At 39.1% G+C, this 288358-nt stretch overlaps 3 protein-coding genes across 4 annotated transcripts; 1 reads left to right on the forward strand and 2 right to left on the reverse strand.

Annotated features, from left to right (window-relative positions):
• Window positions 1-222: 222 nt before the first annotated feature.
• Window positions 223-32757, reverse strand: Spmip4 (sperm microtubule inner protein 4). Of its 2 annotated transcripts, none has more exons than XM_090332784.1 (10): window positions 32663-32757; window positions 31759-31913; window positions 24361-24537; window positions 21190-21261; window positions 18753-18782; window positions 14540-14721; window positions 11191-11279; window positions 6003-6174; window positions 5651-5742; window positions 223-1252 (listed from the first exon to the last, which is right to left on the reverse strand). In XM_090332784.1, the coding sequence occupies exons 2-10, from the start codon at window positions 31890-31892 to the stop codon at window positions 464-466; spliced, it is 1737 nt and encodes a 578-aa protein (XP_090188910.1). In that variant the 5' UTR covers window positions 31893-31913; window positions 32663-32757; the 3' UTR covers window positions 223-463. The 2 variants fall into 2 exon arrangements, with proteins under 2 accessions (XP_090188910.1, XP_090188909.1); XM_090332783.1 differs by having other exon boundaries at window positions 32561-32741.
• A 56-nt stretch (window positions 32758-32813) lies between these two features.
• On the forward strand, window positions 32814-142082 carry LOC150063093 (uncharacterized). Its single transcript, XM_090332785.1, has 3 exons — window positions 32814-33170; window positions 125246-125322; window positions 141823-142082. Exons 1-3 carry the CDS (start codon window positions 32947-32949, stop codon window positions 141888-141890), a joined length of 369 nt encoding a protein of 122 aa, XP_090188911.1. The 5' UTR covers window positions 32814-32946; the 3' UTR covers window positions 141891-142082.
• On the reverse strand, window positions 49291-52835 carry Npvf (neuropeptide VF precursor). Its single transcript, XM_090332303.1, has 3 exons — window positions 52698-52835; window positions 50961-51367; window positions 49291-49342 (listed from the first exon to the last, which is right to left on the reverse strand). The coding sequence occupies exons 1-3, from the start codon at window positions 52833-52835 to the stop codon at window positions 49291-49293; spliced, it is 597 nt and encodes a 198-aa protein (XP_090188429.1).
• Window positions 142083-288358: the final 146276 nt, after the last annotated feature.

The following is a 288358-nucleotide window of genomic DNA, read 5'->3' on the forward strand; positions in this document are numbered from 1 at the left end:
ATTTTTTGGAAACCTTCTTGAGAGTGTTAAATGAACTATGTAGCCTATGCAGGGATGGGAGGGGGAAACTTAGAGAAGTGAAGGAAGGGGGACATTGTCCTATAATATTGTACTCCTTACTTGAGTTAGGAAATGGTAAACTCTCTGCACAACCTCTTAATAGTAATATTTATATTAAAAAACTATTTTAGAGTGTATTTTAAATGAGACTACACACTACTCTTTTTTTTCTGGCTCTAAGTAGTAGTTTATTCATAAATCATCACACCTTCAAGAAGTCAGAAAATCACCTTTATCTGGGTCCTCTGACTAGATCCTAACTTAAATTCCTGAAAACATAAACCCATTAAAGAGGTTGTTATGGCTTAATCTAGAAACAGAACCCAGCAAAAAAGGACATTATTGTATTTTTTTTCTTTTCTTGAAATAGGCTGGGTTTTGAAAGGAAGAAGGAATGAATGTCTCAGTTATAGAAATAATAAGAATTATGACCAAAGAATTGATGTTTCATTCCTGAATGCAGTTTATCCCTGAGGTCTTTGTGATCTGCCAGCAGTGAATTATGGAACTGCTTTTGTGCACCACTTTTCGAGAAAGAGTTCTTCAGACCCATTAAGTTGGTGTGAGACTTGACCGATTCAACTTTAGGAATCCAACCCAGAAGAGACTTTGTGTCATCGTCTTTGTCCGTTTGTTCTTGTGACTTATTTAAAAAATGTTCTAAAACATTATTTTGTAAAATTCTATAGTTAAACCTGAGAGGATTTTGACACGTAGTAAGTGGATCACGTAGGGAAGATTTCAGGTGATCATAGTGAAGGTAATGGTTTGGTTTATAGTAAGGAATGTTTGGAGATTTTAATGACAGCTGTCTCCAGTACAAATCATCTGTCTTTTTAGTATCTGTGATTTTTGGAAGTGATTTTAAGTCATAAATGTGAGTCAGGTCTTTGGTTAAGTCACAAGATGGAAGTGTATAGGGAGACAGCAAACTTGGTTCTTCCTTAATCTTCTCTTCAATATCTTTGTTTTTATGGACCATGCCAGCCAGTGTGTTATCATTCAGGGCCATCATTTCTGCAGAACTGGGGATGAAGGTATGAAAATTACACAAAACTCTAGGAGTACAATCTGGACAAGTAGTTGGTCCTTCCTGGACAATAGCCTCCAAAGGACGTCGGTCTTGAAGAAGTCGGGAAATTCGCCCGTCCAAAGGTCTGGGGGGTCGAAAGACAGGGTGGAATTTCTCTTGCTATAGTGAAGGAATAAAAAGGAGACATTTAAAAATGAATAATTACAGCATTACAAAGATATTGCCACAAACAATAGCTCAACAGTCATAACCATTTTCACTGAATAATGAGATGGGTTGGAGCATGCACATAGCAGGCTCTACTAAAGATACCTACTTCTGAGTGTGGTGGCTAAAGTCTGTAATCCTAGCTACTTGGGAGGTGAAGACTAGGGGATCCAGGTTAAGGCCAGCTGGGTTAAAAGTTTTGGAGACATGGGCCGGGAGTTTGGCCTAGTGGTAGAGTGCTTGCCTAGCATGAAATAAGACCTGGTTCAATGCCTCGGTACCACATACATAGAAAAATGCCAGAAGTGGTGCTGTGGCTCAAGTGGTAGAGCACTAGCCTTGAGGAAAGCCCAAGGACAGTGCTCAAGCCCTGAGTTCAAGGCCCAGGGCTGGCAAAAAAAAAAAAGTTTTGGAGACAATTGGGGCCGAGAGTTTGGCCTAGTGGTAGAGTGCTTGCCCAGCATGCACGAAGACATAGGTTTCATTCCTCGGTACCACATACATAGAAAAAACCTGGAAGTGGTGCTAAGGCTCAAGTGGTAGAGCTCTGGCCTTGAGAAAGTCCAAGGACAGTGCTCAGGCCCTTAGCTCAAGCCCAGAACTTGGGGAAAAAAAGTTTTAGAGACAAGATCTTATCTCAGCCTGAATATATATAGTACATGCCTGCTATTCCAGCTATGTGGAGAAAGCACATACAGGAAGATCAAGGTCCAAGGCAGTGTTGGCATAATATGAAATTCTTATTTCAAAAATAATCAGTGCCAGCTGGGTGAGGTGACTCACCCCCTGTAATGTTAGCTACTTATGAGGCTGAGATCTCAGGATCAGGGTACAAAGGCAGCCTGGACACTGAGGTCTCTGGGACTCTTATCTACAATTAACCACTAGAAAACTGGAAGTGGTGCTGTGTCTCAAGGGTAGGACAGCAGTCTTGAGCTGAAGAGCTCAAGGACAGGGCCCAGACCCAGAGTTCAAGCCCCAAGACTGACCACTCCCCCCCACTCAAAAAAAAATCAGTGCTAACAGGGCTAGTGGAATAGTTCACATGATAAGAACACCTGTGTGGAAATGTGAGTCCTTGAGTTCAAACCCAGTGTTGTACTTCCCAAAAAGACACTGAAATTTGGACTCATATAAACCCTTTTTTAAAAAACAACTACCTTTAGATAATAGGAATTGACAGAGCTTCTATTTGGTTATAAACAAACATGTATATGTGGGAACTCGTTCATATTTTCAAAGATATTAAGAAATAACTGGAAGGAAATTATGACCATCACTAGCAAATGATACTAACTCTGTACAGTTGTTTAAGTTTTAGTCAAAGTATGTTTCATTAGACTATGGAAGGATTCTTAAACCTTTGCAGAATCAGAACCACTTCCTGAGTTGTTAAGAAGTGACATTCTAAGCTTTTCCTCTTAAGATTGTGACTCAGAAGGACTGCAGTCGGGCTCAGAACATATATACATATATGTATAATGCTCTAATACTACGCTATACATGTTTGACGTTATGCCTGGGTTGGCTTTGAACCTTGATCCTCAGATCTCAACCTCCTGAGTAGCTAGGATTACAGGAGTAAGCCACCATGCCTGGCTAATTGTTTTTTTTTAATCAATCAAGCATAACTTAATAGTTAGATGCTAGGGACTGAACATCATGCCTTGTGCATGCTAGCCTGTGCTCTACCACTAAGCTTTACCTGTATCTCATCTATGCTTCTTTTTGAGATGTTTCTTTTTTTTCTTTAATTTTTGTTTTGTTTTCTTTGTTGTTGTTGTTGTTGTTGTTGTTGTAGTGCTGGGCCTGGGCACGGTCCCTGAGCTCTTCAGCTCAAGGCTAGTGCTTTACCACTTGAGCTAGAGCATGTCATCTAGTTTTCTGGTGGTTAATTGGAGATAAGAGGCTCATGGACTTTGATGCCTGGGCTGGCTTTGAACCTCCATCCTCAGATCTCAGTCTCCTGAGTAGCTAGGATTTTAGGGGTGAGCCACTTGAGCCTGGCTTTTTGAGATGTTTTATAAATGTTATAGACTCATTTTTCATGTATGGAAACTGAAAATGTAGCAACTGTACTCAGAGTAGAGATATGTCTGATGGGGAGAAGAGGGAGGAGGAGGAGGAATTTACTTGAAAAGACAACACTGAACTCTCTAATCTTCTATGTTGTGGTGGAGTTTGAGTTACTAAAGGGTACACATTTGTCAAAACTCAGTGAAAGTACTCATAATATGTATGTAATTTCAATGAATGAGTGTAAAGAAATTCAGCTGTCCCCTCTCACTAGTGGTTGGGTACTTGAATAGCTTTGACTTTGCCTGGCTTGTGAGCCATGTTACTATCCCTGCTTTTTGCTGGTTGTTTTGGAGATGGTGTATTATTGATTTTTCTACCTGGGCTGGCTTTGAGTCTGGATCCTCTGGACCAAGGTAACAATAGCTACCACCTGTAATCCTAGCTTACTAAATAGCTTGCTAAGTAGCTAGGGTTAAAGGCGTGAGCCACTGTTGCTCTGCTGCTCCACGTGCATGTATTTCATCTTAGAAGAAAGTACAAACAAATTTTGAGCTCTAGTTAATGACATGCATTTCAAATGTTCAGGAATGAAGTACAGAATATTTGAAATATATTCGAAAATGTATGAAGCAATAAAATGTGTTGATGGATAGAAGGCTAGAAAGTTTGGATAGATTATGTGATAGAATAAGTCTTCGTAAAGAGTTAAGCAAAGAATTTGCATGGTGAGCAGATTAATAATTTTACAATAAACATTCAACTTAAAATAAGTTGAAGAAAAATAAAGAATAGATAAGACAGAATATAAAAAAACTAAGAAAGAATATGATGAACATGAAGTTGGCAGGACATTATAAAAATGAAAATGATGAGGAAAAAAAAAACCCATAGAAGTTAAGATGGATTTGGATCATCATTTTAGATGCTAGCCTGTTCATAGTTACATATAGTTGAGGGGCTTCCCATTTAGTCATTAACAAATTACTTTGTGCCTTTTAGCTTATTAAATTTGAGAAAATATACCAAGAGAAAAAAACTTTTGCTCTCAGACATGTTTTGTTATTTCTGTCACTGAAGGATAGAATATATCATACCAGATTCCAACAGTATTTTATTATGCCAGAAGTGGCTTTTAGTACCTTTACTCTATACAAAAAGTTCATACCTTTTGTTTTTATCATTACTAAAGTATGCTTTCCTATAAGAGAGAATACCCACTGCAAGTGAAAAATCAAAACTGAACCCCTAAGAGAATGATAAAATGCAGTCTATGGCTCCATTTCTGTTATTTGATCTTTACCTCAATCATATTAGTAAGTGCTAAAACCTTAAAATGAATGTGCTCAGTTTAGACTAAAAAGAGTTCACAATGAAATAATAGTATAGGTATCCTTTATGTATCTTTCTACAATTTATGTTTTTGAAGGTATTTTGCTTTCAAAATTTGCAGTTATGGAGGATAAAATTTAGGCCTCCAATGAAACAATATATACATACTATTAGGTCATTTCATTTACATAACTTTAACTTTTGTAATCAAAGGGCTTGATTCTTTTGAGCTACTCCATATAATTAATTACTAAGTTATTCTAGAAACTGATGAAGTGTGCCTATCATCACTAGCTGCATGAGAGACTATAGGAGGGATAGGAAGGATAGTAGTTTCAGGCCAGCCATGGCAGAAAAGTTCATGAGATTCCATTTCGAGGGTAAGAAGTTGAGTATGGTACACATGCTTGTCATTGCAGCAATTGTGGGAAGTGAAAAACAGGATCACAATCCAAGTGAAAAATAGGATAATGCCTGGAAAGGGAGTAAGACTCTATTTCAAAAATAACCAGTAGGAAAAAGAGTTGCAGGTATGGCTCAGTGGTAGAGCACCTACGCAGTAAGTGCAAGGTTTTGAGTTCAAATCCCAGTTCCACCAAAAAAAAAACTAACAAATTATCTATTGATGCATGCAGAGAATGTTTTGGCTTTGGTTGTAATTCAGCTAACTCTCAGTGTATAAGGAAGAACTCTTCATCTCTTCAAAAATCAACATAAAAGATATACATAGTTCTAGACTCTCATTAAGCACTGCAAAGCTCTATTATTTTGTAAACCAATTCCTTTAGGTACCTTAACAACAGTAGCACAACAAAAAAATACGTTTAAAACATGCCATGTGAAGAAAGTTTTGCTTTTCTAAATAGTGGACAAAAATATACATGCAAATGGATCAGTTCTGAAATTAACTTCTAAAATGAGTAGGCTGGCAGCTAAAGTTCATGAAATAAACAGAACATGGGCAAAGCAAGAAAGACTCAAGAGTTGACTGTAATTACTTACAGGTGGTGGATCAAATCCTATCTCTCCAGATAACTCTGCTACCTCCTTTTCTTGGTAATCATCCAGTTCAAGGGGGTTCATAGGCCCAAGACCTTAATGGAAATTGGTGATTAAATAATGATCATTAAATTATACTTTATAGAAAAAATGTATCCTTTCTCTTTTAATACAACTAAAACTAGTCAAATGAAAATTAATCCTTTTTGCCAGATTTCCATTTAAGAAAGTTAACCCCCACCTTAATCTATACTAGTACTTAGATTGAGAAACACAAGTGCATTGAAGGATGAATGGCATTCATTCAATATTTTGGTTTGTTCTTATTTTTGACATGCATTGAAATGAACTCTACCTGTGAAATCATGATTGTAGGAAGTGATCCAGTGGGACCTCTCAAGGTTTCTTTGTATGTTGGCTTCTCTCATGGAGTTTAGAGAATCCCATGAGTTTAAAGGGTTAGGAGCATAGGTTTTAGGAGGCTTGGGGTAGAACATTGGTTTATGTTTGCCGACACCTTTAGGAAACTAGAATAAGAACATAAAGATTATTGGTATTAATGCCATCATTAGAACAGTAAGGTCTCATCAGGAAAGGGGCAAAGGAAATTGTAGGTTGAAGTCAGATACTTCATAGTCTTCATTAATTACTAAATTTTAAGCCAGGCATGGTGGCTCTACCTAGTACCACACTTAGAACTGAGCACAGTATTTTATCAGAGAAATGGTCAAATCCTTTTTGAAAGGCTCTGATAGCTTAAACTGGAGAAATGTCCACAGATACTTTCCTTCTAGTGAAATATTTTTAGGGATACACAGCAGACTAAGATATGGTTTCAGCTAATTTTAGTCAAAATTGTGTGCCTTTAATTTTCCTGTCTTGCTTGAAATAAAACCATATGTATTTCACAACCCTCTACTGAAGATTAAATCACTGAAAATCATTCACTTTTCACTTTTTCAGATATCTAAAATTGAAATTTTATTTGTATTGTCCAGTGGTGTGCGTGAGTAATTTTCACTGGAGTCTTTCTGCTTACTGAGGGCTTCGCTTTCCTCAGAGTACGTGTTTACTAAACACCTATGTGGTCACAGTAGTGCAGAACAGAATAGACCAGGTCTTGCCATCCAGAAGCATCCTTGCTAGGAGAAGAGAGGTAGGTGAGCACAAATCACTATACAAAAGGTTAAGAAAATGAGCTGGAAGTTCACGGGGAGATTGATCCTAACTGAAAGGAGAAGTAGGGCAGGGAGTGAGTGGAGTTTGAGGGAGTAAAGAAGAGACCAGTTCATGTCATCCCACAGGAATTGAGCCTTAAGTGCCAATGCAGAGCTGTGGACACTACCAAGCATCAGAAGCAGAAATATGGATGGTGATGTACATATGAATTGAAATTTATTAATTATTAAGCATTTGTTGTGCAGAGCCTGGGGTTAAAATGCAAATATTGTCCTTTTTTTCTTTTTGCCAGTCCTGTACTTGAGTTCAGGGCCTGAGCACTGTCCTTGGACTTTCCTTAAGGCTAGTGTTCTACCCTGAGCCACCGCACCACTTTTGGCTTTTTTCTATGTATGTGGTACCGAGGAATGGAGCCTGGGTCTTCGTGCATGCTAGGCAGGCACTCTACCATTAGGCCAAACTCCCCGCCCAAATATTAAGTCTTATCTTGTCTAGATAGTTCATTAATTTTGTGCTGATACTGGGGTGTGAACTCAGAGCCTGGGCTCCTGAGCTTTTGCTTGATAACTGGAGTCTCATAGACATTGTTGTTTGGGCTGACTCTGAACCATGGTCCTCAGACTTCAGCCTCCTGAGTAGGATTATAGGCATGAGCCACCAGCACCAAGCTTAATTTAAATCAAGCAAATAAACTGTTAAGTAAAATTTTTCAGAGCTAGGAGTGTGACCTAGTGGTAAAGTGTTTGCCTAACATGCATGAAGCCCTGGATTCGATTCTTTGATGCCACATACAGAGAAAAAAACCAGAACTGGTGCTGTGGCTCAAATGGTAGAGCGCTAGCCTTGAGATAGCTTAAGGACAGTGCCCAGGCCCTGAGTTCAAGCCCCGGGGACTGGCAAAATAATTCCATTCTCCTACTTTGACACAGTATCTGGAATTCCAGGTTCACCTAAGATTCCTTAAAACACTGTGAGGTCTGTAGCAGAAGTTGGTGGTTCATGAAGAGTCAGATGCTACCTCTGGCCTTAGTAACTCATGGCTTTTTTTCTGTCTATTCTATCTTTCCATCGTCCCTACTTTCAACTATGGCCATCCATCACTACCCTGTTGGTTTACAGGTATGTACTGGCTCAACAGCACTAACGTTAGTAAAAATAAACCTGAGAGTTTTTTTGACAGAGAATTTTGTGGGCTTCATATGAAAATGGGATCTCCTTGATGCCATGAAATTCCTGCCTCATAGGGAAGGGCACAGCAAGAGCACCAGAGATGGTCCCTCTAAAGTTTCTGGGCACAAAGGTGGCATAACTGCCAGCAACCAAGGAAGGTTGAAGCAGTAAGCATACATGTGGTGCATAGTCCTGGTAAAAGGCACCTAGAAGTCTGAACACTACACTTCCATACCTTTAAGAAATACGTGGCTTGCTAGGGCACTAGTGGCTAGATCTGAGGAAGGTGGGTCAAAGCCAGCCCTGAAGGAAAGTCTATGAGATTCATCTCCGATTAACCACCACAAAACTGGAAGTGGGCACTGTGGTTCAACGTGGTAGAGTGCTGGCCTTGAGCACTGAGAGGAAGCTCAGGGACAGCATCCAGGCCTTCAATTCAAGCCCTCTACAACTAACCCCCACCACCCCAGCCAAAAAAGAGAAACAAATGACTTGGTTATCCAGAGGTAACAAAAGTTTTGTTTATCTTTTTCATTATTTTTAAGTAAATCAATTTACCTGAAATAAGAGTTTTTTTTTCAATATTGTTCTAAGGGGCCAGATGAATCTGAAATGAATGGTATTTACTTAGTATAATATAGGTTACTGCAGGAGCAAAAATAGGAAATGTGAGATTTAGTATAGCTTAGGAAGTCAGGAAATATTTGAGTGTGGAGCTGATGAGTTTTCTGTAAAGTGTAGTTATGCTGAATGGTAAGAGATGAGTTGTTCAAAATCATTCAGAGGGGAGGTGTTTACTTGTGAAGTATACTGTGCCAGGGGTACAGTTTGTGTCTGATATGGGAGGAAGAGATTCCAGTTGCTGACATGTTAGCTTCTAGGAAGATTCTCCCATCTATGAAAGAATGATATTCAATATATAAACATTTATCCAATACTTATACATGAAATGATGTGGGAAGTACTGAGAGCTCTGGCCAAGGAACCAAAACTCTTTAATTAAATAACAGAAAACTTCAGAAAGAACAACATTGTCCCATCTGTAAGGAAATGGAAAGTCTTGGAAAAAATCATATTAAGTGAAGTAAGCCAGACCCAAAGGAACAGAGGCTCAATGGTTTCCCTCATTTGTAATAATTAGTACAAACCTTGGACTCTCCTAGCAGAGGATTACAATAGCTCAAAACCTAGATATATTAGGCCATACAGGATGAGACTAAATGAAAGGACCTCCAGGCTATGGAAACAAGAATCATATAATGTGGGATTGTTGTCCTTAATGTACTATGTTATTTCTCATCTCTTTTGTTGTCTCTTGGTTATTCTCATATTGTTACATTATCTTACCTTGTTATTTGGTATGTTGTATACTCAGTTATTTATTAGAAATAGGAAAGGGAAGAGCAAGAACAAGATGTGGGGAGGGAGTTGGGGGAGAGAAATGAGGATAAAACCATAAGAAGGGGTATCAATGTGTGTGAAGTAATGCACCCTCTATCGGGGCAAAGAAATGAGGACAAAACCATAAGAAGGGGTATCAATGTGTGTGAAGTAATGCACCCTCTATCTGGCAAATATATCTGTAATCCTTCTATTAATTACAATAAAAATATAAAAAATTAAAAAATAACAGAAAACTATACTGTTGTGCTAAATAAAATTTTTAGAAGATCTTTTTTTTTCCCCCCAGTCCTGGGGCTTGAACTCAGGGCCTGAGCATTGTCCTTCGGTTTTTCTAAAGACGAAGGCTCTACCACTTGAACCACAGCACCACTTCTGGCTTTTTCTATATATGTGGTACTGACGGATCAAACCTGGGTCTCCATGTATGCTGGGCAAGCACTCTACCAACTAGGCCAAACTCTCAGGCGCCATCTTTTTTGTTTTTGTCTTGAATAATTGGGCTTACTCAGGCTTAACAAGGAGCAAGTGAAGTCTTAATGTGGATATCATATTGTCATTGGGAAGGTATTAGCATTTCAGTATTAGTTCTTTATTGGCTCTCATTGTATTCATAGGTACACTGTATTAGTACCATTTTTTACACTAAGAAGTTATGATTGTTGGGTACAAAAAATATGTGGAAAATACTTAGCATTGCCACAATCAAGCCACTCAGGTAACATTGCAGCTATTATTGTTTTCAAATGTTTAGATACTTTCATATTTTAAGACTTTCTGTATTAATCTATGTGAAATTATGACACAGAGGTTAAGAGCAGAGACTACAGTCTCACAAACCTGAGTTTTGTGATCATGACATCGTCAAAAATTATCAGATCAGAAGCTGGGTACCAGTGGCTCATGCCTGTAATCTCAGTTACTTGGGAGTCTGAGTGTTTAACTGAGGTTTGAGACAAATCTAGGTAGAGTTCTCAGGAGCCTAACTCATAAAAATTGAGCTGAGGGTATGGATCAAGTGGTAGCATGCCAGGATAGGAAGTTTGAGTCCTTGAGTTCAAAACCTTGAAAAACAAAAACTATCCGAATCTTAGTGTCCCTATTTCTAAAATGGGATTGAGAATATTCATCTTTCTAAGAGCTAAATGATGTATCAGAAGTGGCTAGTGTGTGGCAATTTCTTAACAAATGATGGCCTAAGTTTTTTGTTGTTTTTTTACCAGTCCTGGGCTTGAGCTCAGGGCCTGAGCACTGTCCTTGGACTTTCTCAAGGCTAGAGCTCTACCACTTGAGCCTCAGCACCACTTCCGGCTTTTTTCTATGTATGTGGTACTGAGGAATCGAACCCGGGTCTTGGTGCATGCTAGGCAAGCACTCTACCATTAGGCCAAACTCCCAGCCCCAAGGTGGCTACTGTTCTTGGATAGACTTCATAGGAATGTATAAATCACGACTGGCATGATGGGAGCTTATAACTCTAAAATATCTTCCATTTATTTTATTCATGTTTAGAATGACTTCATATATTATGAATCCTAAGAACTGGGCTGGGGACACAAAGTAGGTGAAATAACACCCTTCCTCATTGTTTTCCTGGGATAACCTTGTTATATTCTAGAACTGTGAAAATGTCCTATTGCTACCAGAAGCTGATGAAAGAAGTTTAATAAAGATGATGTGAATCACAGTAAAAATTACAAAGTTTTTACCTTGATAGAAAGTGACTACCTTTTGAATTTTTATAAATTTATCAGATAAAACTTTATCTTAAATACAGTTTGCAAAATACTTACATCATAATATATACCTTGACCTGGCCAAGTTAATGCTTTCTTCTTTGAATCCATGGGATAGTCAAGCAGTTCATATCTGTAAGGATTTCCTGAAAATTTCAAGGAAGGGAGTGTTATCCGGAATAAATTAAGAATAGTTGTTTAGTTAATAGGTTTCATGGATGTAATGAAAGAGGACAATATAGATAGAGGCAAGTGTTGGTATACATTTTAGCTATTAGTGACAGCTAAGCACATGACCTAATCACTGAGAGGGACTCCCAGCCCTATACCTTGCTAGACATGCACTCTATCACTTGAGCCACATCCCAAAGCCTACTTGCCACATGCTTTTGAATTCTGGAGTTTCCATGTGAGCAACATAAGGCTACACAGTTGAGAATGAGTCTCTAATGCTAGTGTTTCTCAGCAGCCACAAGAAGAACTTAGAACTTAATGTGAGAGACCCTTCGAGGTGTAATAAAGTTTCCTGAGTCCTATTCTGATTTCTTTAGCTAAAACAAAATATATTTGTTTCAGCTTTTCTCTGCCTAAATACCAAGTGTTTTCTAAATAGAGCTAGTACATGCTTGACAAAAAGGTACTGAATGAGTGAACATTTAATATAACTGGGGGTTTGGTTTGTAACATGATAAACTTTACCAAACATAACATGGCCTCCTTAGGTCTCATCCTAGGTTTCAAGTTAAAGAAGATTCTGGGCCAGAAGCATGGTCTAGTGGTAGAGTGCTTGCCTAGCATGCATGTAGCCCTGGGTTTGATTCGTTGGTACCACATACACAGAAAAAACCAGAAGTGGTGCTGTGGCTCAAGTGGTAGAGTACAAGCCTTGAGAAAGTTCAAGGACAGTGCTCGGCCCTTGAGTTCAAGCCCCAGGACTGGCAATCTGAACAAAACAAAACAAAAAGAATGCTCTGAAGACTCACACTCAAATATAGTAGAATAAAGACTGGCATTTATTGGACATTTACTATGTGCCACTCATTGTACTAAGCATTGTGTTTGTGTATATACATATATATTATCATATACATTTTCATAACATTACTATGAAAAAGTACAAAAATAAATGAAGATAGTGATGAGGCAACCTTCTCAAGACCACACAGCTAATCTGTGAGAATTCAGTCAGACAATCGTCTTCCAGAGCCTTGACCTACCTGCTATTTATTTTTAATAAATTTAAAACAAATTAGAAGAATAGAACACTAATGCAGTACCAGTTTACAGAAATTTTTTTTTCATAAAGATTATTAAAGTGAAGCCGGTGTGGTGGCTTACACCTGTAATCCTAGCTACTCAGGAGGCTGAGATCTGAGGATCACGGTTCAAAGCCAGCCTGGACACTAAAATCCGTGAGAATCTCATCTCCAATTAACCACTAGAAAAGTGGAAGTGATGCTGTGGCTCAAGGGGTAGAGTGGTAGCCTTGAGCTGAAGAGCTCAGAGACAATGCCCAGGCCCAGAGTTCAAGCCCCACAACTGGAACAACAAAAAAAAAAAAGATTATAAAAGTGGTTTTCAAACATCCCTAAGAGTAGGAAATCAGAGAGAAGGTCCTTGGGAAAACAATGTGCTTTTATCATTCTCTCACCTACAAGTACACTAAAGGTAGTTTTTTTTTTAAATAAATGTAACATATATTTCTGTTAATTCTTACTAACTATGCATTAAATAAAATTTTAGAAGTTATATCCAGTTGTCAAGACAGCCTGTCTTAGAATTCTTTTGCACAGAGCACTCCCTTGGTTTGTTCTCCTAAGACAAGACACTGCACAGGATTTGACATAGCTCACAACATCTTGGATAGTGCTGACTAGTGTACGAGATAATGGGAAAGTTCAACATGTACCCACACTGCAGTACTGCACTCATTATGATAGTAGAGCAATAAAGATAATAATTGAAACTGGGTAATGATAGCTCATGTCTAAATCATAGTTGTTCAGGAGGCTGAGATCTGAGGATCCTGGTTCAAAGACAACTAAGGGAAAGAAAGTCATTGAGATTTCACATTGACCAACAAAAGGGGGAAAAAGGTAGTAATAGCTGACACCTGTGTTATGAAGTTGGTATGAATATTTCCATTATTCTACATATTGTGAAGTGGAGGCAGAGAAAAACCTTGCCCATGACACAGTAAAGACCTTGAATTTCAACTACACCCCAACTCCAGAGTTCATGCTCTTAAGCCCTCTGCCACACCTTCTCCAAACACGGAGACAAGGTGTTGATGAGGATAGTATTCTGTTCTTATTTTTTGTGCCAAAGGAATGGTATTATAAAGCACAATTCTTGAATCTGTTTTACCTTCAATCTAACTTCATTCAGAAAATATTTGTCTTTGCCCACCATGTTGCTTTTGTCACCTTTAGTTGCCCTCTAACATTTTCAGTCTTTATCCAGAGGTCACTCTTGTGCTCATACACATGCAGGTCTTCTCAGCATGGACTGAGGCGTCCTCTCTGGGGAGACTCAATGACTGGTGGGCGAATCTCCACCACCCTCTCGAATAGATGCTCCAGTGTATCAAGGGGACCTGAATAAATGGCTCCCATAGCTTTCAGAGCCTTATTTCAATGACAGGCATTCAATTTATCCACAATTGCTGCCTCATGAATAGACTTCCATGATCAGACCAATTATCCCTTGTGCTCATCACCTTAGTTAGGATGGAATTTTAAAAGCTAAACCCATGAGAGAACAATAACTAGAAAAACTGAGGAGGATGTATAGGGTTGGGAGAGAGAGGGGAGAAAGATAGAAGGGGAGACATTGATCAAGATGTCCTGTGCTCAAAGGCTGACATGATAAATTGAAACCTTTCTGTAAACTAGTTAAAGGTAATAAAAAAGAAAGAATATAAGGACTAAAAGCCATGGGCTGGGAATGTGGCTTAGTGGTACAGTGCTTGCCTACCATGCATGAAGCCCTGGGTTCAATTCCTCAGTACCTCAGAAAAGGCCAGAAGTAGTGCTGTGGCTCAAGGTGTAGAGTGCTAGCCTTGAGCATAGAGAGGCTCAGGAATAGAGCCCAGGCCCTGAGTTCAAGGCCCAGGCCCAGAAAAAAAAATATAAGTAGAATAAAGACAACCAATTCTATAAATTTTTGAGTCTGCAGAATCTTGGGGTGCTATATATAAATAAACTGCATCAGCAGTGTCTGCAGGTCTGACTTAATTGGTCTATGGTAGGGTCCTTGCTGGCTGCATAGTGCAATACCATTTGGGGATAGCTTCTCATCACCTACCAATTTACAGATCAGTATTTTGAGTTCTTTGCACGCCTCACTTTGGTTTTTTATTGAATAAACCCCAGGAAGTGGACTTCATTTTAAGTCACATTTTTACCTCTTGTCTTCAGAACTGTCGAATCGTAGGCCTTGGTTGGCATGGTGGGAGGAAAAGGCTGGTGGGCATGGGCTTTAATGCCAGTGTACAGGTCCTTTGGCGATGTGAAGGTTGGGAACATGGCTCCGCGACATATGTGCGTATGGTAGGGATGTTCAATTGGATATGGCAAGCAGATTTCTCTTAGATTTATTTAATCAAACAACAGCAGAAGGAAAAGAAATGCAATGAAAGTAATTAGTCATCACATATTTACTGGGACCCTTTGTGGTAACAGATACCCTTCTAATTCCTGTGGCTAGGAGAGAGACCCAGAAAGTTCCTACATTCATGGAGTTAGCATTCTGTAGATTATCTACATTAAAACATGTGACATATCTATAATATTGAGAGTGAAATCAAAACTAAATTTATTTATTTTTTATTTTAATCTCCTTTTATTGAAGGAATTAGAAACTTGTGCTACTGAGGCAGCGGCACCTCAGAGCGAGACAAGGTAGTCAGTAGGACTGACATAAGCCACAGTGCTGGCCAGGCTTTTTTTTTTTTGCCAGTCCTGGGCTTGCGTTCAGGGCCTGAGCACTGTCCTTGGGCTTTTTCAAGACTAGAGCTCTACCACTTGAGCCTCAGCACCATTTCCGGCTTTTTTCTATGTATGTGGTACTGAGGACTCGAACCCGGGTCTTCATGCATGCTAGGCAAGCACTCTACCACTAGGCCAAACTCCTGGCCCCAAAATTTATTTTTTGTGTGTTGGTACTGAGACTTGAACTTAGGGCTTTGTGCTCTTGATTGACTTTTCTGCTCAAGGCTGGCACTTTGCCACTTGAGCCACATCTCCACTTGTGGCTTATTAATGATTAATTATAGATGATTCTCTTGGATTTTTCTATCCAGGCTGGCTTTGAACCTCAATCCTTGGATCTCAGCTTCCTGGATGGCCACCACTTGGCTGTAAATTTAACTTTTAAAATAAATCATAACTAACTATCAGTGAGTAACTTTCAGAACATAAAGCACACAATGTAGGACATTTTTAGTTTTTATAATGCACTCACAGAATTCTAGTTGTTTAAATTTCTGCTTCTTATATTAAGAGGATTCAGGTACCTTATTTTATAGAATTATTTTAGGCACCTAGCTCAGTAATTGTCTTTTTTTTTTTTTTTTGCCTTTTGTCAGTTTTGGGGATGGAACTCAGGGTATAGGTGCTATCTCTGAGCTCTTTTGCTCAGGGTAGCACTCTACCACTTGGAGCCACAAAACCACTTTACATTTGAGTGGTTAACTGCAGATTAGAGTCTCACAGAACTTTTCTGCCTGGGCTGGTTTCGAATCTCGATCCTCAGATCTTAGCCTCCTGGGTTAGCTAGGATTAGAGGGGTAAGACACCAGTAATGATTTTGAATTGAACCTTCAATCCAGCCTATCTGTTTTTCGAGCAATTAATTCACACTGTTTGTTTATATCTTCAGACTGTTTTGAAATTAGAAAAGCCAAAATGGCTAGAATATTGAAGGAACAAAAAATTAAAGGGCACAATTAAAAATTACAGTGATATATTTTTCCTACCATTTGGAGAACTGACAGGCTAAGAAAAAAAGAAGTAGGAACTGTAAACTAGAAGAAAATCTAGATTAAGAGATTCATAGAACAGAGAAATGTCATATATAACTTGAGAATTAAATAAAAGACTGAACCATGTTTCTCCTCAAGTCCATGTGTTGAAGTCTTAATTCCAAGACCTTCTATTGTGACCAATATGGAAAGAGACTCACCCCACATAATTAGTTAAGAGGGGATCATATCACAGTAGGGTGGGCCCCCAATCAAATATGACTGGTGTCTTTATCAGAAGGGCAATTTGGTTATAGGGAAACACATGTCAAGAAATGTGAAGATAAAGTCAGATCCCAGTAGGCACTTCTACAAGCCAAGTGATGCCAAAGACTGCCAGAAAACCACGAGAGTATCAGGTGGAGAGTATCAGCATGATGTGGAACACATTCTCTCCCACAGGCCTAGAAGAAGCCATCTCTGCCCATACTTTAATTTTGGACTTCTAGTCTCTCACTTTACAAGCAGAATGATAAACCCAAAAAATGTAATTTAGACAAAAAGGCTATTCTCCTACTCTTTTTCTTTCTCCTACTCTTTTGTTGTTGTTGTTGCTTGTGGGGCTTGAACTCTGCACCTGGGGCTATCCATGAGCTTTTCAGCTCAAGGCTAGGGCTCTACCACTTTGAGGCACAGCACCATTTTCTCTTCTCCTACTCTTGTGAAGAGAATAATAAAAAAATACAATACACAGTTGTTTTCTTAAAAATGAAAACAGAGCGGGCTGGGTGTTAGGGTACCTGCCTAACATGTACCACATACATAGAAAAAAGCCAGGAGTGGTGCTGTGGCTCAAATGGTTGAGCTCTAGCCTTGAGAAAGTCCAAGGATAGTGTTCAGGCCTTGAGCCCAAGCCCAAGAAAAAAAAAAAAAGAAAAAAGAAACAGAGCAGAACAGAATACCTCCCAATGACCTAGACCTTATTTCTGAAAACCTTTGAAATAGCTCTTTAACTGAAACAATTTCAGTTGAGATTGATAGGGAACTAAAAGCACCTAGTGTTCAGATTTTTTTAAATACTAGTTTCTGATAGAAGGAACCAGAGTTGTTTTGTTTTTGGAGTTATGGCTTAATCCAGGAGAGGGACAAGAAATACACAAGATGATTTTGAAATGTCAGAAAATAAGGACATGCTACATCAAGCAAACAAAAAAAACCCCACCCAAAATACCATCTCTAAACCCAGCAAGAATAAGGGAAATGTCAAAAGAGTACAGGCACAAATTGAAAGATCTTCTTATGGCCAATTTAAGGGACAAAATAAAGTGGCATTGAAATACTACCTACATACAAAATACACCCACCTACCTACCCACATACACAACAAACCCCAAACCAAACCAGGACAAAAACCTGTGAGTCCATACTGAAAACCAATGATTAATAAATAGCAAAGTTAGCACATCTCTTTTAAAGAAGAATGACAAAAAATTTAAGTGAGTTCTCTGGTACTGGAGTGGTTCCTAATTCTAGATGCTTTCTGTGCACAGTGTGGAAAGGAGGGCCAAGAGTATGGAGAGGGGGAAGGGCAAACATTCCCTGAGCCAAGTGATCAAGATAACACAACAGTAATGAATCAGGTTGACAACAGCTATGCTGGATGTGGTTTACTATCTTTGTAGCCTTCCACTTGAAACATACTAATCATACTAATGCTTCACATAAAACTAAACATACTAATATTTATCTAATCATAAGGAGAATATCAGCTGGCCCTGTAGGTTTATGCCCATAATCCAGAAGCTGAGATCTAAGCATTATGGTTTGAAGCCACATCAGGCAGGAAAAATCTATGACACTCTTCTCTCCAATTAATTACCAAAAAAGCTGGAAGTGGAGCTGTGACTCAAGTAATAGAGTACTAGCCTTAAGCAAAAGCAGCTCAGAGACAGTGCCCAGGCCCCAAGTTCAAGCCCCAGGACTAGTTAAAAAAAAAACAAACAATCAAAACCATTTGGCAGCAAATATTCTGCAAAATACTTGATTTATAATTTTCAAGTTTCCAAGGTCATCAAAACAAGAAAAGCCTAAGAAGTGTCTCTAAGAGTGCCTACGAAGACATATCAGTTGAATATAATGTGATATCCTAGGTAAGAACCTAGGAAGAAAGACACTGAGTAATCTGAGTAAAATATGGAATACAGTTAATTGTACTAATCTTGGTTCATTAACAAATGTGTGCCAAATTAATGTAAATAGTGACATTGGCTATGAATATATGGGAATTCTATACTTTCTAAGACTACTATATTCAAAAGATGTAGTATTAAAAGAAAGTTTTTATTTAAAAAAAAAAAAGAGATTGGGAAGTGGCACTGGAGCTCAACGGGTAGGGCGATAGCCTTGACCTGAAGAATCCAGGGACAGTGCCCAGGCCCAGAGTTTAAGCCCTACCACTCACCCCCCCAAAAAAAAATTGGCAGTGGATGCAATTGGGAATAAAGCAGAATGATATTACCTTGTACTTGCACTAGCTTCCCCTTCTAAGCATCCTAAAACCCCTCTTATCACTACAACCATGTAATAAGTACCTAAAAAATGTGCATATTGTTTTCTTATTTGTAACAGGAGAGGAAAATAGAAATTATATACTTACTCTACTGTTGAATTAGGTGGTTTAGGCAATCTAGAATAAAAACATGAAAAAATGCTCATTTAAATTAAGGGCTTTTAAAGGCACATATCCTAATAATGACTCACTTAGGAACAAAGACAGGGTCCTATTGTTAATATTTTAAGTCAACTCATTGTTAAGCTGCTATGGTTATAATACATTTTTACTAAAATCTCTGACACTGTGACGTTTTCCTACCTCTGTTGTATATACTAATTACTTTCTCATTCTGTTTATTCTGACACCAGACCTAGTGACCCCTTTTACATTTTCTTCCTTTCAGAGAGCGTACTGAGGGTGAATGACTTCAGAGCTCTGTGCCTCACTGACCTTGACATTCCCAATCCAGCAGTTCCAAAGAACTCCAGGGAACCTGGCAACCTGCTTGTGGGCATTTCTGTGACCTAAAGCCACCTGTGTAGCCTGGCTGGAACAGATAATTAAGTCCTGGGTGTGCTCTGCCCCTTTGCCCAGGATTGTTGAGGATAGTAAATTTTGCCCAGAACAAACCTGACTCAGACCCTAGAGCTAGGCTTTTTCTGAACCAGCTCATTCCAAGCTATATATTTACTTAATACTTTCAACCAGGCTTGTGTGCTAAGAAATGGTACTGTAGCCTGTAGGGGAGGGGGGAGGGAAGGAAGCTTACTAGAAAAAGCATGCTTATCCACTTACATTTGATTTCATCAATTAATCTTAGCCTATGACAATAAGATTGAAAGATTTCAGGCACGAGTAATAGTCTGAATGTTATTAATTCCATGGTAAATATTAGATTTAGTAATATTCCTTCATGCTAGAATCTATTCACTAGAAAATAGTATGTCAGTCATATAATAATTCAGGTATATTTATAATATATAATTCACATGAGTCATAAAAGTTTATATCTTTGAGTTCTTACATTTGTGAGTGTGTAACTAAAAAGAATAATTTCCTGTTAGTCTGCTAGCTGGCTGAGTTGTAGAGAGTGGGGAGGGTAGTAAATATTTAAGGAACCTCCAGTTACTAGATTGGCTACTATATACAAAACATTAACTTGGCATATAAAATTGTTCTCATGTGGCAGATCTGGTATCAATAATATGACTAAAATGGATTTGATTCAAAATGAAAAGAGGAAATCTTTTAAAAAATGTAAAATTTGGAAAGATAAAATGAAAGTAATAAATGTTCAAAAAGCTACTCTTTAGATTGCGAAATAGATGCAGATCATGTCAAGATTTAATGAACAGGTTCACGAAAAAGGATAAAACCAAGGCAAACACAAGTTAGTCTTTTTGGTTCCATCTAGTGGCCCAGTGCTATATTGCATTAACTTTTTTATCCTATAAATAGGAGAAATCTTTTGTTGTGGTTGTTTTAAACTTTGTGGTTTTTTTTTTTTTTTTTTTTAGTCTTTTTTTTTCTGGTACTGGGGATCAAAGCCAGGCACTTGCTAGGCAAGTGCTTTGTCACTGTGCTACATTCCAGTCCAGACAAACCATACTAAAGGTATAGAAATGCTATTTTCATTGGTACTTGTGTTTTATAAAAACCTTCAGAGAGCAAAAGAAACTTAATTTAACATACTGGAAAATACACGAAATTCATAGATTAATTAAAAGGTATTACTTATCAAAAAAGACACTTAGATTAATATGTATCTATGACATACAAACTCTCAGCCTAATTTTAATTATGTTCTAAAATCTAAGTGCCAGTGATTGTATATATAGATTCCCTTCTTGAATACTTGTTTGTTAAACACATCATTTGAAATATGATGTAAAAATCAATGTCAATGAATTCTTTAAATTAAAAAAAAAGACACTTAGGGGTATAGCCTAGTGGTAGGGTGCTTGCCCAGCATGTAAGAAGCCCTGGGTTCAATTCCTCTGTACCAGATACACAGCAAAAGTTGGAAGTGGTATTGTGGCTCAAGTGGTAGAGCACTAGTCTTGAGCAAAATGTGTCCAAGATAGTGCCCAGGCCCTGAGGTCAAGCCCCAAGACTGGCAAAGAAAAAAAAACAATGGAAAAAAGACTTAGAAGTCATTGTGATCACTTAGAAATAACTCAGTAAAATCACTCTCTTTCTAAATTCCAATGAAAAATTTGTTGGCTCTCATCATGATATTTTCTATGAATCTTTTAGGAAAATCAACAGAGTTTGTTTAGACTGAGAAGATGAAAGGGAGGGAAACAATTCCAGTTGACCTGCAAGTACTTATTTTTTGCTGACTTGCTTCAATGTTACAAACCACTTCTTTTGGTGTATTTGCTTCTTTTTTATTTATCCTTCATTTCCAGTCTCTATCTTAATAAAACAGATTTTTTTCTCTATAAGTGCCTATTAGGAAGCCTTTTTGATTTCTCATGTGACTCATTTCCATTGAGGTTATTTGATTTCATAGAAGAGGTGGGGAGCTCAGACTTACAGCGAATCATTTCCATAGAGGTCACTTTTTTTGTTACGTGTCAAGTAATAGAATTGTTCAATAGGAAGCTTTCTGAAAAGACATAAAAAGATTAAATTCATCAAGATTAAAATTAATACAGTATAGGGGACAGACAGGAAGGCTATATGGAGTGGAGAGGGTGGTTCAGGAGACTCCAGCTTAACCAGTGGCTGGCAGCAGGGTCCAGCCTTCCTGCCATCTTACAACACAGGAAAGTATAAACTGGAGGATTGAAACCCAGACAAGCCCAGGCATAATGTGAGACCCAATCTTGAAAATACAACAAAGAGAGACTGGACGCAAGGCTCAAGTCACAGAGTGCTTGCTGGTAAGAGTAAGGATTCTGAGTTCAATCCTCAGTATTGCTAAAAAGAAAACGATAAAAGACAAATTGACTAATATAGGGATGAATATATACAAATTCAGGCTGAGACTTGGAAGATTGAGGTTTGAAGCTAATCTAGGCAGAAAGATCGATATGTTTCCAATTAACAAGCAAAAAGCTAAGCTGGAGGAATGGCTCAAGTGCTAGAGCATCAAGAAAGCAGAGGGAGAACTAGTTCAAACCCTAGTATGGGAAAAAAAAGGAAAAAGGAAAGAAAATGTACAGGAATTTGTTTGTTCCCCCTTTGGCAGTAGGGATAGAATTATTATTATTATTGTTTTGCCAATACCATAGTTTGTTTGTACATAGGGCCTTGCATGGCTTCAGCCATGCCTCTAGCCTTGCTTTTTGCCAGTTAACTAGAAACAGTCTCAGATTTTTCCGTTCAGGCTGCCTCTGAATTGTGACTTTCCAGGTCTCAACCTACTGGGTAGCTAAGATTATAGGTCTGAGACACTGAAGGTTGCAGAGATATCATTGTAATAAGATTTTGCTTTTAAAAATCAAAAAGCAAAAGGAATTTTGAAACAGAAAATTATAATTAGAAAATTATACAAAAGGATTGCTATCTAGAACATAAAAAATAAGAATCTATAAATAAAATAAAATCAGTAAGAATGGACAAAAAACAGAAAAGGAAATGGCCATACATAGTATTCAATGGTGAGAAATGCATTCTGATAGCCTTTTTACTAATTAGATGAACAAAAATTATACAACTTAAAACTACAATACAGGGGCTGTGAATGAGGCTTACTGGTAGAGTGTTTGCCTAGCATGTATGAAGCTCCATTCCTCAGTACCACATAAACAGAAAGGGCTGAAAGTGGTTATGTGGCTTAAGTGGTGGAAGACTAGTTTTGAGCACAGAAAGGCTTAGGGACAGAGCCCAGGCCTTGAGTTCAAGACCCCAAACAGGCAAAACAAATAAAAACAAAACCAAACCCATTATAATACAGTTGGCACAGAAATAAGGAAATGTATATTTCTAGACATATAATCAAAATTATATGTACACAGGATTTTCCCAAGAAAAAGGTACATATGAGCTTAAGAAGCCCTGTGCAAAGACATTTCATTATAGTATAGTTAATGGGAAAAAAAGTACAGGAACAATATCTGACAGGGTCTCTGATTCAGCTATTTTGTGCAACATTATGAGAAGTTAAAAATAATACAGTACGGGCTGGGAGTTTGGCCTAGTGGTAGAGTGCTTGCCTAGCATGCACGAAGACCCGGGTTCGATTCCTCGGTACCACATACATAGCAAAAAGCCGGAAGTGGTGCTGAGGCTCAAGTGGTAGAGCTCTATCCTTGAGAAAGCCCAAGGAAGTGCTCAAGCCCTGAGCCCAAGCCCAGGACTGGCAAAAAAAATAAATAAAATAATACAGTATATACATGTTTAGTAACATAAGACTATCTAGACATTGGAGAATGAGAACAACTCAAGTTGCTTAATTTTATGTATCAAATGATTCTATACATTAATAAAACTCCATACATATTTTTTTCTTTTGTGCCATTCCTGGGGCTTGAATTTAGGGCCTGGGTGCTGTTTCTGAACTCATGGCTAGTGCTCTACCACTTGAGCCACGGCTCCACTTCCTTCGCTATGTATTTTTAGCAGGTTTGTGTATGATTGTATAAATAAATAAAAAGGTATAGGAGGAGACACACCGAAGTGGTTCCTTCTCATTAGGGAGCTGGTGGACAAATAAGACCAGGCCTCATGCTTTCCTAAATCTTGCCTTTAACTTTTATCCTCCCTAATCTTTGCCTCCTTAGTTGCAAAGATTATAGGTGTGAGCTATGGGTGCTATCTAGTTTTATGAGGTTTTGCTTTTTTTTTTGATGCCAGTACTGGGGCTTGAATTCAGAATCTGAATGCTGTCTCTTAGCTTTTCACTTGTGATCCATACTAATCCTTCCTTTTCTTCCTTCCTTCCTTCCTTCTTTCCTTCCTTCCTCCTTCCTTCCTTCCCTTCCTTCTTTCTTTCCCTTTCCCTTTCCTTTTTTCCTTGTCATGAACTTTCTTACTTGTGCTAACTCTCAACCACCAGCCTCACATCTCAGCCTGCTGAGAGGCTGTGATTGCAGTTATAAGCCACTGGTACCCAGCTCTTTTTAGATTTAACTTGTGTTTTGAACAGTTAAAGAGTGATTTTAGTATTTATAAATTGTGCCAAGCTGATTATGACTATAATGAGTAGTGTAAAAGTTATAAATGAAAAATCCAGAAAATCTGTGCAAATTAAGCCAGCTTTTTTTTTTTTTTTGCCAGTCCTGGGGCTTGAACTCAGGGCCGAAGCACTGTTGGGGGCTTCTTCAAAGCTAGAGCTCTACCATTTGAGCCACAGTACCACTTTTGGCTTTTTCTCAAGGCTAGAGCTTTACAACTTGAGTCACAGCACCACTTTTGGCTTTTTCTATGTATGTGGTACTGAGGAATCAAACCTGGGTCTTTCTGCATGCTAGGCAAGCACTCTACCACTAGGCTCAACTCCTGGCCCCAGGACAGCTTTTTGCCCAAACAAAACACTTTTAATGTAATACCCCTCCCTTTTATGTGTCTTTCTTGCAGCCCCATTTGATTTTAGATAAGCGAGGAAATTAAAATTTCTGATCACAATACTTTAGACTCACGTTTGTTTGCCTATGTTCTTAGTTATTATAAGGAATATAAGTCTCAGTGCAGAGTTCAGTTAACAAAGGACTGAGAGTACAAGTAAATACAAATGCCTAACAGACCCCGAGGCTCAGTTTACCTGGGCCATGCTTCTCCACCAAATCCAAAATGGTGATGTCCCTTGGCCAGGAGAGGAGGCGGCTCACACTTTGGCCGGTGTTCATCAGGAAGTGCAATGGGCATTAACCCACCATACTCTCTTTCAGTGCCCCATGGCAACCGACATTGTTGGAGTGAGTTCCTTAATTCCTTGTACCTGTGCAAAATGAGAGGTGAAGTTGTTCAGCAGCAACTAAAGTTCTGATTGCTTACTAAGTGCTGTGACTTATTTCTTATTTGCATCCTTACTGGCAAAGGGAATTTCAATTTACTACCTCTCTTTAGGCAATAAATGCCTAAAGGTGAGAGTCATCGTGACCCTTTGGACTCTCTTTCCTGTTCCCAAACCAGCCTCAGAGACTTCATGTATTCCATTTCCATGCAGCTATGTGTCTACATTTGCCCTCCTTCCCCTTCTCCCTTCATCCACCTCTGAACACTAGTATCTACAACCCAGACAAGACATACTTCAATTTTTGGATACTAATTTTTGTTAAAGTGCAGACTTATTGTTTAAAGGGGCTTTGCCATGATATTCACACATGTACAGTGTATTTTAGACTGCTATCACACACACACACACACACACACACACACTCCTGTGTTTACATCTATGCTTATAGTTGAGGTCCAGCAACCACACAGATGACAGAAACCTGTGACCTTTGTTCTCCTGAATCTGGCTTACTTTGCTAAATACTTTTAGTTCAGTTTTAAAACACTTAATTTTCGGTGGCAGGGAGATGGAACATTTCTGTAAAACCAGGTATTTAAGGAGGCAGAGACAGGAAGATTAGAGTTCAAGCCCAGTCTGAATAAAGTTGGCTGGACTCGATCTTAAAAAAAAATAAAATCAAAATGCCTGGGAAGTAATTTGAGTAGTAGAGCAGTTGACTAGCAAGTGGGAAGCCCTCTCCATTTGAATATATGTAAAGTAGAATGTTAATATGGTTTTGATAATATTTTCCTAATAATTAATGATATTGGGTTCTTTTTTCATGTTACTACTAGTCATTTATAGATCTTCTTAACAGAAATAACTATTTGGATCCTCTGCACTTTTTTTTCTTTTGCCGGCCCTGGCTTGAGAACTACCCCTGGGCTTTTTCTATGTATGTGGTACTGAGAAATCAAACCCTGGGTCTTCATGTGTGCTAGACATGCACTCTACCACTAGGTCAAACTCTGGGCCTCCTCTGCATTTATTTATTTAGTCGGTCATGGGGCTTGAACTCTGGGCCCGTGCGCTATCACTGAGCACTTTAGCCCAAGGCTACCGCCCTGCTCCTTGAGCCTCAGTGCCACTTCCAGTTTTATAGCGGTTAATTGGAGATAAGAGTATCTTGGACTTTAGTGCCCAGGCTGGCTTTAAACAGCAATCCTCAGATCTCAGCCTCCTGAGTAGCTAGGATTACAGACATGAGCCACTGTGTCCGGCTTCCTCGGCACTTTTTTTTTCTTTTTTGCTAGTTGTGGGGCTTGAACTCAGGGCCTGAGCACTGTCTTTGGGCTTTTCTCAAGGCTAGCATTCTTCTACTTGAGCCACAGCACCACTTCCAGCTTTTTCTATGTATGTGGTACCAAAGAATTGAATCCAGGTCTTTGTGCATGCTAGGCAAGCACTCTTACCACTAGGCCAAACTCCCGGCCCCTTCCTCTGCATTTTTAAACTAGGTGCGTTAATGTTTATAGAAGTTCCTTTATGTTTATCTAGATATATGTCTTATTGTATATAATATGAGAACATTTTTTCCTGTAATTTTTCTTTTCATTCATTTGAAACACAACTTGAATTTTTTCCTTGTTTAGCTTTTGTGTTTCATCTCTAAACACATGGCCAGACCCCCAAATCGGAAAGATCTATCCCTACGTTTTCTTCTGATTATTCATCTAGTGTGAAGGACCTACTCCTCCTCAGAAACACAGTGCAAGTCCCAGGCTCGGACATTGAGGAATTGCTTTGGAGAAACTTCAGGAAACTGAGGAAGTAAGTTTTGTATTAGAGACAATGTGCTGAGTAACATAAGTGGAATCAGAATTCCAAAGTTACCATGTGATTTTATTTTGATGTATTTATTTTTTTAAGTAGTTGTACAAAGTGACTGATTCTGCAAGTCAGACTGTGTACAATGCAGCTTGATTAATGCTATCCCTCTTCTCTTCCTCCCACTTTAAAGTGCTACACCCTAGCCTTCACCCTGGGTATTTCAATACATGTTTGAAAATTACACCAGGCTTGGATCTGTTAAGACAAGAATGTGCTGGGGGCCGAGTAATGCTATGTCTAACTTTGAGCTATATCGTCGGTCATCACTTTCTGTTGAGAGGCAAGGCAATATGCAAGTGTTACCGCTTTGAGGTAAGGGGCAACAAGGCAAGGCGCAAGAGGCAAGGCGTATGAGGCGAGGCTCAAGACTTGATTACCATTGGTTACGAATGTGTTGTTGCTTTATCACTCTCTGCTGAGACCTGTAATGGGAGTAAACACGTGGACCTCCCTGTCCTGTCCACCTTTGTGCTGATAGGCTCCAGCACTGATATTAGGAGGAGGGACTTCAGGAATAAGGAGAGATTCCTGCCTTGATGACCTTCCCTGATGCGTCTGTTTGTGCTCCGGGGAAAGAGGGGCTGGGTACGTATGGGCGGTCAGAGGGCCGCCTCTCTTCTCTCATCCTGGTTGGGTGTGTTCTATCTCTCCTGCTGATGGAGAGGGACCGGGGACGCAAGACCCCGACATGAATGGAACTTAAGGGCTGTGACTATGGGATTGCATTTAGATTATATTGGTAGAGCTGAGATGGAATTTAGGAATTTTGGCCATGTTCAAAAAGAGCCACAGTGAGAGGTGAAGCAAGGCAGGGAAATAATGACAATAGCATATGAGGCAGGGCAAGCCTCTGAACTATATTCTGAGAGCAACAGGGAGCCAGTCAGAAACACAGATGCACAGACAGGGAAATAACACTTTGTTTCATAAACCACTGCAATGTCACATAATGTTACTAGATCAAAGGTTGGCTAACTTTGGCCTGAGCTGGGTCTATCTAACTTGAACCAACAGCATGACCACTCGTATCATCTATGATGGTTCGTATCCTAGAGGGCAGAGTAGAGTGGAAGGGACCGAGATAGGAAAGTGTAAAACATTTATCTTTACAGAGTAAGTTCACCAAACATTTGCATTAGCTAGTCGGAAAAATATTGGTGACCATTGATTTAGGGGGTGAAAGAGATGTTGGCACTCAGATCTCAACGGTCCCACTAGCTCCCTGACTTTGCTCAACAGACAGGGTGTGAGGACAATATGAGTCAAAATTATTTAAATGCACATGGTTAATGATAACTTCGGTTTTTAATATTTAAGTTTGCAAAAGCCATATTTAGATATTAAATGAGTCGATTTTGTAACATCTGACCCCTGTATATTACTTTGCCCCTGTCATTTATGCTGACATCCACTTAAAATTGGTAAGTTACAAAAAAATCTAAAAGGTAATGCTTAAATGTCATATTTCTTTTTTTGTTGTTGTTCATTGTGGGACTTGAACTCTGGGCCTGGATGTTATCCCTAAGCTCTTTCGCTCAATGCTACATTTTGTTTATTTTGGGGTCTTATTATTCCTTACTCACAGTACTATAAAGAGGAAACCAATTAAAATACAAATAGAAGCTTTATGGTATGTGTGTGTGCTGGCTTTGAACTAAGCAGGGCCTGAGTGTGGTTCCTTAGCTTTTTGCTCAAGTCTAGTGCTCTACCACTTGAGCTACAGCTCTATTCCCTCCTTTGCCCCTTATACACTTTCTGGGGTTAGTTAAAAGCAGATTGGAGTATCAAAGTCTTTCTTGCCTGGGTTGACTTCAAACCACAGTCCTGAGATCTCAACTTCCTCAGCAACCAGAATGAGCCATTGGTGCCTGGCAGTATAAAATAGTTATATGATGCTTACATAAAACATATTTCTGGCCTAGTGGTAGAGTGCTCACCTAGCATGCACCAAGTCCTAGGTTTGATTTCTCGGTACCATGTACACAGAACAAGCTGTAAGTGGCTCTGTGGCTCAAGTGGCAAAAAGTGTTCAAGAACAGTGGGTAGGCCCTGAGTTCAAGCCTCAGGACTGGCAAAAAAAAAAAATTGACTTGGAGAAAATAAGGAAGGGAATGACACTATTCAAAAAAAAAATGTACGTCTGGGAATTTGGCCTAGTGGTAGAGTGCTTGCCTAGCATGCACAAAGACCTAGGTTAGATTCTCGGTACCACATACATTAAAAAAAAAAGAAGCCGGAAATGGTGCTGTGGCTCAAGTGGTAGAGTCCTAGCCTTGAGAAGGCCAAAGGATATTGTTCAGGTCAAGTTCAAGCTCCAGAATTGTCAAAAACAAAAATAAAAACAATACTCTGTATTAATGTACTTAACATTCTTAATGGAGATCAAGGGGGATTATATAAAATAGTGGCTGCAAATTGTTCCAAAAACCACAAGTGAATAAAGTTATACAAGTAAAGGCAAGAACAATAGCTTATTCTTGGTGACTGGGTAAGCCAGAGTTCTCACTTTAGTTTTCTTAGTAATTTGAGTTCTCAAAATAAGCTGGGAAACACACACACACACACACACACACACACACACACACACACACACACACACGTGCGAGCGCGCATGTGCGCGCACACTCAAAAAAAAAATCTTTACAGATTTATTTTCTCTCTTCAAACCCAATGAGTCAGACTAGGAATCTGAAATTTTAGAAAGCTCTACAAGATGATTTTGATTCAGTGTCTCTAAATCAATCCTGACAGTTGTCTTTCATAAAGGTAGGAAATTATCTTGTGTCACTGTTAAAACTGCAAATTTTCTTGGTTGGATTTTTCTCCTCAAACCTGACCTGTTACCACTTGAGCCACACCTCTTCTTCTGGTTTTCTGCTGGTTAACTGGAGAGTAATGAACTTTTCTGCCTGAACTAGCTTCGTACCTTGGTCCTCAGATATCAGCCTCCTGAGTAGCTAGGATTACAGGTGTGAGCCACCAGCACCAGGCTAGTAAAACCTTGTGTGTGTACTTCTCCTGGGGCTTAAACTCATGGCCTGGGCACTGATCCTGAGCTTTTAAATGCTCATGGCTTGGGCCACAGCTCCACTTCTAGCTTTTTGGTGGCTAACTGGAGATAAGTCTCATGGAGGTATATTTTAGATAGGAGAATCTTGTCTATTGTGTGGCAAGTGAAGATTTCCCACTCTGTGGGCTTTCTATTTAACTTGCTTGCTATGTCCTTTGCCATACAGAAGCTCTGCAGTTTAATGCAGTCCCATTTGTCCAAACTTTAATTTGTTGTATTTCTGGACCTTTATTAAGAAAGTTTCCACCTGTGCCAAAGAGTCCTAGTGTATCTCCTATTCTTTCCTGTAAAGTTTTCAGGGTATCTGCTTTTACCTCAAGGTCTTTGGTTCATTTGGAATGAATTCTGGTGATCGAAGGATCCAGCTTTAGTCTTTTGCAGGTGCTTAACCAATTTTGCCAGCACCATTTGGTAAAGAGGCTGTCTTTCTTTCATGTTGTTTTTTGGCTCCCTTATTGAGGATTAGGTAGCCATAGGTCTGTGGGTTGATTTCTGGTTCTTCAATTCTATTCCATTGGTCTTCCGGCCTATTTTTGCGCCAGTACCAAACTGATTTGATTACCAAAGCTCTGTAATAGTCTAAAGTTTGGTATTGCTATTCTTCCAGCACTGTTCTTTCTGCTAAGGTTTGTTTATGCTATACTGGGTCTTTTATTATTCCATATGAATTTTTAGATTGCTTCTTCTATTTCATTAAAGAATAATACTGGGATATTGATAGGTATGGCATTGAATTTGTAGAGAGCCCTTGGCAGGATTGCCATTTTCATGATGTTAATTCTTCCAATCCAGGAGCATGGGAGGATTTTCCATTTTCTTAGTTCTGCTTTGATTTCCTTTTTCAGGCTTTTAAAGTTTTCATTATAAAGGCCCTTTACATCCTTAGTGAAGTTAATTTCTAAGTACTTTACTTTCTTTGGGGCTATTGCAAAAGGAGTTGCTTTCCGGATTTCTATCGTTGGCATACAGGAAAGCCATTGATTTTTGAGGGTTAATTTTATACCATGATATTTTGCCAAAGTTTTGAATCAACTCAAGTATATTGAATCTCTCAAAAATCCTCAAAGAAACAACCATCTCATTAAAAAGTGGGCTAAAGTTTTAAAGAAAGACTTCTCTGAAAAGGAAATAAAAATGGCCTATAGACACACGAAGAAATGCTCCACATCTCTGGCCATACAAGAAATGCAAATCAAAACAACTCTGAGATTCCATCTCACTCCAGTTAGAATGGCCATGATCAAGAAATCTAATAACAGATGCTAGCAGAGATGTGTGTGTGTGGGGGGATCGCTACTAAACTGTTTGTGGGAGTGTAAACTCGTTCATCCACTCTGCAAAGCAGTATGACCATTTCTCAAAAGACTAAACATAGAGCTCCCCTATGACCCAGCAATACCACTCCTTGGCATTTACCCGAATGTCCAGAAGCAAGACTATACTAAAGCTACTAGCACAATGATGTTCACTGCAGCACTATTTACCATAGCTAAGATATGGAATCAACCCAGATGCCCCTCAGTAGACAAATGGATCAAGAAGATGTGGTACTTATACACAATGGAATTCTATGCTGCCATCAGAAAGGATGATATTGCCCCATTTGTAAGGAAATGGAAAGAGTTGGAAAAAATCATATTAAGTGAAGTAAGCCAGCTCCAAAGGAACATAGGCTCAATGGTTCCCTAATTTGTAATAATTTTTAGGATTCTCCTAAAAGAGGATCACAATAGCTCAAAACCTATTTACATAAGGTCATACAGGATGAGACTAAACAAAATGAACTCTAGGTTAATGAAACAAGAGGTTTATGTTTGTGATTGATATTGTTAATGTACTATTTAAAGTTATTTCTTTTCTTTTTCCCACTTATGGTTAATCTCATGAGGTTACTGTATCTGAATTTGTATACTGGTATATTGTATACGCACTTACTGGTTTATTTGAAATAGGGAAGAGAAGGGGAAAACAAGATGGCTAGGAGGGGGAAGTGGTAAGGGAAGGAGTATCAAATTTTGGGAAACAACGTACCCACCACCTGATGAATGTAACTGTAACCCCTCTATATATTATCCTGACAATAAAATACAATACTACTCCTTCTACTAATAAAAGTCTCGTGGAGTTTTCTGCCCAGACTGGCTTTGAACTGATATCCTCAGATCTCAGCCTCCAAGGGTAGCTAGGATTAATAGACGTGAGCTATCGATGCCTGACGAAAACCTTTTTTCAAATGTACTTTTTTTTCGTTTTTGTGTTACCTGTCCTCTGAGGCAGTTGGACGAATATTTTTTTCTAGTGGAGTGTGCACTTCGTCTGAGTACAAGGTGTCTGACAGGATATCAGATCCTTCAAGCTCCCTGCAACAGTAGGGGGTGCCGCGAATCACTTCCATGCTTGCCTAAACAGGCACAATCTGGAAAAGAACCAGTGCAGGATTGGTTTGGGAAACAATCTGGGAACCTGTCAAGAGATTTTTGGCAGGGAAGCCAAGAGACAGACACATTTCCAATGTTAAACTGCTCAACCCCATTAATGCCAAGAACCCAGAGGCTTCTTTTCTCACGGAAAGTCTGTGGGCCCCCTGAGGTCAAACCAGTATCAAACATCAGCTCAAACTCTAGAGACAGGACTTTCCACTGAAACAGACCCACCACGTGGAAGATGTTTCTGAGACTCTGAACTCTACCTGGCCAACCTGGGGGTCCACACCAGTCTCACGATTTGGCAGACCTCATCCGAAACTCCATTTTTGCCTCAAATTTAACCATGACTATTAAGCTGATTAAAAAACAAAACAAAACCCACCCTGTGGTCTGAAACAATAGACTCAAAAGCTGTCGTAAAGATGTTGCGGTTTCTAGACCATCTCCGCGGACAGGTGCAGATTCGGTGGTGCAGCCTAAGAGGGACTCCCCCCCCTCCACCTCGCGGGAGAGCCCGCCACCCCCTGCCTCCCGTCCGCCACGGGGACGAGCCGAGCCAATACCGCGGCTAGAACTGCGGGGGCTTGGGGGGGCCCAGGCCAGGGCCCGGGCAATGCCCGGGGGCGTTCCACCGCACCTGGGACCTCAGCTTAGGAGCCCCAACCAGGCCGCGCCTCCCCCTCCTTTCCCTCGAGCTGGTGGGCGTCCTCGGGGAGTGGAATTCCGCGGTCGTCCGCACCTGCGGCCCCCGGGAGCTTGCTGGCAGGTGCGGGAGAGGGAGAGAGAGGGGCGGCGGGGCAGGCGCCAGGTGAGGCGGTGGGGTGCCTGTGACGGTGCCGGTGACAGCGGCGCTAGGTAATGCCATCCTTAAAGGGTGTGGTGGGGGGGGGGTCTGCCCGGCGTCGGCGGGACAGCCGCGTCCGACGGCTCCCGGGATCCCCAGGCGAAACCCACAGCGCACTCGCACCACCAGCGGGAGGTCAAAAGAGGCACCGGAAGTGAGAAAGCGAAGCGAGCGAGCCTATGGGCTTTCCTGCCTCCCTGGGCCCCGCCCCTGGCGCCGTCCCCCATTGGGTCCCGGCCCCGCCTCCCGCCGCGCTACGGAGCCGCCTTCGCGCGCCCTCTGGCGGACGCTCAGATGAGCTCGCTTCCCCCGCACCGCCCTCTGCGAAGGAAGGAAGGGGATGTGGAGTGTGGGATTTCGGTACTGAGAGGCTAGACAGACGAGAGCCTGCAGGACAGAGAAGGTAGGGCTGGGGGCCACTCGGGGAAGGGCGAAGGAGTCAGTAGATTGGAGACACTCATTCAGTGACTTAAAGATATTCATTCAATTGGCGACTAGAATGTAACCCTTACATTAATCACAATAAAAATATGTGAAAAAAATGGCATTCAAAAATCGGTGAAACCTTCCGTCTGCTTTTAAGTTTATGCTGCAAATGAGTTAGATGGCCTTTTCAGTAGTATTCTTTTGCTTTGTGTGGCTATCTTTGCCCATCTGCCATACACGAAGACCACGAACTTAGTAATTCATAAAAAAATGAAGTTTGGAAAGTGGTGCTGTGGCTCAAGTGGTAGAGTGGTAGCTTTGAGCTCCATACAGAACCCAGGCCTAGAGTTCAAGTCCCACAACCGCCTCCCCCCCAAAAAAAAGTAAGAAGTAGTCTATTTAGCTTGTAATGCAAGGAGATTCAAATATGTGGTGCCAGCATCTGCAGAGTTGCCAATGGGGACTTCCTTCCTTCTGCTTTCAGACATGGTGGAAGGCACCGTGTGGCGAGACAGAGGAAAGGTGCTAGCTCGGACTCCTGTTAGAAAGATGAAATCATCTTGTAACAGTCTTTGTGTAGACTTCACTGTTATTTAAGACTCAGATTACAAGACTTAAGTTTTCTTTTGAGACCCATAGTGTCACTGGGTCACCTTCATGACCTCACTGAATCCCAATGACCACACAAAGGTCCCATCTCTAGATATCATTAACATGAATTGGAAGATTAAGTTTCTAACACTGGAACATTTGGGGGACTCGTGCAAACCCTTAGTAACCCTTTATGTTGAACATGCTATTGTATACATCTGTTACTTTGTAGCTTGCGAGTCAGGTCTTTCTGTTCCCTCCATATTCCTTGCTCTGATCTGTACTCTCTTGTTCTCTAGCTGCTATGTAACAATATTTAGGTCAGCCATGGATCACATAAAACATAGTGGTCCTATGAGATTGTACCACCTTGTGATACAGCTTCTTAGTTTGTATAAATACCCTTTATGATCATACAATAACAAAACATCACCTAACAATGCATCTTCAGAGTATATCTTGTCATTAAGAAGCACATGACTATATTTGAAATGTCTTTCCAGATTCTACACGTAAGTGAGATCATGCAAGTGTGTGTGTGTGTGTGTGTGTGTGTGTGTGCATGTCTTTTCTTTCTTTTTTTTTTTATCATTCTCTACTTCAGGCTTATCTATGTTATGATCAGTGGTGTCCCTGCTTTTTTAGGACTGGAAAATCTTCCATTGTATATATGTAGCACATTTCTTTACCTGTTGATGGAAGTTGAAGTTTTTCTTTACCTATCCTTGGCCACTGTGAGTGCTGGGGCAATGAACATGGGAGTGCAGATATCCTTTAAGAGATGATTTCAGTTCTTTTGGTTGGATGCCCAGAGAAGGGATTACAGGATTGTAAGGTAATTCTAGTTTTTCTTCTTAAATTTTTTTCTTTAAGTTGCTGTACAAAGGGCTTCCTGTTCAGCACGTTGGCAATACGCCTTTCAATGTCACTTATTTCTTTCCTTTCCCCTTTTTAAGGTACTTCAGTTTGAACTCAAGGACTCATTCTTGCTAGGCAGATGCTTTTTATCATTTGAGCTATCACCTTAGTCTTTAATGCTTTTAGTTATTATTAGTATTATTAATTTTTTGGTCGGTTAGGGGACTTGAACTCTGGGCTTGAGTGCTGTCCCTAAGCTCTTCAGCTCAAGGCTATTGCTCTACCACTGAGCCATAGCACCACTTTTGTTTTTCTAGTCTTTGAACTGTGATCCTCAGATCTCAGCCTCCTGAATAGCTAGGATTATAGGCATGAGCCAACTATGCCCCACTTATTGTTATTATTATTATGCTAGCCCTGGGTTTGAACTCAGGGCCTTGGCAATGTCCCTGAGCTTATTTTGCTCAAGGCTAACACTACTACTTAAGCCACAGCACCACTTCTGGCCTTTTCTGTTTATGTGGTACTGAGAAGTTGAACCTAGGGCTTCATGCATGCTAGGCATGCACTCTACAACTAAGCCACATTCATAGCCTATCATTAATTTTTTAGTCTTAAAAAATGATCTCGGCTTTCCCAATCACCTCTTCCCAAGTAGCTGGGTTTACAGGATACCACCACACCTGACTTTAAATTTCTTTAGAGACTTCAGTACTGTTTTCTAATGGTTTTACCAATGGACATCCCCTCTGAAAGTTTACAGTTGCCTTTTCTACACATTTTTTTAATTGTATTTTATTGTCAGGGTAATGTTTAGAGGGGTTACCGTTACATTTGTCAGGTAATAGGTATATTACTCCTCTAACATGTTACCCTTTCTCACTTTTCTCCTACTTTCTCTCCCCTCTTCCCCTCCCAATCATCTTGTTTTTCTCCTTTCCTTCCCTATTTTAAATAAACAAATAAACTTATATACAATGTACCAGGTAACAAAATCAGAAACAGTAACAACATGAGATAAACCATAGGGGAGAGGGGGAAAGAGTAACAAAATAACTTCATAGTACATTAAGAACAACAATCACAAAAATAAACCTCTTGTTTTTGTATCCTAGAAGTTCATTTCACTTAGTCTCATCCTATATGGCCATATGTACATAGCTTTTGAGCTCTTGTGATCTTCTGCTAGGAGAATCCTAGATGTGTACTAATTATTACAAATGAGGGAAACCATTGAGCCTATATTCCTTTGGTTCTGGCTTACTTCACTTAATATGAATTTTTCCAAGTCCCTTCATTTCCTTACAAATGAGGCGATGTCATTCTTTCTGATGGCAGCATACAATTCCATTGTCTCCACATTTTTCCCCCAACATGAGGGTTTTTTTTTTTTTTGATACAGGACATCCTAATGGCTTCTATCTTATAGTGGTTTTGGTATGAATTTATCTGGTAATGACGCCAAACACCTTTTCTTATTTCTCTTGGATATTTGTATGTCTTCCTTGAAGCAATTTCTATTCAGATCTTTTGCCCAACTTTTTACTTGTTTTTTTTTTTACTGCCAAATTGTATGAGTTCTTACACATTTTTGGTATTAACCCATTATCAGATACATAGTTTATAAATACTTTTCTATCTATAGGCTTCTATTTTATTTTGTGGGCTGTTGACTGTTTGCAATGCAGAAGCCTTTTAGTTTGATGTGATCCTACTTGATTTCATTTGGCTACTGTCACCTGACCTTTGGTTGTGATATCCAAAAAAATCATTACTGATGCCAGTGTTCAGTGGCTTTTTCTCTTCTAGGTGTGTGTGTGTGTGTGTGCATGCGTGCATGCGTGCATATGTGTGTGTGTGTGTGTGTGTGTGTGAGAGAGAGAGAGAGAGAGAGAGAGAGAGAGAGAGAGAGAGACAGAGACAGAGACAGAGACAGAGACAGAGACAGACAAAGAAATCTGTCACTCCTCTATAAGCACTAAGGAAAGAGGGAAAAGGCTTGTGAACACACAGGAGAGCTGGTGATTGTCTATAAGCCAGGAAGACATCCCTCATCACAACTTGACTGTGCTGGCATAGTGGTCTCAGACTCGAGTCTCTAGAATTATGGGAAAGTAAATTTCTCTTTCTTTAAGCCTTTCCATGTATGGAGTTTTGCTGTGACTGTCCCAGCAGACCAATGCAAATTAGAACTGTGCCTGACAAACCAGCACGATTAGTTATCCTTATACATGGCTGGTACAAGTCTAAGAGCCTACTTTTAGAAATGCATTGCTCTTAATAGTACACAAGAAGGGACACCCCTTTCCTATGTCAACCTCAACTTTTCCGTGTGGTTTATGGACGTTAGAGTGAATGGCCCACACAGGCCTGAGGAATAGAGAAAGCACGGTTGTCTAGATTAAGAAACAGCACTGCAGAAATGATTTACTATTGTGGGTAAAGACATGCAAGGTAAAAGCCATCACAGGCTTGATTGGCAAGTGAGAGGCTCATGTATCAGAAGTCACTGAAGCCAGTGATGAACAAGCCCAGCTCCCTGCCCTCTCTGTCCTATGGTGTAGGACATGGCTGAGATTGACAGGAAGAAGAGGTTGAAGGGGCAGTAGTTAAAATGTCACCCACTTAGACTGAAATCCAAGTAGCTTAATTTATTGTGTTGTGTTTTAATGAATGAGAGCAGAGAGAGGAAAAAGGTTGTGGTTTCTAATCAGAGTAAGTAATGCTTTAGTTATTGTAATGCAAGTAGCTTCCTTGAGAAGGAAGGAAAAAAGCTTTTCAGGTCATCAAGATAAATTAAGAGGAAACTACAACCATGTTTGCCACAATCAGGAATATTGTTAGCTTGTGGTAAAAGAATGTATGTACACATAGGACTTAAGAAAGTCTAGTATAAATAATTGATAACTCTGTGAATTCAGTAACTTTCATTTTTTATAAAATTCAGCATTTCTTCATTGTGTCATAGATATTTTAACATCAAAAAAATTTCGTATTTTCTCAATAGATGTTGATCTGCTTTGTTTTAAGTCTTTTGTCTTTCATTTAGGTTATACTGAGTCCCTCATGCAAGTAAGTGGTCTTTAATTCTTAGCTATAATCATGGTATGAAAGAAAAAGATTTATTTTTATTTTCTATAAGCTGTTGAAATGAGAGGATTGTGTATTATTCATTTAAGTTTTAAAATTAAGCCTCATACTCATGTATTCTCCATGTAGTATATAGAGTAAAATGAGATCTTAAAGACTTTTTGTTGTGGTGGTTGATGGAGGTTGCTGTTGTTTTGGTAGAATTTAAAATTAGTAACTTACACATATGGAACATTTTCTGCCATCTAGTGGTAAAACGTAATTTTGCATGTTGGTTACATTTCAGTGCCTTAAATTACAGGGGAAAAGTAAAATGCAGTATTTTAAAAGCAGTGTGAAAATTATGTTGGTGCCTTCCTGTAGCTAATTACTGTTGCACATTTTATGTTTTATTAAACATACTATACCAATGCTTTGAAATCTTATGAAGAAGTAAAATAAATTTTGTGACAATTTTTCTTCAGAATTAGAATAATATTTCTCTGTTTTCATACAGTGTTAACCTTACATTAATCTAGTTATAATTTAATTCCACCCCTGATTCTAATGACTCTCCAGTTTGGTACATTCATTTCTTAGTCCTGTTTAAGATGTGGGCATGGGTAATAATTTTCTCCATTTCTTATGCTCTACTCAGGAATATATGTGTAGCATTAGTTTTATGTTATAAGAAGAAAATGCCATAATACATTCTTTTTTTAATGGAGAAAATGAGAGTACATTTGTTTGTCTAATGAGTGCTTTAGAAGAAAAATAAGAGTGCGTAGGACAGAATAGCTACAGAATACCAAGATGACAGGGGAAAATGGGCATGGTACTTAGAAATTCACTGCCTTGGATTCAAGGCCAATTCACAAATCATCAGAACAGGGTTTTGTAGAAAAGTGAGGTTTGATTGATTTTGCCAGACAAAATGAGAACTGTATGTGTTGCTTTTCCAAGAGAAAAAAAGTACAGTCCTTTAGTCTGGGAAGAAGAATGGGTATGTATGCATGTATGTATGTATGTACGCATGTATGTATAATGCATTCTTTAAGGAAATACTCTTATTCGTTATCTTTGGGCATCTCTTTTGACTATATTTTCTGCGACATTAAGTGCAAAGTTTCTAAATTTTATTGACCTTACTATAGAAAGTCCAGGGAGCAAATAAATAAAGCAAGGAAGAATGTGAAGGAGCTTGGCAATTGGAACAGAATATTTGAAAGTCATATAGGAATAATATCTCGTTTCTCAAGACAATTAAACACATCAAACCCTTCCTTTCCATTATTGCTTTGGAATAAACCTGACTGTTTTCAGAAGCCTTTGTATCCCAGGTATTTCCAGAGCTAAGCTCTGGCCCTGCGGGAACCCAGAGCTGGAGAGATGAGAGATCAGGACAGAAAAGATTAGCAACCCTGGCTCTCTTTTTCATATATGCTTAAAGGTAGTATAATATACTGTCTGGTGAAAAATTAGATATTCCTAAATAATAACCAAGTCCATAAAAGTGCAGCTCTAAAAATTGCCAAAGATAATTAAAAAGAAAGCTTTGTGTAAACAAAGGAGTTTCTGTTTAACAAAGCATTGTATGAACAAAATACATCTTGATCAGTGTCATCCCTTTCAACATTCTCACCTGTACCTCCCTTCTCACCCCTTTCCTCATCTTCTTAATTTTGTAGGGTACACATTGGATTTTTTTTTTTTTTGCCAGTCCTGGGCTTGAGCTCAGGGCCTGAGCACTGTCCTTGGACTTTCTCAAGGCTAGAGATCTACCACTTGAGCCTCAGCTGCACTTCCGGCTTTTTTCTATATGTGGTACTGAGGAATCGAACCCGGGTCTTCATGCATGCTAGGCAAGCACTTTAACCACTAGGCCAAACTCCCGGCCCCTACATATTGGATTTTTATGTTTTGTTTTGGCAGCCAAAACAATGCCAAAGTTTGGGTGTGCTTATGAAGGTATTAGTATCAGCATAATCAGTGACTAGTGAGAGGCTATGTATAAAGGCAAGTGAAAATATTTAATGTTACCTAATTGAGGACTTCAAGATGGTATATTTCATGTTCTGTATTTTAATTTTATTTTTGGCAGGGTTTGAACCCAGTCTTGCCCTTGGCAGGCAGGTGCTCTACCTGAATCATGACCCCAGCCTTTTTTGTGCTTTTGTTATTTTTAAAATAAAGTCCTGTGTTTTTGTTCAGGGCTCTCCTTTGACTGACCTCCTCCTGCCCATGTCTCCTAGGTAACTCACATGATAGGTGTGACTCAGCACATCTGGCTTAATTGTTGAGATGGGTTCTTGCTATTTTGTCTGTTTCTCTCTGTGTCTCTCTGTGTCTGTGTCTGTGTCTCTTTGTGTCTGTGTCTGTCTGTGTCTGTGTCTGTGTCTGTGTCTATGTCTGTGTCTGTCTGTGTCTGTGTCTCTCTCTCTTGCCATTCCTGGGGCTTCAACTCAGGGCCTGAGCCATGTCCTTGAGCTTTCTCAAGGCTCGAGTTCTACCACTTGAGCCATAACAACACTTCCGGCTTTTCTGTGTATGTGGTACTGAGGAATCAAACCTGGGTCTTAGTGCATGCTAGGCAAGCACTCTACCACCAGGCCAAACTCTCGGCCCTTTCCTAATTCTTAAGTGAAACAGATAATGACAATGCTCAGTATCATAAGATGCACCAGGTCACCATCACAAGACTTGTCCAGCCTCAAATGTCAGTGGTATCACTGGTGCTGAGTGAAAGAAAACAAAATACGTTCTGCATTTTATGTAACAAGGAAGTGAGTAGAGTTGAGAAGACCTGCCTACGTGTCCACCTATTATCCCTCTTTAGTTCTGGTAGTCATAGTGGCTGAAGCACTGTGTCCAGTGGACAAACTGCATTTCCCAGTCTCATCTCTAGACTGGGTAGTCATGTACAAAGAAGATGAAGTAGCTGAAAGTTTTTTGAAAAGGAGCATCTTCTCATAGTTGGTTCTTTTTTTTTTTTTTCCCCGCCAGTCCTGGGCTTGCACTCAGGGCCTGAACTCTGTCCTTGGACTTTCTCAAGGCTAGAGCTCTACCATGTGAGCCTCAGTACCACTTCTGGCTTTTTTTTCTATGTATGTGGTACTGAGGAATCAAACCTGGGTCTTCATGCATGCTAGGCAAGCACTCTACCACTAGGCCTGGCTCCCAGCCCCCCTGAGCTTCTTTTACTCAAGGCTAGCACTCTACCACTTGAATCACAGCGCCACTTCTGGCCTTTTCTATTTATATAGTACTGAGGAATCAGACTCAGGGCTTCATGCATGCTAAGCAAGCACTCTACCACTAAGCCACATTCCTAGGCTAATAATGGGGCATAAATTCAGGGTCTCATGCTCTCATGCTCTCATGCTCTCATGCAGCTTTCTTGCTCACAGCTGGCACTCCACCATTTTAAGCCATGAGTCTATTCTGGCATTTTGCTGGTTATTTTGGCGATGGATTCTTTTTTTTTTTTCCAGTCCTGGGCTTGGGCTCAGGGCCTGAGCACTGTCCTTGGACTTTCTCAAGGCTAGCACTCTACCACTTGAGCCTCAGCACCACTTCCGGCTTTTTGCTATGTATGTGGTACCGAGGAATTGAACCCGGGTCTTCCTGCATGCTAGGCAAGCACTCTACCACTAGGCCAAACTCCCAGCCCTGGAGATGGATTCTTTCAGACTTTTCTGCCTGGGCTGATTTTGAACCTTGAAGGCTCCTTAGCCACCTGAGTATCAAGGGTTCCAGGCATGAGCCATCAGTGTTCTCCCTGTCTGTTGCCTTAAAAGAGACTGATAGCTTCTTGAGGACCTATGCTTAATTTAGTGGAGGGAAAGATAACAGAAAAATGGGCCTCTGATGACTGTGTGAAGTTCCCACAGGGTTCAGAGCTATGTTGTTCCTGACCTTTTTATAGAAGACAGAAAAAAATATCACCTGGTTAAAACAATATTTTGGCTATCTCTCTCTCTCTCTCTCTCTCTCTCTCTCTCTCTCTCTCTCTCTCTCTCTCTCTCTCTCTCTTTTGTCAGTCCTGGGCTTGAGCTCAGGGCCTGAACTCTGTCCTCGGACTTTCTCAAGGCTAGAGCTCTACCATGTGAGCCTCAGCACCACTTCTGCCTTTTTTTTCTATGCATGTGGTACCGAGGAATTGAACCGGGGTCTTCGTGCATGCTAGGCAAGCACTCTACCACTGGGCCAAACTCCTGGCCTCAAACAGTCTTAAATGGTTAATATAAAAGGTGTGGGGCTTTGAGCTGAAGGAATTAACAAAATCAGAGGAACAGGAACACATGTTTTCAGGATGTTTGATGTGTTTATTAAATAATATTACTTCCGAAGGAAGAGTGTCACATTCCAAGCAGAGATCCAGAAGAAAAAAGGAGCACCTGAAGTGGGGGCCAGTGCTCTCACCTTTCCTGTGTATTTCATTTTGTTGGTCACAGTTAGATGAACATTGACCTTTCATTTTTCTCACTGAGAAATTTGTACCAGAATTGGTACTATTTTTTTTCTTTTTGTATTTTTCAAGACTCCTGTCACTGCATGATATATGAAATGGTGAACTGAAATCACAGGAAATTCACCTTCCATGAAAAGCATTGCCTTTATCAGGCCCCTTTCCTCCCCAGGTCTCCCCACAGCCCCTGCTCTGCCCCATCACAGGTTAGCTGGGATTTAGGATAGGGCCAAGTCCTGTTCTCAACAAAGGACAGTGTTGGAGGAGAGTAGAAGGGGAGGGGGTGGACTATGTGGGGGCCGTGTCTGGGAGAGAACATCAAGGAAAATTCCTCTTCATTTTACTTCTATTTCATGACACTGTAAGAAGCTTTTTTTTTTTTTTGAGGCAGTTCAGATTAAATCCTTTAACTGTGATTATTTCAGAATTATTTACTCAGCATTTAGCAGCCAATCTGATAAGTGTTCATTTACAAGTTGAATTAACACTATTCATTTGTAATTTGAATTAGTTATCAACTATTTCTAATAATTCTGGAAATTATTTTCTATTGCCGTAATTTTTTTTTCTTTCTTTTTTTTTGGGGGGGGGAGGGCAGGGGGCATGGGACTTGAACTCTGGGCCTGGGCGTTGACCCTGAGCTCTTCTGCTCAAGGCTACCATCCTACCCTTGAGCCACAGCCCCACTTCACATTCTCTAGTGGTTAATTGGAGATAAGAGTCTCATGGCTTTGTAGTGCCTGGACTGGCTTTGAACTCTGATCCTCAGATCTCAGGCTCCTGAGTAGCTAGGATTACAGGTGTGAGCCACCACGCCCAGCTGCCATTAGTCCTTTTTTTCTTTTAGATTTTATTAACATTGATTTTTATATCATATTTCAAATGTCATGTTTAACAAACAAGTATTCAAGAAGGGAATCTCTATGTATAATTACTGGCACATAGATTTTAGAACATAATTAAAATTAAGCTGAGTCTTTGTATGTCATAGATACATATTAATCATTGTAACAAAACATTATGTCTATAGAGTATATAATTCTTAATGTGATCAAAAACTCCTTAGAGAATCTACCCAAGAGCTATAAACTCTTATCCTAGGAATGCTTCATAGAGAGCATTCTAGCAGCTGTGAGCATTTCTCCCAAGAGAGACCCAAACAGTTTCAAAGGCTGCCAAGTCTGAATCAAAGGAAAATTCAGTCACCAACTGACTTTTTGAAGGAAGTTATTGGGAAACTGGTTTGATTATCAACTTCAACTCCCTTACCTACTTTGGATTTGGGTTTGAGTTGTTATCTTGCTGTGAATCCTCCCTACCAATATCCAGATGTAGGAATTATGCTTCAGTTTTACCCTTTATCAAGAAGGGGGCTTTCCTATGATGAAAAGAGACATTCCACATGGTTGAAAGAAATAAAGGCCTAACACAGCTAAGGAGATTGGATCAGCTGGAGAGACAAGGGTGTGGGAAGACTAGTTGTACATGACCAGATGTGGGCTGCGGAGAAGGGATATTTGCTGCAGCTGTTGCCATCCCTATGCAACCCCAGAAGAGGGTCAGGGCCAAGATCTAGGGCCCAACCTAGCTTAGTTTCTGTCTTGTGGGAGACAGACATGTGAAGGGAAGAATTTCCAACAAAAGGTGGGAGCCATCCATTGGGTCCTGAAAATAAAAACACCCTGGTGAAAATGGTCGTAGCTCATGGCTTTTTGTTCTGAATTTCCTTCAATTTTCTATTTGAGGCTACTATACAAAGCTAGTATTTTGAAAAGTTTCAGAAAGGAGCAAGGTGAGGCTAGAGAAAAGAGCATGATTTAACATCCCTGCCTCCAACTAGGCCCTCAGCATGGGAAAAATGGAGAATGATGACTGAATGGCTGTGGATTGAGATGTTGATTACAGTAAATTTTAGACTATTTTTTTGTGTTGTTCATTTCACCTTTTAACATTTTCAGATATACATCACAAAATTATGTTGCATATATTTATGGAATACAAAGTGACTTTTGATTTTTTGTATATAATAGAATGGCTAAATCAAGCTAATTCAAGCTGATGTGCTTTTTAAGAATGGCTGAAGGTCTAAGATCAATGGTTAAGTTAATGACATTTGGCTGTTTCCAGCCAGGGGAAGATTTGTGCACATCTCTTCCCTATTTTATTTTACTATTTATTTATTTACTTATTTGTCAGTCTTGGGGCTTGAACTCAGGCATAGTCCCTTAGCTTTTGTGTTTAAGGCTAGCACTTTATCACTTGAGCCACAGCTCCACTCCCAACTTTTATTTATTTATTTATTTATTTATTTATTTATTTATTTATTTATTTATTTTTTGTCCTGGGGTTTGAACTTAGGGCCTGAGCTCTGTCCCTGAACCTCTCCATGCTGAAGGCAAGCACTCTACCACCTGAGCCATAGCACTGCTTCTGGCCTTTTCTGAAATACTGAGGAATCGAACCCAAGGCTTCATGCATGCTAGGCAAGCACTCTGCCACTAGGCCACATTCCCAACCTCCACTTCCAACATTTTGCTGCTTATTTGGAGATAAGAATTTCCTGAGCTTTCCTCCTGGGCTGGAAATTTGAGATTTCAGTCTCCTAAGTAGCTAGGATTATAAGCGTGAGCTACTGACACCTGGTTCATCTTGAATTTTAAAAGGACAGTGGGACACAAATATATACTTGAGTTTTGATCACACCTCATGCTGTTAACATTTTATATGCAGTACAGGATGAAGGCAGTATGACAAGCTGCTTTGTGTTCACCTGGGCAGTGGAAGCTGCTCAGATTAGTAAAACAGGGGAGGAATTGAACGTCGGTGAAGCTAGCAGGTTAAGAGGACACAGAACAAGCAACATAATATGTGGGAGCAGGTACAAAATAAAGATGTTAGACTCCTTTGTTCAAAATTATGACATTTCAAAACAATGAGCTTTTAACCAAGCTCTAGTGGCTTTTGCAGTTGGAGTGGTAGTACACTGCTGTTGTCTCCACTGTACTGGAGTCTTTTCTTTGGTTCCCCTATGTGACTTCATTAGGCATCACTCCATCAGGTTCTTTGAAGGAATGCAGGCACTGTGACAGCATTCTGCCTGTCCACTCAGGCTTGACTTTAAAGTCTGGGTAGAAGCCAACAGAACTCCATAACGCTTCCGTTTTTGTGTGCCTGTGAACTCATTACAACATGCAGGTCAGGTCATGGTCTGCCACTGGCACGAGCTGTCCTTGGGCCTACTTGAGCCACAGCAGCAATTACCAAGTGCTTCACTGGGCTGGAAGTAAGGCAACCTGAGCCCTAAGGCTAAAATTCCATGAAGCACCCCCTGCACCTCCTTTTTTTTTTTTGCCAGTCCTGGAGCTTGAGCTCAGGGTCTAAGCACTGTTCTTGGACTTTCTCAAGGCTAGAGCTCTACCACTTAAGCCACAACACCATTTCCGGCTTTTTCTATGTATATGGTACCGAGGAATCGAACCCAGGTCTTCATGCATGCTAGGCAAGCACTCTTACCGCTAGGCCAAACTCCTGGCCCCTTTTTGAAAATAGTTCTGCTCAGGAATATTTCTGGGGCTGTGAGGAGATGATTAGTCTTGGTTTCTGAGATACCTTGTGGTATTTTCTAAATTGCTCCAATAAAAAAAAAATCTGGTTCCTTTGGATCTTTGTGAATCTTTTCGCAAATCCCCCTTCATACATTTATTACCACTCTCTCCCTGGCCCGAAGGCAGATTTTCCTCAATCTTTCCCTTTTTTCTTTTCTGCAGAGCCTCCCTGGAAATCTGGTCAAAGATAGCTGATAACACCTAAGTTGGAAGTGAATTCTTTTTTGCTTTGAGAAGTTTTCCACCAAATAGAGTAGTCTACCATTTGTGATTTTTTTTTTTACTGGCCATAAGATATTGGGAGCATGGACACAATGTAGCCAGAGTAATAAAGGTGGCCTTTAATTTCCATAAGAAGCCTCATATCTAGAGTTAGTTTCATGATAACTTATCTTGAGGGCTTTCAACAGAAACCAAAATACCCTACTTAGACCATTCTAGATTTTTCTAGCTTGCTCTTCCAAATTCTTCCAGCTTCTGCTCATCATCTACTTCCAAGCCTTCTACATTTTCCAGTCTATTCCTCATCAATTCTATTTTAGTTTGTTTTTGTTTACTGTAACTAAGTATTCGAGTGAGTACGTTGTAAGGAAAAAATATATTTAGATGAGATTGGCTTTCTGTTGCTGTTAAAAGATACCTGAGAAATAATTTATAAGGTTTCAGAGGTTTCAGTCTATGGTTAGTTGGATTCCATTACTTCTAGGCTGTGGTGAGGCACAACATTTTTGCAGGGGGCACATAGGGAGCAGAGAGTGAGAGAAGAGGCTGGACAATCACCTGGCTTACTTCTCCCAAGTAGGCCCCATCCCCTCGTAGCCTACTCAGGTGGGGACTGATGAAGTTACTGCTCTCATGATCCAGTCACCTTTCAAGATGGGGCCCAAGCCTTCAACTTATGAATTTGTGGGAGAACATTTTATATCTAAAACCATAACAACAGACAATGAGCCTGTGTAGGACTGAGATACCACACAGTGAGACAGAAAGCCAGAGAGTGAGCTGGAGGTCAAGCTTTTAGAACAAGCTGCTCTCATGAAAATGAGATATTCTAGGAGAATGACCCTCACACCTTTCCAGGTGGAGGCTCCAGGGAACTATGGCCTGCTCACTAAGCTACTCTTTCCCCTTCCCCTTTGTTTCCTTCCTCTCCCCTTTCCTCCCCTCTCCTCCCCTCCCCTTCCTGTCCTTCCTCCCTCCCCTCCACTATCCCCTTCTGCTAGTCCTAGGGCTTGAACTTAGGGCCTTGGTGCTGTTCCTGAGCTTCCCCTCCTCTCCCCACCTAATTTTCCTTAAGGCCTACTTGAGCCATAGGTCTGCTTCTGGTGTTTTGGTGGCTAATTGGAGATGAGTCTCATAGACTTTGTTGTCTCAGCTGGCTTTGAACCATGATCCTCACTTCTCAGGCTCCTGAGGCACCAGCACCTGGTATCAGCTCCCCTTCTTGACAGTCTCACATCTCCACACTCTTCACTATGTCTTCATGAAGGACATGTCTTTACCATGTGATTGGAGAACTGCCAAACTGTAACAACAAACCACTGCCGTAATGGGGGTTATAGGTCATGAAGTGACTTGGAGCTGAGCAACAAAGGCCGGCAGAGGTGGGAGGGCCTCTGGTTGATGACAATTGCATGTAACATTCTCTTATTCAGAATTAGTCCTTAGGGAACAGATCTGGAGGTACAGAGTGCTAAGTTACCTATATTTATAAATAGCATCATGGATATTGGGAAAATGCAGACAATCTGCATTTTCTGTGGTTACTGGGAAGGTATTGGGGGCTGGACATGGGTAACTGATGCCTGGAATCTTAGCTATTCAGGGGACTGAGATCTGAGGACTACAGTTCAAAGCCAGCCAGGGCAGCAAAGACCATGAGATTTTTTGAGCTGTGGTTCAAAGTGTAGAGCAACAGCTCTGAGTGTAAAAGCCAAGCAAGAATGACAGGCTCTGAGTTCAAGTCACAGAATCAAGGAAAAAAAGAGAAGAGGATAAGGAAAGAACAAAATAAGATGAATAAAGAGATCAACTAAAATGTAAAATCTAAAATCTGTCAGCGTTGTGCCATTTTTTTTTAATAAAAAGACTGTAACAGCTCTTCTCTCTGACTTTGTATCTCTTTTCCCTGCTTTGCCTACTTCAACACGCAGGAGAAGATAGTAGGAAAGACTGTATTCCAGAGGCCTACCATTTCCCATCTCACTGTAAAGGGAAGAGGCAGAGAAAGCAAAACATGCTCTTCATCTGGTCCCCTGGCTCAGCCAGTGGGGGAGAAGACAATTTATCCTGGGTGTGGGGTTGGTGTCTTCAACTTCACTTGACAAACTTTTTTAATATCAAGAGGTGACCAAGGAAGTTATAGAATCTGTCCAGGGTATCATTAAGGGATCTCTATCCAGGCAGGAGTGGGAGATTTGTACAACCCAGCAGGGGCACTATGGGAGAAAAGAAAACTATTTCCTGTGTATCCCCTGTGGAGTTGAGGCTGTTCAATAACCTAGTTACATATGATTAAAGACTTCATATTCTTAGGACTAAAGTTGACTCATTATGCATTTGTGTTGTGGTTTATTGGATTTATAAATTGTTAGTAGAAAATGGACATATTTTTTTTCTGTAAGTCAAAAAATTGTAGTGGAAAAATGGACAGTTTTTTTCTGTAAGTAAAAAATTACAGTGTTAAATGAGGAACAGAGATAGAGGCAAATTTCTGGATTTAGATGCAAAAGATACTAAAAGAATTTAGTAATATAATTGCATTTTACCCTCTACATCCCTGAAATCCAGGTTTCCTTTGTTTTATAATAGTATATAGAAAGATGATAGGCTTTACATTTCAAATGAAGTGACATGGAAAAAGTGGATGTTCATGGTGATTTGTTACTCACTTGTCAATGTTAATTTTCATTGTAATATTTGTGAGACTACTCTTCTATTTAATTAAAAAAGCTGTTTCCTTAGTTATTTACAATATTCTCTTTTGAATATTTTTATTATCTTTAAGTAGTTATATAAAGGTATTACCATTCAACAAAGCAGTTTATGAATATAGTACATCTTTCAATTTTCTTACCAACTCCTCCCAGCTCATCCCTTTCCTCATTTTTTTAGGATGTGCATTAACAAAGCAGTTTATATATACAATGCATCTTGACCTGTGTCATCCCTTCAATATTTTTACCACCTTTTGACCCACCCCTTCACTTAATTTTCTTAAATTTTGTGATATATACAATGAATTCTTGACTGCATTCTCTCTCCTCCCCTTTCATTCATATACCTTACAATGCTTTTTATTCAGATGATTTCAACTTTACATTACAAATATTCTTTAAGTTGTTTAATAACTTTCAAGATAAGCTACACTGACCAGGAATGATTGCTCTCAGTGTCATAACACACCCAAAACATGTGGCCCCACTTCCTGGCTATGGTCACCATAGAACCATTTGTAGATTTCAGTTCACAGCTTCATAGCATCTTTAGGAATGGCTCCAGACTTCTTATTTCTCTTCTTTCCCCTTTTCATCCTTTATTTCCTTGAATATCAGTCTCCTGAAATGTAAGTAGTACAGAGTGTTCTGACCATAGGAGCAACAAAGATTCAAAAGCATCTTAAAGGAATATCCACAGTCCTAATTGCTTAATTCTTCACGTGGAATGCATAATACCACGGACAGAGGTTGAATTTGTGATAGTTGACACTAAGTTTTCAGCCTGTATACCTCATCTCCTCCTATACTACCACCACACTCCCAACATTTGAATAATTGTCCAATTCTACTCCTGTATAATATCCTAGGACCTCAACAAAAATGACCTGTCTTCTGATGAACAATGCTACAAGCTCTTGTTGAGGCCCTGCCTGTCTGCAGTCTGTTCTTTCTCTACCTGTTTCCTGTTTTGTTCTCTCCTGGTGGAAGAGAGCCAAAAGGAACCTCAGCTCATGATGGCTCACTTGGCTTTAATATTATTTTTTGCCAGTTCTGGGGCTTGAACTCAGGGCCTGAGCCCTGAGCTCAGAAGCTCTACCACTTGAGCCACAGCACCACTTCCAGCTTTTTTTGTGTCTGTGGAACTGAGGAATGGAACTTGGATCTTCATGCATGCTAGGCAAGAACTCAACCAGTAAGCCAAACTCCCGGCCCCTGGCTTTAGTATTTTTGTCACTCTCTTCCTTTTCGCTTGGAAACCATTCCTCTTCTGCCAGTTTGTTCAAAATAGAACTGACTTTTCAGCTCTTCAAATGCTCTGGACCTTTTCTCCCAGTGGTACCCCCCCCCTAAAAAAAGACCCCTTTTAAGTCCTTGATGACACCTTTTTATCATTTATTTTCTCAAATACTGTGGGCTTGCTATACAGAAGACATAGATTTAGGCACCAGGGAAATGTCAAAACACAAGACTTATGGGATTTATAGAAAGGGAATTACATGGACCTGAACACATAATAAGTCATATGGAGACAAAAACCATGAGGGGAAAACACACAGGAGTATTTGGAGGTCTCTGATACAGTGATGCAGGCTTGTTATCTTATTCTTTTCTTAGCTAAAGTGTTGCATTCTACTTTATATATAAAAAGATTTTTTAACATGTATTCTCTGCTAGAAAATGATAGTAAACATTTAACCTTGTATAGTAATTGATAACCTGATTTCTATGTAGTAGATAAATATACTTAACCTGTTAAATAATGATTCCATCAATAGTTACTCATTAAACGATATCCAGAAAAAAGAAAAAATGATTGACAATTATGGAAGAAAACATTTTGCCTATGGGCTCTGGGTTTTTGAAATGCTACTATTCTTTGAACTTGAGGATAACTCTCATGTTGATCTTTATGTTAGTAAAGTAAGTGTCAGATAATATTTCCTAAGTTTAATTTCCCAATCTTGTTATCGCATGGACTCAGTGTGTAGCTTATAGAATAGTAGGGTTTATATCTATCTGTAGCTTAGGGAAGCCATGTTAGTATTGTTTCTATAGTTAGGATGATTACATCTGGCCTTGTATACATCTTACTTTCTACATATTAAGTTGCTTGTGTCATTTCCTTCCTCTAAGAAACTTTGTTAGATATTTATTTTGAAAAGAAGACATCCGTTTGTAAGTTTCTTGACTGGCTCTATGTAATTGCCTATACACTTGGTTGGTTTTCAGGTATTTACCTTGGTAGCTTTAGGTTGGAATTCTGAAATTTTTGGTGCTGGCAGGTGATAAAGTAAAGTAACTCACTGACAGGCCATGAATTCCTGGATCTTGGAAGCAAATCATCCAGTGTCCTGGTGACACTTTTGGCTGTTGTCATTCTCCCAAACCTTTGAGGAAGGTTAGGGACACATCTCAAGATGCTTGCCTCCATATTTCTTCCAAATCTCAATGGCAGGTTGGCAATTTCCCCAGGGCTCCTTGTTTCTTTCATGGTCCTCCCAAATCTCAATGGCAAGTTGGCTACCGAGTATGGCTTTTTGTTGGCAGTGGGTGTGTTCATCTTAAGTACATTTTTTGGTCCCCAATCTTTCAGTTCTTGAAAATTGATACTCCTTTCCTTTCTCCCATTTGGGGTTCCACCAAGCTATAGTTAGAAATGACAATTAAAGTAGTTTATTATTGTTATAAGCCATAGATTTAAGCACCAAATTAACTTAAATCTAGAATTTAATCTATAGGATTGTTAAAGCTATAAACAAAGTTTTTGTTCTTATATGCAGAATTTTTTAATAAATAATTTGTAGTAAGCTTCTTAAAGCAATCAGTTTCACTGTCCCTTGGCTCTTGTAAGACAGCTATAAAATATTAATAAAATACATATAGTGAATATAGCAATATGTTCAAGCGGCAGGAACATAATGAAGTATTGAAATGAGGCAAAAGTTTATTTCACTTCAGTTATTCTGTTTTTTGATGCATATTGTTTATGAAATAACTTCTACATTTTTATAGAAACTATAAAAGTCTTTTTTTATTTTGACTTTAGAACAACCTTAGAGAAAGAACAAGTGGTACATAAAAACATGTGTTAGATTTTAGAATATGACTGTAGGAAGACTCACTGAATTTCTTTTTTAAATTTTTATTTTTGATATATTTTTATTGTAATTAATAGAAGTGTTACATCATATTTGCCAGATAGAAGGTGCATTACTTCACAAACATTGATACCCTTTCTCATGTTTTTGTCCCCATTTCCCTCCTCCATCCATCACTGAATTTCTTTACTCCATTCTCAGAGTTGCATCTTAAAAACAAGGCCCAAGAGACCAATTATTTTAATTAGAGTATGAACCATTCTTTTTAGTAAAGAAGCAATAGCTTTATGGGTTACTATGCTGCAAACACACCAATTGTATTAAATTCACTGAAAATATAGTGAATATTTAACCATTAGAGTTTATGCAAAGAACTTTGAGTGTTTCTAATTGTAACCTGAGTAAAATACGTATTAACTTCAGTAGCTGAAAAAAAAATGTAAAAACCTAAAAATAAATTGCAAGTCCAACATCTAGAGATAAGTTTGTGATAAATCTTAAGTAACCTGTTTAGCAGCTTGTAATGGCTAAATAGAAATAGAAATGAATTTTTAATTTGTAGCTTAAGACCATTAAAATGGATAGCTGAAATATGCTTATATCTTATTATTACTACAGGTACTTATTAAATACTTTTGCATCAACTGAAAATATATGAATGTACTGTATGCTTGGTAAATACCACACTAAACTTGGTGTTAGAGAAGCAGGCTGTTTTCTGGTGCTAAAAAATACAGTTATATCAATATACTATCACAGCATATGGGAGTTTGACCAGATGAGTACACTTATTCCTTACTTTCTGAAAAAGCATTAGATACAAGATAAACGTTTCATATCACACATGTAGCATATTAGATAGATTAAAAAACATACCTCAGAATATTTGTCATAATTTTCTTTGCCATAATGATGGGTCATCCTTAGTTCATCTGCGCAATAGATGTTTGATGTTAACAAGCTTGAAGTGGCTAATATCAGTAAAATGAATTGTTTAGATGAAATAATTTTCATTTTGTCCAAATCCAGTACTAAGTTAATATGAGTGTCTACAGAAGGGAAATCAAGGTGCTTTTTATACTCTATAAAGACAAAAGCAAGTTTTCTATAAGAGTGAAATCATTCTCACACATTTTAAGTACTAATATTAATTAGAGTTGTAACTAAAATATGCATGTAAAGAACGTGTGTAATTCATTCTGAGGGGACAACAATGTTTGTGCTTGCAAATTCATTAACTTTGAAAGTAATTTCCTCATTACGAAAGCCCCTTTAATTAGGTAGGATTGAGGCAACAGTCAATTAAGATTCCAAACAAACAGGAGGCTTTCTTTCATTGAGTTAAAATAAGAAATATTTTGTTTGTGGTGCTTGCGTCAGTTTTTTGAGGGCAGGAGAAAAGGAGTCAGTATATGCTAGCTGTATTTTTTGTTATTAATTCAAACAAAAGAGTTAGACATAGTATTTTCATAGTGTCATACAAAATTAAAAATGTGAAAGAATTTTAAGTTATGCAATACCCCCAATAAATGACATGAATTACTTTTTTGTAAAATGTTGCTTGGTTATTAAAAAGGTTGTAGAGTAAATGTCAGCAGTAATGAGAAGGATGAGCAGAAGAGCAAATATTCAGTAGGCAAATCAGCTATCTCAGGAGAAGCTGAAGGCTGTCCTGGCCTTTGGTTATTTGCCCTATGGGTCTTATTTAGCAGATCTGTAGAAATCACCAGATTTTATTTTCATTAAAATGTCATATCTTACCTCCCTCTCTCAAATTCTTAAGCACTCTAGCAGAGTCTGGGTAAGTCACACACATGCTACTTTTGTTGGTCCCAGGACCCATATTATTTAGATAATCTCACTTAGCAGCGACATACTGACATCATAGCTTTAGAAGAGAATTTACAGAAATAAATGTGTATGTACTGAAATGCTACACTGAGTCTCTTTAGTAACAACTGACTGGGATTTTTAAATACCTGCTTTATCAGTCCACTGAATGGGATCTAGAGAAGCCATTATCATTGGATCTCATTGGTCCCTTAGCCCAGGAGGAAAAGAACTGACATAGATTCTAACACTCAAGCAACTTCTAAACATAGAAATGGCTTTTGTGATATCAAGAATGTGACCATCACTAAGTTTTTGTTGTTGTTGTTGTTGTTTATTTACCAGTCCTGGGCTTGAGCTCAGGGCCTGAGCACTGTCCTTGGACTTTCTCAAGGCTAGAGCTCTACCACTTGAGTCTCAGCACCACTTCCGGCTTTTTTTTTATGTATGTGGTACCAAGGAATCGAACCCGGGTCTTCGTGCATGCTGGGCAAACACTTTAACCACTAGGCAAAACTCCTGGCCCGATCATCGCTAAGATTTCACAAACTTTCTGTGTAGAGTTTGATATGGGATGGTACAAGTGAAGACCTTTATTGTTTTGTAGATCTCTAGAATAAGCCAGAAAGGAGAAAAGGGACCCTTAGTAAACTCTAGTGGTGCCTTCACATCACACTGACCTATGACCTCTCTTAAGGCAGTTCGCTTCATTGGCTCCATTTATTTCAGTGTATGGTAGCCAGATCCTCACAGTAGGAGGCAATTAATTCAATTCATAGTCTAGTGTTAATTTTGTCATGCTGTTATTTGCATTTAATTTCCCTGAGGATTTAATATACTTTTCTTCCAAATTGTTCTTTTGCAAACTGCTGATGGAAGTTCCTTTTGTTTTGTGGTCAGTAGATCCAAACTTTTAAGAAATGGATGAAGTAAGGGGCAAGTTTTGTTGACCAAGTATACACTGTGGAAAAAAGCTAAAAGCACCAGCCCGGATCTCATTAAAGTTTTGTTTTGATCTAGTTGTCTTTTTACAATAACATGGTACTTAAGCAATTCACTAGTTTTAGTGCTGCTACTCGGAGTATTGGACCATATGTTAACAGATCCATATCTGTTATTAGATTTTTCTGATTTTAGTCAATATCCGGAGTAGCCTGTATGACTAATGGTTATCTGTCTACACCAGGGTAAGCTTCCAAGTTTGGAGTGCAATTATAGCTTGCACTTTTTCAGTCACATTTTGATTTGGCTTGAAAACATTAGTTGATATAAAATGATGTACAGTATGAAATCACAGATGTTTGGGAAGGTAGGCATGATGGGTATATGCATACATCAAGCAGTAGAGAAGTCTCTTGTTCAGCATGTATGAGGCCTTAGGTTCAATCTCTAGTACTCTAAATAAAGCAAGATAAAGTAAAATGAGATAAAACAAAAACTTTGTTGAAATGTTCATCTAAACATGTATACACAAGTTAATTGGTTTTATACTTTTGATGAGCTATGTAAACACATACAATTTAAAAGAATATTCAGGTATATACCTTATTGGCTAAGATTTCAAAAGTCCCAACACATAACTGTAAGTGTCTCTCCAGCTTAGGCAATTCTGACTATAGGCTCCACAAATACACTCAGACAGTGCTTCTTGGGTGTCTCATGAGCATCTCAAGTTCACTGTGTCCAAAATGGTACCTGGTTTTCCTCCTGTTTCCCATTTTAATGAACAGTAGTACATCAGTCAGGGTCCCGTATAGTTTCAGGTTCCAGAAACTCACTTGTTCTTCAAATTACTGTAAATAATTACTACAGGGGGTGAATGAGAAAGAATACACGAGGGATGAAGGCTCAACCGCACATTCACATTGAAGGGTAGATTTGCAGTAAATCCACAGGCATGGTTACTATCTATTCATTTATACAAGCCAGAATCCTTTGTGAGATCCACCATTCCCTCCTATGTCTCATTGCAGTGAGCAATTGTGTTTCTAGTTTTGAACAATTATAGTCCACAGTGGCTTCAGGTTTATTCCGTTACAGTTGTTGATCCTATAGCTTGACACATTCCATGTGTTTCGATGGGCACTACCATGTTGATGGGCACTACCCGTGTCCAAATACCAGGAACAATGTGACAAAGGTTGCACAGTCCCAGAGAGGCCTTCCTGACAATATTTTAGGGTCTCCTACCTGGCAGATGTTGGTGAAGGGGTCCCTGCTCTGGAAGGCAGGAAGCATGAAGGAGAAGACATTTCTCCTAGTGTGGAAACAGAGGACTTGAACTGGAATTTATGACCTTTGCTTCTAACAAATCACTTACAATTGGAGATCTTCCCCCTCCCCACCACGGGCCACAAGGCTCTACTGAAATCATCAGAGCTGGAGTTACACCCCACTGCCAGAGGGCTTGCCTAGTGTGTGAGGCCCTGGGCAGCTCATTCCACATGTAGATGCCTACTTCCTGAAGCCATGTGAGGTCTGTGAAGGGGTTATTAATTTTTATATCCAGGGGAATTTGGTAATAGAACCTTTCTTCTCATCCTTAGCCTGGCCAGGCTGCTGGCCCTGTTACAATGCTTACTTCTGCCGTGCTTTGCTTCTTCCTTGCCATCAAAGCTGAATCCAATCGTTGAGTTACACAGAAGAACTTATGTGGATTAGAATCTTGTTTTGCAACTTATGTTTACAAAGTATTTTGCAACCATTTGTTAACTAGTTTCAGGACCTCTTCAGAGATGGGTGTTATAGTACAATATTATTCATTTCTGTACTACTGGTGACCGAAAGTATGAAATCTCTTACTTCATTCTAAATAAAAATACTATATGCAAATTGCATGCAATTATTAAGCAATGTATTGTGTTGCCTTTGCTTTACTATTTATGAGCAACTTGTTATATGAGCTGCTATATTTTGATGACAAGGTTGTACTGACCTCTTTGCTTTTCACTAGGATAGATGACGATGCCACGTATGGAAGATACTGATGGGAGTGTGAGGCAGAGTATTTCTCCATGCTGTTGGAGGAATCAAAGCTGTTGAGATTCAATTCTAGTTGGAGTAACTTAAAGAATCAATTTGTACAATATAAGAATAAATATGAAATATTTATAAACATTAATTCACATGATTTATTCCAGAAGGTTGATTAAATGGCAAGGTTCCCATAATGAAAGAACATATTTTAGTATAGTCAATGAACCTTCAGTATCTACATTAGATCTAACAGCATGCAATTTTTTTAAAAAGCAGTTGTGCAAGATTACTCTTACAGCTTAGCTTTCTAATTTGAGTTTGTACATTTTTGAATGTTGAATTTTATTGACATATTTTTTTCTCCAGAAAGAATGTGTGATTTTTACTAGCCTGGCAGGGGGTGGTGGTACCTTGTGCCAAAAACCCAGAATTTTGGATGTAAGGGACAAAGACCAGATGTTTAGTTAAACATGAATATAGGAAATGGAAACCAAAACCTTGCTTTTTCTTTTTCTTTTCTTGCATGGGTGGGAGGGGATTGACTTGTTTCTGATATTTTAAATATAAGCAAGCAACCATCTTTTCCTTACAAATTTGAGCAGGATAATTTAATTTCTTAAGTGATACACTATCTGTTTTTTTGTTTTTGTTTCTTTGGGTTTTAGAGGATTCTGCTTTAATATATAGAACATACTTAATAAGAGTAGTTTGCCCAGGAGAAGTCCCCTCCTGAAAGATAGCATATAGCTTTACCAGGAGTCACCTACCTGAAACCAGTAATCATGAGTCCATCACTTGACTGAATCAGCAAAGGATCCCTTCCTGGTCACATCTCCTTTATACAGTGAGGGGTTCCACAGGCTCTGAGATCACTTCCACATATGATATGGTCACAACACCCTGCCTTTTCCCTATAGAATCCCTCTCAACCACAAGTTCCCACGTTGTTTACTTCTCTTCCTCTTTTTCTTTTCTTTCTTTCTTCCCTACCTTCTTCTCCTCTTCTCTTCCTCTCCCTCTCTTCCTCTCTTTTTTTTCTCCTCTCTCTACATGCTTCCATCTCTTGTGGGCTGGCCGTTTGCTCTGATAAACTCTTTTCTGTCTGAACCTTGTGATGGTCTCCTTTCAGTGAATGTTTAAGATTGTAATAGCTTAGGAAAGATCCAGTCTATCGGCTACTCTTTCCCACTGGTTAGGCCAGGACTTTTCTGGACAGGGGATTTGATGCTTGAAGAATTGGCCTGTGTTATGAAGGATGCTCATAGGGACAAGCTCTTTCCCATTTAAACTTGTGCTATAAGGGCAGAATTGAAGCTAATCAGAATGAGAATCATGACCAATGTCAACCTCCCATGTGTTCTTTCATTGGGGTGAAAGGGGACTTACTGGACTATGCAATAGACTATTTGGTTGGTTTTGTTGTTCTACCTTTGCTGGGGCTTGAACTCAGGGACTGGGTGCTGTCTGAGCTCTTTTGCTGATGGCGAGAGCTCGACTACTTAAGCCACAGTTCCATATATGTCCTTTTTGATAGTTGGAGATGAATCTCACTGATTTTCTTGTCCAGGCTTGCTTCCAACCACGACCCTCAGATCTCAGCCTCCTGAGTAACAAGGAGTTGGAGGTATGGTCCACCGGCACTCTGGTGATTTTTTAAGCTTAATTGAGCTAAGTTGAGCTTTTGTAATGGTCCCCAGAAGCCATACAATTGCCTAGAATCCAAGCAGAGGCTTGACTACCTCTGACTATTCGTGTAATCAATATATAAGTTCTTTGATATTATTCTTTCTGTTAGCAGCTCTTTGGTTTTGGTAATAATTATTTGTCACCCTGTTCTACCTATGAACTCTTGTTGCTTTAGATCTGGTAGGTATTTCTCCTACTTGGGTCACTATTGCCTTGAGAGGATGTTTGTTTATACTTTCCTTTTATTTTGGTCTTCTTGAACTCTCAAAGGATAATTCTTTGGTATAGAAAGGAATCACAGCAAGGAAATTAGGTTGATTAAACTCAATTATTTACAAAGTCAATAAAAGTCAATTAGTTTAAAGCAAAATGCAAGAAAAACTTTTAGGCAAACTGTTACTATTATCTTTGGAGGTTCACTTAGAAATGTAACTTTTAAACCTACAGTGACTTTGGCCATAAATTTAGTTACAGTAGATTTTCTGGAAATCATTTGATTCTATAAAATCCAGACTGAAAGATCTGTACTAACGGAAGTTAAATGAGCTAAATAAATGTTAGTAATCCTCATTAAATATCTAATGCATTTAATTCCATATTGGGTTTTTTAAAACTCACCAGGTTTTAAATCAGTCCATTTAAGAGATCAGATAGCTCCCCTTTGAGATTCTATAATATCTGCTCTCTGTATCTGTATTATCCTCTACTACTATTTAGTTGTGTTTTTAAAAAATTTTTCTCACTCCATTTGTCAATACCTTCTAAGTTTATATGAACTCAATTTTGGCCACCCTACAAAGGTTTTGTCTTTTTCACAAGTCAAAGTACAAGTGACAGACTCTGATTGGTCAAGTGTAGGTGAAGTTCCTCATCCTAAACTTACATGAGTATTCTATCAACATAGAAGATACCATTGTAAAGAGGAAGTGGGCATTACCGGTGGAAAGACAATACAAGAGCTATTCAAATAAGTTAGATAGGGTTTTGGGGAGAACAGAACTCTTCTCCGTCTGGTTGCAGTTGCCTGTGTGGAGCAAAAGCAATTTCACTAGCTGGTGAGCATCTGAGCTGTAAGCTGCAGTGAGGGTGATGGTGCAGGCATCCCTCAGTTTCTTTGAAAAGATGCAGAGTAGGTCTCCATCCCAGCCAGGCACTGTCAGGAGGCTGTGCCTCAGCGGTGCCATCTGCGTCTTTGTTTTTGCAAGCAGGTGTTCTTGTGTGATATTTTTGTAGCTCATGTGGGACTTTGATGAAAAAAGAAAAAAAAAAGCCTAAACCAAACACATTCTAGATCACTCTTCTCTAGGGGTAGCTGAGGGCAAAATTCCAGATATTGCTCCATATATCCATCAAAAGCAGTGCCAATGGTGAGAGCCTGCAAGAGTCCCATTCTCCCATGGCAGGTGAGAGCCCTGGCTCAGGTGTTTTTCCCTGGCATTTGGAGTTGCTTCTGCTTCCAGCCATTATGCTCACACCAGATATAGAACAATCTCCTGAGAATTACAATACCAGATGGTTTGGTCCCTAAATGGTCTTAAAGTTTTTTTCAGCTTGGGCCTCTTTCCTAAATGCTTCACACCCTTGATTTTGCAATGGCAGTCTTGGCTTGCCTCATTTCTTCCCACTGAGTTTACTAAGGTCATGTAAGTTCCTTGAAACAGAGGAGACTGGTTCAGTGCATTTTGAACAGGAAAATTTATTTTTCTAAGTTGGCAAACTTGTCATTCTCTGCTAGACACTCCAGTAGTCTTTCGTGAAAACACAATCCCAAATTCATTTTCTTTATATAATGAACTGTGTAGAGATCATTAGAGTGTTTATTTTGGAGAGAGTAAAAATGAGACTCCTGTGTATAATTCCATATATAAGTATATCTTCTTTTGGTAGTTGGCTTCATTCTTTGTCAATTTTCTGGCAGTATTTACATGAAATTAAAAGTAGTAATAATGGGACATTTTAATTCACTCCTATAAGCATATCTGTCTACAATAAAATATTTGCTTCCAGTGACAGAAAGTATTTTAGAAGTGTTCATTAGAACAATTTGATAACTGTGTATCCATTATTAATAACCCAAGACAGGGAATTACATGTTATGTGACTCATATGACCAATAAAGAAGCTACCATTTCCATAATTATAAAGAATTCATATCACATCCATTTTACTATTCTATATCATTTGACCCATTTATGGCTCATTTTGAAAGAGTGAAATTTAAAAATTTATAAAGTTTTGAATGAAAAATCTGTCAGGTAATTTCTCCCTCACATTGCTTAGCAGTAGTTACTCTCCATCTAAGAAGCTTGGGGCCATTTTGTTCTGTATCCTTTTTGAGCTACAGACTGGCAGTGAAAGTTTTGGAGTGCCCCTAGTTATGCTGGCCCTCTCCGTAGGAGGAGGGGACCTGAGCAGAGGACATAAATGCCCTCTCAAGGACGAAATGGTTAAGTTACTTTCTCAAAGTTAAGTGAAGGGATTTGGTAGTTGGCGTGGAGGAGGTTGCTGAGGGTTGAGTCCATTGTAGAGTGAACTAAAGCTGTAAGCTGGAGGGCGGTCACCTTGAAGGAACAGAGTGCATGTGCCCTCTGTTCTGTCCACTGCCTCAGTTTCTCAATAGCCCATCTGAAGTTCTGAGCAAATTCTCAGTGTGACTTCCCAAGTCCTCAGCCTGGTAACCCCCCAGGGAATATCTGTTACAGGCTGCTGTGATTATTCATTCCTGCAATATTCTAGAGATAATAAGTGGATGCGTGTATGAGGAGGAAGAGGAAATGGGCTGCAGACTGGAGGCTAGTTTCTGTGGCAAGAAGAAAACTTGGAGTGATTCTTGGCCTGTATATTTCCCGCATCCCCACCTCTCACAAGTGTTGAATCTGGATTTGGAGAACCCCAGATTACTGTTGCATTGGTGACACTGGGGCAGCACAGCTCTTACTGCGTGGTGAATTAGCACCCAGAGACTTGACCTCTGTATCCCAGGGTCTCATTGCATCACCCTCTCTGTCTCTAGACAAGAGTTGCTGAAGTGTCTTTGATGCAATGTGACATTTGCAGACTGTGGCCACTGACCAAAGAATCCAAGTTATGACATCCATCATTTTACAAGCTACCAAGTAGAAGCTGCTGAGCATTTACTGCTTGTCCTAATAGCTTGAGCCAAGTCTCCTAAGCCTGCAGAACAGCCTTCTTAGTGCTGCTAATTTTACTATCAGCAAACAAAGGGGAAAAGGAAGAGCTGGAATGGATGTGTGAATGCAATATAACCTGGTAATCTGGAGAGAACGCCACCTTCTCTTTTCTTGTTCATTCTGGCACTCTACTATTTGCTTTCTCTTCTCAGTAAAAAAAAGATATAGAAAAAGTTATAAGCAGGGATTCTGCATTGGCCTCTCAGGATGACAAAGATTTACATATTAAGGTAGCCACTAGGGACATGTTAAAAACTCTTTAGGAAAATGTCCAATGTGATGGATAGAACTTTAATATTAATAGAGAACTCATCATGATAATGTAAGTCATAGATCTAAATCTGCTGTCATCAATTGAATAGTTCTTTGCTAGTCTATTATAAAGGTAGAATGTATTTTAAATAGTGTCATATAACAGGTCTGAAATTTTCTTTTATCTGCAATTTCTAGGGTTCTCTTCATAGAATCAGTGACTGAATAATTTGTCTTTCATTCTGTTATTTAGGCAATCTGTATTTCTTGAATTGCCTTTTATAATATGTACTGATTCTCAAAATGTAACTTGTACTCTTTTGTTAACCAATAGAAAAAGGCTTAAATCAACACATAATATTTTACCTTCATGAAGTGGGTGTGAAGGGAAGAATTAAACTTTAATCTATCTGTCAACCATTATGCAAAGAAGAAAATTAATTTCTGGGTTTTTATTTGGTAGTTACCTAGTATGTAATCATCAGTTACATGCATACACATAATCTAGTCATCTTACTCTGGGGTTTCTAGTCTTCCTGTGTCATCTGAAGCCAGATAAAGTGGTAGCATACCTTCTAAATCCTCCAAGATGACACCTTTTTAGAGTTTGAATGCTTATAGTGCTGGTATTAGTAAAAATACATGTTAAAATTGGCACTTTTTGCCTCAAAAGGCTCCAACAATTGCTAAGAATCAATTGATTGCCTTTATGTTGTTGTTCAAGGTCCAGTATGGGTCTTGAACTCAGGGCCTGAGCACAAGCAAGGCTGTGGCGCAAGGCTGGCATTCTACCACTTGAGCCACAGATCTACCTCTGATTTCTTTGGTTGTTCATTGTAGATAAGAGTCTCCCACACCTTCCTGCATGGCCTGGCTTTAAACTGGATTCCCAGATCTTAGCCTCCTGAGTAGCTAGGCTCAGCATGAGCCACTGGTACCCAGCAACCTTTTCTTACCTCAGTTTAAAATACTCATGGAGAAGAGTCCATGAACACAGACTACAAATACAGACATAAGGCATCTCCTTAGAAAACTAGACCCTTATTGATGATTCTTGACCTTTTGGCTAAGATGAGGTGTAGCATTTATTCTTATCAGAAAACTAGATCCTTGAGAGGTTTTCCTTAATTAACCCCAAGAATTACAGCATGCTGGGATCCTGTTTTGTGTACTGAGAACTGGGGTTATTCTTGATGGCTCCATTTCTTTTTTTTTTTATTGTAATTAGTAAAAGGGTTACATGATATTTGCCAGATAGAAGGTGCATTAATTCACATACATTGATACCCTTTCACATGTCTTGGTACCCGTTTCCCTCCCCCCCCACACCCGCCACCCATCTTGGTTTTCCCCCCTTCCCTATCAAATTTAATGGCTCCATTTGTATATCCACGCAATATCCACTGGAAAGTTGGATATATCATTTCATGTGTTTAGTTGGCATAACTGTGTGGCGATGCCAAGAACACCTTTATAGAAGACAGTGTTTCCTAAAATTTCTTTTGATTATAAATTTTGATTCAATGATTATCTACAAAGAATTTAGAAATGCTGAAAAAAAAGAATTTAGAAATGCTGGTCTAGTGGAGGAATTAAAAAACTAGATTTTTACTTTTAGGATTTGATTTTCATTATAGTTTGTGTTGAACTCTTCATTCTTCAAATCCTGGCTCAAATGTTAGTTACTTCTTCTCTGGAGGTATCTCCATTTGCCTGAGGCAGGATGTGAAGTGTTCCTGCTTGTGTCTGGACTACATAGCATTAAAAAAAGTGTTAATGTTTAGTTCATGACCTAATTAAGTTTTTTTCCCATTTCTAATGTTCAATGGACTTTATTTTAAGGAGTATATTTTTACTGTGTTGCCTTACAAAGTATCTGGCTCATTGTAAGGGTTCAAAAATGCCAACTAAGTGAATGAATACATGAGTGAATGAGGAAAGCCTGGGGGCATAAACAGGAAGATCACTTTTCTGGTATGTGTTGATTGTGTGAGTAAATGAATGAACCCTTTTAAGTACCTTTTCCATTATAGTGACTAATCTTCTTGCAGTTGGTTGAATGGAGAATAGAATCTGATGTGAAATAGTTAATCTTTTAACCTGCTCCCTGCCCCCCCTCCAAAAAAGATGGGCTGCTGTTCTGTTTGTTTCTTCCTGAAACAGACATAAATGGTATACATGAAAAGTCTTAGCACCCATTTATAACACATTTTCTTAACTATAACTCAGTCTATAACTCAGAATATATCTTTTATTTTATTTATTTTTTTATTAAAGGATTTATTAACATTGATTTTTACATCATATTTCAAATGACAAGTTTAACAAACAAGTGTTCAAGAAGGAAATCTCTATATACAATCACTGGACTTAGTTTTTAGAATTTAATCCAAATTAGGCTAAGGGTTTGTATGTCATAGAAACATATTATTTTATGAAATAAAACATGTCTATAGAGTCATAGGTTTTTTTGGCATTACGAATATTTTATTGGGTACCTTGTTTTATATTCACACGAAACAGGCTCTCTTTTCTAATACAAGCAGTATGAATGCATGGGTAGAAAGCTTTTGTAAAGCTATTTTCAGATAAATGCAGCAAGTATACATCATCTAGTTGGATAGTAATCTCTTTCTGGGGAATTGTCTTTTGAAATTTATAATCTGCAGCATTTAAATGCACCAACATTCTATCTCTTCAGAGTCATAGGTTTTTATGTCTATATAGTTATGTTTATATTTCCATTACCATGTCCATAGCATTGGATATGCAAATATTGAGTCCTCACTCTTATACTCTTTGGATTTAATAGCCGCATATTAAGGATACCATACGCCTTTTGTTCCTTAGGTCTTGACTTGTCTCACTCAGCATGATTCGCTCTAGATTCATCCACTTCCCTGCGAATGCCATTATTTTATCTTGTCTGTTGGCTATGTAGAATTCCATTGTGTGTATATATATATATATATATATATATATATTCTGTATCCATTCATCTGCAGTATATCTTTTATTTTTAACTGCTAAGAGATAAGGTAGAATTTATATACCTTTTTACCTTTCATTAAAAACCTACCATTATAGAATTATAGAATTATAGACTTTGACTATATTATGCTCTTAGATTTTTCATTTAATTTTTTTCATGATACATGCTAGATTTTAGCCTTGTAACTTTTACTTTAGTTTGAGCATGTTTTTCTCACTCTTTTTCTTCTTTTTTCCTCTTCCTGCCTCTTCTCTATTCTATAATTTTTTTGGGGAAAGAAACACTAGTCACTCCAGTTTTGTGCTATGGACCTGGCCAGTGTGCATCATTTTATCTATTTGGTTGGTGTAAATTTGGGATAATGTAAGGATTCGGGCCAAGAAGCAAGCTTGGTGAGAAAGCTAAATTTTCTACATTTCTCCATTTTGTTTTAAAGATGGTACACAAATCCATGGATTAGAAAAGAAGATTAAGACAAGAATTAAGCGAGAAAGGTTACTAGCTTGAAAACTGAACAGCATTCTTCCCCTATCCCTTCTACTACAGCTAAATGACACTCTGGGACAAGTTTCAACTTTCTGATAATTTATTTTGTTAAACTGTTAGTTGAAGAGAATTATACCCCTCTATACATCATACTCTAGTATGTATATATATATATATATATATATATATAAAACCCTGTGTACATTTAGATATACATTTCCAATTTTGATGTAACTCTCACATACATGCATCCTTTATTTGTCTCTCTGAGCTTAATTTTTTTTTTGAGATAAATAATTGGATTGCTGAGAGCTGAAGAAAAAAGAGGTATGTGTGGTTCTGATTGGGGAAGGCCACCTGACTAAGATGCCCCTGAGCAATTCTCGCTTCCTCAAACCTGAAAGGAAATGAACCTTGTGTAGAAGTTCCTGCTCATTACCTGGGATAGAGATGAAAATCTGGTTAGTAGAGAAAGGGATTCTTATAGATGACCTCTCCAGGAAGCCTGGAGATTGAGGACAGTAGATACAGTCCTTGTTAACCTGTTGAACCCTGCACCTGTAAGTTCATCCTGTGAAACCAAACATGGAAATGTTCTTTGAATCCATCCCCAAACATTCATCTTAGGTGGGTTTTATTTCTACAGGACACAAAATTCCTCAACTAAGAAATCAAGAATTCTGGAGACAATCCTTTAGAACAGGGCTTAGATTCAAAACTACTTGAGAGCCAAAACAAAGAAACTAGTTTCACATTTTCAAGCAACTTCTCTGCCATCTGAATTCCAGAGGTGTTCCAGAAACAGTTCACAGCCTTGGACCCTTGACCATCAGAGTTTTCCTTGTAGCTCATTTCAGGGTTAGCTTTGGGACTGTCAACTGTGGAATGTTAAGACAGGTTGAAGAGTTTCCAGAGCTGCGGATTGTTAGCGGAGTCCCCAGAAAGCACTTTTGTGAAGACCATTCTTATTTTTACATATGGCATATCTGAGAAAAGGATTATTTGGTGATTGCAACATTTTTGTTTTATGAGCCTCTGAAGGCAAGATACGTTTTTGTCCTCCATAAAGTCTTTAAAAATATTTATCCTGGCATCTTCCCATTTTTCTTTCCACATGGAAACTCTGATATTTTTAAGGCTACTTATGAAATCATTTCTAGGTATGCACATTATGCGGGGATTTTAGAAAAACTTTGAGGGAAGTACATATAAAATGATAGTATGTTTTTTAATGTACCAGACATCGTAAACCAGTTTGGGCTTTTCTTGATTAGCAAGATGTAACAAAATATGGCAGTTATGCATTTAGCATAACTGGGAAAGAGCATTGAAAACAGTATGCCAGATGAGAATTTGAAAAATGTTCTTATGATAACATCATGAAAGCAAAGCTATCTCATGGTTAAATAAAGCATGAACAATAGTTTGGGTTAGGTATGTTCTTTAATTATGCATTTGATTTTGGTAATAAAAGGCACATACTTTTCAATAATGTTTGGAATTTAAATATACTGTTTTTCCTTACTCTTCAGGAAAGCACTTACCAATGTGAAAGTTGCCTCTAACCCATTCTTGTCCATTAAAAATTAAATGCTTTTACAGTAAATTATTAAAAGTGCTAGGTTGGCTGCAAATCATCAAAGGTACCATAAACTATTATGCAAGCAAGTGAGAGGTCTGATTAAATCTAAGATCAGAAGGCATATACATCCCTTGATATCCACCACAAATTTAGAACTACAAAAGCAACCATAAAACGCTACATAAAATTATTTTAAAAACTCTTTCAGGATTTTCAAAATTCAACCATGACTTGTCTTTTCAATTAAATATAAACTAAGTACCTTCTACCACTAAAGTACAACACACTACTGCTTAGAAGTTATTTCTACTTTCTTTAAATCTGCAGCAAAATTAACCCCATTTTTCCAGTTGATGTTGTGCACTTAATGGAATGGAGGAGCTCTAATGGAGTTTGTTGAAAATCCAGTTACGAAGTCCTTTTCCTCTCCTAGAAATCGGTACAAGCATTTGATTACAGTGTAAGAGCTATGGGTGGCCTGGATGTTGCAAAGTCCTGTTGACAATGTTAGCAGTATCAAAAGGAAAGAGATAAAATCAATTCATTGTTTTGCGTTACATAAGACAATGTATTTTGAGATTTCATGTGTTGAAAAGCTTTCTCCCTGGCTTCAAGGGGTAAAGACTTAGTGAAGGTAATTTGGTCACTGGGAGCCCTGCCCTTGGGAGAAATTAATATAGGGCCCTGGGTAGTTCTCATGAGAGAATGTTATAATAGGACAAGCCCACTCCATGCTTTCTGGCTATCCATCATATATGTCATGGGACCTGCACCAGCAGTTGAACCAGTGGGCTTCCTCAGTTGTGGATGTTCAGCCTCTAAAACTGTCAGCTAAACAAATCTCATTTTAAATATATTATTTTCCGGGCTTGGATATTTTATTGTAGCAATGGAAAATGTGTGACTACATCTACCATGCATAAAATAACTAGCATTTCTAGTATTAGACACATAGAAGACACTAAGTGAAAATTAGACTTTTATGCTTTCCTGGAGATTGAACCTAGGATCTTCCAAGTACATTACTACTGAGTTGCATTCCCAGCTCTCTCCACCCCTTTTTGCTTATTTTTGCTGATTTTTCAAATAGGGTTTTACTTTTTGCCTAGGCTTGCCTGGATCTCTCTCCTCATATTCACCTTCCTATTTAGCTGATGACAGTGGCAGACACCACACCCAGCTTTTTGTTGGTCCACAAGGTGTTTTGCAAACTTTCTGCTGGGCCTGGCCTTAAGCTTCAATCCTCCTCATCTCTGCCTGTCAAATAGGTGCAATTACAGGAGTGAGTCAACGTGCCTGGCCAGAATGCATGTGTGTGTGTGTGTGTGTGTGTGTGTGTGTGTGTGTGTGTGTGTGTATGCCAATCCTGGGGTTTGAACTCAGTGCCTGGGATTTTCCACTTGAGCCACTCCTTTTCCAGCTTTTCTTTTCTTTTTGTGCCAGTCCTGAGGCTTGAACTCAGGGTCTAGGAGCTGCCCCTCAGCTTTTCTGCTCAAAGCTAGCTCTATGCTACTTGAGCCACATTCCACTTCTGACTCTTTTGGTGTTTAATTGAAGTCTCTTGGACTTTCCTGCCTGGGATGGTTCTGAACTGCAATCCCAAGGTCTCAGCCTCAGTAGCTAGGATTATAGGAATGAACCACTGGAGCTCAACTTCAGCTTTACGTTATGCTGATTAATTGGAGATTAAGACTTTAATGGAATTTTATGCCTGGGCTTGCTTTGAACTGTGAATCTAAGATTCAGCTTCCTAAGTAGCTAGGATTACAGGAATAGAATTCATTCTTGATAACTCCACTGTTTATTGAGAAAAACTCTAATTCTGCCAAGATTAACTTGTCCAGGGCTCCCTGCACTGTCTGAGCCCAGTGTTGAATGGTGGTGAAGTTACTAACCCCAAGCATTACAGGTCTTCTTAGAATTTGGTCAGTTAGTTACTTATATATACACACATTAGTTTATTGGAACAATATTTTGACAAATAAAATGATATATGAGAAAAAATATAAATTAGTAAAAATAAATATACATTTCGTAAAGTTGTAGGGTTCTAGAGGATTGAAGGTTAGGGATGGGTTGGGAGAGATGGAGGGCATTGGAAGGGGTGACATTGATCATGATGAACGCACTCATAATTGGACTGGTTGAATCCAAACCCCTTTTGTACAATGACATAAAGCTTAAAAATTACTAATAAAAAACAGAAAAGAAACATGAGTCAGAGCCAGCATTTACAGTTGAGCTTTTGAACAGAATCTTCTTTTTCATTCAGTATGCAGATGTCAAGAAGGATAAAGATAAATAACTTTGCAGTTTAGCTAGAATGGATTTGGGTGACTGAGGAACCTGAATGTAAAAGTAAAAAGCAAACATTTGAGGGGAAACCAAATGACAGGTGATTTCATCTGACAGGGTTCTCATTTTTTCCCTTATCTTTAAGTAGCTATATAAAGGGATTTGGTTCTCAAACATTAAGTATGCACCCAAATTACCTGGAAAACTTGAGAAACTGCATTTGAGGTGTGTGTGGAACGCTGAAATTTCTGCTCTTTAGAATTTGCACTGTTCGATGCTGGAGGGGATGTGGCCAGGAGGGATCACTACTACATTGTTGGTGGGAGTGCAAACTCATTCAACCACTATGGAAAGCAGTATGGCAGTTCCTCAGAAGACTAAACATAGAGCTCCCCTATGACCCAGCAATTCCACTATTTGGCATTTACCTAATCATCCAGAAACAAAGACATACTAAATCCACCAGCACAACAATGTTCATTGCAGCACTATTTACCATAGCAAAGATATGGAACCAACCTAGATGTCCCTCAGTTGATGAGTGGATCAACAAGATGTGGTATTTATACACAATGGAATTCTATGCTGCTGTCAGAAATATGACATTGCCCCATTTGTTAGGAAATGGAAAGACTTAGAAAAGATCATATTAAGTGAAGTAAGCCAGACTCAAAGGAACTTAGGCTCAATGGTTTCCCTCATTTGTCATAATCAGTAGAAACCTTGGGCTCTCCTAGCAGAGATTTGCAATAGAGCAAAACCTTGATACAAAAGGCCATATAGTAGGACGCTAAATGAAAGGATCTCTAGGATATAGAAACATAAGCCATATAGTGAACGATTGTTGTTCTTAAGGTACTATGTTATCTCTCATCTCTTTTGCTGTGCCTTGATTATGTCATATTGTTACAGTATCTCACTTTGTTACCTGATATATCGGATATATTTGTATTTGGTTATTTGAAATTGGATAGGGAAGGGGGGAAAACAAGATGAGGGGTGGGGGTAGGGGGGAGGGAAATGGGGACCAAGACATGTGGAAGGGTATCAATGTATGGGAATTAATGCACCATCTATCTGGCAAATATCATGTAACCCTTTTATTAATTACAATAAAAAATATATGAAAAAAAAGAATTTGCACTGTTCACCATCTGGCAGGAACACCAGTGCTTGAGAACCCTAGAAATAAGGTTGTCATCACACCTGTGTAAGGGTAGGTATTTTAAGCTCCCTTTTTATAGCTGAAAAAACTGTGAGTCCCTGACCTAAGATTCTCAGTGATTTCTGCAAGTGTCCATAAGACAGTAACAGGCTAGCTTAATACCTTATACCCAAACATATAAAAATAGTGCAAAGGATGCAATAGAGGAGATGTGGCTTTCTGGAAGAGGAAGGGCAAGAATCCCATACACCAAGTTCAGAGAGATTGGCAAATCCCTGGGATCTGATAGCCCATAGTGTTGCTCAAGTAGTGGGGAGAGGGGCGAGGGGCATGTGTATGGAAGGCGGGGTGATAGGAGTGTCCTATTTGTTAATAGATTAATCAACTTGAATACTTAGGAATTGAGCATTTAAAAGCAGGAACTAAAACTACCAGGGTGGTGGTGGTTGATGACTCCTTTTGTGGACAGATGATGGTGTTCTATGACTCCAGCTGAGAGGTGATGTATGGTGGAGCTGTAACCATGTTTATACAAGGGAAAGAAAAAGGGGACTCCCGGGTCTGGCCCTTGCTGGATACCAGGAGGCATATGAGGGCTGATACTCAGGCACTGAATCTCCGGGAAGGGGGTGAATGATTAAACAGCAAGACGAGGGATTAATACCCTCCCACCATATCCCATCTAATGCTAGCATTTAAGCTCTGCATCCCTGCTGGGAAATAGGAGGATCTGGCCCATGGGTGATATAAGATCTATAAAATAATGTGCTACATGATAGGACAGGCATTTATGCTTCTCTGGCTGTCAGCAGCCAAGGGCCTGTATTGTTACTTTTTTTTTTTTGCCAGTCCTGGGCTTGAGCTCAGGGCCTGAGCACTGTCCTTGGACTTTCTCAAGGCTAGAGCTCTACCACTTGAGCCTCGGCACCACTTCTGGCTTTTTTCTACGTATGTGGTACCGAGGAATCGAACCCAGGTCTTCATGCATGCTAGGCAAGCACTTTAACCACTAGGCCAAACTTTTGTATGGCATATGTTAGCCATCTCTAAATGGGTCCTTGGAGGTAAAAGAAGGTTCCTCACCCTTGCTGGACTCTAATGTGCACTCAGGTTACATTCCTTGGTGCTTGGATTCAAAGTATCTGGACACAGCTTCTGGGCCAGTCAGTGCAATGTTGAGATTCCTACTGTGGCATGCATGATTGGCCATGGTGCTTTACATACTTGGGCTGTGAATGCCTATACATATCAGAGGGAGTTTTTATGTGCAGGATTATTGCATGTGCTGTCTGACAGGCCCAAGAGAAATAACATACAAACTCAGAGGAAAGGGAAACTTCAGCTTTTGTGGTGGATACAGGGACTACTAGACTAAGAGGGATTCTGTCTCAGCACAGCGTATCCTCCTTTATGATGCAGACGCCAAAGTCCCCTCTTCCCTTCTTTTCCCTCTCCTTTCGCCCTCCCTTTCCTTCTGCCTTCTTTTCCTACTTTTCCCCTTCCCATTTTATTAGCATACCTTGGTAGTGTGAGATGATGTCCTTGTGAAAATTCCATTGTGATAATTCCATACAGTACATACAGTGGTGAAAAAGTTCACCCACTCTATATTTCCTAAACTTTCTATTTATTTAAAAATAATTGTTTAAAATTATCTTTAAGTTGTATAAAGTGGATTTTAATTTAGCATGTCAACCTATGAGTACAATGAGTGTTGATCATTTTCATCCCTTTCATCATTTTCAATCGGTTGCTTCCAACCCCACCCGTCCCCTCATTACTGGTTCCATTTTTCACATATATACATTGAATATTATGACTAGATTTGCCTACCCTGCCTATCTCTGTGAGCCCCTCTTTGAGCTCCACCCCACTTGGTAAATCAAGTTTCATCTTTCTGTTCATTTTGTGAAACTTTAATTCATTCAAAGGAGTTGCACCAGGCATGTACTAAACTGTTACTAAACATCTTACCAAACATGCTATTAAACCACTGAAATTGAAAGGCTTCCTGATGAAGGCCTGTGGCACTCAAAATGGATTGTCTTATCACAGGATGGTAAACCTGGACTCAATCAGGACAAAATGAGGTGGGAAGAGTCCCAACAGGTTTGTTTTTGTCAAGTTCAAGAGTGCCACTTAGATGGCACCTGAGATGCCATTGAGTTTTGTTTTTTTTTTGTTGATCATGGGACTTGAACTCTGGGCCTGGGCAATATCCCTGAGCTCTTTAGCTCAAGGCTACCACCCTACCCCTTGAGCCACAAGCACAACTTCCAGTTTTCTGGTGATTAATTGGAGATAAGAGTCTCACAGACTTTTTAGTCCTGGGCTGGCTTTGAATTGAGATCCTTAGATCTCAGCCTCTTGAGTAGCTAGGATTACAGCTGTGAGCCACCATGCCCAGTGCCACTGAGTTTTATCTGTAAGAGTGGCAGTCATCTTTTGGGGAAGCACTGCCCGAAGAAAGCTATTCAAAGTAGATTGCTTGATTTGCTGAAGTTTATCAACAACCCTAGCTTAATTCAGCCAGGTAGACAGAAAAGGTCATCTGACCATATTTCCAGAAGGCCAGTTGTACCAAAATTGGATGCATTGAAAGCCAGATTAATTGTGACTTTTGAGCTGTTACCAGTGATCTATTTGGAAGCCTAAAACTGGAAGACTAAAGACAGTCCTCTCTTAATCCAAGTACTGTGAGAGCAAATAGTACCTGCAGATGGACAGTCTGGGTCACTTGTGTCTGTGCCAAACACAAGGATATGCTCTCCGATTAGACCATCTAGAATTACGGTGCGGATATAGCCTGCAATGGTTCACATGGCTGTCAGCGCTGCCTGGTTTTAGCACCTCATCAGAAATGGCAATGTATTCACCATGACAGATTGGATACTGTAGGGACTGTGTGTTTCTAATGCAGAGCCTTCCATTGCATACCATTCTTGTGACTCCTGCCAAGATCTGGCCTGTGTTTTGTGGTGAAGTAGGCTACATTGCATGGGACATTACCTCCGTCTGTTCCTGGGAAATTGACTATATAAAAGCAGTGACACCCCCCCCCCCCACTTTTGAGACTACCATTCTTGCCTCACTGCTTTGATATTTGTTTCAGGTTATGGTATTGCTGCTCCAGTCCAATCAGCCAACTCTAGTCTCCCAACCACAGTGTCCCTTTAAGTTGTGTCATGTGTTAGACTTTCTGGATCATTTGCAAAGACTGTTTAACAAACGCACTCATAGTCAAAGGCCTGAATGGACATTCAGTGTTCCTTTACCGCCTATTACTGGGAGTTAGAATGACATTCTCAAATAGCCAACTCAGGGTTTGGACCTATATCCCTCATGCTTTCCTGGGCGGCACACTTTAGTATGATGACTTAGCCACTTGGATGTCTCAAGAAAAGTTTTATTTTTCTTGGCTACTCTTGGGTAGTGAACAGGTAGAAAGGAGGTACAGAGTGATTGGACCTCTTGGGAAAAATTAAGAATTTCTATGCTGACCATTCATGGACATAACAGGCTTTTTCCTTAATAGTAAGCCCCAGTTAGCCTGACTGGTGCATTTCTCAGTACCAACTGGATCAAAAGGGGCCTATGACAGACTGGTCCCAAGCCATTCTACAGTCCTTCATCTAGCAGTGGTTACAAATAAATGCATAGTCTTGTGAGGCATTGCTTCCAATCAGACTGATATTTTTTCATGCTTGATTAGCATGAGTTGTAAGCTATATACTCAGTGAGTTTTTTTTTTAAAGGAAAGCAGTAATTGTGACCCCTTGTACATTACATCTTGTATGTGGAGGAGAATGGCCAGGAGATTTCTTTTTTTTTTTTGAGATACTTTTTTTTATTGTAATTAGTAAAAGGGTTACATGATATTTGCCAGATAGAAGGTGCATTAATTCACATACATTGATACCCTTTCACATGTCTTGGTACCCATTTCCCTCCCCCCCCACACCCCCCACCCGTCTTGGTTTTCCCCCCTTCCCTATCAAATTTCAAATATCCAAATACAAATAAATTCAATATACCAGATAACAAAGTGAGATACTATAACAATATGAGATAATCAAGGAACAGCAAAGGAGATGAGAGACAACATAGTACATTAAGGACAACAATCATTCATTATATTGGCCAGGAGATTTCTTACCATTTAGGACATGAAATACTTTATAACCCACCTATCATTCCTTCCCCAGACCTGTAATTATTTTCAGTGACACTAAGAGGAAGTAAATTTAACCCTTTCTGTGTATATCATGATGTGTAATAGTCTGAATATAGACAGAGATATATATATACACACACACACACAGAAAGAGAGAGAGAGAGAGAGAGAGAGAGAGAGAGAGAGAGAGAGAGAGAGAGAGAGAGAGAGAGAGAGAGAGAGAGAAATAACTGCTTTATGCTTCCAGAAGTTAGGGTCATGAAAGACAAAGACATCCTGAGGATTATTCTCGATTAAAGAAGAAAAAGAAAACATATAATCTCTTGGCTTGATTTTTTTCCCTTACGAAAGCTAGTATTTAGACAGCTGGCAAAAAGTTAAATTAAATAAGGTCTATAGGGTGAAATAGTTGGGTATCAGTATTGTTTTTCCTGATTTCAATCACTATATTATGATTTTGTAAAAGCCTTTTAAAATATAGGAACACACACGTTTTTGCATGTAACTTTTGCACAAACAGTTCAGGAGGACACACACGCACACACACGCACACACGCACACACACACACACACACACACACATTTACCTGTACAGGCAGACTGCTAAAGAAAATACAAAATGTCATTTGATGAATTTATGCCAAGGGTTGTTTTTTGTCATACTATCGTTTGAACTCAAGACTTTGTGCTTGCTAGGGTGAAACTCTACCTCTTGAACCACACCCCTAGCCTTTCTTTTCATTAGTTTCTACATGAGATCTGGTACTTTTGCTGGTTGGTAGCCATGTTAGCTGGTTTATCTTCCATGTGGCTGGCATTAGAGGCTCGAGTCACCACACCCAGACCTCAGATGAAGAGCTCCACTTCTATTTCACACAGCTCTTCAACCCCACAAACGTGGTGAACGATACTATGTTTAATGAATCTACACCAACAGTATGTTCTCATTCTGAAAGCAGCGTAGGATGGACAAATGGGGTCCATTTGCTTTCGGAGTCATTCAGGGGCCCATCCGCCTTGTTTATGGCCATTCTCTAGGGCACTGCCCTCTTCATGCCTGACACTTGCCTGCACGCCTGTCATGAGAGGTAGTAGGGAAGAAGAAGTGCATAATATTTTAAGTCCCAAAGTAATATACATTATTTGAACCTGTTTTCCTGAAAGGGAAAAATGGTTAGTCACCTGACCAACTTAGTTGTCCAGGAGTTTGGGTTAGAAACCAGTAAGGTGGTTCTATGCTCAGTAAAGTTCTTTGGCTATGAAGGAAGAGGGGAGTTAGCTCAGTGGACAGTTCTAAGCCTTTATCACACATCTCCCAGTGAGTTTCTACTATACTGTTTGTAGCATGACTTCATTTATCTTCCTCTACTGGCCTGTGAGCTTCTAGAGGACAAGGACCATGCATCCACTTCTCAATCTCTAGCGTCTAGCTCTCTGTTCCTCAAAGAGTCCAGTATGTTTTTGCTGGGCATTGACTGAGGAACGTGAAGTGTATTTGGAGATGAGTGATTATTTTCATTACCTAGTTCAGAAAAAGCTTTACCCATGAATTTTGTGGAAGGCATAGGATACAAACTTTGCTATGAGAAATAATACATTGAGAAAAATGACAAAATTTGAACATGGCATTCTACCACTCAGCTCCAAAGAAACAAAGGCTTGATTGTCTCATTTTTCTCTGAGAAGAGAGAAAGCAGAGGAACCTGCTAAGCAGGATATTTAAAAGCAGACATGAAGGCATATGGGAAGAGTTGGTTCTCCAAGCACACAGCAGGATCCCAGGAGCAGGGTCTGGGGAACCTTTGCTGTTTCCTACTCTAAAGAAGGAGAGCTTCCAGTTAAGTCAGCAGAAGCCAGCAGGGTTCCGCATCCCAGGCTCCTAGAGACAAGAACAGATGGCCAGTAGGCAAAGCAAATTAATCAAGCCACCAAATGTTCTCAGATTTGGTTTGCAAATTGACTAGGCTAAGTTATATATGTTGATATTGTACATCATATTTATTTGACAGTAGTGTCCAGCCGGTAAGATTTTTCTTCAGTGGCTAAAGACACATGTACTCTATATCATTTTCCATATTCATGGGGTTTTAAGGCAAGGACACTCCCTCCCCCCACCCCAACAAACAAAATCCCTTCCCAAATGAAACTATCCCAAGCCATCATTCCAGGAACTCATGTAGAAAGGCCATCTGTGGGGCCTATTTCAATGTTTATATTAACTAATGTCTAGATACTTGAGCTGCATCTTTTTGACATAAGGGGTTTTGGAAAAACTCTTTAATGTGTTGCTGTATATTCTTTTGGGATTCTTGGCCATCTTTTTGGGAAGAATTGGTCACAATGGTTATTTTTGTGCATGGTAGTACTAGGATTTGAACTCAGAGCCTCAAACTCTCATTCGCTCTCAGCATTCTTGCTCATGGCTGGCACTTTATCACTTGAGACATCCCTCCAGTGTAGTATTCTGCAGGTTCATAGGAAAGAGAGTCTTGTTAATTTGTTTTCCTAGGCTGGGTTGCATCTCCCTTCTCCTGGTCTCAGCCATATGATTAACTAGGATTATAAGTAAGAGGCACATGTCCAGATTTGTCATAGCAAGCCAAATGGTAACACAACATGAAACACCAGGGAAAGCAGCAGTAGACATAGGTAAGGGCCAGCAAAGGTTAGAGTATGGATTTTGTTCACAGACACAAAAATATCCTAAAGATATTTGGAAACAGTGACCTCAAGGCAGCAGAAGGTCCGGGTCTAGTCTCATCTCTGCCATATGAGAGTGGCACTTCCCTGTTGCCTTCTTGTAACTTGCCTTTTTATGAAATTCTCCATAGATGATTCTCAATAGACCATACCCATATGGTGTGGTCAGTGCAAGCGAGGGGTGCCAAATGAGGATGAGGATGGAGAAGGACTCACACAGGGTAGCTTAGATGTAGTGCCTACCCTTCAATCCAAGGACATATTCCATGTACATTTAGTGGAGAGACCTTAATTAGTTCCCCCCACCTTGGTACAATGTGGGGAAAAATCAGGAAAAGAACTGCCATGTGTCCATGAACCAGGACTGGGCCTGAGATGAATAATAGTAACCCACTCTGTTGTTCATAAATATGCTATTTTTCAGTTCTTAAAACTCATATTAAGGGTTTGACTGAGAGTTAGTGAACAATTTTTGAAAGAAAATTTGAAAGTTGCTAGCAAATGGTAAAGGTAGATTAGAACTGAAATGATTAAGAAGGCCAAGACCCCCTTTATCTGTCCCAGAATGTGTCCCTTAGCTCAGCTAAAGTGTAAGGAACATTTAATAGTGTACCATAGATTAGCCGTCAAACTGATTGTCATTGAATAGCAAAATCCTTGCAAAAATCAGGCAGAGATAAGAGAATATTTGTGAAAATCTCAATGGCCCGCCTAGTGCTCACATTGGTAAGAAAAGTCCAGGTTGGATTGACCAGGGGACCAAGGGGCAGGACTGCTTCAGGGATATTCCCACAGAACATGGGCTGGAAGGCTGGCAGAGCAGTACATGAGTGGAAGTAGGTAGCTCTTCTTTGATTTTATCTAAAATTAGACCCTGTCTGGAATACAGCATTTAGCACAATGAAGGAACACAGTGAATACTTGAAAGCTTCTCCAATGTAGCATAGATAAGAATAACTTGGAATGTTCATTACAAATCCATATTCTAAGGATGTAACCCCAGGAATCTTTTAACTTATTAAGAAGCATAGGCTCCTCAGATACTCACTAGCCTCCTGCCTCAAACCACCCAAGTGCTGTGATTAAAAGCATACACCATTATGCCCAGCTTATCCCCAGGATTCTGATTGTATGGTTTAAGGTGCTGTGTAAGACACTGCATTTTTCAAGTCATGCTGGGCAATTCTGATGTATGGGATTTTATGATTCAGGATTTCATGGACTATATTCAGCTAAGCACCGTTCTAGATTTTCATTACAAAGATCAAACAAGAGTAGTTGGTACAATATTTGAATTAGATTTGGGTCTTCCCTCACCAGTGGGTATTTTGTGTGTGATATGTTATTTTTCTGGAGAAGCAATGCTGTCAGATCTGGAGGCAGTGTGCATGGAAATTATATGGAAGTATGTGCCACCTATGAAAAAGGTTTCCACCATAGTTCAGGAGATTGAGACTGAGGAGAGCCTCCTTCTGAATTCTCCTAACAAAGGCACTGCTCAAATGACTTGTAACATGACATGGATTATGTAAGGAGCTTCTTGGCATAATTGGGAAGGAGTGAAAGCTCCAGGGTACATATGGAAATTGTCTGGAAAACAAGTCCCCAACACATCCATTAGAGAATGGAAAGAGCTGGCAAAATTTGAGTTATAGGGCTATAATTCCATCTCAGGATCTTGACAATAGCTTAAGCCTCTTGAATTCTTCCTTGGTAGTTTATGAACACTTCACCCTCTCTACCCTCACCCCACCTCCTGCCTTGGAAGATTAATAGCTCTGTAAATTACAGTTGTATTAAGTCTATGTATTATATCTCAATATAAGCCTTTCACATGGGTAAGAAGTGCCCTCAACTTCCGCCTTCCTGGCTGACTGGTCCTGCTCTGTGTATGAATGCAATTTCGGTTTTGCAAAATAAAAGGGGCTTCTAGACTGACCTCACTTCTCAAAAGGTTGTGGACTTTAAGGCACACTATTAGACTATCCTAATAGATAGGAAAAAGATGGACATTGGGTACCGGGCCAGGAAAGAAATGCAGCTAACGTACAGAATATAAGTAGATTGAGACCGTGGCTGGATGTGGTATTTGTGTATGTCTGTGCATAAGGGAGTCATGAATATATAAGATGTTTGGACGTGGAGGGCAGTGCACGAAGGTTCGTAGCTTTGAAGTTTCTCTGTAGGAAAGTGGGGACGGAAACAATGTCTAGGTAAAGTGTGTGTTCAGGATGCTCAAGGACGCGAGGCTGACTTGAATCTAGCCATGGGAAAAATGGAGTTTGATCTTGAGGTTGGAGTTGCGTAATACGCATCTTTTTCTTACTTCTGATTTTTTCTTCATGGTGCTGTGCTTATGTCCAGATTTCTAAGTTATCATACTATAATTGTACACTCCATAGACTGAGCCAGGGCCAGTGAAATATGTCTCTAGACTTCTATTTCTTTCTCTCTCCTTTTCTGACTTCAACAGGAATCTTACTGTATTACTCAGGCTGGTCTCAAACACTTGGGCTCCCATTCAACTACACCCATGTGCTTAATCTTAACTTTCTTAACTCATTGTCTCCCTTTTCACCAGGACGGAGCAGACTCACCGTCGGGGTCAGTTTCTGCCAGGATCTGTACTATGGTATTATCCCCAAGGGTGATTATTGTCTGTGCATCAAAAACTGGGCCGTCTAATTATTCTTTTAAAATTTTTTTCGGGGTAATGTATAGAGGGGCTACAGTTACATTCATCAGGTAGTGGGTGAATTACTTCTTGAACATTGATACCCCTTCTCATATTTTTGTCCACCTTTCCTTCCTCCTACCACCTCCCAATCATTTTGTTTCCCCCCTTCTCTTCCCTATTTTGAATAAACAAATAAATGCATATACAATAAACCAGGTAACAAAGTCAGATACAGTAACCACATGAGATTAACTATAAGGGGAAAAAAAGAGACAAGAAACAAGTGCACTTAGTACAGCAATCACAAAGATAAACCTCTTGTTTCCATATCCTAGAGTTCATTTTGTTTAGTCTCATCCTATATGGCCATATGTACATAGCTTTCAAGCTATTGTGATCCTCTGCTAGGAGAGTCCTAGATGTGTACTAATTATTACAAACGAGGGAAACCATTGAGCCTATGTTCCTTTGGAGCTGGCTTCACTTAATATGATTTTTTTCCAAGTCTTTCCATTTCCTTACGAGTGGGGCAATGCCATTATTTCTGATGGCATTGTAAGTACCATATCTTCTTGATCCATTCATCTAATGAGTGGCATCTGCCATCTAATTATTATTATTATTATTATTATTATTATTATTATTATTATTATTTTCCAGTCATGGGGCTGGAACTCAGGGCCTGAGCACTGTCTTTGGGCTTTTCTCAAGGCTAGAGCTCTACCACTTGAGACACAGCACCACTGCCAGCTTTTTTTCTATATATGTGGTACCGAGGAATTGAACCCTGGTCTTTGTGCATGCTAGGCAAGCACTCTACCACTAGGCAAAACTCCTGGCCCTGCCATCTAATTCTTTGAAGCACAATTTAGATCCTCTCTCCAGATAGCAGGTCTGCACCAGTTTAAGCAATCATGAATAGTACTTTGAAAGGCTCTAGAAGGAAGAGGGAAAGGAAGTAGAGGAGAAAAAAAATAAGACAAACAGTGGAGGGGAAAAAAGTGGGACTGCAGAGAAGCAGTGAAGAATCTGTTCAGAGATAGGAAACTAGGTCTAGCTGACCTAGGAGGTCATGTACATGGACATGAATGCAGTATCTTACTTTTTCCACAAGGGGGCAGACTCTACTTACAAAAAAAGCAATGATTTGCAAGGCTGCCAGGGTAAAGTCCACCTACTTGGTGCACAGAGAATTCATTATTGCTTTTCAGCCCTTTCCCCTCACACAGAGGCTAGAGTCAAATCTCTAGCTCACCAATGAATACATTGTTTCCAAAGGGAGAAAAAAATATCTAGCTCAGATTTTAAGGTAATATATAGAATTAAACAGATATTACATTTTAGAGAAAAAAAACATGATCCCACTTTATTATCTAAAATATGGAATCACCAACAAATTTATGCTGTCTTTACTCTTTACTGCAGGATTATTGCATATCCATTACCTATGCATTGTTTTTCTAGGCATTTCAGAAAGTTAGAAAGTATTCTTCTTAGTCTTAATATACCTTCACAGTCTTTGTTTCCAAACATTTTCCACACAAGGGGAGAATGCTTGGGGATGTGTAAGTTGGTTTCAGAAACCAAGCAAAACAAGCAGCCATAAACTCCAAGTTTTGTGTTATGAAAAATATTGTTAAATTGACACCGCTAGTTCTGCGGTGCTTAAAAAGCAATTGTTTCATGCATTTGATTGCTTCTGAGAATAAGAGTGATAACAGAGGAAAGTCTGAGCTGGGATTTTAGGGGGACTGTTTTCTCCATCTCCGAGTTAAGTATTATTATCCCTGAAGACAGCATTCCAATGTCCATGCTAATGTCCCTGCAAAATTCCTGCTGGTAGAATTTGCCCTTTTTGGAATCATATAGAACAAATTAGGTTCAGAGAATGGGTTTTCTAAAATAGACTTCCTAAAGAGTGAATTAAAAACAGAATCTCTAAAAATAAGAATATTCCATTTGAAATGGCAATTGGGCCTCTGAGGTAAAGAATCTCATTTCTGAGTTTAAGAGGAATAAGAACTTTCTACCAAGTTTAAGAAGAATGTGTTGCTTGAGTAAAGCCCAGGAAAATATAAATGTGCTGTTCTACAAAGAAAGGGATAGCAAATTGAACAACTGTAGGAAATATGATATTGTTAACTCTCACGCTTTTTAATATGCCCCAGTTAGCAATAAAACTAAGTTCACGCATGTAATAGGTGGTGGATACACTGTCCAATTTGGTTGTTCAAGAAACAATGAGACAAAGCTACTGTTCTGTAGCTAGGTGATGGGGCCGTCATCTCCGAAACCCTAAGTGTAATGACAGAGCATTATCGCCATTTAAGATTTACGTAACATTACTGTGAAACGCCACACTTCTTTAGTCCTCAGTCCCTTTAACACTAATGATCCATTGCAGTGACTGGGAGATGATTATTTCCGGATGTGGTTCCCATTCTCTCTGGCCCTCAGTTTCACAAGCTGCATGCCAGGCTTATGAAGCTCTTGGAAAAAAAAAAAGGAAAGAAATGCCTTCTAAAATGATTTCTTGTTCTTCAGAAACAAAAGAACTGACTGTAAAGAATGATTTACTGTTGGGCTCTGCTTCACAGCCGTGGAAACTTGGGAGAGGATCAAACATCCTGTCCAATTTGGCCGCCACCTTCTTGGTTTGATAGTGTTTTCAAATGAAATCTCTTGACAGTCTTCATCAGGGCTATTAGCTTGTACCTTGCATAAATGTGATTCAAAATCGTCTGGAATACAGATATAGGAGAAGATTTTTATAATGGAGAAATATGGGAGCATCTGGATTTTTATGTGATCCCCTTATGTGAAAACCCAAACTTTGAGGTATCCACTTGGAGTCAATGGGTGTTAATAAAGTCTGATAAAACACAGGAGTTAGTTGTATGTTTAGTCACTGACACCCCACCCCCATATTTCCTTTTTTTGCAACTAAGTTTACTGCTAAGCTTTTTCTTATTTGGCTCTTTTTCCTTAGAGACTCATTGGCATTTAGTACCTAATTTTATTGTTCGCTCTTAGTAACCTTCAAATCTCAATGCACTTTTAGGAAAAAAGTAAACTCCACGTAATTACTTAGGGAATACAAAGTCCACATCTACATATGAGATCAAACATTTCCAACCTTCTCTTCCTATTTACCTTTAAATAACCACTCTTCTTTCTATTGCTTTCAGCTTGTTGTTGTGACAAATACACAGCAGGGAACACCTTCAAGGCCAATGGTGGAGGAGGGTTTTGTGAGCCTGCAGGGAATATAGGACTAAGTACTCACTTAGTACTTAGGGGGAAGGGGGGGAAGGGCGGGGAGATTGTACCTCAAGGGAGAATCAGGAGTAAGATGACTTCTTAGCACACATGTTACATTGATGTCACAATCCTCTTCTCTCCACTGAACAGGGAGCCCTGGATTTTCAGAGGCTGACTTCTCACGACCTTTGGCTAGGTGGCTTCAAGTGTAATAGTTGCCACTTAGCCAGTCTCATTTTTGCTTATCTCAAAGGTTAAGTGTGGTGTAAAGAGGTTGTGAAACAAAGTGGAACAGGGATGAAGAAAACAGTACCATCATCGACAGTGTAGATGTATCTTCTCTTTAAAAAAAAAGAAATCGCAATATAAAATCTGATAATCACCTGGAAAATTGTGAGAATCTTTCAGAAGATCTTGTATTTGGCTGTGAACACCTTCTAAATTCAACTTGCACATTCTTGTTGAAGAGCTGCTTTAGCTATAAGTGCCAGACAGCACTGACCTCGCATATCCTCCTGGCTGCTGGGGTCCAAACTTCTAAAGGGAACTCCAGGGTATTTCTTCCTTCAAGGGTCCCATGTTGTCTCTATTTCTCTATCTCATTTGTATTTGTTGCCGTTCTTTAGACATGTAAGCAACATGACTTCCAGACACCATTATACTTATTTATTTTAGGGACCCTAGCATCCTGAATGGGCTGTGTTTGTTCCACTGTATATCTCTGGCTCCTTTGTATAATATAAGTTGACTATAGGTATGTGGTTTTATTTCTGGATCTTCTATTCTGTTCCATTCATCTTCTGGTCTATTTTTGTGACAAAACCATGCCGGTTTTGTTATGCTGGCTCTATAGTAGAGTTTGAAGTCTGGTGTTGTAATACCACCCTGCATTGCTCTTTTTGCCTAGAATTGCTTTGGCTATTCTAGGTCTTTTGTTGTTCCATGTGAACCTTTGGATTATGCCTTCTATTTCAGTAGTGTCTTTGGACTGGTCTGATTTCTATATCACTCTGATGTCAGGAGTGGATGGTGTGCACTTTACCACTCTCAACATGTTCTATTGCCAGAATTATGGGGATACCCAACCCCCAAATGCAAGTACAACTTATGTAATGCAACAGAAATACTACTGCTTTATAGTCAATATCCCACCGCCTCCTAGTATCCTCTATGTAGTGCATGGTTTTGTTTCTTCGAAAGCTGCCTCTTGTTTGAACCTATGTCTACTTTGAACTTACACCTGACTCTTCCCACTGACTCATCAGTTGCCCTCAAGAGAGCTTTCAACATAGGATGTGATGCCCTAGTGACTATCAACAGGTATGGATGTAGGAGTAGTGAGGTTTGATCATTTATGTTGCTTCATTAATTCTTTTTTTTTAACTTAACCTAGTATTAATCATCACGTTGCTCAAGAGATTTATTTAAATTATCACCCTTTGTTTAAACCTTCACAGTAGGAAAGCATTGCTTCCTAAATGTATCCAAAACAAATCTCACCAGAGAGAGATGAACGTAGTCAGAGCTGTGAGTGAAGAGCCCATGGGAACTGGAGCCTATAGAAAGGTTCTTCTGTTCATGTCCAATGAAACACGGGCTGATTTTCTGGATAAGGCAGATGACCCCAACAACCCAATGGTGAACAAGCTACTGCATTCTATGGCCACCCAGGCCTTCATTAAGTCTTGGTTCTCTTTCTAGATTATAAGCTCAGAGGGGGCAGGGACAATTTTGATCTTGACCAACATGATAATCCTAGGCCCGAATATAGAACCACACCCACAGTAGGCATGTAGGTATAGATTTAGGTGTGTCCTGAAACCTTTATTGATTTTATCATGGTACTGCTGAAATGTGCTCTATCTTTTAGAGTAGGTTTGGGTCTGTTTCCTTGCCACAGTGATGACCTTCACTTAGCCAGGGCGTATTCCTCTTCCTGTCCAGTTGGTCCTGGCCCTCCTGCTCCCTAAGAATCTATTCCAACTCAGAGCTGAGGCTGGCCAGGCCTGGCAGGGAGATGATTCATACTGCAAAGAGCATGCCAGTTTTACTTCTGGCCTTACCCTAGCCAATATACATATGTAGTTTGCAATAAAGTGTAGAGAAACAAGGCTATGAGCTTCTAGGTGACACCATCGCATATATATGGTGAGCGGACTGTTCTCTTTCACATGTGGGTAAGTATTAGGAGGGGAAATATTCCCCTTATGACATATTTTACACCAACAATCACATTTTCCTGGAAATTGACTTAAATTTAACATATCAAAAAAAAAGAGCCAGAGAGGACTGTATTTCTTATCTTTCAGCACCACCAAATTGATACAAAATGCTTTTTCCTACCAACTAATATAAACTTTGCATGCTGTGGTGTCACCTCAATTTGTTAATTCACTCACTTTCTCATTCAGCGGCCTCTGAGAGCTTGGGAAGGTCTAGAGGTACAATGAGGAATATGAACACTTATGTGGTTCTCCGCACAGTCAAAGGCCAGCTGGATTCAAGCACAGGGGGCAGATGTCATTAGATGCTTGTAGGACATCAAGTAGCAGCTTAGAGGAAACACTATTGTGGGGCCAAGGGGCAGTCAGGGTTTCAGATGGAAGGTGGCTCTGGGCTGACTCTTGTAGACTGAGCAGGAATTAGGAGGAAACATGGAGGAAATGATATTAGGAAAATAAATATTCCAGAATGTATTACTCCAGGATGTTAAATGGCACTGAGCTGAGCCATCGTGATGGATCTGAGGAGTAATTTGGTACAGTAGAACATTCCATGCAGTGCATAGAAGAGAGGGAAGGAACAGGAACATAATCTTGTGATGATAGGCAGAGGCCACACGATGCTAGGTTTACAACATTAATGAGAAAGGAAAAAACAAAAGGCTTTCATGATTGCAAGTGTATTTTAGACAATTGTACTGGCACTAGTGGAAATACTGCCTGGAAAAGGGTAGGGTGCTAATATGACAGGAAGCTAGCTAAAAGGCTATATGGCACTATCAAGGCCTGGACTGGTTGAATTTTTTTTTTTTTTTTTTGCCAGTCCTGGGCTTGAGTTCAGGCCCTGAGCACTGTCCTTGGACTTTCTCAAGGCTAGAGCTCTACCACTTGAGCCTCAGCTCCACTTCCGGCTTTTTGCTATGTATGTGGGGTACCGAGGGATTGAACCCAGGTCTTCGTGCATGCTAGGTAAGCACTCTACCACTAGGCCAAACTCCCGGCCCCATGGTTGAAATTTTGTAAGAGTGCAGTCAGGTAGGTTGGAGGGTAAATAAGGACAAATTGTTGACTCAGTTGTTTTACTTAATGTGTTATGTATGAAAACTGCTAACCCAGGGTAAGGAATTGTTTTGGTGATATTTTGTATCTCTCCAGTTGGAAATAGCCAGTCATAGATGTCTAGTATGTTGTTGCTATATAAATCTGGAGCTCATGAGAGAAGGCTGAGCTTTGACATAGATTCCTGAGGTGTTTGTCAGAGCAGTGGTGGTTAACATAGTGGAGTATATGAAATCATTTAGAAAGTTACACAGAATGAAGAAGGAATGGAGCCAACTCAAAGCTCTGGAGAATACTACCTCAACAAGAAACAGAAGGAACTGTCAAGTGACTAAAAAGTGCAGATACCACTGGAAGAAGAGCACCAGGGGAGGTCACATTTGAAACTTGAGGTACATTTCAATAAGAAAGGAATTGTGAGAAGAAAGATGTGTAAAAGACTGATGTGTTAACCAGTGGCTCTGTCCTAGAGCCTTAGTCTGAATAGTATTAGTAGACTTGATGGGCAGACAATTGATTGCAGAGAACCCTGTGAATAGAAAACAAGGAAGTAGGGGTGGAGAATTTTGACCATGTTGCCTCTTTAATTCTTGGCTCCTTTCTAGATTGTAAGATCTGGGTTGGGCGCAGGGACAACATGATAATCATAGGTCTGAATGTAGAACGCTCTCTCTCCACAGTAGGCATTTAGTAAGTATTTAGTAAGTATGAATAGAAAAGAGAATCATGGTAGATTGGGCATGCAGCACAAAAAGAGACCTTTTATTTTCTTATTATTTATTTATTCATTCATTTATTTATTTTTGCCATTCCTGGGCTTGAACTCAGGGTCTGAGCACTGTCCTTGGACTTTCTCAAGGCTGGGGCTCTACCACTTGAGCCTCAGCATCACTTCTGGCTTTTTCTGTGTATGTGGTACTGAGGAATTGAACCCAGAGCTTCGTGCATGACAGACAAGCACCCTACCACTAGGGTACGCTACCAGCCCCAAGAACTTTTATTTTCTTAAAGTTGGGAAGAAAACACCTTTGGCAAGGTACCAGAGGAAATATAAAACACCAGACTTCTGCTGTGAATATTCCATTATATATCTGGCATGTTCTCAAATTCTTTGTAGAAATCACTCAAAAGCAAAAAATCACAAGCTCCACTTTGATGAAATAAAGATTATAAAATCTGAAATCAACCATGAAAAAGAGAAGACTATGAAAATGGAGAAGGGTACAGAGATAATAGCCCTCTATAAAGATAGGGTCAACAAAAGTAAATGAAAGTTCTCTCTGCGATGCAAAAAGCCTGGTTGTATGGAGTAGATACATTTTGAGGTAAGGATGCCTTCTAGGATTCCAGTTGCTTTTAAGAATCATAAATGCTAGCCAGGTGAGGCAGCTCTTGCCTATAATCCTATCTTTATGCAAGCTTAGATCTGAGGATCATGGTTTGAAGCCAGTTTGGGCAGGAAAAGTCCAGAAGGGGAGCTATGGCTCAAATAGTAATACTAGCCTTGAGCAAAAAAGCTAAGTGATAGTACTCACCCACTAAGTCAAAGCCCTAGGACACACGCACACACACACACACACACACACACGCACACACACACACGCACACGCACGCACGCACACACACACACGCACACACACACGCACACGCACGCACGCACACACACACACACACACACACACACGCACACACATCACAGATGCCAGAAGATTCAAAAGGTACGTGGTGCATACCTCTAATTCTATCAGTAGGATTGCTGAGGCAGGAAAAATACGTGTTCTAGGCTAGCCTTGGCATATAGAGAGACCTTATTTCAACAACAATAACAACACTGAAATCTGAAAAAAGTAGAGAAAAAGCTGTGAGTAAAGAAGTAGCCTATATCCATGGGATTAGGAAGGAAGGGAAGAACTGCCATCTGAGAAAGAACTGTTACCCATCATCCCTATAAGATGTTGAGTGGGTTAGCTTCATGTTGCTGTGACAGATACCCATGAGGAGCAATTTAAGGGAGGAAAGCTTTATTCTGGAACATGATTTTTCAGAGGTTTCTGGCCATGGTAGGTTGGTTCCACTGTTTCTGGGCCTGAGGTGAAAGAGAATATCATAATGGTTGTAGGGTGTGGCAAAAGGTCTTCACTTTATGGCAGTCAGGAAGCACAGAGGAAAGCATATCTGTGCTAGCCAGCTTCCTCGTTTTCTTCTTTTCTGTATGGGTCTCCTATAGACTGGATGGTGCAAACCCACATTCAAGGCAGACCTTGCCTCTGGAAGCATTAGAGACAAATGCTTGCATGTACTAGGCCAGTACTTTTATGAGGCCTCTTCCTTTCCATCTGCTTTTTCTAGAGCACATATGCTTGAGTCTCTCTTTACAAAGAAAATAGGTTTATGGGAGCAGGAAATTAATGAAATCCTTATATATAGATTGATTGTATTTCTTTCATATTTCTTAAAAGATGCTCCTTCTCTTTAAATAGCCAGGCATATGAGCAGAATCTGATCACATTTTAGTGATTTTGCTAGAAACAAATTCCTATCTCAATATCTGTTTGATGGGCATTTCTCTCTTTTTTAATTTCGTTTTATTGTTGGGTGATATAAAGAAGGATGACAGTAACATCCATCAGGTAGTAGGTACATTACTTATACACTGATACCCCTTCCCGTGTTTTACTCCATTTCCCTCTCCCCAACCCCTCCCAATCATCTTGTTTCCCCATCCCTTCTCTATTTCAAATAAACAAATAAACATATATACAATATTCCAAGTACAAAAGTCAGATACGGTGACAGCATGAAATAAACCATAAAGAGAGAAACCAAACCAAACAAACACAAACAAAAACAACCAACAGAAAAAAAGAAGGGAGAGAGGGAGGGATAGAGAAAGAAGAGAGAGAAGAGAGAAAGAGAAAAGAACTAACCTCACAAGTAGATTGAAAGTAATAAACACAGAAATAAGGCTATTGTTTCCATATCTTGTAGTTCATTTCATTTATCCTCAACTAAGGATAATTTTTTTTACAAAGTATAGCTTGGGGGGGTGGAGGGGTGGGGTGAGGGTAATGGGTACCAAGACATGTGAAAGGGTATCAATGTATGTGAATTAATACATCTTCTATCTGGCAAATATCATGTAACCCTTTTATTAATTACAATAAAAAATATATTAAAAAACAAAGTATAGCTTGTGTCTATTTTGCTATCCTAGTATGTATGTTTAAGTGAAGTGAAAGGTAATATATGACATTTTAAAATTTGAACCTGATTTTCCAATGTGATTAAGTTTATTATTGACTGAATGTGTAGAAAATGCTTCCTGCACAAAAATCAATCTATTTCAAAATGGTTTGTTAAAAAAAAGGATTGTTGAGCTTCTAAACATGCATTAATAATGGCAGGCCATGTGAGTATCTTTGCCTGTTGGAACAGAAGTTAATTGTGGAATGATGCGGTAAGGACCATCGTCAACAGTGCTCACGAGAATAGGGCATTTCTCTTATTACATGGGAGCTTGAACATCTAGTAAATGTTTTTGTGCTCACTGTTCCTATTTGGTGGTAATGAATGATGGTAAAGAATATTTATACGTAAAGAACATTTATATGTGTACATATATATATATATGATGTGTGTGTGTGTGTGTGTGTGTGTGTGTGTGTGTATGTTTAATTTCTCACATTTGCTAAACAGACGGTAACATATTAGCCATACCTTAGCACTATTGGCTTTAGTAATTTTCAGATAGGGATTTCATCATTTCATGATTTTGGCCCAGGCTGGTCTCAAGACTGTTATCCTTTTATATATGTGATCCTGTATAGTTGGGATCACAGGCAGGTACTGCTATGCCAGGATTATGGACTGAGGTAGGGTCTTGCTAACTTTTTGCCAAGGTTGGCATGAAATCATGACTGTCCTATTCTTTGCTTCTCTAGTAGCTGGAATTATAGGCATAAAGTCACAAGATCTGGCCTCAATATATTCTTTATATATTTAAGTGCTTTAAATTTAAAATATTGGTCCTAGATTCAATAATCTTTCAAGTTTTTTTCAGATATTTTTATTGTAATTAATAGAAGGGTTACATTATATTCACCAGATAGAAGGTGCATTACTTCACATTCAGGTTTTTTTTTCTTTTTGCCAGGTTCAGGCCTTGAACTCAGGGCCTGAGCACTGTCCTTGGGCTTTCTCAAGGCTGGATCTCTACCACTTAAACCACAATACTGCTTCTGGCTTTTTCTATGAATGTAGTACTGAGGAATCAATCCCAGGTCTTTGTGCATGCTAGGCAAGTACTGTACCATTAGGCTACACTCCTGGCCCAAGTTTTGTTCATTTTAAGAACATCATAGCAGAAATCTTAGCAGTTCCAACCAAAATGTGATTAATATTTACATCTAATCATATGGCTCATGGTGATTTAAATCCTTTACATATATTGATCTGGAGGGGTGATAGGATGCTTACTTAACAAGCTTAAGATCATAGCATCATACACACACCCACACACAAAAAATAGAAAGCCATGGGGCCGGGAGTTTGGCCTAGTGGTTAAGTGCTTGCCTAGCATGCATGAAGACCCAGGTTCGATTCTTCAGTACCATGTACATAGAAAAAAGCCGGAAGTGGTGCTGAGGCTCAAGTGGTAGAGCTCTAGCCTTGACAGTGCTCAGGCCCTGAGCTCAAGCCCAGGACTGGCAAAAAAAAAAAAAAATAGAAAGCCATGGAGAGAGTTGCAGATAAAAAATGTTGCCCGAAACATAGTTCTGCTTTTCAGGATAACTCAGAGGAACAAGAATTATGAAATGTAGGAGTGAAACCTTTAAGCTGGCTTACTTCAGCAATACTCCAGCAAGTATGTGCTTCTATAAATGACTTTTTAATCTTCTGGATTTTTCAAATCTTACAGAATTAGCCCGTGTTTTAAAAATAAATTAGTAAGCCATTGTCTTGAAATTTACCTTTGACAATTATATAAATAGCACTATACTAGCTTACAGTGGGCAACAAATTACAAATAAGTAGACAAAGAGCAAAATAAATTTCATTTATATTCTACCACATAGACATGACCATTATTTATAATTTTGTTGTGGTTTCTTCCAGAAAATTTAAGATTAGATAGTAATACAAATCTGCTACTTGTGCTAATAGTATGTTGTGAATATCTTTCTATATAATAACTCATTATATGTATGTAGAAATAGTAGCCTTCAAATCTAGTCCATATTTGATAATTAAACTTGTGAGGTAAGTGGGGAAAGTATTATTTTCTTTATTTTATGCATGAGGAGACAGAAGTAAAGAGAATTTAATTAGCTTATTAAAGTTCTCAAATGAAAAAGCAATGGAAATGGGACTAATATTTGCATTTTGACTCACAGTCCAATGCTCTTTTCACTCACAATGCAGTAGTAATGCTATCCAAGCTCAATTAAGAAGGCAGGTAATTAAATCAAATGTTAATTAAAGGACTTCCTGAGTCTGAATCAACAAAAATATTTTGAGTTATGAACTACTGTGGAAAGGAATCAAATGACTTTCTGTGCCCTCTAGCAATTAATTGCTACCATGAAAATATATTGATGCAATGTGAATAAAGGAGAAAATAGATTATCAACAAGGAAAGAACAGTATGACTATGTATTAGATTAGTTTGGAGAAGTGAGATAAATTTATTAAGATGCTGTGGAACATAGATAAGAGAAAGTTCACTAGAGGAAGGCTCTCTAGATGAGCTGCAACTTCATGAACTTTCATGCTAAGCACAGTTATGGCAGTGCCTGGATTGTTATGTATAGGCTGCATCAATGCAGAAACTGGCAAGAATATCTGGTCTGCAGTGTTGCTGCAGTGTGTTGTTGTGCAAAACAGTTTAGTAGTAAGTATGACAAAATACCCAACAGTTTGACAGTTTCTGAAAAAGGCGAGTGAGAGTCCTTCAGAAAGAGAATATCATCTAAAATATAGGGCAGCAAATTTTGTATGATCTATTCATCACTATGACCTGTCCTGTTTTATTTTTATTTTTTTATGTTCTTTTTTTATTGTATTTAATAAAAGGGTAACATGATATTTGCCAGATAGAAGGTGCATTAATTCACATACATTGATACCCTTCCACATGTCTTGGTCCCATTACCCTCTCCCCCACCCCCCTCTTGGTTTTCCCCCCCTTTGTTTTATTTTTTTTTGTAAAGGAATATGGCTTGCCCATTTATCAATATATTATCTGTGGCTGCTTTTGCATTACTATGGCAAAGTAATTGCACACAGATTATATGGCTAATAAGACTGCATATATTTACTGTCTGGTCCTGTATGAAGAATGTCCATCCAAGATCTACAGCAAGAGTATGGTGCCCTCTAGGGAAAATATAGTGAGATATTAAAGCAAAGAGGATTGGGGGGTAGAACTAAAGCAGTTTACTATTTGCCTAGCAAATGTCAAGCCCTCTGTTCAATCCCCAGTAGCATAGAAAGAACAAGATGGGAAACAAAAACAAAATTATTTGTCCTAGTTCCCAATGTTAGTAAATGTCAGGTCTTCTAAGATACTTCTAAAAGCATAGAAGACAAAGAATCAAGTATTTCTGTGATTCAGAATAAATAACACTTGCCAGTTTCGGATTTTGAAAACTCTAGATATTTCTAAGCTAGTTGTAAAATTATTGCTATGACATAATTTTAACTTAAAACTAATATGCTTGAGTTGTTATATATTTAAAATAATTATTTATAAACACTATATTCCTTTATTTTTATTTATTTTTTTTTTTTGCCAGTCCTGGGCTTGAGCTCAGGGCCTGAGCACTGTCCTTGGATTTTCTCAAGGCTAGAGCTCTACCACTTGAGCCTCAGCACCACTTCCAGCTTTTTTCTATGTATGTGGTACCGAGGAATCGAACCCGGGTCTTCATGCATGCTAGGCAAGCACTTTAACCACTAGACCAAACTCCCGGCCCAACACTATATTCCTTTAAACGACAGGATCTTCATTCTCCTTATGCCTGTTGTAGCCAATATTCAGAAGTTTTTCAAGAGACATTGATCATGTTAGTTGATTTAGGAGCTCTGAATTAGCATGCATATATAAGCACACAATATCATATACATATATACATATATGATATTACATACACTGAGGCTGCTCTGCCCTAATAGGTCCATTAAAAATAACAAGGCTTTGTGGAATCAGACAAGTCCCAGTCTTGCATAAATGTATTTTATTTAAGGCATGTAGAAAATTAAAATTAGAATTAAATTAGAATTATTATTTAATTTAGAATTCACTATTATTACATAATTTGGTTTTCTTTCTTCCTTTCCTTATTTTACTTCCCATTTTTCATCTTGAAAGAGTTGTATAGGTTACACTTGACTAATGGTCAAAATAACTGATATTGTTGCAAGCTTTTAGAACACATTTCTTCCCATCCTCCATGCAATGCTGCTAATTTCCTGTGTTCTCCAGATGCAAGAGGATTCCAGTTAGCATCTCTGCTTTAATGATATGGGAAGTGAGATTGTACTGCTGTTCCCAAGATGAACAAAGCAATCCCAGTAGAGAACTCAAAAGTTATGGGTCATTTTCTTAATGAAAATGTTGATCAGATTAAACTGGTTCTTTTACTGACTTTTGTTCTTGGTTTAGAGGAATTGAGTTACCTGCAGAGCAATGGCCCCAATGTGCTCTGGAGAGGTTCCCCTGACGAAGGGGATTGTCACATGCTTTTTCAGATAGTTGGCAGCCTCAACTTTCCTCCTTGTCTGCCCTCCTTCGGGGCTACTGCTGGATCTCCTATGTGCTCCACTGTACCAGAGGGTTCTGCTATTTCACTGAGGGCAAACCAGAGACCCACTATTACAGCACAACACTTTGTTTTGTCTGTGGTAGAGTTCGTGTCTTCTCTGTAGAATGTCACCAAAGCCACCATGTCCACTATCCCACAGACTGTGGTGACCCTACATGTATTAATTTGTGCAGACTGCTGTAACAGAGTTTTATAAACTAAGTGGCCTGTGCCACAAAAGCTTATCTCAGTTCTGGAGACAATAAGTCTAAAATCAAGGGCACATTAGGTTGTTCTTCCTGAGGACTGTGAGGGAGAATCTATTTAATCCTATCACGTAGGTCAGCCTTCATCTTTACACAGCAATCTTCCTGTGTGCATGTTGGGCTAAATTCTCCCTTTTTGTAAGGACATCAGTAATATTCTAGTATGACTTTGTCTTTACTAAGCTTATTACACTTGCAACTATTCTTGTTCCAAATAAAGTCTCATTCTGAGCAACTAGGAGTTTGGACTTTGCCATATAAGTTGTTGTGGTTGCTGGGGGCCAGGGAGAGGAGTTACCATTCAATCCATAACATCACATCTTCAGAGCATTTTGAGATTTCTTCTTTAGAAAGAAAGGGATTTTGGTCATCAAATCGTTGGTAAACACAAAATGAGTCACTGTCTGAGCAGGAAAGAAAGCAGTAGCCAAGTGGTAGCTATTAAGGAACATGTTCAGGTTTTCACAGAGCACTCTTAGCAAGAAGTCTGCATGGAGATTCCTTACAACAAGGTTTGCTGTTGGAGAGGAGAATGGGTGATCACTTTTTCTCCATGGGAAGTGGAGGTTGGTTGAACAAAGTAAAAGGTACTCTTAGCACTCTTCTTCAGAGGGGAGATACTGCTTTTCCTCAAAGAAAATGAAACACAACAGTCCTTTCCTAAATCAGTTCAAGTCTTCTTAATACTTTATTCCAAATTTGACTGTAACCTTAATGAGGAGTAGGGGAAGAGCCATGGAACACAAAAACAGATTTGGGATCTCTGTAAATTAAGTACTCATTCAGCACTTTGGATTTTTTTCTTTTGTTCCATGAATGAACACACCCCGACCCAGAGAAGTGAAGTGACTGGGACCTCACACTGGTTATTTGCTTGATTCCTTCCTTTATATTACTTCATAATGAGCTTTGTCAGCAAACTTCTGAGTGCTACTGGTCATCTCACTTTGCTGTTCTTCTAGGCTCTTATTAGTCTCATTGGAATGAGCCCTTAACTTGTCTGTACTACTAGCTAGAGAACCTTTTTAAAAAAATGTATTGTCAGGATAACATATAGAAGGGTTACAGTTACATTTGTCAGGTAGTGGGTGCATTACTTCTTGCACATTGATACCCTTTCTCATGTTTTTGTCCCTCTTTCCCTCCCCATTTCCCCTCCCAATCATCTTGTGTTCCTCCCCCTCCCTTCCCTATTTCAAATAAACAAATAAACATATATACAATATACCAGGTAACAAAGGAGAGAACCTTTTGAGGCCGAGCCAAAGCTTAGAACAATGGCTTAAATTTTAGCACACATGAGAATCACCTGAAGTTTCATTAAAACACACAGCAATGAGGCTTGTCCATGGAATATCTGTTTAGGTAGGTGTGGATTAGGCCTGACACTGTGCACTTCAACACACTCCCCAGAACTACTGATAGTGGTGATCTGGGGAAGTGGCACAGTGGCCTAGAACAGCTACTCATATACAGTAAGTGGACAATAAAAGTGGTTTTCTTTTTTTGCCAGTCCTGGGCTTGAGCTCAGGGCCTGAGCACTGTCTTTGGGCTTTCTCAAGGCTAGAGCTCCACAACTTGAGACTCACCACCACTTTAGGTTTTTTTTTTCTATGTATTTGGTACCAAGGAATCAAACCCAGGTATTTGTACATGCTAGGCAAGCACGCCACCACTAGACCAAACTCCCAGTTTTTGAAATACACGAATGAAGGCAAAAAAGACTATGTGAGGACATATTAGATGATCCTGGAGGGGAAAAAAAGGTGATTGCCAGAGTATAATGTAAAATTCACTGAGAATATTTGAAAACTCGGTTTAGTCATCCTGTCAATGCTTTTTCTTCTTATTCCTGAGGCTTGCTAAGAGGGTGGGCTCAGGCAACAGAGAAGACCCCATTTTTCTATTTTGGGACAGAGATGATCAAAATTCCACTTCCCATGTCAAACAGAGATGCAAATGCTGGTTTTCTGTTCTTTGACCAGCAGAGGAATTTTCAGTTTAGTCTAGCTTATTTAAGAAGAGGGCTGTCATCTTATATATATTTCCAGTTGAAGAAAAAGGTAAGTTCATAAAACATACAGCCAAAGAAAAAAGATCAGGAGTTGGTTGGAAAAATTCAACTCATATGCTCACATGTCAGTTAAATAAAATATGTTCATGCAAATCTTGTGTTCCTATTAAGTCTTCTTATTAATTTCAAAGAAAATTAGAAATATGGTTAACTACAAACAGGTTCTTAAACATATTATTATTATTATTTTTTGCCAGTCCTGGGCTTGAGATCAGGGCCTGAGCACTGTCCTTGGACTTTCTCAAGGCTAGTACTTTACCACTTGAGCCTCAGTACCACTTCCGGCTTTTTGCTATGTATGTGGGGTACCGAGGAATTGAACCCGGGTCATCGTGCATGGTAGGCAAGCACTCTACCACTAGGCCAAACTCCCGGCCCCTTAAACATATATTATTATAACATAATGCTGCTGTGCTATCAATTTCTAACACTTGTTCCATGGAAATCAGGATGTTTTCTTGAATCTATGTTGAACCGTTATAATCCCTGATACTGATCACCATCATTCAAATGTGGTTTGTCTCCATGAAACTCATGCAGAAGTCTGATTGCCATTGTGCGTGCTGAGATAGAACTCCTAAAGTCTTTGGAAGGTACTGGGATTTAGAAAAGGTCTTAGGGTGGAGCCCACATCATTTAATTCAGGTGACTTTATGAGAAGGCAGAGAATAGAAGAGACCTGGGCATATACGCATGCCCCCTGTGTTTTGCTATGTGAAGTCTTACACAACCTTGGGACTCATCACCAAATGCAGCCCTTGGACCTTGTAGCTCCAGAGCTAGAAGTCATAATAAACTTTTGTTTGCAACTTATCTAATCTGTGGCATTACTGGCAACAACAAAACAAAACAAAATCAGTAATACAGAAAATACTGTCGGAATGACTTGCAAATTGGAATAGTTTCAAGTGGGCCCATGGCAAAGGAAGGGGACAGTCTACTAATTGAATTGTGAGAAACCATTGCAGTCAATTTTTTGTAGTCTTTGAGAGTGAATTGGTATCTGCTTTTGGTACAAAAGTGGAAGAAGCTAATATAATAAAAAGATTCAAGATTCGCGGGGCATGGTGGCTCACTCCTGTAATCAGTTCAAAGCCAACCCAGGCACTAAAGAATGTGAGACTTTTATCTTCAATTAATCACTAGAAAATGGGAAGTAGGGCTGTGGCTCATGGGATAAGGAGGTATCTTTGAGCTGAAGAGCTCAGGGACAGTGCCCAGGCCCAGGCCCAGAGTTCAAGCCCCTTGACACCCCCCCCCCCCACACACACACAAAGATTCAAGATTCAAGGAAAAAAACCAGCTTTGGATAGAGATCAAGAGGAGGAGTTTGATTTCAAATAGAAATGGTCAAGGGGCTTGTCTCCTGAGGTATGAGGAAAAGAAAGTAGTGAAGGAAAATGGGGTATGTCATACCTTGGAAAATTTAGTGACCTTCTCTTAGCCTCATTTTATGGAAGAGGAAACAATGACACCTTATCACAGGTGAGCTTCAGGTTACCTACCCTCTGTGATTTCCCTTTTGAACCACCATACATTTTGTTGCCTTAGCACATTACACAATTACTTGCTAATATTCGACTAAGGGATGTGGGAAACAAGAAATAATAAAAGCCAATTCAATTTTGATGAGGAACAATTTAAATGCTTAATAGGAAAAAGCCAAGAACAGGTGGTGCTCTAATCTGCCAGGAATCCTTAGATGAGAGTCTGCATGTTAATTTGTATTCAAAATTTCTGCATATAAAGGTATAGCATAGCAGAGAAGGCATGGAGAATATATAAGGAAATCCAATCTGAACTGGCAAAGTATCACTTTTGGAGGGCTGGTGGCAGCTAACTAAAGGATCAACCTTTATGCCCTCTCCTAAAGATTGTATTAACACAGGTTTGTATGAAATTGTCACATGGCCACATGGCTGCCTTGCTGGTTGATTTTGGGCATCAAATTGACTGGTTTAAGAATTTCTTAGCTGAAAAGATATGCAACCAACCTAGATGTCCCTCAGTTGATGAGTGGATCACCAAGTTGTGGTATTTGTACACAATGGAATTCTATGCTGCTGTCAGAAAGAATGACATCGCCCCATTTGTTAGGAAATGGAAAGACTTAGAAAAAATCATATTAAGTGAAGTAAGCCAGACTCAGAGGAACTTAGGCTCAATGGTTTCCCTCATTCGTCATAATCAGTAGAAACCTTGGGCTCTACTAGCAGAGATTTGCAATAGAGCAAAATCTTGATACATAAGGACATATAATGTGAAGCTAATTGAAAGGACCTCCAGGATACTGAAACAAAAGCCATATAATGAATGATTGTTGTCTCTCATCTCCTTTGCTGTCCCTTGGTTATCTCATATTGGTATAGTATCTCACTTTGTTATCTGATATATTGAATTTATTTGTATTTGGATATTTGAAATTTGATAGGGAAGGGGGAAAACCAAGACGGGTGGGGGGTGTGGGGGGGGGAGGGAAATGGGTACCAAGACATGTGAAAGGGTATCAATGTATGTGAATTAATGCACCTTCTATCTGGCAAATATCATGTAACCCTTTTACTAATTACAATAAAAAAATAAAAAAAATAAAAAAAAAAGAATTTCTTAGCTGAAATGAAAGGACCTCCAGGATATGGAAACAAGAGCCACATAATGTGTGACTGTTGCTCTTAATGTACTAGTTTATTTTTTGTCTCTTTTGTTATCCTTTGGTTATTCTCATATTGTTACAGTATCTTACCTTGTTATCTGGTATATTGTATACAATTACTTATTTATTTGAAATAGGATAGGGAAGGGGGAAAAGATGAGGGGAGGAGGTGGGGGAGGGAAACAGGGACAAAAACATGAGAAGGGGTATCAAGGTGTGAGAAGTAATGAACCTTCTAACTGGTGAATATAACTGTAACCCTTCTATTAATTACAATAAAATTTTTTTTAAAAACAAAAGCCAAAAAAAAGAGAATTACTTAGCTGGAAAAGCATAATTGATACTCAGTCATCCTTGAGTCTTCAGTGGTTCTGAGCCTGTGTTTCCTCAGCTGAAAGGGATGTCAGGTGGTTGTGTTTCTGAGCAGAACGATTGGGCTTAGAGTGTGTTTTTAGAGATTGGTGTATAAATTGGTACACTGAGTATGGAAGGGTGGTCACCATTTAGTCAACTGAGAATTACACCATCAGCTTCCCTGTTTCTGAAGACTTGGGACTAGCTTCCTTCATGCTCCAATGTGCTGACAACCTATGGTGAGGCTTATCAATAGGCATAATCAGATGAACACATTCCACTAATAAATTATGTATAAATATATAGAAATTATATATACATAATATATGTATATACATTATTTTTTGTGCTGGTCCTGAGCTTTGTTTGCTCAAAGTTAAGCACGCTTATCTCCAATTATCACCAAAAAGCCAGAAGTACAGTTGGGGCTCAAGTGATAAAAGCCTTGTCAGGCTTTCTTGCCAGGCTGGCTTAGAATCATGATTTTCATATCACAGCTTTCTGAGTTGCAGGTACAAACCATAAATGCCCAAATCTATGTATATTTTATTGCTTTGCTCACTTTGGAGATCCTTGACTGAACCATTAGCTGCATCACTTATTTCTACTGTATTCCACCAAAGGCAAGACATTAGGGGCCCCACTTTTCTAGGCTTTCTTCTAATCTTCTTCCTGTGAATGTCCCCTAATGAAAGGCCACAAAGAAACACGGCTGCATTATCGATAGTTGTGTTACTAATCGTAGTAAGGGTAAATGCACACCATGGCAAACCATCCCTATTTTTTTTCTTAATTTTTGGCTAGACCCCGGGGCTTGAACTCAGGACCTGAGCGCTATCCTTGGAGGCTTTCTCAAGGCTTCAGCTCTACCATTTAAGCCACAACACCATTTCTGGCTTTTTTTTTTTTTTTCCTTATGTATGTGGTATCAAGGGCTCAAACCCAGATCTTCATGCATGCTAGGCAAGCATTCTACCACTAGGCCAAACTCCCGGCCCCTGCCATGGCCTATTTTATCATGAGTTTATTAGAAGGATGTAGGCTTTGGCCTGATAATTTGGGGGAAGGATCCAAGAAATGGGGTTTATGCTGGAGTGGCTGCTAATTGAAATCAGGGCCAATCCCAATATTGGGTACCTCATCTGATCTTCTTGTCATACTCTTAAAGATATTTGTTAATTAAAATTATGAAAAAGAATGGTAATAAGAATAAAGTCATTTTTATGTTTTTTTTTTATTGCTCCTTGCCTAATGGTCTACCTTTCAAAACCTGCAATTTCACCCTTAAAATTTTGGGCGAAAATGTTCATTTGTGAGCTCACTGTAGAAGCAATGGTATGTAAAGTTGTCAATTAGCCGTGCAAATAAACCTTTTGAGGAACCAAGTAATTTGTAGTTAGTAGCAATTTAAATTTCTATCATTTAGGGCTCAGAAAATTAATGACCTCGTTGACTGTGAAATGTCACCTATAGTTTTACCAGTAGAAAGACGTGAGAAGCCTGCTTGCAGAGACTATGATTATGTTACATTTTTTTCCCTGGATTTTAGTTTCCTCCTTGTAAGGCCATACTAATACTTTCTTTTTTTATCTCACCTTATTGATTTAAGGGACATCATGTTTATTAATGCAACAAAAATACTCTATTTCAAATTACATGTGCCTCCAAGGAGGTGGCTCCCCTTAGAGCGAAGCTGATAATCTGCTGGTGGTTCTTTTGTATAGGAGAGTATTTTAAGTTTGTGAAATACAAAGATTGCCATTGATTGGGAATTGAGAATGTATAGTTGCTCTGCTTGAGGCAAGAAGAGAGGGAAGTGGTGTGGAGAGGACTAGCAGGGAAAGGGAAAAATTAGTGAGGCATCCTTTTATATTAGAGGGCGGCTGGTAGAATTATCAAGAATAGTGCTGTAAAAAAAGAATAGTGATGTGTGATATGTTTGAATTTTTTTTTCTAGTACAGCTGGACAGTTTTCAACTTAGGGTCTTCAGTGAATGTCATTCAAGACACAAGTGTGAACAGAGGAGGTAACAACATTTGATAAGAAATATACTTATTACCTTACTTATATAAGTAGCCCCTCTGACATCATCCTTACAATAAAATAAAATTAATTAAAAAACAAAAGTGCTTTATATTTTTTTGTTTGAAATAACAATATGGATAGGGCTTAAGGAGAATCTAGAGAAAAATAAGTTAAAGGAGAAAAACAATTATAGGTCAGGAATGGCAGGACATACAACATAGAAATGGCTAGAATTATACGTAATTTGTTTCTCAGCTTCATAAGGCTAGTGTTCTATGGCGGGAGGAAGGAGAAACTGAACTAAGCCTTTAGAGACTGGGTGACCTCAGATAATGAGTAAGGAATAAGAAAGACAAGAAAAACAACAACAAAACAACAGTGATGTATCTTGAGCAGTTGACAGTCTGTTAGGTTTTCTTCACTGGTGCACAGTGAAGAATGCCTAACATAAATGGAGGAAGAAATGATTTTGGCTCGTGGTTTTTAGAAATTTCAGTCTAAGGTTGACTAGATTCATTTTCGGGGGGGTCTGAAGTAAGGGAGAATGAGATTGGAAGAATGTGACATACACAACTGCTCACCTCAGGGTGGCCAGGAAGCCCAGAGGAATAACAAGAAGGGCCCAGTACTCAGATTATCCTTCACAGGCATGACCCCAGGGATCCACTTCCTCCAGTGAGGCTTCATTTATAGTTCTGCTACCGTCTCATAGTCAATTTAGATTTTTAGCCAATCAATGGATTAAACCATTAGTTGGGTCTAGAAATCTCCTAGTCACCTTTCAACTCAATAAAATTGAAATGCAAGTTGAAACTCAATATTTACCATTAGATAATGGAAGAAAATGGCTAGGTAATTCAAACCAAGTAAATGTAAGTACTCAATCCCTTTTGCTTCTAATAGATTTAAATGTAGCTAATTTAAAAAAGATTTAGCCTTACCTTTGTCTTCATATTCCCAATTTTATAGGATCTGTAAGGAATGTAAATATGTTCCTTTTTTTGTTTGTATAAAAAATGCACTTAGTATCTGGTAAATGTAACTGTAACCCCTCTATATATTACCCCGACAATAAAAAATAAAATACAAAAGACAACTCATCTGAAGCAATTGTTTGATAATTATTATGTAAGAATGAATTGGAAAACTTTCCAATTCAGTTTAATATTTTCTGTTTGTCAATGTTTATAAACTGGGTGATGTTTTTAAGTGTGAGGTCATATGGAGAATTGAGATTCTCAAGGATCTTCTTGGAATGTATCCTGCAGTGCTTAAGTAAGGGAGAGAAGAGGACACAAAGAGGGCACTTGGTCTTCCTTTAAAACTTCCTGGAGGGGCGGTAGTTTGGCCTAGTGGTACCCCATACATAGAAAAAAGCTGGAAGTGGTACTGAGGCTCAAGTGGTAGAGCTCTAGCCTTGAGAAAGTCCAAGGACAGTGCTCAGATGCTGAGCTCAATCCCAGGACTGGCAAAAACAAAGCAAATGAATAACAACCCCCCCCCCCCACAACTTCCTGGAGAAGTTAGAACTTTTTCCACAGTAACTTCTGTCTTTGTTCCATCAGTGTGGTAAGAGGACCTGCAGCAGCAGTATTACCCACCTGAGATCTCCTGAAGCTGAACCTGCAATGTCAGCAGTTCCCAGATGACTCATACACATCACCAGTTAAGATGTCCTCTCCCAGGCTCATCATTTCCTAGGGGTTGTGGAAGCTAGCCTACGAAAAAGGGAAGGGCCATCACTGCTACTCTAGGCCCTTCCTCAGGGATTTGGCTAGCGAGTCCCTGGGAATTAAGTAGATTAAAAATAGAGAAGGGATAAAAAGGACATGGCCACAGGTAGGGCCTGTAACTGCTTCAGAAAGACCAGATTGGTCTCTCGTTATGCTTCTCACTGAAAGGACTAGCAATTGCTTAGCAATGCTGACATTCCCATTACTCTGGATAAGGATTTTTAAAACTAGTAAGATTTTGAGACGTAATTGAGACACCGTGTTCCTGGTAAAAGGCTGAGGGAGAAAACAGTAGCACCATTAGATTTGGGGGTCAAGAAAGGCATTCTATTTCCTTTGTATCATCTTGAAATTCCTGGTAGTGTAGTTCCTTCACAAAGTGAGCACTCAGTAAATGTCATTGACTGTGATTTGCACCACGGTGGTAATGTTTTTAATGCAGCTCATTCCAACAAATGTTCTGTTACTCATATTAACTTTTATATATGCAGCTACCAAAACGGCACACTGCTGAGTGCACAGAATACTGGGCTCTAGCTAAGTGTGATTAGATATTGATTTCTGAGCCCCAAGATCATTTAGTGATGCAGAAACTGTTGGGCATTGGATCATTATGGACTGTGGGGCTGACTCTGGCAGAATTCCAACAGTCACAATTTGTGGAAAGATTCTGGAGTGGCTATAAAGCCCACACTATGGGTTTGACCCTTGTGTGTGACCTTACCTGTTGCTTGGCTCACTATGTGTCTTGTCCTGGCCGTCCCATCTTTGCAGATGTATGCTTTTGGTCACCAAGGAGACAGGACAGGAAAGTTCATTGCAAATTAACTCCTGGAAAACAAGCAAACAAACATTAAGCAAGGCATACACAGAAAAGAATGGCATCATTATTATTCTTTAATATTTGCTTTCAAAGAACTGGCAAAAATCTATGTAAAGCTCAAATAAGTGATGAGAGAAGAAGAGCTGGTAGGTCCACAAGTTGTAGAGAATTTAAAATCAAATCACTAAAATTTTTGACTATCCTGCAGGACACAGGATCTATTCCTCTCTTCGAATGTAGGCAGGTTTTGTGACTGCTCAGATTACTGCAATATGGTAGAAGTCAAAGTTGTCAGTTTGGGAGGCCCAGGCTTTTTGAGGAATTGCTGTAACAGAGGCAATCATAGCATGAAATGATATATATATAATATTCCTATTTTTACCTCTTTTGGTAAAATAGAATTCCCAAATGGTGATACCTGTGTCGAAGATGATATTTCACTCTAGTCTACCTTCCTGCTTTATAGGGAAATATACATATTTACAGAGAAATGTTTTATGAGTCATATTACATTGGAAGCTTGGGTTCTTGTATTGATATGAAAATAAAGACAGCTGCATCTTGATCTCCATGTCTTCCCTGACTTGGGCCTAGATTTTCAGATTTGGCTGAGAATGACCTGGAGTGACTTGACAGTAAGCAGGGACTATTCAAATAATAGTAAAGCTTTTATTGTATCTCATCTCAAATTCATTTTAAATCACAGTAACTGAGGATGAAGTCCCAGCATTAGCATTTCAGAAATTCTCTCCAGGTGATTGATAGATGCAGTAAAAATTGAGAAGCATGTCCAGTTCAATAATTTAAGTAGTTTTGTGTTTAGAAAGAACAGTGCTTTAATTCCCAGTAGTATAGATATCAAAATCTTATAATTGTAAGGCCTAGCTCAAATATTATACATCATATATGTAGTATAATATAGGCATACATATACATTTGGATTTTAGTACATATTTATAAAATGAATGAAAATGTAAGTGAATGCTGAGAAACCCTGACTTTTTTCATGGATTCCCTTTAGGGCATATGAAGATGGAGTCTTCAGTGTTTTCCTTCTTCAATTAGAATAGTCATTTCTTTTTTCCTTATTTCCTCTCCCATGATTTATCCTCTGCCATCACTGTATCTGATTTTGGTACCTAATGTATTGAACATATGTTTACTTGAATTAGAGAAGGGAAGGGGAACAAAACTGGTGAGAAAGGAGAAAGCGTGAACCAATGTAACAATGATATTCACAAGACAATATGTTTGGAGGGAGACGGGGGGAGGGAAAGTGTTAGAAACTCTGGAAGAGGGAAACTATGTTCCACAACAAATGTACTCACTACCTTATGCATATAACTATAACTCTTCTGTATATCACCATGACAATAAAATTAAATAAAAAAAGAATTGTCCAACAGCTGTTCTAACACTGGGGCACAGAGCTGCTATTGCTCTTGAACCTCTGCTTCAATGCTATCTTCCCTGATCTCTTTGCAGCTTTTTCTTGTTTAAATAAATCATCTTTACAAAAGCCCCCCCCCTCCCTTGCAAACCTCCTTTCTACTCTCCTAGGCAAGGATGGTCATCAGAGGTAAGGAAGATAGATGCTCCATTGTGTGCTGTGGAATATAAACCTTTTGAAAGTAGTGAGACTGATAAGGCTGCCTGCTTATCTCCCTACTGGCAAAGGGCTAGCTATTTACCAAGCAAAAATGATAAATATTCTAGGAGTAAGCTCTGAAGTCACCAAGCCCCACAGTACTCTTGGCAAAGCTTCTATGGTATCTGTACTGATGAAGCCACTAGATGTAAATCTTAGCTAGCACAAGAGCCAATGGATAATTGTTTGGGGTTTTAGGGCCTCTGATGAACTGTTACTAATTTTGCAAATTTCCAGTAATCTTAGGACTGCTTTCAGAGAGATTCATCAATGTGTTCATTTTCAATTTTTGTATGCTTGATACATTGCTATTTACTCATTTTTGCTCTGAAACAAAAATCATCTCTCTTCTCCCTCTAAGAATTCAGAATTTTTTAAGCCAGGTTGCCAGAAGACTCCACAGCTTTACATGTAATTAGAGATTTCTCCTTTGAAGTTCAAATCCTAATTCGAGAGGGAGTTATGATTCTGTGATGGACTCATGACATTTCTTATTGGGGATATAAAAGGTCAACTTTTAATGCCTTTTGGTGATAAATGTATCTGGCTCAAGATCAGGCAGTGTTGAATGATGGAATTTAAATTGTAATTTAGTGAGGGAGTAAGAAATGAGAAATTATAGCTTTGTGGTGATGCCTGAGCTATATCCCAGTTCCTTAGTCTGTATGAGGGATTGTGTGTTGCTGGCTTAACTTGGCCATCAGAGCACCATGAAAGGGGTGCAGGTGCAAAAGTGAACACTATTCTCAGTAGATGTCCCCAGTATCTATTTTGGGGGGAAAATCCCAGAACTCTAAGGCATCCTTATATTTTCAGCATCCTAAAAATTCAGAACTTTTACCTTCTTCTTATTTTATCTGCCTGTGTCAAAATTCTTTGTCCTTTTTCTCTCAAAAAGAATTCTTGAATATATAAGATCATTACCTATTTATTTCTCTGTGGATATAGATGAAATATAAGAAAATCTCATTTCTGTCTTATTGTATGTGGGTTAAGTAACTGATCCAATTAATCACACATTAGAAACAGTGTGATGCAGAATAAGCACTGAAATAGATTTCAGTACTCAGTACTGTTGATCCAGGTTTTAGGAGCTAGAGTCCTATGGTTTTGGGCACTCAAGTTGGAGACATTGCTCTGGGATTTAACAATGGTGGTTTCAGCATTTGACAGCTATTGTTAATCTTTGGCTTTCAATTCCAGTTAATGATAACAGAAGGCGTTTTAAAATAGGCCTCAGGTGTTTAGATCCTTAGCCCTATAGCAAACAGCATTAAAGGCTCTCCGGGAGTTATTGTTGAGGTCTCAGGCACTTGATCCTTAACACTTGGAAACTCTGGAATTCTTCCAGTGACTAGCAAGGTCTTGCTATTTCTCTGCCACTTACAGCCTTGTATCTTTAGCCTTGGGTCTCTACCCTCTTTCACCCTATTTTCACTTCCACAATCCCTTTGTTGAATTTTTCACTTCCTCTCTTCATCTTGATTTCTTTTTTTTATATATATATTTTTAATTTTTTTTATTGTAATTAGTAAAAGGGTTACATGATATTTGCCAGATAGAAGGTGCATTAATTCACATACATTGATACCCTTTCACATGTCTTGGTACCCATTTCCCTCCCCCCCCACACCCCCCACCCGTCTTGGTTTTCCTCCCTTCCCTATCAATTCATCTTGATTTCTGTTCTGGATTCTCTCTAGAACTCTTCAATTGTCTCCTTACTGCTATGGCTCGCTACTGGAGTAGCTGTTTCCATTGCTGCTTGAATGCTTCTACTTCTTTTTCTTCTATTTCTGTCTTTTTTTTTCTTCATGTCCTTGTTCAGCCTGATCTACTAATTCTAAAATTCAAGAGAAAGCAAGATAAAAAACAATCAAGAAAATCCCCCTTGAGACAATAATTAACCTGAATATTGTAACACCTGAAATCAGCAGGAGAGAGTTTCTTCTGGCAGGCTCTGAAAGTGAGGCAGATAGCCTGCTTATATAGCCAGAAAGAGATGTAGCAAAAGTGTTTGCACCAATCATAGCAGACCATCATGCAAATCAAAGACCAAGTATGCACCAATCACAGCAAGTCCCTCATGTAATTGAAGGACCAAGTATATACCAGCCATAGATTCTCTGCTGGGCAATTAGGGAAATTAGTCCCCCATTGGCTTGAGTAAGAGTAGCTGTTGAGTAAACAGTGTTGTCTAGAGCTTACTGAAAATTGTGATGGCAAAAAGCCTGGTACAAGCTGTTTAAAATAATTGTGAGTGGGATAGCACTTTCTGGAACTGGAGCTGTGTTTTGACAACATGTAGGATTTGTCTTTTCCAAGCTGGAATCAAAGCTCAGCCTTTTGAGTAGATAGGCTTATAGGCACTTAGATTTTAGTAATTTCATTTTCTTCTTTATCTTATTTAATTTTCACAACTGCCATGTGATGAATTATCCTAGAGTCACAAACTTGAGTCAAGCCTTAGTAAGAAACTTGTCAGACCAATTTGTTTACACTGGAAATATAATTAAATGAGATTGTATGTATAAAGTACTAAGAGTGTAGTTTGGCATAAAGACCCAATAATGAAAGCCCCACCTCCTTCTATTGTTGTTATTATCTCTTGATAGAGTTGGCACTGTAGCCCAGATTGCTGACTCCACTATGCCAAGCAAAAGGTTGTATTTAGAAGCCATTTTAACTTCCAAAATAATAATTATAATAATAGTTATTATTTTGGTTAAACTACATAGATTGTACAGTGACCTGTATACGCAACATGTTACATTATTGACAACCAGGTTGATTGTGTGGAACAGACTGGATAACACTTATTATATTGTAGTTTTACTCAACCTATAATTATGTATGAAAAATGAGGTTCTTTCAGGTAGAAAACTGATGGTGTGTAGCAAAAAGTGGAAGACTCTGGCAAAGTAGAAACCATGAAAAGGCTGGAGACTTTTGAAGCCTTGCAGAATAAGGGTTTTCTTGGGGAAAGCAAAGGGCACTAAGGCAAACCCTCTGTTCCTTCAAAGTTGGCAAATAAATATACATATTGACTCTGTTGGGGTAGAGTAGAGGGGAGTGGTCTCTAATTTCTTGGATTTGGGCTTTGAGCAGAGATAACTCCATCCAGGTCCAGGATAAAAAGATAAGCTCACGTGGAGAATGCATTTAGTTTTATATCTTTTGGGTATTCACATACATATACAAAGTTCTTATTTTCTCAAAGTTAAACCAACAGGAAAAGAATTCTGTTTCCTCCATACCGTTGAGTACAACGCTCCCTCCATCTACTCTTGAAATATATATGAAAAATGCCATGTGGAAGTTAGAGAGGGAACATTTTAATCTGACTTAGGGTGATGAGTCTGATAATTACTGATGGATTCTCACTGTCTATAGAATGTGTGGGGAGGGGAATTTGCAGATGCTTAGGAAAGTGTAAGAAAGGAAAAAAAATGGTAGATTTTTAGTCCACTTGGAAACAGAAATTAAAGATGGTATCTGGGGAATGTTTATCAAAATCAGATGAAAAGAATCTTCAGTTTGATTAGGTGAGTCACACAGAGAGAAATCTTGTGGTTAATAAACTACCAACCGTGTGTGTCCAATGAAGTGAGACTTTTAGTAGATGTTTGAATGATTTGATGTAGCACATTGAATTCTAGATAGCATTTTCATGTTGAGATTGGGTAACAGGCAAAAAGCCTGAGAGTGTGTTGGGACAGCCTGGAGTTGTGGAAAGATAGTTGCACCTGAGGTCGCAGGCAATTTGTACAAGTTCGATTGGTTCTGGGTCTATGATTCCCTAAATATACATAAAATGAGAGCATGGTATTAAAAATTCTCCAGTATATTTAGTAGTTGATTCGAAAGCTCAAATCCAGTCTCCCATATCAGGTGTTACGGGCAAGGACGGCTGTGCCTTGGAAATTCAGGATGGGGAAAAGATGGGTTTTCTTGGGTTTATTTCTATGATGTGAGACAATGTAGCATATATTTTATTACTGCAAAATGAACTATATGGCTCCAATTTTGTGAGCCAATTAGCTTACTTGTTATCAAATAGAAAAATATTACTGAGGTAATCCTGTATGGAAAATGCCCAGTATGAAGTTGGCCAAAATGACCTCATAATACTTCAGGGAATGGTTAGCTCCAGGAAGACTGAAATGTGCTCTGTCCTCACAGGTCACTGGGCAAGTGTGAAGTCAAGAGGCCTTGGGAATATACAGATGAGTTAGGTGAAGGTAGAGCAAAGAGTAAAATGCAAGTGGGCTAAGGGCAGCTTGCCCTCAGGCATAGGATGACCTTGGAGTTATTTACTCCATTTGAGGCTTCTGGTTGAAATGGTGTCTGTGGCTTCTTTAGCTATGTGGAGAAAGCACTCAGAATACCTGTCCTTGTGATGGCAGTTGTGAAGCTTAGATAGGAGAGACATCACAGGGCAGGCTTGAAACTCTCCAGGAGGGAACTCTCAAGGCTGAGAACCACCAAGTGAGTCTCTTAAGACAATGTCCCTAAATATGTGGTCTGTGCCTTTAATGTTGGAATGTTTTATTACTAATATCAACAGAAATAACCTTAAAACTCAGAAATTTCCTGGTTAGGTCACAGATCAGGGCTTTTGAGAGATTGAATCAATATTCTAGTGGAAAAGTGGGCAATGTTTGCTATTCCCCTCCCCCACAAAAAGAAAGAAAAGGGAAAATAATGGGTTAAAAAACCCTCTGCAAAGTAATACATGTATGTTTTGATTGTAGATATTTGTGTAGAAACATGCAAGGTTGCATTCAAATTTTCTTTGGAACACAGTGCCTATTAGTTTCTTCATGCTCAAGTAGAAGGAAAAAATGTCCATTATTTATATTCAGACATATATGAAAAATACATTTTCTCCAGAAAGATGGAATATTTGAAGATAATATTGCAGGTGGTCCTAGGGATAATTTTGGAACTCAGAACAAACAAAAGAATACAGTGCTTTGCTTTTAATCCTTGTTGCAGATGTGACCTATTGATTTTGACATCAGATGTTCGTATGTTGGTTTGATTTATAGAGTGGCTAATTCTGAGGATGGGAAAATCAGGATGGAAATTTTGGAATATCAATCACATTCTTCATCTGCTCCCTTGTCTGGAATGACTATAATTTGTAGGTTCTACATGTAAATTAGACATTTTCTTCAACACGGAAAATCAGCAGATGTAATGCCCATGTGTATAAAGAGTACCCACATCTGCTTTAAGAAGAAATGATAAAGAGTTTCATCTTTTATACATGGGGGAAAGCTTTGTCTTCTGTTATTACTGCCCAGCTCTCAGCAACTTTGTCTACTTTTAAAGTATTATGTTTTGGGGGGGGGGCGGAAGGAGGCTTGAACTTGGGGCCTGGGTGCTGTTCCTGTGCTCTTTAGCTCAAGGCTAGCACTCTATCACGTTGAGCCACAGCTCCACTTCCAGTTTTTGAGTGGTTAATTGGGGATAAGAGTCTCATGCGAGACTTTTCTGCTCCAGTTGGTTTTGAACTCCACTTCTCAGCTTCCTGAGTAGCAAGGGTTTCAGGCATGAGCCACTGATGCCTGACTAACACTAGTGGATGAGGGGAACAAGAGCCTTTTTCAGCAGATCTAAAAAAAAGAGGGTAGGACAAGCATCAGGAAAGTCTAATTGTCGTACTGTGGGTATCTTCCTCTGGGAAGGGTTCTAGTCAGAGGACCTGTTTCTAATGTGGACAGGAAGACCATTTCAGAAGGAACTGTCCCCTAATGGATAAAAATGACTCCAAAATCCTGCTTTAACTACAAGGGAGATCATTGGATGGCTCAATGTCATTAGCTTCAGGAGATGGCCAGATACATGGCCCTGGTCACAGTGGTGGGTCTCTAGGCCTCCCAGGAGCCTGGAGGCTTTTGTTACCACCATGAGTACAGAACAAGAGGACCTCCTCCTAAAAGTCCACTTTTCAGCTTTCCTTTCTCTCCTGGACCTAGATCCTCTGGAAAGGTTACTGTTCAAGGCATATTGGACCAGCCTTTGGAATGTTAATTCACTGAATCCTTGACTTGCTCCTGGGGAGATCTCCACTTCAGTCTCTCCTTTCTAATTGTCCCTAGAACTCCCACCAGATTGTTGGGAGGAGATTCACTGTCAACTCTTACTTCCTAGGGTGTTCTTTTTTAACTTGTCTTGGAGGCCCATGTGCACCCTTGTAGTATGGAAGGATGGACAGAGGGTGGGCAGAGCTCTAATGGCAGAGCCAGTCCAAGTCCACTTGAAGAGGCCCTCTCATTTTCCTCATCAAAAGCAATATCCTATGGGGCTAGAGGTCGGGGAAGGTCTGATTTTTTAAAATATTTTTTATTGTGATTAATAGAAAGGTTACATTATATTCACCAGATAGAAGGTGCATTACTTCACAAACACTGACACCCTTTCTCATGACATGGTCCCCATTTCCCTCCCTTCCTCCCCCTGCTTATCTTGATTTCCCCCCTTCCCTGTCCAATTTCAAATAACCAATAACGCACATATAAAATATATCAGATAACAAGGTAAAATATTGTAACAATATGAGATAACCAAGGGATGGCAAAAGAGATGAGAGATAACATAGTATATTAAGGACAACAATCACTCATTGTATGGCTTTTGTTTCCTTATCCTGGAGGTCCTTACATTTAGTGTCATACTATTTGGCCTTATGTCTCTAGATTTTGTTCTATTGTAAATCTCTGCTAGGAGAGCCCAAGGTTTCTACTGATTATGACAAATGAGGGAGACTATTGAGCCTATGTTCCTTTGAGTCTGGCTTGCTTCAGTTAATATGATTTTTTCTAAGTCCATTTTCTTACAAATGGGGTGATGTCATTCTTTCTGACAGCAGCATAGAATTCCATTGTGTATAAATACCACATCTTGTTGATCCACTCATCAACTGAGGGACATCTGGGTTGGTTCCATATCTTTGCTATGGTAAATAGTGCTGCAATGAACATCATTGTCCTAGTGGATATTTTTTATTGTCCGGGTGATGTATAGAGGAATTAGTTACATTCATCTGGTAGTGGGAAGGAAGGGTCATGGGACTTGAACTCGGCCTAGGCACTGTCCCCTAAGCTCTTCAGCGCAAGGCTACCACCCTACACTTGAGCCAAACCCCACTTCCTGTTTTCTTTTTTTTTAAATTTTTTAAAATATTTTTTATTGTAATTAATAAAAGGGTTACATGATATTTGCCAGATAGAAGGTGCATTAATTCACATACATTGATACTCTTTCACATGTCTTGGTCCCCATTACCCCCCCACCCCCCATCTTGGTTCTCCCCGCTTCCCTATCCAATTTCAAATAACCAAATACAAATATATCCAATATATCAGATAAGAAAGTGAGATACTGTAACAATATGATATGACCAAGGGACGGCAAAAAAGATGAGAGATAACATAGTACATTAAGGACAACAATCATTCATTATATAGCTTTTGTTTCAATATCCTGGAGGGCCTTTCAATTAGCTTCATACTATATGGCCTTATGTATCAAGGTTTTGCTCTATTGCAAATCTCTGCTAGGAGAGCCCAAGGTTTCTACTGATTATGACAAATGAGGGAAACCATTGAGCCTAAGTTCCTTTGAGTCTGGCTTACTTCACTTAATATGATTTTTTCTAAGTCTTTCCATTTTCTAACAAATGGGACGATGTTGTTTTTTCTCACAGCAGCATAGAATTCCATTGTGTACAAATACCACATCTTGTTGATCACTTACTGTTTTCTAGAGGTTAGTTGGAGATAAGAGTCTCAAATCCTTTGTGCCCAGGCTGGCTTTGAACCGTGATCCTCAGATCTCAGCCTACTGAGTAGCTAGGATTATAGGCATGAGCCACCGTGCCCAGCTTGGGAAGGTCTAATTCTTATGCATTGTCTTAATAATTGGAAAAATACACAAAATCAACTTGATAAAACTTAGCTCTCACTTTGGGATTTTGCATTCTTTGCCTTGGGTTTGGGGTGAAATGAGTTCTGGGGAAGGTAGGTAAAGAATAATAGTTGTGTATAGATGGAAAAGGAAGCAAGATAGAGCAAGCTTCTCCTCACCTCTCTTCCTCTTGTGACTCCCAATCCAACAAAGGCTTGGATTTGAACATAGGCAGCTGAGTCTCCTGAAGAAAAGATTAGGAAGAACAGGTAAAGAGCAAGTCTCATAATTCTTGGATCACTGAAGCTCAAGTTTACACTCCTTCCCCCAAGTCATTGCTATGAATGGTCTGCTTGAAATTCACCATGATTTAGCAAATGACTTAAGATTTGGACGATTTTGATGGTCTGTTTAAATGTCCTCTGATCAAGAACAACAATAAAATCCATGTTTGTGTATGTTATTAAAATTTTAATGTGATTTGCCTTTTCAAATTATCTGAGAGTTGCTTCACAAGCTTGGAAGGCGCTCATTAGTGAGAAAGGAGGGCCAGGGATGATATTATGTTGAATTTTACCTTACTATTTAGCCTTAACAAAGCATTGACTCTTAGTGATCCTTCTTACTTCATCTGTAAAACAGAGCTAAAGTAATTCTTACCAACTTCAGAGGTTGCTGAGAGGTGGGAATGTGTTATGCAAGCATACAGTTGATAGAAACAACATATCTTATTCATTATCTATATGGAGAGTTTGGTTTTCATTCATTCTTCTCTGGGGCCGAGGAGTTATGAGAAATCCAGGATGCTAGGGCTTGGTGGTAGCTATATGGGAATAGATTCTTTCCCAGCTTCCTTTGTTATTTAAACCCAGTATCTGTGGCTTCTTTCTTTTCTAATCAAGGATCTTCTTTTAGTGATTGCAGAGAGCATCCGGGCTTCAGCTGCCTGAATGAAACAGTTATTGAAGGCCTACTCTTCAATATACTGTTGGTGACTGTGGGTTTTTTTTGTGTGTGTGTGAGTCCTGGGCTTGAGCTCTGGGCCTGAGCACTGTCTTTGGACTTTCTCAAGGATAGAGCTCTATCACTTAAGCCTCAGCACCACTTTTGACTTTTTTCTGTGTATGTGGTACTGAGGAATCGAACCCAGGTCTTAGTTCATGCTAGGCAAGCACTCTACCACTAGGCCAAATTCCCGGCCCCTGTTGGTGACTTTGTAGTAGCACAGTCCTAAGTTCACTTGGTTATTGTTGTGTTAGCCCTGGGGCTTGAACTTAAGGCCTGAGTGCTGTCCCTGAGCTTTTGCTCAAGGCTAGTTTGCTTCCCCTTTGAGTCATACTCCGCTTAAAGGTTTTTTGTGGTTAGATGTCTCATGAATTTTGCTGTCTAGGCTGACTTCAAGCCACGATTCTCAGATCTCAGCTTCCTTAATAGCTAGGATAATTGACAGTGTCTGACCTCACAGCTACAATTGGATTGATCAGAGTTGGACTAACTCAGGATATATCTACTAGGAGTGTTTTGTCAGCTTAAAGGCTACAGATTGCCCTGCAGTCTTTATTTTCTTCTTCAGGAAAATGTTTATTTCTATGGCTTGATTTTTTTAAATCAATATGCAGACGTTATATGTGTTGAATGACGGTAAGTTGAGAAACTCTGATCCAACTGCCTTGTTTCACATTAGTTATTTGCTACTTAAGCTGAATAACTTTCTACAACCTATGTAACCTTGCTGAAATTGCATTTTTTTCATCTGTATGATAATAATGATAGCTATAAAATGGAACAGAAAGTACCTAGCTTAGTGTTGGGCAACTGGTAAAATCTCACTAATGCTAGCTATTCATTATAGATGGTATTTGCATTTGCTTAGGATTGATCTGCAATTTTTGCCAGAGCATATGGGTTGAACCCACTCACTAGATGTGATAGCCAAATATGGCCTGCGGGTAAGTCCAGTCCACTGCTTGTTTTTGGTCAGTCGTGGGGCTTGACCTTTGGGCGTGAGTGCTGTCCCTGAGCGCTTCAGCTCAAGGCTAGTGCTCTACCACCTAAGCCACAGAATCACTTCTAGTTTTCTGATGATTAATTGAAGATAAGAATCTCATAGACTTTTGTGCCCAAGGTAGCTTTGAACCTTGATCCTCAGATCACTGCTTCCTGAGTGGCTAGGATTACAGGTATGAGCCACCGGTGCTTGGCCATAAATAATGTTTAATGGGAATACAACTATGGCTGTCTGTCGACAAATAATCCATGTGTCCATTCCACTTGAGTAGTTGTGACAGAGAATTTGGCCTAAAATATTGACTATCAACTGAAAAAACAGACTAGTTCCCTTCTCAGCATACCTGCGTTTTGACATTGAATTATAAGATTGAGAAATTGTAAGGACTATCTAAATCTGACTGCTTTGAAACATAGGGAGGGCTATCTAAATCTGCCTCATTTGAAGTGGTAAAAAAATCTTTAAAACTCTTTTTGAATGTTTAACATCAGAAAGAATGAAAGGCATATATAGCAGAGGAAGTCTTGAAACTTTCCTAGGTTTAGATATACCTTACCCACCTTACCCACCCCAAACTATTATCTAAGAACTAGGAGTTACTAAACCAATCTTTCTTGAAAGTTTACTAATAACCATTGACTCAGTCTAGTTCAAATTTCTTTTTTTCCCTGGCCAACTGGCTACTTGATTTTTAATCTATTACTCAAGCACTTTTCTTATATTCAAGAAGAGTAAACAAAGGAATCTGGTTGGACACTTGGCACATGTTAGTTCCTTGAAATGAAATGCTATAGTGTTCCCATCATTGCTAATGGAGTAAGTGGGTCAGATTTTTGCCTGTATAATCATGCCTGATGGAATGTAACCCTGGGTGATTTAACCTGACATGCCTTTCATATGGACCAAGTCAGAGCTTAATTTCTACTCTTTTCTGGTTTTAACTTAAAACTTCATCTTTATACCTTGTTCTTTGTGATCATTATTACTATTGTTTTTCCCTGGTAATTGAATTTGAACTCAGGGCCTCCTGCTTGCTCAGTTAGTTTGCTGAGTTGACACTCTTATTGTGTGAGCCACTATCCAGCCATAATTTTAGCCAGTTATTTTTGAGATAGAATTTCATAGACTTCTCTGCCTAGGTTTGGCTATAAACCACAACCTTCTTTACTGTATCTAGGATTACACCAGGGCTCAGCTTGGAATTATTTTCAATTATTTAACTATACATTATAATTATTTAATTACATAAAATTCCTTGATTCTAGCAGCCATATAGTACTAAGGCTTATTCTGTATTGATATTCTCAAGATTTATAGGAAGATTCAATGAATTGTAGACACAACTCTTCCCTGACATTTTAAGACTATTGCTGAACAGAAAAAAATGTGAGAATGCAGATTATCCTAAAAATGACATTTTTATGGCAGAAGTAATGTATTAAAAAGTCACATGAATGGCTACAGTCATTTGACGTTGTTAACAATATAATGATGTGTTAAAATGCTGGAGGAAGGATTATGTCAGTGTTTGATGTTTTTATAAGTTGCTGCTATATAAAAATGTCAAATAAGAATAATCTTATACTTGACATTTTTCACTTGGTTTTTACTCTCAAAATAGCTCTGTGAGTTCTGGTTACCTTTTTCTAGCACAATATTTCCTTTCCCTATATAATCCTTTATGCCTACCCATGTCACTGTTTTATTTTCTTCAGATTATTATTATTATTATTATTATTATTATTATTATTTCTTTTAAAAGATCCTCAGAAGCCTGGTGAGGTTGGCTCACATCTATACTCCTAGCTGATCAGGAGTCTGAGATCTAAGGATTGTGATTTGAAGCCAGCCTGGGGAGGAAGGTTCCTGAGATGCTTATTTTCAATTTACTATCCCAGAAGCCAAAAGTGGAGTCGTGACTCAAGTGATACAGTGCCTTCTTTGAACAGAGATGCTCAGGGACAACACCCATGTTGGTCCTGAATTCAAAACCGGCACCCCCTCCCCCCCAAAAGGATACTTTGATATTATTATATAATTCCTTGATATCTCCAATTTTTAGTGAAAATAGAGACATATAACTTTTTTTGGGTCAAAATCTCAAATTATATCTTTATATATCTTATTTTCAGTCTATGCTTTCGTATTTAAACTAAAACATATGTCAATCCTTTTTTTATAAACATTGTGCTTTTTAATTATTTAAAATTTCTGGCTCTTTACAATTAATTTTAGCTAAACAATTCCTTTCCTGACCCTGGTCAACCTCTCATGCTTAGTACTTATGTATGCCCTGAATAGTGTAACTCATGTCTGGCTCTACTCTGCTTGAGATGCAGGAGTTGGATAGAAAGAAAACATCTTAAGGATTGGGGTGGGGAGGGAGAGGTGTAACTGTAGGTTTCCCATGAGCAGTGTAAGAACTGATGTTATCTGGCTTGGGACGGGCTTGTATTTCTGCATATGGTTTGGGGTCTTTGTAGTCTTTGGGCTCCCTCAGAATATACCTGCCCACCATCTGTTGTCATACAAAAGAATGAGAGTACATTGAAAAACTAAGCTCATACATTAAAAACAGCTCAAGATGAGACTTTGGAAATATTTGAAGGTCATTGGGACTCTCTTAGTATCATTAACTTCTTTCTTTTTTCTAGGCATATTTTCTATTTCTCTTTATTAACCTGTTTATCTCCAGTCTAGAAAGATTCTTCTACCAATGTCTTTGAATCAACCTTTTCAATGTCCCACGTAGACTTCATTCCACTGGGAATACCTTTGCCTGGTCATATCTTTGGTCTTGCTGGTTTTGTTCCTTTCACAGGCATTGCAAAGGGACTGAATACAGGCTACAATACTTACTGCTCTCTTCTATGCAGAGAGATTTCTCTTCTAGCTAATGTCAAATTCAGGCACTCGAGCATGTGTGCGCGCATGCGTGTGTGTTTTATTTTGGAGAGGAAGTTTTAGCATTTTGCAGTGTAGGTCAGATTGACCTCTAACTCCCAATCCTCTTGCTTGAGACTCCCCAGGGCTGGGATTTTAGGCACACAATTCCATTAGCTCTCAAGTTCCTTAAAAATTTTCAGTTGTTGATGATTCTAATTTCAACACAATTACCATTTGCTCACTTCCAGATTCCTTGTAGGCTGGCTTCTGTTTTCAACAGGTCCAGTAGCTATTCTTCCAAAGGGCTCCCAAATCTAACCACCTGTTCTCCCTCCTGGTATCCTTCCAGAACTTTCTTCCATATGTGATACCAACTGGAAACTCCTTTCTCAGGGGCCCTGTGTTGCCTCAGGCTCTTGGTACCTCAGTGGCAACCTATTTTGTGACACATCTTCCTCATGTCATCCTCTTAGTCCTCTTCCATCTCCAGTGATATTCCAGGATTTGAAATTGATATATAAATATTATTTCTATTAATTGATTACTTGCTCTCTTGTCTTTAAGTAGTTGTACAAAGGGGCTTCAACTAATCACTTTCTGAAAAGTACAATGCGTTTTTATCAATGTCACCCCTTTGATTCACCTGTTTCATACTTTTGCCCACAATGTTCTTTTTTGGTGATATACATTGGTCACTCTTAGTGGCAATACAACATGTACAAAGAAAAATCCCAATAGTTCAAAGCTTTATTTGGGAAATATTATTTCTGTGGCCTTATATTGTATGTGTATATAGTGCTATATACATGTATGTGTGTATATGTGTATATTTTAGTGCTGTATATATATATGTGTGTGTATGTGTGTGTGTATATATATATATATACAGTGCTATTTTATAAGCAAGATATTTTGAGTATATTTTTCTCAGCAGGTTTCAAACACATACACTTGCATTATTATTCAGTAACAAACAGCTTTGGGCTATAAAACTTTTCAAATTGTTTTTTCAAGGAAGGAATTTGCATGCTGACTCATTCTTACTATATTTATAACCTATCACTAAACCACTGTTAAGGCAAGATTTCTAATAAAGCTATGGAAATTACATGCATTGCAATGGGACTGAATACATTTACATTTAGGATTTTAACATTTCCAGATTTATTGCAGATTACCTTGTTTGTGCATGTCTGTGCTTTAATGGTTTTTATAGCAGAAAATAGTGGTTTATGATTGCATTCCCAGTAGAAATTTATTATAAGTCTACCATATGGACTGTTGCATAAAAAGAAACTTGTAACATGGGTGGTTTTAATATTGCTTAGTAAGATCTACGGTACATTATTGAATATTAGGAATAATAGAAATGTCAGAGAAGAGAAGTTTGGTTTAGGAGGGAAATCTTTTATTTTACGCTTAAATTGTCCCAAAGGGTTTAGATTTTGTTTTAGGATGAAAATAATCTCTTTTAACATAATATTAGGCCATATAACTGTTCACTACCCCGTTCTCTCATGCTTAATCCTATAAAGTAAGAGTTGGAAAAGAGAGTGTGTATCAGTTTTCTGATCAAGACTATCTTCCTGTAAAAATCAGTAAGAACTAATAACTCATATGTAGTTCCCTGACAGCCAGTTGAACTTTCCTTGAGCAGTGGTCATGAAAGCCATTGTTGGAGCACATTGAATCTTTTTTTTCCTTTTTACATGGCATTATTGGATATCCTACTTGTACTTGTAAAGTACCTATCTCTACTAGCATTTTTTTTTTGTTCAAAGAAAGTGTAAGGTTGAGGATAAAATGATACCCACATATTTATCTACTAGCTCTTTGCACCAGAGTTCTCTGGCTAAGTTAGTCATATATTCCAGAGGATTTCTTCTTTTCTTTTTTTGCCAGTCCTGGAGACTGAACTCAGGGCCTGAGCACTGTCCATGGACTTTCTCAAGTCTAGAGCTCTACCATTTGAGCCACAGTACCACATCCGGCTTTTTTCTATATGGTATCAAGGAGTCGAACCTGGGTCTTGGTGCATGCTAGGCAAGCACTCTACCACTAGGCCAAACTCCTGGCCAGAAGATTTCATTTCTGACCAGTTCCTGAACCTTTACATGATGAGTGGGATCAATACTAGACCTAAAGTTGTTTCTTTAAAAGCAGAGAGGGAAAAACAAAACAAAACAAATACTGCCTTACAGTTTCCACCAAGAATCTATAATTTTCTAACAAGGAGGACTTGTTATAATAACATTATAATAATATAAAAAGTAAAATCATAATGCATGATGTCTTTCCTTTCCTTTATGACTATGCATATTTACTTGAAAAACCTTTGGTTCTTTTTCTTTACCATTGTGTCCTCAGAACCAACTACCATTATGGACACAGTCACAGTAGAGAATTAATAAGGAGTCAGAGGGGGAAGTTTTCAACCAGCCAAGATTCTTAGGAGTTCAACATTGTGTTTGAAAGGAAAAGCGTTGTATCTAATGCTTTGTGTTGAATCAGAGCCCTGAATACCTGCCTGTGTAAACATGTTTACTATGTAGACTTCATGTGTTATTTTTCCTAATTATGAAAGTTTGCAACACATTTCACAAATGTAAAGTATTATTTTTAAATATCTTAAAGGTCAACGCATTAATTTTGAAAATGTAGTCCTAGTCTAAAGAGATCTCTTGGTGATGGACTTACCTGATCTCTGAGAGTATTTGTATTTGTAGCTCTAGCCTGATCAAAATTTCTCATAAGTACCAGCAAGAATTTTAGCAATTTTGTTACAAACAAACCCGTTTACTGAAAAAAATTCGCTGTACATGTGTGAAGCACATTTTATACTTCATGTAACTGCTGTTGAGTTTTGAGAAGCCTTTATGTATTAAAATTCATAGGCTTAAAGAAGTTGTCTTAAGTTCTTGGAATGCCTTTGAAGTATGAAATTCTGTATTTAATGTTTGAGTTTGTTACCTACCTGAATCTTACCTTTAGAATTTGAAACTACAGCTTTTGTCTTCTGCCATGTTGAGAATTTGATTGGTAGTTTTTAGTCAGCAGGCAATTGGAACTTGTGCATAACTGAAAGCTATTGCTTATAAGCCATGGTAAAATTTTTGTGACAATAGGCTGGACCCCCACATGGAAGCCTAATTTGAATTAAGTGCCTCAAGGAGTACCTGGCTAGAAGGTAACCAGACTATCAGTATAACTCTTTAGTTATTTGTCTTTTTAAATGTTTATTGTTTGTTTGTTTATTGCTTTAAAATGATCATACAGGGGCCAGGAGTTTGGCCTAGTGGTATAGTGCTTGCCTAGCATTCATGAAGACTGGGGTTCAATTCCTCGGTATCACATACATAGAAAAAATCTGGAAGTGGTGCTGAGGCTCAAGTGGTAAAGCTCTAGGCTTGAGAAAGTCCAAGGACAGTGCTCAGGCCCTGAACTCAAGCCCAGGAGTGGCAAAAAAAATGATCATACAGATACTCATCGTATAGATATCATACAGATGATATTTTATGAAAGGATTTGTATTTATTGCTCTGACTTATGTATATGTAACCCTTCTGTACATCACATTTACAATAACAATAAAGTAAATCTTAAAAAATTATCTTGAAGTAGTTGTACAAAGGGGGTCTCAATTCAGTGTATCAGTTTATGAATACAATGCATCTTGACCAACCTCACACCTTCCTATGTTCTTCCTTATCTCTCTCAATTAGCTCCCCTCATTATCCAGTTGTATTGATAAGAGGTAGTGTAATGTAGATAATTCCACTTAACTGTTCTGAAATGAGAGGCCAAAGGTGTTAAAACATTGAGCAATTGCTTCACATTAGGGTACTAGCTTCAGTGTAACTTTTTCCTAAGTCAGTATAATTTTTCTGCTTAGGAGTCTTCACTATGTTAATAAAGTAAAAACAAAGAATGGTCTCCATCAAGTGTTTATAAGAATGGATCCCAGGGGCTGTGAGTTTGGCCTAGTGGTAGAGTGCTTGCCTACCATGCACAAAGTCCAGGGTTCGATTCCTTAGTACCATATACATAGAAAAGGACAGAAGTGGTGCTGTGGCTCAAGTGGTAGAGCATTAGTCTTGAGAAAGTCCAAGGACAGTGTTTACCCCCTGAGTTCAAGCCCGAGGATTGGCAAGAAAAAGAATGTATCCCAAAGCTGGGTGTCGTACTGTATTCTTCTCATTTCAGCATTAGGGAGGCTGAGGCAGGAGGATTGTAAGTTCAAGACCAGCTTGGACTACATAGTAAGACTCCAAGAAAACCAATAATGTATTTCAGAGGGAAAGCATTGGGAAACTGAAATGTTTTATTTTGCCTCCTCTGCTGTGGTCCCTTTTGGAGTAGAAGATGGCTGTTACTTAGGCAAGGAAATGTTTTTAAGAAATAATAGTTTCCAGAAGGACTTGCATATTACCCCTATCTCTCTATAGCTCTTTTAATTCTGAGCATAATCTACTTTAGGGTATATTCTTTGTTACTGCATTCATTTTTTTCGTGATTACAAAGAACAGGTCAATGTACAGATTGTTATTTACCAAACCAGAAATATAGGTACCCTAGAAGAAGCTGATCGATGCAGAAAAGAGTACACAGCTATGAAATAACAATGAAATAATAGGTGAAAGGGACATCGCACACACAAAGAAAGCAAATCAGAGTTTTCTGAGAGAGATTGCACATCAAAATGGAAAAGGAAAGATTCATATAGGACAATTGTGCACAGACCCTCATGCTTTAAGAAAGTGTATTGACACAGTTTGACATAAAAGCAATCCCAAACTTTGCCTGTTACTTTTGATATGGCAATATTTTCTTAAAGCTGGCTCTGATATCCTAGAGATGATAGGCATATAAATGGGGCAGAGAAGCCATAGAACAGATCCCTGGGGAGTGAGAGCCATGCTATAAATCACAGTTTTCACTTGCTTATGTATTTCTTTAAATGCCCAGCTTTAGGTTAAACACATGCTTTGCAGATGCTTCTGCTTAAAAACGTAACTACTTATTTTGGGCTTTTTACACTGAGAGGATGACAGAATGTAAAGGTGAATAAGTCAGTTATCATCATTTCAATCCCGTCTCTACAGGCTTTCTTGGGATAAGAGTCTGGTACAATAACAGCAAGTATGTTGATTCTTTGGAAATGCATGAAAAATAAGTGAAATGTGTCATTTTTTATCAGGCCGTCTTTAGTGGGAAGATGAATATATCAGAATCATTTTGTAGGGTTCTTTTCCTAACCTAAACACTCCTCTTTCCAGAGTAAATGACAACCCTGATGGGTGGTGCTAGGTATAGTGTGACGTATGGTGAAAATTCCCTACCTGTAAGGCTGACCCTTCCAATGCTAAGAGCTCTGCCAGACTTTGAATTAATAAGCTTAACAATCAAAAGGTTATTTCCTCCCACATGCTCTCACTAATTTGGATCGGCAGTCAAACTGTTTAAACGGTGTTAGTAATGAAGAGTTAAATTAGTTGCTGGAGAAACTGGTATTTTCAAGGAGTTCTTAATATCCTGTAAGTAAATTCTTTATGTATCAAAACCTTTTGTGGTTTATAAAAGGTTTTAAATACACAAAATGGAAGGACTTTCGAGAAGCATTAATTATCACTGGTTAATAAGTCTAATTAGGTATTTCAGTACCAGTTTTTATTCATTTTTATAATCTAGTAGCTACTTGTAGATTTTTTAAAAATGAACTATCAAGCTGGATGCTTGGTGGTTCACTCCTGTAACCCTAGATGTTAAGAAGGCTGAGATTTGAGGGCTGCAGTTCAAAGACAGTTTAGGTAGGAAAGCCTATGAGAGACTTATCTCCAATAAGCTTCTATTTTATTTTTGTTGTCAGTCATTGGGCTTAAACTGAAGGCCTGAGCTTTGTGCTCAAGGCTAACACTCTGCCACTTGAGCTACTACTCCTGCGTTTCTGGTGATTAATTGGAGATAAGAGTCTCACAAACTTTCTTGCCTGGGCTGGCTTTGAACTGGGATCCTCACATCTCAGCCTCCTAAGTAATTAGGATTCTAGTGTGAGCCACCAGTCCCTGGCTCCAGTGAGATATTTACTTGGTGATCAAATATATGATAGAAATAGAAGAAATTAATGGCTTACTTTGTTCATCTTTCTTCCAGCCAAAACTCTGAACTAAAATTGAGACATTATTCATGGGAATTTGTTGAAGTCTGACATTTTTGTCTAAGATTTATTTGGCAGACCTCTGAAAGCCTGAACAATCCCACAAGCATTAGCCAAAACATGAGAATCTTGGGAAAGGCGGAGCTTTTCCTGTACAGCTTCCCTACAGAAGGGGATCAGAGGGCCAAGCTTTCATGAACAGAATGCTCATAAGACCAAGGGCTTGTCCTCCCTCAGTAGAGAGGCCTCTCCTCCTGTTGAAGTCATGAAAGATGTGGAAATGCTGCATTACTCACATTCTTTTTCTGACTTATATATTACTCTGGCACTTGTCTAAAAACAGAGCTGTCATCAACTTCATTATTTTTTCTTAATCCTCAGCCAAGGATAAAAAATAATGTTTTAAAATTCCCAAGTGTCTGTGTTTGGCCGTGAAATAACAATGAAAAGGCATTTAGTCATCCCACAACCCCATTAGAAACGTCTATTAGAACAATTTTAGGGTTCTAATAGATATATGGTCTTTCTCTTTCAGTTTCCTGTCTCCTAGTGTTTACCTGGAAGATGGCCAGAGATCAAGGTTCCACCCCTGCTGTTCTCTGAACTTCAGAGGTGATTGATCCTTTACTACCACCATCAGTGATACGGTATTCTAAGAACTTCCTCTATTGAACTTGCAAGGATTACTTTCTTGTTTTTGGGATCAAAACATGTCCAAGATATAGAGAAAAAGATTAGCCTGCCTGAAAACTATAGGAAAAAAATTTAAACACTCAGAGGTTTCCTTTAAATGCCAGAGGAAAGAATCTGGTGTACATAAGCTAATGAGATGGATTTCCAAAGAGAAATACTGGTAGGATCTTTATGTTTTTTGAACACAGACCTCATTGACAATTTTTTTTTGCCAGTTCTTGAGCTCAGGGCCTGAGCACTGTCCTTGGGCTTTCTCAAGGCTAGAGCTCTACTACTTGAACCTCAGCACCACTTCCGGCTTTTTTCTATGTATGTGGTACGAGGTCTTCGTGTATGGTAGGCAAACACTCTATCACTAGGTCTAACTCCCACCCCTCATTGACAATTTTTAAAGGAACTGTTACTTACTGAATAATTCATAAGTATACCAATAGTATTTCAATCAACTAATAGACTTTAAAAAAATGATATAACCCCCTCTCATCCTATTCATTTAACAAAGCCTTCTTAGGCACTTGCTAGGGAAGTGTAATGACTATCGTGGTTTGAAAACACAAATTCCACAACCAGACAAGCAGTTTTTCAAATCTTTGCTCCTTCATTTATGATGTCGGTGACCTTGGGCAATTATTTAACTTCTCTTGCCTTAATTTTTCCATTTGTAAAATGAGAATAATTATAACATGTGTCAAATACTGGCCAACCGTCTACAACAACTCATCAAAAAATCATACACTATGATCAAACAGGATTCATCACAGAGAGGCAAAGCTGGTTCAACATACGCAAATCAATTAATATAATTCAACACATCAACAGGAGCAAGGACAAAAATCATGTGATTGTCTCAATAGATGCAGAAAAGGCATTTGACAAGATTCAACACCCCTTTATGTTAAAAGCTCTGGAGAAACTAGGAATCCATGGAACATTCCTCAGAATAATAAAGGCTGTGTATGACAAACCCACAGCTAGTATTATACTTAATGGCGAAAAGGTAAAGCCATTCCCTCTAAATCAGGAATGATACAAGGATGTCTACTCTCTCCACTCTCTTTAACATAGTATTAGAATTCCGAGCCAGAGCAATAAGGCAAGAAGCAAGCATAAAGGGGATCCAAATAGGGAAAGAGGAAGTGAAACTTTCCCTCTTTACAGATGACATGATTCTGTATTTAAAGAACCCTATAGACTCTACTCCCAAGCTCCTTGAGCTGATTCAAAACTTTGGAAAGGTAGCAGGGTATAAAATTAACCCTCAAAAATCAACTGCCTTCCTCTATGCCAACAGTGAGAGGAATGAGGCAACAATCAGGAAAGCAACTCCTTTCGCAATAGCCTCAAAGAAAATAAAGTACCTAGGAATTAGCTTAACTAAGAATGTAAAGGACCTTTTTGACGAAAACTTTAAAACCCTAAAAAAGGAAATTAAAGCAGAACTAAGGAAATGGAAAAACCTCCCATGCTCCTGGATTGGAAGAATCAACATCATGAAAATGACAATCTTGCCAAGGGCTATCTACAAATTCAACACAATACCCATCAATATCCCAATGGCATTCTTTAAAGAAAGAGAAGAGGCAATTCAAAATTTCATATGGAATAATAAAAGACCCCGTATAGCAAAAACACTTCTTAGCAGAAAGAACATAGGAGGAATTTCAATACCAAACTTTAGACTCTATTACAAAGCTATAATAATCAAAACAGCTTGGTACTGGTACAAGAACAGGCCTGAAGACCAATGGAATAGAACTGAGGACCCAGATATTAAACCACAGACCTATGGCCACCTAATCTTTGACAAGGGAGCCAAAAAAATATAGAATGGAAGAAAGACAGCCTCTTCAACAAGTTGTGCTGGCAGAACTGGTTAAGCACCTGCAGAAAACTAAAGTTGGATCCTTCTCTGTCACTCTGCACTAGAATTAACTCCACATGGATCAAAGACCTCGAGGTAAAAGCTGACACACTGAAAACGTTACAAGAAGGATTAGGAGACACACTAGGCCTTCGTGGCACAGGTCGAAACTTTCTCAATAAGGACCGAGAATCACAACAAATCAGAGAAAGGCTGGATAAGTGGGACTGCATTAAAATTCAGAGCTTCTGTAGGGCAAAGGACATAGCTAGTAAATTAAATAGGAAGCCTACAGAATGGGAGAAAATCTTCACTAACCATACAAAGGACAAAGGCCTCATATCTAAAAGATATCAACAACTCAAAAAATTGAATCACTCCAAAACTAATCTCCAAAGTAACAACCATCCCATTAAAAGATGGGCCAAAGACTTAAAGAGAGTCTTCTCTGAAGAAGAAACAAAAATGGCCTATAGACACATGAAGAAATGCTCCACATCTCTGGTCATAAAAGAAATGCAAATCAAAACAACTCTAAGATTCCACCTCACTCCAGTTAGAATAGCCAGGATCAAAAAATCTAATAACAACAGATGCTGGAGGGGATGTGGCCAGGAGGGATCACTACTACACTTTTGGTGGGAGTGCAAACTCTTTCAACCACTATGGAAAGCAGTATGGCAGTTCCTCAAAAGACTAAACATAGAGCTCCCCTATGCCCCAGCAATTCCACTACTTGACATTTACCCAATCATCCAGAAACAAGGGCATACTAAATCCACTAGCACAACGATGTTCATTGCAGCACTATTTACCATAGCAAAGATAGATGTCCCTCAATTGATGAGTGGATCAACAAGATGTGGTATTTATACACAGTAGAATTCTATGCTGCCATGAGAAAGAATGACTTTGTCCCATTTGTAAGGAAATGGAAAGACTTATTAAAAATCATATTAAGTGAAGTAAGCCAGACGCAAAGGAACATAGGCTCAATGGTTTCCCTCATTTGTCATAATCAGTAGAAACCTTGGGCTTTCAAGCAGAGATTTATAATAGAGCAAAACCTAGGTACATAAGGCCATACAGTGTGACGCTAAATGAAAGGACCTCTAGGATATAAAAACAAAAGCCATATAATGAGTGATTATTGTCCTTCATATACTATGTTTATCTCTCATCTCTTTTGCTATCCCTTGGTTATTTCATATTATTACAGTATTTCACTTTGTTATCTGATATATTGGATATATTTGTATTTGGTTATTTGAAATTGGATAGGGAAGGGGGGAAAACAAGATGAGGGGTGGTGTGGGGCGAAGGGAAATGGGGACCAAGACATGAGAAAGGGTATCAATGCATTTGAAGTAATACACCTTCTATCTGGTGAATATAATGTAACCCTTGCATTAATTACAATAAAATATATGAAAAAATAAAAATAAAAAAATTTATAACATGTGTCTGTTTCAAGGAATAATCTGTATAAGAAGCTTTTAGCATGTAGAAGTCACTTAACATCTATTGTCTTTATCACTGTGCCTATTTTTACCATTGCTACGAAATACATGTAAGGGAAGTTCCTTCCCCTGAAATGGTTGCTAGTGTACCAAAATAGTAGAAATATGGGCACAGAGAAGCACCTAAACTGCAGAGTTAAACAACAATGTTGAATCTGTCACATATGACTTAAGTTTCGCTGACTTCACATATCTCTTTTAGATTTCAATAATCTTACCTGAAGTTTTAATTGGGAGATGTGATTGTACTTGTGTAGTCAGGGAACTTTTACTTTTTGGGTGGGGGAGGCAACCTCTCTTGATCCAATTGTAATTTACTTTGCCTCCTTCCGATTATATTCTTTTTGTCTCTTTCTATCATCCACCTTCCCACCATTAACTTGAGATGAGCTTCTCAGTAAAGGATTGGCCCCTTGGTAATTCGATGCCTTTATACACGAGTATTTTTCCCCCATTGCATTTTTCTCAATTGTAATATAATTGGGATTGGTTTTGGAACAGTGGATCATTTTGTCTGAAAATGAGCTAGAGCTCATTATCTTCCTATTTTCCCAGCATCTCCCCTCCACCCATCTTCTAATCTTTAGTGGTTTCAGCTTCTGATTCTCACCTTGCTCCTAGAATTTGATGCTTAAATAGGACAGAGGGATTGGTAGTACCCAGAATCTGGGAGTTAGCGTTATGAAATGGAAAGCATAGTAAGTGAATTTGAAATCCAAAACAAGTTGTATGTTTTTATGTGCTTTATCAATCAATAATCATGCTAAATCTTGATATCTACTCAAGATGCATAATCCCTGAAGAATAAGGTAACTGCCACTCACTTTTAGGGTGAAATGAATGTTATCTGTCAAAGCAAAGACATCGTTTTATTAAAGGTGGAATTTTAAGTTCTTTAGAGTCTTGAAAAAAATACTTACCTAAAGAAGAGCACTGTTGATTGTAAGAACTCGACAGGGCAGTGCCCCTTAATGAAAATGATTAATGACACAGATGCCATTCAGATTGCACTAGCCTGACTAGAAGTTGCTTCCCTTCACTGCTTAACAAGCAGAGGCACAGGAATTGTCATGCCCAGGTTCCCACTGCATGGATCTTTTTATGACACTAGGAGTTACGTTCTGACCCTGCTTCAATTTGGGCAAAGGAACTCCATCCAAAACTTGGCATTGGGCCAGATGTTGTACCTCTTGGAGACATGTATGCAGCCAGATCTTTCTGAGATGCATCTGGGTTTGAAAAGTGTCCTGGAAGCTCTACATTGATCTTGGCTTTTGCACAAGGAAAATAAACCTTCAAACATAATTGGTTCAGGATTTTTGTTTGTATGAGTCAGCTATTCATGACAATAGTAGGAACAGAAAAAGTTTATGGGATTGAGGTCAGTACTACATATTTCCCACAAAATAATAATATGCCAACTTAAAAACTATTTTTAACAGCACTGATCCCTCTATACATGCGGTTATCTACCAGGTGTGGTGCAAGTGACTCTCCAAAGTCATCTTCTCCCCCAATCCTTCCAGCATAGGAAACCGGAATAAATAGAGATATAGCAGTAAAAGTGTAGGAATGAGATGCTAAGTGTGATAGACAAGAGCTCACACACGAGGCACACTTTGGGTTCCAAGGCATCATTTCATGATGGCCTTAGGAGAGCTACTTACCATCTCCAGGATTAGTGTTCACATTAGTGTTTCCCTATTATTTATGTGAGCACTGAACAGGTTAATAAATGTAAAGTGCTTAAAACAAAACCTTGTCTTTGGAAAGCCTATGTAAGTCTCAGAATTCTGAGCTTGTAGCTTTGTTTATAATCCAAATAATCTAAGGAAAAGCACAGAAGACAAATTATTGTAAGTCATTTACATCTTAGCATGGGGATTCTTTCACTTCTTTGCTCTGAGGTGCTTTAGGGATCAACAGGATTTTGGGAACTTAGACCTAAGAGAAATCTGAGGAAGGGATGGAGGTAAGGAGAAAAAGTGAGGTAAATGTTTGACTCAAGATTTTGCTTTTGAGGCAGCTCTGCCTGTTAATAGTATCCATACTAGATTCCATAAAAATTCTATTTGCAGATTTGTAACCCATTATTCCCTATAGTTCCTTGTTATTCAAACAGTCCTGGATTTTGTGATGATGGTTCATAGAGACCTTTCTGCCTTGGTGAGGTAAAAACCAAGTAGTATTTTAGCACCTATTCATAACTTTTACCTTAATATTTAATAAAGACCGTGAATTCATTCATCTTGTTTTACTAGGGTTAATGTTGGTATCTCTTCACTGGTAAGTTTGTTATAGAAATCTTTCTTTTACTTTTTAAAGACCATCCCTGAGCCTTAAAAATGCATCTGACTTCCTTGTCAAGACAGAAACTGCCCAGTTCTGTGTCAGTTTCTGAATAAGTAATTATGGGATAGGGGCTAAGAATGTTTGATTCTGTTAAGCTCCCAGGTGGTGTTGATGCTACTGGTTTAAGGATCTTACTCGAAGAATTACTATCCAATACTAGAGTATACTAGTTATAAATCAAAATCATCTGGGAAACTTAAGACAAAAAGAAAAAGCAAGCAAACAACAATAAACCCAGTACTGGGATCCCAACTCAAGTGCTTCTGAGTTTGGGGGATGTCTTGGGCATTCGATTTTATTTAAAAATCACAGTACTTTTAAGCATAAAGGGTTACCATTGGACCTGTTGTGATTTAGGGGGAGGAAAGAAATTTTTCCTGTGTGGAATCCAAGATTTAATCCAAAGGCAGGTCACAGAAATGCTCTTCAGTAGTCGTCCTTCCCACTTGAAGGAGAAAAAAAAATCCTCAGACTGAATTTCTGGAGAGGATGATTGTATTGGCTTAATAAGCAAAAACATTTTCTTCGAGGTACCTTTAGGATCTACAGGAAAAGAAATGGCTGCTATGGTCACAGGAATGGTTGCACATGGTCACCAGGAACGTGTGGTGAAACTGGACTTTGCATTATGACTCCCAAGATCTTTTCCTTGGCCATTTAATGTGAGGTAGTGCTTCGCCACTTTGTAACCATGGAAACAGAGGGGCTTGTGCCCAACTGCTTGCTTTGGTAATCATTAGGGGAGAATTGAGGGGTTTATCCACCCAGGGCACGTGGCCCTGAGTCAGTTAAGTTGAAGTTTGGCTATAAAACCTGTTAATATACTATGGAGATAGCTTGATAATTGTGCCTCTTGTCAAACTCTGTGATAGAGACCGTGTGAAAAAAGAAGTTTAACTAGCTGTGGCCTTTACTTTATTTGATAAAGTGTAGTTTACTTTCTACTTGAGGTTTTTATTGACCATAATAATTCTAATTGAAATAAACATTTTGATTACAGCTCTGTTCCACAACTGCTTAATAGGGATCTAAAATAACTTTCAATAATCATTTTGTCCAAATGGGATTCATTTAGCCTGACAGTTATTCCAGGCATTTATTGGCATGCAGCAGGCTGGGACTGTTTCCGAACATAATTACGGGAACATTTTACACTGGGGTTAACCTTACCAAAATGACAGACTGAAAAGTGGTGTAAGGGAGCAAATAAAACCCATAATCTGCCATAGGAACTCATAAATGAATCCCCTTTCTCCACTGTTTCTGATGCCCAGGGCTCTAGTTAAAATTAAAAGGAGTTTGCTTTTGAAACTGACAGCCTGGCTGCAGGAGCACACTTTAATGAGGCTCCATGGCAAATTTGGTGCTTGTGGGCAAAGGGGAATTTTATGACTACTCAGTATTCTTTTGAATTCAGCTAAGGGATCTGGGTTGTGGGTGGCCTTGGGGAAGAAAACCAGTAGTAGCTCAAATCCCTGCTCTTTGTCTCTTTTTTTTTTCTTGGCTGTGGGGCCAAGGAGATTGCGAGACTAGCTTGCCTGAGACATTGACCTTTCTCTATGTTCTTCTAGAAATAGAAAGGGTAGCTACTTACTGTAGTTTCCATCTTCTTTTGTGGAAGCTTTCTCTAATCAGCCTCTAACTCAAACACATGAAATGTGTGTGTGTGTGTGTGTGTGTGTGTGTGTGTGTGTGTGTGTGTGTGTGTGTGCTTGTACTGGGGCTTGAACTCAAGACCTGCATGTTGTCTGTCACTTAGCTTTTACATTCAAGGCTGGTATTCTACCACTTGAGCCACAACTTCACGTCTGGCTTTATTTCATGGTTCAAACTGGAGATAAGAGTCATAGACTGCTGACATGGCTGTCTTTGAACTATAATCCTTAGACCTCAGCCTCTTAAGTAGCTTGGATTATAGGCATGAGCCACTGGTCCCTGGCTCATGTAAACCTTTTTGACAATCTGGAATTAGAAATCTGAATGCTCATGGATGGGATTAATAGAAGAGGTTTTTCTAGTTTCTCAGAAGGACTTCGAACCATCTCTGTCACATCTGAGAAGAATCCTCCTTAATAGTAGTAGGACTAAAGTATAACCAGATAAAGCTGTGATCTAGAACTTAAATGTCTCAAGCTCTTCTGGATGAATGGTGAATCCTTTCAAGAGGCACAAAGAGCATGTTAAGTCCAACACAATTTAAGTGCGACTTCTTTAGGCCAAATAATAATAGGTCAAATAATAATTCTTCAGGTCAAGTTTTTAAAACTTTTTGAAAATTGGAAACTTATACTGCTGAAAAAATGTTCTTGGATGATTTATCAGGGGTTTGGACAGGCAGCAGAAACTAGCAGCAGTTACTCTGGGTTGGTTTGTTAGAATCAGCTGTCACACTAAGGAAAGCCTCTGTTACTCTAGATGGGAGAGGGAGATGTCTGTTGGAATTCTAGATGTAGTCAGTGTTCCTATTTTCTTCAGCTTCCATGTAAGTAAAAATAGGATCTGTAAGTGTTGATAAAGTGATTAAGCCATAGATTCACATGAATGAAATGTTTCCACAGACACTACATCCTTCACAGGACTCACCTAGATAAGTTTGCTTGTGATGTGACAAAGAAGGTCACTATTCTAAAAACTGTATACAGCCAGGTTTGGTGGTACATACCTATAAGCCCAGATAATAGGAGGATTGTGGCTCTAGGCCACCCCAGGGAAAAGTTACTAAGACCCCATCAAAACTATAACTGGTATGATGGTGCATGCCTCTGATCCCATCTACTGAGTGGAAGTAATAGAATCATGGTCTAAAATTGTCTGGGAAAATTAGGAGTCTGAAAACTAAAGTATAAGCAAAATGTACTAGGTGATTGTGGCTTAAGAAAGTATGAGGTCCTGAGTTGAGTTGCCAGTGTTGCAGAAAACAACCTGCTCTAAACAAGCCTGCTTTTGTGACTGGAATGCCATATCACATTTTGTCATGTTGACATTGCATTAAAGGCTGACAGGGAACATAGATTAACTTTTTTACATAAAAAAACATTTGAAAACTACCCCTTCTTCTGTGTGTTTCTCCTCCATGCCTATAGTGAAAACATCATGTCTTTATACTATGGATGAGAAAATCAGACTAGCACAATCTACCAGGGGAATGGTTGAATAGAGCATGAGTTGAAGACATTACTTTCCACCTGCAGAATTAAGTCTCTGGTTTATTTTGTATTAGAAATTGTGTCTTTTGGGGAATTTCCTTGACTGTCTCTCTTTGTGAACACAAATTAGGCAGAACTAGGGCATACAGAAAGTGCAGCAACTTATAGAAACATTTATAGAAACACATACATCTCTTTTATAAAGGAGGATCGTATTTATAAGTTTATAGAAGACCAAAGATATAGAGGGTCTACTGGGAACATGATGGGAGGATCCTATTGTAAATTGTGTGGAATAGCAAATGTTTAATTGCACAATGAAATTTCAGTTTTAAAAATTTTAGATTGTGATTTTAAAAAATTATAATGTAGCAACTCTATGGCATTTGTGGAAATCAGTTGGGGCTGTTGTAGATAATGACCCTTTATTTTTTGGAAGTCCTTAATTTACCATTGGCTACGTTCCAGCCTTGGTTCTGACCTCAAGTCTAGACAGTGTACTCCGAGAGAAACACTCTTGGTCAGCTATACCCTGTGGCCTGCCGTATTGTGTGTGGTTCTTGGTTGTATATGTTTTTTTTTGACTGTGCTTTCTTTTATACATGGAAAAGAGAGATTGACCACTGATTTCTTTTCTGAATATTTTAGTGTTTTCTTTCTCACTGCCCTTTGATTTCAAGAAGGAAATTCAGTTACCCAAAACAAAGACTACAAAATTCAAGAACAATGAGTGTGCTTGATGTCTCAGGACCACCCAAAAGATAGTGGACAGGTTGACTTCAATTATAAACAGTGTTCCTTCCTGAATTGGGTTTTGACTTTGAGTTTGATTAATGAACATTCGCTGCTTCTTTCTTGCTCAGGGACTGTGTGTTTCATTATCTAGATCCTTCCTGATTCCCACCAATATGATTAATAAATATGAGTTATAATGACCAAGGTGAGTCTTCTATAACCATAACAAAAAGGGGAAATTTGGCTATAGAGAAAGATATACAAGGAAGACACCATGTAATTATTGAGGTTATGCTATTAACAGTGATAAACTATTTTAGTTAGAAGAACATCTTGGAATAGAGTATTTCCTGGAGTTTTCAGAAGGAAGATGGCCCATCTTACACTCTAATTTTGTACTTCTGGGTTAGAACTATGAGATGATAAATTTCTGTTTTCTAAGTCACCTGGTAAGGGATATTTTGTTATAGAAGCCTTGGTAAGTAGAGTCACTCATTTCTCTTTCTCACTTACTGCTTAGTTTTCCTTTTTTCTATGAATCAGGAGTGTAGGTGACGACAAGGTATACAGCACAAATGTCTAAACTGTGTTTGGATTATCTAAGTGAAGAACCCTGGGCCATGTCCTGCTACTCTCCAAGGAATGGAAACCAAATGCATCTCTTTTACTGAGGGCAGCTATCCCTACTGCACACAGTCCTGCCTCAGAGAAAGTTAGCAACTTCTCCCATACATACTAGCAGATGGCCTTGTGTTTCTCTTCATAAGCACATTTGCATCCTTTGGGGTCTGAAACTGAAGAAACCACTAACGCAGACAATGCTGGGTTTGAGACAGGCCATTGGGACCCTGTTTGGGGGGAGGTATTTTCAGGTGGTGCTGAAACTTTTAACAAGAATAAAGTGGCTGAGATTGGGAATAAAGGCAATCTTTCCCACACATCCAGCAAGGTGCGTTGGGCCATTAGTAGTTAGAGGCTTTTCCTTCAGTTGAATCCCAGCCCATCAGCACTGTTAGAATCAAATCCCAACCTATTCAAAGTATGTTCTGGAGCAGGTAGAGTTTTTTTTGTTTGTTTGTTTTAATAATAGCTTCCTTTCCTTTCACTCTAGAAAAAATTTCCTCATAATCTGTCTTCAGTGACTGAAAAAGAACGTCAAACTATTTATTATGGTTTTCAAACTCATTCAAGCCTCAGAGAATTCACAGGCCTCCCTGGAAACCATGTTGCAGGGGAAGGGAATATATTTTGCTCACAGCAGCATTTTGAAGGACTGCTGCCCCAGAGAGCGACATTTGTCCCTGGGAGTAAACTCTAAATTACATCACAAATTAACATTTTAAAATTAAAGCTGGCATTTCTGACCTGCTTGCTGGCAGCTATGATCACGCTGGAAAGTGACATCATTTATAACGCTGGCCGTTAAGAAGCCCAGTGTTTGAGGTCATAAAACAGTTTCCAGGCTTGATTTAATATCGATTTTGCTGTCAGGCTAACTTTACTTTAATATTTAAACAAATGTTTAATGTTTAAACAGCCTGATTTCCCCCTTTTCATTTTTCTGTGGCTTTAACCCAGTGTTGTCTATGTTGTAATAATTTCCCTTTGGGCCAGCTTCCCTATTAAACTGACCTATCTGGACCAATGTTTTCTGATTTATTATTCCAATGTATATAACCTATCTAAACCTTTTTTTCACTTAAAAATGGAATGGCCATCGTATTACTGATGGGGTATAATTGTGTTGTGTGGGTGTTCTGATATTATATTTTAATAGTATGGGTATATTGTTACTTATATGGAGACAAAAACTGTCCCATAAACAGAAGCTAACTTCTCATTAGATGACTTAAATGGTAAGCACATTGGATTTAAAGAAAGAAGAGGAACCTGGTGCTGGTGGCTTATGCCTATAATCCTAGCTACGCAGGAGGCTGAGATAGGAGGATTACCATTCAAAGCCAAACTAGGCAAGAGGTCCATGAGATTTTTTTTATTGCCAGTCTTGGGGCTTAGACTCAGGGCCTGAACACTGTCCTTGGGCTTTCTCAAGGTTAGCACTCTACCACTTGAGCCACAGTACCACTTCCGGATTTTTCTGTACAAGTGGTGCCGAGGAATCGAACCTGGGTCTTCATTCGTGCTAGGCAAGCACTTTACCACTAGGCAAAACTCCTGGCCTCCATGAGATTTTTATCTCCAATTAACCACCACAAAGCTGAAAATGGGTCTTTGTTTCAAGTGGTAGAGTGCTAGCCTCATGTGAAAAAGTTAATAGTGCCTAGGCCCTGCATTCAAGTCCTAATACTGGCACGTGTGAGTGTGCACATGCACACACACACACACACACACACACACACACACACAAACACACGGGATTAGGGAGGTTCACAGGGGTCTCTGTCTTTGATTTAGACCTAAATTAGCTTCTTGTAAATAGTTTTAGAGAAAGAGAGGCTTTCATATTAATTGTCAAAAATAGGGCAAAACCAAAATGTTTGCCAATACTTGGGTTGCATAATTGTAATGGAAGCTGCTCATATCTGGAGACAAATATTGATAATAGTGGGAACAGAATATGTGAATTTCAAAAGGAAAGTGAAATTCATGAAGTACACGGCTGGGAGTCACTTCCTGGTTACCCTTCCTTCTAATGCCACATTCAGACTAATAAATCACCTAGCAAAGCCTAGCTAACACAGAATAAAACAAGTAAGTTATGATAGGTACAGGGCAAAGGGGGCAGTATTTTGTTTTAATAGGGAGCCCTTTCCCCTTTGCATTCTTAACTTAGACATCCTGCCTCTTTCTTCTGGGTTGTTTTTTTTTTTTGAATTTTCCCATTTCTCCTTCTGCAGAGATAAAAGGGCAGCCAATTTATGAACTGTATATTGTGGGGATTATAAATTTCTCATTCGTCTGCTCTCATTTTTATCTGATATATTTTTCACAATAGCCTGAATTCTGAATTCGTTCTCTGGCCAGAGTCTGGACTGGAAATTCCAAGGACCTAATGAGCTTTCTGTTGTCAAAGAAGGGCACTCTTAATTAGTCTGTTTCACCTTTTTTTTATTTCACTCAGATGCATTATGAACATAAAGAAGGAAATTCTGTGGCGTTTGAATGAACCACCAAATTATAATTCGTTCAGAGTGCTCTGTACAAAAGTACCAACTCCCCAAATGCCAAATCCTATGCTTTATTTGTTAGAAAAAGGGGAACTTGATCTAAAATTCAGTTTTCTATATACCATCCTTGTAGAGATCCCTACATCTTTGATGATGAGTAGTTTCTGCATCTTTGTGGAAGTACAGGTGATATTCTTAGCCTATTACGTCAGTCCTACTTAAAAGATATTTTCATTTCATAAGGTAGTTAACCAAGTGATAATATTGGCTCTCTTATCACATAGTTCAAAATGTGTGTGTGTGTCGGGGGTGTCTGTGTATGAGTGTATGTGAAAGCAAACTACATAATACACATCCTCTTCATTCTGTAGCTTCTAAAAAGCTAATTAACTAGATGGAGCATCACTAGATGGAGGTTGGTGAGAGAAGGGAGGAGAATATAGATCCCAAGCCTAATGCATCCAAATCCCTGGGTATGGAACAATGCTTCTTTTAACACTGGAATTTAAGAACCACTGCAATGGATTACATCACAACCATCCAGGAAAAAACACAGTGACTCTGATGAAGTTATTGATATAAGTATAAAACAATTTTTGACCACTATAGCTATCATGCAGAATCGCAGTGATTAGTGTGACAATTAGACCAACACTGACTAAACTTTAAAATAGGATGCGTGGTCAACCAACAGTGTTGTTTGCTTCTCCTTTTTATGTTTGTCTGATCCTTCCTTTAACTTAAATCCTTCCTATCATTTTTTTCTGTTGGACTTCCATCATAAGAAACTTGAGCAGCAATCCCTTGTGCTGAACTATTGCTCTTGTGGGTCACTTTCCTGATGGTTAAAGGAGATAATGCTGGCATCATGGAAAGGGCACTATAGGTCATGCTACTTGTATACAAACAGCCACATTTCTGAGAAAAACGACAAGATCCAGCTGTGTGTGCAAAGACAAAAGAGGAACAGGTAGGAAAAGAACTAGTTGTAAAAAAAAAAAAAGGAAGAAGGTGGGAAAAAAAATACAAAGTTAAAAGTAGGATTTGTTGGGGCCGGGAGTTTGGCCTAGTGGTAGAGTGAGTGCTTGCCTAGCATGCACGAAGACCCAGGTTCTATTCCTCGGACCCACATACATAGAAAAAAGCCAGAAGTGGTGCTGAGGCTCCAGTGGTAGAGCTCTAGCCTTGAGAAAGTCCAAGGACAGTGCTCAGGCCCTGAGTTCAAGCCCAGGACTGGCAAAAAGAGTAGGATTTGTTTTACTTACCTATTTGTGTATCTATCTGGTCTACCTCTGATAATGAATCTACTGGGGACAAATGGCTTGTGAATGGAGCTATTCCTACCTTTTATGATAGGCTAAAGGTAACCTTGTTTCTCTTACCTCTTGCCTCAAATAAAAATAGTCTTTGTGGTCATTGCTGTCTGTCTGAGACAGTCCTGGAGGCCAGGGCTGCTTAATGACAGCTGAAATTTACTGGTGGTAAAAAGGTTCCACAAGATTACCAAGCAAGTGAAAATAAAGATATAATGATTGAATTATATATTCTCTTTCTATGATTGAAAATAATATCAGACGACTGACTCCAGTGCCAGACAGATTACATAAGCACAAGTTAAGTGGTAGAATAAAAATGAGTGATTTTCCTCCTTGACTTAAATACAGCACTAAGTAGTCTGCCCTTGAATTCAGCAGAAAGCAATTTCCTTCTCCCCAGTAACAGCTAGGGGGCATTGCAAATGCAAATGGAGTTAGATTTGCATTTTTAATATTTCACATATCCATAACTCACTGCTGAGATTTTTAGAGATGTTATTGCTACCACTTGGGCACATTTAAATTATTTTGCACCTCTGAACTTTTGCATTAACTTTAACATTGGTACTAAAGATATATGTTTTAATTTATAGAGAGACTTAGGTTCAAAGAAACTCCTGATAGTACAGGACAGACTGTCACTTAGGGTGTCATGTTGTCTTTCAAAAGAGACCTTGTTGAAATAACTTTAGCTAATAGGAACAGATTAAAAATGTCAATTGCTATGCTATCAGATATGGCTTGCTCTGAATGAACATGAGTCTAATAGGCCACCCAGAGTACTAGCATAAGAAGCATTGGGCAGTCCCAAAATGTACAGTGAGAATTTTATGAGCTAGTAATCAATAGTAACCCAATTCACTTTTGCAAACCTGCTTCTGCGATGTGTAATGGGATTAAGTTTACTGAATTGGGAATGGTTGAGACTGGGGAATAGCAGAAACAAGGAGCTGGCATGTCCTTTCCTGTGTTTTATGAAAGACAATAGACTCATATCCCAAATACTTTGGATCAGCTTTGGCCTGAGGGTAGTTGTAACTAGTGGAGTCAGTCTATGTATCTTGTTAAATTCTACTGCTATATATTCTTCTCACCAAATTCCACTGGGCAAAATATTGCTTTATAAAGCTTCTGCTTTGGGGTATGGGAGAGACCAGGTTGCTTGCAGAAATAGCTTCAAACTCATAGAGGGAGAATAGTATTTCTGGTGGAAAGGTGGTATTTTTCCCTTCCCTCCTTCCCTCTCTCCCTCTCTCCCTTTCACTTCCTTTCTTCATTTCTTCTTCCCTTCCTTCCCCTCTCCCTTCTTCCTTCCTTTCCTCCTTTCCTTCCTCCCCCCTCTTTCCCTTTCTCTTTTTCTTCCTCCTTCCCTCCTTTCTTCTTCTTTTCTTTCAGAAACTTCCCTGAAAATACTAAGTCAACATACATTCAGATCAGGGAGAAATCTATACATTTGAAATGAGGGAGTCATTACTGCATATTTCTCCAAGACCAGGCTTAAAGTATACTCAGGTCTCATTGGTTAGGACTCACCTATATATGTGGACCTTGTGGATCATGGATTGCTAAGAAACATACTTTTTGGCCTCTTCATGGAGGTCACACATAAACATTAACTTTCCAACTCTGTTCAGATTGAGTTAGAAAAAGGAATGCTACTTAGGTTTAACCCAATCCCTTCCACCTCTACATTTTCCACATCTATTAAATACTCTTTCTTTGCACACCTCTGGTTTCAGTTTCATATGAATGATCTTAGCCAATGGAAAGGCATTCCAGGTCTACAGAGATGGCCCACTCCTTTTCTCTCCTACCTGCTCCTGGTTTGGGGTGAGCACAACTTCCTCTGGAGTGTGACTGCATTGGAGCCTTGTCCTTGATACGGTTATACTGAGTGGTGAGGGGGTCCTGGTAGAAATTAATCCCTCAGAGGGGATTAATTCTGGCTTTTGGAGTTGAGAGAATGTGTGTTGGGTAAAAGGAGGAAGATGATATTAGTTTTTCTAACTCATTCTGAACAGAATGGGATATCCAGTCTTGCAGGAGAGAGTTGTTAAAACATTGCCTGCTCCCACATGCTTGGTCCCTTCCACAAAGTGGCAATTTCTTTTTTTATTTCTCTGACATTTTGTGATGTAGCCAAGGGGCCAAAGCAATGAAGTTACCTGATCTTAGGCTTTTAGCCTCTGAAATGTGAAGTAAATAAACCTATTTTCTTTATGATGTACCCAGCATTAGATATGTTGTTATATATGTAACAGAAAATAGACTACATAATAGGAATGTCCTATAGCCTGGCTTGAGGAAACTCTTGGGCCCATGTGGATTCATACTCTGCTTGTATTTCTCCCTGACCTCTAGGAATCCACAGACCTCTTAGAGAAGACTTTCAAACTTTTCATCTCCATCCTCACTTCCTTATTGACTAGCTTCAAAGAGCAACACAAAACTGACCCACTTTGTTCTTAGTCTTGTAATGTTCTATGGAAGATCCTTCTTTGATTTGGATATGATGGCGAACGTGTATACTCTTAACTGTATGGGGGTTGGAGATGAGAGAGTTGTGGTATGAAGACAGCCTGGGCAAAGGCATGAGACCCTATATATAAAAAAAATGATTAAAAATTTAAAGGACTGAAAATGTACCTCAAATGGTAGATTGCTTGCTAAGGCTCTAAGTTCAAACCATACTACACCAAAATAAAGACAAGGAAAGAAAGAAGTGAAAGAAGGAAAGAAGAAAAAGGAAGAATGGAAAGGGAGGAAGGAATTAATGCCTTCTTTGTTATTGTAAAGGTAAGGATTCACTTTTTTATTGTATTTTATTGTTGGGGCAATGTATAGAGAGGTTACAGTTACATTTGGTAGATAGAAGGTGCATTTCTTCTCGAAAATAGATATCCCTTCTCATGTTTTTATCCCCTTTCCCCTATCCCACCCCTCCCAATCGTCTTGTTTTATTTTCCCTTCCATTCTCTATTTGAAATAAATAAGTGGATATACAATATACCAGGTAACAAAGTCAGATAAATTAACCACTTGAGATTAACAATAAGGGGGAAAAAAAGAAAAACTGCACATAGTATATTAAGAACAACAATCACCATCTTGTACCCATACCCTGGAGTTCCTTTTGTTTAGTCTCAAGGGATTCACTTTTCTTTCCCATTCTGCTCCAATGTCATCTCCATTTTTGTTCTCCATTTTCCTTGCCAGAAGATCTCTGCATTTGCCCAAAGAGTCTCTGAAGTCCAGACCCCTAATACACATAGCAGCTTTACCATTCTTTCATTTACAATCTATTGCGTACCTATAGACACTCAAGAGATTTCTCAGTGCTGGACACACCAGTAAATGGAAGACAAAAGTCTGAGAGAAGGTGATGCTATAAATTTCAATAGGAAACATACTATCTAATACATTAGAAAGGGATGGCCGTGGTGGGCTGTGCCATGAAGCAGGGTCACAGAGGACAGGATAAGGGATTGGTAACTCAATCAGTGTGGTAAAGATAGGCCTAGTGGAGTAGGGGAGGTCTTGCACAATGATTTGAAGAAAGAGAAATAGTCAGTCATGCAAATAACCAGGGCTAGACTCCCAGGAAGCAGCAAGAACAGCTAATTTCAAGAACAAAGATGGGCTGCAGACTGAGCTCAGTGGCAGAGCATTTGCCTAGCATGTGAAGAGTCTTGGGTTCAATCCTCAGCTGCTGCAAGTGTCTCTGTCTTGAAACATTTAGTTTCTTTATGCACCCTGAGTTGGCTCAGTCTCTCAGGTGGTGTTTGGGGGCCCTATTCCATATGCGACTAGAGTACTGGGTACAGTATTCTCCAATGTGGAGAGAACAGAATTCCTGGGAATTCACAGGGATGGAAAGCAGATAAGTGGCTGAATGGGGTTAAGGGAAAAAGGAGAGCACTTGAAAGGTTCTGGATCCAAGCCGGGCATGGTTGCTTACACCTGTAAATCATCGGTACTCAGGAGGCTGTGTCTGAGGATTGTGGTTCAAAGCCAACCCGGGCACTAAAGTCCATGAAACTCTTATCTCCAATTAACCAGTAGAAACTGAAAGTGTTGCTGTGTCTTAAGGGGTTAGACAGTGGCCTTGAGATGAAGAACTCACGACAAGCACCCAGGCCCAGAGTGCAAGTCTCTTGACCCACAAAAATATAGATAAATAAATAAATAAAAGGTTTTGGATCCAGACAGTGGCAATAGCTAAGGGGGTCTAGGGCTGGCCCCTGAAGCCACACTTGCTGAGTTCATTTTGACTTGGAATCAAAGTTCAATCCCTCGGTTGGATTTTTGCAAGAAACTCCAGTTTTTCTAGGCTTCACTGATGATGGGGGCGTTTACGGAGGATGATGTTGTACTACAGGAAGCATTCATCATTTTGTTCCCTTCTTTCTTTTAACCTTTTTTCTTTGAGTTCCTCTCCTTCTCCTTGAGAAATTCCACTCCTATTCTTCCTTTCTCATATCTGGGGTAATGTCTCTCTTTATCTGAGCTTCACATTTTAGGATTCAACATGTATCCCCATGACTTCTCAAAATAACTCTCTTCACTGCAATAGATTGGTCTCCTAGGAGAGGGCTCACAGTGATCTCACCCACCTACCAAAATTTGTAGGAAGGCTGGTCTTCTGATAGGTTTAATTCAAATTTGACCATAACGGAGCTCTATCTGGTCTTACTGTATTGATCCCTTGCACAACGGCCATTCTTCTATGAGTCATCATCCATGAAGTCAGAATTAAGACAACTTTTCCTTCAATTATCTTGTTTTTAGGGCTCCATAGTCTGTATAGTATCATATTATCTGCTCTAGTGTAAGGATTGTCAACTAGGTTGAAGGCTGTATTTCAATCCATGCTGGACTATCAGCTTAGACACTTGAATAATGAACAACCTTTTCAACTATTGATAACAATCCTATAAATAAGGAAATGTTATATTGAAGGTAATACTTGAATAACCTCTTACGGGGCTAAAATGACAGAATTCCCCTATTTTTCTTTTTATTGATCAACTGAGTATTTATTTATTTAAAGAGAATTTATCAAAGAATCAATAAACCAAAAGTTGTTGGAATAAAAAAATGGCACTTTTAAAAAAGCAAAAGTATTTATAAACTGTTGAAATAGATCATTGTAAACCCATAATAGTTTTTTTTATCTTAAGGATCCACTATTAGTCATTATATTAAAGGTTATTGTTCTAATGAATTACTCAGAATGGGAGGAAAAAACAAGTTTTACCTTCTCGTTGGTGAGTGATGTGTGAACTAATCAGAACCCTGTGCTGTGGCCTCCATTAAGGATCCAGCTGGATTTGGCTGAGAAGAGATTTGTTGAAGAGCTTTAGCCTTTAAGTGCAGAGAATAAATGGATGGTGACATCATTATACCTTGACAAATAAAAATTATATTAGGCCTTTTTCCCCCTTTTCATTACTGAGGATGATTTATTTTAGCGACTTTCAATTCATAAACCTATGGATTGTCTGTAAAGTTAAAACCTTTTAAATTTGTAACATGCAACAGGGATGGATGGTTAATAGCATTCACGAACCATACCATCTAATGATATTGGAGCTGTTTTCTTCGTAAAAGGTGCATTATAAACAGGTGCTGGGATTTATAGCAAGCAAATCTGTGAGTTGCGTATGCCTGGTCTTATTTCCCCACCAGTCATAATGCCAACTTATCATAAGTGACGTGACATGTGACCCTGTTCCATTTCATCTTCATCAAATACTGAATGATGTTGGAAGGAAAGCTTGAGAAGTCAATAGAATTGTTTGTAACATGAAAAAATAAGTGCCAGCCTCTCTCGCAACCTTTGTTCATTCAGCAAATCCTGCATTTGTTTTTCTATTTGATTATTTTTAGTATACTGTCTCTTCAGTGCTTGAGTTTTCAATGAAATTTTCTACTATTAACTGAGACTCTATATTTTCTGTCTACTCCATTCACCAGAGCACATGAATTCAAATGCATGCATTTGAACAATCTGTTCTCCAATTGAGATTATAGTGACAAAACCAATCCTGTATGTTCATGGGTGATATTTAAATAAATTACAACAGATAAAAAACCAGATAGGCTTTGTTTATCTGGACCCAAATCAGGGAATGAAGTGATTGCATGAAGAGGATCAGGCCTGTATGGGTGTATATTTGTTGTATACTATTGTGTCAGGGCTGGAGAAGTGTGTGTATAGGTGCATGAGGAACAGTGAGAGAGAGAGAAAAGTGAGAGGTCAAGAGAGATGGGAATGGGAGTGAGGACATTCTTATCTACTATGAATTATTTTATATTGAGAATAGGAGAAAATTAGAATAAGACCATTTAGAGGAAACTCGTTTGGAAACCTATGCTGGCAGTGATGAAGAAGGAAAGCAGCCAGAAACAGTAGAGACAGAAGACTCATCAGCAAGTTTTGGGAGGGTCACTGTGCTAGCCATGGAGGGCTATGGCAGTGAGAGGTGGAATTAGGCTTGGTGGTGAGGTAAGAAAGGAGAATAGGTGCCCAGGCTAGATGAGCTTTCTAGTAAGCAGTGCAAACCATGCTGTGGAAAACCTTTGTCAAACAGTGCTTTCAAATCTGAAGTGGAGCCCCAGAGCCAAGGGAGTTCACCGAGAAGCATCAGCACTCACATCTCCTGCTCACTCATTTCCACATGGCTTGTTGGAGGGTCCTCCATAAGACACACAAACCCTGTGTCACAGAATCATGGTCACACAGCAAAGATGATTATGTGTAATTTGAGGCCCAAGAGTGAACCCGTCTTGCCAGTGACATCCTTCTGGGAGGCTGACCAAACCCCACTGCCACAGGGATATTCCTAACCAAGAGCACATCAGACTCCACATTTCCCATTCTTTTCAGCATTTCCAGGAAGATGACTGTCCAGTTAGCATCACTGCTATTTAGCATTCGGGGTGGATATCTTAGTTTTCAAGCTATGCACTGTCCTATATTGCTTCATTTATTCTGTATCTGGCCTTCTTCCTGCTAGCCCTGCCCTTAGCATCTAGTAAGCTATAACTTTAGCCTCCCAAGCTTGTTTTTTTTATTGTAATCAATAGAAGGGTTACATTATATTTGCCAGATAGAAGGTGCATTACTTCATAAACATTGATAACCCTTCTCATGTTTTTGCCCCCCTTTCCCACCCCACCCCTCCCCTCATCTTATTTTTCCCCTTCCCTATCCTATTTCAAATAAACAAATACACATATATACAATATACCCCAGAATTGTGTTTTACTTTAAAATTTAAAGAACTTAGACTCTAGGAGAAGAAGACAATAATCAGGAGTTTGTAAAAATAATACCATGGAGAAAATGAAGAAATTGACATTAATTAGAAGCTGTTTTCTGAGAGATTATTAAAACAAGAAAACTAACCACTAGCTCCTAAAACACTCATTTGACACATAATCTTGTGACTTTTAAATAGAAAAGGATTTTGATTATCTTTTTAAATTTTGTTTTAAAGTGACATACAGAGGGGTTTTGATTGTTTTTTTCCTTTTTCACTTATTTACTTATTTTGGGGGTGGTGAGGTGGAAATGAGGAATGGATAAAAGAAAGGCAATTCCATCCTATATTCTAAAACCCTTGTGGTCTTAAGTATTGGCAGACAGAAAGTATATTATTGATGTATAATCAAAGTTGAGCATATGGAAATTCTGGGACCTCAAATAAAATCACTTACCTTTTTTTTCTTTAATTATTTTTTTTCCCAATACAGGAATGTATTGTTAAAAAAAAAAGAGATTTCAGAGCCAGGAGCATGCCTAGTGGTAGAGTGCTTACCTAGCATGCACAAAGCCCTAGATTGGATTCCTCAGAACCACATACACAGAAAAAGCTGGAAGTGGTGCTAAGGCTCAAGTGGTAGAGCACAAGCCTTGAGAAAGAAGAAGGACAGTGCCTAGGTCCTGAATTCAAGCCCCAGGATTGGCATAAAAAAGAAAAGAAAAGGTTTCAGTCGTGTGTATTGTTGAGTGGTAGAGTTGGGAGGGTCAGGAATCATCGGCCATTCTAGCTGTCTTTTCAGTAATGAACAGATGGTAACATTTATAACAAATTCCCAATGTAGCACCTATCTTTGAGAGATTTCTGGAGAAAGAGTGGAAGTGCTTTGAGTATCCAATTTTTTAAACTTCTGAATGGCCAGAAGACACTAAACTTTGGAACCAGTATACATTCAGGAGCAACTTCTAAATCTAAGGCCTTGATGTCTGTAGTGGGCTGAAGGTTGTGGAAGTAGAGAGAGCTGTTAGAACTTCCTAATACAGAGCTTAAGTTGAACAATTTCCACTTTTAAAAGTAAAGACTATTGTTTCAATCACAGAAAATGAGGGTTTTTTTTTATACCCTAGAAGTTCCCTAAGAGAGAAAAAAGTAATCTCACTAAGTGTACTTTTGTTGTTGTTATTGTTGTTGTGTGTAGTTACCAGGACTTTAACTGAGCTTTTCTTTTCTTGTTTTTCTAAATGATGGCACTCTACCACTTGTGCCACACCTCTATTTCCAACTTTTTGGTGGTTAATTGAAGATAAGTGTCTCATTGACTTTTCTGTTTGGGCTAGCTTAGAAACGGAATCCTCAGATCTCATCCTCCTGAGTAGTTAGGATTACAGATGTGAGCCACCAGAGTCTGGCTTCCCAGTGTACCTTTTCCTGGGTCTTCAATGCCAAGCAGAAGGGAAGTAATTCTTCTGTTAGGATCACCTGATGTCATCAATTGACACATTCCTCCCTCTAAAACACTGAAATTTGTACCTTAGCCTGTGAGTGTGGCCCAACTGGGAAATGGGGGTATTTGTAAGATGATGAAGATAGAGTCATGAGTGTAGACCTTGTGATAAGGCAAAGTTTCAACACACAGCAGCAGGGAGAATGCCAGGTGAAGACAGGAATCATATGGCCAGAAGCTAAAAGGTGTGAAAGATGACTGGAAAAAGCAGAGAGCAGATTCCCCATCCTAGTGCTCAGGGAACCAATCCAGATGATACTTTGGCTGACAATCTGGACTTCAATCTTCAGAATTATGGAACAATAAATTTCTGCTGTCTGAACCTTCCAGTATCTGCTATTTATTAGGGTAGCTCTCTAAAGCACACATGTTTGGACAATTCTCTCTCTGCCTTCTCCAGCAAATGCAACCATGGCTGGTGGGTCTAAGCTTTAGAAAAGGGGCCCCTCTCTCCAAAGAGGACTCCATGTTTCATGTCAGACAGAAACACTGTCCTTAACCCTTATCCTGCACTGAATCCCATTGTCATGAGTGGATATTCATTTTCTAAAAGCTCTAGATAGTAATCGATTGTTATTTTCCAAGTGTTTAGGTTTTCTTTGCCATCTTCTCAGTTGAAAACAGCTACCAATGTGACCAGGGATGCCTGGTCCCATGGTATTGCAGTTTCTAGAGGTCTTTGTAAGGAAGGGTTGGCATCTGTGAGTGATGAAGTAACTAAGTCTCATGATTACGGTTCTTTATAAGAAATGACTTGGGGGTAAATAAATCATTCTGTCTCCTGCAGTATGACAACCCCAGTCATCCTTTTGTTCTTTTAACAGCAAAAACAAACATGTAGTCAAAACTGGAGTCATGCAAGGGCCTGGTGGCAAAATAGGGGAAGATGTAACCTCTTTGCCTTGGTGGACAATTATTTTATATTTCCCTCTAGAACGTGCCAGAAACAAAATGTTAAAACAAAGTTTATTTGCATTTTTTTCCCTACCACAGTCCCCATTTCAAGATCCTCTCTTGGCACGTTCAGGCTGCCAGATGTTTGTGGCTTCCCATTTTTTATGCCATTTACACTTGAATTTATTACCACAATGGTTTAGGGTTGTCGCAGCTGGGGCCCTGAGAGCTATCTGTAGTCTGTTGGATTCATTAGGCAAATCTTTCTATGCCACACTCAGCCAGAGCCCATTTGAAAATGCCCATGTCCTTAAGAAAGCCCTTAATCATGGTAATATCAGGCCACATGACAACTTCAGAGAAGTTGGCCATCACCCACCTGGCTGTTAGCTAAGTCAGCCCTGCCCACATTGTTGAGTGGAGTAGACTGCAGGAAGCCTTTCCTGACATCATGATAGCTTTGTTTCTCACGGCATCTGTCCTGCAATTCTGGTGGTGACAGTGAAGTCCCAGGTGACTCCAAAGCAGGCTCTTTGTGGGCAAGCTTACATGCTCATGTCTTTTTTTTCCATTTTTCTTTTGGCTTTTCCTGCTTCATTGCCACTTGCCACAGAAGGGCTGTGGTAACAAACATTTATTTATTTATTGTCTTCATATGTTCCAGGTCCTGCATTGACTGTGGCTGTTGTTTATTCCTTGGCTCTTCCATTTTGTTTTGGTAAACCTAACCATAATCGGAAGCACAACTCACATGCGATATTGAGGCTGTCAGAAACAGCTAGTTATCTAGGTAATTCTTCTTCCTACTTTCTTACTTATACATCCTATTTTTGATTAGGGTGGCTATAGGTTCTTGTAGCTTGATATGATCAGGTGATATAATTCTGACCAATTAGATGAAAGTCTGATAAGGACATCATGAGACAGTTTTTATGAAAATGTTTGTTTGTTGTTAGGAAACGTTATGGTTGGCACCCAGTTGTTTCTTTCCTTCCTGAACTTCTATGGGTATGATAAACATAAGTTAAACTTCTCTCTGTAATAGATTTAGATCTGTTCAAAATGCTGTTCCTACTGTAAAAACACTAGAGAATCCTTAAGTGCTCTCTAATTCTTCAATAGATTTTTGTTTCTTCTCATAGGATGGAGAAATTGATTTTGGAAACCTAAATACATGTCCCTTTCTACAAGTGTAGAGTCCAAGGCTCTTAAATCAATCACACATTTCATTTGTATTTTGTGACTTTTAAGTCATGACAGACCATTTTGTTTCTCTTCCTCTTCCTCCATCTCTGCCTTCCTTTTCTTCTATGCCAGTATGGGGGCTTGAACTCAGGGCCTGGGCACTGGATCTGAGGGTTTTTTTTGTTGTGTTTTGTTTTGCTCAAGGTTAATGTTCTAGCACTTGAGTCACACCTCCACTTTCAGCTTTTTGCTGATTAATTGGAGATGAGTCTTATGGACTTAGCTTCCTGAGTAGCTAGAATTGCAGACAGGAGACTCTGGTGCTTAGCCTCACTTGGTTTCTCAAGAAAACTGCTATGCTAACCATCTGCTGTCACAGTAAAAGGGCTAGTAGTTCAAAGTGAGTTGGAGAGTTGTGGACACTGAACTGGGAGTGCTTTCTGATCATTACCACATTTATCTGGTCCCTCTAATGTGCTTAGTCCTAAGTATGACATAATGACATCATCAAACAAACTCTAATTAACTTGCAAAGTGTAAACAGAATTAAACTCAACTGTTCTATGTTTTGAGGAGCAAGAACAGCATCTCTGCAAGACTGTATTGGAACAATGAGTTTTCAACACAAACAAAATATTTCCCTATCTTGGTTTATATCTTTGCTTCACATGACCTCACACAACTTGAGTTACCCTTCAGAAGAAAATAAGTGCAAGCATCTGTTCATTAGTACTCAATGCAATAATGTTCATATTTACTTCAAAAGCTAAAACAATGTTTGTTGCAGTGATACAACATATATACCTGTATGTGAGAGACAAGATAAAATGAAATAATTTGCTTCAATATGATTTACTTTGGTTTTAGGTAAGAAATTGGACCAGAAAGTATTTTCCCGATTGAATTTTTTTCTTCCCTTCCGCATTCAGTGATTACCTAAAACTGAGGAAACAAAGCCATAGATAAAGACATGATTCATATGTCATATTGGAATAGAAGCTGAATTGTAAGTACAAGACCTTTCTAAATGGTTTTATTTTCTGAGAGAGGAAAGGAAATTTGGGTGGATTTTTTTCAAGCTCTTCTGATATCTAAGAAAAAGCATTAATCTACTCATTAAAATGTCTTAACAGGGCCGGGAGTTTAGCCTAGTGGTAGAGTGCTTGCCTAGCATGCACGAAGACCTGGGTTTGATTCCTCCGTACCACATGCATAGAAAAAAAGCTGGAAGTGGTGCTGAGGCTCAAGTGGTAGAGCTCTAGCCTTGAGAAAGTCCAAGGACAGGGCTCAGGCCCTGAGACCAAGCCCAGGACTGGCAAAAAAAATGTCTTAAGAAGCCCAGCACAAGTGGCTCATGCCTGTAATCCTAGCTATTTAGGAGGCTGAGATCTGAAGAATATGGTTGAAAGCCAACCCAGGCAATAAAGACCCATGAGACTTTCATCTCCAATCAACCACCAGAAAACTGGAAATGGCACTGTGGTTCAAAGTGATAGAGTGGTAGCCTTGAACTGAACTGCTCAGAGACAGTGCTCAGGCCCAGAGTTCAAGCCCCATGAAGGATCAAAAAAATGTCTTAACAAACTGAGTGTTTAATCTGGTCTGTTTACATGTTTCTTTTCTCATCAGGCTGTTTGGAGTGACAAAGTTGCTAAGACCATAGGTTTTTATCTACTTCATCTGATTAATACAATTATTCCATCTGAACTAGAATTTTTAAAATAATATGCTAGAAATATATTACTCTGGAGAAAAGTTAGCATTAACCTACTACTCAGCAGACTGCTTTATTTAAATCACTTTGAAATGAGGTGAAAATAAACTGATTTTATAAATTAATCTTTGTGTCCAGACATGATATCTATTTCTGAGGTCACTTTTTCATTATTTGAAATGCAGTTTACAGTGACTTCAAGTTCCCTATTCATGTGTTCAAAATATTTTTTGTGTGTGAAAGGAGGTACAGGAAAACAGAACAACAGAAACCCTGAGCAAGGTCTGCAGCTGTATTCCAGTTTTATATCCCACTTGTTTACTGTGGTAAGGTACTCCTCCCCCATGAACCATTCCTCCTGGTGTTCATACCTTTAAATACTGTGGGCTTGGCCCGTGCAACTTGCGTTGGCTAGTAAGCAAGTCTAATGGGAGAAGTTTAATAAACTCTAGCCCACTGAGTGCTCCCTCCTTCAACCATACACTGTCATGTTGTGGTGAAGCCCAAGCTAAGTACATGGTAAGATCATGTAAAAGATGATGGAGGCCTAAAACTTACAGGCATGTCAAATCATTTCAGCCTTCCTAGATGACTTATAGACACTGAAAAACTGAAATCAATGTCACTATGATTTCCTGTTAAAATTTCTCACCCAAGGAACTGTAAGCAAACAGGATCCCTATTGTTTGGAGTTGTTTTTTCTATATCAGTAGATAGACGATTTGGACCATAACAACATATTCCCTTGCAATTTTGCAGTCATAATACTGAATTTATATATGTGAAAATGGAACCAGGTTGAAGGGATAGGTGGGAATGGGAGATATGGGGAGGAATAATGGAGATAGTGATGCTCATTGGGATGTATTATACTCATACACAGACATGTTGGATTGAAACTTCTTTTTTAAATTTTATTTATTTATTTATTTATTTATTTATTTATTTATTTATTTATCTTGCCAGTCCTGGGTTTGAGCTCAGGGTTTGAGCACTGTCCTTGGTCTTTCTCAAGGCTAGAGCTCTACCACTTGAGCCTCAGCACCACTTCTGGCTTTTTTCTATGTATGTGGTTCCGAGAAATTCAACCCGGGTTTTTGTACATGCTAGGCAAGCACTCTACCACTAGGCCAAATTCCCAGCCTGAAACTCTTTTGTATAACTACTTGAAGATTAAAAAACCTGAGTGCTGATGGACCATAACTGCAATGTTAGCTTCTCAGGATGATGAGATCTGAGAATCATAGTTCAAATCCAGCCTAGGCAAGAACGTTTATGAGATTTTTTAACTCTAATTGACTACTTAAGGAAAAAGCCAGAAGTGAAGGTACAGATCAAGCTGTAAGCCAACAGCCTTAAGCAGAAAAGCTAATGGACAGTGAGTTATGCCCCAGTACTGAAACAAATAAATTAGTGAATGAAATAAAATGTATTGACTTAGTCTGAATCCATACTCATAACTTGCTTCACGTTCTTGGGCAAATGAGTCAAGTTCTCTGTTTCCTTAGTTTTTTGTTTTTGCTTTTTTTGTTTTTGTTTTTTGCCAGGCGTGGGGCTTGAACTGAGGGCCTAAGTGCTGTCCTTGGGCTTTCTTAAGGCTAGAGCTTTACCCTTGAGCCATAGCACCATTTCCAGCTTTTTTTTCTATGTATCTGGTACGGAGGAATTGAACCTGGGTCTTCGTGCATGCTAGGCAAGCACTCTACCACTAGGCCAACTCCAGCCCATGTTTCCTTAGTTTTAAGAGAGGAATAATAATGGAGCTCAAATCATGCCTAGATTGTTGTGAACATGCAAAAGCTCTGCAGCAGCATCTGGCACAGAGCCTGCAATGGACGAGTGTCAGCAGTCCTGCTTCTCCAGCCAGGTTTCCTGTGAGGTCAGATTAGTCTCCCACTTGTAGTGGAGGGAAGCTGGGAGTTACTCAGAAGGGGTATGCCCCAGGACAGTAACAGATGTTCCAGATGTGCATTATGTAGAATCACCAGAATTGGTATGTTGTGGTGGTACTGTAATAAGGGCTGTGATTTTTTTCCCAAGATATTTCTCATTTGGAGACTTTGCCCATTTAAATAGGACAGTATTGCATAGCTTTATTACAGTTACAAAGAAACTCAAAGGTTCTGTGTCTGCTTTCAGACTGCCCTGGCAGGTTAGTATTGAGTATAATACTGATTCCCTATAGACTCTAGTGCCCCATCTGTCAAAGGAGGAAGGGTCAAGCTTACTGACCTCAACAGCAGCTCTTTCTTAATGAAATGATGTTATTTTTACTTCCTAGGCACATGGGGAAGGTATCTGGAACAGATATACACCTGTACCCCTTCACCAATACAAAGGCTGAGTGCAAATCTAACCTCCACAGGGCTCACTGGGGAGAAACATAAAGAGCTGTTCGCTTCCTTCCTCCTTGTTCCCAGCACTTGTTCCTGCATTGTTTGTGTCCAGGTCCTGCTTTAGCAGATACTAGCCCTTTACCCAAGACAATAGCTAGGTATTGATTACCATGGAACTTATTAACCCCATCCTCTGGCATAACTCCTGTAGCAGCACCCTTAGATGCTCAATATGAATAAAATAAAGGTTGTCCAGGGGGCAGGAATGTGGTCTAGTGATAGAGTGCTTGTCTAGCATGCACAAAGCCCTGGATTCAATTCCTCAGTATAACGAACACAGAAAAAGCCAGAAGTGGTGCTGTGACTCAAGTGGTAGAACACTAGCCTTGAGAAAATTGAAGGACAATGCCCAAGTCCTGAGTTCAAGCCCCAAGACTGGCAAAAAAAGATTGTCTAGAAGAAAAGGCAAACCTTTGATTCTGCCTTCACTCTCTTGACTACTTATCATCTCCCAGGAAGAAGAAGATCTTAGAGAAGAGAGAGCAGACCTAGAGAAGCTGATGATAAGGCAGCAAAAAAATAGAAACCAGGTCTCTGATTCTCTGAATTAAGTATAAATGCATTCAGAAATCTTCTACTGGAAATTTCTTCTTCATCATCTTCTTCTTCCTCCTCCTTCTTCTTCCTCATCTTAACAGGAACTTGAACTTGGTATCTGACACTTATCTTTCATTGGCAGGTGTCTTACCACCTGAGCCATGCCTCCTACTCCTGATCTCTCTCCACTGGTTCAAGGAAAAGTCTTCGAAGCTTTTCCAATGCAGTGGCTGAGTCTGGTGAAAGCTCATCAGGAGTATTCTTGTGAACATGATCACATAGATTTAAAGGTTAAATCCTTTTACTTGACACAAGGTCATAAATATAACTGTTAGCCTAACGTGGCCTAAAAATATAGCACAAGTTCTATAACATGTGCCATTGGTTAACTGGCAGATTCTCTTCATAACATATACTTTCAGTTAAAAGGTTCTTAATGTATACAAAGCAGCAAATTGAGGCGTGCATCCATTCACTTACCTACTTCCTACTAGCTTCGTGTTTTTGTGGATATCATTTGAGAAATACAGCAAAATACTGTTATGAAAGACACCATTTTGCTGATCTGTTCCCTTATCAGATCTAGTGTTTCTATGTGAAAATTCCTTCATGACTTTCATTTAGACATTATATCTTTTTCTGAATCTCTAGGAATTTATTTGGACCCTTATTATGTGTCAGAACTTTGCTAGGCACTGAGGAAACAATTGTAAACAAGGTATGACCATTGTTCTCACAGGGCTTATATAATCTCTTGTGTTATCTTTAAAATGGCACCATATTTTGTGGAGGGAACAAGTGAGTCAGCAAGTGGTGACATAGCTAGCTACTGGTGGAGTCTAGATTCATACAGGGTTTTTGCGGACTTCGAAGCTCTTAGTCTTAGACCTTGGTTCATTATTTCTCTCTTTATCAACAAAATTGTAGGTGAGATGGTTTTATTATGGGTTATTCACTGAATATTCATGATAAGTCAGTTTTCTGTGCCATTTGTCACTATGGAAATGCAGTGCTCAGAATTATGGGGCAGTGTGGTAAGGCACATAAAGAGACAATACAGTCTTGATGATACACTTAGTGCTCTATCTCATGAGTTTGTTGCTAATAACCTCTATAAATTTGCTATGACTATAGCTAAAGGGTTTTGCTAAGATTTGTTCTGACAATGGTGTTATAGTACATTGAAATATTTATAAAATGGTGTGTGTAAAATTAATTATGAAAATTAAACCTGAAAACCTTTTCCACTTGAACCAGATCTAGGATTCCTTTTGAAAATTATTCTGCAGAAGAATGTGCATGCCTTGAAAATGAGGAGTTTACAACATAATTATTCTGAGACCTATCCTTGCTCTTCTCATATTCGGCTAGCTAGTCAATAATCTATTCTCCAAGCTCACTATATAAAGAGCATTGTGTATATTTTGGTAATAAAGGATTCATTGTAATTCCTTTCATAGAACTAGAAGTAAGTGCTCTTTATCAGGAGGCACAGGGAATTGCAAGTGAGTGGCCTAGGACAAGTATGTCAGGATAGAAGCTTTGAGGGCCTGAGGGACTGGGGAACAAGGAAGAGAGTATAAATTGATCATCTAACAAAGTGTTCTGTATCCTCTATGACAATGTAAAACATTTGTTTCAGCAAAAAATGGAAAGAAATGAAAAGTTGTAAACACAAAGTGAGATGATTTCGTTCTTTGAGAAAAGAAACAGCTGCAGAAGGAAGAAGAGAGACGGGAAGGAAGAATAGAAGAATAGGAAGGAGAGGAAGAAAGAAAGAAACAATTCCAGTTCTACGTGTGTCCTGATTCGGGTCTACACCAAAAAGACTCAGATATGCATGGCCAGAGATACTGAGGAGATCTGGCTCAGACCCTGGCTGCGTTTTGCAGGCTGAAGCATTCTGCTTTGATCTCTCCAGTCTAGGCAGCCCATCCTGGTACCACTCTCTTGTGGTTCTACAAGTACTGAGTTTTATGCCTGGAACTGAAATTGACTCAGTCTCTTGGAAATCTGCTCTTCTTTGGTCATAAGGCCTTGCTGGGCTCTAGCTAAGTCAACCATTATTTTTGGATTGTATTTTGTTGTCGGGGTGAGGTGAAGAGGGGTTATAGGTAGTGGGTACATTAGTTCTTGAACACTGATACCCCTTCCCATGTTTTTCTTCAAATTTCCCTCCCCCCGACCTCTTTCCAATCATCTTGTTTTTCCCCTTCCCTTCCTTATTTCAAATAAACAAATAAATGTATATACAATATGTCAGGTTAAGTCAACCATTTTTAAAACCCTTTTCTGTTTTGTTGTTAGCAAAAGAACTAGCACTTTAAACCAGCAATTTTTTTCTTTCTTTTCTTTTTTTAAATAAACTGATAGATGTAGTGCTGCAGTGATTAAAAGTAGAAATGAGCCGAATTAGCTGCTCCACAGGAGCCTATGATGGGTTCTTTGAACCCTGAGGTTTCCAGCGAGCCTGGTGTGGATATCTTTTTCTAGACCTCACTTTGTCAGTTGTGTGCTGGATCCACACTGAGCTCCTAGGAGATCTGGCAAGGATTGAAGGATTGTAGAGGGAGTCTGTAGAGAATTAATGGGCTTGGGGGAAGAGAACTGGTGGTGATAGTTTAGACAGATGGAAAAGATGGCCGAAGAGACATTTTCCCATGCTCTTAGCAGGTTTATTGGTGCTCTTTGAAAATATAGCAAAAGGCTATGATGAAACTATTATTTTGTTGACCTATTTCTTCTATCAAACCTAGAGTGCTATGTGAGAATTACTTCCTGATTCCTGATATTTCTTGGAAGGTGTATACTTTTTTTTAATAAATAATTTATTAATATTGATTTTTACATCATATTTCAAATGACCTATTTAACAAACAAGTATTCAAGAAGGCAATCTCTTTATACAATCACTGGCACTTCGATTGGTGTATACTTTTTTGTGTGTGTTTGTTTAGATTGCTAGGAAAAATCTGTCAAGAAACTGTGGACAAGGAAAAAATAATATTATGCTTCTGTGATGATTAGGTTAATGATCCATACACAAGCACTATTAATTAGGAGGAACCCACAGACATCAGATGGCAAGCAAGAGCAAGAAACAAGAAGTAGATTCAGAGGTTAAGGTTGGCATTTCTAAGAGCCCCACTAGAAACACAGAGGAGACAAATGTGAGCATCTACTGTGTTAGCCTTGCTTGTGGCTGAAGACATTACAATCTGTTTTCATGGTCTTGTGTGCTGTCAATGGTGGTGATTCATTCTTGCAAAAAAACCAAACCAAAACATGTTAATTTGTATGTATAGGGTAACTTCTACAAGTTCTGTTAGTAGTGTTCCAAGAAATAGTGAGCTTTGAGAGCAACATAAGCTCTTAAATTGGCAATTTAGACTTTGATTCTGCATAGTCCTGGGATATGAATATTATCTTGAAATACTATCCTGTAATGTTTACTGGTGTTTTCCAATAGTCAACTGTTTTCTATAGCTTACAGGGTTTTGCTTTTTGGTAAAATCCTGATAAAGTTATTATTTATTATTAAATTTTCTAAATTTTTATGATATAAAGAATTTGAGAAATGCTGAAAGTATTTTAAGAATAGTTTATGATTCGAGGAAATTCCTGAGCTCTGAGGTCATTTCTTGTATTCTGGTTACTATCTGTGAAGGGTTTGGAACCACTACCTGCTCTAATCTCTGGCCTCATATAACATTTAAATATTCTCAAATAATGATGAATCTCAACTTGTCTTATACAATGATTATGAGCAAATTTGAAATGAACCTGAACCATGCATAAGTTTCACAACTGACTTAGGAAGTAAGGGTCTTTTAACTATTAACCAATGGAGGGTTGGAGTTTTCTACTGGAGAGTATATGAATTGCTTACTACATTTTTCTAAAGCTTTTGTTTAAAATAAGTTCCCAAGTTGGGAGAATGAAGGAAGGGTGACGTCAATCAATATGCATAGTATTCACAAGCTGACATGTTAAATTGAAATTGTTTCATGCAGTTACTTAAAGATAATAAAATAAATAAGTTAATTTGAAAAGAATTGATATAAAATAAATGTTTCCAGAGTAACTTGGTGTATCCATATATTTAGCTCTGTGTATGTATGTATGCGCATGATATAAAGTTAGCTAGTCTTATCTCAATATGAAGAAAAGTGGTATTGCTTCTTTGTTTTTAGTGTTGGTTCTTCTGAAACCATGAGACACAACATGGGGCCTCAATAGGTAAGTTATGCACATGAATATCATATATTATGATTTGAATACAATGTTCCTGTTAGCCACAGAATATCATATGTGGCTTCTCTGGGTATAGATCACAGCTTTATCAATTTTTTTATTAAATAAACTTTAGTTTGGTCATAAAGCCATTTTTCTTTGTGAAATAATACTTGAACAGTCTTCATATTGGTACCTGCCATTTTGAGATCAAACAATGGAAGTGAAGAAAATGCTTGCATTATCTCATAGCTGAGAGCATGTGTTAGAACAAAATCATTCACTTCATAGCTTGGAAGTGAAACGAAGTATCATTACCACCTTCATGACCTTGAATCATGATCCCCCATGATTCAGAACCTCCTACTAGGTGCCATCTCTTAAATTTTTTACCATCTCGCACCTGGTATGGTGGCTCTTGCCTGTAATTCTTGCTACTCAGGAGGCTGAGATCTGAGCATCAAGGTTCAAAGCCAGCCCGGGCACAAAAGGAACTGAGACTCTTTTCTCCAGTCCCAAGTCAAGTTCAAGTTCCATGACCCACAAGAAAAAAAAATTTATCCTCTCCCAATGATGTATAAGCAGACTTTCACACATAGGCCTTTCAGGGACATTTAAAATCTACACTCTAGCAGATGGCAAATGACTTAAAATTAACTAGAACTCTATTTATATGACTTTACCACCAATCCAATGTGCTACTGAAAGTTGTAATGCTACCCAATGCTTTTATGTCAGTTTATAATATGATGTGAAATTTAAACTGTGTTAATTGATTCCTTATGTCATTAAAATTTTAGAGGATAGTCATGTACCATGGGTTCCAACCTGTAATCCTAGCTGCTCTGGGGGCTGAGACCTGAGGGTTGCAACTCAGGCAAAAATGTCTGTGAGCCGGGCCGGGAGTTTGGCCTAGTGGTTAAAGTGCTTACCTAGCATGCATGAAGACCCGGGTTCGATTCCTCGGTACCACATACATAGAAAAAAGCCGGAAGTGGTGCTGAGGCTCAAGTGGTAGAGCTCTAGCCTTGAGAAAGTCCAAGGACAGTGCTCAGACCCTGAGCTCAAGCCCAGGACTGGCAAAAAAAAAAAAATGTCTGTGAGGTTCTATCTCCAATTAACTAGCAAAAAAAGCCTAAAGTAGAACCGTGACTCAAGTGGTAGAATGTTAGCCTTGAGCAAAGAATAGCTCAGGGACAGTGCCCAAGCCCAGAGTTCAAGCCCCAAGAGTGGCTTGTAGCTTTAGGTCTTTAGGCAGTCTTTGGAACGTCTCTGACTACCCTTGGTTGAAAGGGGAAAAACAGAGTAGAAATCCTCTCCTGTTTCCCATTTCTCAGTGTAGTGAATGCCATGAACCCGACTATTAGCCTCTTTTCCAGAAAAAGGCAGCATTATTTTACTGTACCAATTTTTTAAGACAAGTTATGAGTTTTGGATAACTGGTTATTAAAAACACATTCCCTGACTTATACGGCTAGATAAGAACAACAGAAAAAACCTCAGTGTTGAAGAGAGGGAGGTCAGCCACCTTTAATTCTTTTGGGAACTACGGTAATAAAAAATCAGTAAGGGAAAGAGAGATTCAAGCAATCAGCACAGATATGGAGGAAGTACTTTATTTTCCCATTGGAAGGAAGAAATAATTCAATTATAAATAATAGAATTATGAGAGTCTAAACCAGAAGAGAATAGGGGGCTTCATTTAATCTATTGTTCCCTGGAGATGCCCCAAGGGGAGACTGGTACCTTCTGGAGAGTAGCTGATCTGGGAAAATGGAGAGAAAAGTGAATGTCCCCTTTCAGTCTCTGTGTGGGCTCCCTTATGCTTCCTATATTCCTCCCCCCAACTATGTGGTAGTTCTTTTTTTAGGGGGCTGGCGGGAGCACTGATAGGCTATCTTCAGACACTGTGTTCCTAGAGAGAAGGAGTCCCTAGGGCAGGTCTGAGCTTTCAGGAGAAACCAGCCACCAAGTTTGTCAGGCTCTAACCAAGTTGCAGCTGGGTGTGAGTCCCAAATGTAACTTTAGATTGGGAATACAACAAAAATGTGGCAAAACCAAAAGAGGCTTTGAATTCCCTTTCTCCTCTTATATGTCAAAACATCCATTATAAGGTCTTTATTGTTATCAAGGGAAGGATGGCAGGAATAGTTTCAAGGTCAATATGAAAATACTTTAGTAATGTCACATATGATTTGAGTTAATGTCCACATCAAGATTTCAGTGGCACAACTACTCTTTAAATGAAATACATAGCATCATTCTCATATATTTTCTATCAGCTCCTATCATTCTTTTACTAGGAGTTATGAAAAGAGGAGTGGAGTTAAAAAATTTTTTTGGTAGTAGAGACCCCTAAAATGTACAGCAGACATGATTATATTTACAACATTAGCCAGATCCAACCTTTCAACCCCCAAACAGAGCTGGCAGAGGTTTTTGTTTTTGTTTTTCTCCTCAGTAGACATTATAAAGAATCATTTCTAATTAAATATATTTTGGCCTGCATGGCAAGCTGTTAACCTTAATGTTCTCTCCCCATTTCCCCAGAGGGCAAGAAAATATATGATTCCTATGTAAGTTATGGTAAGGACCATCACTCTGACAAAGCCAGTCGTAAATGAAATACACCCAACGCTTTGACAATCTAGACTGATGAGTCTTTGGGTCTGTATGCTCTATGCTGTCACTCAAAGATGGCAGTGTTCTAAGTCTACTTGCTGTACCAGCATCTAGGGGTGGGCATTCTGTTCACTTAAGTCAGAGCTGGAGCTGTTAATGTGCTTATATTATAGCTACTAGAAAGGAAAGACAATTCCAAAATTCCAGGCACAGAGTTTTTTCTAAGAAGGTGCAAATCACTGTTGGTGGAAACTTAAGTCTCTTTGTAACATCCACCCATGTGGCTGCAAAGGTGGTTGGCAATATAATCTCTACCAGGAAGACCCTGTGCCCAGTAAACGAGAGCAATGTCATAGTCATTCAAACTTTGTAGACATTGCCCTCAATGGTGGGACAAAAGATCTTAGAATCATATGAGATGGATTTTTTTTCTATATCACTAATTAAATTCTAATGAACTCATATAGGAGTTTTTGGTAATTATTTCATGAAAATCCAAGTGATTATTTTTCTAGGTACTCTAAGATATTTGCATTTAGCTGGCCCTGATAATAACAACAACATACCAGAAAATAACAACAGCAACAGACAGAACAAATGAAGCCATTAAGCCATGTTTGAATGACTTCTTGGACTTAATGGGGAGCCCTGGCTGTGAGAGGAGGAATCAGAATATTTGGATGCAGCCTTGGTATTAGTTCAGTAAGTAAACTTGGACAAATCTCTACACATTTCTGTTCTTCAAATGTGAAGCTGGATCAATTTGAGCTTTGAAGAGCTTATTTAATCTTAACATGACATATGGACTATGGTAGTAATTATACTTTTAGAATGCAAAAGACAGAATGAAAAATATCCTATTTATTAAGTAGCACTCTGTGTGTGTGTGTGTTTGTGTGTGTGTGTGTGTGTGTGTGTGTGTGTGTGTGTGTGTGTGTGTGCTGGTCCTGGGACTTGAACACAGTTCCTGGGTACTGCTCCTGAGCTTTCTGACCGAAGCAAAACACCTGAACTCCTTCCAAAGTAAAGTTCTTTCTAAAGCCTAAGTAAAACCCTAAGTTTGAAATACCTGTGAAACACTGGCACAAAAGGAGTCTAGTGAAAAGAACCTGAAAGAAAATGAGGAGGGGCTGGGATAGAGATAACTTGGAATTTTAGATATAAAAGTGGATTGTAAATGATATTGCTTAGAGCAACCATAGAATGATAGGATGGCATTAGAAAGCCTAAAACTTCAAGTTTCATAATTAGACAAAGGAGGGGCAAAGAGAATGACTGAAGAAAGAGAAGAAAGTTAAGGAGGAATTGGGAAAATTTATTGTGGTGTCATAGAGAAAAGTTAACCAAGAAGGACCCTAATTGTTTTGGTCTTTCGTTTTATTTCGTTTTTGTGACAAAACTGGGGCTGAAGCTCTGTGCCTCATGCTCTCAGTTGGCTTTTTTTCTTCAAGTCTGGCACTCTACCACTTTTACCCCAGCTTCACTTCTAATTTTTTGCTGTTTTGTTGAGTCTTACAGGCTTTTCTGTTGGTTTGGCCTTGAACCTCAATCCTCAGACCTCAGCCTCCTGAGTAGCTAAGATTACAAATGTGAGCCACCAGCATGTACTGCCTTATTCTGAGGAAAGGTGTAGCAGACGACATTGTAAAAACTTGCTGAGAAGTCAAAAATAGATTCAAGAGAATCTGGTGAAACTTATAAGTTCTGTAGTTATCACTGCTTTCTGGTCCAGGGATTGTAGTTCTAAGAATATGTCCTCCTAAAAGAAACTAAAGCTTATATGAAAGTTTATGTCAAAGCACTTGTATTTGTTTTGCTTCTTTTCACTGCAAAGCATATTAATGATAGTAATCAGAAACCCACATGTTTAGATTTCAGAAACATTTTATTATGGCAAATAAAATCCTGTTCTTGAAAACTATTTAATGGTATATGAAACAGAGATAAATATGCTAAAATGTTAATAGCATCTCTGAGAGTTGGGATTCTAAATAATTTTACATTTTCCTCTTTATGCTTGTCTGTGCTTTCTTTCTAACATTTTCTGTAATGAGAATATTTAATTTTATAGTTGAGAGAAAAACATCATTTAAATGGATTTTCTTTTTCTTAAGGTAGCTCGGTGATATACCCTTGCCAAACAAGCACAATGGCTTTTGTGAGGTTCTTTCTTGGCAGGAATACCAGAAAGTTGGAGCATGTGTTGTTGTGGGGAGTGAGGCAGATGAAAAAAGAGAGGGTTGGCAGATACATAATAGTCGATGTCCATATTTGAAAATGGAACCAGGTAACTTTAGGGGTTGGGTGCTGGGAGAAATGGGGGAGAATGATAGAAGCAACATTGATCAAAATGCACTGTATCCATAAACTGACATGTTGAATTGAAATCCTTCTGTACTAATACTGAAAGATAGTAACAGTAAATAAACAAAGATAAGTTCATAAAAAACCAGAGCGCAAGCTACTGGGAGAAAGAATGTGTCCAAGAACTCAAGGACAGGTTACATAGCACGTTATTGATTCTCTAGACAGGGTATCTGGATCCTTTATGGTATTTCTGAACTACCTACTCTTGTCTGTGTTTCCCTTTGCCTTCAATGTGCAGAGTGTTTTGCTAGTTCTGCGGGAGGGGAGCAAGCTTCCTTTTTGTTTTTTTTTCCAACTCTCATGACTGAAATGTCCATTTCCACACCACTGCTTCAAAATATAAGCAAAGAGCTCTCTGGATAGTAAAAAAAATAATGCATCAGTCTGAATGAGCAAAGTCTTATTCACCAAAGTTAGTGTTCAAAAAGTATTATCAAAGGTTTTCAGAATTGGGGGCAAGTGTGTGAGAAATGAGAAATGTTCTCCTATATTGTTACAGCATAATGATGAATTGCTTTTGCTTTTCCAAAACCAGGCTCAAGCTCCTCTGTTCACCTCTATTATCTGCTGCTGGTCTCCAAAGGCATATTACCATATTAATTCATTGTATTATACAATTTGGTCAACTAAATGAGCTTACCTTATGCCCTCTTAATGGCATTGCTTTTAATGTTGGCTTCATGGGATACATTTAACAAAACAGATGCGTCAAGGAAATGTATTTAAACTCAATTTGGTTTTAAAATGTCTAGTGGTCTCTCTAATGAGCCAGGTACAAAAAAGTGTTATAGGCAACAAACACACCGTGATAAATGTAGAGTCTAAATGTTGAAATATCCCCAATGCCCAGGGCGATGAGACATGCTCTGGAAGGAAGTCGTGCGCTGCAAATGTGCTATTCCTAGATCTGAAGCCTAATCCATTTTTGGTAGAAAGGGTATCACACATTATTTAGAGGAGATGGCCTGAATGTGAGGCTGAGATTTAATTGCATGTCATAAACACTGCCATCCCACCGACTTAGTGAGACAGCTCAAAGGAAGAAATATGTGGTAATGGTACCAATAGTGAATGAACCATGGCATTAGCTCATTCTTGAATTGGGTTCTTACAGAAGAGTAGGAAACATTTAACATGTCCTACTTTAACATTTAAAGTAGGAAAATGATTTTAAAGTACCTGGCTGGGAATTCTAGCTTTGTCACTAATTAATCATACCAGGGACCATTCACCTATCTAGAATTCTGTTTTCTAGTCTGTAAAGTAGGGATAATAATTCCTGTACCTAGGATTGTGAAGCCTAGCAATTACACAGGAACAGTGCCTGAAAAATAGTAACATTTAATGAAGTGCCTCTCTCTGTCCCAGTCTCTCTGTCTCTATCTGTCTCTGTCTCTGTCTCTCTCTCTCTCCCCCCCCACAATTATTTTATGGTAATATATACTACAGTGTACGTATTGTTTTTATAATCAATATACAATCCTTAGATTATCAGTACCTATCTCATAATAACAAGTTGATTTCTTTGGATTATTATTCCAATAACTGAACTTACGTATCCCATTTCTTTTATAGTATAGTCTTGAGTTAGCTTCAGATATTCCACCTTGATGGTCAGGATGGACTGCTGGCCAGGGAGGAAGCTTTAGCAATTAGATTGATTTTAAGTGCAGCTAACAACATTAGTCTGGACTTAGAATATTTTGATCCAACATCTACATGGTCACAAAAGTTAATGCTAAGTACAAAGTAACAGCAAAACTTAATGCCTTTTCTTGGATGACATGGCCAGTATTTAGTCATTAAAAACGGATATCTAATATAGATTTCATCACATTCTTTTAGATTTGTGATAATAGCAGGAACTAGAACACAATAATATTTATCATTATAGATAGTAATGATAATAATATTAAATAATAATAATGGTAATTATTAGTATTGTTCATCTGGAATTTAACTATGGGCCTAGGTGTTGTCCCTGAGCTCTTCAGCTCAAGGCTACCCCTTGAGCCACAGCTCCACTTCTGGTTTTCTGGTGATTAACTGGAAATAAGAATTTCACAGACTTTTTAATGCCCAGGCTGGCTTTGAACTGCAATCCTTAAATCTCAGCGTCCTGAGTAGCTAGGATTACAGGCATGAGTCACTGCTCCCCACCCCGCATACAAATTATTTATTTATTTATTTATTTATTGCTAGTCATGGGCTTGAACTCAGGGCCTGAGCACTGTCCTTGAACTTTTCTCAAGGCTAGGGCTCTAGAATCACTTGAGTCACAGCACTACTTCCAGCTTTCTTTTTCTATGTATGTGGTACCGAGGAATCGAACCTGTCTTTGTGCATGCTAGGCAAGCACTCTACCACTAGGCCAAACTCCTGGTGCCTGGCATACAAATTATTTTTTAAAGGAAACTAATTTCAACCTTTCTTTGCCACTTCTCCTTTGAGACATAATGTCCCAGGTTATTAGCTGTATTCTTTCTCTACTAGACTGCTTGTGTTTAGCTCCTGCCTCTGAACTGATGCTATGCCACTTATTTGTAGATGTCTATGTATTTATACATCCAGGATATGTGCCAGGAGCAGATGATATGATGAACAACACACTTGCTGTTCTTGAGGTTCTTAAAGACCAGAATGAACCACTAGCCCATTCTTATGTCAATCCTCTTCTCCCTGAAAGTGTATATAAATTCTTATGTCTTCAACATGATGCTGAGGGCCATATGGAAGGATATTGGGTAGCACCTGTTATGATTAAATATGCATATTAATTGACCTAAAATTTCATTTCAAAGTCTTTATCCTATCTGTACATTACACATGCATAAATGACCACATTCATGAGTGTATTTGTTATGAGATTATTTGTAATAAGATGATATAGAAATCAATCTAAAGCTTATTATTACATACAATGTAAAATTTATAAGACAGACAAATGTAATGCAATATAAAATTATGGGACAATATAATTGATAATGAATATCTACATTTATAGATGACTCCACATTCTCAAAAATATTGTTACATGAGAAAGAGTCTGGGTGCAGTCGTACATGCCAGTTACTCAGGAGGTGGATATTGAGATAATTATAGTTTGAGGCCAGCCAATTAAAAAGTTAGAAAGGTACTATCTTAGCAAATTAGTTGAGTGTAGAAGTTTGCAACTGTAATCCCCGTTATCAGAGAGACACACTAGGTAAGTGGAGTATATTCTGAGGATAGCTCCAGGAAAAAACATAAAACCCACCCCACAAATAACTAGAACAAAAACAGGGCCAGGGGTAAGGCTCAAGTAGTAGACTATGAGATGTTGAATTTAAAATTCAGTATTAATCAACCAATCAGAACATAGAGTAAAATATATCTTTGTTTGTAAATGTCCCCCTCCCCTTAGAATCTCTTTTTTTTTTTTTTTTTGCCAGTTCTGGGCTTGAGCTCAGGGCCTGAGCACTGTCCTTGGATTTTCTCAAGGCTAGAACTCTACCACTTGAGCCTCAGTACCACTTCCAGCTTTTTTGCTATGTATTTGGCACCAAGGAATCCTGCTTGCTTGGCAAGCACTCTACCACTAGACCAAACTCCCGGCCCCTCCCCTCTGAATCTCTAGGACGAGCTAAATTGTTACCCAGATTTTCTCTGAGAATAAGGCTAAAGAAGAATGGCTTTTCACTTCATAGCCTTTGGACATTTGAAATGTTATACCACTGCATGTATTACCTGTTCAAAATAATGCACTCAATTTCACTGTGAAAAGTTCCAAGTTAAAAACAAATCAGAGAAGCAAATGACCTTTATGACACCTTCACTCTGGGAATGTACTCCTTCCTGTCATAGTAGGCACAGAGGTTGTTCGTATGGAATCTGCCCAGTTCTACTGTGTGCTATCTCTTTATTGTTGAAACAATGCTAAGGAGAGATCCATACAGTACAGTTTGCATGAGCTCCTTCCTGAGGAACTATCCACTGGTGACATGTAAAAGATCCTCACTAGTGTGAAATAAAATTTATAGGAAGCCATTGGTTTGGACAGAGCTCCTGACTAGGCCCCAGGGGACCAGTGCAAAGTCAGGGATCTTTGCTAAGTTTCTGTATCACCCAACCCGACCCTGAGCTGTTTACTTATAAGATGTGACCTAGAGAGATATCAGGAGAGAGAGATGGCCAAATCCTTTAACAGATCAGTTTTCTAAAACACTGGAGATTGGTAACAACTTCACCTAAGCTAGCAAGGTGAGCAAAATTCTCTCTTTATAAACCCACATAAGGGGAGTAACCAGAAGTAAACTGATATTAACCATTCCACCTTTTACACTGCTTAATTTCTTTGTTCCTGCTAAAGCTCATGTAAACACTGGCCATGTCTAGCAGAGCTACTGTATCTGTAGACAAAGTGTACTTGCTTGGGTCATGACTTACTAGTAAAATTCAATTAGACTTTTAAAACTGTTGAAATTTTGTTCTTTGACACTATTTAAATGGTGGGGGGAGCAACTACTGTGATTCCTCAGTGTATCTGAGGTTCCCTTCATAAAAGCCACAGGCTTCCTCAAAGAAGGAAAAGTATCATTACTCCTTTCCGGAACAAATATTGCAAGTGAGGAAAATACCTCAAGAGAGCATGGACTGGAAAGAGATCACAAAGGATCCACTGCACAGCTCTGCCTGGACAACAGATAAAAATGAGGAAGAGAGAAGAATAGACAAGGAAAGCATGACAAAGGATTCCTGGAATAAGTGAAATGGCAGGACAAAGAGAGAAGAAGCCAATGATAAGCCCTGGTTGCTGGGGCCTGGTTGCTGGAAGTAAACCAAATGTTTACTTCCATATTTTAAATTACTTTCATCCTTCTGACACAAATGCCATTTACTACCCCAAATATTCAGTATAATGTACTGCTCCATTCTATCTTGTATCTGCAGGCTTGGGGAAAGCCATAAAAGCACTGAAATCCCATTCCTAGATCTGTGAAAAGGGATGGCTTTACCCCATCAGAGAACTGTGTCTCTCTGCAGCAGGGATTTGGAACTGACCAGCAGGGCCCTGAAAAGTCACAGAGGCTTTCAAGAGTGTTGAACTCTCTGCAGGAAAGGTTATAGGAGCCTCACAATAATTATATATATTATATATAAATGTACAAATTGCAATGTGCAGATTTCTGTGTGAAAAAAGAAAGAAAAAAAATCCAATTGCCTGGAAGCATATTGAAACCCAAGGGCATTTAAAAATATTCAGGCAATTGACTGTTTTCCTGTATCCATGACAACGTCAAGCATGATATGGAAATGGCTTGGAATCATGTCACTGCCTTTGGTTAGATTTTTACTTTATCCAGCAGACAATTTCCTGCACCCCTCTGCCTTTGACATCTAACTATTACAGATGAGGGGAATAAGAATGTATTTGTTCTGAGCTGGTTCTTGCTATTCCCAGTGTTTCTTTCATAGACTATGACCCCAGGTTGAAATTCTCAGACAAGCTTATACTACTGTTTGCAAAACTTTTCAGAGTAGACATTGGCATCTGCCTACACATTTTGCTGAATTAAGTATTTGGACTACAAAGTGTGGGATAAGATCCCACAATCAATAAAGGAGAGATATGTTTTAAGTTCTTCCATTGCGTTCCCTATATTTCCCCAGAGTCTGTTAGAAGTCCTCGATATAACTGCAATCTGTAAATGCCAACCCTGCCCCCACTTTCAACAATGCCATTCATCCAAGAATCCCAAAGCGTTTTTTAATAACGGACTCATTAATCCTCATAACACTCCTTCTTCTGACACATGTAACTCTCACTCCATGATATGTTGCTACTTACTCTGGATTTAATTTAACAGGTTTTCCCCCGTTGTGGGTAGTCATTTACATTGACCTCATTTTAGTTGAGTTATTGCTCAGATTTGAGCAAATTTGAATGGCCTCATCCCAAAATGACATCGTCTGGCATATAGAAGAAAACCATATGAGGAAGCAATTATTATTTTTTTAGGAAGAGTTTCCAGCAACAAATGGCCCTATAAATAAATAACTGAATTTTAATCATGGGTGAAGAGAGTGTGATATTTAGCCATTTTATTTTTTTAAAAAATGGGAAGTTGAATGGATTTCAAAATTCAATGGATGGGAGGGAACAAAGACTTTTGCTGAGACAGACACCAAAAGGAATTAGAACTTAACCTCTTGTATTATCAAAGGCTTTTTTTCTCCTATTTCTTCTTTCTAAATTTATCTTCTGGTCCACTAGGCCGCACACTTATGCCTTTGGACTGTTTTACCTTTACATTCCTTTCTCACCCCAATTCTTCCTACGAAACCAAAGCCGATGTCTTTTCCTCTGAAGATGGCAGGTGTATAGAAGTGCTGGTTGCTCCAGCCTGCCGTTCACTACGTCTTATTTCTCTATTATTCACCATGTCTCCTTATTTGGCATATGAAACTGACTGGCCAGACCTAACTTAGAATTCCTGGGCCTGGGACCTAAAATCCCAATTACAATCTGGCTAATAAATTGGGTTTTGGAGATGGTTAGAGCTGTCTTTTCATTCAAGAAATTAGATAAATAAGTCCAGGATTTTGCAAATAAGTTAGACTTGATTGACAAATAGAGTGAGGGACAAGTAGAGATTAGAGGGAAAGTGGGTGGGAGGGTCTTTAGACAAATTTGTACAAGCAGTGTTCACTTAGGGCTGTCTTTACCCATTGGATACCCCTTCCTAGCACACATCTCACAAGCTGATTCCTGCCTGTGACCAAGAGGTTACTACCTCTATATAAATAACTCAGAACTCTTATATCTGCTTCCACATCTTTCTGGAGCAATGTTTCTCCAGTCTAATGCCCATTTTGTAATGAATATATTGTCATATTTTAATCATGACCTATTTTCTGTATTAGAAATTAGGACAAAAAACTGGCAGTGTTATCTATGTTTAAAAAATTTCATTGCAGGGGCTGGGAGTTTTGCCTAGTGGCAAAGTGCTTGCCTAGCATGCACAAAGACCCAGGTTCAATTCTTCGGAACCACATACATAGAAAAAAGCCAGAAGTGGTGCTGAGGCTCAAGTGGTAGAGTGGTAGCCTTGAGAAAACCCAAGGACAGTGCTCAGGCCCTCAGCCCAAGCTCAGGACTGGCAAAAAAAATTCATTACACGCTGACATGAATTTTTTTAACCAGTTCTAGAACTTGAACTTAGGTTCCGGGCACTGTCCTTGGGCTTTCCTCAAGTTTAGCACTCTACCACTAGGACCACAGCACCCACATCCAGCTTTTTCTGTGTATGTGATACGGAGGAAACGAATCCAGGCACTCTAGGCAAGCACTCTATCACTAAGCCATGCTCTCGGCGGCCCCTTAACATGAAACTTTTAAATATCTTCCAAAACAAATGGTTATTTGATGAGACAACTACAGTCTTTTAAAAAAATTTTAATGTATAGAGCGGTTACAATTATATTTGACAGATAGAAGTTGCATTACCACTCAAACCTTGATACCCCTTCTCATGTTTTTGTTCCCATCTCCCTCCCCCACCCCTTCCCTCATTCTTTTATTCCCTTCCTATTTCAAATAAACAAATAAACATATATATAATATACCACATAACAAAGTCAGATACGGTAACAATATGAGATTAACCAAAGGGCAACACAAGACAGGAGAAAAAAAAAACATAGTACATTAAGAACAACAGTCACTCGTAATTAAGCTCTTGTTTCCACGTTCTGGAGGTCCATTAATTTGGCCCCTTCCTATATGGCCTTATGTATCTAGGACTTGAGCTATTTGTTCCTTTGAGTTCATTGAGCCTATGTTCTTTTGAGTCTGGCTTACTTCACTTAATACAATTTTTTTCCAAGCCTTTCCATTTCATTACAATGTGGTGATGTAGTTCTTTCTGATGGAAGAATAGAATTCCATTGTATATAAATACCACATCTTCATGATCCAATCATCTACTGAGGGGCATCTGAATTGGTGCCATATCTTTGCTATGGAAAATAGTGCTGTAATGAACATCGTTGTGCTAGTGGCTTTAGTATGTCCTTGTTTCTGGATGATTGGGTAAATGCCAAGTAGTGGAATTGCTGGGTCATAGGGGAGCTCTATGTTTAGTCTTTTGAGGAAATGCCATACTGCTTTCCATAGTGGTTGGATGAATTTACATTCACACCAACAGTGTAGTAGTGATCCCTCCTGGCCACATCCCACCAGCATCTGTTGTTATTGGATTTCTTGGTCATGGCCATTCTAACTGGAATGAAGTGGAATTATAGAGTTGTTTTAATTCGCATTTCATTTGTGTCCAGAGATGTGGAGCATTTCTTCATGTGTCTATAGACCATTCTTATTTTCTCTTCAGAGAAAATGGTTGTTTTTCTGAGGATTTGTTTTGGAGAGATTCATTTTTTTAAGCTGTAGGTATATTTTAGATATGAGGCCCTTGTCTGCTGTATGGCTAGTGAAGATCTTCTCCCAGTCTGTGGGCTTTCTATTTAACTTGCTAGCTATGTCTTTTGACATACAGAAGTTCTGCAATTTAATGCAGTCTCATTTGTTCAAACTTTCTTTAATTTGTTGTGTTTCTGGGTCTTTATTAAGAAAGCTTTGACCTGTGCCAAGGAGGCCTAGTGTATCTCCTATTTCTTCTTGTGAAGGTTTTAGGGTGTCTGCTTTTACCTCGAGGTCTTTGATCCATTTGGAATTAATCCTGGTGCAGGGTGACATAGAAGGATCCAACTTTAGCTTTCTGCGGGTGCTTAACCAATTCTGCCAGCACCACTTTTTTTTTAATGATTTTTTTTTCTTGCCAGTCGTAGAGCATGAACTCAGGGCCTGAGCACTGTCTGTGGGCTTTCCTCTAGGCTAGAGCTCTACCACTTGAGCTATGACACCACTTCCAGGTTTTTTTCTATGTATGTGGTACTGAAGAATTGAACCCAGGTCTTCGTGCATACTAGGCAAGCATTCTACCACTAGGCCAAACTCTTGGCCCAAGACAACTACAGTCTTATATCTACTATATTTAATTTGTTGTCATATGGTGTTTGGCTAAAAGTGCTTTCAGAAAATCTAGACTCAGAAAAATAATTGGAAAGACAAGTACATAAACTGACTTTTCAGTTTTGTGTAGGTATTAGTGATAGTTTGACTTAAAATCATTATCAATGAATATTTTGTATTCGGTTACATTAGAATCCATTGGTTTATGTTGCACACTAATGAAATTTTTTAGCCACCTTTGGCTTTGTAACATTGTTCATTAGTTGTTTGTGAAGTATTGGCTCACTGAGTTAATACAGGTCTTCCACATGTTGACATATTGCATTGTGCATCAACATTTCACCAAATTCCTCAGAAAGGTCTTTTAGTATTGAGGAAGCTATGAAGTTCAGTGTGGAAGGTACACATTTTCTGTAATTCTAAATTTTGCTTAACTGCTTAACATTTCCACATCCACTGCATTTTCCTCTATTTTCTATTTTTTTATTTTTCTTTAATGAGTCTCCTTTGACTTTTTGCCTATTTTGGGTAGCCTGATTTTGCTGTGTTTTTTCTCATCCATTCTAGTTTCTTCATGTTAAAGTCATGGACCAGGACAGGACACCCTAAAGGGAGTGGAATGGTGAACAAATATAGTCTGAGCAGCTGGGACCAATGGATGGTTCCAGGCAGCGGTGAAGAGATTTACATCTTGTGATTCAGGAAAACAAGTGCCTCAGATGTTTGCTTGTCTTTTTATATTGTGTGTAGTTTATGGAGTTATCACCATTTCCTCCTGCTAGAAGGAGGAAATTGAGGTAGCAAGTAGCTGGTTTGAGACCAGGCAGGCCGTTAGTGCCAGTTAGGAACCTGAATCCTCATTTCCTGTCTCCAAAGCCCTCATGGCCCTTGCATTCATTCCTTCCAACCAGAGCTAAAAGTGGGCCAAACTCAACTTGACTCTTGGCAAAGAGGTAGAACATGTTTAATAACTAATCATTACCAGCTAAAAGGTCAAACAGGTCTGGTAGTCATTTCAGACTAGATAGGTTGAGGGAGCAGCTCTAGAGTGGTGGTTCTACTGAGATCTGAGCCAGGAAAATCACACTTGAGAGGTAAAGGGTAGCTAAAAATATCAGGGCATGTGGATCTCTCCATGCTTCCATGCTTTTATGGAAATTGATTGTGTTTTCCCATAGTTTGATAAAGTCCTTTCAAGAAAATCAAACATTGTCATACTTGCACTGAGAGGCAATGAGATTGTTCTCATACCTGGGCAGGCTCCAAAGAAGTCTTGAGTCCTTGGAAGTTTACACAGTACAGGGAACAAAAGGTGATTGTGTTGGTGGCTCTCATGGCAAACAGAGCCAAGAGAGATACCAGGAGTCATCCATCCATCCACCCATTCATCCATCCATCCATTTGTTCATTTTGCTTGGATGGCCTGTCAATACCTCCCCAAACACTTCATACCCACTGTCTCATTCTTCTCCTTCCAGTGTAACAAACTTCCTGCCATGTCTATATTTTCCTATTCTATTCTTTAGGGAATTTAGTGTGATAGAGTGCATAGAATAAAGCAGGAAGGCACAAAAACCATATGAATACATACTACACATTCAAGAGAGAGATGGCAATAAATAAATAAATAAATAAATAAATATCACCCAAATTCTTTAACAGCCTCCCATTCTTATCTTTCTCACACCACCATCTCTTCTAGAATTACTTTGCCCACAGCAAGCTCTACAAAGGGTTAGAGAAGGATGTTCATGGTTAAAAGAGCCAGAAACTGAAAAGTGTACTATAACATGAAATATACTAGAATCAGAGGACTTCATGTTTCACTTTTTTCAACTGCTGCAAGAGTATTTATTAACTGACCCAAAATACGTTGCAATCTTTCCTCTTCTTCCTCACCTCTGTACAAGCCAGATTTAGAAAATGTAAAAACTTTCCCACACGACAGTATTATTTGAGTTGGAAAAAAATCTCAGTTACGAAGAGACTGGTGTTCAGAGGTTAAGAAGGATTTAGTTACAATCATGGAGATTTTGAATCCCACTTTGTATTCCTGCCATGACATCAGCTGTCCCCAGTGTGAGGGGAGGACCATTCTGCAAAGGTGCCAAGAGACAAAAATATCAACTGTTCAACCTGACTCCTAGGAACAAAGAGAACTATCATGTGAGAGGAAAATACACTTGAAAATAATTTTTAATGGAAAAATGAGTATGTGAACAATGATTTTTCTTTGGAAGAAACAATTATATTGGTGATACTCTCAAGTCAGTGTGGCCAATATTGATTCAGGTATTTGTTTGTCTCTGTGTGGCTAAGAAATGCAGGTTACTAGGTTCTATTTTTAGAGATGAAGCTTTGGTTCATAATTTCCCATACTCCCTTCATTAGAAGAATCATCTGGTGACATTTGCTTTTAATTACGAACTTTTCCCCTGGAAGTTCTGATTCGTCACCTCTCACTTGAGCTGGACACTGAAAACCTCAGCAGTTCAGGTGATTCTAGGTTTCTAATGCAAGTGGTCCTGAGTTCATTTTAAGAAACTAAGAGTTACTCTCATTCATTTATACATCATTTAGTGTCTTCAATTGCCTTAGCTTCTTACCATCTTGAGTATATGTGTTAATAACTTCTAGAAAAATCCAGGGATGGTTTATATCCTAAGCTTAAAGAAAAGGCCTGGTGTTAGGAAAATGTGGCCTCATTTCAGCAGAGTTTAAAAAAATCTTTATGTCCTTTAGAAAAAAAAAAGTTTCAAGGTTTCAAGAGCAGCAGAACTCCTATTCCTGTTTGATTCTTTGAGCTAAGGGCAGCTGGAACCCAGGCTTACTCTGAGCTCTGATTATGGGACAATATGGTGTTAGGAATGTGCAGAATTTATTGCTTGAAAAATGCCAGAAAATCAGGAATTTAAATTCCTCTTGATTTATGCCTAGCTCGTCAGAGTCTCCTGGGGTTTGAAAATGCTGAATCTTTTAGTTGAGGCTGAGTCTTGCTTTTCATCTGATTATTATTAGCAGTGGTGCCTTTGACGCTGTAGTGATACTTAGTTGTAACTTCACACCTGATCTGTTCCTGCTTTGTGAGGTGTTACACACTTTGAGATTTACAAAACATATATAACAGGATTATTCTCTGACTGTTTAGGAGCCAACATTTCTGAGACCTATTACCTGGGGCATGGAGGCTTAAATATCTTTCCTTTATCTGTGTCTACACATCTGAGATCCTTTTTTGTTGTTGTTGTTAACTGCTGAATGTGGGTAGTTATGGCTTCACTGAAGAATGATTCTGTACCAGAGAAGCAACAATAGCAAAACACTCATTTGTTGTCTGTATCGGTGGCTGCTTATTAGGAATCCAAGAACGTTTGGTGCAGAAAATCAGTCCCTCCTCCCCCACACGGCCACTGTAAATGATTTAAATCAATCCTGTTTATGTAGCATTGGGTACAGGAAGCACAATATGCAGCAACTAAATATGCCATTTAAATTCTTCTCAGGCAAAGGTTAAAAGAAGGGGGTGGGTGCAGGAGCGGCAAGAGCAGAGATTGCCAAGGTAGTTGTATTCAACTGTTTTTGATAGGTTTCTAAGATACACGACTTTTTCCCAAAGCAAATGAATTCATGTCTCTCATGTCTCAGAAAAAGAAAAAAGCAGGTGGGGGAAAATGTTAGCTCTTGTGCTGTTAAGCTCATGAGAAATGTCAAAAGAGTTGTTTGTGCACAGGCTCAAATATCAGGGTTTCTTTATTGTTGAGCTTTAGGGCTGGGAATCAGGCAGAACGTTTCCATGACAACTAATAGATGTTATGTTTATTTACTGAATGGCAGGGAATGACTGCAAGTAACTGACATTTTAGTCTCTTTCTCTTCTTTCTTTCCCCCAGTAAAGATTTGTTTTGGTTGATGAAAATGGCAACAACAGCTTCCATTTTTATTTCTCTGGGTTTTGATGGCAAAAGTAAGCAGCAGTTTAATTTGATTCAGTTACTAAATGCAACATACTTTAAAAAGCTCTGGTTTTATGGACCTTGGAGGTTGTTTATAAAGGGTATTGCTGGTGAGAAAATGATTTGTAAAAGGAAAAAGCAAATTTTAGGTTTATTTACTTGAATATGATCTAACAACTCCATTCTGGGTTATCTGAATTTACCAAGTTCTCATTAATGCCCACTAAATCCCATGTTTATGTTCTTTATATTTATAAGACGGGTCTAGTAAGACTTTGTAACCAGACCACAGCTTCAACAGAGATAAGAGACAAGATTGAAGGAATGGCTTCCTCTCTTCTTCTCTGCTCATAATGGTATAGCCAGGCACTGGGGCTCTCATCTATAGTTCTAGCCACTCAGGAGGCTGGGATCTGCGGATTGCAGTTCAAATCCAGCCCAGTTAACCTCCAAAAACCCTGGAAATGGAGCTGTGGCTCAAGTGGTAGAGCAATAGTTCTGAGCAAAAAAGCTCAAGGACAGTGTCTAGGTCCCAAATACACACACACACACACACACACACACACACACACACACACACACACCCCACATATTCCATTCTGTAATCTGCCTGTGATTTGTCTGCTCTCTAAATTATTTGAGGTTAATTTTAATGCTGAACTGGCTTCCTCCTACTATCCAGCTGGTGTGTGCTCAGGGGATATAAACCAATGTTAGCATTTGCTTTGAGAAAACACAATTAGGAAGGCAAGCTGCTTTGACTATGTGGGGATTGGATATCCGTCTGACCATGTGCCCATATACTGAAAAAGAGAATTGGCTTTTTTGGTCTTTGTTTTATGTTATCTGTGCTATTGCACTAATTTGAATAATTGAACTTTAAGATATGTGTAAGTATTAGGAGGTACACAAAATACTGTTGCCTGAAAATTACCCTTCTCTCATCACCTGTGCTCTTGGGTAAGAGGTTAGCTTTTCTCAAAATACTTCTATCGTTTTGTTATTTTTAAAGCCAGTCCTAGGACTTAAAATTCAAGGCCTGGGTGCTCTCCTTGAGATTTTATGCCCAAGGCTAGCCCCAGCTCCATGACTGGCTTTTTGATGGTTAATTAGAGATAAGAGTTTCATGGACTTTCCTGCTGACTTGGAACTGCAATCCTCAAATCTCATCCTCCTGAGTAGCTAGGATTAGAGGCAGGAGACACTGGTGCCCAGCTATTTCTATCATGTTAAGAAGTTTCTCTGTTGGAACTGGAACTGTGGCAAAAACTGTAGAGTGAAAAAGCTAAGGGATAGCACACAAGCCCTGAACTCAAACCCCAGGACTGACACCAACAAGGAAGTTTCCCTGTTACAAAGATACGCCCATGTTTCTCATGCAAGACTGTAAGCAGCTTGCAAGTGTGGGTATGTCTCACTTGTCATTGTATCCAAAGCACCCTGAACAGTTTCAGGTCCAGAAGGCACTGGAGAAATGGTTAACCTAGGAGTGATTGATCACAACATAGCTCTTGCTGGTCAGCTCCTGCCTGGAATCAGGGGTTCTTGTTTCTGACCTTGGTGCCATTACCCAGCCCTACCATATGAATGCCCGTATCCAGTTCTGTTATTTGGATGCACAAATAATTGCTCACTTAGGGAGGCAAACAATTTTTCTTGAGGGACTGTTTTTCTGTTTTGTAGGGAACATACATACACTTGTGTGTGTGCACAGCAAACAATACAGGGGAAAGATAACCAGAAGAAAGAAACCAGATCTGGTGAGTTTCCATCAAACCGCTTGGAGACTGTGGGAGAAAGGAAGGGGCACTGAAGTCCTACGAACTTGGGTTTTCTGTCATTAGCTAGTCACAGCCATCTTCTCAGTGACTTTGCTTCTAAAATGAGAGCTGAAGCATATGAACTAGATGAACTTTTCTGAATGTTTAGAGAGTGCTAAGGACCTCTTTTGACACAATTTAACCACAAAGTAAGCACTGCATAAAACTAAATTAAATAGGAATATTTGGAGGCCCATGAGGAAGTGTAGACTGGAGAGCCTTAAGAAACAAGCTCATTCTCCAAAGTCTTCCATGATTAACAGAAGAAGCAGGGTTTAGAACTGGGTACCGTTGCCCACGCCTGTAATCCTAGTTACTCAGGAAGCTGAGATCTGAGGATGGTGGTTCAAAGTCAGTCCCAGCACTAAAGACTGTGAGACTCATCTCCAGTTAACCAATGGAAACTGGAAGTGGGACTGTGGCTCAGGGGACAGCGTGATAGCCATGAGCTGAAGAGCTCAGGGACAATGGCCAGGTCCAGATTCCATACCCACAGGAGTGAGGTGGTTGGGAAGCAGGGCTAATTCTGTGTTGCTACAACACAATACCCTTAGCTGGGTAATTTACAAAGAACAGAAACCTCTTTCTTACATTGCTGGAGCTGGAGGCTGGAGGCTGACAGTCTAGTATCATGGTGCATTTGATCTGGTGAGGGCCTTAACTGTACATGGAAGAAGGCAAACTAAGCAACTGCTCTGTGAAGCGCTCCCTTTATGGGCCTCAGTTCCATCACCCTGGTAGAAGCCTGCAGGGTTTAATCACTTCTTCTGAAAGACTTCACCCATTAATACCCACATGGATAACTTTTGGATTCAGAGAGGGTACAGCTGAACCATAGCAAAGCCCACAGGCAAAAGTATCACTTTTCCCAGCTCATCTGATGCCTCAGTACTTTGCTGGTGTCTGAACTTCCCTGAGTATTTAAGTCTGGATCTGGTGGTTTTCCTCCCCCCCCAGGGGACATTAGATGGAGCAATAAAAATTTTAAGTCATGCTCTTATTTTATTAAGGGTTACTAATTCAAATTTTTAACAACCTCATATTTCACCAGGAAGAAGAAGAGACTTAGAAAATTGAGGTAATATTGTAGATGGTCAATAAGAAAAAAAATATCCTGTTCATTGGTTGTTTGTCTCTACTTCCCTTGTTCACTGGTAGCAATCAGAATACCAAGCACCATAACTGTGGAGCAAATCGGGTTAGGAAAATTAGTGACCTTGTTAAGGTCTAGGGAAGGAGAAAGAAGATGAGAATTATTTATTGAGCAGCTACCAGGTGCTAAATTTCAGGCTAATCATTTTGCTACTGTACTGGGACATTCCAAGGATCATCATCCCACTTTATATACAAGGACACGAGTGTCACCACTTGGCACGAGGCAGAACCTAGATTCAAATCCTGACAATGGTGATGTCAAAGTCTGTGAGCTTTTCCTTTTATTCTGCTAGAGGGAACAGGATAAAATACTTCATCAAAGTTAACATGAGAAATGCTTTATAATGCCTAATTAGGACAGAGGCAATAAGGCAAGAGAAGGCCTTATGGTCTGGGTGATCAGAGGTAAAATCGAACAAGATGAGGAATCAGAGCGGTTACTTGAAGAATCAGATCTAGAGGCACAATTGTGATCTTGGTTAAATAAAAGATCTCCAGAACTTCTGACATTTTACCATGCTGTCTGGACATAATGATCTGACAAAGAAATCAGGGTTGAACACCAAATGTATTGTTATTTCAGGGCCCAAAGCTTCAAGGGACATATCACAGCCTGTAAGAAGGCATAGTCCTTGGGACATGGTAACATGGTGGATAGCATTCTAGGGCTTATTGATGTTTCAGTGAGCTAGCTCTACTTGAGTTCTCCCTGGTAGATTTCATAATATGAACTTTACAGTGAAAAAGAAGAAAAACATGAAAGCTCATTTGGAAAATAGGCAATAAGACAGTGGGAAAGAAAGTTAGAGTGATCATGCATTTTTGTTCTTTCTGCTTTCTGGTGTTAAGTGTCTTTGAAATTACTCCAAATGGACTCTAACCATGGCCAGCCTTCCACTTAAATTGCTAAGAAGGTCTGGTAAATGCTATGGAATTCTCTCCCTCTTTGGAGATAATGTTCATTTTATGCTTCCATATGACAGCGTCAGCAGGTTCTGGTTAAGTCTAATTGCTGTCCCCTCAGCCACACCTGTTCGTTTTTTCTTTATAGTGCTTATGGGCATTCTTCTGTGGCATTATTCCAACCACCAGAGTATCGTTTGAATAATGACACATTGAATCCTTAAGCCATTTGTTGGAACCTGTTTTGGGTCACAATTGTAATGCCTTCAGAATGTGGAACCTGTCCTCCTTTAATAGATCTTCCCAACACTTGTGGCTTAGGTGTGCCTATAAATAATAATTAGTCTTAGAGCTTGTATAATTTTTTAAATTTTTAGTTATCTTTAAGTAGTTTTACAAAGGGCTTTCAATTTAACCTGTCATTTTATGAGTGCAATGCATCTTGATTTACGTTACCTCTTCCATCATTCTCCCACAGCTCTCCCACACCCAACGAGCCCCTAAATATTCCCAGTTCAATTTTCACACATACACATTGACTCTCATGGTTGCATTATCCCACCCTCCCTCCTTCATTCATCTATTCCATCACTCTTTGACCTCACCCCCTAAAACCACCAAGGTCCAGCTTCCTGGCTGAAAATTTTTTGCTAGTCCTGGGGCTTGAACTCAGTGCCTGGGCACTATCCCCACTATCCCTGAGATTCTTTTGCTTAAGGCTAGCACTCTACCCCTTGAACCACAGCATTACTTCTGGCTTTTTCTGTTTATAGAATTGAAGCTAGGACTTCAGGCATGCTAGGCAAGCATTGTACCACTAAGTCACCCAGCCATAGTTTGAATTTTTTAATGAACATTTACAGTGGCATTCACTAGATACTATGCTGAAAATAAACTATACAATTTATGAGTAGTGGCTGGAGGGAAAATTTGGATAGAGCAAAGGAAGGAGTGGTATTGTTTAAAAAGAAACACACTAATTACCTACTTATAAAACTGTAACCTCTATATATATCACCTTTATAATAACAATAAAAAAAAGATGAGTACTTGGCATTCCATGACCCCCAACAGTCAAAGCTTGGAAAATGATTACATTTATGTTGTGTTTACAAGTAAAGGAAATACTTGTCAGTGCTGGTAGCTCACACCTATAATCCTAGCTACTCAAGAGGCTAAGATCTGAGGATCATAGATGAAGCTACAGCCAGGAAAGTCAGTGAGACTTTCAGCTCCAATTATCTGGCAAAAAGCCAGCAATGGAGCTGTGGCTCAAGTGATAATGCACTACTAGCCCTGAACCCAAAAACTGAAGGACAGTGCGCAGGCCCAGATTTCAACCCTCCACTCTCCCAAAAAAGTAGAGGAAACGTTTGAAAGACAGTTTTATCTGGAAATTTTCAGGCTGTGCTTCATGGAGCACAATGGATTGTGGCTCTGACACAGGCGGGTAAATTCAACTGTACACAACCCAGCTAAGAAACAATATGTCCTTTAGTGGAAGTCTTTTGAATAAGTCCTTCACAGTCTATGGAAGTGAGTGTGGGAGGAGTGGGAGGAGACCAAGGGAAGATGGCCGACCAATAAAGGGAGGAAATGGGGAGAGAAGGCAGTCATATTAGCCATTGCATATCCTGTGAAACTAGAAAAATTGACAGGATGAGTAGAGTTGAGAGAGATGGGGAAGAAACTGGTGATATTAATAATAATGTATTGTACTCATAAACTGACATGGATATCCTTTGTACAACTCCTTAATGATAATAAAAATATAATCGGAAAAAAGATTTCTTTTCAGGACTGGTTTCATAGTTACCAAAAAAAATTCTTTGAAGCAACAGATCTCATATAGTCCCTTGATTTAGAAGAGGGAAAACTAGAAGTCTAGAGAAAAATCTATTTCTATTTAAGGTGGAAGCTAGTAGCAAATTCCATTGGAGATCTTGTCCTTGCTCACTTCTCATCTCTTCCCTTTTCCTCTCCATAGTACTGGTCATCAATGCACAGCTTCATTAAAAAGGTCAGAACCATTTGTGAAGCAGTTCTTGCTTCTCTTATGCTGTTGTCCTCAATAATCTGTCCTGTGTTCTCCATGTGCTGTTGACAGAGTAAATGTGGTAACATTCAGAAAGCTTAAAGGGGGGCAAAAAATGAACATGGGCAAAATGGTTGTGATCTTTAGAAGCTTCAATCCTCTTAGAAGTCATGATGTTATCATTCATCTTCAGTGGCATACTGTCACCTTTTGTGTGTGTGTGCACTAGTCCTGAGGCTTGAACTCGGGGCACAGGTAGCTTTTTTGCTCAAGGCTAACATTCTACCACTTCAGTCAAAGCTCTATTTATTGCCTTTTTGGTAGTTTATTGGAAATAAGAGTCTTACTGATTTCTCTGCCAGGCTGGCTTTGAGCTGGGATCTCAGTCTTCAGAATTGCTAGATTATCGATGTGAGCCCTGGTGCCCAGCTCATACTTTCTAAGTTGTCTTCTCTGAATGGAGTGAGAGTGAAACAAAGACGACATTCTTGTTAGAGAAGTAATGCATCCACTACCTGATGAGTGTAACTGTGACTCCTCTGTACATTACCCCCAAAATAAAATAAAATAAATTAAAAAAGAAGCTACATTTTTCTAGAGTCCTTGTCAGTTTCTGGTTAAATTCTGCTACAGAGGCGCATGGATATTTAGAAGGCAGAAAGAAGAAAAAAAGCTGTTTCCTCCTCATAAGCATAAGCAGAGAGCTGATATAAGATTTTGCTGGTAGCTTAGTTCAGGAAAATCCATGTCTAAGCTCTAGACAGCTGAGATGATAAGCACTCACTTCTCATGGCAGAGCAGGTCTTTCTGAAAATCCTTTATTTCTGGATCAATCCTCAGTTCGGGAGGAAAATGGCCTTATGTTTGTTCTTTTGACTTCCCAATAGATGTACTTTTATCAATTCCTTTTTTTTTGTCAGTCGTGGGGCTTTGAACTCTGGGACTGGGTGCTGTTCCTGAGTTTTTCAGCTCAAGGCTACCACCATACCTCTTGAGCCACAGCCCCACTTTCCATTTTGCAGTGGTTAATTAGAGGTAAGAATCTCAGGGACTTTAGTGCCTGGGCTAGCTTTGAATCGTGATCATCAGATCTCAGCTAGGATTACAGCATGAGCCACTGTGCCAGGCTATCAATTCTTTTAAAACTTCTTTCTATTCAACATATCAATAGTAGTTTGTTTTCTGGTTTGTAGCCTGGCCATCCCAGGAGCTGGCTCTTTCTATGGGAGTGTCATAGAGAGAAGATAGGCATGGTGGCAAAGAAATTATCTAAATCTAGAGGGAGAAAATTTGTGTTGAATAGAAATAAGACACTTGGAAGGTACACTTGACTGTGTCTACTCATTCTGTACCATGGGAAAGATGGTATGAATTGATTCCCATAGCCTCTACTTAATAAATATTGCAAGAAAAAGAAGAGCCAGAGGCAAACAAATAGGAAAAGAAATCCTTCCGAACTCAGCACTTTCTTGACTTAGAAAAGTCAGCTATTTCTAGAGTTCAGAGAGGTGGAGTTTAAAAAGGAGAGGTTGTTTGTTTAGACAACAGTGATATAGTAATATGAGCAACTGAATAAAGAGATTCAAAGCAAGTTTCAGTTCAGGAGTCTTGCCTTCTAAACGAGCCTATAGGTTTAAATCTGCCATTGTTAAATTGGACATAAAAAGAAACAGGGCTAATTGAAGAATTATATTATAGAAAAGAACCTAAGTATAATATCTGCATTGGAAACTAGAGATAAGTAGGTCAGAAGGCTACCAACTTTTTCAGATAATGGTAATTGTCAGTAAAAACATTAGCCTGAAACAAAACAAAGCAAAACAAAAATGTTAAACCAAAAGCCTATGACTTTTACCTCCTAAAAATGAGAGGTTTCAGATATTGTTTATTTCATATGAGAATTTCTTCAAATGTGATGAAGGAAGACAGAACCAACTTCTTCTCGTTGTTAGAAAAGACATGGTGGGAGGATAAGTCAGAGGCCCTCCTGCCCATAAATAAAGAGAAAGTGTGTAAAGGAAAATTCTATAGAAGAATGTCCAAGACAGAAGTATAGGGGCAGAAGTGTTTAATTGTGTTCTAAATCCAAGAACTAATTTTTTTCAACAGAAGTTTTCAGCAACTAGAGATCCTCTCCTGGCTTTTCCATGCTGAGAGACTGTTTTCTGGCACTGCAGCAACATTTTCAAGCCACTGGTTCAGAGGTCCATGTGTAGTTAGAGCTAGTGTTTTGGCTTCAGATGCCCACATATGATAGTTGCCAATCTCCGACCTTCTGTTCCCCAAGGCTCTGTCTAGGCGGGTCAGAAGGAAGATTTGTAAATCTGAAATCACCTGCTCATTTTCTCAGGCCCCAGGTGTTCACTAAAAGGTTTAAGAATAAAAGAAAAATGTTTATTCTTCATTCTGTCCAGTGCTCTGGCCCTTGGCTTCATGGATGTTATATCCTCTGCTGAGAAAAAAGGAATCTCAGCCACCTTCCATTATGTCTTCACCCAGGCCCTTTATCAGAGACAGGGGCTCATTCATAAAGCTATATGGCACCTGGTGATGCTTATCCAGTCCCTGCTTTTCTAACTGGCACTCTGCACTTGCACAGAGAAGATCCCTATTTCCTCTTTCATTGTGAGGTGAGTAGAGAGCAGATTGTTTTCAGGTGACCACAAGGCAACTGTGGTTTGACGTCCCCTGCTTTGAAAGCCAGCAGTCATGTCTGGCTTTGCCCACATGGTTTGTCTTTAGCATGTGTCTCAAGGCCAGTGTCACTACTGCCTCTTTTCCCAGCCAGATAATTTTTTTCTTTTTGCTTCTACATATTGTATTGTGAAGAGTGTGCATTTTTTGCATCTGAAAAGTTGCTAAACATCCACAGCCTCTTGCTGAGTTAAAGCACACCAAGTTCTTGCTAGAGCTGACATCCCATAAAGCATTGATGAGTTTGCCACCTCCCACTGCCTCTTTCTGGATTCCTCCCAAATAAACACAACTGTACAATACCACAATGTCCTTCAGAATTTTGTTTTCTATCCTAGTCCTCTCAAGAGGTCATTCCATGTTTTTTTCTCTATTTTGAAAAATATACTGGAAGCTTAATTAAGGATGCTCAAGCAATATAATTCCTTGGTTTGAACACAAGTACAGGAATGGAAACAGAATTCCTGCCTACGCATTATTTTAACTTTTTTCATTCCCAAACAAACATCCCTTTGCTTCTAGTGAATGTTATAGAGAAAGAGAATTCCAGTAAATTTGGGGTCAACAGAAGAATAAATAGATATGAGGGGCGTGAATGAGGGGGGCAAAGATGAAATGCACTTGAGGATGTCTTTGGACCCTGAGGCTCCTCATATCTATGGACACTATATTGCCTAGGAAAAAAATGGGCTGAGGAGGGAAAGCAGTTTCTAAAACAGATTATTCCTTTCCTGCAGTCAGTACTCTATGCTGTTGTGTAAAGTATGTCCTTCTGAATGCCTGGAGTTTATCTTTGGCTGCAAGACAAGCAAACACGGGGCCTGGAGTCAAAAGGGAAGGAAGGGGAATAACAACAGAAAAATTCTTGCCAAGTGTATGGAGGAGGAGGGGTGGCAGAGCCAACCTCCTGCCTGGCACTGCAGGGTTCTGAAGCCTGTCCTAACAGCTGTAGAGCCCATTGCACTGGGAAGAAAGACTTCTGCCCTGGCTCTGGCTGTCTCTGAACTTTCCTTCCTGCTGAGTTCATTCTTGGCCCTTCCTCTCTGAAGACAAGAGAGCCAGGTGCTGAGAGGAGCCCGGTTAGAAACTGAAGTTCATCCACCCTTGTGAAAGGAAATCAAAGGGGAAACCATGTGACACAGAAAGCCTGGAGGAGTATTGAGACTATTCTGAGGCTGAACTCTGGAGAAAGATTGGCTTGTCAGGGAGCAAGATGGTAGCTTACAAAATGGGTGTTTGAATATTGGAGATTTCCCACCTCTCCTAAAGCAACGTATGCTGAATATTGATAGATATTCATTGGATGTTTGTGTGTATACAAATTTAATGTTATATGTAGGAGAAACTAATGATTTTGTTGCCTGTGAACAATTTGCCAAGTTCTTTAGGCCCCTGTTGCATAAGAACTATACGTTCTGTTTTGCAGAGTGGCTGTGATAAAGCAAGCTTACAGTCTTAGACTTTGGCATACATCGTCATTGGATATTTCATTTATAATCTCTATACCTTGACTTTCTCTATTATCCCCCGCGCCCTCAAGAAACCACTCATATCTCGATCACTACTGTGAATTAGCTTAAATTTTCTAGCACACACACACACAGACACACAGACACACAGACACACACACACACAAACACACACACGTACACACACACACCCCACCACATATATTTTGGCAATCCTAGGACTCAGGACTCTATACTTGCTAGACATGTTCTCTATCATTTGAGCTAAGCTCCCAGTTATTGTTGCTACGATTATGTTTGAGAGTGGCTCTTGCTTTTGTTACCCCAAAAGATATGCATTTTCTACCACGTGCACCACTGAGATGAAGGACCTTCAGACTTTTGTGTTTGCCTGTGCTAGCCTGTAACTTCAATCCTCCAGACTGCAACTTCCAGAGTAGCTGGAAGTTGGAAGTACAGATATGAGACATTGGCATCTGGCCCTAATTTTCTTTCTTAGTAACTCACTCATGATTTTCCTGCCTTGCATGTATGTGCCACTATTCTTGGTTTAAAATTTTTACATAAATGAAATTGTATGTATGTATTAAAATTTTGCATTTGTTTAGTTAGCATAATATTTTGAGATGCATCAGTGTTACCACACTACTGTGGAATATACCAATAGTTTATTGTTGAGGGGGATTATATTGTAGGAATAAACTACAAGTCATTGTTTTTTTTCTTCATTTAAAAAATTTTATTGTTGGGATAATGTTTAGAGGGGTTACAGTTACATTTGTCAGGTAGTAGGTGCATTACTTCTCACGCATTGATACCCCTTCTCATGTTTTTGTCCCCATTTCCCTTCCCCAACCCCTCCCAATCACCTTGTTTCCCCCTTCCCTTTCCTATTTCAAATAAAGAAATAAATGTATATACAATATACCAGGTAACACAGTCAGATACAGAAACAATATGAGATTAACCAAAGGGCAACAAAAGAGAAGAGAAATAACATAGTACATTAAGAACAACAATCATACAAGATAACACAAGTTACTGTTAATGATCTTTTATGTTATTTCGTGTGTTGATGAACATCTAGGTTGTTTCTAGATTTGTTTTTATAAAATATGATTTTTGTAAGATGTCCTTGTAAAATACTGTAAACATGAATATACAATCTTTATGTGGACATAGGCTGCTTCTTTTGAAGCAAGTACCAAGGAGAGAATGGCTAGAGGAGCCAGAAGTATTGCTCTAAGTTGTTGTAGCACCTAACCTTCCCACTAGCCCTGAATGAAAGCTCTGCTCCTTCCACACCTGCACTGAATGCTGTATACTTATCTCCCTAATTTAAGTCATACTAAAGCTTATCAAACATCCACCAAGATGCAGGCTATTTTGTACTCTATCCAATTCCTCAGTGTTTTGATTCCTATTACTACAGAGAAAGTCTTGAATTTTGACTGTGCAAGTCTTCCAGTTTCATTTCAAAGGCATGCTTCATTTTCAAGTGATTTTCCTACTTTGGTCACAATATGAATTTTAGAATCTGCTTCCTCCTCCTCCTCCTCCTCCTCTTCCTCCTCCTCCTCCTCCTCCTCTTCCTCCTCCTCTTCCTCCTCCTCCTCCTTTTGTCTTGCCAATCCTAGGGCTTGACTCAGGTCCTGGGCACTGTCCTTGGACATGTTTTTTGCTCAAGACTAGTGCTCTGCCATTTGAGCCATAGCACCACGTCCAGCTTTTTCTGTATATGTGGTACTGAGGAATCAAATCTGGATTTTCGTGCATGCTAGGCGAGAGCTCTACCACTAGGTTAAGCTCCTGGCCCAGAATCTGCTTTCATTTTTTTTTTTGCCTGAGTGTTTTTCAGCTTTATTGAGATGGATTTTGCATTCCATGAAATGCATATATTTTAAAGTATACAAGCTAGTAATATTTTTAGTACCTTTTCAAACTTATACAGCCCTCACCATATTAGAATATTTTTATTTCCTCCAAAAAAGAAACTGTCTCTATGACATGTCATTTCTGATTTGCCTTCAATTGTCTGTCTCTACCCCTACCCCCAGGCAGTACTGTCCTACTTTCTGTTGTTACGGATTTTACTACCAGAATTTGCTTTTTTATAATGAAGCAGTTGGCTGGACTTTTTATAGAGATAATGGCATATGTACAGATCAGTTTGGGGTAAGATGGGGGTAAGACTCAATACTGAGTCTCCCCACCCATGAACACAGTGTAATTTTCCACTCATTTAGGTTCTTTATTATTGTGTTTTTCAATATAGAGCTACATCGTTAAATTTATCTCTAAGTATTTAATATTTCTTATATTACTATTAATTGCTATTTGTAATTTAATTACAATTATATAATTAAAATTCACTTTTTCCTCACGTTAGGGAGAAATCATTCAATCTTTCACCATTGATTAGCTACAGGTTTTTCATAACTAACCTTTATTAAGTTAACAAAGTCCCTTGCTGCTCTGATTTGCTTTTAATCAACAATGTTATATATTTTTTAAAATATATATATTGAAATGGTCACATGGGTTTTGTAAAATGATGTTATATTAATTGATTGGGATACTAGGCATTGACTTTGAAATACAGAAGGCTTTTATTCAAGACTGATTATAGATTTAAGATAAAGATAAATTGCTAGATAGATAAACAAGTGAACCTGAATAAGTAATCCAAAATATCCCACATTACCATGGCCAACTGATCACTGATAAAGGTGCAAAGGCAATTAAGTCAGTGGAGAAAGAAGAATTTAAATGGGGCTGAAACAATCGGGTATTTATCTAGTTTCAAAGCAACTTGGCAAACTTTTGGAATAAAACTCACATGGTCATGTTATAGTATCCTTTCTAATATGTTGTTGAATCAATATTGCTAAAATATTACTAAGAACATTTACATCCGTAAATGAGGAGTTTTGGTCCATAGATACCTTATATTGTCTTCGTTATTGGTTTCAGATAATTCTGGGGACCAGATTTTGTATGATTTCTTTACTGTTCAGTAGGCTTCACCAGTGAAACCATCTAGACTTAGAAATTAATTTGTAGAAAGTTTATTTCTGATAAATTCAACATTTTAAAATACATTCAGACCTATCAGATCATTTTTCTCTTGAGTGATCTTTGGCAGGTTTTACCTATCAAGAAACTTGTCAGTTTCACAGTTTTCTAATTATCGTGTGCCCTCCTTATCGTTTTAATGTTGGTAGACTCTGTAGTGATGTCATCTTTTCCATGTCTTGTAGTAGTCATTTGTACCTTACCCTTTTTTTGATCAGTCTGGATAATGATAATTTTACTAATTACTTTGAAAAACTATTATTTGGTTTCTCTTTTCTCCTCTTCCTCCTCCGCTGCCACCTCCCCCTCTTTCTCCTCCTCCTCCTTCAAATCGGGTCCTTTACTACTGATTCATACCCTGACTTTGGTTTTTGTTTTCTATTACATTGATTTCTATGGTGACCTTGATTCCCTCTCTGCCCCACTGTTTTGTATTTACATTAGCTATTATTTGCTTTTTTTTCTAGGTTTTTTTTTTAAGATGGAAGCACTGGAGTTATTGATTTAATAACTTTTTGTTTTGGTAGAGACATTTTGATACAAGTGCTTATTGTTTTCTATAATAACGTTTTCTGTAAGTAGTACTAAAGTGCTCCCTATAAATTCTGGTTTTTGTTTTTCATTTGTTTTAGATTTTTGTATTGTTGAGGATTGAACTCAGGGCCCTCATATGATCAGGAAGCACTTTACCACTAAGCTATATCACGAGCCCCATATATTGTGTTTTCATGATCAGATCTAATAATTTTTTCTTTTCTTGGATTATTTGCAATTGTGTTATTTTTTTAACACGATTGAGGGATTTTCAGATATGTTTCTGCTCTTGATTTCGAATTGAAATCCACTTTTTGGATGAATTTAGAGCATCTCTCTCATTGCTGGTATTCTACCATCTAAAGGCCAGACTTTAGTTATTTTAGAGATGGAGCCTTGTAAACTTTTCTGCCTTGGCTCACTTCAAACTTCAGCCTTTGGATCTCAGTCTACTAGTAGCTAGAATTACAGGCATGAAACACCAATGCTTGGCTGTTCATTTAGGTCAAGGAATATACTTAATATGACTTGAATTCTTTTTCTGAGCAAAGCACTCTTTTTTTAAAAAATCAGTTTGTCACCATCTTAATTATTTTCAGTACTGGGTTCTTCTTTTGAATTCTTGGTAAACTTTATTCACCCTTGAACTTTATCCACCAAGATGTAAGTCCCTTGAAACTTGCTCATACTTGCCCAGCAAGATGTAAATGCTAATCCCCTTGGCCAATATCAAATTTTAGCCAATTGCCAATAGAGAGTAAACAGTGCAACCATTCCAAGCAGAGTTTTGCTCCAAGTGCTTGCTTGCCAAACTGTGGTTGTAGTATACTCTTCTGGAGAAGTAAATGTTGTCTGCTGAGTTCCTTTTGAGTTGGTATACTTATTCCTGCATGATTTTCATTACTTGAGACTTGTTTTATGGACTATAATGTGATTATCATGATAAATGTTCCATGTACATGCAAAAATCATGTGTATTTGGTTTTATTTTTTGCTTAGTGAATTATATAAATAGCAATCAATTCAAGTTAGCTGATAGTGGAAGATAAGTGTCTGAGACCCTTGCTAATTTTTTTTGTTCTCTTGTTCTATTATCAATGAGAAAAGTGGCATTCTTTGATTATAACAGATTCTATCTTTTTTTATAGTGCAATGGTTTTAACATCATGAATTTTGAAGATGTTTTTTGTTGCATAAACATTTAGAAACTGTCCTTTTGACAAACTGATCGCTTTATTGTTATGGATGACTTTTTTTCCCCTGGTAATTTTCTTGACTTTGAACTCTATATTGATGTAAAACAGATAGCCAATCTAGCTTTTTAAAAATTATATGAGTTGTATTCTATTTTGGAAAAAATTTGATCTAGAGATCTAGGATGTCCATTTATGATCTTAATACCCTAGTAGCATAAACCTGCCCATGGCAAATAGTTTTTCTTCTCTTCTTTTTCTTTTCTTTCCTCCCTCCCTCCCTTTAATCCCTCCTTTCCTTCCTTCTTTTTTTGGATCTTGGTACTTTCATGAAAGCATCTATTTAATTAATTACGTCACAAAGCTTTCCTATGTGTATTTGTCTTTCTAACCAGATTACAGATCACTTCCAGATAGTAAAATATTGTTTTAGTCTTTGAATCAAGTAAGTAAATTACCTGATGGCTCAGATGATCTGAAACTGTTGACTTTATTAAATTATATAACTTGTCAATCATTCACATCATTTGTATCATTTTATAAGATTTTATTTTATTTAAAATTAATATTTTCTAAACATTGAGTGATAACTTACTATGAAAAATGGAAATAAAATATTATCATGAATATAGTTTCAAAATTAAAATGAATTTTGCAATAATTATTTACACAAATTCAAGCAGATGATATATGGTCTTTGTTTTGGAAAAAGAAAATGAAACAATGGATTGCCTCATAATTTGGGTGATTTTCCTAATATCTACTTATCATCTTTTACTAAATTATACTAGCTGTTTACAACAATATTATGTGCTACTATATTTATAATAAAATTTATTCTCAGGATAACATTGGGAAGTGACACAATTGAATAATTCATGCTTTACAAATTTTATTTAGCTCCAAATGTAGAGATCTTAGATGAAAGATATTATTTATTTTACATTTTTAGGGCACACTGGCACATGTAAGCATCAGTAAGTAATATTTTACTTCTTTGTCTGTTTTCTCTTTCTTTCTTTTTTTTCTTTTCTTTGTGTTAGTCATGTGGCTTGAACTTTGGGCACTGTCACTGATCTCTTCAACTCTAGGCTAGCACTCTACCATTACGGGACCATTTGAGCCACGGATCCACTTCCACTTCCGATTCTCTAGTGGTTAATTTGAGATAAGAGTCTAATGGACTTTAGTGCCTGGGCTGGCTTTGAACCTCTGTCCTCAGATCTCAGTCTCCTGAGTAGCTAGGATTATAGCCATGAGCCATCAATGCTCTTTGTCAATTTTCCATATCATATGTATCTATCTTTGACATCTTTCTTTTTTTTTTTTTGCCAGCCCTGGGCTTGAGCACTATCCTTGGACTTTCTCAAGGGTAGATCTACCAGTTGAAGCACTACTTCTGGCTTTTTTTCTGTGTATGTGGTACCAAGGAATGGAATCCAGGTCTTCCTGCATGTACGGTATGCACTCTACCACTAGGGCAAACTCCCGGCCCTCTTTGACATCTTTCTAGAACTTCTAAAGCTCACTGAAACAAACTTCATGAAAGTACCCTGAAACCTCTCTCCCATGCCCCAGAGCGTCATGGGAACCCATTCAAGTCCCACACACATGCTATCTGGAAGTATAGGTTGAATGATTCTTTTAGGAAATTCATCTGACCAATGGAGAATGGGACTGAAGAAAAAATTCCTTCTTTGGTTTCCTTTGAATAATGAGTTTTGAGATACATTCCATGTAGCTCTTCAGGTGGTCCTGGAGGATGGAGTCATAAATTTCTTTTCTTACTGTTCCATGTCATGATGCATCCTTATGTTGGCCCTCCTTCTTTCCTTCCTCCTATTCTCCCTTCCCTTTCTCCCACCTTCTCTCCTTCCCTCCCTCCCTCTCTTCCCATCCCTCACTCTTGCTCCCTAGGGTTACATTCATCAAAAACTTACAGATGCATCTCTGTCACAGGCTTTGCTTTCTGAGGAGCATAAGTAAAGATATCTGAATGTTGAAAGAGCATTGGTGAGAAGATTCAAAACAATGGGTGTTCTAGAAGTTAATGTGAATGATGTTTAAAAGAAAATAGATGTATTTCACTTGGGCTACTATGAAAGTACATTTGTGTTAATAAAAACACACAATATCCAACTGCTCAAGGACTTTTCCCCCAGTTTAGATTCAGAAAAGGCTTATGTATCATGCTTGGTATGTCACAGGTTCTCCGAAACTAACTCAATCCCTCTTTGAAATGTTGCATATTGGTTTAGGAATCATAGTCACTTTGTTCTATTTGCCTCCACATAAAATGGAAGCAGAAAAGAAAATTCTTCTAAAGTATTATGTAAGGGAAATTGTTTTGTGCTGAAGATACTTGTATTCTGTGATTTGGGGGTTGGTGTAGGCAGTGCGGAAGTATGCGTTTTCACAGTATTGGGAAACAATGGGAACTTTAACTCAACACGTTACACGTATTTGTGGATTTTTATAAGTACAAAACCAATATATTCATACAAATAATATGATTTTTATTGTTGCACCAGAATCTTAGAATCCTAGACTTAAATTTCCCCAGAGCTCACCTACTTTCACTCTTTCGCATTTCAGATGAGCCTCTTCGGGTTTGAGAGACCATGAGATTCTATATTAGTAGCACCCAAGTAAAGGCAAGGGCTCTGGGCTGGGCCTCCAGGCTCTTAATGATCACTCCCCAGTCCACTGCGAATCTAGTGACTCCCCTTTACCTCGCACTGGCTGGCAACGTTTTTGAAGCGAGGATGGCTCTGCCTCACATGCACATGCTTGCTCTCTGTCTGTCTGTCTGTCTGTCTGTCTGTCTGTCTCTCTCTCTCTCTCTCTCTCTCTCTCTCTCTCTCTCTCTCTCTCTCTCTCAGAATGAACTCATGGTCTCACCCTTGCTGGGTAAGCATTCTACTAATTGAGCCACACCATAAGCCCTTTTGTTTTGGAGATTGAATATTGCTCACTGTGACCTGGCTGGTCTTGAACTCTTGATTCTCCTGTGTCTATCTCCCAAGTAACTGGGACTGAAAATGTGTGTCATGCTCTGCTGACCCTGTCTTTCACCCAAGATGGTCTATATATAATTAGATAGGTCTACATATAGTAACACAAAAGCATGAATGTGGAATCACTTCTACAAACACTCACACTGAAATGTATCTCAAAGAGCAGTGAATTCCTCAAAGGATGACCCTTGATACAGACAACACTTTCTTACTTTTATTACTTTAAAAGCAATGGAAATTTAAACTCAAACTTCACACACACACACACACACACTAACAGACAAGCATTTCTAAGTTTCATATGTTTTGAACTGCGAATTCAGTTATTGCATCATGCTGATTTTGGTCATTGTCAGTTACCATTTCTGAAGAATTATACAATTAAGATAGAAAAACAGGGCGGTAATAACTATCATGAAGTGTATGTAAGTGATGATATGAATACAATGATTTGAACTTAGTGGAAAGGTATTTTCATGATCAAAGTTGAAGTTTTTGTTGGCAAACACGGAGTTTCTTGACAAGCAAGTAAGAAAAAGTCCCTAAGAAGACAGCTTCAAATGGATCATAGACTGAAGGATGTATATTAAGGCCATTGCTCTTGAAGGGTTTCGTTGTCCATTATCTATGTACAGCACTTTGTCCTGGAAGGGCTCTGCTTTGTTCATCTTTCAGTGAGGGGTAAATCTCATGAAAGTCTAGTGTTTTCAGGCTATAGACTAAATGTTTATGCCCCACCCCTTCTGCAAACTCATATTGGAATCTATCATTAATATGATATACTAGAGCTAAATAATGATTCAAGTAACCGGTGTTAAAAAACAACAACAACAACAAAGAACACCTCAGGAATGGGTCCAGGAGTTTGGCCTAGTGGTAGTGTGCTTGCCTAGCATTCATGAAAGACCTAGATTAGATTCCTTGGTATCATATACACAGAAAAAAAAATCAGAAATGGTGCTGTGACTCAAATGGAAGAGTACCAGTCTTAAGAAATCTCAGAGACAGTGCTCAGAGCCTGAGTTCAAGTCCCAGGGCTGGACGAAGAAAAAACCCTGAGAAATGGGATCAGTATTACTATGAAAGAAACCCCAGAGAGCTTTCTCACCTCTGGACCATGTGAGAACTCACCTTTAGAGAGAAGACTGGCCTCTATGACTCAGGAAGGGAGCCCTCACCAGACAGGAGTCTGCCAGGCCTTTGATCTTCGACTCTGTAGTCTCCAGCACTGTGTATTAAAACACTACCAGTCCCTAATAGCCCATGAGCTTAAAAAGCCAAAAACAATTGCACATCATTCTATTTAGTCTCTAGCTCCTCTATTTCTAATTATAATGACTGAGGCAAACGTTTTTAAACTTTTATTCAGGCCTCATTTTATTTTCATATAGAAGTGAGGTGGGGTTTTCTTTTTGGGTACTAAATGAAGTAATCACTTAAAGCACATTTGTAAAGTGTTTTGTATCATAACATGCTCTGTTATAATGAGCTATTATTATCATCTTCAACAAAGGAGACATTTGTGTTTACTCAAACTATCACAAAGGAGAACTAGCTCTGTACTGAAGGTCTTACATATACTGAAGGGTTTACTATAATTCGAAAGTAAATTTTGCTTCTGTGTTTTGTCTGAGATGGGGTCTGGCTGGCCACAAACTTATAGGGACAGTGATCTTTCTGTCTCAACCTCCAAAGTAAATAAAGCTATAGTTGTATGTCACCATACCTCAAAAGTAGATTGCTTTATATGTGTTAAAGGTAAATTAAAAAAAAACAAAATGGTCCATTCAATAGAGGTTAACAGCACTTCAGTTTGTCAAGAAAAACTGAAAACAAAAAGTAATATACAAACTAAACCATATCAATTAATTTTTCCCAAATAAGTATAAAATTAAAGAGAGTATCTTTTTGTATTTTATGTTGTATTTTGGTGTATCTTTTAGTATTTTATGACCAAGAACTTTAACATCTGTTATTTTAAATGTATTTTTAGAAAAATTCATAACATCTATGGTTGTCAAAATTAGGTAGGCTATTGCTTTATTTAGCTTGATTCATTGATTTGGATTAATTGGTTGGTGAAAGCTTATTGAGAGGATATTAATCTTTTCTAAGAATGGTGCTAATGATAAAGGATAAACTATCAGATTCACTCATTCATTTAGGGAAGCTGGAGAAACCCAGATAGAAATGTATTATTTGAAAATGGGGGAGGGGCAACAAAAAGTGAGCCAAGAATCAAATTATCTAAGGAAGAAGAGGAAGGAAGCATAAGAGAAGGGTTAATGAACAATGGTTGTGAGTGGATTGATTATGAAGCTTGACCATTTATCACAAGAAATATTGGGTTGGGCTGAGGTTGCATCATGTTGAACACTGCAGAGGCCCTATCCTTACTCCCTGAACCTTGGGGTAATTTTTAGACATTACCATTAATTATTTAGACTCCAAAGGCTGCAAAAACATCTTGATTCATTGGCAAAGTGACAAGCATATGGTGTGTTTTGCAAACCCTTAGCTTTCTGTTGATAGGAGGCTAACATTAATTTCTTACAAATCCTGCAGGGACTTTTGAAACCAGCCGTTGTTAACGTAGTTGAACATCAAAGTTGGAAAGCTTGGAGGAGTTTTGAAGAATAAGTTAGATCCAAATGAGAAGCTTTATACAGGCTGGCAACAAGGAAGCTTGTGAAGCACCATAGCTTTCCCACAATGTGTGACCGAACAGAGGACAGCTCTGCATCTCGATTGATAGTCAAGGTGCCAGGTCTACTTAGTGGGTCCTATAGAATAGTGCTTGAAGTCTGGTGTTTCCTGTAGTGCTTTGGCGCTTTGACAGGCTTGGTTCAGGCTGGAGTCTTGATTCAGATTCACTAAGCATGCGGTGTGAACCTGATCAACTGCCTTTTGCTTGTGGCAGTTAAACAACCCTTGTCTACTGACAGACAGCTGTTGGAGAGCAACCCCATAGGGACTATGACAGGTGGGAGATAATGAATGGGGAAAGAGGAGAGTAAATGAAATGAAAGATATACAAGGCACATCTTCTTCATCTAGATCCTTATTATTGTTGGGACTGCTTCTCAAAAGGCCTTAAATTCAAGCTCCAAAGTGCCCTATGTTCCAGGAATAGATTAGCTTTACTCTCAGCCTTGAAATGGACTTTTAATGACTCCTTGCACAAATAATTCATTTCTTGTCTTTTCTTCTTTTTCAGTTCTCAGACCTCTTCAGACCTTCCTCACAAAGCCATAATAATGATGGAATTTTATTTATTGACAAAGTTTATCAAAAACAGTTTATACAGCCTTTTGTAGTAACAAGACTTAGGAATTACAACATAACTAAACAGAACTTTTCCCCAGAAGAAAAGTTGTTGATAACAACAGCAAAGGGAGCAAACAATGACATCAATCATTTAATCAACTCAGTATGAGAGAGACTGGGGAGATAAAAGGAAGTAGGGTCTATTCGGCAGTTCCATATGCTCTTGAACTTAAATCTTGACCACACAAATTAAGGAAGAATATAATCAAGATTTAAAATGGAAATGCTTCTGGCTAAAGAACTAGAAGAAGCTGGGCACTGGTGGCTCATGCCTATAATCCTAGCCACTTAGGAGAGTGAAATCCAAAGATAGTAGTTTGAAGCCAATCCAGGCAGGAAAGTACTTGAGACTCCTTTTTTAAAATTAAAAATTAAAGGTGATATACAGTTAAATAAGTCAGGTAATGAGCACGCTTCTTTTTGGACAGTATCACCCCCTCCCTCATTTTCTTTCTTCCCCTGTTTTTTGCTTCCTGCCCCCTCCCCAAGTTGTACAGTTAATTTCCAACAGTGTCTGGTATCACTGCTGACTTAGTTCACACTTTGTCCCACCAGTTCTGTATTTCCTCTTCCCCTCCTCAAATCAGATAAACTTACTTGCAAGACAAAGGATCCAAAAATAAAAACAGTGACAAGGAGGGAAAAGCAGAAGATAAAAGAACAAAGAAGAACCGCAAACAATACAATAAAAAATAAACCTCTTGTTTCCATTTCTTGGAGTTCATTTTGATAAGCAGCATTTTATATGCTCATATATGTACATAGGTATTGAGCCCTTGTGATCCACTCCTAAGAACATCCTCTTTTGGTCTCATGGTGTGAATGTTTTTGTTTTATAAGGTGAATCCAGTTGGCAAGATACAGAAAAGTTACATTTTGAGAGGTCAAACTGGGAGTCTTCATTGGAAAGCTGCTGTCTGTAGGATTGTCACAAAGACCAGCAGCCCTGCAAACACACTTAACACTTAGAAAACCAAGCTATGAGAATAGGGAGGAAAGAAAGATCAGAAAAACAATACCAACCACCTAGGTCAGCTCCAGTGGAGAGCTGGAGTAGGGTGCCATGTTCACTGGAGTGGAGCCAAGGCATAGCTCATGAGGCTGGGCGTAATGGTGTCTCTGCTTGTCTGACCCTAAGATAGGATTAGGTCAGGAGGCAGGTTTACAGGAAACTCAGCAGTCTCCTGAGTTCAAGGCACAGGGCTGACAGGTCCAGTAGCCTGTCATCCAAATTCTCACCCCTGCCTCTAGGAATTCAGGGATGTGCATCACCTGGGAGGTGGACTTCTTCCTCTACCCCGAAGACAAGATGGCACCAGTTAAATGCAATTCCCTATCTACCACGTGGTGCCAGTTAGACGTAGCCTCCCCACTTCAGTTCAGAGTTTTGCTTAATTAATCATGTCCTTGAAACGCTTATCTTCAATTAACCAGCATAAAGCCAGAAGTGGAGCAGTGACTCAAATGGTAGAATGTCAGCCTTAAGTATAAAAGCTAAGTGAGAGCCAAAGGCCCAAGTTCTAGCACCAGTGACACACAACTACCACCACCACCTAGGAACCCAGACTTTCTACTTTGAGAGTGAATTACCAACACCATTTCAATATGCTTCATGTGAATCTACTCCATAATTATGCCAGTCAAGAGGCACTGGTAATGTTTTAGAAACTTCCTTGTTTGGAAAGCTCAAACCTAATTAAAACCTTTGTGCTTGCAAGTAAAGCATTTTCCTTCTATTTTTGTCCTCAGCAAAAAATATAAGATCAACACATTTTTCCCCCATAAGAAAGCCTTGTCCTCTATTGTGGCTATGTGAGCATTTTTCTATTTTTCCCAAGTTTTTCCAGTTCTGTTAGTATTTCCCTGTAGCTAGTGCTTTCCAAGATGGATGCACCTGTTAATCTCTCCCATGACTGTATTCTCCCATATTTTCCATACCCTTTCACATAAGGATCTTATCCTTATACCAGAACATTCTAGGAAAGTATTAGTAATGTCCAAAAGGATGATGTCAATAGAACTCATGACTCTGATTTGTGCTTTATTATTTCTGACAAACTGTCATCATTATGGCTCTTTGCCATAATGTTTTGATGTTCTCACAGGTTTAAACCCATATCATTCATATCTACATTTTCTGTCTTCCAGCTGTCAGACTCTTATCTTCACGAACAGAGAAGGTATACTCTAGAATGAAGATAGTATTCATGTTTTTTCCTGAAACCTTGGCATGCCCACCCAACAGGTGTGGAAAACTAGTTAGAAGGATGTAGAGTGCTATTTCTGGGCACTTAAAGCCATTTCTTCTTGTTTGCCTTGTGTATGCTACTTTACTCAAAGCCCCCTTTTCTCAGTGGAAATCTATTTTCCTTTTGAGACTGTGATTAATAGTCATTTCCTGTGGTGGGAATTTGGCCTAGTGGTAGAGTGCTTGCCTAGCAACCACAAAGCCCTGAATTCCATTCCACACACAGAAAAAGCTGGAAATGGTGCTATGGCTTAACTGATAGAGTACTAGCCTTGAGAAATCTCAGGGACAGTGCTCAGGCCCATGTGTTCAAGCCCCAGGATTGGCAAAAAAAGTAATTTCCTTTAACTACAGGGGTGAAGAATGCACCTTTTCCCACCTCTACTCATTCCTGTGGATGCCCAAAGTCAGGTCTAAGGGGGTGAGGCAGGTGCTTTATTTAATTCTCCAATATTCCCATTAGCTAATAGAGTAATTGACATATAAATATTTGCTGAATTGATTAAATCCATCCAGAGTTTGAAAGAAATGAGAGTTAAGAGTCACTAGCATAGAGGTATTTTAAACCACAGGATGGCATGAGTGGCTGGGTTCTTAGAAGGAGAAATGAAAAAGAAAAAGCAAACTGCCAAGAATCCAGCTATAGTAAACCCTAAATGGTGTGTGTTTATGTAGAGGAAGCTAAACCTGTGAAAGAAACCATGACTGCTCAGAACATTGGGAGAAACATTAGTATATTGTTATTTTAGAGCTGTGAAGAAAAGAATTGCAAGGAGGAAAAGTTTAAAAATAAAATCCAAACTTGTATCTGGGCTCTGCATGTTTGAGCCTTTTCCTGCCCCTACAATTCACCTTGCCTCTCTATTTTTCACTCTCTGGCATCCTGTTATTGTCAGAAGCACCCGGAGCTTGTCTACCTCACCCTTCCTTCCCATCAGCCCTCTGCCTGTATCATCTTCATTTCCACCTGGGTCCCACTCACCCTACCCCATTCCAGTGTTTGCCTTTCTTTCATGGAAGTGATGGAATTTTAACTCTATTCATGCATGCAAATCTATTTTTCTTAAAATATCTGTTCCAACATGTGAGAGAGGCAGACCCAAACAAAACTAGTCACAAAAGGCAGATATGTTTCTAGGACCAGAGCTGTGGTCTTTTTGGCTAGTGGGCATATTTCTGCTTGCTTCACTTCTGTTCTTGACTGGCCTGCTCCCCTGCAGGGGAGAACTGACTACTCTCTCTTTCTCCTTGTCACCTGTGTTTCCTAGGCCTCTCTTGCTCCTTTTGGCCAAGATAGGGATATGCAAATCCACTCTAATAGAACTTTTCAAGTGAGACTTTTACTTTCTTTACTTCCTTTTTTAATAAAGCTCAATGGCAGGGCAAAGATCTCAAGGAAGGCTGCAGCCCTGGGGAAATTTCTGTGGGAAGGATGCAAGACGGGCTGGATTGGTGGCTTTTTGTGCTCTGGAAGTGAGAGTAATGGAGAGAGTTGCCTTTTCTTCAGCTGCTCTGCAGGGCGTGTGTGAAAATCTCTGCCAACAGTCCCAGCGTGCTTATAAAACCTCAGGTCACTCACAATTGCAGTGCTCATTTGCTGTGGCCAATTTAGCGCTAATAAGCTGAAACTGGGCTTTGGGGATTTGTTTCCATGGCATGTAAACTCCCTTTAGAAACACATTTCCCAACCAGAGATTCCAACCTAATAGATTTTTTTTTTCTCCTTCTCCATTTTCTTAACTGATTTGGAGCTCATTTTGGAAGCATTTCCCCATTAGCTGAATCACTGCCGCTATCTTTATCAGTGCCTGAGTTCCCCCCATGTGTATGTGGGTGGGGGGGAAGGGGAGGTGGCTCTCCTGCCTTCCTGAGCGGTCTGGGAAGGAGCTGGCCTCCACACCAGTCTCAGGGGCTGGGGGAGGCAAGGGAACCAAGGCAACCAGGTGGGCCCTGGTCTTGACTCTGCTTGCATCTGTAGGAGGGAGATGTGCCTCGCAGATGGCAGATCCTCACCCCTGCAGGGAAGGAAGGAGCTCCCTTGCAAGCTGTGCATTATCTGGATTACCTCCAGTTCAAAAGCCACTTCATTCATGACTTCATTCTCAGTGACTTGGAGCTTGAAAGCTCACTTTTCCCGGCGAGAGAACTGGTGAAACATGGGGCCCCACAGCTTCCACACATTTGGGACACCACAGGAAGAGAAGGGTTTCCCCACAAACACAGACATTCCTCTCTCCCTACAGACAGTCCTGGTGGAGTCAGGAGACAGACCTCCCCCCTCCCCCTTCTCCACTGCAGTTCCCAATCCTAAGCAAGTCTGTAAACAACAACTTAGGAGGCTTGTTCCAAAGAAAAAGTCCTAGTGTTGCACATACACACACACACACACACACACACACACACACACACACACACACACACACACACACCGCTGCAAGCCCCACTCAAGCCCTAGAGACATAGAAGGAAAAACTCTAGCTCCAACCGAAGCAACATCTCACCAGAAAATCTGGCCGATGTATGGTCTCCCCATCCCTAGGCTGATTGGGGAGTGTGGTTGCCTAATTGCTTGTGATGTGCCAAACCCTGTTAGGAGCTTGCTCATACTTTGAAAGTTGTGCCCATTTATTTTCTCCCTAGTTCTGGGCACAGATAACTTGGAGACACTTTTGGGGCCAACTTTCTTTCATTACATACAACTAAAATGCGAGCTATTCTGGGGGACAGTGGAGACTTGAGGGGTGCAGAAGGAGGAGGTGCCGTGCCGTGGTATAAGTCACAACCTCCATCTTCTCCACCTTCCCCCATGTCATCTCCTCCACCTCTCTGCTGCGCTTTATCTTCTGGATCACTACTCTGTACCCCCTGTCCTGTTGGTCTCAGGAAAGACAGTGACAGGGCCAGGTTTGGGCTACTCAGTTAAGAAATGTGGAGACCAGTGGCCAGATGCCATAGTGGCTGCAGGAACTGCCAGGGGGTGGTGGTTTTCTGAACCAGGAAGCCAGAATGAGATTGGATATGGCAGATCTGATAGTGGGAAAGTTTCACTGTGTGTGTGTGTGTGTGTGTGTGTGTGTGTGTGTGTGTGTGTGTGTGCATGCAATGCGTATGCTCCTTTTCCTTTTCCGTGTCTGAGCCTCAGGCCTCTTTCACTGTACCTCATCCTTGGGACTAAGCCAACATATGCCAGGATACAAGCTGCCTCCTTTCCTCCTGAATAATAGCAAGTATCTGTCCATTATGCTGACTGTGCCAGTGAAGACACAGTTTTTGCCCTAGGTTCTGCTGAAAGGGAACTGGCATGGACAGCAAACACCTGGTGGCCAGATCCCCTTGATGGGTGTTCCTCCACACTCAGTCAAGCAGCATTGACTAGGGGAGGAAGAGAGAGAGGGAGAGGGAGAGGGAGAGAGAGAGAGAGAGAGAGAGAGAGACAGAGAGAGAGAGAGAGAGAGAGAGAGAGAGAGAGAGAGAGAGAGAGAGAGAGAGAGAGAGAGAGAGAGACAGAGAGAGAATGAGAGAGAGATTGCCTGCACAGAGCAGAAGGTCAAGTCCTCACTCTCTTTCTCCAATCTCCAACTGTCAGACTATCTCCACCGTCAGTGTGGTTTCATTTAAAGTGAAAACAAGTCCTGCTGGGCAAGAAGTTTGGAGAACTGTATGTTATTCCTGCCTTGGCCATTGATGAAGCATGTCAGCCAGGCAAATGATTTTCCATATTTATGTTTCAATTTTCTTCATTGTTTTTTTTTGCCATCCTCATTCACCCCTGAACAATGGTGCAGCAGTTAGTTCCTTAGAAATGTGTAATGAGAATGGATAACATGGTTGATATATCTGGAGTTCCAGTAAGGAAATGGGCCACACATCCAGCTATCACCAGGGGAGAGCAGAGACAGGTGGAAGGTTCTAGTGAGAAGAGACCAACATGGCGGAAGTTCTGAATTGTTCAAATGATAAGATTGCTCCGTTAGGTTTGGATATTCTTTAAGGCATCTATTTAAAGGAAGCTATTGGCCACATGACAAGAGTCGAAGGGTGGGAGGCTGGCAGCCTGACAGACACAAACTCTAAGGCACTGCAGGGCGTCTATTCTGGAGGACATAGGAGAAAGTGCCTAAGCATTTGAAGAGCTGCCACTGAGAGGAAGGATCAGAGATTCACTCATTCTTCAAGGGCGAACATTGAAAGGAACCAAAATAAGACCAAGAAAGATATTTATAATTATTGAGTTGCCCAGTTTGTTTAATTCAGTGCAAATGAACAGGAATTGGACACTGGTTATTCTAAGATGAATAACATGTTGATGATCTATGATTCATACATCTGTGACTTTTTCATGTTAAATGTAAACCTCCCAACAATTGTATTCAAATGATCACCTGCCTTGCGAGGCATCTCCATCTTTCCTTCTCACATAAATTTGCTGGGATACCAGGCAGATGAGTTCATCATTCTGTCAACTCACCTCTGCACACGTTTCACACAGAGTGCCTGCATGGTTTGAATGTTAGATTAGGCTTCAACACCTGATTTCTGCCTGTTCATTTTTTTTCTGAGCCATATCTATATGCACACATATAGTCCAGAATCAAGTGTCCTTACTTGCTACATTGTTGATTTTATTGATAGTTCTATTTATTCGGTTGAGTTCTGCACTAATAGAACATCCCCTCCTCACCCCTCCCCAACAGAGGGTCATCCATGAGATGAGGCCTGGGGTAAGTTCTGCTGAAACTGAGACAACTTATTAGTTGGGAATTTTGTCACAGAGCATTTCGAGATTCCATTCTAAGCATCCTTAAGTCATCAGATGATACATATTTTATATACTGCTAGCACTATACCACACTGCTTAAGGCGTGCAGTCTCCTACTTTACCTTTCTGACAACATGAGTACATTCAGCTCGTAATTACTTTTTCTTACCTCAGAGCTTCTCTTCCCTGAGCACCATTCAGTGCTCAGTAGGACACATAGTAGGGTGCAATCGTCGGTATATGCTCCTAGCATCATTTTAGAACTTTTCCTTTTTCTTGGATGCCATTTATGTAACATATCTTTATCTCACCTGTCTTCTGTCTTCTCACTTCTCTAGTACTTACCTGAGTTTTTCTCTTTAAAGAATTTAAGTGAGGTAAACTCCCATAAGCAGAATGCTAATCAAATTGTTCTAGCAGTGGAGCTCTTAAAGGACAATACAGAATTATATTTATAACACAGTTTTATCATAAAACGTCGTTCTCTTTTGCTATGTTGAGTAGTCCTCAGCTTAGATGGCAGGCTTGGGGGCAGTAAGAATTCAGTCTGTGCTTGAGTGACCTCTGCTGGTTAATGCAGGATGAGGCTTGCTTAAACTTTTGAATCTAAAGGGTGGGGGGAGATATCTAAATTCTCTCTTGGTCACTATTTTCTTTTGATCACTCTTGTTTGGCCCCCAATGTGGGCTAAGAGATCACATAAACCATTTACTCTTCATATAGCCTTTGAAAGGCTGGGACAGGAGTTTTTATGATGAAGGGTGTCAGGGAAGTCAAATGCACTTCCAGAGTCACACAAGTAAGAACCATAGTTACAGCTAAGACAACTCCATCCTCAGCTTCATCCTGAGTTCAGGTTTTCCTACTTGTCATTAGGTGCTTCATTTACTACTCTCGAGAGATGCTGGGTTGATAAATAAGGATGCATGAACTCGTGGATGAATTGGGGCTGCATGGGGGGAGGGGGAATTCCATGTAAGAATGAGTAGTTGCTACCATCTTATTATAATCTATAATAAAACAAAGAACCTTTATGCTTGCTAATTTGTGACTGTTCTTTGCTAATTGAGGTCAGGGATTTAGGCTTCATTTCCATGATCAATATGTGTCAAATGTTTGGCAGGCCATTTTGGTGGTAAAGTGGTGGGTATTGACATATATTTTCATTTCAGAGATTAATACTATAAAAGCACCTATTCCGACTCTATGCTACGTGCCACAGCATCTTGTCCCTGCCCTTGCTTTGAATTCAGGGAGTAGCTGCCAGTATTATTTTCCAAGTGTGACATGAGTAGTGGGGAAAAAAGTCAAGAGTGATAATCACAGAAAGGTGGGGCTTCTATAAGCTAAGAGAGGAAGAAATAACAGGTATCATCCCCATGATGTGAGGGACAGACAGACAGAAGGCAGAGGACCTGCCTGGGATGAAGCTGGGACAGCTGAATTGCAATCCTAGTTCTATGACCCAAGAGGTTTTGTGTGGAAAGTTTAGGTGAAGGACCCCAACCTGGGAGGGGAGACTGCGGTCAAATTATAAAGTGTGGGGAAATGGATGGGAAGGTTACTTCATCAATGGGCTGGTAGACCTCCACTTCCCACATCTTGAAAGATGAGCATGGAAACTATCTATCTAGGCCAGGAGCTAGTCCCAGAGCCCACCCGAAATTCTTGTCAACCCTCTGAATAATCTTTTTTGTATTTAAAAGTAGCTTAATCACTCTTTTCTCTGGTTATTTTGGTGTTAACTTTCTACCGGCTTATCTTATTTTATTCTCCAATTGTTCTGTACCCCCCTCTATATAATTCCATTTTAAATTTTCACTTTAGGTACATGCTGAACATGCGTGGGCCTACAAGTATTGAAATTCCTCAGCTATATAGTTGTATATAGCTGTGTGTGCCTAAAGTGAAACATTCTAAATGTAATTCAGCTTCATACCACATTCATTATAAATGATGGTTCATTTTAAAATTCACATATCTAGAAAGCATGTTTTCCAAGATGAGGCAACACTATAGGTAAAGGACCCTTAAGTAAAGGGTGTGGTTCCCCCCCACCCCAAAGGTAAATGTGTTCTGTAAGGGAAAGGAACTTGGGGATGTCATACAGAAAATATCCAGGTGGTGGAGCTACTTCCTCAATAATTTCACATGGGTTGAGCAAGTATCTGGGAAACCCGAATAGGCACACAGCTTGTAATCTGCTTTTACTAGGATGTAGGAATGTTTAATATTAGGTTTCATTAAGCAACTCAAGTCAATAAATAACTCATAGCAACAATATTTAGCACAACTGAAGTGAGGTAATTGTTAGGAACAAAACATCACATTTGGGGTGAACTTTACCTTATTGCAAATAGAGCCTTATGTAGAAAAAAAATCTAATATGGGAACATAAGAAAGACTAGAACATGTCCTATTAAAGTAAGTAAGGGAGAGTGCTCTTCCTCTCTTCTGAGTATAAAATAAGTTCTCATCTTATAAAAATTAGCAAAATTTTTTAGTTTCCTTTAAGTAGTTTAAGTAGAAAGAAATGAAAGTAATGAGTTAATAAACTAGTAATAAAATAATTAAGTACAAAAGGGTTTCAATTCACCACTTTCTTTTTCTTTCTTTTCTCTTTCTTTCTTTCTTTCTTTTTTTATTTTTGGAGTCATATGGCTTGAACTTGGCCTGAGCGCTGTCCTTGAGCTCTTCAGCTCAAGGCTACCACCCTACCTGTGGGACTGGACATTGTCCTTGAACTCTTCAGCTAAAAGCTATCTTCCTACCCTTGAGTCACAGCCCCACTTCCCATTTTCTAGGGGTTAGTTGGAGATAAGAGTCTCAGGTCCTTTGTGCCCTGGCTGACTTTGAACCTTGATCCTCAGATCTCAGCCTCCTGAGTAACTAGGATTACAGGTGTGAGCCACTCTTCCTTGCTAACACCACTTTCTAAGTACAGCACACATTGACTGCATCAAGCCTTCCATTGTTCTGTCCTATTTCTCCTAACCCCATCCACCTCCTCAAATTACTGAGAAAGCTTTTCTTGACATAGCCAAGGCTTTCTCTTCAGAGTTTTAACCACTGACATCATCAAGATTATTCTTTTCCTTCTTTTACTTTGGCTTTATCTTTTCTCCCAATAAGACTTTGAAGTGATTATTTCTTATTTGTTGTATTAACAAAAATGGCCTGATTTCAGTCTCTGCACACATTTCCAGGCCAAATTGTTGAATATTTGATGTTTTTTTTTTTTGTATTACTCCCTTCTGAGAACAGTGTCTCTGCTTTTTTTTATGAGCAACATGAAGCCAGCCCACCCTTGACTCCAGAAAAGGGGGACTATGTTAGCTGTCCTCTTCCAAGTTGCCTTTAAATAATTATTTTCCTACCCAAGTGATGTTTTCCAAACATCCCCTCATATTGCACCAAAGTTTTCATCTGTTCAGATCAAGAAGGTTGTAAGAGGCATTCTCAACATCTATACTCAGAAACTCAAGGCTCCAGGAGAGAAACACAGCCCCATGCGAAACACCTCGAGGCAAAACGTTGCCTTCTACCAGTGTGGGGGGTCTGTTCAGATTCTTGGGAATTAACAGCATAAATTCCAAGGGAATTCAGAGACCAGACACTTAAAATAACACCAGTAAAGTCACATTAACTGCAGCACATTCAACACAGTGTGTTTAATGTGGTGTGATTTTTATTAGGTAATGTGTTGTATGTTTAGCCAGAAAACAGAAAAACAACTAAACAGGCAAGAAAAAAACTTGGGATAATCTATTTCTAAATGTTTAATGAGAAACAAAGCTCAGAAAGCCACTCATCTGAATCACATAACAAAGAGATTTTGTGTAATGTGGTTAGATTCCTGATTCCTTTCTCTCCTCCCCGCCACCAGCGCTGTTTCAGAACTGCTCTCCCTGGCTCTTGAGCTGAGCTGGCTCTTCTCTCCTTCTTCATCCAACCCACAGCTCATGAGCAGGACACATGCTTTCTCTGCTTGAATCCCCAGGGTCGACCTGGGAGGGAAGGGCTTTGTGTTTCTTGGCGAGGGTTATCTTTATTTACCCTTGTTTGTGGGTCAGCAGAAGAAGCCCAGTGCATTAACGTGTCACTGGGCCATCAGCCCCTCTGTCTCGCCAGCCTTGGTTTCTGCAGTGAATCTTGTTTCAATCAAAATCCTAGGTCAGCAGCTGCCAGGCTTTCAGAAGAGGAGATGGTCTCCGTGGTCTGTCTTGGTGACATTGCCTGTAATGGGAACAAAGAAATGCCTACCCGGCTTTTTTCCTTTTTTAACCCATTAAGCTCAGAAGTCCAAAGTTGATCTGTGAGGGTTGTGAATCCAATCTGTCTTTCCTTTTTATTTTGCCCTCTCCCTTTCATTGTACCAGACTGGATATACTCAAAAGTACCTTAAAAATATATTTGTCATGTGAATATGTGATATTTCCACTGCTAATATTTGCACCAAAACAACTTGCTTCAATATCTTTTTCTGAAATAACCTTTTATTGGCTTACCTCTCAGGTAGAACATAAACTTAGAACATTAGGATTTAAGAAAAACGTAGAGATGCTTGCTCAATTTCATTTATGTAACAGGAATTTTATTTATGGTAAAAATAGGTACTATATACTTGTAGGTACTGTGACAGAAGTAAAATATAGTAGTTTATAGTCTAGGCCTTTCCCCACTTGGTGAAAGGAATTTATTTTTCTAATGGCCAGTTGAGAGATATTAACCATAAGTGGAAAACAAAGTAATTTTTAATGACTCCATCATGAATGGTAATATGGTAGATGTTTTTCTCTTTTAACTGTTTTGAATAGAATTCATGATAAGTGAGTGAGGCTGGTGTTTTTTTTTCCTCTTTCAATACTAATCATAATAACCTAGTATATTTTCTAGATATCACTTATCTGATAATGCAAGGGTGAATTAATGACTTGCTATTAAGGATATGTATAGTTTCAAATTATCAGAGTTTCAAAGTTCCAAAGTATCTCTCTTTCTGTCTCATCTGATTGTCTCTGTCTCTACTGCTCTCTTCCTTTCTTTGAAAATGTTTACATTAGCCCTCTTCAGTGTTGCTGTATTTTTCTCACACAGCTTTCACTAAATAACTTGGGGGTGGTCATCAAACAATAAATTCTCTTTGATATCCCTTCCAATTTCCTTCAAGATATAGTGTAGCCTGCCCTTGAGAAATTTGAACTGGATTTTGTTTGTTGTGACTTAAATTACCTCGGGATTCTCTTTTCTTTTTCTTGAGTAGTTGCATTATAGCTGATAATAGTAAGAAAAAAGGAGACTGCTCGAGAATATTCCTCTTTAAAATATATTTTCACCACCTGAATTCCCTTTCAAAGCTATGTTTCTGTTAGCGATTAAATAAGGAGTTTAAGAGTGGGTGTCACAGCATCTATAAATAAACTTGAGAACATGCACTTATGAAGAGCCATGTTTTTACAATCTCGTCTCTGCTAAACAAAACAATATTTTCTGGCACCTGTACACTCAGTGTTTCATGTAGTTCTTATTATGGAATTTCCTTTCTCTTTTTGAGATTGAAGATAATTACTGAATGTGATAGAAACTTTATAGCCATTAAAAATAGAACAGAAAAATGTTACCAGACGTCAAGTTGTTCAAAATAAATACGAAACAGGACTTGGACCCTATCGCTACCCTCCTAGCTTAGCCTGATTCTAAATGAAAGTAGATTGCTTTTTCCTTGATATCCTTAAAATGATTCTTAAAAGGTCATAAAAATTTGACCAAATCATTGCTTATTAATTTAGTGGAGAATCTGGCAATATACAATAGCCCTTTTTAATGTTTAAAATGGCTAAAATTCTGAAATGGCTTAACCAATAATTGTCCTTTCTTGATCACTTTTAGTGAGAAAGTATTGGCTTAGTAAAATGACTAGTATTCCCTCTCTCCCAAAAAATAATAGCCCAGAGTCTCTTTAAATATTTCTTCCCTCTATCAAGAGCTTATCTACTTCTTTATTAGATGAGAAAATGACACTGAAAATTAAATCAAGCCATGAAATTTCCTTTTCACTGAAGTTTGATCTAGATTTCAAAAATATCTTTTCCTCTTTCTTAGTTATCTCATATTCTTAGATCTCAAAAAATTATAGCATTTGATAAATCTGTATATAATCCTTTGTAATTTAAATGTGAATTAGATCGGCTTTGTTCCGCTCCAAATTCACTCTTTTTTAGTTCAAAACTAAGATCTTTTAAGATTATTTTATTACATTCATTTATTTTACCAGCCTAAATATGACATGATGTTTATAAATCTTTTGTGAGGTTATAGTACTGTAATTAATTTCAAAGTTGCTAGATAAAAATAGGGACCAACTGTCAGACAACTTGAAATTGGAAAATTGTTTCTTTTCTCCTGAGTCACTTAACTTTGTTCTAAAGAGTTTTCAATTCTCAGAAATTATAGGCCGAGCTGTCCTTTACCAAACATAGCAATGCTTTTCTTAGCTAGCAGCTTTTGAGCTTTGTGTGTGGGCAAATGTGTGTGGGTGTGTGTGAGTACGTTCTGTCCAGGACTGTGTCCCTAAGCTTTTTACTCAAGGCTAGTACCCTACCACTGGAGCCACATCTCCACTGCTGGCTTTTCTTTTTAGTAGTGAACTGGAGATTCTCATCAATGGTTTCTCCCAAGCTGGCTTCAAACCTCGTTCCTCAGATTTCAGCCTATTGAGTAGCTAAAATTATAAGCATGAACCACCAGGTCCCAGCAGCTTTTGAGCTTTTCAAAGATGCCAAAAGTTTATTGGGAAGTTTATATATAACAAGTCATGTATTCCTGACAAACTTTGACCTAGAAACTAACAATCTCTCCATTTTATTGCTAAAGAAGCAGCAATCCGGATACCTAGTGAATAACAGATTCAATTTTGCACAGCTAATAAGAAGCCATAATTTGAATTTGAATTTGGGTAACATTTCTGATAAATACTACCCTAGTGATTTATGTGCATGTATATTATTCCACCATCAGTCATAACAATTCTTGGAAGTATTATTTCATTCTCATTTCTTGGATGCAAAGCAGAGCATAGAAAAATGCATTCTATAATACTAAGACTTTTATCACCAAGTAAATTTGGGCATAATGCCTATCTCACTGTCTCATTCTAGCCCCTTGTTTGCTATTCTTCATATTTTTTAGTTATTCTGAAAAGTCCTAAAACAATGTTGCTTAACTTGGCTTAACCTAGAATTTCTTATATGCCTGTATCACAGCAACCCTTTTATGAGTACCTGCTCTTAATATTCTGTAGTAAATACCTTGGGGGGAATATCCATAATGCTAGAACAGTTCAAGATGGAACCCAGATTATATCCAGCACATAGACTACCAACAACCAATCTTACTGGTCAACTGTAGCTGATCTGCGGAGTGACAATGACCTTTCTAAATGGCCTATTTGCCATTGGGAGCAGCAGGGGACCGAACACTGAGTACAGGAGGCAGAAACTATCTGGCTCTCTGCCAGGGGCGTGGCCAGCAAGCCAGGTGGCAATGCAGTGCTGGCCTTTGCACTTGCAGCTATGCTTGGGGTCTTGCTACCTTTTCTGGACCCATGACCCTTGTCATGAACAAGGGTGGTTAAAGATAAGGGGGCAGCTCCTGGCTTCCAGACTCAAATCTCTCATTCCACACTGGGTTGTTAAGGAACCACTGCACAGCTTGGGAACAGTTTGTGAAAGCCAGCTGTAAGTGGAGTGTGTTCTTGAGAGTTTGATTCTGCCCGCTGATAAAATTCACAGATCACCCACTGATGCGGGAGGTGCAGCCCCTGGGCTTGTGAAATGGAAAACAGCCCTGAAAAGTTTTGCCGAATATGGATAGTAAGAACAGATCCTTGGCACAAAAGAAGAGAGAGGGATCTGGGGTGAAGGGTGGGATTTTGGTGTGTATGGGGTGTGTGTGGAGGGGGGAAGCAGTGTTCTTTGAATAATTACAGTGACTTTCAAGAAAATGTTAGCATTTATCTCACTGTGACATTTGCCTCATTGAAATGGAGCTGTTTTGCTCTCTTTTCAATGAGATATGGACGGAGTGTTGAACCCTGTGACAAATGTTAACTTTTTAAATGAGAATCCTTGCACATGGTGTCCCAGAGGCAGGCCTGTGTGGGCTGTTTAGAGAATCAGGCTCAACGAGCCTTTGCTCAAAATTCCAGGAGGTTAATAGGCAAATCAGCCTAGGAATGGAAGAAGCCAGCTGTACTTCTTTTCTCTCCTGGCTTTTCTTACAACTGAAGGCATCTGGGCACCATCTTTGGGCACAAATAGCTTATCTTTCAACTTCTGGGGGGTGGGGGCGAAGCTTGGGCTAAAGAAGCCATTTGGATTTTATTATTATTAATGGCATCCTCTTTTTGACAGCCTCCAGACAGCCTTGCTCGTTCAAGTCACCAACATGGATTAGGAGGTAGGGATCATGGGCAGAACACCCACTTAAAATGGCCATTGTGGCAAAACTAGCCATGTACTGTAGAATATGGTGGAGACTGAAAGTTCCATAGACTTAAGACACACACACACACACACACACACACACACACACACACACACACACACACACAAACCCCACCCAAACTTAAAATAAGGAAATGTGTGTTTTCAAAATTAGCTATACACCAGAATCACCTGGGATGTAAAAACATGAATGGTTGATTTACCTCCAGAGATTCTGATAGCATGTGGCTAGCAAATCAGTTGTTAGCATTTTAAAGAGCCATCTATGGGATTCAATGAGCAGCTGGTTCAATTGGGTTATTGGTTTAATCCAAAGAACATATGACAAGCCATGGGATGCTAATAAATGTTTTCTTTCCTGAATTCCCACTTACTCACCTCCTCACCATTTATCACCAACTGCTGCCCCACAAGTAAATGCAAGAAGTCCAGTGGCGCCTGGCACAGGTGGCTTAAGCCTGTAATCCTAGCTACTCAGACAGCTGAGATCTGGAGATCACGGTTTGAAGTCAGCCTGGGCAGAAAAGTTTATGACACTTTTCTTTTTCTTTCCTTTACTTTCTTTCTCTTCTTTTACTTTCTCTTCTCTTCTTTTCTTTCTTTCTTTCTTTCTTTCTTTCTTTCTTTCTTTCTTTCTTTCTTTCTCTCTTTCTTTCTTTCTTTCTTTCTTCCTTCCTTCTTTTTTGCTGGTCCTAAGGTTTAAACTCAGGGCCTGGGTACTGTCTCTGGGCCTTTTTGAGCTCAAGCTACCACTCTAACACTTGAGCCACAGTGCCATGTCTGGCTTTTTCAGGGTAGTTTATTGAAGATTAGAATCTCACAGACTTTTCTGTTCAGGTCAGGCTGGCTTTTGAACTGCAATCCTTAGATCTTAGCCTCTTGAGTAGTAAGACTGCAGGCATGAGCCACTGGTACCAGGCCCATGATACTCTTATCACCAATGAATTAACAAATAACAAACAAACAAACAAACAAAAAAACAAGCCAGAAGTGGAGTTGTAGCTTAAATGGTAGAATGCCAGCCTTGAGCAAAATTAGCTCAGGGATAGCATCTACTCACTGAGTTCTAGCTCCGGGATGGGCACGCAAAAGCCAAGTACTCATAACGAATGATAGGTATGAATTACTGCTAAGTTTGTGTTTTTTTCTCTATATACTTTTGTTGTTTATTCCAAATCAACTGTTTAGGAGTCTATTGTATTTCAGGGCCAAAGATGCGGAGGTCAAAGTGAGCTCAAATGATTCTAAACCACCACAAATTTATTCTAGAAGCAACTGTATGTAGCATGTCATGGAATTCACATGGGTCCTAGCCCCATTATATAGGTAGAATATAATGTTTCTCTGGAGATTAGCAATAAGATGTGTTCATCTTAAAGCATGCAACATTTGTTAATTTATTAAAAGCACTTGCTGTTTTAAACAGACCGATTTGAGAGGAAGGAGCATTCTACTGCTGACTCAGTATGGGTGACACATGGAAACAATAAAAAGCAGACTGAGTCCACTTTATGATTGCTTTATATTCCATAGATATAACATGCCCACTTTCTGCTTAGGCCCAGAGCACACCATTTCATCTCTGTACATCATATATATCCCAGGACACAAGATCTAACAGTAGAAGTTGGACCTAATATCCAGGTTTCCTGCTCTCCAAATCAGTATCACTCTGTGTACAACATGCTATAAATAACCTACCTTTTTCTGGAAGAAAAGGCACAGCAACATTATGTGAAACTTCCAAACTAGTCTATAATGAACCATCATAGCAATGAAGACTGAAATAAAAGACTCAGCCAAAACATATGTGAATCCATTTGGTCGTGTGTGTATGGAGTTTCACATCGTTTCAGCTTGGAGGTCTGGGTGACGTGTCCCTTTAGAAAATAGAGATTGCTTTAGCTTTAATAAGGAGAAAATTGTTATTTCATTTTATTAACAAGGAGCTTGTATCATAATGAAAAATTCATTGTGTTCAGCTTGAATATTGTATTCATTATGTCCCCTAATCTGTGTGATTACTACCTGTGTAATTTGATGTCTGCATCTGCTATCAGAATTCTTACAGCCCATTATATTTCCCATCTTTTGTTGTAATGGAGGGTAAGACTGGGACATAGAAAAATCACAGCAGATTGCCTGAGGCAAAGTGCAACCAGCCAGCAGCCGGATGGAGCAGCAAAGATGCAACTTCATGTGAGAGATGTAAGAGAGACGGCCTCCGGGTCTACGCTCTGAGGTTGACAGCACTGGGTAGGGTAGGAAATGGAGTTGGCCAGTTTTCCAACTTGGGGATTGGCCATCTCCAAATTACCCGTAGGTCCTCAGGTTGGCATTATCCACACAGGGAGAATCATCAGGATAGAATATGTTTGGTCTAATTCGATAGTGATCTGCTGCTAACAGATTGTTACTGAGGTACCTAGGGCGAGGAGTAGAGCAAACTAACGTGTAGCTAAGTTGTTTTTAGATAAATAATAAGTTCACACCTACAGATCACAGAGAAATGAACAAAAATAGTCATCCAAACTATGCTTCCTTTTCCTCTCCATTCTGCCTACCTGCTGTCATTTAATGAGTGAGGCAGGTATGTATCCTAGTGAAAGAATGTAATTTAGAAACTGCTTATAGCTAAGTGTCAATCCTAAATCAGATTTATATTTTCAAGCACATTTGGAACAGTTGTTTCCCTTATCTACCTTGTATTGAGTCATCTTAGCTCACATATATAATGTGATCTCTCTGTTTCCTTTTTTGAAATACTGGGGATTGCACAGCCCCGTGGGACTTGAGCCACATGTCTAGCACTTGCCCTTATTCTGAAACAGTTCTCTATAATAGATTAGAACTGTTTTATTTTTTCACTTTGGAGGCAAGTGGGATTTCCACAATAAATATAGAGATCAGTGGGGTACTTGGTGTAGTACTGCAAGTCTTGACTTATACCTGGGTGCATTGCTTTAAGCTTGAGACTTTTCCCTTACAATGGAGAGTGTGATAGAAGCTACCCTACAGGGCTGTCATAGGATTAAATGAATTAGCGCATGGGAATTGCTCAATATGCATATGTCATTTTAGGATGTTCTGTAACTTTCATGGCTGTTTATTTTAAAGATTAGTATGTCACTTAGAAGGAATTAGATTCTTCCATCATTTGATCAGTTATATTGTTAAAATTTCAGTGACATTAATGACTTCAGTAAATGTTCCTGTGACCCCTTTATCATTTCCCAATTGTTATTCTCCCTCTCTGCCTGACTCTTGCCTCCTTTGCTGACCTGTTTCTTTTCCCTGCACAATCAGGAGTTGTGCTTCTTGAGCTTAAGGGTTCATAATAAATACTGAGGTGGACAGGAAATATGAGTTTCCTTCCATTTCAGCCATGATCTCCTCCTCCCCACAGATGGTGAGTTCTTTGGAACCAAGATTGATCACCCAGTGGGGCCTAGACTCTTCTAGTGGTGGACTACCTGCCCTGGCTCCAGACCTTCAGGAACAACGGAAGCCTGAACACAGTAGCTCGAGCTGGGAGTGGAGTTCTCTCCTCTCTCTCTTTTGTTCCTCAATAGGACAGGGCCACCACCAACCCCTACAAATGCTCTGATCTGCTTCCTTCTGTCCTGAGGATGAAGTGAGGAGGGGGCTAGCTCATTCCCGCACATTTCCCCAGTGAGGAGCAGACTTGTCTATTTCTTTCTTGTCTTGTCTTTCCTTTCCTTTTCCCTCCCTCCCTCCCTCCCTCCCTCCTTCCCTTTCTCCTTCTCTCCATCCCTTCTTTCTTTTCTTATTAAGATTTCTTACTTTTCTTATTAATGTTTCTTTCTTTTCTAATTAAGGTTTTAGTATGATCAAAAATTGTCAAGGAAGGAAGATTTGACCTTGCTAAGCCCTCAGCTTTTTTTTTTTTTTTTTTGATGAAACTTCCTTATATCCTCCCAGCACTTTTTTTACTCTGATCATCTTTGAGTGAGAAGCCCATCACAGACATTCTACTTTCTTTGTGCCATTCTTTGTCTCCTGCCTTCCACCCAGTGCTGTTGACCTTGTGCCCTGGAATAAGCAGTATGGTCACAGGCATTGCTCACTTATCTGCTCATGACAGAAACCACACTAGTACTGGTGGGATGCATTGTATCATATCAAGCACTAGTATAAGCACTTGGCATGGAATACATTTAACCATACAATAACTGGTACCCAGTTCACTGTAAAATCGCTGTATTTTACAGATGAGAAGCAGAGACACAGAGAGATGAAGTGACTTGTCTGAATTATACAGCTAGAGACAGGTAGAACAGGGATTGGATCACAATGATCCAGCATTTCTTTTTAGACAGTGATATGAGTGGTACGGTGTTCAGAGTAGGGTCTGCAAAAAGAGTATTTTTTGTTTATATCTTCAGCATCTCAACTGGGTCTCTCTCTAGTCTGGGCCTCTCTTATTTTGTCCTAGACAGTTGCTATTATGTCATGTTTCCCTTTTCCCCAAATCTTACCAACATTTCTTTAAACCCTCCTGCTTGGTGTTTCTTACAGAAAATTAAAATGTGAAGTTAATCACATACTCTCCTTAAATTCCTCATGGCCTATGAAGTTTTCTCCAACTATGTTCAAAAAACACCATTACTATATAAAAAACTGATATGATTATTGTATATATGCTTATTCAGTTATTTGAAATAGGATAGGGAAGGGGGGAAAAAAAGATGGGGGGAGGGAAATGGGGACCAAGACATGAGAAAGGGTATCAATGTTTGTGAAGTAATGCACCTTCTATCTGGTGAATATAATGTAACCCTTCTATTAATTACAATAAAAATATATGGAAAAAACTGATATGATTTCAATGAAGAAAAATTTTTTAAAAATCACAATTTTTTGATGTATTTAACCATCAATACTTAACTAAAATATTGAGCCTATTTATATGAATTATTATTATTGCTTTTACTATGAAGTTTTTGACATGCCTAAGAATGTTAGGAAGTCATGTAAAAAGTTACACTGCATGACATTCCCCTGGTCTGATCTATGAATGGATGCCTAGCAATGGATAGTAGCAATTATAATTAGGTATCTGTTTGATGCTTGTAGCTCTGTTGCATGTCTTTTAAAAAAATTTCAGTATATGCTCATGATATTATCTAGTAATTACTGTATATGCAAGGTGTCTAGCATCTGTCATTTCTGTGATGATGGGGGATGTTCACAGTATACAATATTGTAGTCATCAGCCAGATGTGCCTTTGAGCACATGGATGTGACTTGTGAGGCGCTGAAATTTTAATTCTACTTAGTAATTAATTTAGATATACCCAAATATATGTGGCTGGTGACTTTATATTGGGCAGCACTGCTATATATGAACTATGTGGATGAATCTTTAATCAACTCTTATGACAACTGATTCACCTCAGTGGGCCACTGTTTTCTGTCTCTTTTAGTCCAGCCTGACATTCCTTGTGATAAGTCAGCCTCCTCTCATGTTACTATTTCTTTTTGCTTCACTTTTGTCACATCAAAGCCTTTTCCTATATCTATGTGCTTCTAGTTTCCTTTGCTTGCTTCTCTTCCTCTATTCTTCTCCTACTCATCTTTGAGATTCAGCTCAGGTCTCCTGTCTGTCTGCCAATATAATATCTGATTTTACTGTATCTCCAGCTCCTCGTGGAATGCCTAGCCAATTTAGGCCCTTTGATCAGATTATATCATAATCTGTATATGAAGAGTATTTCTTGTTCGGTACTCTTCATCATGTTGGAATTTTGTCAAGTAGCTTTCTTAGCCTAGATACAGTGAACAAAGATTCTGGTCTTTGGCCACTTCTCCTTACTATCTCAGAGCAGAAAAATGGTACCATATAACTAGAATTTGTTCTCTTGATGTATTACAAATGATTCCATAATTTAGCCAGCTATAATTCCTAACTTTTATGATCTCAGAGTTTCTGGGAATCCAAAATTGACTGCTACCCACCTTAATGGCACATTGAGACCTAAGTGTTTCTGGAATCCATGAGTGAGATTGACCCCTGCACATTTCTTCGGGTGTTGGGCCCTCATCAAGGAGCTCAGAACATTATTAAATGTGGGCACCAATGAAGAAACCCAGGCAAAGATAGAACTTGTCTTTAGGTGCCATCTTTGTCACTAAATAATACTGCCTGGGCAAGACAATCAGCCTCTGATTTTCTCTTGGCTGCTCCCATTGGCCAAAATCAACCCTCCAGCTTCTCCATGAATACTAGTTCCTAAGTTACCCAACAAGACAGGTATGAACCCAAAGAAAGAAATTAGTAGAATCATCTTGTAACCTGTCCCTTGTTTGGTATGGACATGTTAGAATCCTGGTGAACATGAGACACTGATTCTGAGGACCACCTCTTTGTCTTTTCCCTCATCACACCTGCATTCCCACCATCGCATTGCCCATCGCAGGGCCACACATTGCTTTGAATTTAACAAATCTGACCAGCTGTTTTCTTTTGGTGTCTTTTTATTACAGCCAGAATTCCAAGAGCTACAGGGGGAAGGTTGCTGAAAACACCACAGGCCCTGGGCCTCACTTCAAAGCAGCTTTCATCATTCTTCACACAGTTTGCAGGAACCTTGTCTGTTCTCTCCCGGGAACCAAATTCTCCTGGAGATTTTCCTCAGTGATATCACTATTTACAGAACTCTGGCCTTGGACATCATGTTTATATCTGATTTGTACATGTCCACATGGCCCATAAAATTTATAAGGGGGTTAGAGAGCCTTTCCTTGTTCATAAATCTTCTCTGGAGTAGTGGGAAAGGAGGCAAGAATGAGATAGAAAGTGCCTGAGAGTAAAAGGAGAGCAATGGGAGCAGTGTGGAGTCCCCTTGTTTAAGCTTTGCCCTTCATTTCCCTCTTCTGAGGACAGTCTAACAGCCAAGTTGAGAGGACCTACATGCTGGTCAATATGGCTCAGTTAACTCATTGTTTTGTTTTCTTTTGTTTTATGATTGTAGTGGGCTTGAATTCAGGGCCTCTTGCACTTGCCCACCATCAGTGTTCTGTCTTTCATTTCCACCATTTTACTGGTTAAGGATGATTCTGTTGGATTTGTGTAACCTAGCTGGCTTTGAACCACAATCTTTGTATCTCAGCCTCTTTAGCTGATTATTGTATGAGCCATTGCTATGTGATGCACATTTTTTAATCTCTCAGTACCTTTTATTCAACAGGGTAAAAATAGTGATAACTCATGAGATCCAATTGAAAATTAAGCAGATAATTAAAATGAAATCATTCAGTATAGGGCATAGATATTAATAATCATTACTACCATCACTACAATGATGAAAGCAATACACTTTAACGAAGAAGTGACCAGAGGCTTCTGGGGCTATCTGCTTTCATCTTCCAGGCATTCCAAAGGAATCATTAATTGCCCTAGCAGACCCATGGGTCCAAGTAAATGCTTCATTGAGTACTAATCCATGGAAAGCTACATAAATATTCTGAATTTTAGGAGAGACTATTTTGGAATTAGAAGTGAATATTTTACATGTATTTCTCTCCTGTCCTCCATAGCACCACTTGGCAGAGGAAATGTCTGCAGGCCATCAAAGGTACATGCAAGAATAATGGATCAATAACAATTCACCGCTGGTCATATGGATTTTTATGGCAACTACCACCGGTTGGGATTGAGGAAAGTCATTATACTTTGTGTCTACCCAAGCAAGGCAAAGGAGAAAAGATTGTGAAATTATGCTTTGAATTGCTTTCATTTATCAAAATAGGTAACTTGGAGTAAAACAGAAATTTGTTTTCTGAATTATTTACAATTGTCTTAGGATATTTTCATTTTTGAAACCAATCCTCTTACCACCCCCCAAAATTGTCATCATACTCTATGACAAAAATCAAACTGAGCACTGCTGATTCATTCCTGTAATCCTTGATACTCAGGAAGCTGAGACCTGAGGATCAGGGTTCAAGATTAGCTGAAGCACTCTCTAATCTCCAATTAACAAGAAATCTCCAATTAACAACCTAATCTCTAATTAACAATCTCCAAGAAATTGTGAGGCTCAAGTGATAGAACACCAATCTTGAGTGTAAAAAAACCAAAAGAATTCAAGTCTTAGTATGACTGTGTGTGTGTGTGTGTGTGTGTGTGTGCACACACACACACGTGAAAATCAGAGGAGCCTGTTTATAAATTCTCAGTGACAACTCATTGCTCTTAAAAACATCTGGACAGTCTTCATATATGCTTATGCCTCCGCATCCCCTAACACCGTCCACTCAAGTTCCTTCTCATTCTAACCTTCACATGCTGTTGCCTTTGTCTGTAAGCCTTCTCCTTCCTTCCTTTTGTCTAGCTAACTCCTACTCATCCTTCAGATCTCACCCCAAATACCACTTATTCTGGGAAGCATCCCAGGCACTCCCCTGAGCTCTAGATTGGGAGGCACTTCCCAATCTCATTCTGAATTCAGTGCAGAAGTCTCTTAACCATCCATCACAAAGTGAGTCTTTGTGCATTTATTTATAGAGGCATTTTCTATCCTGCCAGGAGTGCTTTCTACGAGGACAGTGTCTTTGTCAGTCTTTGTCATCTTCTCACATTTTGAAAAGTATCAGTTCTTGAACTGATACTCTCTTGAAAAGAGTCAATTCTGGCCTTAAGAAATATTTGTTCTTTGAATATCTAAATTCCATTATCAGTGGAATTCACCCATTTCTTGGTGTTGAAAGGTCTTGTAAAAGCAAAATGTGGCCTACATTGAGATGTCCCCTTATGTATCTAGAAAGTTCCCACATTGCTTAGAGGAGTTGAATAATAACATTTTAGCAACTGAAAAACATATTCCGTTTTATTAGCCCAACCCCTTTCTTCTGTAACAGAACAAAACAATATATAACCAAGTTAAAGTCACTCAACTATATAAATACAGAGACAGGGGTAGATTACACTTTATAGATTCCCTATGGCACATACTTCTCAATAAACTAGAAGATACTCAAATACCAAATCCATGCATCATTCACAGATAACAGGAACAGAGAATGCCTGTGCTGACACCCTACCCTTTCCCTTTGTGTGAGAATGTCCCTCCCAGAGAAGACACCAGCCTTCATTATGTTATCACTCTCCTCTGCTTTGACACAGCTAAGGCCCTTCCTTTGAACTCTGTGTTGCTATGGCAACTGCTCTTCATGAACCTCAACATCACTGCCCAAGATTGCCTATGCTGAGGTGGAGGGCTGCCAAGCAAATCATAGGCATTTTTTTTTTCTTTTTAAATCAAGAAGGCCGAAAGCCTCAGATCAAGTTCAAATTATTTGGAGGATGTGTGTGTCAGGGACACTTAGCATCAGTTCGATGGGGAGGCAGATAAAAGCATGATTTAGGACCGAGGCAGGGGAGGACAGGGCTGCCTGCCTCCGAGCTCTGAGAGCTCTTCCAGAAGCCCTTTGATGTGAAGGAGATGTTGGAAGTTGTGTAATTTTTTGCTCTGTTCAGACAAAAATAGGCTGCACCAAGGACCCAGGCTGTCAAATGTGCCAAGTATTTGCTTTGTCCTTGCTTTCTCCCTAGCTTCTCCTCCCTTCATCTTTCACCAACATGTAGGTCCAGGAGAGAGGACATTAGTGTCTCAGGAGTAAATTTACAAGGCCTTTAGGCTTGGATATAATAGGAGCTGTAAGGGCTTTTATCTATTAAGAGAGGAGGCCAACCTGGTTATAGAGACTAGTCAAGGGGTAGCCTTGGGCAATTTGTGATTGCTTGGGACTGAGATCTCCCAACTCAGAGAGAGAAATGCCTGCCTTCTAAATTGGTCACATCCCATTTAGCACCTGTTAATTTACATCCCTGACCCCCGGGGCTAAATAAAGGGCAGTATTTTTCATCCTTTTGTTTCTTTTCCCCCCATCCTCCAAGTGACTTCCTCCTTCCTCTCTCCCTGTCCCTGTCTTCTCTATTTCTCTGTCTCTTTCTCTCTTTCTCTCTTTCATCCAATGGTAGTTTCAGCCTGACTGTTTTTAGTTTGCTGGAGTTTTATTTTCCTATTTAACTGTTGTGCTGGGCAACCCCTAGATCCTTGGAATTGTAAAACCCATGCTACACATACGCCTCACAGCCTGCTTTCCATTAGCTTTGCCTAAATCAAGTTGCCAAGTCAGTCCCGTGTGTTAGCAGGGTAATAACTTTCCTTAGCAGGACAAAATGGAACAGAGAGTGTTGCCTTTTCTGCTTCAAAGGCTTCAGAGATTCCTTTACCCACAAAAATGAGAATAGAAAGTAATGGATAGGCAACAGTCCCATGATGGCAATCTCCCTGCTGGAAATGTTCATGAATTACCTGCAATTTACCTCAAAATGGACCATATGTTGGACTGTAAGATGCACTTTTCCTTTTTTTTTTATAACTTAAATGGACTGTTATTCAGAACACTGTTTGTTCTTGACATGGGACTAGATGCTATGAGTAGATTGGGGGGAAAATGTTCCATAGAAACTCCGCTAATTGAAGTAGGTATGTATTAGCATCTGAGTGCTTTGTATGGGGAAAGAAAAAGTGAAATTAGATTCATTTTCCTCTTTGGCCAGCATTGGGCCCACAGGGTCAGAATAAGAAAATTGAAGGCATTTTGGGAAGGGAGAAGACATGCATTTCAGGCACTAGGACAGAAGTGACAGAGCCCTTCCTGCACTTATTTATGTAGTCCTAAGATTTCAAGAGTGGTAAGACAGAGAGAGGCTCTTGTTTTCCAAGCCTACAGGAAATCCCTTTACTCTTTTGTATTGTCCTGGATACATTTGCTATGCACTCTTGCTTATAATTTCACGATGATGATTTATTAATAGGTGATGATAATTTTTATTAAGTGCCAGTACTGGGGTTTAAACTCAGAGTTTCTTGCTCTTGCTTGGCTTTTTTTTTTTTTTTGCCAGTCCTGGGCTTGAGCTCAGGGCCTGAGCACTGTCCTTGGACTTTCTCAAAGCTTGAGCTCTACCACCTGAGCCTCAGCACCACTTCCCGCTTTTTTCTATGTATGTGGTGCTGAGGAATCAAACCTGGGTCTTTGTGTATGCTAGGCAAACTCTCTACCACTAGGCCAAACTCCCTGCCCTTGCTTGGCTTTTTTTCACTCCAAGCTAGCCCTTTACCATATGACTCACATCTCCACTTCTGGCTTTTGGCTGTTTCATTGGAGATAAGAATCCCTCAGATTAGTCTGCTTGGATGGGTTTCAAATCCTCACCCTCCTGAGTAGCTAGGATTTCAGGTGGGAGCCACTCATTCCTAACTAAATATAGGCTTTTAAAGAGTGCCAGAATGTACATTTCCTGCAATGAAATCTTAGTTTTTTATTGTCTTTGAATCAGAAGAGCTCAGGGAGAAATTCAAACAATGGCCGACCTTATTTTCCATGGAGTGCCATGGCCCTGTCACTAGTCATGCCACATCTGTGTTTTTGAAGGGAAATGTCATAATATTGCTAATCAATAGGAGGACTGACAGGCCCATTTGTCATGAACAAGCTAGCTTTGCAGCTGCTGTTGTCCCCTGCACCTGTCTCTTGGGCTTTGCAAAGGGAAGCTTCGGAAGGACCTGCTTTGGGTCTGGACAGCTCCCATTGTGGGTGTTGAGGGAGTCACTAGACTGGGTTAGGATCATGCATATTGCAGGTGTTCTGCCCAAGTCAGGTCCTATAGAATAGCAAGAGCTTGAAAAGAAGGGAGTTTCTAATCGTGCAAAAGCAACCAGAGACTGGCAAGGGGAAAGGATCTTCTGTCTCGGGAAGTCTATTGACCTTTAATCTAGGGAGTGCAGTTGTTTATGTGTTTCTTTTGAACTGCAGATGTTTCTTGCTGCTCTGTTGGGCGAAGGATCAGCAGGTCATCTTGGAGAAAGAGTGAAATGGAGGGGTGGGCTTGCATCTCAAGCTTCATGATGGTTTTCATCTTTGCTCCGGAGAACCATGTAAGCAGAGGGTGGGGAATGGTGGCAGGGCAATCTGTACCTCCGCCCTGCCTCTCACCAGTTCCCGATCGGTGCAGACCAGCCCAGTGCCTGCTGCAATCAGATCACTCATGCGTGGGGCCTCGGTGTGTATGGAGGTGACAGGCCTGAAGTGCCCTTTCCCACCTCACCAAAATAATGTTTAAATGAGGAAATTAATCTTAATCAACTCTTATATCTTCAGCTTTCATTGGCCTAGATTACTGTGGTAGTTTTTCATGTGGGGGAAAGATGTCCCCAATATTTATTTAATTTGGTGCAAGTGAACAGAAACTCATCTTAACAAGAGAGACGACCTTAAAGAAACAGTGAAGACTATTCTTGTCAATTCACACTTCTCCCATTTGCTTCTCACCCTTAAGAAAACATGAAGTTGCTAGGTGACGGTGGCTCACAGCTGAAATCCTACTCAGGAGACTGAGATATGAGGATCCTGAGATTTGAACCCAACCTGGGGAATAAAGTTTGTGAGGCTCTAATCTCTGATAAACTACCCAGAAAAAGCCAGAAGTGATGCTGTGGCTCAAATGGTAGAGCACCAGCCTTGAGCCAAAGAAGCTCAGGGACAGTACTCAGGCCCAGAGTTCAAGCCCCAGGGTCCACCCCTCCCCCAAAAGGTGATGTTATCATCCTTTGAGAATACTGCGCCTATTAAACAATAACTATTCTCCCCTCTCCTCCCATCCCCTTCTATCACTTTTCCTTTTATCCAGATGCTAGTAGCCATTCTGCTTCATGGATTTGCCTATTCCAGAAAAGTCATGATTGTCTAACTTAGTTCATTTGGGCTAATGTGTTAAAGGGTTAACTGTGTTATAATGTGTATCAAACCTCTATTGCTGGGCTAGAGGTAGGCCTAGCATGTGCAAGGCCTTAGGTAGTATCTCCAGTACCACAAAGTGAAACAAAAACTTCCTTTCTCCATTTTGTGGCAAATATTACATTTACCTTACCCATTTGTCTCTTGAAGGACATTTTAGTACTTTCACCTTCGACTGTATATAAATGCTGTATGTGGAGAGATTCTGGGAAGATGGCTATTTCTGAGCTCTCATTAAGATACCAGTTTTAGCATTGCAGCGGAAAGTGTATATAGCTAAAGAATGATTCTAAGTAAGCTGTAGTAGCACAGAGATATCAGTCAGAGAGGAAAAAGTCAGGCAGCCTGCTTAAGAAGACAGTTTTGAGCCCACACTACTGGTGGCAGTGGCAGGGTCTGCCACTCCCCAGAGCAGCTGTGCCAAGACAAAGGCACCAGAGCCTGAACACTCAGCGCCTCACCTACCTGCAGCTCAGACCAGCTGCCTACAGACAGATGCACACAACCAAGGGGAAGTGTGAGTACCTCACTAAAGACATTCCCATTCCTGCTCACAGAATGGCATTGGGAAGGTAGCCCCTCCCCCACCTGCCAACAGCAGTGCCATCTCGGCTACTGGCAAAGACTCTGCCAGACCAACTAGCAGATAACTAGAGCCTGAGAAGTGGTGTTGACAGTGCTGTTTCTCAAAAGGGCAAAGAATCTGACCAGTGTCAGCTGAGCCAGGCAATCCGTTCCCTGCCTTGGAGGGAGCAATTCCTCCCTGACGGGGTGGCTTTCTTCTTCTTGTACTAGTGGCTTTAGTATGTCCTTGTTTCTGGATGATTGGGTAAATGCCAAGTAGTGGAATTGCTGGGTCATAGGGGAGCTCTATGTTTAGTCTTTTGAGGAACCACCATTCTGCTTTCCATAGTGGTTGAACGAGTTTGCACTCCCACCAACAGTGTAGTAGTGATCCCTCCTGGCCACATCCCTGCCAGCATCTGTTATTATTAGATTTCTTGATCCTGGCCATTCTAACTGGAGTGAGGTGCAATCTTGGAGTTGTTTTGATTTGCATTTCTTTTATGGCCAGAGATGTGGAGCATTTCTTCATATGTCTATAGGCCATTCTTATTTCTTCTTCAGAGAAGACTCTAAGTCTTTAGCCCATCTTTTAAAGGGATGGTTGTTTCTTTGAGGATTTTGGGAGATTCAATTTTTAAGCTGTAGTTATATTTTAGATATGGAGTCCTTGTGTGTTGTATGGCTAGTGAGGATCTTCTCCCAGTCTGTGGGTTTTCTGTTTAACTTGCTAGCTATGTCCTTTGCCATACAGTCGCTCTGCAGTTTAAGGCAGTCCTGTTTGTCCAAACTTTCTTTAATTTGTTGTGTTTCTGGGTCTTTATTAAGAAAGTTTCAACCTGTGCTAAGGAGACCTAGTGTATCTCCTATTTCTTCTTGTAAAGGTTTCAGGGTATCTGCTTTTACCTTGAGGTGTTTGATACATTTGGAATTAATCTTGGTGCAAGGTGACATAGAAGGATCCAACTTTAGTTTTCTGCAGGTGCTTAACCAATTCTGCCAGTACCGTTTGTTGAAGAGGCTGTCTTTCTTTCATCCTATTTTTTTTTTGGCTCCCTTATCAAAGATTGAGACCATATTTTTTAAAAGTGCTTTTAGGTAAGTAATAGTGAAATAATTGAAGCACATAATACTTGTTTCACTTTTGAGGAATAGTGAAAACATTTTCCACAGCAGCTGTCCTACTTTATGTCTCTACCAACAGTGCACAAGGGTTCCAGTTTTTCTACATCCTCACCAGCATGTATTATTTTCTATTTTTTATAATAGTCATTCTTAATGGCATGATGCATAGCGTTGATTTGCATATCCCTAATAGCCAAAGATGTTGAGCAGATTTTTAGGTATTCATATGTATTTGCATATACATATGTATGTATGCAAATACATACATATTCAAATTATTTGCCTGGTTTTGAATTGGTTGCTTTGCCTATCACTATTAAATTGCATAAGTTCTTTATATATCTTGGATATCAGTTAGATATGTGATTCACCAATATTTTCTCCTGTTTTGTAGGTTCTTTATTCACTCATGTGTTTTCTGATACACAAAACTTACAATTTTGATGAATTTCAATCTCCCTTTTTTGTTGTTGCCTTCTTTTGACTGTCATATATAAAATTTAAGGTCATAATTCTCTTCTTGTACATGGTTTTCTAAGGGTCTTTTAATTTGAAGTCTTACTTTTGGTCTTTGGTCCATTTTGAGCTTTTTGGTTTTGTTTCTGCTATGTAGCCCTGGCTAAGCATCACTCAATCTTTCTGTATCAACCTCTAACTGTTGAGTTGACAGAGATGTGCCAATATGCCCAGCTTTTAAGCTAATTAATCTAACTTCATTCTTTTGCAGTTTATTTCTGTTTATTTTTCCCTGCAATACTTGTTGAATAAAATGTCTACACTGGAAAAAAGGGTGAAAACATTTTTTTAATTAGTCTCTTTTCCCCTCCCTCCCTTCCTTCTTTCCTTCCTTCTGCTTTCTCCTCCCCCCTCTCTCTTTTGTGCCAATACTAGGGTTTAATTCTTGAGCTATTTTGCTCAAGACTCATATTCTATTACTTGACCCATAGTTACACTTATGGTAATAAGAGTTTCATGGACTTTTCCACCTGAACTGGCTTTGAACTTCACTTATGCTCAGGTATCAGCCTCCTGAGTAGCTAGGATCGCAGATGTGAGCTATTGTGGCTAGCCAGAGTGTGTCTTTTCTCAAGGTATTTCCTGCCACTGGCCTCCTCCCTCACCCCCTAGTCTTTGGCATTGGAAAACAAACAATATCTGATTTTAAGATGAAGATATAATTGACAATGTATTGTCACACAGTTTGCTAATAAAATGTAAAAGCAAAAAAAACCCCAAAACATCAGAAAGGAACACCTTGTCAACTAATGGTCCAGCTTTGAAGTTGGTAAATGAATACTCAAATCCAAGAACCAAAGGGAATGAATAACTGAATTAAAGGCATGTAAGGAGTCTAAAATGCTATAACACATTTTCCTCTAAAGTGAAACGTGCCTTTGGTTGTAAAAGCACACATTAAAAAGCCATGCAGATGAGTGCGGTTCTCTTTTATGTCATTTACTTGGAACACTGTAGGGATCCCGGGGATGTTGCCTTGGATGGAGATGCTTTTACAGAGTCTCTCTGTAGACTTCCTTCAGCAGGTATTTTTAAATATCCACAGGAGTGACAAATGGTTGTGTTTTTTTTTTAAATGGTGGTTAGAACTAACTTTATTTTACAACTATAAAGTCATTCAGGGCAAGTTCTGGAATTGAGCTCCCAACCTAAAATTTGTTGCTGGGTTTGGGTGGCCCCAGAGTGTGGGGGCAGTAATAAGACTTCAGGAGAGGTGCCTTTTTGGATTGTAGCCTGGGCAATCATTGGCCATGGAAATAATGAAGAGCCTGGGACTGGTCATCCAGGGAAAAGCGCAATCTTATTTTGGTGTCTCAAGTACTTTTGAGTTTGCTTATACATTTATTTATTTGAGGCAGGTACTTTCATCCATGAAAAGATTATTTTCAGGGCAGGAGTTTGGCCTAGTGGTTAAAGTGCTTGCCTAGCATGCATGAAGACCCGGGTTCAATTCCTCAGTACCACATATAGAAAAAAGCCGGAAGTGGTGCTGAGGCTCAAGTGGTAGAGCTCTAGCCTTGAGAAAGTCCAAGGACAGTGCTCAGGCCCTGAGCTCAAGTCCAGGACTGGCAAAAAAAGAATGGTAAAACTGACCCGCACAGTGCTTCACATAGACAGAGACCAGAAACCGCACTTAAAATCTCACACTAGACAAATAGGGCAGCTTGTGATGATCATTAAAAAAAAAAAAGATTATTTTCATTTAATTTGAAAACAAAGGTGTTTGTTTAAGCAAAAGTGAATCTTTGAGCAGGTACTGGCAGCTCATGCCTGTAATTCTACCTATTCAAGGGGCTGAGATCTGAGGACTGCAATTCGAAGCCAGATTCTTATCTTCAGTTAACCACCAAAAAGCAGGAAGTGGAGTGTGGCTCATGTGATAGAATGCCAGCTTTGAGCAAAATAGCTAAGGGACAGACCCTAGGCCCTGAGTTCAAAATTCAGTACTGGCACCCACACACAAAAAAAGTGCATCTTTATTCCTTATTCATACTGCAATAAGGACAAAGCGCAGGTTTCCACAGAATACACAAATAAGTATAATTCCCCAATGTGCCAAAGAGATTCTTACCTCCTTACCAAATCATTTGTAAGTTTTCATAGCCAGTAAGGGAGCATGGTAGCCAGCCTAGCTCTCAGACGTCTGGTGAATCTGCCCTATTCAGTGGCCAGGACAGGGTCAATGAGTACTGTGGATCCAATAGTTGGGGGATGACTTGGTACAAATTCAAACTGGGAACCAAGCATTAGGTCTTTACAATAGATAAATAAGCAATCTAATGCTTTCTAATTTAATGAGAAAAACCTCTTGTGAGGGTAAGTTACCGGGATGCCAGAGCCATGAGAGGCAGAACAAATATACATATTTAAAACATAAGCTTTGGAGTCAAAGAAATTAGATTTGAATCAGAGGACTAATGTAATATATATCAACTAGATTTGACTCTCGAGACTGATGTAATATATATCATATTTCCTATCTGTAAAATTAGAAAGAAAATTCCTCTTTCTAATGAAGATCCAAGCTGCCTTTATGAGGAATCTCAGGCATGTAGACTACTATGTTATAATAAACATCTGTTTTCCCTAGAGTGATTAATGAAATATGGAAATTGATGAGACTGTATTAAAACAGTGAATGCTGGTTTACAGGCTGAAAGAGAACCTGACAGATTTGCAGCATCTTCTGTTAGAAAATTCTCAGAAAAATAAGTTGAAACAAGGTGAATCTAAACCTGCTGAGCTAACAATAAAATTTTTACAGGAAACTGCTAGTATAGAAACATGGAGTTTGCTTAAGAAATCTCTAACAAAGGGAGAAATCTGTATTTATTTTATTTTTAAGTGGAAAAGACCTCAAGCTTGTTTTTACTAGAGGATTTTGAAACAAGGGTGGAGATAAGGAAGTCAGAGATACAAAATGAGCCTCTTAGGCTATGCTCTGATCCTCTTGATTAGGGAGACGAAGGCTTGGTACTGTTAAATTGCTTGCTGGTCTTGCTTCTTATTGTACCCACAAATGGCACACTCCAAGGAGACTCCAAAAGTAACCCTGACATCACCTAAAAAAACTAGGAAGCTGGGATGGGTGTTTGGCCTTGTGGTAGACTGCTTTTTGCATGCACAAAGGCTCAATTGCTTGTTTCCACACACACAGAAAAGTTTGGAAGTGGCACTGTGGCTCTAGCATTGAGAAAACCCAAGGACAGTGCTCAGACCTGGAGTTCTAGTCCTGGGACTGGCAAAAAACAAACAAACCAACAAGAAAAGAAGACTAGAAAGCTCTGTGAATAGCATATCTACTTTCTTTTGCCTCTCCTTTGTTCTTCTGTGAAGTCATGTCCCAGCTGCTGGAGGCCATGGATGTTTAAATGACCTGTCCACTGCCATAGGATGGATTCTTACCACCAGACATGTGAGAGCCAGTCTGGGCACCATATTTCACACTGGCTATGGAGTCTATAGATACTTTGGTGAGGAGGTGAAAACCTTTTTTATCTGATTTCACCCCAACCTGTGTGTTGTATCAATAGTGGCTAAACTTTGCTGCACATTTTTATGAGATGAAGATCTTCTAAAAGTCCCAATGCCTGGTCAAAAACCAAGCTGATGAAGTCATACATCTTGGGGTGGGAGCCAGGCATAAGTATTTTTTTGGAGGGGATATTGAGTGGAACAGGGTCTCACACGTGCTAGGCAGGCAACTCTACTATTTGAACCACCCTCTCTCCAAGCTTTTTAGCTTGATTTGCTGGAACGTGTCTCTAAACCATCCTGGGTGTGACTTTTCTACATATGGTTTCCAGAGTAGTTGGGATTACAGATATGCACTAGTTTATTGATTGAGATGTGATTTTGCTAACATTTTGCTGGAACTGATCATGAAACTGTATCCTCCCAAGTCTTTACCTCCCACATAGCTGACATTGCAAGTGTGAGTTACTACACCTAGCACAGACATCAGTAATTTTTTAGAGAGTCTCGAGTGATGACAACGTGCAGAAATGGTTAGGAACCATTGGACTGGACTTAGAGAAAATGGTAATGAAGCTTAGGTGTGTATTGAAAGAATCCAACTTAGATTGATGTTTAACGATAACTAGCTTTTCTACTAATAAAAAGGTTTGGTGAGGATGATAACAGTACAACGACAGTAGTAACAATATGTACTTATAGAGATGGAGCACTTTATAATTTGTCAGCAGTTTATTTCAACCCTCATATCTCCCATGAGATGAACCTTTGTGCACAGCACCCTCTCTTCCTTACAGCTGAAGAAACAAGGCTTGGAATTGCCTTTAAATTGCCTTTTGCAGCAGGCTCTGGCTGAGAGCTAAGCCTTCTGACTCCGTATCTAGTGTTCTTCCCACCACTCAGCACTGCTCCCGGGTGCCTGGAACTTCTTTCCATTGGGTGGAAGGAAACATGGGTATCCATACAAACATATCAACAATGAACAGAGGGCAAGACAGCTCCAGTTACTACTCAGTTGAGACCATATGCATAAAGCTAGATGATGACATACTCCATTGTTACTTCTCTCAGGGTTCAGTTGAATTAGAATTAGAAAAGCCTCTTCTTTCTCCCCAAATCTAGCCTCAGTCACAAAAGTCTTTGTTCTTCCTTTAGGGATTGAAACACACAACTGTTTGTTGTCACATTGCTTTCTCCCATATAGAATGGGAGAAACAATAATGAATCTGCCCTAGAAAGTCTTCTTGCAGCAGATAGTATGTAGATCCATGCTAAATACATGCTAAATCTGACATGGTTAATAGGTTACTAAACAAGTGATTTCAGTGGAAATATCTTTTGGGGGATACTCCAGAATCCCCGGGGGATATGTAGGAGATGCGGGTTTTGCTGAGCCACGTTGACTTGACATACCTTTCAGACAGCTGCTATATTTCCTTTGATTCTGAGATCATGTTGGCTAGAATGAAGTTCATAATAGGGAGAAAAAGAATTCATCCAATTTTCATGTTGGTATCATCTACCAGGGCATCGCAACGTGGGCCCCAAACATGGCAAACTGTGCATTCCAGTGTGGTTTCTTATATTCACCAGCAGTGTTCCCTCAGGAGACCCCTTGTCTTCTTTTATCACACAGTTTTGTCCAGTGTCGTGAGGGGAATAGTAGCACCCATTTCAAAAGGTTTTTATGGGTTTATTGGAGATAGTGCTGGGTGTGAAGAATCTAGCCTCTGATTTACAGTATGTGGTTAGTAAATGTAGCCAGTGTTATTTCATCATTATTATCAGAGCACTGAAATTCACCTTGCTATTAAGATGCCTCTCAATGGTATTGCCTAATGACCAAGACGCTTATCTTTTTATTTTTCTTGGATCTTAGAGGCTTTTTTTTTTCTTTCTTTGACCTCCAGGATATTAGTCACCTTGGAAGAGAAGTTCTTATCCTCCTTATTAACATTCCATCCATCTTTCAAGTTCCATCTCAAATTCCATTCGGAGAAATTAGGAAACACTTTATGGAGGAGCCAGTATTCATCTCCCCTTTTCAGCTCCCACAGGTCTTTATCATTTTATTATGACATTTATCATATTCTATCCTGCATAGTAGTTGCATGCCATCTGTCTCTTTCAGCACACACTAACTTTCCTGAGGGGAAGAAGATTAGTCCATTCATCTCCTGGAATCCCCTGTAACTCATAACATCAGACTTGGCATACAGTAGATGCTCAGTAAATATTTGTTGATTTGAACGACCAAAAATTTAAATAGTTTTATAAAAATGTACCTTCCCATTTGTCTACTGATCTTTCTGACTGGTAAGAGAAATTAGGTTCAAGATTCATGAACCTAATACTGATTATCATTCTTGGACCTTTGCTATTACCCCTCATAGAGATGGAGATAAAATCCAGAGCAACAAAGCCCTGGGAAACTACAAGTGGTTGACATGTACTAACAGTCACTGAGGTCATGTATTAATTTGTGACCATGTGACCTTGGATCAGCTCTGACCTCTTTTAGGCCTCAATTTCCCCTTGTGTAAAATGAAGGTTGGAATCTTTTCCATTTACCAACATCGTTAATTTTTGGCTTCTTTATATATATAGGGAGGAATTTTGCCATTGTTCTTCACATTGACTTTCTCTTTAAAACAGTAAGTTGAATAGGTACGAGGTTTTTGTTTTGGGGTTTTGGCAATACTGGTGTTTGAACTCAGTACCTTATGCTTGCCAGGCAGCCCTGTTTTGGCTGATACATGCACCTGGGCCTTTAAGTCAGAGATTTCTTTTAAATATCACTATTATATTCCTAAGTACTAGAACAGTAAGTAGCTCATATTAGCTGTCCAATAAATATGTGCTCAAGTGCACGAATGAACAAATAGTCACTCAATTATTTTAAAATATATGATATAGTGCTAAAGAATATAGTTATGAAGTTACCAAATTCCATTTCTAGAAGGTACATTGGGCAAGGTACCCAATAAGGAGGCAGGTATACCAAATCAGATGTGGGTTCTGCTCAACATTTTTGCTCTCTTATGGCATTGGCTGGATATAAGGTGTTTGTCAGTGGAAATAATGTTTTAGGTGAGATAACCATTCTCAAAGTTTTTCCATGGGATGTGAAACATTTAGCAACTATGCCCAGAAAATACTAGTTCAATCCACATTCATTCGGTTCCCTCTCCTACATATATCCTGTAGCATTTATATGTGCACTGAGAACCACTGATGTGCTAGAAAGACTGACTTGCAGGTGGAGATCTCTGCAGGTCCTGTACTTTATACTGCATGAATTTGTAAGTTAGATGTGAAATAGCCTTAACATGCCTTAATACCAATGGATTCTAAACCCTGCTCAGAGAATAATAAAGTAGGTGAAAATATCTGTAAAAATGTCTGGCTTTCCTTCAATGTAAGGGTGGAAAACACACCAAGAATTTGGTTTGCCCCCTCCCCCACCCCACTTCTATTTCTCAGAGAGATAATGACCAAATCCAACATGGTGAGCTTATGGAGAGGCTGGCTACAAGGAAGGAGATATGGGATTGTTATGAATAGAAGTTTGGTACTGATTTAGAAATCTGACCAGACTGTGTCTGAAAGACCTTGTTTGATGCAGTGCTACTGGCCAATTTTAAGTGTGTTTTCCTCATGTTGAAGATTCATCTTAAGTGCTCACTGCAAGCTGAATGGACTATTGTTATATTTAGTTAGGAATTAGTTCACTTTCTCTTGTCCTAATTTTTCTTACATGTGGAGGGAGCCTTGTTTGTGTAACAGTCTTGATCACAGGGAGGAGGTCTGCAGTCCCTGCATGCTAGACAATTATATGTAATTCTGGGTAATTGTGTTTAATTCAGTGTTAGGAAGCTCACTTGCCACAGGCATGGACCACTTATTTCTCTAACATCTGTTTCATCAGGAACCAAACTAGAATTTTAGTCATGTTGTGTTGTGCCCTTTCATTTTTTTTTTTTAACTTGGCTCAGAACTTGGAAGGACAAAAGATTTCCTTAAATCTCTTCAGCAAATTGGTTCTTCTAAGAGGATTTCCATAATTTTTAGTATTTACAGAAGTAAATAATTAGAATTCACTGCACCATTAATGTCAATGAATCTTTTTCAGCACTGTTAGCTTAGGGTACAGATTCAGCTCTAAGTCTAAAATACAAGCCGGTATGACGACTATGTTCAACAAGGTACACAGGAGCCATCGTACTTCTGTTTGCTCTACCATTCAGCTTACTGAACAGAAATTCATTGTATGACCACGTTAACTACAGGGAAATGATAGCTTTTATTCTGAGAGACCATGTACTCAGGAAAAAGTGAAATTGTTTTAGGAGGAGAATAGATATTGAGAGATACCTACTTGGCTGTCCCTGCCAGGACATTCCTATCTTGAGTTTTAGGGTCATATTTTGAACATTACAGTAATCTGTTCTTTCCAGAATGAAGGTGAGGCTCTTGTTAGTATTTCAGAGGTACAGATTGCCTCTTTAACTTCTTTTGTTCACCTTGAGGTGTTGGATTTCCCAGAGCTCCATAATCACCTTCTCTTCTTTATCTCTCCCCTGGTCTCGTTTGCTTCTAGGATTTTGATTTCTGTTTCTGAGCTGCTGGTTTACAATTGATCCTAAACTTAGAGAAGTTTTCAATAGTATACTTTGGCTAAAATCCATATTTTATCTTGTCTTTTCTAACATCAAACATTTATGACTATTTATAGCTTCTGGAATCAAGTTCAAATCCCTTGATTTGCCATATAAGGCCTTCCTTCAGACCCTCTTCCTCCATAAACAAATAGTCAATTCCACCCCTTCCATCAGTGTTCATGCACTTCCAGGTCATTTGGTTTGGTTTCTTTTGGTCCTCCTTTCTAGGTTGGATGCTTCCTCAGAGGTCATTTGTGGAGCCTCTTGTGATCTTTCCAGGAAGAATGGCTGCTCCTATGGCCTTTTGTCCGCACCCTGTGAGAGTCCCTGGTATTTTACTCTTCTCTTTATATGTGTTTTCTCCAAGACTTTGAGCTTCCAGAGAAAAGATATCTTATGGAACTCCAGAACCCCTCTTCCTAGCACAGTATGATATAGAGGTGATCAGTACATGCTTGTTGATTGACTAGTTGGCTGCTTAAGTAATCTTTAAAATTAACTACAAGAGGCCAGAATGGAAGGATTTCTGTGTTTAATGTGCACTCATGCCCACATTGTGTCTGACCTGAGGTACAGACATAGCTGTATGGTTAGTAGAGGACCCCGATCTGAGTTGAGGTCCTTTGGCTTGAGTGCATTGCCTGAGTTTATGTTGATATCTCTTGCTGGTATCACACAGATGCTAAGGCATTTCCTAAAGCCTTAGTGATTCTTAGCATATAGTGCAAATTGTTACATAGGGTTTACAGTGAAGAAGAAAAATAAATTTTACAATCAACTTTCAGCACAAAAAGTAAGTAAATTGAAAAAAGGAAGTCCTGGCAAAGGTTTTCAAACCTGGGTTGTTGACCAGCCTGCTCTGCACTGAGGAACTGGATATTTGTAGGCAATGGAAGAGATGATTCATGGCCTGGATTCAGTGAGACCACAGCGTCTGGAACGTCCACTTGACCACATGCACATGTGGTAAGACACGGGAACCATTAATCTGTCTTCATGCCTCTTTCTCACCCAGAATGAAAATTGCTTTGCCTAGCAAAAGAGGTGGGCTCAGCCGAGGGAGACACATTGGATTAGGTTTCCTGAAGGAGCTATGTTGTTTCTATGAGAAGAGAGCAATAACTCACCAAAGATCCCAAGGAAGGTTGTAAGACCCTTTAGATGGAAAGCTTTAGTCACGAATGCAGTGTGACAAAATGTAAATGCATGGCGGAAAGAGTCTGATCATTTGTGTGTCATGTAGGAGGTTTCTCTCTTGAACTTGAGAGACGGCATTTTTGTGTTGTTGCAGAACACGTGGAACTGTGACCATGTTTATAATTTATATAGACAATTTTGGATGATTTTCAGTTGGTTCATATTTATGGCAATGAAGAGTTTTCCCCTCTTCTCAGATTTATGAGGTGAGGTGGAATTTGTCTACCCATAGTCTGCAATGCTGTGCTTACATTCCCCTAAACCATTCTCCTCCCTTACCCATTTTCTAGATAAGGAAATTGAGATTGCCAGCAATTCAGCCAGTGACTTATCTGAGATTGCATAGCTGGCCTTAACAAAGCAAGAAGCACAGCTCCTGACCACAAGTATTTTTATGTGGATAGTTAGAATGCTTTATAAAAGTAGTATGATGCCTAAATTTCCTTCTCCACCCCCCCAAAAAAGAAGTAGAAATATCTCCCTTCGTACTATGTCATCATTGTACTTACCATGTTTGAATTGTGTCCAAGTCAAATGTTGTTTCATTTGAAGGAAAAGGGGATGCATTTTATATTCTTGGGATGATGGACTTTGGCTCTAGCTCTCCCAGCTGTGTGTGGAGCAAATTCTTCCAGACATCTCTGAGCCAGGCACTGCAATTAGCCATGGGCAATCAATCCTCTGGAGCAGGGAAAGCTACAGCTGACAGTTCTAGCAGTCAATTTATAGGGGCGTGGAGATACAAGTAAGGGGATCTGATCAGACTACCAAAAGTACACCCTGAGCATAGCCCCTCCCACCCAAGAAATCAGCTTTATTCACAATAAAGCATAATTCACAGTCCTGTTTTTACTGTGATGGCATAAAGGATAGAAACAAGATATCAAAACAAGAGAAAAGGTATAAACACATCTGATGTGGGATCTGTTAGCAGATCACATCTGATTGGGATAATATTGCTTTATACAACCAGGACATTAAATTATAACTAAATATTCACTAAAGAACTGAGTGCCCTCAGTCCCAGGATTCTCCCAGCTTCTTTTTCACCCAGATTCTATTTCTGTGTGTGTGTGTGTGTGTGTGTGTGTGTGTGTGTGTGTGTGTGTGTGTGCATGCGCATTGTGCTAGTCCTAGAGCTTGAACCCAGGACCTGGGCACTGTCCATGAGCAGGATTTTCTCAATACTAGTGCTCTATCACTTGAGCCATAGATCTGCTTTCAGCTTTTTGCTGCTTAATTGGAGATAAGATGCAATCCTCAGATGTCAACCTCCTGAGTTGCTAGGATTACAGATGTGAGCCACTGCCTCCTGACTTCTGAGATTTCCTACAATGATTCTAATGTCTCTGCCCATTACTTGCAGTTTTGGAAAGGGCAACTAGAATCTCAAGGTCTAAGGGAGAAAGAAGGCTATTATTTTGGACCTACTGATGAATCAAGGAGCTTGCTCAAAGCCATCTTGCCTCAACAAAATCCTATCCCAAGGTGGTTTTGACTCCTTGACAAGACAGAGAATAAAGGACCAAAGTTCTGCCACTGCCAGTCAAAGATTAAGAGAACAAAAGACTGAATAACTATGTCAAGGACTGTATTTGCCAATTTATTTATGTGGACATATTTCATCTTTAAGTTTCTATGTGCCCAAAATATAGATTATCATGTACATACATACATACACACACACACACACACACACACACACACACACACATACATACACACCTTTTCTCCTGAGCATCTGCTCCTGCAGATGATGAGGGAGGAGATGGAACAAAGAGGCCATTACCACATCAATTCAAGGTTTCTGATTAAGTAACTTTATAGAGTAAAGGTTGCCATTCTCAAGCCAGTGACTCTGCCTTTGAAGAAGTGAGCTTCTTTAAAAATGGATCATCCTAAAAATTCCAAATAAAGTTTAATTTCATTTTTCTTGTGTATTCGGTTGATTAAAATAAAAGTTAAAAAAATTTCCCTAAGACAGTGGGAACGTGTAGAGAAGGGAGCTCATAATTTAGTTACTGTGGCTTTTCTGTGACCCACTTCTATATGTCGGTGCAATTCTTTGGCAAACTGAATAATTTTCACAAGTCAATTACATACATTCCCTCAGTCTGTTTAAATGCAGTGAAATAGCTTAATAGAACAAAACAATAACCCTCAAGATGATGATGTTGGCCATTATTAAGTATAACAATAGGAATTAATTATGACAGCAGAAGGGATAATTGATGACTTAGAAAATGGATTTGAAAACTATTGTTATTTCAGAGACATTTGAAAAGCTACTTGAGTTTCTGAGTATGTTTAAACAGGATTATTAATAACATTTCCCTTAATTCCTTACATTTGGTTAGCCCTATATAAAAATTCTGTCATGTTCAAAGTCTTGCTTTTAATTTAACTGACAGCTTGCAAAGTATCAAGCTCTGTTCTGAGCACTTCATACATGTGAACTCATTTCCCCCATACTAACTCTTTGCTCTGAGATTCAATCTTCTCCTGGGAATGAGGACATTAAGAGTTAGGAACTTATCCTAGATCCCCAAGTTTGAATGTGGCAGGCCAATAATTTGGATGCAATCTGCGCTATGAGTCATTGCTTTGAACCAAAACATGGTTCCACCTGTCTCTCATTTCATTCGTACAAATACTCTGAAGAGTGAAAATGTTCAGTTCTGTCTTTCCAAGGATAAAACATTTCTTGAAGCAGACATTTAAGGTATTTGCAAAAGATGTAGAGCTTGTTAATAATCCCCAAAGCTGGAATTAATATCCTTACCTTCTACTTTATCAGCACACTTTCTGGTGTGTTCTTTTGGAAATATAACTTATTCTATTCAATTATATATAATATTTGTAGAACTTTGGAAAAGAGAACACTGTATTTTCTTGGAAAAGTATGCACAAATGTTGAGATTTAGTAGAATTACATGCAGTTCTTTTTAACATAGTATACTATTAATTTAGGAACAAAAACTCATATAGTGCTTAATGAGCAATGTCTTCTACTAATTCCTGCCTTTTTGTGTGTGTGTGCCTAAGAAGCTCCTGGGAAATTTACCACTAATGAAGAAGTTTCTCAGAAATTCTCTAGTTGAGGAAGTCTCATTTAACAAATCTGTTAATTTGATCCTCCTCCTCTTCCTCCTCCTCCTCCTTCTTCTTTTTTCTTCTTCTTCCTATACTGGGGATTTAACTCAGGATCAAACTCTTGCTAGGTAGGCACTCTACTGCTTGAGTTGTTCCATAGCAGGGAATTTAAATGTGCTCATGAAACTCTTCCAGTTGCTTCATAGATTAAGCTTGTCCTGAATTGAGAAAGTTTTATGAAGAAAACCCAGAGAATGTGTTGTGTTGAATTCCTGGTCTTTCGGGGTTTCCTGTTGTGCTTTGCATATTTGGTTACCTAGTGACCAGCAGTATAGTTTTCTCCTTCTATTGTTTTGTATTTTTGAATGACCATGTTAAGACTGGGAAGGAACCACCGCAGAATCAAATGTTTGTCACCTAACGAACAGAGTAATTCATTACAGATCTAAATTACCCATAGTAGAATTTGGGAATAGACTGAAGGAGAGGAGTTGTCAATCCATGCATGACTTTAATAATCCAGGGCAGGGAGAGCCTGCAAGAGTTCAGATTCAGACCTTGACTTTAGAAGCAGCAATTCATAGATTAGGAAACGCAGGCTGGCACCTAAAATGCTACATGAAATGAATAATGTTTCAGTGTTCATGTCTAATGAAGAACTTTGTGCTAGTTATTAAAATTGAACTTAAGCATTCTTTATTCATATTTTTCTTGCTTGAAAAATTAAACTTGTAAAACTAATTTCATATACACATGTCCATCCTCAACACTTGCAATGCATACAGATATACACACCTTATATAAACATGTATGTGGGAACACTCCATTCTTTATCTTCTTTTTCCTAGAAACCATTCTCAAAATTTAAAAAGAACCTTTAGGATCAGCTTTCCATGTGAAGTAGCTTAGCAAGCAACCTCTGTGAGGGATGCTTGGAACCTTCTCTTTCATGAAATTCCATTTTCAAAACAGGATGTTTTACAAAGCAAGGGCAATGGTGTAAATGGATTTTAGGAATCTAAAGATAGACTTGAGACTTTGATGTTATAATAAATTAGCCAATTAACAAAACAGTCCCCAGATGTTAAGAAGGTTAAATATAGCAGCGTGGTACACAGGAATTAGATCAACATGATTTTAAACAAACACGCCCATCTTATTGGGCTGGTTTGGGTTTCTTTAACCACAGCTGCTCCTAGCAGGTCTGAAGTGCGATATACATGTTTAAACAGTTCTTGCTATTCCTTATCTTCCCTGACAGGTTAATAAAAATTGGAAACTGACACAGGCTCATGGTTAGGTTAGTTATATCTTTCTCTTTTCTCTTCATGCCATCTTGGCCAGTTTGGAACATCATTAGGATATATCACTTGATTTTCTTTCTTTGGAGGCAATGCATTATGTACCTATCAAATGATGTTTAGTAATCAATTCTTGATCTCTCCTGGAGGTCAGTCAATGACACCATCTAAATTGTGTAATCTCATTTCTTTCCTTAAATAGAGTCCATCTATTTTCTTTAAGCACAAGGGGATTTTTCGTCACAAGTAAAGTACTAAACCATTTCTGAAAAGATGACATTTTTTTTCCTCATCAAGACTGTCAGACTTGGCTTCCATAGAAAGACAGACAGTAAAAAGATCTCTTTTATTTAAAGTTCCAAAGAATATACTACTAACCCTGTTTGTCCTAATTTTTGATTGTGAGGTCTCCTAGATTCTTGGCTATTTTTACTTTGCCGGTGAAGAGTGTCAATGGAGGAAAGAAGATACTGTAAACCCTAAAGCTGTAATTCTGTGGTTCAGTACAAGAAAAGCTGAAAAATGCCTATATTTACTGATTCCTATATTTACTTGGTAGAATGTGAATATACATATTGAGTAACTCCAGGCAAATGAATGGTACACAGGTAGTATGGAGCAGGACGATATGGAAAGTGTTCTGCACGGTGGCTCAGTGATTGAGAGGATCATTTAAGTTACAGGCCTGGATAGTTATCAAAAAGTGAAATAGCAAAATACCTGCTGTTTGTGGTCACACTCTTGAGAGTCTTTTTCATTCACATTTTCCACTTACTGAGAATATAGTTAATTATGTAAAATGTTGTTTATCCCACAAATCCCAAGTCTGAGATTTTTTTCAGAGGGTTTAGCACAAACTCCAAAAACCTTTGCATCTTCCTTCCCTCAAATGTCAGCATCTGTTTTCGGCTTGTCAAGCCAAGAATTTGAAGGAAACAAAAAAAAATGCTACGCTTATATGAAATGACTCATCTTATACACAGAAAAGATTCAAAACAGGGATGGGAGTTTGGCCTAGTGGTAAAGTGCTTGCCTAACATGCACGAAGACCTGGGTTAGATTCCTCAGTCCCAGATACATAGAAAAAAGCCGGAAGTGGTGCTGAGGCTCAAGTGGTATTGTACTAGCCTTGAGAAAGTCCAAGGACAGTGCTCAGGCCCTGAGCTCAAGCCCGGGACTGGCAAAGAAAGAAAAAGATTCAAAACATCAATTGTTAGGGCAGAGTGCTGGTGACTCATACCTGTAATCCTAGCTACTCAGGAGGCTGAGATCTGAGGATCACAGCCCTTGCAGAAAAGTCCATAAAACTCTGATTTCCAACTAATCAGCATAAAGCTAGAACTGAAACTGTACCTTAACTGATAGAGAACCAGACTTGAGCTAAAAAGCTAAGTGGGAGCAGGATGCCCTGAGTTCAAGCCCCAGTACCTGCAGAAAAACAAAACAGAACAAAGAAACAACAAAAACTCAAACAAAACAAAACAACAAACAATAAACAAAGAACCAAACAATAGCTCCCCACAAGCAGGCGATACAGGATTATAGGGCAATGAGAGAGTGATACAGGATTATAAGGCAATGAGAGAGTGATACAGGATTATAAGGCAGTGTTAGATACCACTACCAGAGGAAATAATGGCTGAGCAGGAGAGAATGAGCATTAACACTGATCTTCATTCTGTTGGGTGTTTACCATCTCAATCTCAACTCCATGTTTCTTTTGTTTTCTATTTGGAGCAAAGCACTGCACTTAAGTCTAATCCTTAGGGGTTACTGAGAAACGTAATTGCATTCTTTAAAGAAAAGAATGTTTTCTAGAGAACATTCTGAGGTAATATTGGAGATTCTTGATTTTACTTGATTGTCGGCATCATCTCTTTGTTAAAACATCTCAACGAACAGTTTTTTTTTTTCCATGCAGATAACAGGAAACAAGCCAATGAAATAATGGCACTTCTAATTAAATAATTGAAATCCACAAATTACTTGTCTTTTGTTTTTTTCTTTTACAAATTTTTAGCTGTTATTTGAATGTAGAACCATTACCAATAACCAAGACACAGTACTGAGGATCAGACCAAGAACTAGATGGTCAGAGAAAATAATCAAGACAAAGCATGTAGTGACAAAAGATCTGACTGTCTAGCTGAGACTCTATCAGACCCTGGAGGACTTCCCAGTTCTCCCCCTACCTTAAAATGGCTAGCTGCTCTATGCTTCCAGTCACGCTGAAATCCACAGGCAAACTATCAGCAACAGGAGCCACACAGCATAGGTCCCACAACTTTGTATTTTTTGAGCCCCTCTTTGATCACAAATGTCACAATAGTCCTTGAATGGGTCAGAGTTGGCTCTCCTTCTTTCCCAAAGCTGAGTTTTCCATGACTATTAATAGAAACTGTGTCATAAAGTCCAAAGCTGGGAAGCTGAAAGACTTTTTGTGTGTGCTAGTGTTGGGCATTGAACTCAGGGCTCACACATTGTCCCTGAGCTTTTTGGCTTAAGGACAGCAAGTGAGAGCAGGAGGCCCTGAGTTCAAAACCCAATACTTGAGCCACAGACTCACTTCTGACTTGGAGATGTCTCATGGTTTTTCCTGCCTAGGCTGTAGTTTTTAACCATGTTCCTCATATCTCAGCCCCCTGAGTGGCCAGGATTACAGGCAGGAACCACTGGTGCTCTGCTGACTTTTATTTCTTTTTTTTCCTTAATAATTCATGTAATAAAATTTACTATTTTTAATTATATATATTGGGGGGCGTGGTAGGTGTCCTGGGGTTTGAACTCAGGGCCTGGCACTGTCCTTGAGCTTCATTTTCTAGTACTCTACCACTTGAGCCACAGTTCTACTTCCAACTTTTTGGTAATTAATTGGAAATAAGAGTACACAGACTTTCTTGACTGGGCTGGCTTTACCCTGTAATCCTCAGAACTCAACCTCCTGATTAAGCAGGTTAGAGGTATGAGTCACGGTTTCCCAGCTTCATTTTGAATTGTTTTTAAGTGTACAATTCCATGGTATTCAATATCTTTACCACCACTTCTAGAATTTTTCATCTTTCCAAGCTTGCTATATACCTACAATGTTTCTCTGGTTCTCCTCTCACTGAGCCCTTGGCAACCACCATTCTGTACTCTGCCTCTGTTATACTTGTCTTCACAAGGATTCTCAAAAAAGTATTCTTTAACTTTAAAAACTTTCTGTGATTTCATTTTAAAACTCATCAGAAAAAAATGCACAAATCTTTAGGGATCCATTTGGAAGAATGATTATGCTAATAATAACTCTGTAGAAGGAGCTACCATCCCTGAATGAGGCAGGCTATCACCCAAGCCGATCCAAAATTACAGCTACATATTTGCTTTCAAATGGTTGGTGATAGATGGCACATTGATCCTGAAAACGGGAGACAAATTCAGTCACCTGGGACAGCCTGTGCCCAGAAAGCCACACATAGAAATAAATGTCTTCCAGATTTGGTGTGTGGTTACTGTTGGAAGAGAAGATGTTTGTTCTGGGGCCATTGTGATAAAATACCATGGGGCTAATTTGTTCATTTGTCTTTATTTACTTAATTACTAAACCAAGGTGAAGATTGAAAATGGTTTAAAACATACAAATGAAGCCCATGTGGAACTTGGATTAGATGGGGTCCCAGGTATAGGAATGGAAAATTCAGTTATTTTCCTCATTATTCCTCCTCCTCCAGTTTTTTCCAAAACTTCCACCTCTCTAGAAGAAAATTAAATTATATAGACAGTAGAGAATGTGCATATAGTCTGAATAGCTGACCTGCAAACTATCTACCCCTATGAAATTTCTAACTCCCTCTATTGCAGGATAATAGGGTCATTTTATATGAGTTAACTTGATAATTACTTCAACTCATGATTTTTCTTTGCCCAGGTAGACACATGGATGGGCAGAGCCTAAAGATATGCATGCCTCTGCTCTGGGAAAGTTTTTGCATATAATATAAAGTTAAAAACTTAAAAGGCAAATATGCAGAGTATAATATAGAGAAAAATGAACACATAGGGATATGAATATCCTGCAAAGATTAAAAAAGCCCTAAGAGAAGATATGGTAATAATTTATAGAATTATTGCAATGGAACTTCTCACTGACTTGAAGGATAGCATTCCCATATACATGCTGGCTGGAGACAGGGCCTCAGTTTCTATTCCCATGAACAGCACTAGAACCTCTCATCATAGCTCCAGGATGTGAGAACAGCTGCTGACACTACTCCTTTTTACATGTGGATTTTGCTAAGTTCTCAGAAGCCACAGAATGGGGAAAATGCATCGTTATAACAGAACACTTGAGTCAGGAACCGGTAGCTCATGCCTGTAATTGTCACTACTCAGAAGGCTGAGGTCTGAGGTTCTTGGTTCAAAGACAGCCTGAGAAGGAAAATCCATGAGATTCTTTAATTAAGGGCCAAAGAAGCTGAAAGTGAAGCTGTCGTTCAAGTGATAGAATACTAGGGGAAAGCTCAAGGGTAGCACCCAGGCCCTGAGTTTGAACTCCAAGATGGACACACACACACACACACACACACACACACACACACACACACACACACACACAAGGCTGTTTAATGGTCATTGTAATAACAACTATTTTTTCATGATATTGCCTAGGAATGGGGCAATAGATGAATAGGTTTTGATGAGAGGGAGGAGTCCCTAAGAAGGTTATAGGCATGTGGACAAAAATAGTTGGGGCTGGGCATGTGGCCTAGTGGTGGAATGCTTGCCTAGCATGTACGAAGCCCTGGGTTCAATTACTCTGTACTACACATACACAGAAAAAGCTGGAAGTGGTGCTGTGGCTCAAGTGGTAAAGTGCTAGCCTTGAGAAAGTTCAAGCCCCAAGATGAGCAAAAAAGATATCTGCTATCTTTGAGGATCTACAATAGAAAATAATATTAAGAAGAGGATGGTGGGAAGTGGTTGTGGCTAAGAGTTTTGTCCTTTCCTTCAGAATTATGTGGCTTTTGGTAATTTTTTTCCACTATAATGATCATTTGACTACCATAGCAGAACTGATTCCATAAGACATACAAAAGGTCCAGAGAATTTCCATAGAAGAAATGATCATTTATAAGCATATCTAGGCATTTGCAGGGACTATCCCTCAGAGATATAGTTGCATTGGGTCCTGGTTTTTTCAACATTGGAGTGAGGTTTCCATATAGTGAATGTTGCTAAGCATCCTTAGCAGAGATGTGGGAGAGAAAGAAGTGCCTATCTTCATTTGCTCTTCATCAATAGATTTCACAGAGATGAATCATGCATTAGTATGGTTTACTAGGCATCTTTGATGCCAGCTGCTTGTAAATGCTTCTTTGAGAAAGACTATGTTAGGCTACAGAGTGCTGTTATCTGCCTGGCTTCTTAGTATTCACTGGGAAAGGCCAGGGCTAACACATCTACGGTTCTGTCTTCCTAACAATCTCTTTGCATACATGATGGCAACTAAATACAGGCAAGGCTTTTCATATGTGCTTGGGAAGCCTTTAGGCTTCTGGAGCCCTTGCCTCCAGCCATCTTCATAATGATATGAAAGCTAGATTGATGTTTGATGTATGTCAGGGGAAGGGAGTTTGGTGTGGGAATTAATGCACTCTTGAATATCATGTAGACCCAGGTTTACTTATTGCTTCAGCTACTCATTCTGTGTGTGACCTTGGAGCTTACTAAAAAAAATCTCAGAGTCTATGTCCTCCGATAGGGATGATGATTGCAACTGTCTCATGTGACTATTGTGAGATTTCAGTTGGATAATGTATGTAAAATCCATGATGCAGTGCCTGAGCGAAGACTAGAGGAATAGGTTAGCATTTTATCATATTCACTTTCTAACAAAGGAAACCAAAAGTCTTAGAGCCCTCAAGGAGATATGATTATCTTATTTATTTATAGCAGAAAGATTTAATTAATTGTTGGTGATCATTACATTTGACCTTTAAAACACAGGGTGGAACTATTGAGGGCAACTCTTTAAAATGTCTCTGACCTTCATATCATTCAGATACCTACAAACAGCAGCAAATGTCTCTCAGAGCCATTGGTGGACACTTTTATTTTTCCATAAGGGGCTTGAACTTAAGGTACTGGGCATTGTCCCTGAGTTTTTCTACTCAAGACTTGCACTCTACCATTTTGAGCCACAGCCTCATGTCCTAGAATTTTCTTATAGGAGTGAGCTATGATGAAGAGAAGAGGACAAAAAGAATTCTTAGAAATAGGTTATTACTCAATAGGTTATTACTTAGAAATAGGTTATGACATAGAACCTGTGTTTCATATTTGTGCTTTTGTGAAATAAATGGTTGGAAAGACATCAGCATATTTAATGAAAGATCATTCTTCATTCTTGTTTAAAACTTCAAGTGATTACTGTTATTTTCCTATTGAAGGAGCAAGTGATTTTGTATTTTTTTCTTGTAATGAATTGATCATTTTTGTTTATTTGTTTATTTAGCTGAATCAGGCTCCAATTTCAATATTTTACATAAAAAACCCCATTAGCATTTCCTCAGGGATTCAGTATTGACTCTCAGGACAGAAGTCAACCCAGTAAAATAGCTGTGTGGATAGAGCTTCTTCACTGAATTAGCAACTTTTCCCCCAATGGATTGATCAACTAAATCAGCCAATTTCATTAAACACAATCAAATTTCTTTCTACAACCTGACTGCTGATTAATCACCAACAATCACCATCTCAACATCTTGTGTCAGCAAAATAGCAAAATAAATGTCTTCTCTCAATTTCTATCTCAAGATAATATCTGGGGAGCTAATGGGATATATAATGCAATTTTAAATTGAGAAATCCATGTTCCTAAATATTAACCCAATATTACTCTGTAATAGACAATTACTTATGCATGGTTTAGCAGTGGTACTCAATGATCTACTGGTTCCATTGATTGACCCCTCTATATAAGCTCCTAAGTGTAAAATGTTATGTATTTATTTTGTATTCTGTTGGGAAGTAAATCATAGATAGGACTAGAAAATAATTTAATCTCAGGACTAGAAAAGAATTGAAAGGTGATATTGATGAGGCATCAGTGTTTAAGTCCTTTCAGCTTCTGAGTAACATCAAATAAATGCCAATTATTTGATTTTTAAATCAAAAAAAATTTTTTTTTTGCCAGTCCTGGGCTTTAGCTCAGGGCCTGAGCACTGTCCTTAGACTTTCTCAAGGCTAACTCTACCACTTGAGTCTCAGCACCACTTCCACCTTTTTTCTATGTATGTGGTACCGAGGAATCAAACCCAGGTCTTCAAGCATGCTAGGCAAGTGTTCTACCACTAGGCCAAACTCCTGGCCCCCTAAATCAAATCTTTTGTAAAAACCATTTCTCAATACTTAGCAGAGTAAAATACTGATTCTAGTAAAACATGTATTTATTGATTACACATGTCACACAAGAATCTGTGCTAACAAGCTATAAAACATTAAAAATAAGACAAGATTTTCAAAATGACTTAGTGCATTGAATACTGTCATATGCTACATCATTGCAATGCACACTTTAGAAACAAGATTCAGAGAAAATATTCCCTGTCTCAGTTGTACACCCTGGTAATAGTCTCATCTAATCCACAACTAGCCAAGAAGTTTCCAGAAACAACAAACTTAACCTGCCATCTTATGAGAAGCTGCCCTCCTGTCTCCTGCTGTTTCCACCCACAAACTCCAGCACCTCTATGCTAACTGCTTAAATCACTGGACTTGCCTTTCTCTGTCTAGATATACCTACCTCCTTGATGGAAAACAGGCACAAGAGAGGGAATCCCCTTACACTTTGCTTTCATTCCTTGTGCCCATAGGACAGAGCTAGCTAGGCCTGTGTGTGCTGTGTGCCAGACAACCAGTGAATGTTTCCTCCCTGATGGCTCTACAAAAACAGAGAAGCATCCCTTCCTCCTCTGCGAGTCATGGAAGAGATTTTCTCAGTAAATACATCATACAAGGAGTAGCTTTGATGATGAGGAGGGTGGAGGGAAAGTGGGAAAACACAAAGGAGGGGCTAACACTGTTCATAAAGAAATGTACTCATTAGCTTACTTATGTAACTGTAACTCCTCTGTACATCACCTTTAAAATTAAATTAAATTTAAAAAGAAGTACTTTTAAGGGGAAACAAAACTGTAACAACAGAGAATGAGATCCCTACTTCACACTATCACCTTCTTGTGTGAGTTTTCAAAATATGGCTTCAAATACATGTCATTCCTGGGTCTGAAGTTTGTCCTTCTCACCTTGCCCTGAGCTCCCATCTGTCACCCTCCTGTGGCTAGTGACTCCAGAGGATCACCTTTCTTGTCTCTGCTCAGGTTACCCTTTTCCTAGATCTGTTTATTCTTATTTTAAAGCAGGCCATTATCAGGAAGGCCTTCTTCAGAACTCACACTATTCACCCAAAATGAAGACATTAAACAAATTAAAGACATTTCCAAATATAATATCCGTGTACTTACACTGTGGAAAAATTTGAGAGTGAAAACATAGAAAAAATAAATTAAAATCATTTGTTATTTTATACCTGAGGGACCATCAGTGCTAATATTTAGTATATAGCGCTCTACTTGAAAGTCTGTGTAGTCTGACAATTTTATGCATTTTTCTGTTTTAAAGAATTGGAAATGTACAATACATTTTATATAAAACATTTTGTACCCTTCTATTAATCACAATAAAAAATATTAAAAAAACGTTTTCTAACATCTAGAATGATGACATCAGACCTTCAGTTTACATCATGTGGGAAGGATGCTCAACTGCCTATTCTTTTTTAATATTCTTTTTTATTATAATTAATAGAAGGTTTACATTATATTTGCCAGATAGAAGGCACATTACTTCACAAACATTGACACCCCTTCTTATGTTTTTGTCCCCATTTCCCTCCCCCAGTGTCCTCCCCTCATCTTTGTTTTCCCCCTTTCCTATCCTATTTCAAATAAACAAATAAACATATATACAATATACCAGATAACAAGGTAAAATACTGTAACAATATGAGATAACCAAGGGACAACAAAAGAGATGAGAAATAGCATAGTACATTAAGACCAACAACCACATTATATGGCTCTTGTTTCAACTGCCTATTCTTAAACCTTTGTCGGAGAGACCCAAAACACATACATCTGGGGTCTGTGCTCATTAGAGGCTGCCTAGCAGATGATGGCATGATTCTTCCTCAACTTCAAAGAATGTTTACAACATCAATTTTTCATCGCATTCAGACATCTATATCTATACCACTTTAAATTCCCATTTTAGTAATAGAATGAACCAGAATGATATGAGGAAAAGAAGGAATTGATGTCCCCAAATACTGAAACCAATTTTATATATTATGCTAACCTATTCACAGCATCATTTTATTCAAACTATCACTAGCACAAAGCATTGCAGTCAACTTGTATTGAAATTCATTAGCCACACATCCCTAGAGTCCACTGTTGACAAAGTAAAGTGAATGGGTTCTCTGAACATGTACAGTCGGGTGATTTCCTAGTGCACTGAGTTGGGAAGAATTATTTTTGTGAAGTTTTACTGAAATTTAAGCTACATCCAAGTGTGGCTCAAGTATTTTTACACTAAAAATCTTAGGAAAGGGACATTTCTTGTCCTATGTCTTCTTTTCTGTTCTTTATTCCTCATTTGTGCCACTTTTTTCTTTTTTTATTAAAGAATTTATCAACATTGATTTTTACATCATATTTCAAATGACATGTTTCACAAACAAGTGTTCAAGAAGGGAATCTCTGATATACAATCACTGTTATGCCACTTTTTATACACCAAAGAGCAACCCTAGAGTTAATTTTACTTTTTATTTTATTTTTTTATTTTACAGTTATATTCACCAGATAGAAGGTGCATTACTTCTCACACATTGATACCCCTTCTCATGTTTTTGTCCCATTGCCCTCCTCCCATCCCCTCCCCTCATCTTTCCACCCCCTTCCCTTTCCTATTTCAAATAAACAAAGAAATGTATCTACAATATACCAGGTAACAAAGTCAGATACTGTAATAGTATGAGATTAAACAAAGAGCAACAAAAGAGAAGAGAAATAACATAGTAAATTAAGAACAACAATCACTCATAAGCTCTTGTTTCCATGTTAACTTTACTTTTTAAAGCTGCTTAAAGCTCTAACATTATTTTATGTTACTCATGTTGAAAGTTGTATAAACTTACAATGAATCAAAATCTATATACTTATAAGGGATGGCAAAATTAAGACTCATGAGATAATGTTAGATTAAGGTCATTATAGAGATTGTGATATTAAGTAGCTTTTCAGAAATTCACTCCAATTTCAAGTCATTCCATTTACCTTGTAAATTAGGGAAGACATGATAAAATTAAGATAGTTTCCTGAAAAACCATTTTGAAGTATATGCAATGATTATTTTATTCAGTAAATACGATGCTGTCATAAATGTGTGCCATCAAGGTAATTCATTCTACCACATGGCCGCAGAGAGTGCCAATGGGCATTGTGTCTAATTTTCTATGGCTATTTACCTTCCCATTTGGGTTTCTCCTTGTGACTATGTCATTCCTAACTTCATTCCAGAACATTCTTACTCTTAAATTTCACTGTCTTATAAAGCATCCCCACCATTTTTCCCACTACTGTGGAGATTTACAAGTCAGCTGTAAGTCTGACAACATAATAAATGGGTGTTTTAACTAGTGACTGGGTGAAGGATAGGAGGAGAGATATCAAACACATGGGCCTCAGGAATCTGGCTGTCATGGTGGATTATCCAACTGACCTTTTGCTAATGTTGGGGGTCATCCACATTTAAAGTCAGCAGCTGAGGAGATTCTTTCCTGCTAAGAGTACCCTGCTGACTAACCACCTCCTGCTCCTTGTGGAGTTTAGTGTGTGTGTGTGTGTGTGTGTGTGTGTGTGTGTGTGTGTGTGTGTGCCTTGCCTTGAGCCTTGCACAGCACATACCTTAGGAGGACATGGAAATGAGGTACCTAGGAGTTCTGTTGACAGACAAACACAAAAGTTGGTTTAAAGTCAACAAGTTAAAACCTCAGAGTCAGCCTGCTTTTCATGTGTAGAAAGGATTCACCAAACATTGGGAAGATGATAGATTACAAATGAATTGAGCTGAAGTTGCTGAAGATGATGATTGCTGAAAGTTCTGAAGGCTTGAAACAAAATCCCAAAGGCAGTTCCCCTCAGAGATTGCCACTGCCGCAACACTGCCTAAAAGAATCTCAGAACAGTCATCCTGTGAGCTGTAAGTAAGTCATCCTGTAACTGTAACCTGTAAGATGCCCTACTTTAAACAGTTTTGTATTCCCCAATGGTGAACACTCATACACAAGACACTTTCCTACATGACCCTCTGAAGTCTGTCATTAATATGTGCATATTAGACCATCTTGTTGGATGCCAGGCAAGGTGGCAAGGAAATAGCCATTTATGCCAGGCATTTTGTAAAAGGCATCAAAATCTGAAAAGGAGGTTAGAGATTGGATTGGTGGATGACCCACCCAATATAACAGAGTTAGAATAAGGCATAGCTAGAATTTGAACCTAAATCTTACCTTACACCAACGTTTTTCTCATGTTTTCCTTCTCTCGTTCTGGATCTTTCCATTATGGACACTTGATGACTTGCAACTGTCCCTCACATATTCCCTCTTCCCTTTGTAACATCTGCTTGAACTACTTTTACAGAATTATGTCTTCTCAATAAATACAAGCTGAGAAGAACATGGTCTTCTGCCATCAAGGACAATTGGACACGTATCACCTGAAATTCCAACTGCTCTGTGGGCAAGTCAATAAAAAGAGTGGCAAATAATAGTTCTCCATCCATTGCAGCTATTGCACCCTGGATCCTTTGAAACTTTTGCTCTTTCCATGGTAAAGCCTATCCCTTTAGTGACAATCCTTTCAGCTCCTGGCACTCTTCCAAGTGAGTCCACATTTGCTTTTATCGGCTGGAGTTTATTTCTGCTGCTTGCAATCTGAAAATCTGAACTTGTGAGTCTGATTCTATTAAGCACTTTCAAAATGCACTTGACTGTTTTCACGAATTCTGAAACGTCATCTAGCATAGTTATAAGCAATAGAGATTTCAAGAGTAGTTAGTTCCTATGAAAAACCATTTCTTTTCACTAAACTTCCCTAAAACTATTTTCTAGAAGAATTTAATTTTCATCCTTTTCTGCTGAATTCTTAGTTTTTAGTCCATCCTGCTGTGTGAGTCCCCTCCTTATGCACTCATTTATGAAATATATTGCCCTTCACTTTTCCACTTATTTTCCTCACATATACATTCTTTTTGAGGTCTATTCATGTACACTAATATGCTACATAGAATTTATTATTTGCATATATTGCACTTATTTGAAATATTCTCCTGTTGACTGGAAATTCATTATTCTGATTTTTTTAATACTGACAATGTTATGACAGATATTCTTCTTTGGTATTCCATGAAAGTATTTCGATTATATATTCCACAATTTACAAACACTGGATTGTAGGTGTACACATACAGAGTTTCAGTTAATTATTCTGAATCCCATTCCCATAAATCACACAATTTACTGTAAAGGGATGAGGTTTATTGTGCTTTCCCCCACAATCTGGTAACTCTACTATGATCCAATATTACTTTCATTTTGCATATCTGGCATATATTACCAATATCACATCATCCTAATCTTTCTCTGGTTACTCTTATTGTTTTCTCACAGTTCTGGAGATTAAACTGAGGGCCTTTGCTATGCTAGGCAAGTGCTCTGTCATTGGGCAACATCCCTACTCCTTTCTCTGACAATTCGACATCCAAGCTAACTTAAGGTGCTTACGTACATTTTTTGAACCTTTCTTTTGCAACTGACTGTGTTTTCCAAAAAATGGTCCTAGCAGTATTTTCCAATCCATATTCACCAGTTTCATTTTCCATCAAAACTGCGGAGTCTGCTATGGCTCCCTTGAATCTGAGCAAGACTTTTTTTTTTCATTGTGGAGCTTGAACTCTGGGCCTGGGTGGTGTCCCTGAGCAATCCAGCTCAACACTAGTGCTCTACCACTTGAGCCACAGTGCCAATTGAGCAAGACTTCAAGTAGATACCTTTTGTTCCCCTTTTTGCTTTGTATCTTTCCCTCCTTCCTTTTTCCTTTTGATCTTGCTTTTGAAACACAGCCACCATGTTGTAAAGAAACCCAGGCCACATGGTTATGTGACTGAGTACTGTTAGAATTCTAACAACACTTCCTTCAAGAAATCAACTGCTTGCTGCTTATCAATATATAACACATGGGAATAAATGAACCTCTGAGACAAGTTCAGCAAGCACTTTCTTTTTTTTTAAAGTAAAAAAAATTCTCCTTATGTAGTTGTACAAAGAAGTTGCCATTTAAGAAAGCAGCTTATGAATAACAATATGTTTGGATCTAGGTCATTCTTTTCAACATTCTTACTTTCTCAAAGAGCCAGATAGAAATCGGGTATGGTAGGACATACTTTAATACCAGCATTCAAGATACAGGCAGAAGGAAAGAATGGGAAAAGAGAAAAAGAGGTGAAAATATTGAATAAAAATATTTAAGCCATTCTCAATGGACCCCATAAACTCAGACGGTTTTTTCTCCAACATTGCATGTCATGTGCTTTGCTTTAGATGATTCCTGTCCCCAGCTTTCATGACACCCCAGCTATAGTTGATGAAGCAGAGATGAGCTCTCCCCCCTTAAGCCCTGGCCAAACTGCAAATCATGAACAAAACATCATTATTTGAAGCCAACCAATTTCAAGCTGATTTTTTATAGCCCTAATAACTAGAAAATCTGGTGTTTTTGCTTGTTGATTTGAAGGAATTTCTAAATGTGTCTACATGTTAATCAATAGTAAGTTATATATATGTATTATTGATGGCTTGAACCAATCTTTTCTCCATGTGCTTTTAAATAGAAATCTTCATTTTTAGCTTATCAAAATATTAAGTACTAGTTGGATAATAGGGGGCGCCATGATTTCTGTTTTTTTCTCAACTGTATAGGTTGATTCTACTACTTTGCTCATAGGTTTGTTATGCCAATTGAATGAATAAGTATAAGGCAGTTACTGGTGACTTAGACCTGTAATATTCGATCCAATACCAGGTGGCAAAATTCTTTGGAACTTCATCTTCAAAATAACCATAAAAAAGCATGGATGGAGGCCAGGCATAAATTGGTAGAGCACAAACTAAACAAATTAATTAGAGTGAGACCCTGGCTGGGTGCTGATAGTTCATGCCTCTAATCCTGGCTACTCAGGAGGGTGAGATCTGAGGATCATGGTTTGAAGCCATACCCGGAAGGAAAGCCTATGAGAGTTATTCTTTTTTTTTGCCAGTCCTGGGGCTTGAACTCAGGCCCTGGACACTATCCTTGGGCTTTCTTAAGGCTAGCACTCTATCATTTGAGCCACAGCACCACTTTTGGCTCTTTTTGTGAATGTGTTACCAAAGAATCGACCACAGGGCTTCATGAATGTTAGGCAAACACTACCACTAAGGCCACACATCTAGCCCTAAGTTTATGAGACTCTTATCTCCAATTAACCACCAAAAAGCTGGAACTGGGGGTGTGGATCAAATAATAGAGTATTAACCTTGAGCAAAACAGCTCACAGGCAACACCCAGGCCCTGAGTTCAAGCCCTAAAAATTAAAGAGAAAAAAAAAAAGCATTTCCTGTGCAAAAAACCATTAGTGCTGTGTTTGAGAAACCCTGGGTTAGTTCATTGTAGCCCTAAGGGGAAAATGCTTCTTTAGTTTGGATTCACTACATAAAACGCCAGAAATAGAAGTCTTAAGTCATTATAAAATCTTTTTGTATTATCTTAACAGGCATGCATGTTACCCAAACAAATATATGCTTAATAATGTATGATCAACTTATTTATAATAGTCATCATAAATTTCTTATTATCACATAATAATATTCTCAGTTCTCTCACCAAGAAAGAAGAATCTAGGACTCTGTGTACATATAAGCTTTTTGTATCCCTTTGATTTTTAGAAAATAAACTATTGAATCCTGATTGTTCACTTTTTAAGAGAAACAAATAGTACTTATAATTTTTTCCCTTATGAAATCAATGCTATGCAAATTTACTATCTAAAGAACTGAAATTCTTGACTCTGTTAAGAGTCACATTTCATTATGTCAGAATAGTCATTAATTTGTTCAGTCCAGTGAACCTGACAAGCCTTTGAAGGCTTTATAGTTAACCCAGTACCTATTAATTCAACATAATCTATTTTCCTAAGCCATGTGAAGTGCTAGAAGGATAATAATGGAGAAAATGAACATGACGAGTGTGGAAGATGGAGATTTCATAACTGGTAACAAGTGGGCCTACTATAAAAGGGTAAATAGAGCGGCGGGGTGGGGGGAGGAAAATGGAGACCATGATATGAGAAAGGGTATCAATTTATGCGAAGTAATGTACCTTCTATCTGGTGAATATAATGTAACCCTTCTATTAATTACAATAAAAATATATGAAAAAAGGGTAAATAACAAGGGCATTTAATAGAATCCTAGAGGAGCTAGAGAACCAAGGAAGCCATATTTAAGTTCATCTCAGGAAGAATGATTCAGGTATCAGCTTATAAAGATGAGATAAAGGAATATTCAGGTAGCAGCTTATAAAGATGAGTTGAAGGAATGAAGTTGAACAATACATTTTAAAGACTGTCTTTTTTTTTACAGTCTTGGGCTTGAGCTCAGGGCCTGAGCAATGTATCTGAGTTTTCTCAAGGCTAGATCTCCACCACTTGAGCCACAGCACCATTTCTGGCTTTTTACTATGTATGTGGTACTGAGGAATCAAATCCTGGCCTTTGTGCCTGCTAGGCAAACACTCTACCACTAGGCCAAACTATAGGCCCCTTAAAGACTGTCTTTGTTAAAAGTGGTGTCAATTTCTAGTCTGCATTATGGTTGTAGGATTTAAGCTCCAGAGATAGAAATCCACTCACTTATATGAATATGTGACTCTGTCCAAGGTAACATTTTAGGTTCAATCAAAATTCATTGACACTATAAACTATTCCTGGAAAAGCAGACTAGCGTGGCCTGGCAAAATAACTATTTACTCATCTTCTGTCCTTCAATGTCTTCAAATATTAAGGATCCTACATTTTCCTTCTAATAGGCTCCTTGTTTTACTTATTGTAGTTAGCATAAATTAGAACTAATACAATCCTATTTTTAATAGCTTTTATTCCAAGTCTGTTGATGTGCCAGTTGGTATGAATCACCCTAAATGTCCTCCCTCATGGGCAAGACCCATCTGTCAAGACCTACAAAATGATATTTCCTGCTTATGGGAGACATTGATGTGAAGTTGTGCGCCCTGCCAAGGAGAATGCTAATGGAGCTGCATGCTAATAGGCCAGCATTCTGAAGTATCATTTTCCAGGATTTTCTGATAGAATACAGGTCATATAGACCAAATACTAGTAATGAAAAACAATTCTGTTAGTCTGACCTACAAATTATCCTGATCACAAGTTTAGAATTGTGAGCTATCATAAATACAAATGAATTTTTAGCTTATGCGTATCCTGTTCATGATATATACTTATACTAAATGTTGTTGTTTTTCTTGGCCTATGTGAAAACTTTTGCCTGTGAAGTTAGAAATGTCTGGCTTGTTTTTGTTTGGTCTTTTCCCACATGCTATTTTCTCAGTGGTACCTTGCCTGATGTGCTGTTTTGAAGTAGGTGACCCCATCATTTGTCCTTCTTTCTTTCCTCCCCTCCATAATATTTATCAATAAAGCATCTGTGTATTTTATTTATTCGTTGACTTCCCTTCTATAAGGTAAGCTCCATAGATTCATTCAGTATATTATAACTGTTGAAGTCATCTCTCTTTCCATTTATTTATTTATTCATTGATACATTATTGTGGTTAGAAGCATAGACTCCAGAGATTTATGGATTTGAGTTTTAATTTTGGCTTACTAAGTGTCTGTGGTGATGTCACATGAGTTGTATCCTTTCTCTGTACCTCAGTTTCTTCCTCTGTGAACCGAATACAAGAATAGAACCTTTTGGTCAGGCATATGAAGAAAATGCTCCCAGAGCCTCTATCTAGAACAATGTCAGGGACACTGTAAGTCTTGCTTTTAGGATTTGTTAAGCAGACCCGGAGCAATACTCATGCCATATGCAATATTCTCTACTACAGAGGCAAGGCCTTTCTGAATATAGAACTCACTATCCTGTGAGTCCAGTTTCTCCAGCAGTCTGATTGACAGGAATGGGCACTATTCCTAAGTTTGTGTTCTTACTATTTTAACTGGCTCTTTTCCGGTCTCAAGTATTTTATTCACATGTATGTAAGGATCAGTTCTCTGTGGAATACTTGGGGGTAACTGCAATAGCTATAATGCTTTCTCTTAGCACTTTTCTGATTTGTAGAACTCTTCCTATCGATAAACCACACTTTGGATTTTAGGTTAATCTCTTCAACTCAGGGACTCTTTTCTGCTCTTCTTAGATTATATCCTGTTATATTCCAGAAATCTGGGAGATTTCTGGTTATTTTCTTATTTATTTTCTTGATGTAGACTCAAAGAAGATCTGGTTGGACTTGGTTGATGTGCATCTTGTCTTCCGTAATTTATAGGTTACCCTTCCAACTCCCTCTTTCTGGTTCAAAATCTTCCCTTTCCCACTACTTATTAAAGGAACCATTCTTCTTTGGTTTGTCCTGATTCAGCTGATGAAAATTCCACATTTCTCTGTGGAAGACTAAGTCTAGAATCTGTACTACTTTTCATGTGTTTTAGTAGTATCTCATAACTGAGCTAATTATAATTAAATTCTTGAAAAAAGCCACCACAAGGAACTGTTATAAGGCTATGGACCAGAGGTTCATGATAACCTCCCTTAGGTCATTCACCTACATCAAAGACAGGGGATCAATTTAGCAAATAAGTACAGGGGAAGAGATACCTAAGGACATAAAATATGTTCTGAACCCAAGTCCTGAGCTAGTGCCCTAGAAAGGACATAGCAAGAAAAACTGGCTGTGGTTGCACTGAGGCTCGTCTGTGAATTTCATTTCAGGTTTTATTATCCTAATTTACACATTCATAAAAATGAAATAGGTCATTATCAAGTGCTTAATTTTCAATGTAAGCCATAAAAATGTATATACATAGAATAAAGTTTGGAGTTATAGTTAGGACATCCATTCCAGTTTCAAGTAATTTGGTATCCATAGTCTGGGAGTAGAAAAAAAATGCTTTTATTTTCCTTCCCTTCCCTTCCCTTCCCTTCCCTTCCCTTCCCTTCCCTTCCCTTCCCTTCCTTCCTTCCTTCCTTCCTTCCTTCCTTCCTTCCTTCCTTCCTTCCTTCTTTTCTTCTTTCCTTTACTCAGTAATTCTCATTACTACATATAGCTAATCAGTAACTTAGATTTACACACATGCTTGAATGGGTGACCATCATTGGAATACAGTGGCACATGGAATTCTGGAGGTCTTGGAAATACAGGTGACAAAAACATAGAGAATTATCAGAGGGCTATCAAAATTGAAGTGGGAGTCCAAAGAGTGGAGCGGCTTTATCTACCATGCAAACCCATGGATCATGAACTGTTCTCCACTTTTAAATTTTACTACCAGAAGTATGTATAAATCTTAACTGTCTTCACAAAAGATAAAAAACATTCAAAATGGACCTGTGGTAGATGTTGTCTAATGCATTTTCTATTCCTAATTTGTGTTGTTTTTCATTATGGCATTTAACTTTTAAAAGAAGGAGATGATGTTAGGTGCCTATGGCTCACACATGTAAACCTACCTAATTCAGGAGGCTAAAATCTGAGGGTCGAAATTCCAAGTCAGCCCAGGCAGAAAAGTCCCCAGTAAACTACTCAAAAAAAGCTGGAGGTGGTGCTGCGGCTCAAGTAGTAGAGTGCCAGCCTTGAGCATGAAGATACTCAGCACCCAGGCCCTGAGATCAAGCCCCAGGATCAGGGAAAAAAAGAGGATTCCTTTTCTTTGAACCAATTAATTCTTTTAAGCCTGGGACAAAATTGAGTAATTAGCAATTCAGTTCAACCTGACAATATCTACCTTGAATGACTTATCATATACCTTGACTTCTAGTCCAAAGCAGAAAAAAAAAGTAGGGATTCTGGTGGGAGGAATTTCCTCTGTTTTTGAGGGAGGGCTCTTCTTTTTTTGTTTGTTTTTGGTTGGTCTTGGAGCTTGAACTCTGGGCATGGAACCTATCCTTGAGCTCTTCAGCTCAAGACCATCGCTCTACCACTTGAGCCAGGGAGCTACTTCAGAGCTAGTCTTTTTGTGTTAATCTGCCTAACAGCTGAGACTCACCCAGCAATTTGCTTCACTTAGTTTCCCAATTCAAATGTTGGTCTCATGCAGAAATAATCTTAAGGGCACACCAAGAATAATATTTAATCAACTATTTGGGCACATAAGATTGACGCAGAGAATTGATCTATAAAATGAGCCATCACAGTGGGACACATCCTTTACCATCCTTGACCTCCATCACTCCCTGCTGTGATGCTGGACCTGACATCATACCCACTGCAGAATTTATATTTTCTGATCTATTGGAGTGGCAAAGATGATTTAACATATGGAGCCCATGGGCCTTCCTAGCCACCTCTCAGCCCTTGATAAACCCACATCCTCTGGGTGAGCTGTGTTCTTTACCAAGGAGGTCACTATTTCAATTATGGCATCACATTATACATTTTATGATTAACCTTGAGATTTTTATTCTGCATGTCACAGGAGTCATGATTTCATAATTGGTGAAGTGCTGGTGGCAAATCGTTTCCTCACAAATTCAATCACATGAAAGAAATAACTCTTCATCTCTGGAGAGTATATAGTTGGAGGTGGGGTTTTTTTTAAGGCATAAGGTTAAGCTTTCTACTAACATTTTAGTTTCAGAGAATAAACTGGCCTAAGAAATTCCAAAATCTAAAAAGGTAAGAAGGAAGGAAAGAAATGTCTGTATCTTGAAATCAGTTCATTGAGTGGAACCTTGTAGATTGCCCCTGGTCAAGTTAATTCAACACACACAATTACAGTGAAAGTGAATCATAAAACTAAACTATTATTCTGTTTATAAGGTAATATTAGAGAACAGTATTCTTCAAAGACCTTTGATAAAAGAAGAGCTGCGTGTTTATTTTTCTTTTCAGTTAACAGTAGAAGAGAACAGAACACTATACAAAAACTATATCTCTGCCTCTAAAACAAAGCACCAAATGATGGTTTATCCCAAAAATAAAGTGCTGAAATCTTAAGACAGATTTTGATAAATACAATATTCTCACTTTTCATATTTAATTTTATTTTCAAGAACAAAATCCATCAGAATTTGAAGTTGTAGTTCTTGGAGTAGGTCCAATTTAAGGGGAATCTCCCCTTACCATTTAATATTTGGATAACAAGAGTCTATCAGCTGTGTCCAAATGGACACCACATTGGAATGGGTCCCTGAGTGGCAATGACTGCAGAGGTAAGTTCTTAGAAGTTACATGTTCATTCATATCTTCAAGGTCTAAGAGGAAGCACTGTCTTTTTCCTCAGTATCCTCTGGTGTCATATTTCCCTTTGGTTTATCTTGGATATTCATGTATGTCTTATAAATTGTCATCAGTAATTATATTGCTGGGCTGTCCACTCCCTATTCAAGAAGGAAGCCACAGAAGGATGTAAGATGCCAATCCCTTTTAGAGCAAGGTAGTCATGGAGAAGGTCTCTGTACAGTAAGACCCACACTTCACTAGCTTTTTTCATGAATAGTAATTCTTTTATTCTCCAGATTGCCAGAAGAGGCCTTAGTCTTTAGTTTAAAAAACACTGTGTGGTTTTATTTTTGTATTATATTTGTATCTTCTCAGCTATTAGCTTCTCGGTGGTTTCTATTGTTTTATTTTATTGTAAACAATTTAAAAAATGTGACACTTCAGAGTTGCTCTTCTTTTCATTGACCTTATGATTTTAGACAGATAACCTTGATCTGCCTGGATTTAAGGTTACTTACCTGTAAGGTGTAACTCCGTGATGCTAAGTGAAATTCATAAAACAGTAGAAAGCTACGTTTCCATGCAGATACTCCTCCAGTATGTCATTCACTCTGATCTCCTTCTGCAACCTTCCTCTCTTGAACGTAAAGCTCCAGATGAAACCAAAAGTTCCCCTTCCTCTTGTGATGGTAGCCCCTTCCTACTTCCCTATTTGCCCTCCATTAGCCCATTCACATCTTTCTGATAACATTTCCATCTTGCCAGACAATTCAAGGCTTAGTCTTTTTGAAGTTAACTTGAAATTGCTTGGTGAAGAGAGATTTTTAACTTCTTAGAATCTCCATAAACTTTGTCAGAAATGTTCATTGCACAAGGATCAATGTGCATATGACCCTTAGGAGAAAGGCCCAGCTGGATTTCTGAATTCAAATTTCTTAGAAAGCCAGAAGACTTCCAATTCCTTTTGGCGTGTCTCCCTCTTTCACAAATTCCTAAGTGGTGTTTAGAGCTTAATAGTGATGTTTAGAGCTTAATAACACTCAATTGACAGAATTAATAGATAAATAAATATAGAAATAAACAGTGAAGGAAAAAAGTGGAAAAGTGCCTTCCATCATGGAAGATTTTGTTTAAATAAAAATCTTATTTCTTTAATCAGCAGAAATGAGAATAGCCAGGCAGGAAAAAGATTGAAAGTAAGAAAACCAGATATTTCTCTTCCTCAACTTCTTAAGAGATTCAGAAAGAAAAAAAAATAAAGAAAAAAAATTGAGATCCATACTGTGACCACATAGAAGCCAGGAATCAGTTCGAGGATGACTTTCAATGGGTTAAAGTGACATTCAGATTTATTGGGAAGTCCATAAAACTAAAGCAGGTCAGGCTGAGCTCTTGAAAAGTCATTAATTCTATATTTGCTCTCTCTTCTTCCTCTTCATGCGTTTAATTATAAATGATTCCTCATTCCCCTGGGCTCTGTTTTCCTTACTCAAATTTGTGCCAGTGATACAGATCCCCAAACAAAAATAACGAATGCTAAAACTCCCTCAGTTAGGTTAAAAAAATAAAAAAAGAAACAACAAGACCAAGACCAAAGACATCATATTCAAAATGAACAAAATGAACAAAAGTAACAAAATGAACCCCTTACTGATGCCTAGTTATTCCAGATGGGAGTTTTATAAATCTCATTTTTTTCTCAAACAATGCAACAGGTTTAAATGCCACCAAATTAGTACCAATGTATTCTAATTAAGAAAAGAAAAATCTACATAAACATTTATGATCATTTATATGATCTGGTGATCCAAGATAGATATGACCTCTCTGAGAATGTTTAATTTCTCTTGCAAGTTTGAGAGCAAGTAAGTGGAAGCAGGAAAACCTGAGGCTGAAATCAAAATAATTACGTTAGGGCCTGGATGCATAAAAGACAGAGACAGCAAACAGTTTCTAGAAGAGAAATCACACTGCATCTGGCTTGGCCACTGGTGATCCTGTGTAATAGCAACATCACTCACACATAACTTTGTTTTAGTGGCTAATATTGAGAAAAATTGTTGCTTGCAATATGATGCACAGGGCTGTCAAATTCGTACATCTATGCCCTTTGGTCTGAAAATGATTTTGTGTTTGGAGTATCAATTCAGCAGTGCAAAGCCCATAAATTTGCATTAGCACTATGAGAGTCACATTATATCACAAGAAGGATGTGAAACTTTGCTACTGAGAAAATGAAGGACAGTTTTCTAAAATCCTTGACTTGGTTCAGCTTGGGAGTTAGTGGGAATTTTCTAGAAATCAAGTGAGATATAGTTTATGTTTTAGAAAGGTGAGATTTGTTTTCAGTCCTGGGGCTTGAACTCAGTACTAGGGCACTGTCCTTTAGCTTTTTTCACTAGTGTTCTACCTTTGAGCCACAGCACCACTTCCAGCTTTTTCTGTATATGTGATACTGAGGAACCAAACCCAGAGCTTCATGCATGTTAGGTGAACACTTTACCACTAGGCCACACTCCCAGCCCTGAATGTGAGATTTTTATGATTAAGGCAATTGGCCATGCTCTTAAAATGACAGTGATTCTTGATGATCTCCATTTGACATAGTCTGAGGAAATGACTGATTTGGACTAAACTAGATAAATTGATGTCAGAGTTTTTCAGGTAGGTAAATAGATTCATGTTTACAAGGAGAATGATGGCCTAGGTGCTGATGGTCTTGCCAGGTGCTTCTCAGGAGCTAATAACTCTTAGCTACTTAGTAGGCTGAGATCTAAGGATAGTGATTCAAAGCCAGCGGAGGCAGAAAAGTCTATGAGGCTCTATCTCCAGTGACACAGCTGGAAGTGGAGATGTGGTTCAAGCGATAGAGCACTAGCCTTGAACAACAACAATAAAAGCCAACTTAGAATGATAGGCCCCCAACTCTGGGCCTGGGTGTTGTCCCTGAGCTCTTCAGCTCAAGGCTACCACCCTATCCCTTGAGCCACAGCCCCACTTCCCCTTTTCTAAAGAGAGTCTCTTTAGTGCTTGGGCTGGCTTTGGACCATGATCCTAAGATCTCAGCTTCCTGAGTAGCTAGGATTACAGGCATGAGCCCGGCTCTTTTCTTTCTTTCTTTCTTTCTTTCTTTCTTTCTTTCTTTCTTTCTTTCTTTCTTTCTTTCTTTCTCTCTCTCTCTCTCTCTCTCTCTCTCTCTCTCTCTCTCTCTCTCTCTCTCTCTCTCTCTCTCCTCTCTCTCTTTCTTTCTTTCTGACATTTTCAAATAAAGGCAATGTCAACAAGTCACTGAGGATTAGGTGTCTTTGAGGATGGAGGTGTTTGTTTTTTGTTTTTTGCCAGCCCTGGAGACTGAACTCAGGGCTTGAGCACACTGCCCTTGGACTTTCCTCAAGACTAGTGCTCTACCAGTTGAGGCACAGCACCACTTCCAGCTTTTTTATTGAACCCGGGTCTTTGCGCATGTTAGGCAAGCACTCTACCACTAGGCCAAACTCTGGGCCCAAGGATGGAGATTTTGATCTGAATGAGAAAACCAGTAGTAGCAAGCAGAATGGTTGAGAAATAAAACTTGCTTGGCACTTAGCCTCTAGAATGTACAGAATTTGGGAAGACAGTTATTTCTTTAAAAGGATCTATCAGGAGAGTATTGGCCTGTAACTCCTGCTTGTCTCCCCCAAAGGGGAGCAGAATACTTTCTTCCCAGGGTTCTCCTCATTTTCTTCAGTATTGAGTCGGCACGGACTGAGGCAGGAATGGGTGCTCTTTTCCATATTGCAGCTGGACTTAATAGAAGCTAAATTTTGAAAGGCAAGTTGGAAAAATGGGTAGAATCTACAACACAATTATTCTAGGACCAACAAAGCATATTTCAGACCAGGAGTCTTGTTCCTAAAGCAAGACAAAATCAACTATGGTTTGATATACTATTCTCACTCACTTCCGAGCTGGAAGACTGAGAAGGAGGTTGGCATGTTAAACCCGTGATCTCCTCATATGCACTTAAGGGATGGGCCCACAGCCCTTGTAGATCTGGCTGCATGTTAGTCACCATGACCATATCTGGATGCATTAATCACTGGTAGAGCTGTGGATGCAACCCAGGCTGACCACATCTGTGAGTCTTCCTAAGGATTTTTGTCTCTCTCTCCCCAAAGTGGGACTGCTCATGGATGCAAAACCTTTATCAATCCATGTTCTTGGCCACACTGGAAGAAGATCTAGCTTAATTGCTACTTGAACCTGTCTTCAACTTGGTCCATGACACATGTGATAAGGATGGTCAGGGAGGGAAATATTGAAGCTGAGTAGCTGTGTGGTCATACATTTGCCAAGTACATGTGTGACAATGGATGTTGGCTATAGGGCAAGAAGAGATTCTTTTGATTAGAAGATCCTAAAAACTGCATACGAATCCAAAATCCCTTCTAATGCTCCCATGATGGTCTATCTATATATCTGCAATATGTCCTCAAGTTCTTTTTAGGAATCAAAGAGTACCAAAGTTCCAAACTCCTTTTGGAGTTGCCAAACTCCTTTTATTTCACTTTGAAAGTGATTAAAGATATTTCACTGAACCAGAAAACTTAAAGTTAAGACTGCTTTTATTATAGCAGCAATGAAATCTATCCCATAGGGACTTTAGGCACATACAAAAAGAATTTGAGGCCCTCCCATTAACCCATTTCCCTTTTGCCTAACTCAAGTCTCCCACACACAAACAAAATAGCATGAATGTGGTAGAAAATGCACTTGAAGGAGCAAAAGACCTCACTGTAAGAAAACAGACTTCTCTGGCTTAATGACTGGGCAAGTGTTTACAAGGCAGTCTCTTTTGGAGTAAGACCAGACACTTGTTTCTTCCAATGTTCAGTGTCCCATTTTTTAAAACCACAGAAACTTTGCTTTCTTGGAAGGCTAGGAAAATAGTCTGTATGGCTGAAATTGTTTTCATTTGTTCTTCATTCCATTAATGCAACCAGATTTCCCTGAAATATTAGCATCCTAGCAGTTAAAGGGCTATAAGAAATCTATAAGCAGAGAAAAGAGGAATCATATCTAGCCTTGCAATGCCTCATATAGAAGATGGACTGGGGAGGGGGGAAAAGGAATGAGAGAAAGATTATTTGGCTCTAACATGTGTTTATACATAACAATATTGTTCTCCACTAATAGTTTCGAGGATGTAGACTTTGCTGACTTTGCCATCAAGAAAATGAAAGTAAAGCAGGTACAGGTGGCTCAAGTTTATACTCAGCTATTTAGGAAATGCTGGACTAGAGATATGGTTCATGTGGTAGTACATCAACTGTGAGCAAGAAAATCCAGAGAATCCACAAAGCGGGGTGGGGGGGGGAGTTGTGTTCAACTCAAACTGCAGCAACTCTTAGCATGCCTGTTCTGTTCTTCTAAGAGATGTTCGCTGCATTGCTTTTGTGCTAGTGAGAAGAGTGAATAGTAAACAGTGAGAGAATGGGATTGGTGGGACTGATTATCCAGTTGCCAGCAGAAATGGAGGAATTCTGTGATAGCACACTTGGAATGTGCCTGGGAACTGTATGTCCATATGGAAGGTGGAAGATCTGAGGAAGTAAGACAGGGGTCTCTGGGGAGGAATGAACTGTCTGCACTCTGGGTACTGAGACTCGTCAGGAATCTGAGATCATTTGTTCACAATCTGCTTCCTATGTTCAGTTCACACTCTAGGATGAAGACATTTCCTTTTCACTCTGTTGTGCTACTTTCTAAGTCAAGATGAAACATGAATGTTGACTGCCATGGTGTATGAATACTCAGTAGTAGCCAGGGTTGGGCTGGGCCAGGTCTACCTCTTGCTAGGTCCCTGGCCTAGCTTTCATACCTTTGTTTATTAGCACCAAATCACTGGCACAGGTTTAGACAGTTCATCAGGATGAAATACTATGGGCATTTGTAATATAAGCAATGGACTAGCTATTTACTTCAAGATCTTTTAACCTCATGCAAGTTACGATAATAAATAATTAAAATGGTGCAAAATGCTAAGTGTAAAAATTCATACTCACTGTCTGTCAAGACTTAAGGACAAGTGTCAGTAGATTGCTTAAAGAAATTGGAGTTCTGGAGCTATGCACGATCAGCCACGATAGAGGGGAAAGGAGAGCACTCGTAGGAACAAGTGGTAGAAATGCTGGGGAGTGAATACAGAACATGGTAGCCAACAGTCCTCTGAAAGCTTGTGTGAGTGATGATCCCAGGAGTCCAAAGCATGGGCTGGTTACCTTATAATAGCAATATAATATGCGTAATAATAAAAAGCAAATAGCCAGGTGTGGTGACTCACACCTGTAATCCTAGCTACTCAGGATGAGTATCAGAAGGCTGAGATCTGAGAGTGGGGGAAGGATCACTGTTCAAAGCCATCCTGGGCAGGAAAGTCTATGAGATTCCTATCTCTAACCACTATAAAACCAGAAGTGGTGCTGTGGCTCAAAGTGGTACAGTGCTAGCCTTGTGTGTAAAAGCTCAGGGATAGTACCCAAGCCTTGGTTTCAAGCCCCAAGACCAGCAGAAAACCAAACAACCACCAGCAAATAAACAAACAAACTCCAATAAAAAAAATGCATGGATCATAGGCATGCCTGCTTCATAGAGTAAGATAAATATACATGAAAAGCTTAGCATAATTCCTGATAATGAAAGTCCTCAGTAAATAGTCATCAGACATAGATGTTAGGGTTTTCTAGTGTTTTCCTGTCCTGAGAGTCTTCTCCAGTAGAGAAAAGACTTCTGAGCTGTCACATTCCTAGTCTAGACATCTGGCTAGATGGAAAGAAACCAGAATGTCTGTCTGCATGAAGTTGAAAGCTGCTTCCTCAAAACACTTCTCAAAATATGCAGAGAGAAATATTTTCTACCCAACAGCTTAATAATAATAAACTTTAAAGGAGCCAGTATGTCTTCACAAATTAAATCACTTGTAAATTTTTACAAGTTAGTTGATATTGTGTAAGAACTCCTTTGAGGAGAAGCAATTATATTTATAAAGAAAGATTATTATTGTAGTTCAGACTTGAAGGGATTCCCAATAGACTCACATGCTAAAAGTTCGATTCCCAATGTAGCAACGTTCTCTCAGGGCTTTGGGGGAGTGACTGGGTCCTGAGCACTCTGATGATCTGGCTAGGTGGCTCATGACTTGAATCCTAAACTACTGAGGAGGCTGAGATCTGAGGATTGCAGTTCCAAGCAGGAAAGTCTGTGAGACCATTCTCTTTAACTACCAAAAGAAAAAAGAAAAAAAAAGCCAGAGGTGGACCTGGGGCTCAAGTGGGACAGCTCAGGGACAATACCTGGGCCCTGAGTTCAATCCCCAGGACACACACACACACACACACACACACACACACACACACACAGAGGTGTTGATGGATTCATATTTTGATGTGCTGTTGAGAGGTAATGGAAACTAGGAAGTGGGAATTAATTGAAGGGAGCATGTCCTTGAAGATATGTGTTTGGAATTGTATCTTGTCCTTGTCCTCTCTTGCACACTCGCTCCTTCCCCTCCTCATGACAACATGAGGGACCAACTCTACTTCCTATACTTTCCTGGCTCTGAAGTTTTGCCTCACACAGGCCCCAGGTAAAAGGATGGAGTGACCATGGACTGAAACCTCTGGAACATGAATTAAGATACTCTTTCTCTTTTTCAAGTGTTTTCCTCAGTTATCTTAGTACAGTAAGAGAAAGCTGACTAACATTCAAATACTTATTTTGCTTTTCAGATTTAATTTTTTTTTTGCCAGTCCTGGGCTTGAGCTCAGGGTCTGAGCACTGTCCTTGGGCTTTCTCAAGGCTAGAGCTCTACCACTTGAGCCTCAGCACCACTTCCGGCTTTTTGTATATATGTGGTACCAAGGAATTGAACCCGGGTCTTCGTGCATGCTAGGCAAGCACTTTAACCACTAGGCCAAACTCCCGGCCCTTTTCAGATTTAATTTAAAAAGTACTTAATGTACCATTTTAAAAGTTTTAATATATGAGTGTCTTAGAGCTCAAGAATTAGTTGGTGCATAGATGTCTCTAGGTATTGTTGCATTGTTTCATACGATCTCTTTTGTCATGGTGATGTAGGCTTGTTACTCCATCTGTGGTATATGTATACATGTATAGAATGATACTGGAAGGATATGCTTAGAAGCCATTAACTACAGATAAATGATGCCTTCTGAACAGAGATACTGGAAGGCTGGAGCAGAAGGAAGGCATACTTTCTTTTTTTTTAAATTTTTACTTTATTTTTTATTGCCAGGGTAATGTACAGAGGAGTTGAAGTTACATTTGCCAGATAGGTGCATTACTTTTCACACATTGATACCTCTTCTCATGTTTATGTCCCCATTTCCCTCCCCCGACCTCCTCCCAATCATCTTGTTTTTCCCCAGGGAAGGCATACTTTTTGTATGTAATTTATATTAAATGTGTGTATATATATATATATATTATATTCAATGTGTGTGAGTGTTATGATTCCCATTCTCATAAGATAGAATGCTAAGAGTGATCAGATCAGTGAAGCAAGGAAGACACGTACAACAATGAAACCTAAACTGTACTATTCTTTGTTTATGTTACAGATATTGAAACATATTAATAGAAAACTAAGAGATATTAACTTCCTTTGATCCCAGTCTCATGGAGCCATGAGTCAGCAGAGGTAAACTGCCAGCTTCCATCCAGAATCCACGTTGATAGGTCTTTCTTCCAGCCATGCCAGGCTCCCTCTGGTTCTGTTAGCTCTGGAGATTCTCCTTGCTCCGATTGCCTACCAGCCAAGCTGTCAGAGAAATCTGAATGAGGAGTGAGTCACTACCTTTAGAGTTGCTAAGAAAATTCCAGGCTTAAAAAGGGTTTAGGGAATGTGCATTTGAAAAACCTCAGCAAGATGGCTGGGGCAAAGTTTCAGTCTGAACATACATCTGAAGATCATCGGTTTCATTCTCTTCAGCAGACTGAAAAGGTAGAGTCAGAGGGCTGGAAGCAGTTCATAAACCAAGGGCATCTCACAAATGGAAGGATTTGCTTGGGGGGTGGGGTGGGAGAAGGTCTGGCCCCTATAAAGGATTTCCCCCGAACATCAAAGAATGGACAAGGAGGGGGGGTGCCAAAGGACTAAGGTAGAGCTTGGAATGTTGGCTCTTCCTCAAAGGCACTTCCTAGGCATTTTCTTTGTTGAGAATCAAATCCAGAGACTCCAATGATAATGATTCTCATTTTATGACTGTTTTATTATTCATGGTTGGCTCAATATTTTCCCTCTCCCTCTCCCCCCAAAACAAGACATTTGAATGAAGATGAGAAGTATTAAGTTAATGTCTTGAGTGAACCAAGACCCCACCCCCAACTTCTAACCAAATTCTTCATGAACAGATGTGGCTGGCACCAGACCATCGGGTCATTGTAACAAGGGACAAAACTATTAAAACATGAGAGACATGAATGGAAGACTCATTGGCGAGGGAGATTTTCTATTTCAGTTTTTAGTGAGCCCACCAATCTACTTCTGGAACAGTTCCCAAAACAGATATATAATTCTATGACATAATTGTAGTTGAATTAACAATACTGTCTGATGCAGTTCATTCCAGAGAAGCTGGATGCCTTTGGCCAAAAAAGCATGGTTGTGATACTCACTACTTGTTGACTATAAAACTAAATCTGATGCAACTTGTGTGTAGAGAGAAACCATGAACAATGGGAAAAACAATCTCATTAAGAAGAAAGTCCATGAGACTTTTATCTCCAATTAACCATCAAAAAGCCAAATGCAGAGCTATGACATAACTGGTAGAACATCAGCCTTGAGTGACAAAGCTAAAGGATGCTGTCCAGGCCCTGAGTTCAGTACTGGCACAAAATTTTTTAGAAAGAAAATAGAAATTTAAGTGTATAAAAATTTAGACATAATCACGTAAGTGCTTAAATACTTCCCATTTGGTACATAGTGATAATTATTTTCCAGCAACTTCTTTTGGGACCAAGGAGGAAGGCCAATATTCAGTGAGTATACGAAACCATCTGTGGCCCATGAAACAAACATGTTCAATGATTGACTGTTTTAACAAAATTCTTGTATGCACTTATAAAGCAGATAAGATAGCTCAGAAATTTGAGCTTGGTGTGGCATAAAAAAATCACTCACAACAGGTTGGGTAATTTCTGGTGCATAGGGTAAAAGACAGGGTTTAATAGATGAATCAAATCCAAGAAAATGGTGAAATAGAAAGTAAAAATCTTTGGTTTCTTCACTCATTAATCAACTAGTCTGTGCTGTGAACTTTAAGAGCCAAGAAAATACAGGGAAGAAGATAGTTAATCTTCTAGTTGGCTCTTAACCATAACCAATTTCTGAACTATTTTTCAGAGTAAAAACAAAGCAGGTATAGGAATGCTTTAAAAGAATTCTCACTCAGAGAGAAATTTGTTTTGTCTAGTTGATACTTCAGATCATGGAATTTTAGAAGTTAAAAATCCAAAATAAATAGGTATTTTGTTTTATTTTGCCTCCATGCTTCATAAATTACTTTTTCTTGTCTGTGTGGTACAGCATCTAAATGTTCAGAATTCAAAGCAAAGAAAAGTAAAAGAGCAGTGGAGATCTTTTACTTACCAGTCAAGTTGGAAGAGTTAACCCTAAATTTTTTCGCCAATACTCTCCATTGTGTTTGGTAGCTAATAGCTGAGTAGTTTTGTCATTGAACAAGTCACAATGTCAAAACTTCTATGTGGGTTTAAGGTTGTATATAAAAGTCTACAATCTTGTATTTGTTTGAACTGTGAAACAATTAGGAGTGGCAATGTTTCCAGAAGTACTGATTTAGTTTAAAACTCCCACAAAGAAAACACAATATCCTTGGAATTTTGAAGCTCAGTCTTTGGATTCTATACTTGTCATCAATGTTTGGCCACATGGCCCACATCCGGGCAGTGTTCTGTGCACTGGGAAAAGATATTTTCTCACAGCCATTTGCAGTGTAATTCCACAGCCAGAACTGAGGTGCTTCCTGCCTGAATTTGTCACCCAGTTTTACAAATGAGTTCTACCTATTAAATGCTAGTTGTGGCACAGTTTTAAGTTGCTTATGAGAGAGACAGACAAAGTCAAAGGACTATGCCTATTTACATATAGAACTTTGAGCAAAGCAAATATTCTTGATGCATGAAGATAACCAGCAAGTGATTATCAAGGCTCTATTGGATTTTCAGCTCCATTTCTATGAAATTAAAGTTGCAACTGTTATGTTATTATGCTTGTTTCTCCTTGCTGGAGAAATCCAGAAGGGAAGCCAGCAGAATCAAGTGTGCAGAGCAAGGACAGGACTCTTAGCTTGAGATGCTCTAGAAAGATTTGATGAGGAAGTCTGTTCATTTGCTGGACCCCATTAGATGGGCAGGATTTTACCAAGCAGAGATGGAGGGCACTGGACTCGAGAGAAGAGGATCGTATGGAGATTAGAGTTTTGCTATCACAGTTCCTTGGCAGCCTTGCAAGTTGCTCTTCAGAATTCCTTATTTATGTACTCAGGATGCTCCTGGCCGCTCATCTAATGTATCTGTTGAGACACCACTTTGAACATTCTTTCAGTGGAGATGGATTGAGTTCTTTTACCCCACACAACTCAACAGTTATTCTTAGTAAATGAGCCCTAATTTTTAATAGAGGCTGCATGTGTCCAATGAAAAGACCACACTTCCCAGCCACTCGTGTGATTGGCCAGTGAGAAGGAGAGAGTTGGGAGATACTCAGCTGAGTTCTTTAAGGGGAGTTGACTTTACCAGGAGGTATACTTTGTGTTCCTTCTCTCTCTTGCCATGTCTAGAGAGAGTTCAGGCTGCTGCAGGCTTGAAAGTCCATGTGCTGGAAATGTCACCTGAGTGCAGGGGTGTCAAGAGGTGGGATCTTTAAGAGCAGATCAGGAAGAGAATAACTTACTCATCAAGCAATAAACTAATGTACAAAGGAAACAATGACCAGAATCAAAAGAAATCCTTTAGAATGACAGGAAATCTTTGCCAGTCCTTTACTGAATCAAAGATTAATATCCAGAATACATGAAGAACTTAAAAGTTATACAGTAAGATAATAAATAAGCATTAATATATGGGCAAAAGAATTTTCTCAAAAGAAGTACAAATGGACATCCTTAGCCTTAGGGAATGAAAATAAAAACATCATTGAGATTCCATTTAACCCCCACCAGGATGGCTATCATCAAGAAAACAAACAACAAATGCTGACTAGAATGTGGAGAAATAGGATCCTTTATGTATTGTTGGTGGAATGTAAATTTAGTTCAACTACTATGGAAATCCATTGAGTGAATATTCCTTAAAAAACTACAATTTGATCCTGCTATACCACTCCTTCAGATATACAATCAACGTGCATTTGAGATACCTAAACTTTCATGTTTATAGCCACATTATTGGCTATAGCCAATATATGGAATTAGTCTGAGAGGCCATCAACTGATGAACAGAGAAAGAAAATGTAGTGTCTATACATACTGGAATATTATTTAGCCATAAAGAATAGAATTACATTATTCTTAGGAAAAATGAATGGAACTAGAGATCAGCAAAATAAGACAGACTGAAAAGGACAAATATTGATTATGTAGAGTCTAGTTTTTAAAAGTGAATGAGAGAAGGAAAAAACATATTTGGTTTGGGGATGGCTACTAGAAAGAGGGGGAAAGGCAAGAATAGAGTGTGTAGGGGCGAAAATGTCAAAGCACTGGCTACTCCTGTGAAATAGAGCAGTGAAAACCTGTTGACATTTTTTTAAGAAGGGACAATGAGATGAGAGGCAGAGGTAGAGGAAGTAGACTTGATCGGGTGCATTTTTTACATATTTGGGAATATCATAGTGAACATCTTTGTTCCCAGGGGCAATACATAGTTGAGAAGTTTCAGCAGAAATATTCGGGCCTGCAAAGTCTGAAATACTTACTGTCGAGCCCTTAGCACGAAAAGTACTGACTTCTGATCTCATGCAACAGATGGGAAACATAAGATAACACAGGGAAGGTGATATAGCTGAGGGTCTGGAAGTAGGAATATGAGAGAAGAGATAGGAGCGTAGATTAAAGGTACGTAAAACAAAGCAGGACTATACCATCTTAAGCTTAAGGCTAGCAACTTTTAATAATTTCAAGGGATATAAAGAATACTATCTAAAAACAGACTGTATATATATATATATATATATATATATATATATATATATTCTCCCTCTCTGTCTCTCTCTCTCTCTCCCTCTCTCTCTCTCTCTCTCTCTCTCTCTCTCTCTATATATATATATATATATGTATATATATATATATTTCTGATAATGGATTTGAATTCAGGGCCTCAAGGTCTGACTTGATCTTTTTTTTTTTTTTTTTTTTTTGCCAGTCCTGGGCTTTGGCTCAGGGCCTGAGCACTGTCCTTGGATTTTTTCTCAAGGCTAGAGCTCTACCACTTGAGCCTCAGCACCACTTCCGGCTTTTTTTTTGTATGTATGTGGTACCAAGGAATTGAACCCGGGTCTTTGTGCATGCTAGGCAAGCACTTTAACCACTAGGCCAAACTCCCAGCCCTGACTTGATCTTTTGGTTCAAGGCTAGCACTCTATCACTTGAGCTTCAGCTCTACTTTAGGCTTTTCCCCCTCCTGGTTAATTGAAGATAAACATCTCACAGATTTTTCTGCCTGGGATGGCTTTGAATCATAATCCTCAGATCTCAGCTTCGTGAGTAGCTGCAAGTATAAGCATGCCCCTCTACCGCCTAGCTTTTATAACACATTTATAAAAAGAAATAATATGTATTTCCAAGCACAGAAAATAATAGTAGAATGTGTAAGTACTATTACTACTGATGCCAATACAAACTCATTTCCTGAGTTTGTATGCATTAAGCATATATTTATTTTATAATATAAAGTGCTAGAGTAAAGGGGAAAAGAGCCATCACTCCCATAACATGCTATAACTTTTTATACACACATATGCATACATGCAGACATTACATATACACAATTATGATGTTTCTTTCTTTACATTTAGAACATACAGTGTAATAAAAACAGATGTGCAAACACTCATTTGGCAAGCACCTCATTCAAAGAGTGGGGTTGCCTGCAGCTGATTACATGGCTGATGTGTCAGAAATAGGGTTTGCAGTTCAAAAATGGTTGCTAACAGGTATAATTACAGTATACAGGCTTGGCTGGAGGGAAATAGTCTAGAATTTGGATACATTTAAAAGAAAATGTTTCAATGTGTTTATATTCAAACAGCCTCAAAGAAGTAACCTTTCAACTTAAGAGTCACTCTGGACAGCTGTTCTTGAAATTGTCTTTTATATAAGACCCCATTGGTCTTGACTATTGAAAATATGGTACTTTTACTTATAGTCAACATATGCAGCAAATAAATGCCCTGTAAATTATTGGTCGAAGCCTAATCTCTTTAGACTTTTTGCATGTAGGTACTTAACTGTTTTTTTTCTTTTTCATTTGCCCCCCTTCTCTGATTCCTGTGATAGATAGACCACGAATATATTCTCCAAAGGTTACCCTTCTTCCTTCTAGGAAAAAAAATATACATTTACTGTTTGGCTGCTGGAGAGAGATTCAAGGGAATTAGAGTTAGTAGGCAAAGGGAGAGTAGCTTGAAAATGTAGAATGCAGTTAGGGGGTTCTGAATAGGAAAAAACATTTCCTCCAGCTCCAGTCCCTTTCAGCAAGGACAGGGACTTTTCTCTCTGTCAGGGTTTCAGGGAGGTGACAAGTCTCCAGAATCTTACTGGAAAAATAGGGCCATAAGTATTTAGATGTCTCCAAGCATGGCCTTGAAGGAATGAAGCACAAAGGATCTGTGCTTCTGAAGGACCAGGTTATAAATAACTCTCCCATCCTTTTTCCTTTGCTCTTTAGCCTCGGTCCCATTTCAAGAGCCTAGAATCAAGAAACAGCCCTGAATTAGAAAGGAAGTCACAAAAAGAATGAAAGTTGCATTCTAAAGCAGGATGGAAATTTGTGTTTGAAATTAAGTAAGATTGCAGAGATCTATTTCTTGCTTAGGGCACAAGCCTTAAGCACTGGCAGTGAAAAAACAGTACACTAATGCTTAAAGGGATGATTCAGGAGGCCCTCTGTGGGATGGATGAGAGAAAGAACACTCATAAAGGTGATGTGCTCAGATGGTCTTCCTCCAGGTTTCCGGGATAGGGAAGGGGACTGCTCAACCCTTACAACTCACACCTGTATTGCTGGAAACTACCAGGAGGTGTTTTAATAATCCCTTGCCAATGGATCTCTAGGCCTTGTAAAATTGGGGATCTACTTATTAAATCTATCATGTAAATGATGTTTCATTTGTTCTTATTCCAGTGCATTTCTTTTTTTTTTTTTTTTTTTTTTGCCAGTCCTGGGTCTGAGCTCAGGGCCTGAGCACTGTCCCTGGATTTTCTCAAGGATAGGGCTCTACCACTTGAGTCACAACACCACTTCTGGCTTTTTGCTATATATGTGGTATCGAGGAATCGAACCCGGGTCTTTGTGCATGCTAGGCAAACACTCTACCACTAGGCCAAACTCCCGGCCCCCTCTTCCAGTGCATTTCTGTGATTAGTTTTCTTTTCATTTTCCTCCCTCCCATCATATTGGCTCCCCTTGCTAGCTATCTCTGTGTCCCGCCATGAGGACATTCCTTTGGACAGAGGCAAAGCACTCATAAATCTCTTTTTAAAAAGCGAGATTGTCTAAAATGTGATCAAAGTTAATATCACCAGTAATGAGATTTAACAGCATCCTCTGCAGCTCCGTACAACCCACTAAAAAAGGTATAGAAATAATTCTGCTACGTTCTTATTGAAAACACATAACATGACCTTAATCATGTGAAGTATGTGTCAGATAACCCAAATTGAGGGGAATACTATTTTTATTTTGATTTTTTCATATATTTTTTATTGTAATTAATAGAAGGGTTACATTATATTTGCCAGATAGAAGGTACATTAATTCACATACATTGATACCCTTTCTCATGTCTTGGTCCCCATTTCCTTCCCCCCACCCCCACCCCTCATCTTGTTTTCCCCCCTTCCCTATCAAATTTCAAATAACCAAATACAAATATATCCAATATATCAGATAACAAAGTAAGATACTGTAACAGTATGAGATAATCAAGGGATAGCAAAAGAGATGAGAGATAACATAGTACATTAAGGACAACAATCACTCATTATATGGCTTTTGTTTCTATATCCTAGAGGTCCTTTCATTTAGCATCATACTATATGGCCTTATGTATCTAGGTTTTGCTCTATTGCAAATCTCTGCTAGGAGAGCCCAAGGTTTCTACTGATTATGACAAATGAGGGAAACCATTGAGCCTATGTTCCTTTGAGTCTGGCTCACTTCACTTAATATGATTTTTTCTAAGTCTTTCCATTTCCTAACAAATGGGACGATGTCATTCTTTCTGACAGCAGCATAGAATTCCATTGTGTATAAATACCACATCTTGTTGATCCACTCATCAACTGAGGGACATCTGGGTTGGTTCCATATCTTTGCTATGGTAAATAGTGCTGCAATGAACATCGTTTGTGCTAGTGGATTTAGTCTGTCCTTGTTTCTGGATGATTGGGTAAATGCCAAGTAGTGGAATTGCTGGGTCATAGGGGAGCTCTATGTTTAGTTTTTTGAGGACCTGCCATACTGCTTTCCATAGTGGTTGAACGAGTTTGCACTCCCACCAGCAGGAGAGGAATACTATTTTTAAAAACTGGGCAGTACTCAAGGTTGTGAAGGTCATGGAAGACAAAAATTGAGGTTCTCGCCCAGATAGAAAAAAACTAAGAAATATGATAGCTAAACATGGTCCAGACAAAGGATGCCAGTTGCTGAAATTTAAAGAAGAGCTGTAGATAGATGAAGAATATCATGTCAATGGGAATCTCTTGGTGTTAATTACTGCATGGTGGTTCTGTAATCGATTAATATGTGAGGAAGTTAGGTACAATGTATGGAAGCTTTTGTACTATTTTTGGATATTTCTGTTAAGTCTGAAGTTATTTCAAATGCAATGTCAAATAGAAATGTAAAAGAAGAACATTAAATTGTGCCTCTGAAATGAGACCTATGCAAGCACTATCTGTCCTTGTTTATTATTATAAAGAAGGTGGCAGCCACGGGGCAAATGGGTATCATCAGTAGACTATAGGAAGGAAGGAAGATTTGCAAGAGAATGGCAGATGTGTTAGCAATGTGAACTGAATATCATAACGCTAACTAGTTCCATCACACATGATGTAAACCTCCTGGCTACTTGCTATACTTTCATATTTTGCTAGTCTATTTGCATAAAATAGGAATAAGGACTTTCTAAAAAGAAAAAAAGCAGAATTGTCACCTAGGAATCCTTGTCACGCAATATCACAAAAATATTTACTTGTTTCTTGAACAAATGGTATGCAATGTCTCCATATTTGGGTTGGGAGACAAAGGAGAGGTGAGTTCAGAGGACAGGCAGAGGTGAGATGCTGAGCTGTTGTGGGCAGGGTGAAGAGCTGGCTGCTACATAGTGCAGATGCAATGTACATCTTGGCTCTGGACAAGTATGACCAAGGAAAAATGAGTTTTGAAACACAGTTTTCTGAAAGACACTAGTCTATTCACCATAATGCAGCATTGAACCAAGGAAACATCTAGGGTAGTACAGTTAAAAGAAATACAGTTTAGAAGTAGATAGTTTAAGGTAGCTGCTTGCTAAGGGAGAGTTTTGCATTAGTCACTTAATCTCTGCTCCTCAGTTTCCTTTGCAAAAGGTAGAAGAGAATAAGCTACGCCCATCTTTATCTTCAGGCTGCTGGCAAGGAAGTTCCATTTTGGTAGTTAATGTTCGGGAAGTTCCTGTGCGCATTGTCTGATGGGTGAAGTGTATGAGTCAGTGACTGCTGGAATGGATGGAAATAATAGACTTGCACTCAAGACGTGAGCAAATGCTCTACTACAGGAGTCATACCACCAGCCCTTTTTAGATTTGGTTATTCTTGAAATAAACAGGATCTCACTTTTTGCTGCGGCCAGCCTGAACGGCAATCCTATTCACTCCTCCAGTGTAGCTGGAATGGCAGGCATGAAGCACCACTCCCAACTTCTCTTGAGATGAAGTCTCAAAACCTTTCCTTTCTGGAATGGTAATCCACTCTGGCTCAGCCTGTGATACAGCAGGCTGACAGAGACATGTCATTGTGCCAAACTTTCTATTAGTTAGATGGGATCTTGCAAACTTTTTGCCTGGGATAGCCTCAGACAGTAATCTTTCTAATCTTAACCTTCCATGTAGTTATGAATATTGGTATAAATTTCATACCTAGGTTCTGGTCAGTTTTTAATCATCTTTATATCTTAGTTAGGCAACAGGTGAAATAGAATTTTTACTTTGCTATCCACATCTCTGTCATTTCGTCATTATTTCATGATAGGAAAACTTCTTAGTTTATCGGGGCCTTAGTTTCTCCATCTAAAAAGTAAGTCACAATTCATCTGAAGTAAGATGCATAATGAATTATGCTGTACAGAGATCTATGTGCAGAAACTATAAAAAATGAGTGCATACAAAAATGCAGGCCGCATCAGGAATACAAGTGAAAGTTCAAATTAGCATTGCAGCAAATGCTTTTTTGTGTAATAGACACTAGGATTTTTGCATATCAGGTATCAAGTATGCATGCAGGAATGGCTTCCTGAGTGATGATAATTCTATTGTATATATTCCAATAAGCAATCAGATCTGGCAGAGCCATCACCATATTGAGCTGCTCGAGGTCACAGAAAGAAGAAATAATGTGACAGTGTGAAACATCTCTTTTCTGTCTTCAGATCATATTACAGACATAAATTTTATTTCCAATTTATTTCCTGCCTCTTTTCAAAAGGATTGTAAAGGTGCTGATGTAGCTTAAAATAAGTCACACACACACACACACACACACACACACACACACACACACACACACAGAGGGTTAAAGTCACAGAACCATTCTCTCGGCTCTTCATCAAATGGGCACCTACTATATGCCAGGTCGTTACAGGGACAAGAGGTATAATATATATGAGGCTACTGTCCCTAGAGACATTCCCAGGTTAGGAAGTGGGTTCCCAAAGTGTGAGTCCTCCTTCCCCTCCTGTACAATCATCTTCGGGGTAACTGAAGAATGAAAGAAAAGAGAGAACACTAGTTCCACACCTGGTGGTAATAAGAAAGTAGAAACATGCCAGAGGAGAATGCTTGGGAATTCCCGAGCATTTACCACTTCTCCCAGTGATGGACAGGTACTCTAGGGTTTGAGGACTTCCAGAGGAGGAACAGGCTTGGAAGGGATGGCTCAGTGAGGGCTTGACTCAGCGAAGCCTGGTAGGTGGAGTGAGGACTTTGGAAACCAGTATAGAATTGCCAAATGATTGGGATATTTTTTTATGGATGCCAGTACTCTCTCTGAGCTCCGTTTCTGTCCTTTGAGCAGTGGGCTAAAGTTGCTCACTTCAGAGTGCTTTCAATGAGGGATCATTCTCTAAGAACCCGCTTATTACACTGTCTCATTCATACTAGGCTACTGCCTTCATCTGCCCTGCAGGTAAGCACAGTCATATCTCAATCTAGTCATATCTCAGTCTAGTTCTACTCTAGTATCCTTGGCACCATGCAGGCATCCCCACGGGCATCAACAGCATCCAGAGCTTTTGACATCTTGCTCTTGGAGTTGAGCCATTCACCCACAGCAGCTAAATGTGAGCTGATACCCACTTAGCGGCTCTCCCTTGTTTCTTCTTCCCTTCTTGTCCTCTTTTCAATCACCCCCTATGTTATAGAAAACACACAGCAAAGGGCACCCCCACGGGATCACAGTGGCAGAAACCTGTTACTGGGTTTGTCAGCTTCCCAAATGGCAGATGGCTACAGCCTGCAGCCTCTCAACAGCATCCAAGATGTCTTTATCTGTCCTCCTAGGACCCCAGCAAAATACTTCTGGCAAACTCAGAAGGAAGGGATAAAAATTTGGTATAAGGTGTTTCATTCAGAGGGGCTTTTATGGTGTTGGATGTGTAATGATAGTTTAATGACAGTCAAGAGGTAGGTAATTAGGAGAAAACCTCTCTGATTACCCTTGTACACAGCCCCAAAGTCTCCTCAACACTCTTGTTTGCCTTCTCTGAGGCAGAAATCCCAGAAGGTCTGCATGCTGCCAGCTGCTGAGCTAATGAACTGCCAGCACGTTCCTGAATGGGAGCTTGCAGCCTGGCGATGCTCCCGGAGCAGCCGTGGCTGTCTTCACCCTCCGTGATTGCTTTTATCTAGCTGGTGCAGGAGCCCTCCTAATCACTGGGCTGCTTGTCTCCAAGGGTCAAACCCAAGACCACTGCTACCTAAACAAACGACAGGGATGTCACCTTTGGGGGAAGACTGATAAGCAGTTGGCAGGCAGGCCACAGGCAAGAGAAGGCGCCAAGCAGCAAGCAATCTGCAAAGGCCATAAATATGTTACACTCTCAGCAGGGAGACGGGCAATATAGCCACCAAGAGGCCTTTGTTTAATGAGCTGTCAGAAAGCAGGCATGAAATTATGTTTGAAAACATGTGCAAGCTGCAGAGACAGAGCAGGGGCCTGTAAATGCTCGTCTTCCTTCACTGTGGATGTTTGCAACATCTTATCAGTGTGAGCGCTGTCACTGGATGAAAGCTATCATTAGCAAACTAATGGTGTTTGAAAGCTACAAATTTTCTCTCTCTTCTTCTCCATTTTTGACTTAAATGGATTATGGGGGGAAAAAAGCTTAATGGTTTTTCTTTTTATTTCCTTGGGATTTTGGTAAACATGCAAATTGGAAAAGAACCAAAAATAAACCACAGCAAAAGTATCTCTGGAAGAAAGAACAAAACAGTTCTACTTCGACTCTGCTCAGAACAGACAGCTGATATTCTTTCCAATTCTGTAGAGAATCTATTTCGGAGAACTTTAATGCAACTCCAGCCAGCATTTTATTTCAATCAGGCCCATAAAAGAAAGCATAAATATAAAATGAATTGCTCTCCTATAATCTGAGTATTAAAATTAGTGGGTAGGTAAAATATCACTCTACCACATCAGCTATCAAATAGGAGAGAATAATTTTCCAAAGACATAAAATTGCTCTCGTGGGCCACATGGCTGCAGAGTTTATTTCTACTACAAGTGAAACATAAAGATGTAAAAAACCCGAAATCTTCCAGGACTGAGAGACATCATTGGTTCAGGGTCTGATTGGACCCCAGTTCTCAAAATCAGAAAGATGCTCAAGGACGTGGTTTTCCTTCACCTCGACCTTTTCCTTTGGTGCACTTCGGATCTGCATCTCCCGTCTCCAATGAAACCAGGCAACTAGAAGTGACTCACACAAAACTTCCCCAATAAGAAGCTTGAGACTAGCCAGCAGATGCTGGTTGAGAAGTGGCCAAATTAGAAGAAAATGGTCTTTTGGGATCCATTTGCATTCCTGAACTGAACATTGGAAAGCTGCTTTCTTCCAATTTTGAGAACAGGAGACAAGGTCTGAAAAGAAAATAGGGTGAAAGTTAACAAAGAAAAAAAAAGGTAAAGGAATAAAAAAGATTTGCATCACACAGGAAGCAGTGTTAAGTGGCATTTATTCACATAACAAATTATTTTCCTATTCTTTGTGAGTATTCCTGCTTGTAGATTAAAAATAGGAGCAAAATGTCTGAAATTGCCTGGTTATGATATGTAACAAAGCCAGAGGGAATCTGTAATCCTAGCTGCTCTGGAGGCTGAGATCCCAGGATCCTGGTTTAAAGCCACCTGGAGCAGGAGAGTTGTGACTCTTAATGCCAGTGAAACACTAAAAATGCCAGAAATGAAGCTGTGGTTCAACTGATAGAACTCCAGACTTAAGCAAAAAAGCTAAAGCTAAAGAACAGTGTCTAGATCCTGAGCTTAAGCTCCAGTTACACACACACACACACACACACACACACACACACACACACACACACACTAAACCAGCATTTGCCAAGGTCTTGGTGCACCAAGTTCCCATTTCCTTCCCCCAGAGCAAACTTTGAACTTATTCTTTAAGTCACCTTTAGCATTCCTAATGATTCCAGGCACAGAGGTTGACTGGGGTAGCTGCCCAGCCTGGATTTAATGAAAGGAGAAGACTAGTCCCAGAGAAGACCGAGAATCAGTACAAAATACAAGTGGACAGAGAACAAGCATGCCCAGGGTAAGCTGTGTCGAGAAGAGCAGCTGGTGGGCCACCTCATCTTCACTTCTCCAAGTTGAGAGAGAAGTACCATACTTCAATAGAGCTAAGACTGCCAGTGTCCTTACATCACAGAGATTTTCTGAGGCCATCTTGGGGAAGCTGGGACTTTATCACCCTTTGGCTAGAAAAAGAATTGTAATATTTATTCCAGTTCAAAAGATATGGACACAGCAGCTATTATACCTGTAATCCAAGGCTGCGATCTGATGACTATAGTTTAAAGCCAGCCCAGGCAGGAAAGTCTGTGAGACTCTGATGTACAATTAACTAGCAAAAACTGAAAGAGGAGGTATGGATCAAGTGGGTGAAACACCAGCTAAGGGACAGAACCCAGTCCCTAATTCAACCCTTAGTACTAGCACACACACACACACACACACACACACACACATACACACACACACACACACACACACACACACCACCATACAATGTGGTAATAAGTGATAATATCACACAATAATGTGATAATATCAGGTGCTAGCATTTGCTAAGGCTTCTGTACAAAGTTATTATTATTACCCTTTCTCCCTCTCTTAGCTTCCAATCTGTCCCTGCATCTACTTCTCACTGCCCCAGTGTCTTCTCAAGCTTTTTCCAGGCAAAAAAGGAGAATATTTTATCACAAAGACTAAGAATTGTTTCTCAGCATTCATTTCCATTCTTAAATTTCTTTAGAACATTACACAGTTATTCAAACATAAGTTATGGAATAATTGTTCTCCTATGATTTGAGCTATCATCTTCATATTCTAAAATCCTTCATTGTATATGTTTTTATATACATATTCCAAATTTTTATATGTATTTGGCCTGTGCTAAGTTTCCCATTTTGTCACATTTATTTGCTGCTTATTTGTATGTCAACACTGTATTGTTTTAGTGATCATATCTTTAAAATATATTTTAATGCCTGGGAGAGCTCCTTCAATGGTAACAAAATTTTTAATATATGATTGCTTATTCATTTTTTCACATGAAAGTTGGAGTCATCTTGTTTTATAAAAAATTTATTACAACTTATCAAAAAATTATTAGCTACTCCGGAAGCTGAGATCTAAGGTTCATAATTTGAAACCAGTCCAGGCTTCACACACACACACACACACACACACACACACACACACACAAAATTACATTTTATAACTACACATTGCTTGTTTTCATAATTTTTTATTCCTAAATGGTAACACTATATGTTCACATTTTCATATACAATTCTACCATTCACTAATGATTAATTTCACTTTTTTCTTTTTGTTAGTTTTATCTTTAGCTTCTGTTACTTATTATATAAACTAATGCCTCTAGACAAATCTTATACTGTAGTAGAGAAATTGAAATGTTTTATTGAATTTATTAGGAATGAAATTCAAAAGGATGTTGCATTTTATCAAATACATTCAATAGCTATGAGATTGGTCATATGATTTTTATCCCTACAATCCATTAATATGCTACATAAATTAATAAATATCATAAAATTGAGCCCCTTTTCATCCCTAAAATAAATCCCAGGTGGTTATGGGGCAGAGTCTTTGTAGCTTGTGTTTTCATTGTCTTTATGGCCAGGATATTGAAGTTTCAGGTTTTTTTCTTTTTTATTCAAATGTTATTTAATAAAGAATTCTTAATATCCAGGGAAAAGGAGCTTTGAGATTTTATGATTAAAATACAGTTTTACTGCATTGTGGCCAGAGAGACCATTGTTTGTACAAAATCTAGTTTTGGAAATTTGCTGAGATTTTCTTCTCTCATTGACAACTATTTCACTAATTCCTGGTTCACTCTTTGCTCACTATGTTCACTCTTAGCTCATGCTCTTCTTTCCCCCAGCACTGAAAGCAGACTGGATCCATTCAGAGGGGTATTCCCAAACTCCCAAGTCTTTCTGCCTATCAGGATCTGGGCCATATATACCACTGTCCCTGCTCCCTCTCCCAACATGGAATTAACTATGTTCCTTTCCAACTGCAGCTTTTTTTGTGCATTAGATCATATCCCACTTGTTCACGCAAAGGCTTTGCTTTTGTTAATTCTCCTCACTTTCTCCAATGGGAACAATGCTCCCTCTTTATTAGGTCCTGCCCCCAGCTCACAACATACTATTTTTCATGTTTGCTTTTGTTGGTAGTATTGGGCCTTGCATTTGCTAGGTAGGCAGCTACCACTGGAGCGATGCCTACAGCCATTTTTTGGCATTGATTATTTTTGTTTTTATTCCATTTTAATTTTGATACTGGAGCTGGAACTCAGGGTTCTCACTCTTGCTTAGTTTTTTTTTCACTCAAGGCTCTAATACTTGAGCCATACCTCCACTTCTGGCTTTCTGCTAGTTAATTGGAGGTACAAGTCTTACAGACTTTTCTGCCTGGGCTGATTTCAAAGACTGATGCTCAGATCTCAGCCTCTTGATTAGCTATGATTACAGGCGTGGGCCACCAGTACCTGGCTTTCACTGATTATTGTTGGGGAATGGTCTTGCTTTATGCCTGGGCTGGGCTGAGCTGTTGTACTCTTACTTCTTCATGTTACAGAATGACAGGTATGCGCCACCACACCTATGTACTTTCTTCATAGCTTGGATAATAGTTGCATGCTGCCGTGCTCAGTAGCTTGATTTACATGAAGTTTCATGACCTTATTCTTTTTCCTATATTAGCTTAGAGCCTTAATCTTCTGATCTGTACCTTCCAAGTAGCGAGGATTATAGGTGTGAGTCAATGAACCTGACTTACCACCATATTATTGCTTGTC

Source organism: Megascapheus bottae, chromosome 5 (genome assembly GCF_031878675.1).
Source record: "Megascapheus bottae isolate mThoBot1 chromosome 5, mThoBot2.hap1, whole genome shotgun sequence".
NCBI classification, from domain to species: Eukaryota; Metazoa; Chordata; class Mammalia; order Rodentia; family Geomyidae; genus Megascapheus; species Megascapheus bottae.

Excerpts from the sequence above, each read along its gene's own strand:
- Npvf (XM_090332303.1), bottom strand. The coding sequence starts at position 52,835 with ATGAAAATTATTTCATCTAAACAATTCATTTTACTGATATTAGCCACT. Across the intron at positions 51,368-52,697 it reads ATTATGACAAATATTCTGAG|CTTGGTGGAACCCCAAATGG; the intron begins GTATGTTTTTTA and ends TTCTAACTATAG. Across the intron at positions 49,343-50,960 it reads TCCAACCTAAAGCTACCAAG|GAGACTGATATTCAAGGAAA; the intron begins GTAAATACCTGA and ends CTTACATTTCAG.
- Spmip4 (XM_090332784.1), bottom strand. The coding sequence starts at position 31,892 with ATGGAAGTGATTCGCGGCACCCCCTACTGTTGCAGGGAGCTTGAAGGA. Across the intron at positions 24,538-31,758 it reads CCAACTGCCTCAGAGGACAG|GTACAAGGAATTAAGGAACT; the intron begins GTAACACAAAAA and ends CATTTTGCACAG. Across the intron at positions 5,743-6,002 it reads CTACAATCATGATTTCACAG|GTCTTGGGCCTATGAACCCC; the intron begins GTAGAGTTCATT and ends ATTTCCATTAAG.
- LOC150063093 (XM_090332785.1), top strand. The coding sequence starts at position 32,947 with ATGGGCTTTCCTGCCTCCCTGGGCCCCGCCCCTGGCGCCGTCCCCCAT. Across the intron at positions 33,171-125,245 it reads GAGCCTGCAGGACAGAGAAG|TTTCCTGTCTCCTAGTGTTT; the intron begins GTAGGGCTGGGG and ends TTTCTCTTTCAG. Across the intron at positions 125,323-141,822 it reads CTGTTCTCTGAACTTCAGAG|GAATCCACAGACCTCTTAGA; the intron begins GTGATTGATCCT and ends CCTGACCTCTAG.